At 46.2% G+C, this 270777-nt stretch overlaps 2 protein-coding genes across 8 annotated transcripts; both read left to right on the top strand.

The window, feature by feature from the left end:
* Positions 1 to 11133: 11133 nt before the first annotated feature.
* SLC35E1 (solute carrier family 35 member E1) lies at positions 11134 to 70149 on the top strand. Its single transcript, XM_086946931.1, has 6 exons — positions 11134 to 11634; positions 49451 to 49521; positions 52511 to 52648; positions 57193 to 57318; positions 59727 to 59972; positions 60503 to 70149. The coding sequence occupies exons 1-6, from the start codon at positions 11307 to 11309 to the stop codon at positions 60719 to 60721; spliced, it is 1128 nt and encodes a 375-aa protein (XP_086803057.1). The 5' UTR covers positions 11134 to 11306; the 3' UTR covers positions 60722 to 70149.
* A 60186-nt stretch (positions 70150 to 130335) lies between these two features.
* CHERP (calcium homeostasis endoplasmic reticulum protein) lies at positions 130336 to 269137 on the top strand. 7 transcript variants are annotated; one of them, XM_086946925.1, is made up of 21 exons: positions 130336 to 130476; positions 143425 to 143598; positions 145127 to 145308; positions 163908 to 164045; positions 165854 to 166005; positions 192681 to 192792; positions 192910 to 192999; positions 198391 to 198880; positions 203589 to 203737; positions 204252 to 204356; positions 209504 to 209900; positions 211576 to 211808; positions 220140 to 220273; positions 221060 to 221146; positions 221491 to 221640; positions 234175 to 234291; positions 234739 to 234833; positions 237022 to 237207; positions 245960 to 246010; positions 247612 to 247656; positions 266899 to 269137. In XM_086946925.1, the coding sequence occupies exons 1-21, from the start codon at positions 130452 to 130454 to the stop codon at positions 266934 to 266936; spliced, it is 3150 nt and encodes a 1049-aa protein (XP_086803051.1). In that variant the 5' UTR covers positions 130336 to 130451; the 3' UTR covers positions 266937 to 269137. The 7 variants fall into 7 exon arrangements, with proteins under 7 accessions (XP_086803051.1, XP_086803050.1, XP_086803055.1 ...); XM_086946924.1 differs by having other exon boundaries at positions 209471 to 209900; XM_086946929.1 differs by lacking the exon at positions 204252 to 204356.
* Positions 269138 to 270777: the final 1640 nt, after the last annotated feature.

Genomic DNA, 270777 nt, shown 5'->3' with positions numbered 1-270777 from the left:
TTTTTTGTCGAAGACTTGGGAGCAGGTTTTTATTAAAGGGTATGTTGTAGAAATGCTTCTCTGAGAAGGTGGATGGATTACTGGAAAAGTAGCTCCGTGGATTTGTATTGAGAGGCTTCTCTTTTTCAGCACATAGATAATTTACAAGCTATTGGTCAATGAATCATCTTTCTATTGACACTGGTATCTGCTCTTTTAAGTTGCATGCTCTCAATGGTGGGTGCGTGTTTGTTGCTATGTGCAAGCATATTCTTGTTAGCTGTGTAAAGTTTCCTTGAGCTATGAAGGCCCATCTAATGAATTTCAAAACGTCTCCTAACCTACCACCACTGTGAATGGGAGTTTTGAAATCCTTATTGGTGCTGGAACAGAGTTGGTGAAGCTAGATCGTTCTTTCCTAGGCGTGTGTTGATCCACAACACTATTATACTTATTACAGGGGTGGGGAGACTGTTCTGCAATTATAAGGAGTCATTTACACGGCTCATCGCACAGAACTGTGTTGATTCATGTACTGTAAACCCTGAACACTGACTCCCTCTCTTACTGTTCATTTTTCTTTTCTCCCTAATTAGGAAAAACTCCTGTATGCTTAAAAGGCTGGACTGGAAAATGTGTTTTGTAAATCATTACAGAACCAAGCAGTGAAAGTCAATAGTCTGGTCTAGAATTCGTTTACTTGAGTCCTAGTCAATTGCGGCATAGATTCCAGCGCTATAAGCTTCCTTCTTGTTTAACCCCTTCGATGCTGGTGACAAAGCCAGCTCGTCATGGGCGTTACCTGCGCATGACGAGCTGGCTTTGTCACGTAACACGGGTTTTTTAAATTTTCAGTGCGCAGCGGGAAAACCTGCTAGCGCACATGCGGTTAATAGGTTTAGTAAGATAGTAGCAGTGCATGTGTCCCTCATGAACACTTGACCACACAAAAGGTGTAGGAAGGGAAGTTGTGTGCCTGTTCCAGCCTTGTTTAATTTCTTAATGCTTGGGAAACTAGCTAGAAAATGGTGGTTACTTGCTGTTTACAGTATGTTTAGCTGTGACTACGTGTTTTGGTCACTTCTGTCAACTACCTCTGGGCTATTCAACTTATTTATCTTTGAAGACGTTATTTCGGTTTTGAGGTGATTTGTTAGGCCGTCCCTGAAGCGCATCAGGACACAAAAGACACCTTAGATTTTTTTGGGGGGGACGTGAGGTTTGGATATGCTTAGGAGTGATCCATATTAAACATTTGGATGTGTAAAGACCAGCACTCAGTCAATTTCCCAGCTGTAGGCTGAATTGTCTGTCTGTGGCCAGGTTACTGTAGAATCCCTGTATACAGATAATACATCTTCTAAATACTCCCTGCAGTCACCAATTCCTGTGGTAGGATCAGCATTGGTTCTTTTAGCTGGCAAATGAGGGGTAACAAAAGCATGTGTTTGGCGTGTAATACCTTTTGATTAAGGAAAACTATTCAGGGGACGTGAGAGATGGGTGAATCATGCTATAATGCGGCACAGTGAATCGAACTGGCCCTGGCCCTCTGCTATAGCAGAGGAGTTGAATGAGCACACACTGATGACGGAGGCCCATCTGGAAGTCTTAAAAGGGTAGATTCCACAGCATGTTTTCTCACTACCCTGGTGCTGAATTTCAAACATGTAATCACTGTGTGGTAACTGTTCCTAAAACAAGGACTAATAACCAACTTGGTTACGCAAGATAAAGAAATGTCGCTATAGCTGCTTCCCAGTTGATGAAGGTGGGGGAATTTCACCTTTAGAAATTAGTGCCCTCACACACATTTGTGAGTTTCATGCTTCATCATCGGGCGTTGCTCCTTGTGGGGGTGGTGCTGTCCCCCTGACCTCTATGGTATTTGTTAATAGAGGTTCTCCATCTCCCCTGTATAATTATTTTATTCTTAGATCCTGGACCTACGAATAGAAAAATTGACCCTAAGGTACCAGTGGAGGAATTTAACACACTTTCACCTAACCTTTTAGGCCCACACACCCGCATGCACAACTGCGGCTACTCCTAAAAGATCTCTGACAAAGAGCCCTCTCGTGGGGCCCATAGGGGACAGCTGTGCCACCCCCTAGATGAGCAACGCCTGATGATAAAGCATGACACTCGCAAGAGTGTGAGGCCACTAATTTCTAAAGGAGAAATTCCCCCACCTTCATCAACTGGGAAGCATATATAGGGACTACCTTATCTTTCATTCTCTATTTTTCTCTCCTGCTTAACCAAGCTGGTTATGGGTCCTTGCTTTAGGAACGTTGCCACACAGTGATTATATGTTAATTCTTAGGATCAATGGTACTGGTCCTAGCTTTTCTAAACACGCTCCCTGTCCCCCCCATTCTTTAGTGTTGTGTGATGAATTTCAAACCTCAAGTTTTCACATTGACTTCGAGAGGTGAGCTCATATTTGCCACCCCGATGATTGCACCAGTTGCATTTCTATATGCTGAAGCTCCTCCCCCTGGGGTTCGAATTGGAACCAAGCAACCGCTCAGTCATAGGATCAACCCTGAGAATGCCATACTTTGGCTGAGGAACTGCCCTTGAAGAAGTCTCAAAAGTTAGCACCACTTACTAATTGATGTCAAGATGTTTATGTACTAAAAGGCTGATTTTTTTATTTTTCTCCTGGCAGGCCTGCCTCCACTGCGTGGCTCCCACAAAGTTCCTGCTCAAGAATATTGTTTTGACTCACTGATGGCCTCTTCATAAGATATCATTGAAGAATGCTTGGCATGTCTGTAGGAATGGGTCCTCTGAATAAAACCTCTTCCAAAAAAAGGGTTGTGTTATTTTTAAAAGGATTTTTTTGCTAGAAGATCCTCCTGGAGAACATTTTGGTATTGCAAAAAAAAAAAAAAGGAAAAACACAAACACGCTGCATGTTAAGTGCCAACGTGTAGCAGGGGGGTAGGAGTGCCCAAGGTAAAGCTCCTCTGCTACCAAAGAATGACCAGCTGCTCATTTCCCTTTGACCATCAAACACCTGTTGGGAAGGCTGGGGCTATATCTATAGGGGAAGGGGATTGTGTTGGCCAGGACAAAAGATTAGCTTCAGCTGTCTGGATGAATCAGGAAGGCCTTTGTGATTCATCCAGTTGCAGGTCTTCTGCCTTTGGGAAGGCCTCCCTTTCACCCTGACATTGCTCTTGCTTCTGGGTTGAATTGCCTTGTTTTCTGTCTCTACAGGCTAGTGACCGAGAGATACCTGCTCATCCCGTTATCCAACGTCCCTTGCACAGATCTGGTTTGTGCCATGACAGAAGATGCTGCTTACTTTTGTACCACACTTTGTTACCCTTATATGTGTTTACCCTTTGTGGCTGCTACCCAGAAATGTTTTTGACCTAGTCCTGACGAAGAAACCCATCGGTGAGTCCTTTGAGAACAAAAAGTACTGTGTAAGGAAGCAAAATATATTGCTTGGATGAAAAATTTTGGAGAACAGATTGGAAATCATGAAGGCAATTTATTGCCACCGCATTGTATCCCTCCTGAACCGTGCCTGAAATCCATCCTTAGTAGCATGAGTTTGCCTCTTTGTTAAAAGATTCTGATGCAAAAAGCCTCAAATGTGTCTGCCGATAGCTGTCATATTAAAAAAGCAATATGCTTGATTTGTCTATGGAGGAGAAGCTTTCTCAATCATCAAGATTTGAAAATGAGGTACAGCGTTGGATGGATCCGTGCAAACGTCATTGCAAGCAACTGGTACATAATTTGCTCCTAGAAAGTGGGTGCAGTAGAGCAAGCTTCTCTCACACAGAATAAGCCAGTAGTATCCCAAGGTTTTTCTTGCACGAGAGGAAAGAAGTGGAGTCTGATTTGAAGTGCAGCGTAAAGAGTACTCTGTTGCCTTGATGGAGTAACCACACCAAAAATTGGAAGCAGGAGTAGCTTTTCATCATATACAAAACAAGTACTGGATATGCAACTGCCGAGCAATGCTCCCCACACATTACTTACAGTACTGGACGAAGCAATACACACATTCCTACTCCCTCTGTTTAGATAAGGATCACAGTCTGGCTTGTCAATGCAGGCATGTCTTCAGGGAGAATAAAGGTAACTGCTGCTGTTTAAGATGCAATTGAACTTAGGTTGTTGTACTATGTCCTCAAGTACTGGATTGTTTAAATACCTTCCCAAAACGTGTTTCTGAAAATAAGAGAAGCTTTCTGCTGCACTAGGCCACCCCGTACAGTCTGAGCGTACCAATAAAGATGACCTGTTTTCTACTGTGTCCTTCCTACAAATAAACCCTGGCAAAATATCAAAGCCCTTATGAGATCACAGAATGCATAGTTGAGCTATACTTATGTTTCGGCCTTCTATAATACTGGAATAAACAGCGAATCTACCCTACATCTGTTTTACAAAATGACAAGAGGAAGCTGCTGCACATGAGTGCAAAAGGTGTTCTTACCTCTAGAGAGGGTTGTGGCTGAACCATTGAAATGCTAGAGATGTATTATCTATACTACTATTATAAAGAGAGAACACAAACCTTTGAGCCAGGTAAACTCAAAAAGTACTGCACCAATCACTACACCATTTGAAAGGGGAGATGTAGCAGAAGGACATAGGCTATAGAGGTGGACACCATATACATTAAAAAAGCAAAAACGCCAAAAGTGGGAAAGTAGTCCTTTGTGGGCGTGTCAAAGAAAAGATGTGGGCGTTTAGAGGGGTGTGTCAAACAAAAGATGTGGGCGTTTACAGGGGCATGGCCCAAAGTACAAACAATAAACATGCCAAACGATTTCACTGTGCAAGGCACCCACTTAACTATGCATCCCGTGCATTTGCAAAGGGCTGCCTATCACTCGCCTCGTCATTCGTGCATTCGTCGGCGTTACCCTTCAAACATTAACACCTTCGTGGGATGACATCCAAAAAGGGGCGCTCCTTCCATAATAATACAGTGCCACAGGGGGCAGGCTTACAAAAAGGGCCGCCTATCATTCGCGTTGCTTCGCACGGCCCACCAATCACGACACACAATGATTAACACACACACGAGTTGCGATACAAAAATATAACAAATGTTTAACCATTTGACAAACGACAACGTTGTCACAGGGGGGGGAACGTAAACAAAAGAGGCGCCCATTTCTTAGACAAGAAAGCCAATCGACGTAACATGAACGAGACTTTACTCAAGGCTCCGACAAATTATGTATGCTGCGGACAAAATTTAAAGCTTACACAAACACTTCTGAATTTCAAACGCTCTGCGTTATCAGTGGAACACTGCCGGTACTTGTGCCGATTAAAAACAAAAAAAAAGACATTAGTAAAGCGATCGAAAACGTAAACAAGGAAAGCCCCTTTCACAAACAAGCAATTTCAGGCAAAAACATCTGAGCGACCACTGTAACACTTGCGGCGCAAATTACAACATTTGGGAAACAACAACATTCGCACACAGGGGGAACACTCAACAAGGACAGCAAAACAAAATTAGTTGTGGCTCAATGAACCTGCGGATGAATTAAACACACATTACTAATGCAAACAAAAAGTAAAGGCAACACTGAACATCGGCCATCCCCGGACAACGTCGGGACGGGCTGCTAGTCACCAATAAAGTGAGTTTTGTCTACTGAAGGGAAACCTTAACGTCGTAAAGCAATAAGAAGAAATACGAGTCCTTTCGAAAGTGTTCTACATTCCTGCGTCCACCTTGATTTCCAGTAAAGACTGTCAATGCAACAGTCCATGTTAACCAAGGACTAGATCATAGAGGGGTACGCTGATGCTAAGGATCATTGAAAAAGTGAGATATAGAAGAAATGGTCCAGTGTGCCATTATCAAGCTATATTGGAAATCTCTCTTAAAAAGACTAAGTATGTAGTTCAGTATTGACTTCAGGAAGGTCAACCAGGCTACACAATTCAGCACTAATCCAATGACTGTGGGTGACGTAAAGAAGTACTCAATATAAATGAGTGAGAAGGGGCGCATCTAGGTACAGTATACAGGCCCCAATAAATACAATGTAGCACCGAAGGAGTATGCAGTTCCTGTAGGGTGGGGAAAGAAGGAGGCTAGGTTAGTCAACACCCTTATTTATTTGAGTTTTATATATGCGCTGGCTAGACTCGGCGGTATCAGAGCGCTTTACATTAGGAAGAAACATCGTTTCAGAACATGGTCACATCAGTTACTGGAGCGTACTTACAGGAATTACACGAGTACAAAAGTCTAGCATAAACATGAGGAAAAAAGTAAGCAAGGGGAGAGAAGAATTAGGGGAGGCAGACTGAGAATAATGGAGGGGGAGGGTGTAGGAGGCACAACGGAGAGAGGAGGAAAAACAGTGTCCGACGTCCGGTGTCTCCCAATTTGGGAAGTGGGCCCTCACACACCCATTTGGGTGGCATGTTTCATCTAATGCCTGACGGGTGCCCTAGGAGGGGCTCTTTGTCAGAGATCTTTTCCCCAAGCTGTATAGGTGATGGGCAGAGTGGTGTACCAATGAGGCACAGCGAGTGGTAGGATCCTGGCACCTGTTTCCAGGAAAACTCAGTTATCTTTTGTAACGATCGTTGCTCTGCCTAACTATTGATGAGGTGTGACTTGAACCTGAATTGGGTTGATCCCATGATTTGTATGATTAAGATACCTCATTGAAAGGTCATCAGAATGATTGGTACATTTTCAATAATCAGCCACACTTGTAGATAGTGCAGCAAGATAGGTCCTAAAGAATTGCCGAGTGATTTACACTCCTAAGGCAAGAAACATGTTGACCGCGACTACTCACATATAGACACCTCCGACCATTATAATTGGCGGTATCCCTATTCTGGTTTTAATTGAGACGAGTGGGCTCGCAGATTAAAATTCATTTTGGAGCACCACCTTGCCCCATTTTATTTCTCCTCACATCTACACCACTAGGCCCCTCACACTCTTTACCTATACGGCTCGGAAAAACAACCTCCGACAAAGAGCCCCTCATAGGGTGCCTGTCAGGCATTGCAGCACCGGCATGCCGAGGAGCAAACCCTATGATGAAGCATGACCCCCAAATGGGTGTGTGAGGGCCACACTTCCCAAATTGGGAGACTCCCACACTCCACTACAGAATAAGGGTGTTGACCAACTTAGCCGCCTTCTTTCCCCACCCTACAGGAACTGCATACTCCGATGTAAAGAAGTAACCGTCAATATGTCCAGTCAAATCTTTTACATAGTCCCAGGTTGTATTATTCAGGCAATTGCTTATGATATTTATTCCTTGACAACTGCCTGTGGCTTGCAGTGTCACTATGGAATGTGTTTCCAACCTTTTCTGCAGTGAGTTACTGCTGGTCACTGAAAAGCATCATCAGCTACCACCTAATATATGGGTGTTATATAATGTTATATAAAGTCCATGTCACTTAAACACCCCTCCTAGAGTATCCTGTGCAGCCCTGGTAAGCATACAGCCTTAATGCCACAACCGCTATATAGTCTCTGTTCACTTGTGGAGTCCCTAAGGACCAGTTCTGCCCTTTGTTTAGGAATGACGTATTTTAGACTTGTGTCCTAATTATAGTGCAATACATAGGATGACGCTGCTCATTTTCAGAGTTTGGGAATGACGGATCATTAGCAATGATATATTTTGCGGGGCCCATGCAGACTTCATAGCTATATACAAGTAAACACATTTTGGCAGTGACCGGCACACTACAGCAGTCAGACAATGACGCACATTAACGTTAGAAGGGATTGCTTTAAGAAACTAGGCACAATTTAAACAAAGGAAGAAAGACAGAAACAAAGCAATGATGAATAAAAGGGAAAGGAGGAGAAAAGGGATATGTTAGGAAGAAAAATAAGGCAAGGAAGTAAGCAACATACCATGTGAGAAAGAAACTAAGAGGAAGGAGAAACGAGACCCAAGTCAGTGGAAAAAAAAGGAAAGGACTAAGAAAAGCAGTAAGAAAGGGGAGTGAGGGTGGAAGACTGGGTGAGCCAAAGAGAGAATAAAAGAAACAATGAGAGAAAAAAAGGTTAAGAGAAACAAGGGAGGAATAGATTAGAAGGCACAAAATACAAGAGAAAAAATGAGAATTAAAAAAGGGAAATTAGAAAAGAGAAAATGGAACAAAAAAGAAACTGAAGTTAAACATAACTAAAAAGAAAAAAGGGGGTACGAAAACAGGAAGAAGTGAAAGGAGGGGAAGAAAGGAAAGTTAGGAAAAGGTAAGACTGAAACAAATGTAAAAAGAACAATTGATGGATAGAATGCTGCACAATGTCAAACATTCACCCCCGTACACAGATCTGGGCCTAGTTCTAACGAGTTTTCTTTTTTTGCTCCCATGCCTTTCTAGTTCAGACCCAGCTATATACAAATCAGCCAAGACTGATTTACATTTGGCTGGGTTCAAACTGAAAAGGCATGGTGAGCAGAAAAACGATGGATTTAGGCCCAGATCTTTGTACTGGGCCTAGGATGCATGTTTCTGGTCAAATAGAGAAAGAGTTTGAAAGGAAGCAGAAGAAAAATGTAACCAACATAGATGGACAGAAGCAAAAGAAAAGTAGCCAAAGAATGAGTGAATCTATGACATTGTCCTGCATTCTGTCCACCAATTGTTATTTTTTTGCATTTGTCACCCTGAATGGGACTGGTATGCCAAGACGTGGGTCCCGTGCTCTCCATGCCACTGAAGTCAAGCTAGCCAGGCTGATGATGGATGAAACCGATCCTAGGATGCTTGTTTCCAGACCAAGGAGGACCTGGCTTTGCAGTTTGGGCTGGACTGTTCCCATTGGGCACAGGGTCAAGACTGATTTGCATATGGCTGGGTTCGAACTAGAATGGCATGGGGAGCAAAAAAGGCCCAGATCTTTGTACTGGGGTGAATTTGACATTGTTCTGCAGTCTGTCCATCAATTGTTCTTTTTTGCATTTATCACCCCGGGTGGGACGGGTATGCCCAGACGTGGGTCCCATGCTCTCCAAGCCACTGGAGTCAAGCTATCCTGGCTGATGAGGGCTGAAAGCCCGAAACCGGTCCTAGGATGCATGTTTCTGGTCAAATAGAGTAAGAGTTTGAAAGGAAGCAGAAGAAAAAAGTAACCAACATAGATGGACAGAAGCAAAAGAAAAGTAGCCAAAGAATGAAAGAAATAAGTGAAAGAAACAAAATAATTTTCAAAAGACTATGGGCTACAGTGTCCTGCATTTTCAACTTTCCAGGCCCCATTAAAAGCAGTGTGCTGTGTTTTACAGTGCTACCTTAACATTTCGGCAGCCATATATTCCAAACCAATTGACAGGTAGTTGGTGTGTGTGAGCTAGTCTGCCTGAGAGCCACAGGTAACTTGCAATCGACCTGTTGGAAACCACTGCACTATGGCATAAGCAATGGTGCATGTGGTGATACAGGCCCTGCAGAACCACTGAGAAAATGTGGTGAACCCAGTTTCTTACCAACAGTTAAAGATAAAATGAATCACTATTATCTTCTGATAAGATCAAAGGTAGCCTGAAATGCCTTAAGGATAGCAACGTCTTGTTGCTCATCACAGTTACTCGTGATTGAAATGTAGATAGGATACAGAGTACAAACCATAATACAAGGTGCATTAATGAGTGCCAAAACGCCTTTACTCTGCACACCAGCCTCATCCTCTAGGAACGCTGTACCAAAAAAAAGCAACAAAAAAAACGAAGTAAACCTTGTACCAGCTCACCTTTAAGAAAGTGGGACAGTCTCTTCCAGAAAGTGCTTCAGAACTGGTGTTCGAGCACTCGTACATCTAGAATCTAGATGATGGTAGAACTCAGCTCTATGGCCTCTCAGCCTCCAAAATAGCCCCCGTAAGGGCAGTCTACATGGAACATCAATAGCTGAGGTCCTGAGGAAATGTGATCACGTTACCCCCACCCTGATGAAACGCCGTAGGCTACCCTTGCTGGCCCTAACAGTCTTCAAAATCAGCTGCAATAATTACAGAGCCATTTCGAACAGCAGCACTCCAACCCCGTTATCCTTTAGGCATGCTCACTATCTCTGGTGGCTGTCCTCACACCTGCAGCAAGGATACCAACAGGCTGAAGAGAACAAAGCGTAAATAAAAAAAACAAGACAGTAGGCCCTTCCCCATCTGTGCACCCTGGATCTAGAAGAACTTCCCCATATCCACCAGTACTGGCCCAATCCTGCTCCAGTTTAGAAAAGAGTGGAAGATGCACCTCTTTAAAGAGCACTGCATCCACAACCCAGCTATGTCCCCTATCGCTCGACTGTATGCTTGCTGCTGCAGAGCACTCTTTATATCCAGATGACACAGCTGTCACATGGCCACTAGGACATAATACACAGACACCTAACAGTAAAGTCTACAGTGGTGTTACAGGACAGCACAAACATGTCTTGACTGACAGTGGTACAGGTCATTTACAGGCCCTATAACCGGGACCACACCAACAGTTAAACTGGAAGACAATGCCTTTTATTCGTAGGGACACTAGGACAGACATCCCTCCCCCTCGTTTATGGGTCTCTGACACTTTGCAAACTATCAATTTCAATGTATTTATTTATTTTGTTGTGGAACTCCTACGGAGGTCCACAAAGACACACCATCAAATAAAAAAGAAACAAACTATACATACAATACAACATTCTTCCTTCTACATTACTATGGAAATTCTTATATCAAACATACAGAGAAGTGTGCAAATAGTGCTAAAATTCAAAATAGTCAAATAACCGACCAAAAAATGTCTTTAATAGATATGAGAAATGTGAAAACTACCTTAACCGTCCCACAAGGCCGTTACATTTAATAGCATTTTTATAGCGCTTACCACCCCTGCACGAGGCGTTAAAGCGCTTTTTCTGCGAGTAGCACGCTCCGCTTTTTGGTTGTTCGACGTTGTTTTTCACATGTAGCAAGTGTTTTGCAGATATTCTGTTTACTTGCTATTTATTTGAACGGCTGGCATCGCCGTCTCAGTTTTTATATCTGCCCGTATTAAGTGTCAATAACAATAAAACTGGGTGTGTTATTGAACTGGAAATCCAACTGTCACCGGCTGGCACTGAAAGGTTGGTTGGCAAACAGCTTGACATCTCACCGGAAGCGACGCTCGCCACGTCACTGCGGCGCACCGGAAGCGTCCTGTACAGCTTGTCAACTGAGTCGTACGGATGTGACGTGTCCCCTCGACCGGCAGGTTGGCAGTGCCGCTGTGGCACCGCAGCGGAAGTGACGGGTCACTGTGCCCCCCCATCGTCGGTAGGCACTGCGGCGCCCGCTCCCCTGCCCGGCTATGGCGGCCGCCGAGGGCCCGTCCATGCGCGAGGGCGCGCGTGTGGCGCTGCTCTGCCTGCTCTGGTACACGCTGAGCGCCGGCGGCAACGTGGTGAACAAAGTGCTGCTCACCTCCTTCCCCTACCCGGTCACCGTCTCCCTCTTCCACATCATGGCCATCTGCACCCTGCTGCCGCCGCTGCTGCGGGCCTGGGCCGTGCCCGCCGCCGAGCTGCCGCCGCGCCTCTACCGCTGGAGCATCCTGCCGCTGGCCTTCGGCAAGTACTTCAGCTCCGTGTCCGCGCACTTCAGCATCTGGAGGGTGCCCGTCAGCTACGCGCACACCGGTGAGGACCCGGGGGACAGGGAGGGTCCGAGGGAGATGGGGGGGAGACAGAAGTCATGAAGGTCAGGGGACGGGAGGGCCCCTGTGAGTAAAGAGGAGGAACCGAGAGTGACCAAGGGCAACACTTTAGATGGTGCCCGTCAGACGACCCCCAGAGGAAAACTTCAGCAACTGACATTACACAGGGTACTGGTAAGATACCACTTGAGCAACTGCAGGGGTACTGGTGATATAACACTTACGCAACTGGAGGGTTCTCTGTGAGATAACACTTAAGCAACTGCAGGGGTACTGGTGAGATATGCGTACACCATTGGGGTGGATGTAAACCTGTAGAAAGAAACCTTTTAAATGTATGTTCTAAATACACTTGGCATTGAAATCTTTCTTGACACACTTCAACATTCAAAGATGTGGCAGATATTGGCCTTACTGCAAAAAAGCAACCCCAGTGCTTGTTGAACCCTCTTTACGAGCGACCATCAACCATAGTACCAGTAATTGCCACCTGACCGCACCATTGAACTTCTCCCCCTGTAGATGCAGTAAATACTTACATGCCCATCAAGCTCACTTGTGCGTACCTATTACATTAGTACATTGAGTTTTATGAAAGTATGGTTACACTTTATGCATCTAAATCATTTCACAACATACTTAAAATGCACATACAAGCCTATGTAAACACCCTCCAGCTTCACATAAAACCAGGGTGTTTATAAACACATAGCAGCAATCGTCAATAGTGTATTTGGTGCATGTTTATCTACCCTTTAGTTAACTGATTCAGAAGGGCATCCGAGGTGGTAGTCTGCCGAATTAATGTGTCTAAGGTCACTGTAACTCTTCAGTATCCACTCCGCCTTGTAGTATTTACATACTGGTGAGCGCCGGAGAGGAGCCATGGGGACACAAGGGAGAGGAGAGCAGAGGCAGCACCTAGGGGGTGCCTTTGAGCCATACACACATGCTAAAGAGAAAATTAGAACTGGGGCAGCATCTGGGTGTTATCTCTGTGCTACGTGGACATATCCGTGAACGCCCGGCTATGGCTGCATGGGGGAGGGAAGTAGAACGAGAAGGAACAGGTGCACAGGATACAGCACCTGGGTGGGGGCTCCGTGAATGAAGCGGGAGGAGAATTTAATTTTTGTGCTTTGAAACATATCTTGTATGTTTGTGGTATTCGTATATGCCAATCTTAACCCACCAGCGGTAGGGCACAGTGCAGGGTAAATTGCGATTGAAATTGAGCAAGCTTGGTTCTGAGTGTGGGTTTACTATTACTTCGTGATGTAGTGTACTTTTTGAGAATGCCTTTTTTTTGTTGTTTTTTGCTGTTTTTGTTTTGCTTTTTCTCCTTCTATCTATAGGATCTGACTGAGCGTTTATAATTCAGATCGACATGTTTACCAGTCAGGTGTTTAGATGTTGGGAATAGGTCTAGTCCGAATGAGAAGCCGGCAGCATTTAAGGCATTCGAGTAGGGGAGAATTTAATGGAGACCTTTGTGTCATCGGTAAACTGTTGGATTTTGATGTCCGTGAGTAGAGTCTCAAGAGGCTCCACGTAGAAGATAATGGAGGACAGAATGGAACCCTGGGTGGTCGGCATGGTATGGGGATTTTCTATCTGGATGTGCGCATCTGAGCAAACTGGTATTGGTAGGAGGGGAACCACTGAAGGATGTTGCCAGTGAATCTTGTAGAAGGTACAGGTCATGTTGGGGGGCACATATAGAGTTCAGAACTCGAGGAAACAAGTGAAATGTGACCTTTGTGAGTTTAAGGTTATTGGGAATGAGCGCATGACTTCTCTAATGCGATCACACCAGAAAATATGATTTGAAAAGACTTTAAAAAATGTTAGGTCGAACCACCCAGGCAGCACAGCTGGCTGGTTTGCTAATGACATATTGAGGACATTCAGAAAGCTTCTCTGGGAATGCATTCTGCAAGTTGCTTGCCATTGGCTTTGTGGTTTGTAATTCACATTTGCTTTCTCTCTGTTCGTGGACTCAATTTGTTTTAGTCTGTCCAGTTTGAGTTTATCCCTTCTTTTGACCAAACCTTATTTACTGTATTCTTCCACCAGTGCCGGATTTTTGTAAACAGACCTTTAAATCTTGTTCTTATCTTATCACATTTGCTGTGCAATTATGCTGGCTATCAGTGTGGTGTGGTGTGGGGGGTGTATATGGTCTGGTAACTTGGTGGACTAATGCGTCCACTCTAGGGGCCTGTGTTAGACCTCCTGGTCAAAGGTTCAAAACCTGGCTGGTCGATGAAATGAGTACAATTGAGTTGGGTAAGATCTGTTATTCAGCACAAAGATACGTTTGTGGGTGAACATGCCCTTTACAAATACACATGTTATGCTTGAGGAAGGCTGTGCATTCATTTTTTCCCCCTTCATTGCACACAACATTTAAATGAAAAACAAACATTTGAAAACCCGGCAGACTTAACAGATAGCACCTCTTTTACAGAGTGTACAAAGTTAGTAAGGTCCTTGCACTACTCATGCGGTACCTGCAGCTGTTGGGTACCATTGACCAGCAGTATGTAAAGATGAAAGCTAATAGAGAGGTGCACTCATTTATCAGGGTAAATGTAATGTGAATATAAATAGTTCCAGGGTAAATGTAAAGTGAGTGTAGATAGTTCTATCCAATGTCAAATGCTCTAATAAAAAAAAACGGTATATGTAGCATCGTTAATCTCCGTGGTCACGCAGTACTATATATATATATATATATATATATATATATATATATATAGTATATATATATATTAACATACAGTTGCCACAGGATCCTTGATAGGTATCCATACAGTCCGTAAATATGATCCAGTTGACTGGATCATATTTACGGACCATATGGAACTATCTATACTCGCTTTACATTTATCCTCATTATAAAGCGCTGATGAAGTTTTAAAGTTTTTTGGAGCAAACCATGTTGGCTGGATCTTGTTATACATTTGGATTTGAGAAGAAATAATAAACACTTAATGTTTGGCTATACAAATTGGACTTGCACTGGTGCACCTCTCAATTTGCTTTCATCGCACAACATTTAAATGTCTGTAAATGAACTGCGGACATTACAGAACGCATCAGAATTAGAAAAACATAAATGAAGCACTTTTTACAGTGATTCTAAAGTGTGGTGGAAATAAATATTTTAAGACCATCAAATGAATACACTAAGTGGTGTCATTTTCGCACATTATCGTTTGTGCATTGTATACGTTCATGAATAAAACTGCATTTTTGTGCAAATGGAATGGGCATTTTAATAGATGTGTTGTCTGTACTAGCACTTTGCTACAACACCATCATACTTCACTTTGCCCCACTCCACGCAACTGTAGTCTACTATGCGCCACTCCACACAATGCCACTCCAAGCTACACTGCGTCATTTCACTTCGCTCTTTGCCACTTCACTCCTCTCTACACCACTCTACCCTATACTACTCTGCTATTCACCACTCCTTGCCACTCCACTCTGCATGCCAATGCACTCTATGCTAATGCACTCTACTGTGTACCACTCCATTCTACGCCAGTGCACTCTATGCCAATCCACTCGATCCTGATCCACGCCTCTCCCTTCAGCGCCATTGCATTCTACATCACTTTAATCAAAGCCAATACATTCTGCACCAATCTACTCTGCATCACGATACGCCACTGCAGTCTACGCCACTGTACTCTTAGCTGCTGTACTCTACTTTGTACCATGTTTCTCTAGGTCACTCTACTGTGCAACATTCTACTCCACTGCACTCCACACCAATGCACTTTATTCCACTCTAAAATACACCACTGGACTCAACTCAACTCTGCAACACTGCACTCTTTGCCACTAAACTGTATACAACTCTATGCCTCTGCACCACTCTATGCCACTTCACTCTATGTATGTAAATGTATAGGCATTTATATAGCGCACTACTTACCCGGAGGGTCCCAAGGCGCTTCGACCGCTGCGAAACCCTTCCTGGCTTCCCTGAGAGATGGTCCCTTAATGGGTATCTCCAGGGTGAGACCAGGCATCCCCGGCGGTCTGGTGGGGCTGTTAGAGAAGATGAGGCAAGCTAATGCCCAGAGTTGCCGAGTGTGATCGCTGATCAGAGTGGGCACCGAGGCGAGAGAATTATCGAGTCCGCTGACCCTGGTCCAGAAACCTGCCGCGCCGGGAATCGAACCCTGGTCCCGGGCCGTCCTCTGCTCTCGGGTCTGCCGCCTCTAACCAGTGAGCCACACTGCCACTCTACAATACTGCACACTCTGCTCCTCTTCGCTGCACTCTACTCTGAAAGCCTCTACTGCACTCTACCCCAATACACTCCATAACACTCCACTTTAACACTCCATTCCAGTCTCCATTACCCCACTATCTTTTAGCCATGCTGTATAGCAGCAAAGTGGCAAGGACATATTGGCAAAGTCAATGGCTGTTACATTGGCGAGACCTATTGGCTTTCCAATGCTTGTTTGGCTTGAAGTTTGTACACTAACATTTCAATTTGAGTGAAACGTAAAATTTCCCAAAAATGAGTTAACTTGTGTTTCAGCTCATTAGCCCAATTGCATGCCCGTGATAACAGGAACTGCAGCTAAGTTTGTATTTTGTTGTTACTCAGACATGAGTCCCTTGCTCACTGCACCATCAGGATTCAAGCAAGCCGGGCCGACGACGGCTGAAATGCCAGAAACCTGTCCCCGGAAGCTTGTCTCCTCTCTGGTGAAGAATTGGCTTGGTAGTTTAGTCTGCCCTGTTCCCATCATGCACTGGGGAAGGATCAGACTAATTTGCATATAGCCAGGTTCTGAGCTGGGATGGTGCAGTGAGCTAAAAAACGGTGTTGGATATAGCCCTGATCTCTTGACTGGGTGAGAGTATTCTGCTTAATTCAGAGACTCTGTCCATCACCACCCCTTGTTGTTAATTATCTTTAAATACGGCAGCCATGTGCTTTTTATTTGGTCATCGTTATATAAAAGAGGGAAAAATGCATTGTGTTAGAATAGGTCAGGTGCAGTAGATATTTTGTTATGAAAAAAGGGGGCAGGTGGCATTAATGATCTTCAAATGAGTGTTCTTAATATAGATAGAGCAGCTAAACAAAGAAATTCAAGGAGTCGCCAAAGATTCAGGTCATACCTTTGCACGGAGAGCTGCCGACTACTATGCCACACCAGGAGAGGGGATATTAGGGGCTGCATTGGCCAGAATTACTTCAAACCAGCGTCTGGTGTGTTCGGAAGGAGCATGGTGTTATGATCGGCCACCTGTAACGCGAGCACGTGATGCAGGACGGCTGGGAAATGTCCCCAACCATCCAGTAGACTCGCTGTCGTACGTGTTTTTTTTCACAGGCAGCCTGGACTGCATCCGTTTGAGCTTAATAAGACTTGGTATTCAAAAATATGGAGAGGTGATTTTGGGTCATTAAAATCATGTTTCTATGAAGTGTTATAGCGCAATATATATTTACATAGCTCTATGTTTAACAAATGTGGGACCGATTGCGTTGCAAATGCTTGTTGATGTCCAGTTTCTGCCTGAAAACAGAATATTTCACGATATTTAGGTTTGCTTTTGTGGCTTGCCTTGAAAGTGAAAATTGCAATATTAAGTGCTAATCACTTGTCTGTTTGAAGCCAACCTAATTACAATGGGATCACTCTGACGCATTAAGATTATATTTTATTGACAGGGCAGAGCACTGCTGTGAGGGGAGCTAGGCACAATTTCAGCATGCCCAGTGCTTGGATGTCCAGTTCATAGTCTTTTCTTTCATTTTCTTGAGGGTCGGGGTTGACAACTGAAGGTTGTTCAGACGTTATAGTAGGAATCCTAATCGACCATTCTATGCCATCCTTTTGCTGTTCGGGTCAAGGTGAGGTAGCTTGTCAAGACGGAAAAGAGATTTTTCTCCGGTGGTGATGAATTTTGATGTGAGAACCATGATTCTGTAGTAGGGGATCTCTGTGTATAGTCATAATCTAGTGAATAGTCCCGCCCATGTGCGTGGACCCCGGAGCAATCAAAAATAATCTCTAAAGTGTCGAAAAAATGCAGAACTGCACAGACACTTAAGAGAGAATTTAAAGACATATAATCCAGCCTATAAAAGGCTACACTGTCCAGTACTTCAGCTAGAAATTCCACCAAAAATCCACAAAAACAGCAAAGCCTGTCCAGATTTCCTTTGTCTTCAGTACAAACCCCTCTGGAAGATAGAGAGGAAGGCATGGACAGACAAGCCCCATAGGCTGCCATAATGTGGCTCAGAATAGGATACTGTGCCTTTAAGAGAACTTTCCAGAACTTCACAGTATCCCAGAATGCCTTGCAGGTCTCTCTTACTTTCAGTTCTTTTTTCCGGCTCCTGCAAGCAGGACCCTGGAGCATTGAGCTCTCCCTTTTCTAGGGTTTTGTTGGTGTTTTTCCACTAAATTCGATTTTGTGTACTTTTATAGTGCTTTGGTGACTTTCTTCTTGGTTTTTGCACTCTTTTGCTGTCCATAATGCCTGCATTATTTGACAAATGCCCGGAGTGCTCCAGGAAGAAGGCCAAGACAGACCCCCATGAGGTCTGTATCCTCTGCCTTCCCTCCTCTCACATCCCTGAGGAGTGTGAGATCTGCCAAGGTTTCTCTGGCAGGACCCTGAAGGACAGACTGAAGATCAGGCTTCAGGGACTAGAAGAAAGAAGACAGAAGACGCAAGGTGGGTCTGGAGGGGCTTCATCTGCCCATGCTGAGGCCCCTGGGGGGCTCCCCGGGGGCAGGAAGCCCAGCACACGTCCCCATTCTCCGTCTGGGTCGGTGGCACCCACCAAGACGTCGAGGGGGAAGTCCAAGTCCGGCTCCCCATCTCCCCAGGGCTCTGGGTCGAGAAAACGTCGCCCGTCGACGTCGAGGGACCTGCATAGGCCGCCGTCGAACACAGAGACTTTGTCGTCATCGCTGTCTTCGACGTCGAGCTCTCGGCGTCGACAGGATCGGTGTCGGCGCTCGCCGCCGACGCGATACCGCCGATCGCCGTCAAGACACAAGGCTTCATCGTCGTCGAGGGGATCCTCGTCGTCGAGCCCGCCGTCGACGCAGAAGCACTCGCCGGCGAGGCGGAGGCGTTCGCCGTCGAGGCGTAGGAGGTCGAGGTCGACGTCGAGACGATCCAAGGCGGCGTCGAGGCGGTCGCCGTCGAGGCGCAAGAGATCGCCGTCAAGACGCAGAGGGTCGTCGTCAAGATGGTCCGGGTCGACGTCGAGGCACGGCAGCCGTTCGACGCCGAAGAGAAGGAGAAGGTCGACGCCGAGGGGTCGCTCGACGTCGAGGGGCCGACGGTCGACTCCTGAACACCGGGAGGCGGTGTCGAAGGATCGTGCTACGCGGCCTAGGGCTGAGGGGGGCTCCCCTCAGGCCGGGATGGCTGGTGGGTCACCGGGATCGGTGTACTCGGAGGTGTATACCCCAAAGAAGCCTATTCCTCCTCTACCTAGAGGCCCGCGTCCGAGGACGCCTACCCCTCCTCCTTTGCCTCCTCTGCCCGAAAAGCCTCCACCGGTTCCGCCGAGGTCGGTCTCATTGCCAGATCTCCCGACCCCTCCTAAGAAGACTCCAAAGGCTAAGGAACCACGTAAGCCCAAGTCGGCCACCCCGGAGAAGCCGGTGGACCGGCCGAGGCCCAGACGATCGAAATCTTGCTCCAGACGGAGGGAACGATCACGGAGTAGGCACAGGTCCTCCACACGTTCCAGAAGGCACCGTAGGAGACATAGGTCCAGGACCGATACGTCTTCTAGGACCCGCTCCTATTCCCCTACTTTGTCCGATTCCCCGGAGACTAGGGTGTCTCCTATCGATGACATTGGTACATTCCAGGAGGTTCTCCTGAAGGGGGCCGCGAAGTTGGGTATCATGGTGACGGCTCCTACACCTACGATGTCCGTGATATTCGAGACTTGGCACAAGAAGCACCTGTCTCGCCCCCTGTTGCCCTTGGTTCCAGGACTAGTTGAACCGGCACAAGAACTTTTCCTTACACCTGCGGTGGTGAAGGCCGCCCCGTCTAGACTTTTGAAAAAGTACAGGGCGCCGGACTCGGACCCGGCCTTCCTGAGGATGGACCCAGTCCCCGACTCAGTGATAGTTACGGCGACCAGAAAACAGCATGCTACCTCCCCGTCCTCCACCGTGCCTCCAGACAAGGAGAGCCGCTGGATTGATTCGGCGGGCAGGAAGGCATGCGGGACGTCTTCCACCACGTTGAAGGCCTCCAGCGACTCGGCATTGCTGGGACGATATGACCGTGCGCTTTGGGATTCCATGGAGCAGTTCGCGGACCTCGTGCCGCGTGACAGAAGGGAGGACTTCATGGAGATTGTCAAGGAGGGGATGCTGGTCTCGAACCAGGCCATCAGTGCCGTGGTGGATATCGCCTTGCTAGCTGCACATGGCTACTGCCACGGCATCAACCAGCGCCGTCATGCATGGCTCAGGCTTACGTCCCTTAAGCCTGAGGCTCAACATCGAGTGGCCAACCTGCCGTAAACACGCGGATGACGAGATGGCCCGGATGAAGGCCGAGGCAGAAACCCTGACGGCGGTGGGCTTGGAGAAGCCCAAGGACAAGAAACCCTACCGCCAGTTCCAACGGCGGTTCGGCTCGCAAGGGAAAGGAAGAGGACAGTCTTCGGGACAACAACAGCAGCAGCAACAACAGCAGCAGTTCCGAAGGCCTTTCCAAAAACGTCAGAGGGGTAGAGGTGGACAACAGCCCTCTACCGCGACCAAGGGCCCGTCCGGGTCTCGCCCCTGAGCGGTTACTTCCCCGTCATCCGTTACCCGCTCCGGTGGGGGGAAGCGTTCAATTTTTCTGGCAGAGTGGAGAAAAATTACTCAGGACAAGTGGGTGCTGAATATTGTTTGCAATGGATACAGTCTTCGGTTCATCAGCCCTCCTCCGGCAATCCCTCCGGTCAGCTCGCAGTATCAACTACGCGAGCTCCAGGCGGAGGCCGATATTCTGTTAAGGAAAAGGGCGATAGAAGACGTACCTCTGTCTCAAAGAGGAAGAGGTCTGTACTCCCGGTACTTTCTGGTTCGCAAGAAGGACAAGAACGAGTTCAGGCCCATTCTGGACTTGCGGCAGGCAAACAAGTGGATTCGCAGAGAAAAGTTTCGCATGCTGTTGTTGCATCAGATTTATCCTCAGCTGCAACAGGGGGACTGGCTTTGTGCCATAGACCTACAAGATGCGTACTTCCACGTGCCCATAGCGCACAAGCACAGGAAGTTTCTGCGATTTCAAGTCGGCGCCAATCACTACCAATACACAGTGCTACCTTTCGGACTGAAATCTGCACCCAGGACATTCTCTAAGTGCATGGCCGTGGTAGCGGCACACCTGAGGAAAGGCAAGGGGGCCACCATCAATACGCTGTCAGCAAGCGTGTCTCCTTCGGAGGAGCGATGGAGATCGATCCTTCGGAAGGCTCAGGCTCTTATGACCGCTCCATCTACAACAGTGAGGACGGTGTCTTCTCTACTGGGGTCGATGGCCTCTTGTATCTTCCTCACTCCTCATGCACGACTACACATGAGACCTGTGCAGGAGTGCCTGGAGGATCAATGCCAGCAAAATCCTGTTCGCCTTCGGAACTGTATGAGGAGTCCGAAAAGGTTGTGTAGTTCCTTCTGCCACGGAAACTGCCTCGCCCTCTGTTGGTAAATCTTCCTTGTTGGTCCTGTTTGTAATAATCGTCTTGAAGGTAGGGGTAGGTTTTCTTTTTGTCACATAGTCTGATGTCTCTGGCGAGCTTCTCTAATTTTCGATTTTGAGTGGTGAGGTCCCGAACCCGAGTTAGACGCCGAGCTGTTTGCCGACCGGTAAGCTCTTCTACCCACCGGTTTTGCAATATGACATTTTAACCATTATCCCGCGTAAACTCGCATTAATGACGCCTTGTCATCCTCTCTCTGCCCCACAGAAACCGCGCCTGATTTAATCAGCAATTCTCTTCAATTAAAGAGTATACCAGCGGACTTTCAACCCACTTGGTAAGCTCCGCCTCTATTTAATCCTTTATTCGAGTCTTGGCTCAAACTGGCCCAATTCTAAGTGATGTTCCCCTTTTGTATAGATTGTTCGAGTGGCTCTCCCCGTCCAGCAGTTGGATCAACCCCGGAAAATCCGGACTTTACTTTAGTAAGTCCCTTGGTGTTTTCCTTTATTTGGTAGATTTAATCGGAATAACTATATTTCTAATGGATATAATTATGATTTTTCTTAAGGTTTCGAACAAATGTCATGGACCCTTTTCTGGAATAATTTCATTCCCAAACTGATGTACTCAGGTACGTCTCTTGTTTACCCTACCTACCTAGACCAGACTGAAGACTTGTCCATTATACAATTATTTAACTAATCCCTTTTTAATGCTAGGTTGGATGCCCCTACTATTCCGCCCGTCCTGAAGAAGACCCACGTGCAAGGAATCCTACCAATCCTGCGTTCTTAGGGTCGAAACGTCGACATACGTCCCTGCCTTTCAACAGCCCCGTCCAACCCACCATTCTTGTATAAGATGGACATTGGGTCATGTGTTTTTTGAAACTTTGGCATTGATTAACCGTTTATTTTGCTTATTATTGAACATTGGAATCATATTATTATTTGATCAATATCGTGTTTTTACCATCACAAAACTCCCCCACCTTACCTTCACTATATCACGTCCCTTCCATCCCCAGGGGCACCTGTACCATTACAATTATGTATGCTTTGTGAATGCTTAATATTGCTCGTCTCCTATAATGTGATTAAAACATTATGGAGGTACTTTTTTGTTGACTAGAATTATTCTAATGATTCTTAAATAACATGTTCTTTTCTTCACTGGGACCCCTTTACTCTTAACGATAGCTACCCAGGTCCCAGCGACTTTATTGGGTTAACCCTTTTCTTACATAACGTCTCTGCTTGTACAGACGGACAATACAACCACAATGTATTATCTCAACAAGCAGGGGGGGTCGAGATCGCGCACCCTGTCTCGGGAGGCGCAGGCGATCTGGCACTGGCTTCTGGCAAGAGGATTGACAATAACGGCTACCCACCTGCCAGGTGTACAGAATGTTCAGGCGGACGCACTGAGCAGACTGATTCAGGAAAATCACGAGTGGGTCATAAACGACGACGTACTAGGAGAAGTCTTCGCAAGGTGGGGGACTCCAGACGTAGATCTGTTCGCCACCGCCGAAAACAGCAAATGCCGAGACTTCGCCTCCAGGTACTACCAGCAAGGGACGCTGGGGAATGCACTCTGGATCAACTGGTCGAACAGCTTTGTTTACGCTTTTCCGCCCATCCCTCTGATTCCGGCGGTGCTCATCAAGCTGGCCAGATCCAGGGCACGAATGATCTTGATTGCCCCGGAATGGCCCAGACAATGGTGGTTCACGGATCTCCTACACCGGTCCCTCCTTCCACACATTCGGTTGCCGTGCAGGCCGGACCTTCTCACGAAGTTTGGGGGGCAGATGGTACACCCCAACCTCTCGTCCTTGAGTTTGGCGGCATGGCTCCTGAGGTAGTACAATATGGCCATTTGAATCTACCAAACGATTGCATGGACATACTGAAGGAGTCTAAGAGACCTTCCACTCGGACATCCTACGCTTACAAGTGGAAGAGGTTTTGTATCTGGTGTGTGTCCAGGAACTGTGATCCTACGACGTGCAAGGAAGATGTCATCCTTCCCTACCTTCTACATTTGGCGCGATCTGGCCTTAATGTTCACTCTATTAGGGTTCATCTCGCTGCATTGTCTGCCTACAGGAAAAGCCCTTCACAGACTTCCTTCTTTCAGATCCCTGTGATCAAAGACTTCTTGGAAGGCTTGAGGAAGGTGTTCCCTCCTGTCAGGCTTCCTTCGCCTTCATGGGAATTGAATGTGGTGCTGTCCAGTTTGATGAAGGAGCCTTTTGAACCTATTCATAAGGCTTCATTGCAGCACCTGTCCTGGAAGGCTGCGTTCCTCGTGGCCATTACATCGGCCCGCAGGGTGAGTGAAATTCAGGCGTTGTGTTGTAATGAACCTTATACTGTATTTCATGCTGCTAAGGTTGTTATGCGTACTCACCCCAAATTTCTTCCCAAGGTTATTTCTGACTTTCATGTCAACCAAACTATAACTTTGCCTACGTTCTTTCAGAATCCTTCATCTCCAGCGGAAAGGTCCTTACATTCCCTGGATGTTCGGAGGGTGTTGAAATTTTATCTGGATAAGACTAAAGATATTCGTAGGTCAGACCAATTGTTTATCAATTACGGATCAGTCAGGACGGGTCTTGCGACCTCTAAGCAGTCCATTTCTAGGTGGATTGTGTCCTGCATACAACTTTGTTACCAGAAAGCTAATAAGACCTTAGGAGGTAAGCCTAAGGCTCATTCCACCAGCTGCCACGACAGCCTTGCTCCGTAATGTGCCTATTGCAGAAATCTGCAAGGCCGCCACTTGGAAGTCAGTTCATACCTTTGCTAAGCATTACTGTCTGGACGCTGATGCCAGAGCAGATGCTCAGGTTGGACAGGCTTCGCTGCGGAATTTGTTCGCACAATAGTGGTGTTGGTTTCTTTTCTCCACCGCCGCTTGGTGTGGGGTTGGGCTTGCCATTCTATTCACTAGATTATGACTATACACAGAGATCCCCTACTACAGAAGGAGTAGTTTCTTTTCTGTAACTCCAGTTCTGTAGTAGGGGTATCTCTGTTATAGTCATAAGCGCCCGCCCTCCTCCCCGGTGGAGAGATGTTCAGGTAAAGAATGCTACAGGTCGGGCGTGTTACGCCTTCAAAAAGAACTGAAAGTAAGAGAGACCTGCAAGGCATTCTGGGATACTGTGAAGTTCTGGAAAGTTCTCTTAAAGGCACAGTATCCTATTCTGAGCCACATAATGGCAGCCTATGGGGCTTGTCTGTCCATGCCTTCCTCTCTATCTTCCAGAGGGGTTTGTACTGAAGACAAAGGAAATCTGAACAGGCTTTGCTGTTTTTGTGGATTTTTGGTGGAATTTCTAGCTGAAGTACTGGACAGTGTAGCCTTTTATAGGCTGCATTATATGTCTTTAAATTCTCTCATAAGTGTCTGTGCAGTTCTGCATTTTTTCGACACTTTAGAGATTATTTTTGATTGCTCCGGGGTCAACGCACATGGGCGGGACTATTCACTAGATTATGACTATAACAGAGATCCCCCTACTACAGAACTGGAGTTACAGAAAAGAAACTACTCCATCCCTTGATTTGACCCGTGGGTGGGGAATCCTGTCATTTGTTTCGGGTTGTGGCGGGGTTCCAGTCATTGTTCATCGTTTTGTTGTATGTGGCTTCAGCTTTAGTTGCATGTTTTTCAGTGTTTGTTATGCTGCTCTGAATTTAAATACTGAAGAGGGTAATGGCTCCAAGTCTGTTGCAGCAGTCAGTTTTGATAAATAGCATAGTATCTTCCACATATTGTAGAAAAGCAATGCCATGTTTTACCATATCGCTGCCTGAGATCTTCTGGGACTAACCTTGTTCAAATCCCCAGATTTAAATATAAGACCAGAGGAGGAAAATCCTTTAATGTTCTGGCAGCTAAAGCCTGGAACACCCTACCCATCGACCTTAGAGCCATTAACAATGAGAACAACTTCAGGAAACTTCTTAAGACATGGGTCTACAAACTATCAGACTCCTCTGTCCTGGCTGCCATTTAGCTCTATCTTTTATTCACCACTTTTTCTCAGTTATTCCTCCGTAACTCGCCCAGCGCCATGATGCTCCCCTGGGAGCGAACGCTCGCGCTTTACAAATACCCACAAAATATCAAATATCAAATATCACCTTGAAGTTCCATGCAGAGATTGAAAAGGGATTGTGGGTGAGGTTGGAGTCGTAAATATTCCATAAGGATTTTTTCACAAGAGTAGAGCTTGTATTCTTTATTTTGAGGAGTTACGTTCTGTCAGAAAGATGGAACCTAAACCACTTGGAGTTAAACTGGCAAGGATGTTGGCTCTCTACTGCAGTTGGCTGTCGAGTGGCTATTTTACTTTGCAAATGTAAAATTCAATTTTAACTTGAGTGACTTTTTACCACCGCGGTTTCACAGGTGACAGCAAGAGCCAGTTTCATCAGAGTTAATACAGTGCAGCACAGTACTTTGCCTCCTGGAGACTTGTTTAGAGATCGTGTTAATGGTCAGGCAAGAATTCATGTCTTAAAGCCAGTATGTGGCTAAATTGAGAATCTTTGCGTTCGAGGCATATGAGCTGCAGATTGTACACTATGCATTAGATCGCCACCTGGTGTTGGGCTCGGATGATTGCAGGTTGTTGTCTTCTTGGAAGAAGTCTTTGTAGTCATGAGATAGGTGACTCCTCCCTTGTACAATACTGCGCATGGGCATCGGCTCCATCCTTAGATTGTTTTTTTCCGCCACTGGGTTCGGATGAAAGTTTCTTCGCTCCGGCTAGAAAAAGACTTTTCAGCAACTTCAAAGCGCAGAACTACCCTCGAACTCGACTACCATACTTTCAACGTCATCAGTTCCATTCCGGTCATCGACGCGGGCTGTTCAAAAGATGCCCGGTATGTCGAGCAAAGTTCCCACATAGCGACCACCATGAGGTCTGCAACCTCTGTCTATCGCCGGAACACGACGAGTCGACCTGCACAGCTTGTGCATCAGATCGAAGAAAACTATCCGGGGTCGGAGAGCTCGTCGACACGAAATGAGGAGATCAGCTCCAGCACCGGAAGACATCTTCGAAGAGTTTCCCCTCGTTCCTGAAGAAGACTCACCTGATCTCCAGATCGTATCAGAGACAGACGACTCAGATGACTCCATTCCATCGGGTCAGCGCGTGAGTACTACTGCCCCTGCACCACATATTCTGTCCAAACTGAAGGCAAAGGTCCGCACTCCGCCCAAAGGGCCCAGTCAAGACCGAAAACCTGCTTTCAAAGCCCCGCCTTCCAGCCCGGCTCTGAAGAAAACAACTAAGCCTTCTAGGGCCTCGACACCGAGCAAGCCTCTTCCATCGGCACCAAAAAATAAAGATGCCTCGGCGCCGAAGCCAAAAGACCCTTCGACACCGAAGCCAAAAGACCCTTCGACACCGAAACCGAAAGAAGCTCCGGCTCCGAAGCCGTCCACTTCTACATCTTCGATGCCGAAGAACTCTAAGCCTGATTCCGAGGTGCCCAAATCATCGAACATGCCTACAAGGCTGAAAATAACATCTAGGAGAAAATCCTCCTCTATGTCATCGGAATGCATAGAGACTCCGTGGTAAACAGCAGCTATGACCAAAACCAATGGTATCTTCTGGAGTGGAAGGTTTTGATGGGTATGACTGCGGTTCAGGAACGTCATGCACATTTTGTGGGTTTGTAAAGCCCCATATAGGCACATTTTTTGGGTTTGAAAAGTCCCATACACCCTCATCTACATGGTATGAATCAGGTTCTTGCATGTCCTCCCCTCCACCCAAATTGTATTCATCATCATTCTGTTGTGGGGAATGTGATGATAATGGAGAATGTACAGGAGAGATTTGAGGTGATATGTGAGGAGGAACAGGAGAAGGAGAGGAAGGGTGCATAGGAGATGTTGCACTGTCCTTTTTGGCAGGAACCACAGGTGTGGGTGGTGCATCTGCTGGTCTCTTTGTGCAAATGACCTTATACAGGAAGGCAAGTTGATATCTAATGCCTCAATAAAATGCGCGCTAGATGTCGCAGGCACAGCATCTAGAGCTGTAAATACCAGTTTCCTACTCAGGAGACATGCATGGTTACGCATTTCAGGGTTTAAACAAGAAGTGCAAACCACAATTTTAAACCAACCATTGAATCAGAACCAGTTATTTGGCCCAGAAGTAGACACTACACTGGAAAAAATGAAGAAAGATACCCACACCGCAAAGTCCATGAGGGCTTTACAGTCCACACCAGCTAGAAGCTCCTTTTGTCGCTCCTTTTACAGAGGAGGGTCCAAACAAACTGGAGCAGACACTACAACATCTTTCAAATCCCAAACATCCTCTAACAAGGGATACTTTAGAGGAAGATACAGAGGCAATAATATCAAAGGAAGAGGTTGTGGTAACAATAACAATTGATCCTCTTCCGCCACAAAACAGAGACATCCCTCTGCTCCCCCCACATCATTCCACTCCTGTATGGGGCAGATTAACACAGTTCCTGCCTGCCTAGAACTCCATTACAACAGACAAGTGGGTAAGACGGATTATCCAACATGGCTACTGCCTAGAACTTACAGCAACCCCTCCAACCATACCTCCCAGGCAGCGTCCAATTTATTTATTTATTTATTTATTTAATTTGAAAGTTTTATATAGCGCGAACAAGATCTTCGCAGATATCAGAGCGCTTTACATAGAGGGGTACATGAGGGAACATATTCAATCAGATAAATCAATAGATAACACAGTACAAATAGGTGGCTGCAAGGCCAATCATGTGAGTAATAAGACAACTCATACAAATAAGCAAAGGGGTCAAACATGAAGTACAGGTCGGTGCAGAGTGTTAACAGAGTTCGAGATACTAGTTCAAGTGTATTTAGCCATGAGGATAGCTTTTACTTCTTTTTTAAAGAGTGAAGTGGAAGAGATAAGCCTGGTTTCGGGAGGGGGTGAGTTCCAAATCCTAGGCGCCATTCCTGAGAAGGAGCGCTTATATGTTTTTTCCTTCCGGAATCTTCGAGGTTTCAGCAGCAGATTGTTTGTGCCTCTCGTGTTTCTAGTTCCCCCAGAGATTGTCAGTTTCTGAGCGAGGTAGCCGGGTGAATTCAGGTGTACCGCCTTGTGTGTCATGCAGGCGATTTTCAGATGAATTCTGGCTTCAAAAGGCAGCCAATTCAGGGATCTCAAGTCAGGGGTAATATGGGAGTGCTTTTTTGACCCAGTGATGAGTCTCGCTGCAGCATTTAGAGAAGCTCTTAGTGGTGCGGTTGTAGTTAGGGGGAGTCCGCAGAGGGCAGTGCTGCCGTATTCAATTAGTGGGATGACTAGTGCTTGTACTGCGGTTTGGAAGTCTTTGGCTGGGAGGAAGGGTTTAAGTTTCCTCAGAGTATTGATCTGGAAGTTCGCTCCCTTTGTTGCCTTGCTGATATGTTGCTGCATGTTGAGATTGGTGTCGAGTGTTATGCCTAAAAGATTTTGCTGAGTCCACAATGGTGGGTTGGACATTGAGTGCGGTTAGGAGTTTAAGCCAAATTTGAGTGGTGGATATCTTCGCTGGAGGTGAGATCAGAAGGAACTCTGTTTTCAGGGCATTGAGTTTGAGGTGATTATCGGCAAGCCAGGATTGGGTGCATCTGATCGTTGAGTTCAGGAGCAAGATGTCATTGGGGGATTGTAATTTGAAAGTGTACATTGAATGCTTGTAGCAAGGTGGTGAGAGGTTCCATGACTAGGTTGAACAAAGTTGGGGATAGAGAGGATCCTTGGGGGACGCCTAGCGTTACCGGTATTGGCGAGGACATCAGGTTGTTGCTCTTGAATTTCTGCGACCTGTTGTGAAGAAAGGAAGTGAACCACTTGAGAACAGTTCCAGATAAACCCATTCTTGTGTTTAGTAGTTCTAATAGATTCTCATGTTTAACGTGTCGAATGCTGAAGAAAGATCAAGAAGGATGAGGAGGCAGGTGTCGTTTTGGTCTAGCATTTGAAGTGTGTCGTCAATTATGTGAGTCATAGCAGTTTCTGTGCTGTGTCCTGCTCGGAAGCCTGACTGGTGAGGGTTGAGGAGATCAAATTGTTCAATGTGTTTAGTCAATTGTAGTTGTGCGCATTTTTCCAGCAGTTTGGCGAGAGTGGGAATATTGGTGATGGGACGGTAATTGTTGAGATCAGAGGGGTCGGCTGTAGGTTTCTTTAGTAGAGGTGTGACCTGACCAACTTTGAGGGAGTCAGGTATGCTTCCTTGTTGGAGAGAGCTGTTGATAATTTTAGTCCAGAGAAGGAGAAGCAAAGGGGTAAAGTCTTTTACTGCTGAAGCAGGGAGGGGGTCCGTGAGGTGATTGGATGGTTTCAGGGTGCTGAGCAGTTTGCCAATTTCTTCTTCCGAGTATGTGCCGAAGGTTGACCATGTAGCATTGTTTTTTGGTTCAGTGGGTGCTAGGCCCTGGGGTTTGGAGTAGAGGCTTGCGTCGATGAGGAGATCGCTCTTTATTTTGTTAGTTTTTTGGATAAAGAAAGCAGCGAAGTCTTCACAGGAGGGTGCCTCACGCCCAGTGTTGAGTGGTTGGGGTTGATCCTTGGATTGTGAATTGATTAGCTCAAACAGTTTTCTCAGGCGGTTTTTTGCTTGGTCGAGTTGGAGGCTGAAGAATTTTGATTTTGAGCATTTTATTTTCCTGAAGTAGGCGTTTCTCTTTTTCTTCAGATCTTTTAGGTGCATTGCAGAGGGAGCTGATCTCCAGGTACGCTCTGCCATTCGCATGTCTCGTCTATCCTCATTGAGACTCCTGTCGTACCATGGATTGGAGATTTTAGTAGAGACTCTTTTTAGCTGCATAGGTGCAGCCTCATTAATTATAGAGGTTATAGCGTTGAGATAGTGGTCAGTCAGGGTTCGAACGTCCGTAGCGCCAGTCAGTGGGAGTAGGAGATTGCAACTGTTAGGGGGCAAAGAGCCTGGGTTGAGTTTTTTCGAGTCTCTTCTCCAAACTTTGGGCTTAGGGAGTTGAGCTGGGTTAACTTTGACTTTTTCATTGATAAAGAATGTGACAATATGATGATCTGACCAGTCACAGGGTTGGATGGACTCTAGTTGGATAGAGTCCTCTTTGGAGATGATCAGGTCGAGGGTAGAACCTTTCTCGTGGGTCGGGCTGTTGCAAATTTGGGTGAGGTTAAGGGCATCGAGGACATTTTTAAGACTATTTACCACCGTGTCGTTGCGATCGTTCCAGTGGAGGTTGAAGTCACCGAGGTATATTTGGGTGAGCTGCCGTCCGGAATTGGTTGAGATCATATCCATGATTTGTTGGGAAAAGGTGAAGTTGTCCCTGGGTGGGTGGTAAATGCTGTGAAGAGAGCATATCGGTTTGCCCTCACTAATAATGTCGAGGCAGATGTATTCCCAGGATGTTGGGGATGGTAGGGAGGTGGAATTGACTTTCTGAACAGAGAGGTTGTTCCTGTAGATGCATGCGATTCCACCACCTATTTTGCCTGTTCTGTCGAGCCTGATAATGTGGTAGTTGGGAGGAACCAGAATGTCCATTATAGGTGTCGAAGATTCAGTTAGCCAGGTTTCAGTCAGGATGATTAGGTCAAGGTCCCGCGATAAGAGGAGGTCAGCAATGGCGCCGGAATGGGAATGTTTCGTGGCCGATCTGCAGTTGAGAAGAGTGCATTTGAGACGGGGTGTGTTGAGGGTGGTAGATGGTTCTAGAGAGAGAGGGACTTTTCTAAGGTTGTTGGGGATGGAGAATCTGCTGTTTAGTGTGGGGGGTCTAAGGGGATTTGAGTGTATCGTGGGAATGTTGAGGTGTGGGGTGGTTGTGTGATTTTGGGGGGCTGGGTCATAGGAGCGGAGAAGGGTGAGTGTGTCGAGGTCAGAAGAAGAGTTGTGGGTGCGACGAGGCCGGTTGTTGCGATTACGCGCTGGGATTGAGGTCAGGTTGGGGGATAGCTGAGTGAGAGAGTTAGTCGGAAGGGTGGGGGACACGTTGGGCGGGGAGGTGTAGTTGTGTGAGGGGTTGCAGGGGCGAGGAGGGGGACGAGGGCAGTTGTTGCGCCTATGAACAGGGATTAACGCCCGGTATGGGGCGTGTTGAGTGAGGGAGTCAGCCGGAGGATTAGGGCACAAGTTGAGAGGGGAGGTGGAGGTGGGTGAGGGGTGTATGGGGTGTGTGGAGAGTAGTTCTTTGATGGTGTGTATGTCTTCTTTGATCTGAGTGAGGGTGGCCATGATGTAGTCCATCGTGGGGTAGGTGGTGGAGGTGGGGGTGGCAGTCAGGGGTGAATGGCTGACCAGGGAATTTGTGTGCAGGTGGGAGAGTGGGCTGGTGTTCGAGCAGGTCTGCGTTGTGTTGGTGTGCGGGATGGAGTTAGGGAGGAGAGAGGTTTTGGGCGGGAGGGGTGTGGATGAGGTAGGGGGGAGGTTGGTGGTATGAGTGAGGGCATTGGTGGTAGGCGGAGGGGTCAAGGTGAAGGCTGGGAGACTGATAGCCGTGGTGGGGGTGCAGGAAGGATAATGGGGGCTGAGAGTAGGAGGGGAAGTGGGATTGGAGATGGTCCTGTTGAGGGGAGGGGGAGTTAAATTAAGAGAGGAGGTGTGTTCTGTGTAGCTGGTTAGAGGGTAGTGTGGAATGAGAATGGGGGGGGTAAAGGGGGGGGATTTGTCGGAGTGCATGTTATTCTGGTGCTGGACTAAGTTAGGTGTGTTATGGGTGAGAGCTGTGCTGTCAGCGGTGAGCGGGGTGTTAATGTCCGCTGTAGGTGTGAGAGGAGTGTTGAAGGTATGTGTGGAGGTCCGCGGGTTGGTAGTAGGGGTGTGAGTGGTGAATGAGGGGGAGCGATCTGTGTCTGTGCTTGAATGCTGAATTGGGATAGTGGGGTTGTGGGTGGGGGATGGGAGGTCAGGGGTGGTAGGTGTGTCCCTGATTGAGGAGTATGTAGCTGTGAGGTCATGGTTGGTGGGACTGGAGGAGATATGTGCTTTGAGCCAAGGCCTATCTTACCATTCCATGCCAACAGACAAACTGCAAATGTTTTCCTTTTTAACAAAAACAAATATATATATATTTCACAGAAAAGTTAAAATGCTGGGAGAAAGGTACAACCTCTGCGTAAATTAAAGAATTGACAGTGGATCAACTGCTTTTGACCATAGAGGGATTTATCTTCTTTGCTGCCTCAACCCTTTCTCGAGGAAAAGGGCTGTACAAAAGGTTAGCATACACATCGTTCACAATATCAAAGCCCATCAGTGGAGTGCATTTATACATCTCCAAGTTATCACTCATATTGGCTGAAAAAAACTCTACTTCAACAGGAGGTTCTATCACTTATACAAAAAGATGCTATTCAAATAGTTCCTTTAAAAGAACAAGGAACAGGGGTTTACTCGCTGTACTTTCTAATTCCCAAAAAGGACGGAACACTAAGGCCAATTCTCGACCTCAGGCCCCTCAACCATTACATACAATCAGATCATTTTCATATGATCACTCTACAACAAGTGCTCCCACTGCTGCAACAAGGCGACTTCCTTACAACACTAGATCTAAAGGACGCCTACTTACATATCCCCATACATCCTGCCCACAGATGGTATCTCAGGTTTGTACTGAAAGGACAACACTATCAGATCAAAGACCGCCCATTCGGAGTGACAACGGCACCAAGAGTATTCACAAAGTGCCTAGCAGTGGTAGCAGCACATCTCAGAAGACAACAAATACATGTCTTCCCTTATCTGGACAACTGGCTTATAAAAGCCAAGTCATTCAATCAGTGTGTCCACACACACATCAGACAATTCAAACATTGCACGACTTAGGGTTTACAATAAACTACACCAAGTCGCACCTGCAGCCTTCGCATGTACATCAGTATCTAGGAGCTACACTAAACACATCTATAGCCATAGTGTATCCCAGTCCAGCCAGGATACAAACCATTCAAGCCTTAGTCACCACTTTTCAACACCAGCAGTCTCTGCAAGCCAGGGTGTTCATAAGACTAATAGGCATGATGGAATCTTGCATCTTCATAGTACCACACGCAAGATTGCAAATGCGCCCATTACATGAATGCCTAGCACAACAGTGGAATCAAGGTCAACTAACAGACCTGGTGTTGGTAGACAGCCGCACACATCGCTCTCTACAGTGGTGGAACACCAAAAACTTGACAAAGGGGTGGCCGTTCCTCGAGCCAGCTCCACAAGTAGTGCTCACAACAGACTCATCCCTCACAGGATGGGGAGCTCATCTCTTACATCACACAACTCGGGGCCAATGGACCAATCAATAAAAACTGCTGAATATCAACCATCTAGAGCTGCTAGCAATATTCTTAGCACTCAACTTTTCAACTTCAAGTACAAAACAAAGCTGTCCTAATATGGACGGACAATATGACAGCCATGTACCATATACAACAACAGGGGGAGACACACTCTCTGCAACTGTCCCAACTTGCACAGAACATTTTGAGATGGGCCATTCCTCAAAACATTTATCTGTTAGTGGAACACCTTCCAGGAGTTCACAATCAGATAGCAGATCTGTTAAGTCGGAGGTCACAACAGATTCACGAACGGGAACTACATCCACAAGTTCTTCAGCCATTCTTCCAAAGGTGGGGGCACCCACACATAGATCTGTCTGCCACACACGAAAATGCAAAATGCCCAACCTTCGCCGCCAGGTTTCCACACCCACTGTCCGAAGGCAATGCGATATGGATGAACTGGTCAGGCAAATTTGCGTGCGCTTTCCGCCTCTCCCACTCATTCCATTAGTAGTGCGCAAGCTCAGACAACAGTCTCTCACATTGATCCTAGTAGCTCCCACATGGGCACGCCAACCGTGGTTCGCCTTGACCGTCATTTTAATATCACCCACTCACTTTTTTTCACTGCACTGTACCAGTGGTGTGGACACTTCCATCTTGTGAACCATAACAGCGTGATATCTAGCCAATTCATCTGGGCATGGATGCACCAACTTGGTTCTAGATGTCCTACATGACGAGGCTCCGCCAAGAGGGTGGGCTGATAGGATTTCTACTGTACACGTAGTGTCCATCGACCATTTGGGTCTGGTTCAGTGCAATATCAGTGCGTAGCTTTCATTGAGGACCGTGAGGACTTAGCTTCTTCTTCTTTCAGACCTTCTAGTTCTTTTTGTTCTTTATATTCTTCCATACGCCTGCACCTTGCAGCAATTGTAGCCTATTTACAAAGCAGGCAACATCTGTCTCTCTTCAGAGTACCTGCAATCAAAGCATTCATGGAAGGATTAAAAAGAATAATCCCACCCAGATTGCCACCTTCTCCTGTGTGGAACCTCAGTCTTGTCCTTACAAGACTCATGGGGCCCCCTTTCGAGCCTCTACATAAATGTGAACTGGAATTCTTAACATGGAAAACAGCTTTCCTTGTTGCCATTACTTCTCTCAGAAGAGTAAGTGAGATACAAGCTTTCACTATACAAGAACCATTTTTTCAAATACATCCTAACAAAGTGGTTCTTAGATCTAATCCAAAATTTCTTCCAAAGGTCATCACTCCTTTTCACCTAAATCAATATGTAGAGTTACCAGTGTTTTTCCAAAACCCAGACTCTGTAGCGGAAAGGGCTTTACACACATTAGATGTTAAAAGGGCTCTTTTATACTATATAGATAGAACTAAATCCTTTCGAAAGACAAAACAACTGTTTGTATCTTTCTCTCCTCCACACAAGGGCAACCCCATCTCCAAAAGTGAGATTACAAGGTTGATTATAAAGTGTATACAAATATGCTATATCAAAGCTAAACGTACATTAACATTTCCTCCTAGAGCTCACTCCACTCTCAAACTAGGAGCCTCTATGGCTTTCTTAGGAAACATACCCCTAGAGGACATATGCAAGGCAGCAACATGGTCTACACCACACACCTTCACAAAACACTATTGTGTTGACGTGCAAGCCAAGCAGCAAGCTGCAGTAGGCCAGGCTGTCCTTAGAACTCTCTTTCAAACCACTGCAACAGATACAGGTGACCACCGCTAAGGGAGACACTGCTGCACAATCAATGCATAGTGTACAATCTGCAGCTCATATGCCTCGAACGGAAAATGCTACTTACCAGTATGCATCTCTTCTTGGCATGTAGAGCTACAGAGTTGTACAAGCCCTCCCGCCTCCCAGGGACTTGTATCCGTTTCAGTTTTCATCTTACTTAGATGCACACGCATCCTTTTTTCTTTACTTCTACTAACTCCATCATTTCCCATCATGGCGAAAAACAATCTAAGGATGGAGCCGATGCCCATACGCAGTATTGTCCAAGGGAGGAGTAACCTATCTCGTGACTACAAAGACTTCTTCCAAGAAGACAACAACCTGCAATCATCCGAGCCCAACACCAGGTGGCGATCTAATGCATAGTGTACAACTCTGCAGCTCTACATGCCAAGAACAGATGCATACTGGTAAGCAGCATTTTCCTTTCTCTCTCCTGCGTTGATCTTTTTAAACTTAGTGAACAGAGCAACATCACAAACAAATGTTGGCAAAGCAATACATGTAGCCATTTGATGGCATTATTAGACCCATATGGCTTTGCCAATTATATTTACTAATGCGCATTGGCAAAACAAAATGCATAGTTGCTGTCACATATTGCATTAACAATGAAAACGTTTCATTGTTGTGATTTATGCATGCACATGCCTCTCCTCACAAGCACACCTATGCATCATGATGCAGGACCAATTTGTTTTTATTTATTTTTGATTTACGATTTCCATATGGCTGGTGACTATCTGGGAACAGTAAATAATTACAAAGCATGCCAGAAAGTGCATTTGAAAGAGAAGAGTTACAACTTTGAGGGGGGGAAAGCAAAAACCGTGGAATGAGCTGTGAGGGAGCAACAGGTAAACATGGTAGTGGAAGTATTTGAGGGAAAAGGAGCACACAAGGTAGAGGTGAAAAACACTCATGTGGAGTGCTGAAGACAAAAGAAATTCCCTGGTTTGGTGCTGTGGAAGGCTCAAACTCATCCATTAAAAATAATGGATAAGCGAGAAACCAAAGAAGATGATGGAAACCCATCAAGCAAGCAAATGAGGTTGACAAGAAAGCCACCCAGTGGTAAGGAGTGGACAATCCCAAAGCGTACTGATGTGGCACGGTTCACCACAGGACATAAAAGTGGAACCTGAATAGCGGATGTACATCGGAAACTGCAGGATAAAAATCCACAGCACCATCAGCTTTTGGTGCTGGAGATTTCCTCCAAGCATCTTGCTGGAAATGTTAACTTATTTTGAGTGCCAAATTTGAACTTGGCTGTGCAACTTTTTGGATCAACATTCAGAAAGTTATTAAATCTACCCTTTTTGACATTTTTGATTCAAAGAAGAAAAGGCTAATAGTTTATCATAACTTTAGATGACCTTGTGCAACCAGCATGCTTCTTTCAGTGACCAACATCTCTCATCTTGAAAGTTACTTAAATACCATGATGTCCGTCCGTGGACCTTCTTTGAAAGATACCCAACAAAGTACGTCTTGTCTGGTGACATGTAAATAAGGAGCACTTTGCTAGCGATGTATGCAAGTTCTTTGGTAAAACGCCACAAAGGTAATGGCAAGGAGTGGCGATGAGAGTTTTTGTCGTTGTTTATTCTTCGCTTTACTTGTGTGCTTCACAGCATACTAATCATATTTGCACACTTTTTTCCAGTGAGAACGCACTGATCAAGAGGCCAGTCTGTTTGTTCTTTTAATTTAATAAATTAAATTCTAGATTGAGGGCTCTGTTCGCAGCTTAGATTTACGTGAATGCCATTTCTGTGCGTTAGGTCTATCTAGAACGCTGTGTTGAGGGGCTGTAGTATGCAGATTGGATTCAGGCTACATCAAGTTTATTATCTTTTTTTTTGTTGCTATTAAATGTATTTTACACTGCGTTGGAAACGCAATATAGAGTGCTGAGATTCGTGCAGAAAGTTAATATTCATCGTGATGTTTTCAGTCACTTGTGTCTTTCAACACCACTAGAAATTACTTTTGTACACCTGTGTTTTTTCTCAGAAATATATTTTGGTTCATCAACATTGCATTAAATGCTATGTTTGGTACAGAGCGAAGCTTTGTCGGGTGGAAGCCCCTCCAACATGTCCACATACAGTCCCCAAAGGAAATCATTTACTGGAGGACTAAAACCATACCTTTATCAAGCAGGTCATTGATCAAGATGTCGAGCGCGCGCAATTGGCCCTCACAAACCACCTTCTGCAGTGTTCCACTGTGCTCATTCTGGTGGGAAGGCAAACATTGCTGTTAAAAGCAAACATTACATTTTGAGAAATGCTTCACTTACGTATATTTTGGTTCAGGGTGCATGTGTTTGGTTTTACGCTAGAACTCAATTGCATGGCCAAACACAGTGCTTCATGTAGGCTTCTGAGTAGAGAAGAATTGCTTTGGTTCCTACAGTACTTGCGGTCTTAAATTGTAGGCACGCAGTGTTAGACTTGGTATTTTTCCCATGAGTTTCTGCTTTCTGACCTCCTGGTTTTGACTCTGTTTGTGCTGGCTTATTGTTTCTGTGCACTCTTCTCACTGCTGATAGTGGCAAAGTGCAAGTGCTCCTGTGGTAAAATGTGTTGTGGATTGGTGTTTCCATGATTGGCTTGGTTTGATTTATGTGTCAGTCCCTAGTAAAGTGCACTGCGTGTGCCAGGGCCTTTTAAATCAAATGCTGTTGGCGGGCTGAAGCACTGCATTGTGCCACCCATCTAAACAGCCTGAAAATGTAACTCCTGCCAGCCATTGCAGAGCCTGTGTCGACTTGGCAATTGCAACTACTTGCCAGGCCCTAACCTTCCCTTTTCTTACATGTCAGTCACCGCTAAGGTAGGCCCAAGGTACCCCTATGGGCAGGGTGCAGTGTATGTGAAGGGTTGGACGTGCCCTGGTGTGTGTGTGGCATGTCCTGGTAGTGAATTACTGCCAATTTCGTTTTTAGGTCTCGCCCACCGATGCAGCGCATGCGCTGCCTGCGTAAGCAAGACTTATAGTCGCCGGGTAGCTAGCGAAGTGGGACAGGAGAGATGGACGAGCTTGCCAAACACATAAGAGACAATGGCTGCTCGCGCGCTTTAGGAGACGTGCGCTTTGAACGCGGGCGTCTCTTCTCGCGCTCCACCACGCTTTCACTTTCGCTCACGGCGTGCTTTATTCAACTGGGGCTCTGCGGCGAGGGCCAGGCTGAAAAACACTAATCTGCGAGGAGGTAAGTGTGAAAGTTTTTCACTGCCAACTTAGATGTTCCTGAGAGGGGGCGCCTTCCCATGTGCCACCTCGACAGCAGGTCTAACAGCGAGCGATGCTTTGCTGCACAAGTAAAGTGACATTTGTGAAAAGCACATGGCTGTAAGTCACTCTTTCCGAGCTGCCACGGCAGCGACGCGCTAGCAGGGCAAGACACCTTATCTTCAAGTTCAACGGGGCTGCGTTATCTATGACGTACCACTGTGGGCTCGCCATAACTGGAACGCAATGGGTTTTCCAGGTGTGACGCATGCAATCTGAGGCCGGGTGTCTGACTTGGACATCGTGGGTTATGCATTCCTGCAGTAGTGTTTCCGGGTGTCTGACAGGCTCTATTGATGTGATATCATGTACCTGAATGTAGATTGTGGCTGTACAATGTCACATGATGCGGGTTACGGATGTCTGGTTGTAGATTGTGGTTTATAGAAGAGGGTGTACCGAGTCTGTAGTACACTGTGGGCGGGGGTAACTCACAGCACACCCCCCCCCCCCTATACAAACTTAGCTACACAAATAACAATGTTTCTTCCTGCGTCACACCCACCCACGTTTGTGTTTCGGGAACAAAGGTGTGAATATTTTTAACACCTGTCTCTGTGCTTTTCACAGCCCTCCAATGTCTGTCGAGTCAGTAATATTTGGGTGAGAGCAGACACATACAACAAAAAGCCACAGTGTGTGTGTGCGATGTATGCATCGGCGCTCTTATCAATATATCCTTTAAAAAAACGAGAAATGTGGCTGTATTATTATAATTATGGATCGTTTTAAAAAGCTTTTTTCAGTATCTAAAAATGCAAAACACCACATCAGCCCCACCCCACGCACACAGAATACACACAAAGGTGGCGTGGGGTCTGTTCCAATGACAGAGACACAAACCCAACAGGCTGAAGGAACACTTGTTTGTGCATTTCACCACAACCCCGAATTACCATTTCAGCGTTTTTACATTTTAGACTGTTATATGATATGTGTATTTGGGCTCCGATAGTATGAAAGTTGCTTGTTTTTCCAAACAAGAAAAAATCTTTTTTTTGTAAACAGAAAGTGAAACCCTGCAAAGACTGATATGCTGTCTGTATACACAGCACATACGATATTTCAGTGTGTACTTTCAGTAATCATGTCAGGCACTACAAACAGCATATTTCGACTACAGATGTCAAGAGTTTTGAACTGCTGTCTGCAGGGTTCAGAGGCTACAGCTGTCACTGGGGGTAAGACCTTCTTTACATGCCATGCACAATACACTTCAAAGGGCGTGACGAAGAGCCGGCATCATGTATGACATTTGTGGTTCATTACAATTACTTCACACGCTCAATAACATGAAACCACCGTGTAATTTGGGCTTTGAAACCTCTGCTTTTATGAGAAAAAAAATCTACCCACGCGTCGCACCCCCCCTCTCTCTATAAATACGCACAGGTGTGTACTTACTTGTACATGTATGTGCATTACATGATTATAAACATTCCTTTTTAGGCACAGGCACACATCTGCAAGAGTACTGATGTGCGCCATTGAGGAGGTAGCTAGGGGGACAAAGATGAAGAGTTGCGGGGCAATAGGGCAAATAGGATGATTGATAATGGGATAAGGCAATGGGGATATTGGTGTAAGCTTGAGGGCCCGCGTGAGTGGCATTGAGAGATGAGGGCTTTGGTCTTGAGCACACAGCAGAATTTACACTGTTATGCAGCATGCATGCTTTGAGGCGAAGGCAAATAATACTGCACATTCACAATAATACTAGGCAGTCTTATCTTGTTGCAGGGATTCCGTGCTCATACAGAACAGTGCATAGAGACTTGGAACCTCAGTGAATTAGGGTGTGCCAAAACTCACCTTAGTACCCAAAATCTCCTACCAGACTAGCTACAGTGTCTCATTGGTTATCACAAACTCCCAATGCTTAGACAAACCAGAACATGGACTTGGTACACCTCAGGTAACGTGGAAAACATGAACACTCTTTCATTATACAATTATTTCAATCCAGAACAAGGAGTAAAAGAGGACACATGCATATTTGAAATGTTTATTCACTAATGCAGTGTTTTCAAACTCAGTATCTTAGCTAATACAAGCAAACATATTATAAGAAACAAAGTAATCAGCATAGTCACTAGTCCATAGAACACAAACGGTAAAAGCATGGTATTATGCTAAAACAAATAGTGTTTAATAACACCTAATTCTCACCCTCCCTAGCTAGTATATTATATTATATCTAAGAAGGTCTCTTTGGGTTTTAGCAGGGCGGCCCCATACCTCAAGATCCTAGTGGTAAGGGATCACATAATCTGCCACCAGCTCTCTGCATGCGAAGCACCATCAAGTGTGTTTGTATGCTCTTGTGCAAAGCAATATAAAACGCGCCTAAAGCCAGAACTTGGCCGCAGCTGCATGTATGTTATGTCTAGGGACGTGCGAAGATCGGACCTCACAACAACCACTGTGTTGAGATATCCTTGGAGGTTTCTGCACTCACTGTACAGACACAGCTCGCCAAGCAAGGCTGATATCAGAGTAACAACATATTATTATCGCATGAATCAAAACATTCTACTAGGCTCAACGCTAAAGCAACAGGTATGTGTCGTGTGCAGAAGCAGCAGTAAGGTAAAATGGCGTTTAAACTCCTAAAAAGGTCATGCTAACTTAACACAGCATACAGGCAATATATATTTATATGACAATCTATGACGTCTCAATCCTAACAGGATCCTACACTTAATTCTTCCTATGACGACCAGATCGTGTGTGGCTCTGTGTGTGTGGCTCTGTGTGTGTGTGCATTAAATCAATTGGGTGTTACCCATAGAATCAAAGAGAAATTGACCAATTCCATCTATATCACCACCGGACCGCCCGTGGGGGCGCCGGTAGGACTTTCCCCCTCCACCTTAATCAGTGGACACCACATTACAAAGAACCTTTGACCAGCCCAGTGAACTTTATTCCTGATCACCTGCAAATCATTAGGTGATCTACCCCCTGGAAGCCGGGACGAACCCACATCCCTGATCAGCTTCATTGGTGTTCCCAGCCAGAATACGTGCCTGATAACGGCCAAGGTCCCCCCTCTCCCTTCATGCCCTTTGTCCTGAAGAAGACCCGCAGCCGAGGCCTCAAACATCCCTAGAGCACCAGGGTCGAAACGTCGACGCCTTTTAATTTGTGTGCCTGTACCCATATTGTCCCATTTCCTTCCCGTTAAAATTGTATGGACAGGCCACCTTGTAAGCGGAAGGTTCCCCGCTTTTTGTTGTTGTAAATATTGTAATTGTACAGTCTAACACGTTTTCCTTTTCTCTATCTAAACACTTGAGCACCCCTTTCCTCCCTTCACTGCACTTGCGCCGTTTATAATTATTACTATGACTGTTTCCCATTAAACTGTAAATAAATGTGTAAATTTGGTTAAGAACTAAAATTTGAAGTGTGGTAATGTTCCTTCTCCTTTAACTTTGGGTACTACCTATTGTTTTTGCATCGATGAAAAAATCAGTTTGAAATTGAATATATGTCTCCCACTTGCTTGAGTCAAAGCATGCAGATTTAATTGCATCCCTAATTATAAATTAATTCTAGACGCATATTTTCTTTGATCAGTAGTCAAGACCATTGTTTTTCCTTATACCATCTGTGTGTGTGTGGCTCTGTGTGTGTGGCTCTGTGTGTGTGTGGCTCTGTGTGTGTGTGGCTCTGTGTGTGTGTGTGTGGCTCTGTGTGTGTGTGTGGCTCTGTGTGTGTGTGTGTGGCTCTGTGTGTGTGTGTGGCTCTGTGTGTGTGTGTAGCTCTGTGTGTGTGTGTGGCTCTGTGTGTGTGTGGCTCTGTGTGTGTGTGGCTCTGTGTGTGTGTGTGGCTCTGTGTGTGTGGCTCTGTGTGTGTGGCTCTGTGTGTGTGTGGCTCTGTGTGTGTGTGGCTCTGTGTGTGTGTGTGTGTGTGTGGCTCTGTGCGTGTGTGTGTGTGTGGCTCTGTGTGTGTGTGTGGCTCTGTGTGTGTGTGGCTCTGTGTGTGTGTGTGTGGCTCTGTGTGTGTGTGTGGCTCTGTGTGTGTGTGTGGCTCTGTGTGTGTGTGGGGGGCTCTGTGTGTGTGTGTGGCTCTGTGTGTGTGTGGCTCTGTGTGTGTGTGGCTCTGTGTGTGTGTGTGGCTCTGTGTGTGTGTGGCTCTGTGTGTGTGTGGCTCTGTGTGTGTGTGGCTCTGTGTGTGTGTGGCTCTGTGTGTGTGTGTGGCTCTGTGTGTGTGTGGCTCTGTGTGTGTGTGGCTCTGTGTGTGTGTGGCTGTGTGTGTGTGTGTGTGGCTCTGTGTGTGTGTGGCTGTGTGTGTGTGTGTGTGGCTCTGTGTGTGTGTGTGGCTCTGTGTGTGTGTGTGTGTGTGTGGCTCTGTGTGTGTGTGTGTGTGTGGCTCTGTGTGTGTGTGTGGCTCTGTGTGTGTGTGGGGGGCTCTGTGTGTGTGTGTGTGTGTTGCTCTGTGTGTGTGGCTCTGTGTGTGTGTGTGGCTCTGTGTGTGTGTGTGTGGCTCTGTGTGTGTGTGTGGCTCTGTGTGTGTGTGTGTGTGGCTCTGTGTATGTGTGTGTGTGGGGCTCTGTGTGTGTGTGTGTGGGGCTCTGTGTGTGTGGCTCAATAGCTCAAACTAGTGTAAATACGCGACCTATTGCATTGCAAATCCAATAGGTCTCCCATTTGCGAGAGATTAAACGATTGGCATTGTAAGTGACAATGCCATTTATATGTTTTCAAAACCAACACATAAATAAATATTTTGTCATTTACAATGACAATAGCTCTAACTTTTGCAAAGGCGAGACTGTTGCATTGTAAATGCTTGTTCACTATTGCAAGGCTACATGTTCCCCATAGGACAGCATGGGAGTTTGTTTATAACATCTTATAAACATAATTGGCCCTGGGAACTAGGTACGAAAAGTAAGTTTAGTATGTCTGAACTTAGAATCTAAAGATGCGTCTTTTAGTGAAGGTGATTTTTTACATTCTGTGTTTGAAAAGACCACTTTTAGAAAGTAGGTATTCTTGCCGATGCATCCAGTGTGCCTCTGCTGGGTTTGTGGATTGACTGTCTGGGTTTTGGATGTCGGGATGGGGAGCAGGAGTGCCTCCAGACAGTCTAGGTGGGTCAGGAAAGGGCTGAATAGTCCTGGGCTGCATTTAGAGTGGGGGGAGAAGGTAACCTTGCACCTGAATGGGCCTTGTCTGTCTCTGACAATGCCGTCTCCACCTCCTGACAGGAAGCCACACTTGAGAAGGCAGAACTGGTTTTGGCTGGGCACAGACACTCTCTGCCTAAGAGATCAAAGCATGTTGGGATATAAATATAGAACTTTAGAAGTCTTTTGGCCCAAGAAGACTGCCAAGAAGAATAGTTGGAGAAGCTGTGAGGAGGAACCACCACATTGATTTGTGCTTTGCTGTGTTGGCCTGCAGTGGCTACTTCTGTCTTGGGCAGTTAAAGGAATGGACTGAAGTTTCTGCAATCTACTTTTGTGAGTTTCTTCAAGGGCTTGAGGTAGAGCTTGCCCTCCTGTTCAAGAAGTCTCAGGACCAACAAAGACTTCAAGCCCTTCTGCCTTCAGCACTGGGAACTGTGTGTTTTGTTCTGCAACAGAAGAAAAAACAACCAGTCGACGATGCCGCTGCCGACTGTGTCCTGGCTTAACGCGACCTTGGTCTCACTGACTCCTGCTGATGCCGTCACCAAGCAGCTGCTCACACGGCGACCTGTGGGCACCGCACTCCACACCACCTCGCTTCATGACGCCTTGGTATCCCCGACCATACTCTATGCCGAAATCTACGCTGCTGCTTGCACCGTGGTTCGAGGGCATTGCTCGTAAAGTTACACTATGCACCGCCCTCATCCCGCACCGCAGCCTACCGACAGCACTTCAGCAACGACGACGACGCTGCTTGCAACGCGACAAGCACCGCATTCACTTCGCACCACGACCCTGGTCTCACCAACGAGGCAATCTAACGCCCCCACCGAGCTGCTGCTCGCACCGCGACCTGAGGGCGCTGCACTTCGCACCGCAGCACCCGGCGCCTGCATCAACAGAGTGGAGTTCGATCTGCAACACGTGTGACTTTGAGGGCCCCAGCAACTCCTGCACCGACCTCCGGCACTGATGCCTGCGGACACTGTGCTTTTGGAAGCAAAGCAAGCAAATTGAGAAAAATCAATGAATCTTCAATTTCTAAAAGGAAAATATTGTAAGAACACAATCCTGTACCTACAGAATAGATCGTACTTTAATTGGGAAAGAAAACATGCATTCCTCTGAAGAGTTGTTGTGATAGGTACGGTCGTAAACCAGGATATTGTGCCTGTCATGTCCAGCCGGTCACATTACTTCATACAACACAGAGGAAATTGATGACATCACTTTAACCGACCAGCCTCCTTGCATCACATGGTATTTTGGGTCTTGGAATGGATTGCACCTTTGCCCTGCATGCTTTAGACACTTTGCCTTGTTATTGACTGCTTTGTTTTCATCCCTCACCCAAAGAGCCTTCTGTAAGTTGCCATTTGTGTAAACCTTGCTCTGGATACGCTGTTCGCCCACCTCTGACTATGCACTTAATCTAAAAGGTGCAGAGCGTGGTCTTCAGTCAGGCCATGTGCTCGGCACCACTTCCAACCAAAGACACTGAGCATATAAACTCTGGTGGGCACAGGGCATGGCTTTTGGTAAAACCCAGCACCTGTTCCCACAAAGCCAAGTTGTCATTACGTTTAGCCAAGACTTGCACTCTGCATTTGTACTCCCAAAGCGAAATGGGCACTGATGACCTTTTTTTAATCTAGGTGTTATTGCTACAGACACATATATAAATGAGGCTGTGAGACTTCAGTGATGCCATTGATAATGTGAAAAATGTATATTGCAATTTGTAACATTGAGTAAGGTCATAATCAGTGTGTTGCAGGGAATTCAAGGCCATCCTTTTAGGTCTCGCCTGGCATTGCAGCACGCATGCTCTGCAAGGGCTTCTTGGAATCTATACAGTTTCCGAAGTCGACTTTCAGCTCCGCACGTTATTCTGGTTGGTTTGCATCATAACGTATGCTAAACGGAGTGTGATGATTGTAAGTGAGGCTTTTTAGCCCCTCCTGGTTGCCACCCTGTACACTTTTGTCCCCGCCCACAGGAATTGGATGGTTTGCTGGCGTAGTTACACTGTCATCTTGAAAAGCCTGGAAGCACTCTTTCTTTTTCATTGTCATCGCGGTCAGCTTCAAATGCACAAGCGCAGTCTGCTTAGGCCGCACTTGTTTACTTATTTATTTACTTACTTGAACAAGCGCGGTCTGCTTTGGCCGTGCTTGTTTATTTATTTATTTATTTATTAACTAAATTGCACAAGCACGGTCCGCTTCGGACGCGCTTGTTTATTTTTTTACTTTGTTGCACAAGCGCGGTCCGCTTCGCGCTCTTGTCTCTTTCCTGCTCTCTCGTGGTACTGTTTACTATCCGTCTCTTTTAGTTTTGCTCCCCCCCTCTCTTTCTTGCTTCTTTCTGTCTCTCTTCCAGTCTTGCTGTTCTCTCTTGCTCTCCTCTTTCCTTCTTGTTCTTTTCTCTTTCATTCTCGCTCTTCTTTCATTCTCACTCTTCTGTCTTTCATTCTCTATTTTATTTTTTCATTCTCGCTCTTCTCCCTCTTTCATTCTCGCTTTTCTCTATCTCGCACTTTTCTCTCTCTCTCTCCCTCTATCTTTTAGCTTTGCCCTTCTGGCATTCACTTGATCTCTTAAACACACAGACGAGCGTCGTCTCCAGGCTATGGCTTTAACAGGCGAGTGAGGGGAGGGCCGTAACCACCAGTGCCTCCACAGAGCGGCACCGCCTCTATAGTAGCTCATATCGTCCACAGCCGATAATTAGATGAATTATCTTGCAACAATGCAGTTTGTGTTTACTCTCATAAGTATTGCATAGTTATCGACATTGCCGTGCAGACCTTATTATGTTGCGTATTATTCCTAAATTTAGGGAGTGGGGCTGGATAGGAGTGATAGGTCTCTATCATTGGGTCCCAATGCCCAGCTCATAACTCGTTTGTGGAAACTATTAGTGCCCACCACACTCCGGGTCACTGAAGACACTGTTTCCAGTCCATTACTTTTCTTTCACCTGGAGAGAATTGCTCTTGTGTATGTTGGTCTTATGAAGCCAATCTGCACTAACCAAGACTGCAGCCAGTCTGTCCCAATGAATACTTTGGAGCACACCAACCTTCAGCATTGAGACGTGCACACCCCCAGCTCCGTGTTTACAATAATATCAACAACTCTTCATCTTGTGTCTCTCCGCACTTCCCTCTCTACCCTTTTCTAGTTCCCCTATTAGATTTTATGATTCCACCTTTTTTCACACTGGTGATGCATTTAATCAGGCAACATTGCTCTCCATGTGTTCCCATACCTGTTGTGTCACTCAGTTTGGTGCTTACTTTCCCTCCATGTTAAAGAACAGTAGATGTTTCAGCACCCAGGCTAATGCGCTGCATAGCTAAGTACATATACGGTCCCAAAGGCGAGACGGACTGCATTGCAACTGCTTGTTATTTATTTTAAATCACAGCCCTTTGGATGGAACTTGTTTTTGGGGGGGTTGGTATTCCTAGAGACCAACCATAAAACCGTCTTTCTGTTTTTCTATGGTGCACTCTTAAGTCCCTGCTCAGACTACAACTGGGTATGGATGGCTGAGCCAAGAGGGCACTGGTCACAGTTTTGGCCATGTCCCACTGTCCCCAGAGCCTCCTGGACATCAGGCGTTGACAGTGCCCTGTTACTACCTGTGTCCTTACATCCTATACCTGAGGAAATCAAATGGATGGGTGAAATTATTCAAGTTATCTTAGCCACATATATTTACTTGGGTACATCTCTGTCCATTGTGTGTTTTGGCCCAACATGGCTCAAACAGGAACCAAAGTCTTCATCCATGACCCTGCTACAGTAGGAATAGTTTTCCCCGAGCTACCAGGCTAGTTACTCCCTGAACAAGAGCACAAATAACATCAGACCTACAGCTTCTGTAGTAAGGTAGAACTTGAGTCCTGTGGTACAGTGAGCATGGGACTCTCATATCAAGGCCCCAGAGCATGTTAGACATCGGGGCATGCATTATATATTGGGTGCACATGTCCATGATTTTGCCTCATTGCATCCTATTATAATGAACACGCTGCTCCCTGGTGTAGCCCCACTCGCGCTGCACTGGGGAGGCTGCACGTTCACCGAAATACCGAGTGGCTGCTTCAAAGTTGCTCTCTGTTTCACAGTCCAGGCAGAATACGGTCTGCAATTTAATGAGGCCACAAAGATCCCTCTGCAGGTGAATACATATGCCTGCAGAGGCGTATTGAGGGTGAGGGGGGTTGTGAGGCCTTCTTGCACTCTTCAAGAGGGCTGCTCTTATGGGTGCAATCTGTGCACCACCTTTTTGGCTCACACTGTCAGTGCTCCTCCTAAAGTCATGTTTGTCACTGAGCCCACGTCTGTATTAGTGCATGGGCACAGATGCAAAGTGATTGCGTCATTTGCATGTGGCTGCACACCCGTGCAATTTTGAACACCTTCTCAAGATAGTGCCGGCACTACATGTGCACTTTTGCTGTCAGTATTGTGGAAGGGGCCTCACAAGAGTCTGCGACCCCTTCTGAAGTACTAAAGTGTCATGGGGCCTCACAAAGCAGGCCCACTCATGTTACACCCTATTCAATGGTATATTCCTCTGCCATGATTTTTTTACGTCTAGCTTATCAGTAATTCCCTTTGGTGTCCTCAGGAGGAATTGTATTTTTGTGTCACCCGCTTGAAGATTAAAGATCAAGCTTATCTGGGCGCATTTTGCTTTTGGAGTGGTTTATGACGATTGTTCTTATAGGATCAATATTATAATACATAAATGGGTTTTTCTACCATTGCCAATAATACCTTTATAGACCCTGGGACTGGAAGTGTTGGGAGTCTCAACAATTAAAGTGAAATGCACTTGTGAGACTATGCTCCTTGATGTTAGACGTTTCCCAGTGAGAGATAGACTCTCGGCCAATTAGTAGGACATGTATTCTTTGGCCCGTCTGTCTGTAGTAATGCCTTCCCCACCTCCACCCCTCTTACTTGCTCCCTTCTAGCACAAAATGTGCTTTTCTCTGCTCTCTTGACCTTCGTTTGAGCTCCAATAACTCTCTTCTGCTGTCTCTATCCCTGGTGCAACGGAGCAGCCTCCGGCTCAGTGTGCTACCTTCTGATGCACGCTGCTGTTTATCCGCTCTACAATTTCGATATAGCTGCCCTCCATGTCCTTGTTAAAGTACTTTACAGTCACGATCGAGGTTGGAATGGGGATGTGGATTTATTTTATACACTTTCGTAAACCTCTAACAGTCTAGATTTGATTTTAGTTCTTCATTTTCACGTTCTACTTTAGGTTTGACTTATCACTGGCATTTGCCAACCGTGTTGTCTCAGCTAGTAGATTTAACAGCACATGGGGCAGTGCTCTGTCCTCTGTTCTTTGAGGTCAGTGTGACAACTCGGGGTCTTTCTCTAGTTTAATACGATGGTTGATTTGATGAAATATTAGACATTACTCCCAGAGTAAGTAGTCCGCCGTCAACAAGTTAACCACACAAAGGACTATACTCTGCCCTTTTTCTCTTTTCAGTGAAAGCAACCATGCCGATATGGGTAGTACTGCTGTCTAGAATTATAATGAAGGAAAAACAGACGACAAAGGTAAGGCTATTCATGCCAGGCCTTGGCCAGAGCTTTGCCTTGCTTCTGTTTGTGATGCCAAATGTATGTGCTTGTGCATTAATTTAACCTTAAATCTTTTTTTGTACCTGCCCTGTTTTAAATCATGTGTACACACACAAGCCCCCTTGAAATGTTTTCACATCATTCTTGGACTGTACTCTGGAGAAATTAGTTGTTTGCTCAGTGGGTGCTTTGTGAGGGGAAGGAGTAAATATGCAGTTTCTGGCGAGATCTTTGTGAAATCCTTTTTGAATGTGGTTACTTGCAGCACGCCATTTTAAATATTTGTTTGTCTAATGCTTTATTCATTCAGTGCAGTTCACTCTTCCAGGGTTCTTTCCACGACTAGAAGAGGAGAGGGCACATCATGTATTTTGCAGGCACCTAGCCTACCATTTGAGGTTACATGCGTAATTTCATTACTATAAAACAAAAAGACTTATTAGACTTGCTAACGTGCCCTCATAGCACCACTGGTATGTTACCACTGGTTTATTAGACCATTTGCACTATGTGCCCCCAACTGTGGGTTGCCAAGTACTTTCAGTTCGCACCGGACTCTGTCCCAAAAGCAGAGCTAGAGACTCCAAAGACCGCAAACCACTGAAATACCACTCAAAGACCCCCCCAGCCAGGACAAAATATGTATAAAAAATAAATGCTTTAATATACATATGCTATAGTTCTATGCAAGCAAGAAGGATATACAAAGAAAACCAGTAACTATCTGGCTTCTTCCTTGCCCAAGATCTGACCTAAATGTTATTGTGGTGTTTAGAGCTATAGTTAACCTTGCTACTGGAGGGAGCGAACAGTGTTATTTAATGGATTGTTTTTTTTTGTCTGCAGTTTAGGGAGATGGTCCTCAATCACAACAATCAAAAGCACATGTCCGTTCCCGTCATTGCTCTTCATATCGTTTGTTAGCTAACTGCTCTGGTTGCTACACTTCCTAGGCATCCGATATATTTTGTCTGTACTAATGGAGGTCTGAGGTACTGTTCAAAATGTGCGTGTTATGAGGTTCGAGTATACTTCTTATGAAACTTCTCTAAACCCACTGAATTAACTGCAGACCCACATCCCAAGCATGAGACTGAGTGCCCACCGTCAAGTCTAATGAACAGTGTTAGGGCTGCAGTCGTTTCCAGATGATGGGATGGGGTCACTTGCCACCAGATTCTCAGCCCGCAGGGCTGTCATTGGGTCTCTGTAGATGGTCTGCTGTCTGTTCTCCAGAATCCAAGTAGATCGCACATGGTATTCGAAAGGCTCCTTAACTGGCTCCTTACGTTTTAAACCGTTGGTCATGGTTATGTTTTGTCTGCACCAGGGGACCACAGATGAAGTGTCATGGACTCAACGGTCAAAACAAAGCAGAAGACAAGAGTTAGGGGTTCAGAGGCAGATATTGTGAACCGTTTGACAGATTCACATGCAGTCGAAGGACCTAGGATCTGTGCGTTTTGGTCCAGTGATCTTTTCCTGAAAGAACAGAATGGAATACATGTGGTACATGTTATCCTTGAGGATCCTGAAGCTAACTAGGTGCAGGTGCAGGTGGGATCAGGGGCAAAACAGCCTCCCCAAATTCATTGTGGGGGACGAATTCTCCTGGGTGGTGCTGTCTTTTTCTCCTGTGTGACCAATGGGTGGGCTCTTGTCCTTGAGCAGTGAAAACCTCAGAACCGCTCCTAGAGCTCCAGGCAGGTACCTAGACTAAGTCCTTCTGCAGGCAGTCCACCGTCCACTCTCTGAGAAGGCAGGCTTCTCCTCCATGTGGGGCAGTTTTAGCAGCACTTACAACAGGATACTTGTCTCATACTTTGTCATGAGAAAGGAGGGTGTACAGAAGTCGAAAAGGCAGTTTGTGTGGAACTTCGTGCTCCTAAATTGAGAGGGTGAACAGCTTTGTTCTTGGTTATAAGGAGTACTTTTCAGGCTGGACAGTATTTATTATAAACGTTCACAAATCCGCTGCCTTGTATAGCTCAAATTCTGTGAGGCACCTTTCGGTCAAATCCTCCATTTGATCTGCTCAAGCCAAGGGATAGGAACAATACGAGCCCTTTCTGGATTGGTTCCAACGGACCCAGGAGCAGATGTGTGTTTCGCTCAGACCGCTGGCGTTCTCTTTTTAGATGCAGTTCAGGTAGAAATCCTAGCAGCTGAGGGTGCTTTTGCAGAGAGAAGGTGCCAGACATCCCAGCCGCTCCCCACCACCTGCCCCTCCACCCCACGGGTATCCCTCCACAGCTTACTTGGTTCGAACTTCCAGGTCCCCTGTAACCTATGTAAACTCGCACAAACCCCTCCAATCAGTTCATGTCGCCTCACTTATGAAATACAAAATGAGGACACAGTCCACACACAGCCTAAGACGCAAGTTGTACGTGCACCTTGTAGCCTATAATAATACTTTGTTAGTGAAAGACTATGTTGAGAGAGACTGGCAAAACCTTCGATGTGTGTGTGTGTATCTGTAAGCTTCACACTGTCACTACTGCATGCCTCACAAAACAAGATTTAAAGACCTAATTGTGTTTCCTTTAAAGAGGGGGTATAATTTGGGCGCCCCCTCACTCTCATTTCCCATCTGTGATCTTAGTCTATTTTTACAGGGAGCCCCTCAGATCTGCCATGATTATTTGGCTCACCGGGGCAATTTGAAAAAGCACACACACTATAGAAGAATATGACAGGAGAATGTGCACTCATAAGCCGTGGAGAAGTCTTTTTGTCTCATTAGGGTTTGAAAAGCCTGGGCTTCTTTTAGAAGAGCGGAGAATGGGGCTATATTGGGATGCCAGCAAGACAGATCAAGCTATTATAATCTTTAGCTAATACTACTCATACGAAACATACCCTCAAAAATTGGTTTGATTGGACCTGGAGAACAAAGCCTACATTCAGATTGGGAAAATGATTTGCAGTTGCTTTCTTTCATTTATCTATGTTCTTTTCCCAGGTTTATTTATCTCTGGTGCCTATAATCAGCGGTGTCCTGCTCGCCACAGTCACTGAGCTCTCTTTCGACATGTTTGGCCTCATCAGTGCTCTGGCTGCCACACTCTGCTTTTCTCTTCAAAACATCTACTCCAAGAAGGTGAGCATTAATGTGGCTGCGAATAAATGGTGTCAGTTCCACATGCTGTTGCAAACGACACGGGTAACAGAATAAGATTGATCACTACATTTAATGGCATATTGGAGTATTTCTCAAGGCAGTCGATATCAATCAATCAAGGGTCTCAAGGCGCTGGAGGGGGGGGTGGTGCTGCTACTGCTCGAAAAGCCAGGTCTTGAGGTGTTTCCTGAAGGTGAGATGGTCCTGGGTCAGTCGTTCGTGGGTGGGGAGGGAGTTCCAAGTTTTGGCGGCCAGGTAGGAGAAAGATCTTCCGGTGGTGGTTCTGCAAATCCGTGGGACGGTGGCGAGGCTGGCGGAGCTGGCGGGTCGGAGTGTAGAACGTGAGGCGGTTGTTGAGGTATTCGGGGCCCCTGTTGTGGAGCGCTTTGTGTGCGTGGGTGAGGAGCCTGAACGTGATCCTTTTGCTGACGGGGAGCCAGTGCAGGATTCTCAGGTAGTCAGATATGTGGCTGTGGCGAGGGATGTCGAGGATGAGTCGTACAGAGGCGTTCTGTATGCTCTGAAGTCTTTTCTGAAGTTTGGCTGTGGTTCCTGCGTATAGGGCGTTCCTGTAGTCCATTCGGCTGGTGACGAGGACCTGGGTTGACCGTCTTTCTGGTTCCGGTGGGGATCCACCGGAAGATTTTCCGGAGCATGCGCAGGGTGTTGAAGCATGAGGATGAGATGGCGTTGACTTGCTGGATCATCGTGAGGGAGGAGTCCAGGATGAATCCCAGGTTGCGTGTGTGGTCCGTGGGTGTTGGTGCGGAGCTCAGCGCTGTGGGCCACAAGGAGTCGTCCCAAGTGGATGGGGACTGTCCGAGGATGAGGACCTCCGTCTTGTCTGGGTTCAGTTTCAGACGACTGAGTTTCATTCATTCCGCAACATCTTTCATTCCTTCCTGGAGGTTGGTTTTGGCGGTAAATGGGTCTTTGGTGAGGGAGAGTATCAGCTGGGTGTCGTCGGCGTAGGAGAGGATGTTGAGGTTGTGTTTGCGTGCGATGGCGACGAGGGGGCTCATGTCGATATTGAAGAGGGTTGGGTTGAGTGAGGAGCCTGGGGGTTCGCCGCAAATGATCTCGGTGGCCGCGGAGCAGAAGGGAGGGAGGCGGACTCTCTGGGTTCTGTTGGAGAGGAACGAGGTGATCCAGTCCAGGGCTTTTCCTTGGATCCCAGTGTTGTTGAGGCAGGTTATTAGGGTGCGGTGGCAGACGGTATCAACGGCGGCTGAGAGGTCTAGGAGGATAAGAGCGGTTGTTTCCCTTTTGTCAAGCAGGGTCCTGATGTCGGTGGCTGCGATGAGGGCGGTCTCGGTGCTGTGGTTGGCTCGAAATCCGGACTGGGATGGGTCGAGGGAGTAGTTTGCCTCGAGGAATGCTGTCAGTTGTTTGACGGTTTTCTCGATGACTTTTGCAGGGAAGGGGAGAAGAGATGGGGCAGAAGTTCTTGAGGTCTTTAGGGTCCGCTGTGGGTTTTTTCAGGAGGGCGTAGATTTCTGCGTGCTTCCAGCTCTCTGGGAAAGTGGCGGACGTGAATGAGTTGTTCGTGACGTTCCGGAAGTGGGGTGCGATGATGGTGTCGGCTTTGTTGAAGGTGTGGTGAGAGCAGCGGTCAGAGGGGGAGCCAGAGTGGATGGTGTTCATGACGTGGGTGGTATCTTCAGTGCTGATGGGGGTCCAGGCGCTGAGGGTGGTGGTGGGTGCGTTGGTTTGGTGGCTGGAGGCGGAGTCTGGGCGCCAAAGCTGTCGTGTATATCGGCTATCTTGCGTTAGAAGAACGTGGCGAGGGAGTTGCAGTGGTCTTGCTACAGAGTGATGTTGTTGCTGCTGGCGCTGGGGTTGGAGAGCTTTTTTACGATGCTGAAGAGTGTGTTGTCCAGCCGCTCTTTGAACGATGTCCTTTTGGTGGTGCGGATCAGCTGGTGGTGTTTGCGAGTGGCGTTCTTGAGAGCTGTCATGTGTTCTGTCGTCTGTTCGTGGCGCAAGGTTTTCTCGAGAGTTCGGCAGGATTTCTTTGATTCTTTGAGGGCGTCGGTGAACCATGTGGTTTTCCTGTTGCCGGTTTTGCCTGGGGGGTTCTTTAGAGGCGAAAGGACGTTGGCGCAGTTGGTGATCCACTGCGAGATTGAGGGCTGCGTCGTTGGTGTCAGAGGTGTCGGTTGGTGGGTTCTGGCTTAGTGATGTGGTTAGCTGGTCTGTGGTGACTTTGCTCCAGCATCTGCGGGTGATCTATTGCGGGCGGTGGTGGGATGTAGTCTTCTTAAAGGTAAAATGGATGCAGCTGTGGTCGGTCCAGTGTAGTCCGGTGGAGTGGCTGAAGGAGACGTGGTTGCTGGCGGAGAAGATGGGGTCTAGCTTGTGGCCGGAGTAGTGGGTGGGGGTGTTCACCAGTTGCTTGAGTCCGAGGTTGGCGAGGCTGTCGAGCAGGGTGGTGGTGGTGGTGGTGTTGTCGTTATTGTTCTCCAGGTGGAAGTTCAGGTCCCCTAGGAGAATGTATTCTGATGAGGCGAGAGCATGCAGGCTGACTAAGTCGGCGAAGGTTTCTCTGAATTGTGTGCGCGGGCCCGGGGGTCTGTAGATGAGGGTACCTCTGAGGGTAGTCTTGGGGTCGGTGTGGATCTGGAAGTGTAGGTGTTCGGCGGCGGTGGGGTTGTCTTCGGTGTTGGTCGTGACTTTGATGGTGTTCATGTAGATGATGTCGATAGCATTATTAAATAGTGGTCCAGTCATCTGTTGGAGATGGCATCTGTAGCTTTTGGCCGTGCCATGGCCCATTCTAAAGATGATGTCCGTGCCATGTGTTGGTCTTGCTGTTTTTGCGAGTGCTTCATATGTATTTTTTATGACTGCTGCAGTGAATCCTTCTTGCAAATTGGATTAACTGGGAAAAAATGTGCCGCACAGCTCATTTCAAAGTATTTAGACTCATTATTTTACTTTAATCCAGTTATAACACTCTGACCAGATGTCATCTGTTGGAAGTAGATTTATTAAACTTTGACAAATGTGATGCTGTAAGACATTGCTTGGCCTAATGATTTGCTAGCTAGACCGTAGTCAATGCCCTTATTACATCAAGGCTTGACTACGGCAACATTCTGTATTTAGGCGCAAACAAATCTGTGATCGGACGACTACAGGTAGTGCAAAATGCAGCGGTCAGGCTACTCTGCAATATTCCGAAGAACTCCGGAGTCTCGATCCATCGTCGGAATCTTCACTGGCTCAGGATCGAAAGCAGAATCCGTTTTAAGGCCCTGAATTATATGTTCAGAATAAAAACAGAGACAGCACCAAAATATCTCCAAACTCTTGCCTACCTCTATACCCCCAAGAGAAACCTCCGGTCGCAGACAGCAGCCTGTTTCTGCATACCAAGGTTTAAACGAGCAAGAACAGGTGGCAGATCCTTTGCCTATCTGGGACCCTCCCTTTGGAACACGCTCCCCCCCTGTATCCGAAAGGAAGAAAATGATGTAAGGTTCAGAAAGCTTGTTAAGACCTGGCTGTTTGAACAATAAACACTTAACAACCACCTTCCTTTCTCCCTCAAACTAGCTGTGCCTAGGCGCCGGGAAACCCTTTTTGGGTAGCTGTTGCGCCCTATAAATTGACAAAATAAAAGAAATATAAATGGCACCTCATGAGTGGGGAAAATAACTTTTTATTTAAATGTCTTATTTACTGTGTGCCTTGTCTTGGCTGTTTTCAGGCTTTGGGCAACCATGTGAACTCGGGCACGGTGGCAGTACCACTCCTAAATAAAAATATCAAACGCTTTTATGGGTTGTAAGTTTTTTGAACATAGTCACTTGATATCTAATTTTAAGGAAAAATAAAAGTGAGACTGTTTTTTGTTGCCGTCGATTGCTTATATTCATTATAGGGCTCTGTTTGAGTGGCTCGTCAATCTATTTACTACATATGTTTGGGTTCTGAGTGACACACTTTTGTAAAGGAAGAGGGAACAAGTAATGCTGGTAAATCATACATTAGCCTTGTGCAACCCACATGCTTAATTTGCTGTTCATAATTTAAACGAAACTGAGAGCCTATAAGTTCAGTCTGGTTCGGTGATAGATTTGCATTGGGACTCAATATCTGTGTGCTAGTTCCCAATCTCAGCATCACCTCCCCTGCCTCAATGATGGCAACCTCTCATTCAGAAGCTCTTAGTGCAATGTTTGCAAATTACCCTCTACATCCAGGGATTTGATACTTGCATTTACTCACGGTTTTCTTTGATAGGTGATTACATTTGCCATGGTCATATGGGTGAAATGCTTTCCTTTTGTTGAGTATTCCTATGGTTGCTTGCTCTTTGCATTGATGCATTTACTTTATTGTCAGTAGCATCCCACGATACAGTACACAAGCGGAAATAGAAAATCTTATGCTACTTTGCACCAAAGGTAGCCAGAGATACATTCGGTTGAGGGGAAAAGTATTTTGCCTGTGAAATTTACCTCAAGCTAAAAGTATGTATCAAATGTCCTTCCATTCTGATTTCTTGTTTGGCTCAGGTCTTGAAGGACACGCGCATTCATCATTTGCGACTGCTGAACCTTCTGGGATTCCATGCCATCTTCTTCATGATCCCCACGTGGGTCTTGCTGGACCTGTCCTCCTTCCTTATAGACAGTGACTTGGTAAGTTGCTGCATGCTGGACCAACATGTTTCTGCGAGGGAATTCTCAAATAGAGGTGTGAAAGGGTTGTGTAAGGTTCTTGATGCTGGGGAGAGTTTCCTCATCCAAGCTTAAAGGCCTGGGGATGCCACTACCTTCCACTTGCAGCGTTCTCCTTCCCGCACTGATGCTTCAGGCGTTGCCTATCATGTATGTATCACTTCATCAGTTAGTACAGAGGCCCTTTACCTTTTGGCTTCTATGGACCCCCAGTTAATCACGAATTTTAATGCCAAGCCATCCAAATCTGTACCCGAGCAAGATTACGCATCTTGCTGTTTGAAGTAAAACTAATGCCGTTTGGTATACATGTCAGAATGGGATGCACCTGTTGGTAGAAGCTTGAGTTGAGGGATATTGCAGTTCCATTTCTGTCCTTCCCTGTTGCCTATAGAGTTCATATTGGAACCAAGAGCAGACGTGGCAGCCGAAGGGAGGCGTGTTGCTTATTTTATATAGTTAGATGAGTGGCTCACCTATATTGTCGGACTGGGTGTGCGTTTAGTTGTTGACCACTATTCCTTAGAAAAATCTCTCCGATTTCAGTCTTGTCTTTCTTGACAAAAGAATGGTCCAGTGCCGAAGGCTGTCATTCGTATTCTGTTGTAGATCAGCAAATGTCCTCGAGTGCATTAGCTGAAAGAGCCCTGGGTTATACAGTTGGTTCAAGATGAGTGAGCCATATACCCCTCAATTACCTGCAGCATTATAGTACGTGGACTAAGTTATGTGACTGCTCCCTCATCTAATAAATCATTCTTTAGCTGGAAAGTATACGGATTACTGGAGATCACCAGAGTTTAAGCTGCAGTTCCACAAGCGGTCAGTCTGCAAGGGACAGGTAGGTTGTTTGATTCTCTGCATTATATTACATTTCATCACATCATTGAAGACTGTGGGTTACAGTAGTGGAGATCGAGCTTTGCAGTGGAAGCCAGAGAATATTCATCTTCTTAGCACAGCTGCTGGGTGTTGACACATCTGCTGCTTGTGTTGTATCGTCCTAGTGATTATGACTGAGACAGTGCATTTAGGAGCACAAGGCTTGATTGATTTAGTTGTGGCTAAATAGGCATTTATACCAGATACCACCATTTCGGGACATCCTCGCAGTGATGAAGTGGTGCTCAGAATCTCTGCTGCCTATGCTTGTGGTATTCTACCCACAGCCTGCTTCCTAGTAAATCTAATTTACACTTACCTAGAGTCTAAGCATGTGTTTCCTTTGTATCACTATTGATGTGAACGACATAGTATCCCTCCCTTAATTCGGAGGCGAGAGAAGCCTGTGGATCTTCCTGTCTCCGAACAGTCAATATGAAAGAGCTGCAGCTTTGACAATTTGCAAAATTGTGCAGACCAGTAAGGATGTGATTGTAACCAGAGTCTCCTCCTACTTGGTTGCTGTGCGTGCAGTTTCAGGCAGAAATCTGTCTTGGGGAGAATTTAAAGGGATTCTAACTCTTGATGTGAGATCTTTTCTACGCCCGTGCTTGTTACATGTGCATCAGTGATTAGGTGGGTGATAGTGTGAAATAGGTGAAATAATAGTGTTCTTTAAAATTTCCTTAGAAATCCCCCATGCATTCGCTTTATTGGGAGGGGGATTCATGCCAAGGTTAAAACCAAAAACAAGAGGGCCAGTAGAATCTCATTTGTTTGTTGGTCCCTCTTAATAAGTCTACATGTTTCACGCCTCCGGGTGCCCAAACACGTCATGTGGCGTTTTTTTCAGGGCATTCTTTATATCCACCAAACCATTAGCAGGGTACACTATATTAAACTATCCCAACTTTGTATATAATCACCACTCATGAAAGATTCAGTAGTGTGATACTGCCAGACGTGAACTGGTGTAGAAAAAGGTCTGGTGGAGCCTACTGGGAAAAACCTAGGGCCTCATAGGAGTATAGTAGAGTCTGGCGAACCCTTTAATGCAGTACTGTGTTCAAAGTTGCCAGTCCTGTTAACTATTCTTACTCCCAGGTCCTGAGTTTTTCAGGAGTGGTCATTATATATTATACAAAGTAGGAGTCATTTAATGTAGTGTGCCCCACACATTTTAAATTAGAATTGGCATAAACTATGGATTTCAATGTTTTTTTTAATCGGATGGGTGGCTTATACAATTCTCCATGTTTAAGTGGATGCAATAGAATTGCTTTACGGCTACCGAAAGAACTCTTGAATCAGGCAATTTTGTTCTTCATCTACAGCATGGGATATTTTGTATTCCATTTAATACTGTTAAATGTCCTGTGTCTTAGTATTATTTCCTTTATTGGAGAACTCTTTTCCTTTCAGGCCATAACCTTATCTTTTTAATGAAGCTTTTTTTTGGTTTTTTTTGTTGCTGTTTTGTTCTCTAGAGTGACATGTCCCATGGAACCTGGACATTACTGCTTCTCGTCATCAGCGGAACCTGTAATTTTGCACAGAATCTCATTGCTTTCAGCATTCTGAATCTAGTGAGTCCACTGAGCTACTCTGTGGCTAACGCCACCAAGAGAATCATGGTGATCAGTGTGTCACTTCTCATGCTCCGCAACCCTGTCACTGGCACCAATGTCCTGGGAATGATGACGGCCATTCTGGGCGTTTTCTTGTATAATAAGGTAGGTCATTAGGAAGGAGTTCCTTGGTTTGTGGGTGCTGTTATGTTCTGCTCCTTTAGACTCTGCTGTAAACACCTGCTGTTGCTCCATTTTTTCAACATGTCGCTCTTTGGTTTTCAGACCTATCCACATATAATTGGTCAGCTGATAATGTCCACTCATGCCCATCTGACCGGCTAATTCCCACAAGCCCTGTATGCCTCCAGCTTATATTTGCCTTCTCGCTTGCATGTTTTCTAATATCTGCTTTGGATCTTTTTGGATTCTGTGCCTATCTTTGAAGTCCTTGGAACTAAAAAAAATAGTTGTCCTCAAGCCTACTTAAAACATTAGGTGCACAGAAGTCTTTTCTATGTTTAACTATGTTTATGTAATCTTGTCTTTCAGAAGGCAAACAAACTATAGGCTCATAAATAAACCCCAAAAGATCACCATTGTAAACCTTTGCATTGTCTCCACTCATTTTGAAAAGTGCTTCTTGTACCCACTGGTGATAAATTCATTTATTACTTCTTGCTATTTTTTTCCAGGCAAAATATGATGCACACCAAGAAGCTAAAAAGCAACTCCTTCCCGTTGTTTTGGAGGACAATCACCTGGGCTCGCCCGAGAAGCTTCAGAATGGGATTGTGGCCTTCCCACAACACGGGGATTACCAGTACGGGCGAACGAACATCTTGACTGATCACTTTCAGTATAATAGACAAAACCACCCAACCACACACAGCTTAAATAGATACGACATTTAGGCTCTTGGTGCCCCAAGGTGGGAGCAGCTGCTCTACCAGCCTGTCTCCCGAAGGCCAGTACAAACATCGGACACATCAGTGATTCTCTAAGAACCTAATTTTAGTTTAGCTTTGCACGTTGGGGAAATTTGTGTGTTCAGACCGGCACATCATTATCTGCTAAGCAGATCACGGTAGCCAGAGGAACAGAAATGATCAAGGACAACGGTGCCTAGATGTGAAAATTTCATGTTGATGTTTGTATATCTGTTGCTAATATTGGCAGAGTCTGATTCGCATGCGGATGTTAGGTTTTTAACAGAGTATACTTGGCTGGTGCCGTCCTTTGTTTCTTAAAATAATTTCTGCAGATCACATAATTTTATAGCATATTTTATATTTTCAGTGCAGGGTGGGATAGGGTGTGAGGATTTATTCCTGAGAACTGTAGCAGAGAACTGTAGGCTGGAGACAAACTGGAAATGTTGGCTGTTGGTCAGGCTGTATCTATGACTTTGTAGGCAACACCACCTACTACACCCAGATGAAATCTGGTGACAGATTGAACGATCCTGTGTATTCTAGTGGTGCTGATCTTGCCTGCAGATGCCGTCAGCCCCTAATGAAGAAGAAATATTCCAGGTGCCTCTTATAACAACCCCTTCACCAATCTTCACATCGCTCTGTGGTGTTGAGTGGTGATGAGTCTCTTGCATCTATATAAAGTGGAACAACTTCAACACAAAGTTCATATCAGTTTGTTATGAAAGAGGGTTTTGTCTGGAAGCAGACCAAGTCACGCTGGGTACATGCACTTAACAAGAATAGTTTTCTTTTTTGCTGCTAAGTAACTTTTAAAGTGTTCGTACTGACCCTAGGGATTTTATGACCAGCTTACCCCTGAGGCTCGCCATAGTTAGTGACACCAAAGGGAAATAGTCAAGCCCTTAACTGTTTTCTTGAAAGAATGTGGTCAGTTGTCAAAGTTGAGATGCAGGCTATTCCTTCCTGAAGGCATCTTAGTGGAAGAAGCTGTGCTGTCCTTCTCTGTATGAAAATGCTCAACTTTTAGATGAGTTTGAGTTTGGAAAAACAAAGAATTTATCAGTCACAAACAGCAGTACTTGGCCATTGATTGGACAATTTGTCCGTAAATAAAACTCACACAAATGGGAGGACACCAGATTTCTGAGCTCAAATGAGGAGTTAAATGATCAGATTGGTAGGCCTCAGTCACACGTCTGAGCTTCCTGCAAAGAAGACCTTTGTCAAGTCTTGGGAGTAGCACATTTCTATATTTCGGATTAAGGTCATCCGTAGTTGTTACAGCAGATGTTGGACCGAACTAGACATAGGGGAGATCTTCCTGTATTTTTTCTCAAAGTTGGGAAAATGAAGTCCCCCACGACAGCGGCACCCACAGGAATATTCTTTTCATCAGGTCTATAATATAGACTTGTATTTATTGCTGTGTTAAGGACACAGACTATTTCTCATGTTTGGTTCCTTTGGATCATTCTGCGACCGATATTGGATGCCTCTGATATCATCCATCGAGGGCCATTCTGTGAGTCTGTCATTTAGAACTCCAGATTTATTTTTAATGTGTATCTGGACGCGTCTTTTTTTCAAGCGTCAGTAATAACTGGTGTGATTAAAAACATTTGTGAAAGCCTCTCTTCAGTTTACTTTTGTAGATGAGAAATTAGGTATGTTCGGTTACTTGAAACATCACCCTAAAGGATTAAATAAGTGCTCCAGCAACGTAAAAGCCCAAAAAAAAGTAAATCTCTGAGCAGAAAATACAGACTTTACTTTCTTTCCTTTTGATATTAATGAAAGTCACATTTTTCAAACAAAAGTATGTTTTGCTTTTATATCGCAAAGTTGGTAAGAGTTTTGTTTGTTAAATCTGCAAGCAATCCCATTCCCTGGTTCAGGAAATTAAGTGTTTCGTTCAATCCTGGTTTGACTTAACAGTAATAATGCATCTGTTTAGGTTCAATGCATACTTTCTGGTAATGTAGAGGTTGCAGTCTTTTATTTTGTTATTAAGAAAGAACTTTTCTTTTCTCCAAAAAGACTTGCTAGTTTGCATTGAAGTCTCTTAAAAACTTTATATAGGCAAACTAAAATAACAGACTATAAAACGGCAGAATAGCTTTGCTCTTTTAAAGCACTGGGAGTAGGTTACGATTGGTCAGTCTATGCGTGTTACTAGCTCTGCCATAAGGATTGTATTGTACAGTAAGAGGCTGCCAGTCCGAGCCCCTGTAAGTAATGCCCTGGTCGCCAAATCCTTTTTGGTTTGGAATTACTCCTGCGTAAATAGAGCTTTCTGTCCACACACGTTGACACCTACGTTGGTAGCTTAGTTCTATGTTCCCACTACCATGAATTGTAATATAATTAATTGGATTTTGTATAGCTAGTGTGAGTTTATTAAAGCACAAATGTTACTTTTGTACCGCACAAAAATGCAAACTTCCTGTTGCTCGAATACAAGTTTGTAGCAGGCTAGCAAACTAGTTCCAGTTTGGAAAGAGCCCGTTTTTAAGAAAATCATTGACATTCAGGTGGTCACTGACCACTGTGTGTGCCAGGGAGAGAATATTGTAGGCGAGCAGCCAGAACCGAGATTGTTATCTTTTCTGGCTCTGGATATCATCAGAAACGTACGTTTTTTAATAATGTTAGTTTTATTAAATGAGCACTTCTCACATTGCATAGCTTTGAAGAAGAGAATCTCTTAAAGCTCACACACAGAACGGTTATTGGGTACCTTACGGTAACACTGATCACAGCTGCTGTCTGTTTGAATCCAGGTAGCATGGAGGGTCATACATATGGAGAGCCGTGCTTTGAAGAGTACATTGAGAGCTTGTGATCTTAGAAGCTTTCCTGCTATTTCACATAAATCATTCTGTTTCTCTTTTTCATTACTCGTTGGAGCTACAGTGGAGTAAATTTGCATGGAAGTCCAGCTACACCATACTAAAGAGGTTTCTAGCAAGTGACTTCAGTAACCAGCAGTGATCTATTATAAACACTCACCTAAATCGAAAGTAGATTGTTGCTGGTTTTCAATATGCAATGTAGTCATCAATCCTCTGATCCTCCCTTCCGCTTGAGGATTGCAAGATGTTAAATAATTGTTCTTCATTTAATGTTTATGCTTAATGGCATGTTAGATGTTGTAAGTATTACAGTTCATAGTTTAAATCTAAGCTAAAACTGAGTTCATTGGAAAACCTGTTAACCTCCCTTGGATCACTCTCACCCGTTTAAATGTTAAAGGCAGCCACAATTGATGCTGTCCAACAGCAGATTATGACTCCCTCCTAAACCTGCATAACATTCTTTGGTAACTGGAACATCAGCTAGCAGTCGCTTTTGTGGACTGTCATATAGCTTTTAGTCCTGGTTTCCCTTTCCGACTTCCTCCGACTGGCCCCAAGCAATGGCTAACACTAAATTGAAACCTAATGAATGCGACTTTCAAATCAGGATGGTGTTTCTGACGTGCGCGCATTGAGTGCTGTTCGTTTTTGTATAGATTTTCTTTTCTTAGATGAGGCACTCCAGATTTTCAGATATAAATGAAGAAATTTAATATTTATTGTGAAAAGAATATCTTCTATGTGGGAGATCAGTTACATTTAGAACTGTGAGGGCACTGTACAGTCACAGACATGTTGGCTCTGTTGTTTTTGATGCAGCTTTGCAATTTGTTAAAGGAAGATGAGTTGTGGTCCACCACGGAATTTAAACGAAGCAATGTTCGGTATAATGGCTGCCAGAAATGCACTCTGTGGTGCAAACAACAATAACCAGATTAAGAATATTTGTATTGTCTTTTTAAAATACTTCACAGAAGCATAGGAAAAATTGTAAACACAATGGTTTACCTAGATCACAATGTTTACATGAAAGTTAACTTTTGTGTTGCTGATCGTACAAGCTTTGCTCATTTTAATTCTTATTGTTTTAGCTACAATGTTAGAAGTCTGTACTGTACCATTTCTCAAATGCATTGAGGATTATCCCAGGTGGCCTTCCGGAAGAGTTTTTTTTTGTTTATCTATCAAGCTAATGTACTATAAAAGGTGCAGAGATCTTTGTGGCCAGTCAGCAGTGTTCAACATGTTAAATAGAAGAACGGAATTTATAATTGTTTGGCACATGCTGTAAAATGTCAACTGTTCTTACTTTAATGTTGCATCAGCCATAGCGTTCCTCATTTTCTTTTGAAATGTACCTCAACCTTTAACTGGACATCCCAGTGTTGTCCACTAAAGTTACCTAAATTACTCTGAAATAGAGGCTGAAAGTGGCAAACTGAGGTCATTGCCCAGTGTGCCGCTCAGTAATGACTAAATATACTGTTCCTCTTTAAGTAAATTATGATTATATGTAGCATCCCTGGTGTTCATGTATATACGTGTACACAATGTGTACATACCTTTATTAAGTAAATGGTCTAATTCCAGGACGCTTGATAAATCTACTGTATATAAAGGTCTGGCAAGCAACAGAATCTGTTTACCAACACTATATGTAAATCAATGACATCATATAAATTATTAAAATGTGATAGCTCTGTTAAGAAGGAAGATGGATGTTTCTAATCTAATATTTATGAACTGACACATCCAATAAACAGGTGTATTTCGCAGGTTGGCGATTTCCAACTTGAGAGAGTTTGCTGGAAATACATATTTCAAGACCAGGGTGTCCTGCTTCTGTTTCTTGTGAAATTTGATGTCTCTTGTGTTTCCGATTTGGTGACAGAGCAGGTTGTAGTTGGTCTGCTAATAGGGTGTGCTGTTTGTTGATATGGTGGTACTTATGTTCTTTTCACGTAAAAAGTGCACATATTCAAGTTGGAATTTCAAGTGGACAGCTTTTTCCCTCAAAACACAATGGAAAGAAAGCTTTAGATAAAGCAAAAAGGTGTGTAATAGAGCACTGCACGTTGAGTCGTGCCTGCATACTTTATGCCTGGAGAAGTGGTGGCGGGATAATGGATATTTGCGGCTTGTTCGTGTCATACCTGCTTCCAAGAGTATTCTTCAGTGTGAATGAGGAAGCCCTGCACCCTCTTCACCTGGACTTGCAATTGGTGCACAGCTTTGTTGCAGCATTAGAGCAAAGCATATGTTTGTAGCCCCTTAAAATGATTAGTGGGTGTTCCTAGAATGCCTCCCGGCACTCTTTCTTGGTGGGCGCATGTGGCCTGGTGTGAAATAGTCCCTGCTATTTGTGCATCATCCCTACCTCTGTTGTTTGACCCATGATGGTCTTCTTAGAAAAGGGAGCATAGAAGTGAGTTCAGGTGCAGTGTAAGGCTATCTTGATGTGGGTTGCCTCGCACCCCACCTATTAACCTTTCTTAACATCTATTTAACTATAGTAACAGTCTGTCTTCTTATAGAACAAGCCTAATCCTCATGGCTCTAGTAGACCAGACCTGGCTATGGCATATCGCAACATGAAGTAGATGTAATGTAAATTTCAGATCATGTTTTGAAAAGGTGGCGGCATGAGGGTCAGTAAGTTAAGCATGCTTTTCAGGTTTTAAGTTTGGAAGACACTGGGGCATTATGTGTTTGTGCACTTAGCACACACTGGACTGTATCGCCGTCTTTTAGTCAGGCGGCACTTAGTTATTGTGTTGTTAATAGAAATAAAGTTATTGGCTTATTAATTTAGTTCTCAACAGTGTAGTGTGTGCTGCAGTGTTGAGACTATCTTGTATATTTGTACATTTCTAAGCCTCAGGTTTGTGATTTTTGGCTGGTGGATGCTTTGCATCATATGAAGCCGGAGCCAAAGAAAGTGAAGCTATTTCTTTGAGAATTAAGAGCAACATTAGGGGAAATGGAAAATAAGTGACTACTAAATGGGGAAGCGCCAAAATAGATGATGGGGCACTGAATCTGTATCTTTTGTACATTCTAAGGCCTTGCACCACAGACCATAGACACATAGAGATGTATTGACATGGAAAAGATCTTTAAATGTCACACTGCCTTTCCATGTTTGACTTGGGAACAGCATCCCTCTGTTATTCTGAATTAATAAGCTGAAATAGAGCTCAGCTGAGGTCTCTGTTATATGCCATAGCGTCTCCTGAAGGATTTGTCTTTTCTGTTTGGGGTTTTTAGCCAATATGCTACACTAAAAGATTACAGGCCTGCTATTACGAAGTGGTGTGTGTTTGTGTTTGGTGCTTCACCTCATAGTATCAGATTGATCAGATGTGGGCTTGGTGTTAAATAAATGTGATTTAATACTAAGGTGTCTGGACCACAGAGAAATGTATTTGTGTCCGAATCACAAAGGGGATTTAATGAAGACACTGGCTGTTAAGTTCAAAAGCAAATCCTTCACTGATTGCTCTCACAGGATGGGTTACCGGTAAATCAATTTGAAAGTATAGGATAAAAGAAAGATGAACTGCATATCAAAGCTTTTCATTGAGTCCTAGATGCTGTCAGACAATCAAATTATAGACTTTGAAGGCTGATTACATAGGGGAGTGTGAAGGATGTCTGGTTGTGATTTTATCATAGTTCATGATTCCTTCCTCGTTATGTTGTGGCCTTCTACACGCGCACACTACTGTTGACAATCCCTAGTTGTTGATAGGCTCCTCGTGTCGGAACTAATGCCTTATTCAATATGCTGATATTTTTCAGCTGATGGGTAAGTGTGGATTAACTTGTGCAGCGCTAATCCTTTTCAGGGTCTGTCTCCATTCGGATTCCAAGTGTGGGAATACTAATAGATTTGGGTGCTCTACAAGTGTTTCAGAACCCCTGGGGCTGTATTACATATGTGGCGACCTTTGTCTTTTTGTGCTACGGCGCACCTTTAAATTGGTGTGCTGTGCGCAAACCGGGAAAGTGCACCATATTACAATGAACACGCTGCCCCAGAGCAGCTCCAAATGCACCACATTCAAGTGTGCTACAGAGCAGCGGCTTCAAAGCAGCTCCTAGTTTCACAGTGCAGCAACAGTGCAGCATGCCTGCTCTTGGGTGGGTGCAGTGAGTGACTGCACCCACCTGCAAGGAGATGTCTGGGGGGGGTCCGAGGGCTGCCTTTAGGAGGCACTGGCACAGAGGACAAGCATCCATGCAAATTAGGGCATGCCCTTTAATGATAGTGCTGGTGTTACATACGCACCAGCGCTTTCTGTATTACAGAAGGTGCGGCACAAGCGTCTGCAACCCCTTCTGTAATACCAAGGCGCCCTAGAAGTGCACAAAGCCAACACACATGCCTGTTGCACACCTGGAGCACTTACTATAATACAGCCCCCGGTATGTGTGCCCCTTGTAGGTGTGTGATGTTTTTTAAAAAGCTTTGAATACAGAATTGTTTTACAAATTACATAATGCTTCTGGAAGTCTTTCCTGGACACATCAGAGCAGGGCGGGTGGTGCATGAACCATAGAAAGCACAGCATTTCCATAGTGTCTGGAAGCTTCTCTTTTGGATATTGTGAACTACCTCTTCCTTTTAACTAACTCTATGAAGTCCAAAGAGCACGTCCTCTGGCAAAGCATTGATTCTCCAACAATATGTTTGTTATTGTGATTTGTGTGGCGCTGACAACATCCCTAGTGTAGTCCTTGCACCACCATATGGAGATTCACTAAAAGTATAGTTGACATTATGGGATATGTATGAGCGATGAGACCCTGTTACAAGAATTGTTGTGGAATCATATAAGATTCTAAATATTAATTCAGCATCCACAGCTATTGATAAACTGTTTTATCATACATCTAAGTAACTGCTGTGCATCAGAAAAACTGTAGCACTTGACACACAGATTGGGTAATTTTTAAAACGACCCTACCCAGTGCATACATGACCACATGGTCATGGACCCACAAGCCACTGCTTTGTCATAAGACACTGAAACCTTAATGCTGCTCTTCTTGACTGTGTCCCATGGAAAACTGTCTGCACAATTCATTACCCCAACACAACTCCCTTTCAAAGTCTGGCTTCAGATCTTCTGTGGTTTTTTTTGCAATGTGCATTTCCATTGAATCACACATTCCCGCAGGAAACATCCATAGTCTGTGACTTTTTAGATAGCCTGCTAGTCTCAGGAACTTCCTGAATCATAAGTGCAAGACCGTGCACGTTTTCAATTTCTCCTTTTAGGCTTAAGACAAACACAGGTTGCGTAGTGCTCTCACTGGACTGCCTACAACCCTCTACCTCCTGCTCCCTTCCCATCTGTCCACTAGTCTAGTCTCTTCCCCATGGGCTTCATATCCTGTTGCCTGATGCTGGTCCCTGCTTAGTGAAATTCCTGTGTTGATTCAAGTATGATTGTAATTTTCAAGAGTGAATTATCATGTGTCCAATTTATGTAGCAGCTAAACCCAAATGGTTTCCACGCACTTGGATCGCTGTGAATTGTTGTGAAAGAGGAAGGGCTTGTAAGGACAAGATGGCTTGTTAGTAAGCTGCCCTTTTCCGTCTCCAGGTTCCACAGTGACATTTCCATTGACATTATAGTTCCTAAAGTAAGGTAATATATTGGGGATCAGCTGCAGGCGTAGGGCAGTTCTCCGTTTTAAAAATGGTTGCCAATTCATAACTTAAGAATCAAATTGTAGGCAAGAGGGCTGCACAGGCTAGAGAAATTCTTACTTATCAAAACACCTGTTTCCATTAAATTAATGTATTGTGGCTGTACTAAGCTTTTAATGGGATACTTCCCTCTTTAAAAAAAAAAAATTATAATCACTTCTCTCATCACTTTTAAAGTGGTCATGTGGATAAACTCAAAAATTAGCACCTTATCGGAAGGAGATTTTAGCAATGTTGCATCTCCTTTTGAGGACTTTTTGCACTTAATATAAAGTTATCTCGTCACATTTTACCCCATCCCATAAAATTACAGTAGCATGGGCTGCCGTGAAACTGTCTAGGAAACAAATAATCCTAGGCAGTTGGTTTCTGTTTTTCAGAAAGCAAAGCTCATTTTATTAAAGTACAAATTAGGATTCCTAGATAACTGGTTTCAGATTTTCTCAAGAGACTGCGTTCCCTGGTTGCAAGTTAAATTGACATAGTACATGATTCATTGTTATACCTTCAATGCAACAAACTGTGGCTATGATCATTGTTGGAATGTGACGACTTTTTTTCCTCCTGGAAAAGCATTCTTTTAACTGTGAAATGAACAGGACTGTTTGCTTAAATATTTGTTTGTCTGTTCTATGTTTTGTACATAAACCACATTTTAAAGGATCGAAAACTGTTTATTCTCCAGAATTATTTTTTTTTTTTTTTTTACTTTGTACATTTTGGGTTTGTTGGATTTTAGCTTGTAAAGGTCTTTAAAAGTTAATTTGAACAGCTTGCATTTTAAAATGTTTAAAAATGTTAATTGTAAATAAAGCAAGGCAAAATAAAAATGTGATTCTTTTGTGGTTTCTGTTCTTTATTTTGTTCGACTGGGTTAACCGTTGATTTTGTGCACAGCAAGAAAAGCACCTCAAAGACTGTACATGCTTGAATACACAGTTTACGGACGCAACCAATTGCGTGAATGAGGCCGTTTTGTATTGTTAATTATAGCACCCCCTTCCCGCAAATCTGCACCAAAGATCAGAGAAGTGTTTGAGTATCACTTTGAAACTGCCAGATTTTGTGCACTGTGATCACAGAGAGGTAGTTACAAGGGAAGGAGCAAAAAATAGGTTTTTTGTCATTGCTGTGAGACATTCCAAAGGCAACTAACTCCACGAAAAATTCTAACAAAACCACTAAAATCCACCAAATTTATACGGCTTGTGGAACTGGCCCTTTTTGGTACCATTTCCAGGTTAGATGAATAGATGAAATACATTTACATTTTTTTTTTTTAACAAAAGGGCAAAAATGTAGCAGCTCAATATTCATATGTGAGTTATAGATACATTGGTCTGCTTTGGAACAGTATGAAAACTCTAAAGAAACAAAGACTTCTGATTGTCTGAATTTTCCGATTCCCAAACAAAGGTGGCTGTGGTTGGGTGGAATGTGCTGCAAAGATTTCAGAGGGCAGCCATCTTATTCATCTCACTACAAACATCAAGTTGTTCTCTGGTCAAAGGATGGGGAAATTGAAATTAGTTGCTAACTATCAAAAGGCTACACCATTCAAACATGGTACTTGTATCATAGCTTTTGTATAATACTTGTTGGGCTCTTATTTTTACAATTCTGAAATTCTCACCGACGAGTGAAAGTAGTCCATTGAAATTGGGGCAGGGCTTAATATTGTTAGTAGGCAAATCATACTGTCATACCTATTGTAGTTTCCCCACACCTCTCAATCACAGACATAGACCTCTCCCCCACATACACCAGCCGCACCCCATCACAGCTGAGGAACATCTCACAGCTCTCCCCTCCCCAATCCGCGGTAAGCAGTCACCCTCCTGATCTTACTTCCCATTGCATACCACCCGTTCATATCCCCCAAATTCCCCCATGCACTAGCGAAGATCACCCCCCTTTGCGCACTCCCGTTATCCCCACCCTCCTCACCCCCACCACACAACCTCCGCGAACGTCGCAGATGCTGCTGTAATGGATCACCCATCCGATCTCACTTCCCCACACCCCTCATGCATTGGCGATTATCATCCCCTTTCACACATCACCAATACCCCCACCCTCCTTATTCCCCACCCCACACCTCACACAAGTCGCGCAGAACCCACCTCCACCACCTTGAGCATACCTCCCGCGTCCCGCGACATGACCAACCCTCACCCTCTCTCCCCCCCACTCTCACTCCCCACTACCCCACCCCATCGGCCAGACTCACGGAACACTCCACCTCCCTCAACATAACCCCTTATCCTTTATCCCCTCCCATTCTTAGCCCTCACCCCCCTATTGTCACTCCTCCCCTCTCCAGTCTACATTCATCCCTCAACTCACCCACACCGCCTACCACAAGCGCCATCACTCACGCTATCAACCGCCCCCTGTCCTCATCCCCGACCCCGGGTCACAAACTCTCTCATCCTTCGAACGCTACCCCACCTACTCGGACCGCAGAGCCCTGCTCCATCGCGCGCACATCCCGCCACATTCGATCCAGTTCCCACCCCATTACCCGACTCAAGCACTCACCCACTGCTCTCACCTCCAATTCCATCCCCAATCCAACACTGGACATGATCATCTCCACCCTCCTACAAGTCAAGGAAGAGCTCCACAACATCAAAGAACTTCTTCTCACACACCCCAGGCACCCACTACCCTACACTTCCCCGCCCAACAAGGACTCCATTCGCCCCTCAAACCGTTCCACCCTGCTCTCCCCGCGCTGGCCCTCTATCCCTGATCGCAAGGCCACCGGCCGTCCCCGTCGCACCCTAAACATCCTTTCGGGCCGAGACTTACACAATCTACTCTGCTCCTATGGCCCAGGTCCCACAAAACGCTCACCCACAACACACCTCCCCATACCCACGATTCTCACAAATCCCCTCAGGCCACCCACACTGAGCGACAGAAGTTCTGTCCCTTGTAATCTCAAAAATATCCCCCTCTCCTTAGAACAGTCTCCCACCCTCCTCACCCCTCGACTAAAGTGTATCCTGCTCAACTGCAGATCAGCCCGGAGACACTCCTCTGGCATCGCGGAGCTCATCTTATCAAGGGGCATTGATCTAGCCATTCTGACTGAAACGTGGTTAACTGAAACATCCACACCTATAATGGACATACTCGTCCCCCCCAACTATCGCATTATTAGACTCGACAGGAATGGCAAGACGGGCGGGGGAATCGCATGCATCTACAGGAGCAATCTAGCTGTCACTGAAGGCCCCTCCCCCTCCCTCTCCGCCTGCGAACTCATCTGCCTTGAGATTACTAGTGAGGGCAAACCTGTGTGCTCCCTTAATGTTATTTACCACCCACCCGGTGACAACTTCATCTTCTCCCAACAACTAATGGACACGATATCCACCAACGCCGGTCGACAGCTCAATCAAATTTACCTGGGAGACTTCAACCTCCACTGGAATGACCAGAAAGACACTGTGGTGAAGAGCCTTAAGACTTTCCTCGACGCGCTTGACCTCACCCAAATCTGCAACGGTCCGACACATGAAAAAGGCTCTATCATTGACCTTATCATCGCCAAAGAAGACTCTACCCAACTAGTCGCAATCGAACCATGTGACTGGTCAGACCACCACATCATCACCTTCTTCATCAACGAAAAAGTCAAACTTAACCCGGCGCAACCTGCCAAAACCGAGATCTGGAAGAGGGACCTGAAGAACCTTAACCCAAAGTCCTTACCTGCCCACACAGGCAGTCTCCTTCTTCCCCCGACGGACGTCTCTGATGTGCACTCATTGACCAACCTCTACCTAGACTCCATGTCTACAATAATCAATGAAGCCGCACCCTTGCAATTGAAGAGAGTCTCCACCAAGAACTCGAACCCATGGTACGATGGCAGACTCAATGAAGACAGACGTGTGATGCGCTTAGCTGAGCGCGCGTGGAGATCGGACCCCTCAGCACTGAACCTTAGGACGCTTAAGAGTAAGAGAAACGCTTACTTCAGAAAAATCAAACGATCGAAATCAATATTCTTTAGCCAACAGCTGGATCAAGCTAAAAACCGACCAAAAAAACTGTTCGAGTTAGTCAAAACCCAAACCAAAACGCAACCTCCACAACCCAACAACTTAACAAAGGCTATCCCAAGTTGCGAAGACTTCTCTGCTTTCTTCAAGCAAAAGAACGACACTATAAGAAGCGATCTCATCAAGGATGTAAGTCGATTCGCCGGCTCCATATGCATAACTAACACTCATGCTAAAAACAACGCTTCATGGACGTCCTTCGACACCTATTCCGAAGAATCAATCCACAAGCTGCTGGTCACCTTGAAACCCGCCAATCATCACACAGACCCCCTACCTGCCAATGCGGTTAAAGTCCTCACCCCCCTGTTCCTCCCACTCTGGACTAAAATCATCAACTGTTCCCTGCAACAAGGGCTCATCCCAGATTCCCTCAAGATTGGGCAAGTCACGCCTATACTCAAGAAACCCACAGCTGACCCGGCCGACCTAAACAACTATCGTCCTATCACCAATATCACCACTCTAGCAAAACTGTTAGAAAAATGCGTACAACTCCAACTGACAAAACACATTGAGCAGTTTGACCTCCTCAACTCTCACCAATCCGGATTCAGAGCAAAGCATAGCACGGAAACGGCCATGACACACATAATAGATGATGCCCTCCAAATCCTTGATCACAATGAGTCTTGCCTCCTCATCCTTCTTGACCTCTCTTCAGCATTTGATACGGTCAAACACGAGAATCTACTGGAGCTCCTAAATACCAGAATGGGCATATCTGGGACGGTTCTCAAATGGTTCACGTCCTTTCTGCACAACCGTTCTCAGAGGTTCAAGATTAACAACGCACTGTCCTCGCCTGTGCCAGTAACACTGGGCGTTCCGCAAGGTTCCTCCCTATCCCCCACATTGTTCAACCTCGTCATGGAACCACTCACCACCTTGCTTCAATCCTCTAAGGTACATTTCCATATGTACGCCGATGACACTCCGCTCTACCTCAAGCTTCAATCCCCTGAAGACATCAAACTGTTGAATGCCACACTAAGAAACACCCAAGCCTGGCTGGCCGACAATCACCTCAAACTAAATGCTCTGAAAACTGAGTTCCTTCTGATCTCTCCTCCTGCGAAAAAGGCCATCACCCAAACCTGGCTCAATCATCTAACCGCACTCAATGTCCAACCCACCATCGTGGACTCAGCGAAATCCCTTGGCATCACACTGGACTGCAATCTCGACATGCAGCAGCATATTAGCGTAGCAACTAAAGGAGCCAACTTCCAAATCAACACGCTGAGAAAACTCAAACCCTTCCTACCACCCAAGGACTTCCAAACTGTGGTACAAGCCTTAGTCATTCCTCGCATAGACTATGGAATTGTGGCTCTCAGCGGGCTCCCCCTTACAACAACGGCTCCCCTAAGAGCCTCCCTGAACGCGGCCGCGAGACTCATCACCGGCTCAAGAAAACACTCGCATATATCCCCTGACTTAAAAGCCCTGAACTGGCTGCCTATTGAAGCCAGAATTCAGTTGAAAATTGCCTGTATGACACACTCGGCCGTACACCACAAGGCACCCAACTACCTCTCTCATAAGCTGACCATATCAGGAGGCTCAAGATCCAACAGAAGCACAAACACTCTCCTCCTGAAACCACGGAGATTCCGGAAGGAAAAACATACAAACGCTCCTTCTCTGGAATGGCACCTAGGATCTGGAATGCACTCCCGCCAGAAACCAGGCTTATCCCGTCCACTACACTCTTCAAGAAAGAGGTGAAGGCCATCCTTATGGCTAAATACACCTGAACACTATTGATACTGGAACAATGACAAAATTTGGCTCCCTCATTATCGGCTGTCTGAATACTTACCTTTGTACACTAGGACTTGAGTGCCTCAATAACCTGCAATGCACCCACTACTGACTACTGCTATGCCTTCAACATTGTGTTTATTCACCCTCTGGGGTGCTATAATCTTATCCGTTTAGACATTGTACTGTTTCCATATTATTGGTTCTTGATTGTTATTACTCTGTATACTCTTGTATGATTGATACCCTATTTTTGCAACTCACTGTCTACGGAATCTCATATTGATTTAAGAGGCTTGTTTATCCTACCTACTGTTTCTGTAAAGCGCTCTGATATCTGCAAAGATCTTGTTCGCGCTATATAAAACTTTAAATAAATAAATACTGGATGGTGATCAGCACGATTAAATTCTAGGTATAGTATAAGGCATTTTTTTTTCTTCACATTGCAGAAAAACTTTTTTTTAAAACAAACATCCTCGTTTGTTGTGTAGGAAGATAAAAATAAAAGGATGGCATGAGAGCAAATGGTGCATGGAACACCCAAAAGCTGATGGGTGGAATGTTTGGAAAGAGTCAACTTATGGCAATGGCTTTGGTAGCATTCCAAGCCATCGTAATGTAATGTAATTGCCTATTTGTATCGCGCAACAATCGCTCCAAGGAGCATCTAGGCGCCCATATAAGGTCAACCAGGTGTCATGTTGCCTCACTGCTTGACTTGACCAGAACCGAAATCACACTAGGCTTCTAGCAGTTGTATCCTGGAGATTAAACATCCAGGTTTTTAAGTGTTTACAAAAATCTGTTTCCTTGGCCAATGCTCTCAAAAGTGGGGGGAGAGTATTCCACGCTTTTGCACCCAGTACCGCCAGGGACTTGCCCCCTCGTGTTTTGAGTCTAAACCCTGGGATGGTAAGCAGTTTGGCATTTGAGGATCGTAGTGCTAGAGTTGGACAGTATCTCAGAATTTTTTTTCTTAAGTATAGTGGGCCTAGGTCCTGGACCGCTCGAAAGGTAATTATTGGCATTAGTGGCCTGGGCTACAATCTCTCCCTGGCCTCACAAGCCAACGTCCCTGGATAAGGGCAGATAAAAAATCCTGAGCTATTTTGCTGTGACAATAAGCATCGGCCCTTGGTCTAATTCATGCCGATTCAGAAACAGATTACACACGCATACAAATGTTTCATTGCATGTAGTGATAGTAAATAGAATGGCGTCCATCGTGAGTTAGTCTTAAATGATTGCAATATAAGATGAAACAACAAACCGAATAAAAGTGAAATTTGGATATAACTATTGTTCCCACAGGCAGGGAGACAGTTTTTTGGTGCTAAACCAGGTGAGCGATCTAGGTACCGCTGTATGATGTTAACAAATGCATCTAAGTATAACCTGATCGGTAAGTCAAAGTGAAGACGGTTGAGATAAATCTAATGGAGCCTTTGCCAAAGGACCAGGCTCAAAAATGGTCCTTCATGACCTTGTCAATGGACTGGGCGAGTGGCATGGCCCCAGTGGTGCAGCAAGCACAGGTGACTAGTTGGGATTTGGTCCACTAAACTCTATTAATGGCCGTCTTTCTGACGACATCATGGGACAAGACACATTTTTCCTGCAATAGGGTAGTGTATGCTCCCAATATACCAGTGCTTTGCTCTGCCCACAATCTAGTTTGGCTGTGACAAACGTTCTTCCCACCTGCAGCCCCCTCATTAAATACCCCCAGTCCAGGTGGGGTTATTTCCTTGACCCAAAGGCACCTCCTTACCCCAAAATCCTCTGTTATGAGCAACATTTTTACAGAGATTTTTAACAGTATGTATGGCTGGTCTTGCTGACACATGTTTTCTCTGCCACACTCTCAGCCTTCAAGTTGATTACAGAATGGAGCAATTCATACTTACTAACACCTGGGCTCACTGAAGCTTGTTACTGCCTACCATGCATTGATTCTCCTCACTGCTTGTGGCCATTGATGCTCATGCTGGAGCCTTTATAGCTTATAACTGCTTTGTGCCATTCCTTTTTAGGTCTTGCTGAGTCTACGCATGCGCTGCTCTTCGAGACATTTAGTTAGTGGCATTTCAAAGTGCTACCACCAGCTTTGCTTGGCCACCAGCTTGCGGCCACGCACGCAGCCGCCATATGGCTTTCAGCATTCCACACATGGCTGGATCAAGGCTTTCCTTTCAAATGCTCCTCCCCCACCACAGAGCGCGTCCAGCTCCTCCCGCTGGCTGCTGCTCCAGGCGCCATCTGGCCACTTTCAATTTAATGGCCGAGGGGCCGCGTCACTTTTTCCCCCTCCCGCGATCCATTTCAATTCCTGCCCCCTCCCCGCAATCACTTTCGGGCTGCGCGGCCTGGCAGCTCACTTTCATTTTCTTCCAGCGCATCTCATTGAGTGATCTTGGGCAAGTCAATTTGGCTCTCTGCCTTGGTGCCATTTTCTGTCCAAATGAGAGATCCTCGAGAAAAACTAATGCGCTATACACCAAATAAGTTAATCTCGATAGCCATGCAGATATTTCACAAGGAAATAGCACCAAGCTTCATCAAGCAAACTTCTTTAACTAACAGGAAACCAAAGCATATCTGCACTCCCTGTCCTCTCAAATTATTACTGAAATCTGACGGCAGTAATTGAGAAATGGGCACCAGCTGAAATCTCTGTGATAGATGCTTTTCTTCCAGCGCAGCGGCGTCACTTTTTTCCCCTCCCCGCGATCCCTTTCAATTCCCTCCCTGCGATCCCTTTCAATTCCCTCCCCGCGATCCCTTTCAATTCCCTCCCCGCGATCACTTTAGCCTGAGCGGCCGCAAACCTCACAATGAGATAAACAAAACGGCATAATTATAGTCTTTTTGCTGTTGCATTACGTGCCGATGTTTAGCATAACAGTGTATTCAATTTATGACCCAACAAAGTATTGGAAGGTTCCCCATGTCATGTACACAGGGAGGGGAGTGAACAAAAGTAAACAGAAGGTCCCTGTGGTTTTTGTTTTTTAAGAAAGGTCAGGGATACTGACTGTGTACCAGAATGTGGAGGGGTTTTAAGGTCTGAATGGGGTCCCTGTTTGCATTGGAGTGTAGGAAACCGCTAAATCTAAATCACTTCTCATATTGTAAACCAAGACATCAACCAATAAACAGATATAACAAAGATATAAAAACAAATAACACAATTTATTATGGTGCCTCCCTATATGGGTTACAATCTAATTCATTAAAAAGACAGCTTTGATCAAATAATTCTCATAATAAAAAAAAAATGTTGTTAAAAAACAGGCAAAAGGAGTCGACGCACCGTTTCGTTGTCTGTTTACAATTGTTACACCTTCATCAGGACATGTGACAGTTGACTTGTTATCTAAAAATTTAAAAACAATGTTTTAGATGTCTTGTTATGAAAAACAAATTTATCTATAAAGGGTTATATACATTTCTTTCGGACTTATCTCTATTCTGAATCCCTTGTTCTCCCCAGTTTATTACTCAATAGGGGATACCATACTCCTGTGTAAGGGGAACCCTGCTCCTGTGTGGAGGTGACCTTATTAACCCTCCTCTGCACACTATATATTTAACTCAGAAAGGGGGGTCAACCAAGTGACCACGATTTTATGCATAGAAAACTTTCATGGGACTACTTAACACTAAGGAAAGATATCTAATTCCTTTATGCCCTTTTAATTTAAATCGGAAAAAAGGGGGTCGACTAAGTTTCCCAGATTTTATGAAGAAATACCTTTCATTGAAGTTCATTGTCAAATAAGGAGACTTCTAGTTCAACCGGAAACTTTTATCACTCTTTATCTTCTTCTGATATTAAACCTTTTGCATAAAAAAAGAATATTCTCAATTATCCATCTGTTTATGCAGAAGAGATCCCTGATTTGTGTATAGGATTTGCCATGATTATTACCTGCTATCAAACGGTTATGCTTCTAATATGGCACGGAGGAGCCACCGTCATTTGTAAATTTCAGTCATAAAAACGCGAGTCCTTTCTTCAATTTAGGAGTCACTAAGTGTAAGATGAAACACGTATTATAGAGGTCATTATATTGGCGATTATGAGCCCTCTCCGCTAAATTATATATTCCTTTTGCTCTACTCACCGAGTTGGATACTCATTTGTGCTAAGCCATTCATAGGTCAAATGTGGTCTTGTTGATACAGGTTGGCTGAATTCACCTTTCTTCCTGTTATGTATCTGTAGGGGCAAATTTAGTATGTAGTGAGTCTTATGATTACTATGTTAATCTTCGCTACTCGGTTGGATTTTGACAGTAATTAATTAAAGGGCCCCGTTTGGGTATGGGCCAAGAGACCTTATTGTTTGTCTCTTTCTATACCCTTTCCTGGATAGAGGTACTTAGATACTTTCTAAAACATATGAGTATCTCGTTTCTATATAAAATTGATTCTGTAAAAGGAGTGTTCCACATCATGCTGAGATTACTAAGTGATGTGACCCACACAAATTTTTGTTGGAAGACTTCACGGCGTTTCTAAGCACAGAAGCATTATGTTTTTTAAAAAAAACGCCCATGAACAGAACTTCAAAAAGGTGACGTCCATTATTTACCAGATCAGTGCATCAAGGTATTAATGTGGGTCATCTCAAGAGTTAAAACATAATTCTGGCGTGATCTTTACAATACAATGCTAACTGCACCTCTGAGCGGGAGATCCGCGTTTTAAGTAATACAGATGTTTAGCGCCAAAAATAAGAATAAGAATAAGCAAAACACGTGGGGTGGCTCATCTAAAATACGAGATCTCAGCAACGTTTGTAGCGTTGCACGAGTTACTCGAGTCGGGATATTTCACTCTCACGTACTTAAAGTTCTCGAATCGGCCTCCCTGCTCCTCCGTGTTTGGGTCATCCGGGAAAATAATAACCCGGATTTGATGCTGGTATTTAAGCTGACTACCGGTTGCTTGACCCGGAAGTCAACAAATATCGCTTCGAGAGTTTATTTTATATAACAGAAATAATGCTTTGTAAACTTTCTCCTTTGTTGTAATTACATTTTTTATATTACGGCTAGAAGATATTGTTTAAATGTTGGTGTTCTCTCCGCATCGCGGGCCACCTCGTATCTTATTTACCTATATTTTCCGCATGACCCGGACATGAATTTGCTGTTCCACATACGACTAATGGGCTAACGGGTTTATTATAAAGAGAAAACAGGCAACTATTCTGTTTTAGTTATAGCGTATTCTACAGCTATCATTGGACTAGCCCCAAAATGAGTTTAAATACTAAATTATGTGCTTGTTTCTAATAAGTGTCCGACTTTGGCGGCCATCTTGAAATGGGAAGCTAGAGTCGATAGTTATAGTTCCTGGAATACTGAGTGTTCTGCTTCTCGATGGTAGTTATTATTCCAACATTAAGCTATATGTCACAATATTACAATAGTAATAATAAGAAAAGATAATGACATTTATATATAGTTTTTTTCCAGTGCAATACAAAACGATACTTTTTCAAATATTAAAACACAGCCATGATGCTTTTGTGCCCATTTTTGTGGTACACTCCTATTTTATACATTTTTACTCAACTTTCTAGAGGATAGTACTTAATAATGTTATGGTTGTCGAGGAACAGTAGTGACGGATTTATACAATTTCCTCTAGTCATGTCATATTTCTCACAGGCTGACATGTATATAGTGGTGCTAGGTGTCAATAAAAAAAGGTGTTGAACTTTAACACATTTAACAATCCTGCCTAATCCACATTGCCTCTGTTATATATATTTCAAGTGATGACATTACATATGTCCTAATAATCATATCGTCCTGCTGATTTTAGAGACCATATCATGTTTAATCACATCCATTTAGCGTGCTTCATGCGGGAAAGAAGATATTGTACATTCACTAATAAACAGCTGTATGTCGTGGTTCTCTCGCTACAATTTACTAGAAAACCCTATCATTAGTAGAGATCATTTTGTTCAGTTCTGTGGTTACTATAATCACTATGAGGGCCTATCTTGGATTCATTCATGTAGCGTCTACAGTTGCTTCATAGTAAAGCCCATTCTCTACACCAATAGTAGTTAGAAATTAATGATGTTAAACATCTTACTGAATCAATATTTCCCATTCCTCTTCATTATTTAAACCGGTTTTGAAAGTGTTAAAAAGAGACATGTAGAACTGTTCTCTCTTTTCTCTTCACTTGGATGTTCCCTCCTCTTATATTTAGTTGCATCACTTCTGTAGTAGGGGATCTCTGTGTATAGTCATAGTCTAGTGAATAGTCCCGCCCATGTGCGTGGACCCCGGAGCAATCAAAAATAATCTCTAAAGTGTCGAAAAAATGCAGAACTGCATAGACACTTAAGAGAGAATTTAAAGACATATAATGCAGCCCAAAAAAGGCTACACTGTCCAGTACTTCAGCTAGAAATTCCACCAAAAATCCACAAAAACAGCAAAGACTGTCCAGATTTCCATTGTCTTCAGTACAAACCCCTCTGGAATATAGAGAGGAAGACCTGGACAGACAAGACCCATAGGCTGCCATTATGTGTCTCAGAATAGGGTACTGTGCCTTTAAGAGAACTTTCCAGAACTTCACAGTATCCCAGAATGCCCTGCAGGTCTCTCATACTTTCAGTTCTTTTTTCCGGCTCCTGCAAGCAGGACCCTGGAGCATTGAGCTCTCCCTTTTCAAGAGTTTTTGTTGGTGTTTTTTGCACTAAACTCGATTTTGTGTACTTTTTAATTACTTTGAAGCTTTCTTCTTGGTTTCTTGCACCCATTGGTCGTCCATAATGCCTGCATTATTCGACAAATGCCCGGAGTGCTCCAGGAAGAAGGCCAAGTCAGACCCCCATGAGGTCTGTATCCTCTGCCTTCCCTCTTCCCACATCCCTGAGGAGTGTGAGATCTGCCAAGGTTTCTCTGGCAGGACCCTGAAGGACAGACTGAAGATCAGGCTTCAGGGACTAGAAGATAGAAGACCGAAGACGCAAGGTGGGTCTGGAGGGGCTTCATCTGCCCATGCTGAGGCCCCTGGGGGGCTATCCGGGGGCAGGAAGCCCAGAACACGTCCCCATTCTCCGTCTGGGTCGGTGGCACCCACCAAGACGTTGAGGGGTAAGTCCAAGGCCGGCTCCCCATCTCCCCAGGGCTCTGGGTCGAGGAAACGTCGCCCGTCGACGTAGAGGGACCTGCATAGGCCGCCGTCGAACACAGAGACATTGTCATCGTCGCTGTCTTCGGCGTCGACGTCCAGCTCTCGGCGTCGACAGGCCCGGCGTCGACGCTTGCCGCCGAGGCGATACCGTCGATCGCCGTCAAGCTCGTCGTCGAGCCCGCCGTCGACGCAGAAGCATTCCCCGGCGAGACGGAAGCGTTCGCCGTCGAGGCGAAGGAGGTCTCCGTCGAGGTCGACGTCGAGACACTCCAAGGCGACATCGAGGCGGTCGCCGTCGAGGCGCAAGAGATCGCCGTCAAGACATCGCCGTCAAGACGCAGAGGATCGTCGTCAAGATGGTCCGGGTCGACGTTGAGACATGGCAGCCGTTCGACACCGAAGAGGAGGAGACGGTCGACGCCGAAGGGACTCTTGACGTCGAGGGGCCGACGGTCGACGCCTGAACACTGGTCAGCGGCGTCGAGGGATCGTACTTAGCGGCCTAGGGCTGTGGGGGGCTCCCCTCAGCCCGGAAAGGATGGTGGGTCACCGGCATCGGTGTACTCGGAGGTGTATACTCCAAAGAAGTCTGTTCCACCTCCTCCTCCGTTACCTAGAGGCCCGCATCTGAGGACTCCTACCCCTCCTCCGTTGCCTCCTCTGCCTGAAAAGCCTCCACCGGTTCCGCCGAGGTCTGTCTCGTTGCCCAGGCTCCCGACCGCTCCCAAGAAGACTCCTAAATCTAAGGAACCACGTAGGCCCAAGTCGGCCACCCCGGAGGACCGGCCGAGGCCCAAGAGATCTAAGTCTCGCTCCAGACGGAGAGAACGATCGAGGAGCAGGCACAGGTCCTCCACCCGTTCCAGACGGCACCATAGGAGACATAGATCCAGGACCGATACGTCTTCTAGGACCCGCTCCTATTCCCCTACTTTGTCCGATTCCCCGGAGACTAGGGTGTGTCCTATCGATGACATCGGTACATTCCAGGAGGTTCTCCTGAGGGGGGCTGCGAAGTTGGGTATCACGGTGACGGCTCCTACACCTACGACGTCCGTGATATTCGAGACTTTGCACAATAAGCACCTGTCTCGCCCTCTGTTGCCCTTGGTTCCGGGACTGGTTGAACCGGCACAAGAACTGTTTCTTACACCGGCGCTGGTCAAGGCTGCCCCGTCCAGACTTTTGAAAAAATACAGGGACTCGGACCCTGCCTTCCTGAGGATGGACCCAGTCCCCGACTCAGTGATCGTGACGGCGGCCAGAAAGCAACATTCTACCTCCCCGTCCTCCACCGTGCCTCCGGACAAGGAGAGCCGCTGGATTGATTCTGCAGGAAGGAAAGCGTGTGGGACTTCTTCCACGACAATGAAGGCTTCCAGCGACTCGGCATTACTGGGACGATATGACCGTGCGCTTTGGGATTCCATGGAGCAGTTCGCGGACCTTGTGCCGCGTGACAGGAGGAAGGACTTCATGGAAATCGTCAAGGAGGGGATGCTGGTCTCGAACCAGGCCATCAGTGCCGCGGCGGATATATCCTTCTTAGCTGCACATGGCTACTGCCACGGTATCAACCAGCGCCGCCATGCTTGGCTCAGGCTTACGTCTCTCAAGCCTGAGGCGCAGCAGCGAGTGGCCAACCTGCCGTTTTCCGGGGACATGCTCTTCGGTAAGCACGCAGATGACGAGATGGCCCGGATGAAGGCCGAGGCTGAGACCCTGACGGCGGTGGGCTTGGAGAAGCCCTAAGACAAGAAACCCTACCGCCAGTTCCAACGGCGGTTCGGCTCACAGGGGAAAGGAAGAGGACAGTCTTCGGGACAACAGCAGCAGCAACAACAGCAGCAGTTCTGAAGACCTTTCCAAAAACGTCAGAGGGGTAGAGGTGGACAGCAGTCCTCTACTGTGACCAAGGGCCCGGCCGGGTCTCGACCCTGAGCGGTTACTTCCCCGTCATCCGTTACCCGCTCCGGTGGGGGGAAGCGTTCAATTTTTTCTGGCAGAGTGGAGAAAAATTACTCAGGACAAGTGGGTGCTGAATATTGTTTGCAATGGATACAGTCTTCGATTCATCAGCCCTCCTCCAGCGATCCCTCCGGTCAGCTCGCAGTATCAACTGCGCGAGCTCCAGGCGGAGGCCGATATCCTGTTGAGGAAAAGGGCGATAGAAGACGTACCTCTGTCTCAAAGAGGTAGAGGTCTGTACTCCCGGTTCTTTCTGGTTCGCAAGAAGGACAAGAACGAGTTCAGGCCCATTCTGGACTTGCGACAGGCAAACAAGTGGATTCGCAGAGAAAAGTTTTGCATGCTGTCGTTGCATCAGATTTATCCTCAGTTGCAACAGGGGGACTGGCTTTGTGCCATAGACCTACAAGATGCGTACTTCCACGTGCCCATCGCACACAACCACAGGAAGTTTCTGCGATTTCAAGTCTGCACCAATCATTACCAATACACGGTGCTGCCTTTCGGACTGAAATCTGCACCCAGGACATTCTCGAAGTGCATGGCAGTGGTAGCGGCACACCTGAGGAAAGACAGGGTGTTTGTCTACCCGTACCTGGACGATTGGTTGATCAAGGCCTCCTCCTTCTCAGAAGCTCAAGCAGACTTCCAGAAGACATGCGTTCTCTTGAACAAGCTGGGGTTGCACATCAACATGTCCAAGTCTGTCCCGATCCCGGTCCAATGTATTCAATACTTGGGGGCCACCATCAATACGCTGTCAGCAAGCGTGTCTCCTTCGGAGGAGCGACGGAGATCGATCCTTCGGAAGGCTCAGGCTCTTATGACCGCTCCATCTACAACAGTGAGGACGGTGTCTTCTCTACTGGGGTCGATGGCCTCTTGTATCTTCCTCACTCCTCATGCACGACTACACATGAGGCCTCTGCAGGAGTGCTTGGAGGATCAATGGGACCAGAGGAAAGGATCTTGGGACGACAAGATACAACTGTCTCTGCATGCTCTTCAGTCTCTGAAATGGTGGTGTTCAGCGGAAAATCTCCTCAGAGGGGTTCCCTTCCACAAGGACATTCCTACTCAGACGATCGTGACGGATGCTTCTCTCCAGGGCTGGGGAGCGCATTCGGGAGACTTACAGATCCAAGGCACGTGGTCTCCGACGGAGTCCACGTATCACATCAATTTCCTGGAACTCAGAGCTGTTCACTTGGCGCTGAAGGCCTTTTCATCCGTCCTTCCGGACCAACTCTCTGCTTGTACAGAAGGACAATACGACCACGATGTATTACCTCAACAAGCAGGGGGGGTCGAGATCGCGCACCCTGTCTCGGGAGGCGCAGACGATCTGGCACTAGCTTCTGGCAAGAGGATTGACGATAACGGCTACCCATCTGCCGGGTGTGCAGAATGTCCAGGCGGACGCACTGAGCAGACTGATTCAGGAAAACCATGAGTGGGTCATAAACGACGACGTACTAGGAGAAGTCTTCGCAAGGTGTAGGGCTCCAGACGTAGATCTGTTCGCCACCGCCGAAAACAGCAAATGCTGAGACTTCGCCTCCAGGTACTACCAGCAAGGGATGCTGGGGAATGCACTCTGGATCAACTGGTCGAACAGCTTTGTTTACGCTTTTCCGCCCATTCCCCTGATTCCGGCGGTGCTCATCAAGCTGTCCAGGTCCAGGGCACGAATGATCCTGATTGCCCCGGAATGGCCCAGACAGTGGTGGTTCACTGATCTCCTACACCGGTCCCTCCTTCCACGCATACGGTTGCTGTGCAGGTCGGACCTTCTCACGAAGTTCGGGGGGCAGATGGTGCACCCCAACCTCTCATCCTTGAGTTTGGCGGCATGGCTCCTGAGGTAGTGCAATATGGCCATTTGAATCTACCTGAAGATTGCATGGACATACTGAAGGAGTCTAAGAGGCCCTCCACTCGGACGTCCTATGCTTACAAGTGGAAGAGGTTTTGTTTCTGGTGTGTGTCCAGGAACTATGATCCTACGACGTGCAAGGAAGACGTCATCCTTCCCTACCTTCTACATTTGGCGCGATCTGGCCTTAATGTTCACTCTATTAGGGTTCATCTCGCTGCATTGACTGCCTACAGGAAAAGCCCTTCGCAGACTTCCTTCTTTCAGATCTCTGTGATCAAAGACTTTTTGGAAGGCTTGAAGAAAGTGTTACCTCCTGTCAGGCTCCCTTCGCCTTCATGGGAATTGAATGTGGTGCTGTCCAGTTTGATGAAGGAGCCTTTTGAACCCATTCATAAGGCTTCGTTGCAGCACCTGTCCTGGAAGGCGGCGTTCCTCGTGGCCATTACATCGGCCCGCAGGGTGAGTGAAATTCAGGCGTTGTGTTGTAATGAACCTTATACTGTATTTCATGCTGCTAAGGTTGTTATGCGTACTCACCCTAAATTTCTTCCCAAGGTTATTTCTCACTTTCATGTCAACCAAACCATAACTTTGCCTACGTTTTTTCAGAACCCTTCATCTCCAGCGGAAAGGTCCTTCCATTCCCTGGATGTGCGGAGGGTGTTGAAATTTTGTCTGGATAAGACTAAAGATATTCGTAGGTCAGACCAATTGTTTATCAATTACGGATCAGTCAGGACGGGTCTTGCGACCTCTAAGCAGTCCATTTCTAGGTGGATTGTGTCCTGCATACAACTATGTTACCAGAAAGCTAATAAGACCTTAGGGGGTAAGCCTAAGGCTCATTCCACCAGGGGCAAAGCTACCACGACAGCATTGCTCCGTAATGTGCCGATTGCAGAAATTTGCAAGGCCGCCACTTGGAGGTCGGTTCATACCTTTGCTAAGCATTACTGTCTGGACGCTGATGCCAGAGCAGATGCTCAGGTTGGACAGGCTTCGCTGCGGAATTTGTTCGCACAATAGTGGTGTTGGTTTCTTTTCTCCACCGCCGCTTTGGTGTAGGGATGGGCTTGCCATTCTATTCACTAGATTATGACTATACACAGAGATCCCCTACTACAGAAGGAGTCGTTTCTTTTCTGTAACTCCAGTTCTGTAGTAGGGGTATCTCTGTTATAATCATAAGCGCCCGCCCTCCTCCCCGGTGGAGAGTGAGAGAGATATTCATGTGAGAAATGCTACAGGTCTGGCGTGTTACGCTTTCAAAAAGAACTGAAAGTATGAGAGACCTGCAGGGCATTCTGGGATACTGTGAAGTTCTGGAAAGTTCTCTTAAAGGCACAGTACCCTATTCTGAGACACATAATGGCAGCCTATGGGGCTTGTCTGTCCAGGTCTTCCTCTCTATATTCCAGAGGGGTTTGTACTGAAGACAATGGAAATCTGGACAGGCTTTGCTGTTTTTGTGGATTTTTGGTGGAATTTCTAGCTGGAGTACTGGACAGTGTATCCTTTTTTGGGCTGCATTATATGTCTTTAAATTCTCCCTTAAGTGTCTATGCAGTTCTGCATTTTTTCGACACTTTAGAGATTATTTTTGATTGCTCCGGGGTCCACGCACATGGGCGGGACTATTCACTAGATTATGACTATAACAGAGATACCCCTACTACAGAACTGGAGTTACAGAAAAGAAACTACTCCTTCTATTCCGCACCATTTAAGATGTTCTATTTTATGATTATGCGTCAGCCAATGATCTACTAAAGGTGCGGTTTTCTTTTTGGTTCTGATTGCTGACTTATGTTCTGTTATTCGAGTTCTAACTTCTCTAGATGTTTCTCCAATATAGGCCTTTTTGCATGGGCAGAGGATAAAGTAGATTAAGGTTTTAGTTCTGCAGTTTATGAAGTTTTTTATTTTATGTTTGACACCATTGTGCGTTATGGTGTCCACCTTTAATAGGGTGTCACAGTTGGTGCACATATTGCAGCAGAAATTGACAACAGGTAGGGGTTTTTTATCTATGGTGTTTTGTTTCTCAGTTCTATCCTGTCTGAATGTATGGACTAAACAGTTTCTTATTGTTTTGTTTCTCCTAAAGCTGAACATGTGTTTTGGGATTTTTATATCATGTTTGTCATTTAAGAGTGACCAATTTCTGTTAATGTTTTTTACTTTATTGCTAGCTACGCTGAAATTCGTAACGAAAATCAATCTGTCCTTTGATTTTTCTGTTTTTTTATGTTCGTTTGAGAACAAGGAATCCCTGTTGTAATATTTTGCTCGCTTGTAAGCGCTCCTAATTAAGTGTTTCGGATATAATCATATCGTCCTGCTGATTTTAGAGACCATATCATGTTTAATCACATCCATTTAGCGCGCTTCATGCGGGAAAGAAGATATTGTACATTCACTAATAAACAGCTATATGTTGTGGTTTTCTCGCTACAATTTACTAGAAAACCCTATCATTAGTAGAGATCATTTTGTTCAGTTCTCAAGTTACTATAATCACTATGAGGGCCTATCTTGGATTCATTCATGTAGCGTCTACAGTTGCATCATAGTAAAGCCCATTCTCTACACCAATAGTAGTTAAAAATTAATGATGTTAAACATCTTACTGAATCAATCTTTCCCATTCCTCTTTATTATTTAAACCGGTTCTGAAAGTGTTAAAAAGAGACATGTAGAACTGTTCTCTCTTTTCTCTTCACTTGGATGTTCCCTCCTCTTATATTTAGTTGCATCACTTCTATTCCGCACCATTTAAGATCCTCTATTTTATGATTATGCGTCAGCCAATGATCTACTAAAGGTGCAGTTTTCTTTTTGGTTCTGATTGCTGACTTATGTTCTGTTATTCGAGTTCTAACTTCTCTAGATGTTTCTCCAATATAGGCCTTTTTGCATGGGCAGAGGATAAAGTAGATTAGATTTTTAGTTCTGCAGTTTATGAAGTTTTTTATTTTATGTTTGACACCATTGTGCGTTATGGTGTCCACCTTTAATAGGGTGTATGTTTTTTACTTTATTGCTAGCTACGCTGAAATTCGTAACGAATATCTGTCCTTTGATTTTTCTGTTTTTTATGTTCGTTTGAGAACAAGGAATCCCTGTTGTAATATTTTGCTCGGTGAGTAGAGCAAAAGGAATATATAATTTAGAGGAGAGGGCTCATAATCGCCAATATAATGACCTCTATAATATTTGTTTCATCTTACACTTAGTGACTCCTAAATTGAAGAAAGGACTCGCGTTTTTATGACTGAAATTTACAAATGACGGTGGCTCCTCCGTGCCATATTAGAAGCATAACCGATTGATAGCAGGTAATAATCATGGCAAACCCTATACACAAATCGGGGATCTCTTCTGCTTAAACAGGTGGATAATTGAGAATATTCTTTTTTATGCAAAAGGTTTAATATCACAAGAAGATAAAGAGTGATAAACGTTTCCGGTTGAACTAGAAGTCTCCTTTTTTGACAATGAACTTCTATGAAAGGTATTTCTTCATAAAATCTGGGAAACTTAGTCAACCCCCTTTTTTCCGATTTAAATTAAAAGGGCATAAAGGAATTAGATATCTTTCCTTAGTGTTAAGTATTCCCATGAAAGTTTTCTATGCATAAAATCGTGGTCACTTGGTTGACCCCCCTTTTTGAGTTAAATATATAGTGTGCAGAGGAGGGTTAATAAGGTCACCCCCACACAGGAGCAAGGTTCCCCTTACACAGGAGTATGGTATCCCCTATTGAGAAATAAACTGGGGAGAGAACCAGGGATTCAGAATAGAGATAAGTCCGAAAGAAATGTATATAACCCTTTATAGATGAATTTGTTTTTCATAACAAGACATCTAAAAAATTGTTTAAAATTTTTAGATAACAAGTCAACTGTCACATGTCCTGATGAAGGTGTAACAATTGTAAACAGACACCGAAACGGCGCGTCAACTCCTTTTGACTGTTTTTTAACAATTTGTTTTTTTTTTAATAAGAGAATTATTTGATCAAAGCTGTCTTTTTAATGAATTAGATTGTAACCCTTATAGGGAGGCACCATAATAAATTGTGTCATTTGTTTTTATATCTTTGTTATATCTGTTTATTGGTTGATGTCTTGGTTTACAATATGAGTAGTGATTTAGATTTAGCCGTTTCCTACACTCCAATGCAAACAGGGACCCCGTTCAATTTACGACCTCCATTCTTAAATCGGGCCCATTCGTTTTGTTTATTGCACTGCCCGTTTTGTTTTATCTCAATGCTTCTCTGGTTGTTGAAATTTGACACATTTTCGCAAAAGTCAATCTGAGCGTTGATTTCCCGTTTTATTTATATTCAGAAAATAGGTTTTGCAACAATGGTTTCTCCCCAAAATCTGTAAACTGCGCATTTCGAATCTGATTTGTAAACCGCATCATTGCCCAAAGTGACAACATTGTTCTCTGTCCCTTGTAGTGGATAAGACTTGTGCTGACTAAAGTCCTTTCTGTTTTAATCTGCATTACTATAAGCCATGCTGTTGTGCTAGAATCGCCCGCCTCGTCTTTTAAGGGCAGGGCTATTTTAAGATTTTGAGTGAATGTTGTGAAGACACGTAAAGCACTTTGTATATTTTGGCAGTTAAAAAACAGATTGACTTTCGCATAAAGCAGCAGGCAGTATGCCTTTAAGCGTGTTTGAGTCTTTGTGTGCGAGAATATACATTTCTAAATTTAGGTGGTGTTGACATCTCGGTTCGCGCGCGTCAGATTAGCTCGGTAGAAAAAATAAGTTTTATTTGGCATCCATTTCGGCGGTTCTTAATGTATCTGCCCCAAAAAGATGAAAGGAAGAGAAAGCTCAACTCGAGTTAAACTATTGGGCTGCATGTTGCACTTTGATCTCAGCAGCATACCTTAATTAAGTGAGGTATCTTAGTGGTCATTTAAATAATTTAAAAAACGTTTAGTGATTTCGTCTAAGTGAAGTGTATTTCTTAGTTTTGTAACATGCTTTGTCGAACGTCACATTCCCACCAATACTAACATGTTCCCTAATAAATATAATTGTGTCATGAGTGTCCGTTAGACCTCCTCTCGTGACTAGGTACCTTATTTTTTTACTGCCCCTCAATGCCACCACATTTTGTGTCTGACTTCATTTTACCAAATTTTTGCTGTAGATGATTGGAATTTCCTTTAAAAAAATCGAAATGGTGAACTAAAATTGAATTAAAAGGTTGTTAAATTTTAATGAAGGTTGACCCAGGCAACAATAGTGTATGCAACAAAGCAAAAAAAGTTACAATTTCACGAGTTACAGTAGTAACCTAGTCTTGACCTCCTTTCATCATAAATAATACAGTGAAAAGTATGCCAAAGGACATCTAGTGCTTGTGTGTTGAAGATCCCTCTGTCTTGGCACAGGTGCATCCACAGTAAGTGTGGCATCATTGGGGTAGTCTACCCCCACAGACTCCATCCCAATCTTCCAAAGTGGCAGGAGACGCAGCTGCAGTTTGGTGACTGTAAAGGGAGCGGGTCCTCTCCCGACGTGCTGAAAAGCTTTTTAGCAAGCCTGCTGCACGAGCCGCGCCCAGGTGAAGCCTGGGACTAAAGCAGCCTGTCCGAGCCAAGAAGAGGCAGGGCAGGGTCACCCTCCTTTGGCTCACTTTTCGGAACCGTGTTGGTCCGTCCTCAGGATGGTTCTGAGTTCCTTCTGTATTTTGCAGGCCTTCGAAGTTGGGAGGCTCAGGGATGCTGCAACTGAATCGATAAGAAGCCCCAGGAAGGTAATCTGTTGGGCTGGTAGCAGTTCAGATTTCCATTAGTTGATGAACAAACCCAGCTCCCGGAGGAGCGCAATAGTACTGCTCAGTTGTGTCTGAGTTGCGATTGAGACTGGTCCATGAGAAGCATATCATCCAGAAAGATGATCTGCACCCGCCTCGTACAGAGTCCTCCCTTATATGTCACTAGAGCTTGGTAAAGCACCATGGGGCTGATGAGGCCAAAGGGAAGAGCCCGGAACTCCTAAATCTGTCCCAAGTGAATTGGGAAATCTCAGATGAGGTGGGTAAATTGGAACCGGAAGGTAGGTGTCCTTGAGGTCCAGCCTACCATCCAGTCCCTTATTAGGACGATGTCTCTTAGAAGATGGATACCCTCCATCTTGAAGTGGTAGTACCTAAGGCACTCATTGAATTTCTTTAGGTTTATGATCGGCATGAAGCCCTTGTCCTTCTTCTCTGCGAGGAATAAGTTGCTCAAGAACCCATTTGGATGTAGTACTGACCTGTAAATTGTACCTTTTTCCAGAGGCTCTGTCGCTTCTGAATCTATCAGTGTCATCTCCTTGGTGGAAGACCAGAGGCCTCTGGAGTCCCTTGAACTGGTGATCCGTAGACCTCTGTGGTAGCCCCAAACTATTTGATTGACCCATGGGTCTACGGTTATCTCCCCCCCCCCCCCCAATTGTGAGCATACTTTAGAAGCCTCCCACATAGATTTTTAGGGTAAGAAAGGATACTGCTTACCAGAGTTTCCACCTATTGCATTTGCGCCTCCTCTGCTGGCTCGGTTGCCCTTTCTACTGCCTGTGCCCCTATTAAGTCGACAGTCATTCCAGCCGTTGTTCCTCTTGAACTGGCCTCTAGAGGGGGCTTTGTTGGTACGACCGGTCGGAGAAGCAGCCCTTGCAAAACCTACTCAAGGAAGATCTTAATGGAGGATTGCACCTTGTCAGGGCCGAGAATGTTGCTATAAATTTACCTAGCCCCTTGTCAAAGGGTTCCCCAAACAGATTACCCTGATCTGTGACCCAGACTTCTGAGATTGCGAGCTCCACAAGCTCGGGGTCTATCTTAATAAGGAGGGATCTCCTCCTTTCAGCTGCTAACGTGCAATGTGCGCTGCCTCTGTGCCCAACCTGCAACTATGTCTGTGGACATGGGTACACCTGACGGTTTGGATTACTCTGCCATCTGAATGATGTGTGAGGAGTCCGACTACTTCTAGAAGTTAATCCTGGCATGTCCGCCAGGATCGATATTTACTGATTTTGGGGTCCCTCATGTATTTGCCAAATAAGGTAGTCATTTTGGTGTCTATGACCCGTGTGGCCACCACCTTTCCCTTCAATGAGCGTTTGGGAAACTATGCCCCAGGTCTTGCCCGGACTACCTTCTCCAGATGCTGGCGAATCTTACTTGCCATATAGTGTCTACCTTGTGGTTTGGGGGTCCACTCTGAGGACCGGGGATGATAAATACAAATGTGAGTCAAAAGTGTCTGAGTGTCCAGTGTCTCTGTCTGTGGAATTGGGGGTAGTCCTGGGCGCCATTGTCTGACCGCGTCAGGATCCTTCTCGGAGATGACCTCTTCCGAATCACCCTCCCCCAACACGGAACCGCACTATCAAGGTCTGAATTTGGAGCGACTGAGACGCTGTTTTCTCCAGGGTCGTCCTCTTCCCATTAGGTTACACGTGTTAGCATCTGCATATCTTACAGAAGGTCTCTCTGTCTATTAAAATCTTCCAGGTGCCCCGCTTAAAGGCCTTTTCCCCCCTGCCGCATTTCCACTATGGCCTACTCTTAACGATAAAGGGTCGCTGAACACTCCTGGGATGCTGTTGGCCAATGTATCTACCTGATCTCTCAGGGGGCCAGTTCTATAGAGATCGCCTGGTCCACCCCTACAGGGAGGCGCTGGGGGGGGCATTCTTAAGCATCTTAGGTGCTGGACTAGCAGGAAAGAAAGCTCACAATATCGGACGCTCCCTGTTCAAGGTTACACATTCCAAGTGCATGAATAGAGATCCAATGCGGCATTCCACCAACCCAAGAAAGACAGATCCCAACATTTGTGATCTCTAAACCACATTGGTAGACACGCAGCATTGGAGTACTCCTCTTAATGCGAGTACGGGACATAGGTTGTTGATACCCTGGCAATACGGAATAGAATTATGCACAAGAGGAGGAAGATAAACTTTTTTTATTACTGATCCATGGAGATACATGATACTAATTTCTCTATGATACCTCTTTATTCAGTTGTACGTAAAAGCAAGGTTTATGTACCTAATGACTAAACACGTGTTGGCCTCTGGCATTAACAGAGTGATGACAGAATGTATTTAGAACACCTAATGCATTGTGAAGAAGTAAAATAAAAAGACGAAGAACAAAGAAACTACTGTACTCATGAACTGTTGTTCTGGACATTGGGTTGCTCAGGGGTCACATTAATTTGTTTTCTCTAAATTGATCCATGATATGTGAGTGCGAGCACACAAAACAATATAATATTACTCCCAAACAGTGTATTGTAATGACAATGCCTTCTATTTGTTTTGAAAACCAAAACATAAATAAAAGGCATTGTCATTTACAATAACAAAAGCTCAAACTCTCATAAATGTGGGACCTATTGCACTGCAAATATTTGTTAAATGATACGGTTGACTTCTCAGAATCCATTATATTGATGTACCATTAATTATATAGATGATTGTATCCGGACTGAGATTACCATTTCTGGGAATGTTTCAACACTGAAAGTAGTAAGTACCAGACTAAACGTTAGCGTAAGGAATATTGTAATGTGTGCTTAGTTAAGGGGCAGAGTTTGGTTTAAGTGAAGCAGGTCTGCCAAGTATCACACATCAGGTGTGACGCTAACGCATTTCAGTGTGCGTCTCACAGCAGTCAAAGAAGTGCTGGCTGGCTGTTAAAACTGTTTAGTGTGGCAGTGCGTCTTGCCCCCACTGGCTTGCAGTTGACCTAAATTAAGGCTGCTCCCAGGGTGACTCACACTGATACAATGTATCACCTTCTTGAATCCCTGCGGAACAGTCGGCCAATCATGTTGTATGTTTGAGGCCACGCGTGAGGGACGTCACAGCCTGCTGCCATAGCCGGTCCGGAAAGTTTGTAAATGAAGGCGCCAGCTGCCTAGTGTTTTGTGCGGCTCCGCAAATGTATGTAAATATGGCTCTTGCAGCCGTTTTACTTAACCCCCTCAATTCAACAATGCCAGACCTAAGAGCCTGACTCGAGGACTGAGCGACCCACCCGGGTAGCAGAGAGCAGGACAGAGATTGCGTGTCACTGAATGGCCCAGCCCGGGGACCTACTGGCCTGCCAGCTTCAAGGGTGACTATAATTGATGCAGCAGGCCGGCCAACCGGCCGGCAAACCCAAGTTACCGCAGGGCGCTGTGGCTTGCGGCCACTGTCTTACAGAGAGACAGCGTTGCATGTCAAGCAAATGTTAGAGCGCCACACTCCTCCGGACTCTCTACGACTACTTCCCAAGTAAGTGCCACCATCCTTCTGCGGGCTGCGTCGCAACTGGCACAGAACCGACCCAGCCAGACCAGGCACCACTTGAGAGACGCGAGCCTGAGGTGACCGGTGTGTACTTGAAAATGGAGTGGCTCTCGCTAGCCTAGCCACCGCCGGCCGTTGCAAATTTAAGTATGTCTGCCTGCCTGTGCGGACTGACCAGGCTCTAAGTCTGGCCAGGGGAAAACATTAAAACAATTCAATAAGTTCAATTCGGTTGTGGGTCAAATGTGATTATGCTACAAATGATGTTCTTCATAGTTTGCCTTGCCCTCCTCCAGTAAGTTCCAAGGGCAAACTGACAAGATACACACACTGGCAGCCACACAGACTTCACTGGAATTAGTTAACACACTTGAGACTCACAGTATGCTGCAGCTAACAGCACAGTCCTCTCCTGCAATGATCGTCGGCAAAATGTGTTCGGTTGGAGAAAGCCAGTGCCTGTATTATTTACAGCTGCGCATGAATGATATAAGGACCGGTGAACCAATTGTATATAAAGTCAGCACCAGCCACGTTGCACAGAGTGCAGCTTTTAATATTTGAAACAAAATAACGGCGCAGCGCAAAAAGATTTTATTACCATGAACACACGCACTTTACATTACATTTGTTTAGAAGAACAACTACGTGGGCCAGACTCATCCTCACTCTCCTGAGGCTTGCACAAGAACTTGTGCAGTCTGCTGGGTCTGTAGCGAGTCCGAGTCAGCTGACCATTGTTGACTAATAATTTATTGTGATTAGGCAGCAGCTGAGGAGATCGTGTTCATGTTAGAGTTGATAAGCAGTATTCCAGTGAAGTCTAATATAGCGTCCTGGCTTCCTGTAATATGTGCACCACACTCTCCTGATCCCTGGTGCTTTGCAGCAGTTTTTTAAGACCTGAGAGTTTCTCTTTGCTCAAATGGGCGTTATTTTTTATACTTGCGTTTCCCTCGTTTTCATTGCTTTATTTTGCTTGCGAGAAAATGTCACACATAGTTGTTGAAATGTCTCTCCTATTTACACTAAAATTATGAAAATGTCGCACACAGCAATCTAATACCTTGGCAGCTATGGTGAAGGGTAGAGTTAAGTTTCGAATTTGGTGTAGGGCCACTTATTTATTTACTTACACTTATACCTAAAAGAAATGCAGCAAGTTCAAAAGCACGATGTGTGTTTTACACATTGTGCTTTTAAACTTGATGCATGTTTTTTTGTTAATGGAGTGCTACTGGGGGCTCGTGGGCCTTTGTGAAAATATTTCTGTTAATTGAAGCGCATGACAGTGCTGCAATTAACAGGCATACTTTCACAAAGGCCCAGAAACAGCCCGCAGCCGTGCTCCATAAGACATGCATCAAGTTCAAAAGCGCGACCTGTAAAACACACACAGTGTTTGTAAACTTGCTGCATTTCATTTCTTAATAGAATGCGGCTGCGGGCTGTTTCTGGGCCTTTGTGAAAGTATTCCTGTTAATCGCAGTACTGTCATGCGCTGCAATTAACAGACATATTTCCAACAATGGCCCACAATCAGCCACCAGCTATGCTCCATTAAGAAAACAAACGCAGCAAGTGCAGGAGCTTCTTGTTGCTGAATGCATGGACAGACTGCTATTAAAAGGAAACTTACCTGCCACTTCCGGCGACGCGACCACTCTCTCAGGCGATCTTCTGTGTGTGCGCTTCATATAGGAAAGTGCGCGCTCGGGCTGAAAGAGGTGCGCGGTGGCGCAGGCGCGCACGCTACTGGGAACATAGGCTGGAAGTAGACTCTTGCTTCGAATAAAAAAAAAAAAAGTTCTAGCTATCGCGCCAAATAATTTTCAATTCTATTAAAGACATGGAGGCGAGGATTAAGATAATCACATTTTAATAATGTAAAAAATGACATTACCCATAAGTCCCAGTAGTCCTGTATCCACCAATCACAGGGGCAAGATCTATATATATCTCACTTCTCCATGTTCCACCTCGTCCGTGTGGGTGCTTTCTGTGGGTAGTGCGCCTGCACAAATCAAAACTCCAATCTACGCACAACTTCCCACGTACAAAGAAAAGCACTTCCTTGGCTGAGCCCAAAAGTTTTATTGTACACAGACTCACGGTGACCAGACACGTTTTGGCAGGCACCTTTATCGATGATAATGCGGCGTGCTCGAAACGGCCCTTCTTTTAGGTCTATTACAAAATATTACAAAATAGTTGACCTAGAAAACAGCATTACAGCCAATGATGGCGGACATCTTGAAAGGTAAAAAAACATTTTACATTCATTTTAAAGCACCATACAATGCATTTAAATGTTTTTAAATACATTCACATATACTGTATAACACTTTCTGAGTGTATTTCTTCGTTCTGCCTACAATAAAGAGGCCTTACGACAATTGGGTGATGTTGCTTTCTATGAGAAGGTGGGCAAAGATGTGTACAACAAAAGCGTTGTAGATTGTCATTTGCTATTGAAAATGTGGTATGAGAAAGGCAGAATAGAGACGGGGGAATATTTATTTCTGAGGCGCTTAAATCCTATAACACCCTGTTTCTATCACCTGCCTACGGTACACAAGAATGCCCTATTACCACCAGGTAGACCAATTGTATCGTCTCAGGGCAGTCTTCTAGAGCATATTTCGATCTGCATAGATCACTTTGTAGCAAGTTTCGTAGTGAGATTGAAGTCTTATATTAACACTAAAGACTTCCTGAAACCTATAACTGAGGTGGAGTGGCAAGAAGGTGACCAGATGATCGTGATGGACATCACAAGTCTATACACCAGCATAGTACATCAGCATGGTTTAGAGGCAGTTCGGTTCTTTTTAAAGAATTGTGCACTGAAATTTACTGAGCATAGTAACATGCTTATGGAGCTCTTGGAGTTCTGTTTGTGTAATAACATCTTTCTGTACCAGGACCAATATTTTAAACAAATGTCTGGGACAGCCATGGGCACCTGCTTTGGGCCCAGCTATGTGAACTTTTGTGGGCTGGTGGGAGGAGCAGGTGGCCTGGTCAGTGGGCATTGAGATCTGGACCCAAAGGGTGGTGGCCTGGTACAGATATATAGATGATCTTTTCCTAGTTTGGAGGGGAACTTATGAAAATGCTGAAGGATATGTTCAGATACTAAATGACAATAATCTAAATCTTAGATTTAGTGCTGAAATCAGTGATAAAACGGTGAACTTCCTGGATTTGGAAGTCACGATTATTGAGAACAAGATCTGCACCAGACTATGTAGAAAACCCACTGCGGGCAATTCTATCTTACATGCCCGCAGTGGACACCCTCCCAAATTAATTAACAGTATCCCCTATGGGGAGCTATTACGGATTAAGCATAATAACAGTAGGGAGGTGGATTTTCAGAAATATGCAGGGGAGTTTATAGAACGATTTATAGCAAGAGGTTATGGTGAACAGGTATTGGATGGAGCATTGAAAAGAGTAAACCTTATACCCAGGGGGGATCTTCTGGAAGATAAAATTAAGAAAGAAACCAAGAATGGGAAGTTTCGAATGATTACGACCTTTTCACAAGATTCAGAGGAGCTGAGGACCATTTTCAGGAGACATTGGAATCTTCTGAAAATGGATCCGGTGATTGGAATGGACATTCAAGAGTCAACTGTTACTGACATTTCGTAAAGCGAGGTCTTTCAAAGACTCTGACTAGCAGCTTTATGAAAAAAGGGGTACCAAAGACACTGCACAGAGACCTAAAGGGATTTTATCCCTGGGGAAAATGTAAGGCCTGCACAGGGAGTAGAAGAGTTCTGACATACCAGGTACCAGGTGTTAAGAAATTAAAAAGCATCAGCAAGTTTTTAACATGTAGCACTCCGTACACTGTATATTGCCTTGTTTGTCCATGTGGGCTCAAGTACGATTAACCAAACTAAAATGCATGTTCTAGAACATTCACAGGCAATTATGAATGGCGACCTGACATATCCTGTAGATCGCCATTTCAAGACAGAACACAGGGGGGACAGGTCTGTGTTAACTTTCTTTGCCCTTGACCATGTACCATTAAATCCTAGAGGTGGTGACAGGGTGAATAGTCTAAGACGATTAGAATCAAGATATATTCTTGATCTACAGATGAAAACACCTGGAGGCCTCAATTCCCATGAGGAATTTGCCGTACATCAGGGGGAATGAATGTGTGAATTTGCATTTTATGAACTTGCAGATAATCTGTTGAGGGTTCTGCTTTTGAATCATGAATTCTTTGAAGTTTAAAAAAAAAAAAGTTTTTTGATCATGGAAAGAAAGTGTGGGTAAATTTCTGGAATTTTTGTAAGGACTGAGTAATTAGAACTTGAGGGCTTTGTATAGGAGATATTGATTGTGGGGACATCTTAGGATGAAGTACTATTCACGTTTTGTGGGCCCATACAGGGCAAGATGCAATGAGTGATTTAGGAACCCGGGAGGTAACAAAACGAACTGACCATAAGTGGGATTCCGATGAGGGAATAAGGTTTGTTTTGGTTTGGGTGATCTGTAACGAGCAGTTTAAATATGGCTGCACGTCACAAGACACCCTTTGGTGCTTATAGCTATATGGGGTTCTACTATGCAAAAGCCCATCAGAGGGCTAGAACTAAGTAATACACTCAAAGTGTTATACAGTATACGGGAATGTATTTAAAAACATTTAAACGCATTGTATGGTGCTTTAAAATGAATGTAAAATGGTTTTGCACGTTTCAAGATGTCTGCCATCATTGGCTGTAATGCTGTTTTCTATGTTGACTATTTTGTAATAGACATAAAAGAGGGGGCGTTTCGTGCACGCCACATTACCATCGATAAAGGCGTCTGCCGAAACTCGTTTGATCACCGTGAGTCCGTGTAAATAAAACTTTTGGACTCGCCCCCGGGAGTGTTTTCTTTGTACGTGAGCAGTTGTGCGGAGATTGGAGCTTTGATAGATATATATATTTTTTTTTTAAAGCAAAAAACTGTATGGTCCGGGATGCCCGCCACCCCTTCCACCACCAATCCCAATGGTAGGAGACAGACACAGTTTGAACTTTTTGAAGGCAGGGGGGCCTCACGACCCCCACCGGCCATATTTATTAAAATATGAAACTAAATTTAAAACTTTAAATTAAAAACGTTTCATGTATCATGTACAAAATTCAACTTTCATTACACTTGATGAAGACCGGTATCCAGGCTAACCTTAACAAATCTCTAATACAAAGATTTTCCTAACCGAGTCTAACATCATGAGATAATACATTGCATACGAATTTTGTACATCCTATCGTTAGGGGCCAACGGCAAGGTCTTAACCGGTGTCAGATCCCTATCACCAAATTTCCGCCCTCACGAGAGAGTGGCGCATGCGCAGAGGGCTTTACCCTCGTAGCCAACCGTAACTTCCCTTGTCATGGGGGCCCCCTTTCACTCGGCGCCATCTTAAGGTCGTCCGAGTTCCCATGAGGGGTGTTCGTAAGAAGGAAAGCGTGGACTCCCCCTCCCCCCCCCCCTGCTTTCCCTGCACTCTCTTCCGCCGGAGCGGATATCCGGCCCCTGGGAAATTCGTGGGAGGGGCATATAGCTGTCTCCCCCTGGGAGGGGCCTATGGCCGTCTCCCCCTGGGCGATCCCATCTGTAACGGGTGCTGCCCCCCGTGGGAGGGGCCAATGGCCGCCTCCCCCCGGGCGCTCCCATCCATTATGGGTGGCGCCCCCACTAGGGACCTTGAAATCACTGCTCACTGATCATGACCTTACCGCCCGACTGAAGACTAAATAAATACGACAGTTAGTTACCTACTAGGGGGAGAAAACCTATGCTTAATCTTAAATTACAGCTAGGTATATCCAATGAACTATAAACATTGCTAACAAAGGAGAAAAGGTCCTATAACAGGAAACGTTTTTATTACATACAGTTCATTACATTTCTACAAAGGAAAAAAGGCCTATGGGCAAGTATTCAGTTGCATGCACACTCTTGGCATCAATCTAAGATGAGAGCAACGGTTCCAACAAGACGTTTATCCATTATAATCAAATTGTGAATTACAACTTTGTTTACTCTCAAACTTCTGCAGCAGGGGCTGGTGGGTGGGTCAAAAAACTGCAGCTTGTTCCCTTGAGGGCTCACGAGTGGTGCAGCCTTCAGAGCGCAGGAACAAGAGGACGTTTGCCTGGATTCCCGCGCCTTTTATCTTGCAGCGGGAAGGCGGGGCAGCGTCCCCATCCCGCCCAGAGGTGCACGGACTTCCGGGCGGGTGTTAGGACAACCCTTTCAGGCGGCGGGGGCGTGTTCCAACCACGCCACTATGGGCATACCGGCCGGGACACGCCCCCGCCCGCAAAGGTTTCCCGTGGGGATCGGGGCATCCAGCCATACGTTTGGGGTGACCGAGAGGTCTACCCTTTCCATATGGTCTGATGTGCCCACCACCCCTTCCACCACCAATCCCAATGGTAGGAGACAGACACAGTTTGAACTTTTGGAAGGCAGGGGGGCCTCACGACCCCCCCGGCCGCATTTATTAAAATATGAAACAAAATTTTAAACTTTAAATTAAAAACGTTTCATGTATAATGTACAAAATTCAACTTTCATTACACTTGATGAAGACAGGGATCCAGGCTAACCTTAACAAATCTCTAATACAAAGATTTTCCTAACCGAGTCTAACATCATGAGATAATGCATTGCATACAAATTTTGTACATCCTATCGTTAGGGGCCAACGGCAAAGTCTTAACCGGTGTCAGATCCCTATCACCAAATTTCCACCCTCACGTGTGAGTGGCGCATGCGCAGAGGGCTTTACCCTCGTAGCCAACCGTAACTTCCCTTGTCATGGGGGGCCCCTTTCACTCGGCGCCATCTTAAGGTCGTCTGAGTTCCCGTGCGGGGTATCCGTAAGAAGGACAGCGTGGACTCCCCCCCCCCCCCCTTTCCCCGCACTCTCTTCCGCCGGAGCGGATATCCGGCCCCTGGGAAATTCGTGGGAGGGGCATATAGCCGTCTCCCCCTGGGAGGGGCCTATGGCCGTCTCCCCCTGGGCGATCCCATCACTGATGGGTGCCGCCCCCCGTGGGAGGGGCCAATGGCTTCCTCCCCCCCGTGTGCTCCCATCCATAATGGGTGGCGCCCCCACTAGGGACCTTGAAATCACTGCTCACCGATCATGACCTTACCGCCACAGGCCAGATAGTTGACAGACTATCTGGCCCCCCCACACCTCCTATAGGTCATGTCTCCTCAATCCCACTAGCCAAGCTATCATGTCTCCTATCAATAAGTCATTCCCCACCCTGGATAGGTGTACCCCATCATCTGAATAACAGTGGTCCCCCCAGATGCACCCATGCGGTATGCTTTGAAGATGAGCAGAGCGAAACAATTTCTCCATTTTATTGTTGAACCTCTTTACCGAATGGTTCAACGCTGTCGTGGACAATCCACCCCTCCATACCCTCCTCAGAATCATGTGTGACCAAGCTATTGTGCACCCCGGGAGCGTCTTTGCTAACCAACTAACTGCTGAAAGTATGTGCTCGATTTAAAGCTCGTCTGCCCAACCTTACAAAGTCATTGCCCCCAATGTGCACTATGACTACTGATGGCGGTGACCTGTGCCGCCCTAACAATTCTTCCACAAAGCCTTGCAGTCGGTCAATACATAGGCTGCCTTTCCCATGGAAGGACACCCTGAAACCATATTCCTCAGATGTGTGGATCGCATCACCTGCCTTGAATATGTCCGCGGCACGCCTCACGTATGAGTGGCCCACGACCCAGACCACTCTTCTTCCATTCCTTGTTCTTGAAGTGGTGGTTAGCTGATACTGGGCCGGTCCCAATTTCCGCCCTGCATCACAGGCTCGTGAAACTGTAATCCAAACATAAGACAACAAGCGTGAGTGCACTTCTTCAGTAACTTACATGTTCAGCCGCACGTACCGTTTGAAACAATTCGAAGACCAGCGGCCTAATTGTTTAACCTTGTCTGCCCGCAGACCCCCAGCCGTTGCTTCTGTAGCGGCCCCTATCCTGAATGAATGAGTCCCAAAATCATTCGGGTTCAAGCCCACAGCTGCAATCATGATTGCCAGCACCCTCTGGAACTGAAACTTTGTTAACGGGGTGCCGTCAGCATGTCGCAGCAAGGCCCCCCCCCCCCCCCCCCCCCACGTCGTCAACCTTTGTTTTAGGTAGGCCTCAACATGCCTCACTGGACAACAGGGACTACCCGGAGCGCTCTGCAACACAATGCTATTCCCCTGGGCCTCCTGGTCTGTCTTTGACCTGGCTATGGTGATCAGCAGGGAATCCCCCCTCACTTGCGTGTGGTCCCTGCGCAGACCCCCTTCGGTATCCCTTTTGTTGGCAGCCACTAGTTCGCTTACCCGCAGGGCCCCATAGAACGCCAATGCAAATGCTGCCCGGAATAGGACAACCTCACTAGGTGAGGAGCATGTCTCCTCTAGTTTAGCCAACAAGGAGGTCAATCTGTCAAATCCTATCGGGTGCCTGGTATCCTTTTTGCGACCCTCTAGTCGCCGCCAGCCGTGCAGCGCCTTTCTGACTATAAAGGAATCTGTCGGGTCCCTAATCCCCTGGAGCTGAGCCATAAACGATATGGCAGCCTTATACCGACTGGCGGTTGCCACCGACCGGCCCTCCTCATGAAGTGCCACTAAAAATTGGGTAAAGGACCCCTCCTGACCCCATCTATGCTCCCATGTAGGGCCCAAAAAGGCGCAGTACGAGCGGAACGCCCCTTCATAAGCTTTTCTTGTCCTGGGCACTAAACTGGCTGGCAAGAGGTTTTGTAGTCCGGGTGCGCCGATTTGCCATAATGCTTCGGGAAATGGCGCTGCCACTAGCTCCGCTGAGGGTAAACAATCCCTGAAAGCCTGCATTTTGAAACGAGAGAGCGCATTAGCTGCATTATTCCGTACTCCCGACACATGTTTTGCCCTGAATTGTACATTTAGTCTCAAGCATTTCAACACAATTTCTTTCAACAATCGCAATATCTACTTGCAGCGTGCTGCCTGCTGGTTAATGCACTCGACTACGGTCATGTTATCAGACCAAAATATCACTGAGCGGTTTCGGAACTCCTCTGGCCAGGCCGACAACGCTACCCAGATGGGGAATAGCTCTAGAAAACCAATGTTGCTCGTCAAACCACTTGTTTCCCACCATGCTGGCCATTTCTGGGCCGACCATCGGTTACCAAGGATCGCGCCAAACCCCACACTGCCCGCAGAGTCGGTCCACAAACCTAATTCTGCTGACGAGGCCGGGGCTTTGCTCCAGACTACTCGGCCGTTGAAATCTGCCAGGAATGCCAGCCAAATGAGCATGCCCTGGCGAACCTCTGCCGACAGCCTCGTACGATGGTGCCCTTCCTTTAGGCCAACCATGGCCTGGGCAATCGATCGGGAGAAAGGGCGAGCCATCGGTATAACCCTCAATGCAAAGTTAAGCTGTCCCACTGTTTGCTGTAGTTGGTGCAGTGTCACTTTGTCTTTCCGGAGACATTGCAACAAGGAGGCCCTGAATTTGGCGATCTTCTCTGCCGGCAAACGGAAGCAACACTCCACGGAGTCTAGTTCGATACCCAGAAACTCCAGGGAGGTAGTTGGACCCACTGTCTTACCTGGCGCCAACGGTACCCCGAAACCCCGCATGAGCACGCAGAAATCCTGCAATGCCCGTGCACAGTCCCGAGAGCCCGCTGGGCCGAGAAACAAGAAATCATTGAGATAATGCATCACATGTTGGTGCCCTGAGGCCTTCGAGAATACCCACTCCAGAAATGAGCTAAACATTTCAAAATAGGCACACGAAATTGAACAACCCATCGGCATGCACATATCCATGTAGTACTTCCCCTGAAATGCAAAACCCAACAAGAACTGATCCTGGGGATGTACCGGAAGCAACCTAAATGCGGATTCAATATCTGATTTCGCTAACAGTGCACCGGGGCCTAGGCTATTCAACATTACCACTGCGTAATCGAATAATGCAAACCTCCCACTGCAAATGTCTGCATCAATCGCCTCATTAACGGAAGCCCCCCTTGGTGCAGATAAATTATGAATGAGCCTGAATTCTCCGGGCTCCTTCTTGGGAACTACCCCTAATGGGGAACACACAAAATTGGCCGTTGGTGGTTCACCGAACGGTCCTGCAACCCGCCCCCAAGCGAACTTCTTTCGCGATTTTTTTGTGACGGCCACCGCCGGGTTGTGCTTAACGGACAGTTGGTTTTTGCATGAGGGGGCCCCCCGAAAATCACCCGCCGGGATCCTGAAGCCATGCGAGAAGCCATCTCGCAGGATCCCTGCGGACACATGATCAGGGTATTTGTTCAGCCAGGGAGTCAAAGCCAGAATATCCACGGGCGATTGTTTGGACCTCCGAGGCACCGTGTCAATCCTGCTTGGAACCCCCTTTTCCTCCGGTACGATTGCCTCTGGATCGGCAGCTAGTTTTGGGGTGGGAGGTGTTACCACAACCTGCGCAGGCATGCCTGAACCTGCATGTTCCCTGCGGCCTGCTACACTTGTTAAAACCCCAACATGCTCCTCGCTTATTCCCATTCCCGCCCAATCTAGACTGAGTATCCCCCCCATAGGTTGGCCGAAAGGGCTGTGGATGTTTCTGCTGAAAGGCCCTGGAGCCGTTTGCACCCGACCCCGATCCACCCGCCGAGCCCGGCAAGAACTGTGCATGCCAAGATACAGTATCCAAACAATCCCAAGTCAGTGTTTCATTAAACTCTTTCGCTTTTCTAAATACCACGTCATACCCTTTCCATTCTTCTCCTCCATACTTCTCATGGAAGCCCGTGATCCTGCTCTGGTAGCAAGCAAGGTCTCCCAACAGTTCTGGTGTTCGCTCAGCCATAATTGCTACAAAAACAGAAAAAGCCCTGATCCAGTTCATCATAGACTCTTCCACCCTGAATTCTGCCATTTTTGCCCTCCATACACTGGGGTGCCATAAATCCTTCTGAGTCTTGGCATTTTCTAACTCACGATTGTCTGTCAACAATGAAAACCTATTGATATATTTATTTGCCCACACCATTTCTTTTGTTGCCATAGGAACATGTTGTGCCAAGCATTCCCGCCTTGAGGGTACAGCGCCCTCCCCCATTATTGGGAGCGATCTCTTACCGGCTTCTGTTGTACCTCCGGTCGTGTCCGTCGACGTATTCCGATTTTCTACCGCTGCCAGGTTCATCACCTGCGGAGAAATAGAAGCCCCAGCGCCCCTTGTCTGCCTGAGCTGCTCGATAATCTGCCTAGCTTCTTCGGCTGGGTCTTCCACAGCCCCGGATCCCCCCGCTCCCTTCTTCAACCAGGGTAATACAGCCGCCAACTGAATCGCTAATTCGGGGGGCATTTGGTCGTTAACCAGCGGTGTGATAACCACAGGGGTTGGCAATCCCCCATCCGGTGTGGGGACCGAGCTGGATGCTGGTGCTACTGGGACCAGAGGGACCTCCATCGGGACTGGGGCCTCGCTAGGACCCACTTTCCCCTTCCTCTTTTTCCCCTTATCCCCCCAGGGGTAATGTTTGGCAAAGCAGGCCCCACAATCCTCTTAGGTCGCCCTGAGGGCCCCGCTTGGGCCTCCACTTGTTTCCGGAGGGCCGCTAAGCCGTGACCCAGCTGGTCTACTTTACCGAATTTCCTGTCCATCGCCGACACTTGATTCACCAGTGTGCGCAGCATTCGTTCCATCTCGGAGCTCATTCCACTCTTCCTACCAGGAATATCTGCGTTCTGTGTTGTCTCTGCCTGTTTTCCAGTAGCGACTCGGACTCCAGCTACGCCTTGACGACTTAAACAGAAAAAACGAATACACGTTCAAAAAACTGCAGCTTGTTCCCTTGAGGGCTCACGAGTAATGCGTGGTGCAGCCTTCAGAGCGCAGGAACAAGAGGACACTTGCCTGGATTCCCGTGCCTTTTATCTTGCAGCGGGAAGGCGGGGCAGCATCCCCATCCCGCCCAGAGGTGCACGGACTTCCGGGCGGGTGTTAATACACCCTTTTAGGCAGCGGGGGCGTGTTCCAACCACGCCACCATGGGCATACCGGCCGGGACACGCCTCCCCGCCCGCAAAGGTTTCCCGGGAGATCGGGGCACCCAGCCATATGTTCGGGGTGACCGAGAGGTCTCCCCTTTCCATACGCCGCACTCAGGAACTGTAATAACTACGTTTATGTAGCAAACTCCACAGCAAATGTAGTCTGTCACACCGACGCGTTTCGGGCACACGCCCTTTCTCACGGTGGGCGGCACTACTTTTCTCTCTGCTTGAAAAGGCTTTGCATTACAAACCACTACATTTGGATTTCAGGGACTTGTAGTCAATATATGTACATACAGCAGAATGACACCTTTTGTGACAGTTATACATCTCTGTTTAAGGTTGCATTTTCTGGCACGTTTTTTCACAGCGATTGCACTAATTATTTGTTTAGTATGCATACTTTAAAGGTATAGTACCTATAAAACAGTGTTTAAGTTATACTAGTGCAGTCGCACAGCTGGCCTATTTGCACATTTCATCGTGTAAGATAATACATTATCTCGTGTTTTGAGGTATAGTACCCTTAGTTATATCTCATACGTCCTTATGCATGTGACTATCATCCTATCTGGGCTAAATCTTCCCCCCACCTCATTATGTGATGCATTTATCATTATAGTTCGTCAAAAAATGTTTTTGCTCTAAATCACAATTCTGATTTTGGCTTTTAGTTCTATTACAAAGTCCTTGTTACAAGTGTACAAAGAGTTCCTCATCGAGGTTCATCCCTCTCGGGATTTTGGTTTTCATCCGAATTATGTACTTCGATTCAAGTTGTCTTAATTTTGATGTTCGATCACCCAGTCTTTCATTTTCTCTAATGTTGTCAATTCCAAAGAAGCACATTTTCTTCCAATCTCCCCCTTGGCATTCAAGCATATGTTTTGCTGTAGCATACGTCATGTCCCTGTTCTTTACCGCTCTTATATGTTCTAGAATTCTCTTTTTCAGGGTACAAATTGTGCTTCCTATGTACGTCTGAGCGCAGTCACACTGGATGACGTACACAACAAATTGAGTAGTGCAAGTTATTTTTGTTTTTATCTCAATTAGCCGTCCTTCCGGATCGCTGAAGGATTTTTTGTTCTTCCCAATTTTACAGGCCTTGCATTTTCCACACTTATTAAATCCGCTTTTTTGTTCTTCTAGCCAATTGGTGGATGTTTTACTCGTGCTTTCAAAATGACTTTTCACCAGCATATCTTTCAATGAAGGTACTTTTCTAAAAGTCAGATTTGGTTCTTTTCCTATGATTTTTTTAAGATCAGGGTCCTGATGTAGTAATGGCCAGTATTTTTGTACACATCCTCTGATCCTTTGTGCCTCTTTGCTGTAGTTCTAAATCAATCTAGGTGCTTCATGGGTGTTCATTCTTACTTTTGGTTGTTTCATTAAAATTTCCGATCTTGTTTTTTTCTTGATCTATTCCATATTTTTGTTTAGCTCTCTCCTCTTGTATCCTCTTGATTTTAGTCTGGATGCACATTTGGAAATTTCTATATTTGCTTCCTCTTCTTTGGAACAGTTCCTTTTCATGCTTATGAATTCTCCAAACGGGATGTTTCTTATCACTGATTTTGGATGAAAGCTTTCAGCATGTAGGATGCTGTTGGTCGCCGTACTTTTCCTATAAAGAGTGGTGTTTATTTGATCATTTTCGATGTGTACTGTAATGTCAAGGTAGTCGATTCTACTTGTGTTACAAGTGAATGACAATCCTGCCACGTGTATTTCTTTGCGCCCCATGGTTTTGTTCCCACTGCCTTTGTGTTAGAACTAGGCGCATATCCCCTAAAAAAACTTTTTGTTGTGGATCTAAGGTTGAATCATCCTCACTGTATTCCAGTGATGTCAGGGACGTCATACTTGACGAGGAACTCGCTGTATTAGTTTTTGGCGGCTTGAAAGGGTCGTATTTTCGAGCAAATGTAAAGATGCGTCCTTGTGCATAATCATTGGCATCTCTTTCAAACTTTGTTTGTTTTCTGACCCTCACCTCCTCCTCATGTTTTTCAATTTGTTTGTTTAATTCATCCTTGAATTTAGTCATTTCCGGGTTAAGTTTTAGACTTTCCAATTCCTTTTCCAATATTCGTAGTTGATCTTTTATTTTTTCAAGGGCAATTTCAATGTGTTTTACCAATATTTTTATCAACCCCAAAGAGGAGTTCAAAGTGTGTTCGCCCCATTCCTGAAGTAAATCATTTGTTGCATCAAATTGGCTGGGCATTAGGAGAATACGTAGCCCTCGCGGGACCCTTTCCACTTCCAGGTATTTTTGTAGCGAAATTAGTTCCCATGATTTGTTTATTTCCTTTTTATTCAGTTTTTCCCATAACCTGAGTTTCTCCTTCGTGTCATTTTTTCCTTGTTCCTTATTACATAAGAACGCCACCAAACCACCAGGGAGACCCATCGTGTCAGCTAATGGATCCTTACTTGAACCCTGGTCAAACTTCATTGATTTCTATTTGAGTCCCCAAGTGAAACTGTTGAAATCATATATAAGAGACACAACCGACTTCCTCGGTACCTTGGAACAACTAACCTGGCAACCCAACTTCATCATGATCACCATGGATGTGATCTCTTTATACACAAATATTTACAATGAAATGGGTTTAAATGCATGTAAATACTTCCTAAAGGAACGGAACATTCATTATCAAAAACACAATGACATGTTAATGGAAATGATAAGAAGCCTACTCACAAACAACATATTCATGTTTGGTGATTCACTATAATGGCAAAAAAATGGGGCCGCAATGGGCTTCTCTTTCAGTTCAAATTATGCCTGTACAGCCATGGGATGGTGGGAGGAAACAATAGCGTGGAATGAAAAACATCAAACTTTTACCAAACACATCATTACCTGGAAAAGGTTTATCGATTGATCTTTTTATAGTGTGGGACGGAGGAGAAGAAAAATTCTCTAAATATTTCAATATACTAAACAACAGTACATCATGTATAAAATTCACCCACACCATAAATCATACCAGAGCTATTTTCTTGGACACAGAAGTGTATGTAAACAACAACCACCTAGAAACTACACTGCACTGCAAATGTACAGCAACCAACGCGACTCTTGAAGCAACCAGTTTCCATCAACAGTCATTGATATCAAGAATCCCCTATGGGGAATTCCTCCGTTTAAGGAGAATCTGTAGCGAAGAAATGGAGTGGCAAAATCAGAGTACTAACTCCATCAAATGTTTCCAGAGGAGAAAATACAACAAAAAAATCATGCAAAAGTGCTGGGAGAGGGCCAACCAGTCAACAAGAACTGACTGTCTAAAAAAGAAACAGGACAAAACCACCACGGAAGAGGAACCGATCAGATTAATTCTGGACCACAATCTGGAATCCAAACAAATAAATCAAATACTGAAAAAGAATTGGAAAATTCTACAATAGGCCAAAAAATGGGCAACCATCCGGTAATCACATACAGAAAGGCAAAAAATCTACAGGATCAGCTGGTCCACAGCCACTTCCAAAAGACTACTAAAAAGAAACAATGGTTACAAACTTGGGGTTTTTATCAAATGTTATAATTGCAAAGTATGTGACATCGCAAAACCCACGACTGAATTAACAATGCCCAATAAGAAGATTTGGAAAATCAGAGAATGCATAACTTGCAACAGCAAATACACAATATACATGATTGAATGCCCATGTAAATTGAGATACATCAGCAGCACCATTTGCGAGTTAAAAAAACGCATTCTAGAACATGTGCGTGCAACGGTTCACAAGGACAGGAGCAACGCTGTTGCCAAGCACATGGAGGCCAATCATGATGGAGACTGGAAACAACCACGTTTTTAGGGACTGGAAACTATGGCTCTATCTGACAGGGGGGGCCATAATGAAAAACTTTTACGACGTAAGGAGTCCAGACCCATACTGGCCTTTAGAACAATGACTCCATTGGGCCTTAACCAACCGGAAGAACTATATATACATCTCTAAGGAACTCAAATGTACAACTAAAATGTAAATACTGTGTCTCTACTTCTTATCTCGCTTATTTTGTATCTATTTTATCATTATAATTTTCTAGCAATTTATCTCCACTCACTTCACCTTTCCCCACCTTTGGATACATCATACTCACATGTATAATATACCTCAATATAAATTGGCCCACTGGAGGGCGGTATTTGTTGATTCAATTATGGTATATAAACTTAATTATTCCTGTCAAAACATATATCACGGGATTATGGGAACTGGATTTGCATACACAAAAAAATCGCTTCAATTATTATTTTTGAAATGTTTGAAACCAACTACAAGTCCCATAATGCCAACCTGTAAAACAGCAGTGACAACTGTTTAAACACACCCATTAAGGGGCGAGACTTAGATTTCAGGAAATGTTTGAAAACATGTGAGCACACCCACACAAACTGACCGTGATCAAGACAGCGGACGCTGTCGAAACGCGTTGGTTATTTTGTTTTGACCCCATGGATGAATAAACCACTTGAAGAAACCAAACTGTAGTGTCTTGCTGGACTCTGTTTGAATTGCGACTCCATTGTTTCCCTCGAGGTGGGGAATCTTGTTGTGATATATAGCAGTTGGGCTCAACTGCAGGAGCGACGCGACCACATTTAGTAGCGCCCACACGGGAAAGGAGAGAGCCATATGGTAGAGATATATATATATCGATGAACAAAAGCCCTTCAGCATTGAGAAAAGCACACAACTTCACTCTGCACCCTCCGGTATAAACATCAGCACATCAGGTAACTTCCAATTCTTTTATTATATTTGCCAACGTGTTTCAGGACAAATGAGTCCCTTCTTCATGGGCAGCCTTGGAGCCTCACTTATACTCTCAGCGATTTTTGCCGTTTTTTTAATTACCTGTATATGTCCCTGCTGCAACTCCTCCCATCACGTGTTGCTGCACAGTATCTTGGGACATGTAGTACTGTCGTTGTGAGTGGGTTGCGTGATAGCTTTTAGTAAGTTCAGTCAAAGTTCCTTATATTACCAGCATTATATTCCTTAGTGGATATGGATTCCACTGACGTGCCGCTTTCGTTTGCAAGCAGAGCGAAGTGCTGATCCAGTGAAGATAAGTTCTTCCCCCAGCCTCTCTATAGTTGCGAGATGAAGCCTCTTCTCCACGGCAAGGACCAGCCGTGCAAGTTTATCGATGAACAAAAGCCCTTCAGCATTGAGAAAAGCGCACGACTTCACTCTGCACCCTCCAGTATAAACATCAGCACATCAGGTAACTTCCAATTCTTTTATTATGTTAGCCAACGCATTTCAGGACAAACAAGTCCCTTCTTCATGGACAGCCTTAGAGCCTCACTGATACTCTCAGCGATTTTTGCCGGTATTTTAATTACCCATATGTCCCTGCTTCAACTCCTCCCATCACGTGTTGCTGCACAGTACCTTGGGACATGTAGTACGGTTGTTGTGAGTGGGTTGCGTGATAGCTTTTAGTAAGTTCGGTCAAAGTTTCTTATATTACCAGCATTATATTCCTTAGTGGATATGGAATCCACTGATGTGCCGCTTTCGTTTGCAAGCAGAGCGAAGTGCTGAACCAGTGAAGATGAATGGTTTGACTGAACTTACTAAAACAAGCTCCCCAGCCCCACCGGCCGGCATCCGATTCTATCACAACTTCCGGTACAGAAGCAAAAATGGCTCTGCCGTCCAAGGCGTCCATGTGCTCCAGCCACCAATTCATCTCAGTCGACCTCTCCCGTCAACAAAATCGGTTATGAATAAGACAAGCTCTTGTGAAGGTGTAGGATTTTTAAGTGTTGAAGGGCCTGATAATGTAAGGGGCCCGGAAAAATTGCCAGAATGGAGGATTCTAGTAGGCCCACAAGGCAAGCAAGGGTCCTCAAGGATATAGTCGGAGAGGCAAGCACTCTCCTCAACTCCTACTTGATCGATAATCTCTTGCATAATGGTAATAGGAGTTGATCTCTGTCAGAGCCCACATGGAAGCCCAGAAAATCTAATATCTTAGATGGGATCATGATAGACTTTTCTCTGTTTAGAACAAAACCCAGGCCCCGCAGTAGCCAACCTGTCCAAGTAAGGTGCAGCAGTTATGTATTTTTGTCTTGAGCCATCACGAGAATATCACATTCAAAGAAACCCCTTGCTGCCTTAGCTACTGAACTAGTGGTCAAAGAAGCTTAATGAAACATCAAGGGGCTGAGGAAAGGCTGAATGGCATGGCGGTGAACTTGTACCATCGATGGCGCCATTGGAACTACAGAATTCTTCGTTAGGTATGCATCTTTTAAATCTAACTGAACCAGCCAATTACCTTCTTGGAGTAAGTCTCGCAACAGGTGTATGCCCTCTATTTTGAAGTGGCGATACATGACCCAAGAATTGAACTCCTTTAAATTGTGTATCAGCCGATTACCCTGATCTTTTTTGGGGACTACAAATATTGTACTGGTGAATCCCTTGGGATGTGGGGTTGTTTGGGTCACTGTCCCTATTGTCATTAGTGACTGAATATTTGTCTATGAAAGACATCTCTGCAAGGGAAAAATTAAGAGGAAAAGGTTGGATGTTCTGGAGTGAGGTTGCATAAAACTCCATACGAAACCCCTGAACTGTTTGTAACACCCAAGGGTCTTAAGATATCATTGCCCAATTGTGCAAAAACAATTGAATTTGCCCTCCTACTTTGACATTTGAGTGAGGAAGAAGGCTCACCTGAGTAAGCGGCATGAGCGCTGTTGTCTCCGCCTCTGTAGCCTCCTCTACGACAACGACCTCTTCCACCCTGGTTTTGTGTCGGGTAAAAGTTTGTTTGCCTTTAAGGGGTCCTGGCACTCGGCCTCATTAGCCTCTGGCCCTGACAAAAAGGCCCCTATTGAAGGCCTTTTTAGGTCTCGTTTAGAGTGTAATGCGCAGCACTGCTCTAGGAGTGACCTTTAGGAATCAGTCAGCTCTTTTCAAGCACTTGTGCTTGTATCCACCTTGCGGGAGTGAGCAGCGGCGCGCGTGCGAATTGAAAACAGATGGCACACGCGCCGCTGCTCGCTCCCGCAAGGTGGATGCCAGCACAAGCATGAGTGCTTGAAAAGAGCTGTTTGCATTTGCCTGCTCTCCCGCTACAGCTGCATTCCTCGCTTTCAATTTTGCCGCCACGTGGTTGCGCTTGTTTTGGGGGGTGTTTGGGAAGTCATTAGGAAGAGCATCTGAGTTTCTCTACTCCTAGTACGGCCCGCGAGCCGCCGGCAAGCCTTCTCTGGTGGCCCGCAAACCTTGCAAACATTTACCAGTGTGACTCGAAGACTCTGCTGCTCTGTGGGGGCCAGCCATAGTCCGAGTGGAGCTGCGGCGCTAAAAGGTGAAATACAACAGCGCCTCATTAGCATGCAAATGGTCTTTTAAAGACCTGTGAAGTGCTCTGTGTGTGTGTTCCCGCAAGCTGCCTCAGCCCGGGCACATATAGGCAGGGTGAGGGAGGGAAAGGGAGACAGAGACCGAGTGAGGGAGGGAAAGGGAGACAGAGGGAGAGGGAGGGAGAGTGAGGGAGGGAGGGAAAGGGAGAGAGAGGGGGCAGGAGACCGAGGTAGAGGGAGGGAGGGAGGGAAATGGAGGCAGAGGGAGGAAAAGGGAGACAGAGGGAGAGTGAGGGAGGGAAAGGGAGACAGAGACAGAGGGAGAGGGAGGGAAAGGGAGAGTGAGGGAGGGGGAGGGATGTAAAGGGAGACAGAGGGAGGGGAGGGATGGAAAGGGAGGCAAAGGGAGGGGGAGGGATGGAAAGGGAGGCAGAGTGAGGGAGGGAAAAGGAGACAGAGGGATAGTGAGGGAGGGAAAGGGAGACAGAGGGAGAGTGAGGGAGGGAAAGGTAGGGAGAGGGAGGGAAAGTGAGGCAGAGGGTGACAGCGGGAGAGTGAGGGAGGGAAAAGGAGACAGAGGGAGGGAAAGGGAGACAGAGACCGAGTGAGGGAGGGAGGGAAAGGGAGACAGAGGGAGAGGGAGGGAGAGTGAGGGAGGGAGGGAAAGGGAGAGAGAGGGGGCGGGAGACCGAGGTAGAGGGAGGGAGGGAAAGGGAGGCAGAGGGAGGAAAAGGGAGACAGAGGGAGAGTGAGGGAGGGAAAGGGAGACCGAGACAGAAGGAGAGGGAGGGAAAGGGAGACAGGGAGAGTGAGGGAGGGGGAGGGATGTAAAGGGAGACAGAGGGAGGGGAGGGATGGAAAGGGAGGCAAAGGGAGGGGGAGGGATGGAAAGGGAGGCAGAGTGAGGGAGGGAAAAGGAGACAGAGGGATAGTGAGGGAGGGAAAGGGAGACAGAGGGAGAGTGAGGGAGGGAAAGGTAGGGAGAGGGAGGGAAAGTGAGGCAGAGGGTGACAGCGGGAGAGTGAGGGAGGGAAAGGGAGACAGAGGGAGGGAAAGGGAGACAGAGGGAGAGTGAGGGAGGGAAAGGTAGGGAGAGGGAGGGAAAGGGAGGCAGAGGGTGACAGCGGGAGAGGGAGGGATGTAAAGGGAGACAGAGAGAGGGGCAGGGATGGAAAGGGAGGCAAAGGGAGGCAGAGTGAGGGAGGGAAAGGGAGACAGAGGGATAGTGAGGGAGGGAAAGGGAGACAGAGGGAGAGTGAGGGAGGGAAAGGTAGGGAGAGGGAGGGAAAGGGAGGCAGAGGGTGACAGCGGGAGAGTGAGGGAGGGAAAGGGAGATAGAGGGAGGGAAAGGGAGACAGAGGGAGGGAAAGGGATGGAGACAGAGGGTGAGGGAAGGAAAGGGAGACAGACGGGGAGTGAGGGAGGGAAAGGGAGATAGAGGGAGGGAAAGGGAGACAGAGGGAGGGAAAGGGAGGGGGAGGGAGACAGAGGGGGAGGGAAGGAAAGGGAGACAGAGGGAGAGTGAGGGAGGGAAAGGGAGATAGAGGGAGGGAAAGGGAGACAGAGGGGGAGGGAAGGAAAGGGAGAGAGAGGGAGGGAAAGGGAGAGTGAGGGAGGGAAAGGGAGACCGAGGGAGATGGAGGGAGAGTGAGGGAGGGAAAGGGAGACAGGGAAAGGGAGACAGAGTGAGGGAAGGAAAGGGAGACAGAGTGAGGGAAACAGTGAGGGAGATAGAGTGAGGGAGAGAGAGAGAGAGAGAGAGAGAGAGAGAGAGATGTGTGTATGCCGGGTCTGGTGGCTCAGTGGACGAAGGCGTCCGCTACAGGGACCAGTGATCAACCTCATGGTCAGTTTTTGTTGTTGTTGCTCTAGCCCGGGCCCCCTCTTCCACTGACCCCAACCCCACTTGTGCGGCTCTCTGACACAAACCAAACTGTAAATTTGGCCCCCGAGAGAAAGTTTGTGAGTACCCATGCTCTAGAGGTTACATTTAAATATATTTTGTGCTTCATAAAGCATTCATGCGCCCTTTCCGTTTGTTTTGCGGTCACTTTTTAATCTGAGGTGTGTTGTATTTTGCTCTGAAAGTGTGCCTTAAACAAGATTGAATAGGGCATGCGCTAAAATTATTACATGTGCAGGCGAATGAATGTCTGAATACAGGCAAGTATTACATTTAGCCCGAAAGCATATGCAAACATGGACAATGCAGCTCCCCTTTGCTCTCATTTTGTAAACTTTATTTTAGTGTTTTTAGCAATTCCACGGATCGCTACCCCAGACAGCTGCTTGGTACGGGCGTGGGAGGGCCAGCAGCGCGGACAGCCCTTTTCACATGGACATGCTGAGGCGCACTCAGTTCTTCGGAAAGTCTGCTGCATATTCCGGGGTAAGAGCTCAGCAGTTCAGAGTGCTCCAGCAGGGGCTGAGTGAGGCACGTTTTCATCTTGCAATGGTACAATCGTAGGTGCAAAGTACGCCATTGATCTACTAGGAGACAGCAATATGTTTCCTGTTATCCATGCTCCTTCCTTGAATTTATCTTGCATAAGCTTTGATTATTTTTCATCAGTGGTAGAGTGGCTAAATGCAAGTGTCAGTAAGTGGAGAGAATAGATGCATAAGTGCAAGGATCATTGAGTGGATGGAGTCAATAGATGTATGAATAAATGGATGCTTGAGTACAAGAATGAGTAACAGCGCATGTATGAGGAGCTCAAGGCTTTCTCTCTATACTTGGTCAGTAACCTTAATATCCCTGACTTTTCCCAGTCACTTTCCCTGCCGACATAAAGGCAGCACCCGAGTGACCACACATGACCCCTCACGGGATACTGGAAGCACATGACAAATCCATTATTGAGTTGCACAAAAATGTATATGCAGCGTTAGAAAGTAGAAATTGAACTCTGGCGCTAGTAAATCTTCAAAATGCGGGGCTTCGTCTTTTTTCTTGCTTTTGTCATTTTTTGTGCATACAAGGGTGACAGTCGCAAGAACAAAATATGATCAAATTATTTCTTGAGAGCCTGTTACAGTTGAACTCCACTTAGCCGAACCATGTATTTTGAGGTTCCAGAACGTACTTGTTCTTGGTGCCATCGATTTACCACAAACTGTCCTTAATGTGCTGAATGGCTAAACACTTTATACGGTCTCAAAGGCGAGACCTAATGGCTATGCCTATGCTTGTTTAGTGATGTCTGTGCCTTGTCTAAGGCCGTGAACGTCGATACATATTTTTCTAGTTCTTTGACTAACTTATCGCCAAATAGTAGGCTGTTGGCTAATATACCAGATTCCTTAGAGACCAGGTCTGCCAACTGAGGGTCTATGTGTATCAATACTGATTTGTGATGTTCCGTTAATAAAGCGCAATTGGCGTTTCCTAGGAGGCACAAGGCCCTCTGGGCCCACTCTAGTATCTCCCACTGATCCAGTTGGACCTCGTTGTCTGTGACCTGGACTGCCAAGTCCAGAATGTTTGTGATGGTGCCAGAGATATCTAGTACTTTATCTTAAAACCGTTTCCATGCTCTGTCTGGTCCTTGGTTAACTTTTTTAAAGAAAATGGACCTATTCGGATCAAGTTCTGGTGTGTCCGCCACTTTCCCTAGGAGGGGAGGTCGAGGACATTCTGAGCGTATCATGTTGCGCAACTCCTTCTCAAAGCCTTGCCTCAAGTTAGCCTGGATGTAGTGCTCCACCTCCATACATAGAACCCATTCTGTGGATCTGGGATGAATAATCTGCTTTAGATCGAATAGAAGGTTCTTATTGGGCGGCAAATCCGGTTGTGTATGGCTCACCGTTTGTTTATGTTTGGTGGCATGCCCTTATCGTCCAGGAAGTTCCTTGTGTCCTGAGGAAGATTCTGACGAGGACATGGAGGGATCCGCCATAGCAGTGGAGCTCCTATGAAAACCATAGGATCCAGAGTCTTTGGTACTTCCATATTCATGGTCTAGTAGGCCAGCTGGGAAAGGACTTCCGCAGAGGACCCCTTGGAAGTACTGCGGGCAAAGCCTGCCTCATGCCGAGCCAAATCACGATGAGACGTGCCCCCTGCCATGCCCAATAACTCACGCGGGCCATAGGGTTGGAGTGGTTGCGTAAAGGGTTGTAAGGCTTTGATCAATGCTCAATTCACCGAGCATTGCACTTGGTTATCAAGTGCCTCCACAGGTCTCTCCTCCATGTCTTGCTCATAGGGGACTTCTGAGTATTCCAGATAGTCTTCCCCAATATTTTCTTGATAAGCCATCTTTTTAATCAAATTCCTGATACTTACAGGTTCTGAGGAGGTTCCACTGGGAGAGACAATTGTGGTACTGTGCCTCGCTTATGCGGCCGCACCGTGAGCTGATTGGGAAAAAAAAACTATTTCAGTCTCACTGTGCATGCGTACTGCCTGGCAATTGAAGAGGACAGGGATCATGTAGCACGTGCCCCTCTCCTGCTCCACGGCAACCATGTAGCGGGTCGCAAAGCGCCTGTGTATCGCGTGCAGCCCAGACCGCGCGTACAATTGTTCAAAACTAGTGTTTAATCCATCATTGTAATAAAGAGCAAAATGACTTCACTGTGGCCACTGCAGCAGCAAAGAAAGAGGAAGTGAGATAGTTACATTGGTTCATATATATGTTCCTTGCCCCTGTGATTGGTGGACACAGGACTACTGGGGCTTATGGGAAATGTGGAGAGAAAGTGTCCAAATGGCTAGGACGGTCGACCTCTGAGTTGGAGAACTGGGTTCGAGTCTCGGCAGGGACGCTTAACATTCTGTACAAATCACTTAATCTCCCCGTACATGCCTAACAAAAATGAATGTGGTCACCAGTAACGTAACTTGTGCTCATGTAAAGCGCTCTGATAACTTCGGGTCTAGTTTGCGCTATTTAAAACACCACAGAAACATTATTGCCAACTGTGCTTTACGTAGTAAAGACAAGAGAAGCATAACCCAAAGCCTCCGTCTCCTGACATAGAATAGGAGGAAATGGTTACATCCCAGGTGATAGGTCACCTAGGGCTGGCCGGATGGCCGGCCGGTAGGCACAATGTTTGTGGCTATGGGAAGTTGGGCACTGGCTCATTAAAGAAAGAAATGGTGGTTAAAAGGTTTGCTTGTCAGTTAATAAATGCCTAATACACTGTACCCTCAATTCTTCCATAAACGTGAAGTTTGTGGGATTCGGGAGGGCGACCAGGTGAGTGGTGCTGCAGCTATGCATAATCCTCACCTCCAGTCCTGACATAGAATACAAAGGGGGGGGAAATGAGTGAAACACCAAATGAGAAATTTCCTAGTCAGCACAAAAGGAAAGTTTCAATTCTATTAAGGACGCGGAGGCGAGGATTATGCATATCCTTTCTCCATTTATTAGACAGCAAGTTAAAAGTACAAGAAAAAAACACAGCCATGAACTACATAGCCCAAGAGGCTCAGCGGTAGTCATGGTATCCAGTCAACCAATAACAGTCCAGGCAAGTGTATAAAGGTAGTCCAACGTCGTAGTCCTTCCTCTTTCTCTGCTGCTGCTGGAAGTGAAGGTCTCTATCCTCTATTCCGTTTTCTGATCGGAACCTAGGGTAAGAGAGAACGTAATAATATCTAGTCCAGAATAATTTGGAAAGAACAAGTCAAACATGGCAATGCGTAAACCACGACAAAACAGCAAGAAACAAGGAGTAAGTCATATAAGACCATAAGAGAATTCAACCATGATGAAAACATCAGATGATAACAAAAAAGCAATACTTCTCTGATACGAAGAGACAGGCCCAAATACATAGAAAAACCCAAGGGAGGGAGGCTAGATTAAGCCAGGGAGGGATAATCCTCGCCTACGCGTCCTTAATAGAATTGAAACTTTCCTTTGTGCTAACTAGGACATTTCTCATTCTATGTCAGGAAGCGGAGGCGAGGATTATGCAAGTTCAAAGCTTACTCCCAACGAGAGAAGCGGCATCGTGGATTGGCTTGAAATAATACTTTTTTAAAGTGGAATCAGAAGACCAATCAGCCGCATTCATAATGTCTTCCAACCTGCCTCCAACATGGACAGCCTTGGAATCCATAGCCCCTCTAGTGGAGTGAGCTCCAAAGTTTCTGATATCAATACCAGCCTCAGACATAATCCATTTTACCCTTCGAGCAATGTTGGGAGAAGAAACCGCTCGAAAGGGTTTCTTGATGACAATCAGTAGTTGTCTTTCACCAGGAGGGCGAACCTCCAGAGTCATGTTCTCATGAGCCTTGAGGCATTGCACAACACACAATTTAGGTGAATCTGGAAAAGCAGGGTAAGATACTGACCTGGCATTACATTTTGTCCTCCTGGAAACCGTAAAGGTAACCCCTTCAGGTGTAAAAACTCTGGCAGAGATGTCTAGGGCCCGCACATCTGAGGCCCTCTTACAAGAGATGAGGCAAAGTAGCATAGCCAACTTAGCGGAAATTTCCTTACGTGATAGGTAATCATTGTCTGCCAGGCAGAAATATGACACAGAACAATATTCACGTCCCAAAGACCCGAATAACGGGGTTCAGGGGGACGGGAGAGATGAATTCCTTTTAACAGCTTACAAACCCAAGGGTGTTCACCAACCGTAGACCCATCCACAAGGGAGTGACCCGCAGAAATAGCTGATCTGAAATAATTAATTGTGCAGTATGCCAAATTTTTGTTGAAAAGATCTGCCAGAAAATTAACTACGTCTGTGACCGGGGAGCCCACAGGATCCAGGTGTTTCGCCACACACCAACGAACCCAGCGGTTCCAAGCTGATCGGTATCGCTTGGTAGTACCTGGGGCCCAAGCCCGCTGAATGAGGAGTTCAGCCTCTCTCGAAAGCGAGTCGTTAGACCATCGTCCCCTGAAATCCTCCAGGCCATGAGATGTAGATGGCCTTGGAGAACCAGAGGGTGAGGAAGACCTAAGGGACCCTTCAGAATGTGGTCGGAAGATGGCAATCGAAGAGGACTGTCCCATGGCAGTTCCAGAAGGGATGGGAACCAAATCTGAGCTTTCCAGATTGGAATGATCAATATCAAAGAGGCCCGTTGTCTGCGAACCTGAGCTGCAACCCTTTGAATGAAAAGAAAGGGGGAAACGCATAAGCTGGGAACATCGACCAATCCTGGAGGAAGGCGTCCACCGCTTCCGGATCCGGTTTCAAACTGAAGAATTGTGGAAGATGGGCATTCCAACTGGAAGCAAACAGGTCCACTAGAGGACGGCCCCAGAGATCTGAGATCTGTAGAAAAACATTTGGATCCAGCCTCCAATCGCTGGCATCCCGAAAGTACCTGGAGTACCAGTCCGCAACACTGTTCTGAACTCCCGGAAGATACTCCGCCGTCACTGAGATTTGACGAAGAAGGCAATAATTCCAGAAGTCCTTGGCAAGGTCCGCCAGGACTTTGTAGTGAGTGCCCTCCAGACGGTTGATATACCGAACAGCAGTCGTATTGTCCATTCGGAGAAGGACACAACAGGAGCCTCTGGTCGAAGTGAATGAGAGAATAGCAAAGGAACCCGCTAGGAGTGCCAGGCAGTTGATGTAAAGATGTAACTCCTCCTCCGTCCATCTGCCCCCACCGAAAGGGAACCGCAATGGGCTCCCCAGCCGTGACGACTGGTATCCGATTCGATCACTAGATCCGGGCGGGAGCCGAATATTGCTCTGCCGTTCCAGGCATCCATGTAGTCCAGCCACCAATGGAGTTCCGCTTTGGCCTCCGAGGACAGGGATATCAGTTGCGAGTAAGTGAGACCCCGTCGGAGATGAAAAGCCTTCAGTCTTTGGAGGGCCCTGGAAAAATGGCCTGGATCGACAAGGACAGTAAGACCACAATTCTGACCAACTGGCGAAGGGAAATCCTGTAGCGCCGCAGGACCTTACGAATCTCCTTCTTGATTTTGGAAACCTTCTGAGAAGGGAGATGCAAGGCTGCGTCCCTCGTTCTGATAAGAAACGTGAGGAAAGTCAAGTCCTGTTGAGGGACTAGTTCCAACTTCTGGGCATTGATAATGAACCCCAGAGATTGGAGTAGAGAAATCGTGACCTGCAGATGAAGAAGGAGAAGATCCCTGGACTAATCCATGATGAGGATGTCGTCCAGGTAAATAATCAGTCGAATTCCCTTGGTGCGGAGATGTTCGACTACAGATGGAGGAGCTTGGTGAAGCACCAAGGTGCTGAGGAAAGCCCAAAGGGAAGAGTCCGAAACTCGTAAACCTGATCCTTCCACAGAAATTGGAGGAAACGGCAATGAGGAGGGTAGATCTGAACCGAAAGATAAGCATCTTTGCGATCCAACCGTACCAGCCAATCGTTCTGAAGTAAAAGGTCCCTGAGAAGATAGATGCCCTCCATCTTGAAATGACGATAGACCAGTCACTTGTTGAAGGAACGGAGGTTGATAACAGGTCTGAACCCCTTGTCCTTCTTTTCGACTAGAAAGATGTTGCTGAGAAAACCCCTTGGACGAACGAGGGACGGAATGATGGCGCCTTTTAAAAGCATATCCTGAACCTCTGTCTATGAGCGCCTGATCTGAGGCGGAAAAAACCAAGGGGCGAGGACGAGTGAGTTAAACGGGGGATCCGTAAAATTCTATGTGAAACCCCTGAACAGTCTCTAGAACCCAAGAATCCGAAGTAAGACCTCACCAGGCTTCTAAAAACAGAGCAATCCTGCCCCCCAGACGCACCGGGGAGAGGAGAGGAATGCTTATCGTTGAATCCTTTGGAGGTGGATTGGTTTCCTCCGTGTCCTCTGCCCTGGCCTCTGCCTCCATGAGATGGGTAGAAGGAGCCTTGTCTCTCGTCGTTCCATCCATTGTTTCTCTTGCCTTGACCGCTATTGGAGCCTTGTTGGAACTGACGGCCGGAAGAGCGACCCCTGCCGGCCCCAGCAAAAACCTTCTTCAGGAAAATCTTTTTAATTGAGGCTTGCGCCTTATCGAGAGCCGAGAAGGTAGCCACAAATTTGCCTAGCTCTTTCACAAAAGGATCACCAAACAGGGTACCCTGAGCTACCGAACCTGCCTCCGACGAGGACAACTCCCCTAGTTTAGGGTCAATCTTATGGAGCAGAGAACGGCGACGCTCAGCAGAAAGGGGACAGTTAGCATTACCCAAAAGGAGCAAGGGTCTCTGTGCCCACCCTGTTACGTCATCAGTTGGAAGAGGCTGGCCAGACTCTTTAGAGCGTTGTGCAAGCTTAATTATTTTGGTAAGGGGGCCTACCACGTCCAGGAGTTTATCCTGACACGCCCTCCAAGACCTGTCAATCCCCTTCTTTGGATCTTTTATATATTTCATAAAGAATATGCATAATTAGGGTCAATTTCAGGAGTCGCTGCAGCGCCATTAGGGAGGGAAGGTCGAGGGCATTCAGAGCGCAGTCGAGACCGTACATACTGGGAAAGGGGTTGACGAACTTTAGCGCCCACATAGTCCGCAGTCATCATATCAGGAACCCACTCAGTGGAACGAGGGCAAAAAATGATATTGGGATCAAACATTTCCGGGTGAACTGGTTCACCGTCACCTACATCAGAGCCACTGGACTTCGGGCACCAAGACCTGTCAGTATCCATCAGGTCCTCTGAGGACTCATCATCATCATCCAAAAAATCGTCATTGTCACCTTCTCCCTCTATGGGAAACCCTTCCTCCGGGTCAAGGTCCTGGGTGGCCTCGCCACCAATAAATCCGGGTGAGTCGTCCTCCCGGTAGGGTGCGCTTCTAAGCGTGCGCGCACTCTTATGAAACACCTCAGCAAGTCTGCTGAAGCCCTCCAGGTGCCCCGCGTCATGCTTCATGGCCTTACGTGGTAGCACAATGTGAACACCACTAGGCCACGCCCCACTGTCTCCCAGTACACCAGAGCTAGATTTAAAAACATGGGCAGACAGTTTATTGACACTGTCCTGCAGAGGGGCCAGCGCCTGGGCAATTGCCGAAGATAGGAGTCTGTCAACCTCTGCCGGGGGGCGCAAAGGGGGGTTTGATTCTTGGTCTCAGCATGGGATACATAGTCCTGGTCCTGACGAGACTGCATTTCATCAGAGGAATGGGCACCCATAAACAAAAACACCCAAACTAATTTACAAGGGTTCCCCCCAACACAGGTACCCAATTGGCAAGTTAACAGTTTTTACAAAAATGCCAAATTTATAAAGCAACTGACCACAACAGCAAGACCTGGACAATGCCCATTGACCTACCGCTGAAAACGCGGTGTCAGTGAAGGGGGGAGGAGGCCACAACCAAAGAAAGTGAAGCGCAAAGCCTCCTGCGCGTGTTCGCCACTGGCGCGCACAGGGCGCTGTGGAGAAACCCGCAAGCGTCTGACTGAAACGACGCCACACACCGCGCACGTGCGCAGCAAAGACGCTCGGGCAGAAAGCCTACCACGTCGACCAAGAAACAGAAAAAACCTGCGAAACATGAATAAAGTCAATAAAACAAGCCGTCAATACAGAACAATAAACTGCCACGCCACAAGCCTAAGAAAAGACGTTAAGGAAAGCATGGACTTAACTTGACGCGAAAGCAATGGAGAAAGAGGAAGGACTATGAAGTTTGTCTACCTTTATACACTTGGCTGGACTGTTATTGGTTGACTGGTTACCATGACTACCGCTGAGCCTCTTGGGCTATGTAGTTCATGGCTGTGTTTTATTCTTGTACTTTTAACTTGCTGTCTAATAAATGGAGAAAGGTGTAGAAGACTGATAAGGTCTTAAGAAATCCAGGTGAGGCGAAGTAAGGTTAAACTGATAAGTTTAATCAAAGGAATACATTCTCCAATACATTCTTATGATGACATCAGTAAACAAGAATTGCAATACACTACAAAAGGATATGCATAATTAGGGCTCGCGTTTTCTGTTTTTACGGATATTTACATATAAATACAGACGGAAATCTATATTTCCTTTGTCTGTATTTATATATAGAAACAGCAAAACACTAGCAAATGTTGCCGCGCTGCCGCTGCATGCAGTTTCCTTTGCACATTGAAATTCATTTAAATCTCTTCCAATCAGGGTCTTTTCGCGCCCTCATGTGGACATATTGGCTCAGGGTCTTTCAAGGACGGCCGATCCCCTGAGGCAATCTTCGTCTGATCCAAGCCTCAGTGTGTGGGCTTGCCAACATCTCCGGCCTTTCCCTCATAACTTTTGGCCTTTATTTGGGGGGCTCACCTGACTGTATTTCTTCTTTCCCTGCACTACGGACCACCAGCCTTTAACACGCCTTCCTGTTGCCACCATCAGCTTCTGTTCCTGCACCGGCCCTCCTCTTTCGTTCAGCATCTCCAGGGCTCCGCCACTTATGTTAGTTAGCTCTGTGCCAGCCCGCCGCAGTTTCTACTGGCAAGGTAAGGCAGCAGCAGGGGATCGTATCCTCCGCCGTCATGTGGGCGGGGCGGGGTGTTGTTGTCGTCTTTACACTGCAGTGCTTCGATTTTTGATTACATGTACAAACTTAAATAGAAACTGTTTCGGGTGGAGGAAAAGGCAGGGCCGTCACGCCATGCCATGATTGATTGCTGCCTAGTTAGCCCGAGGGTTAACAAACGGGGGGGGTGGAGGGGGGCTTCTGCTTAGGGGCTCAGAGCCGGCCTTTAAGATAGCACCAACATTAGAGGCAGCAGGGGGTCTCTTTGGCGGTCACAGGTCACTCCTTGGCTGAGCAGAGACTGCAACCTGAATACAAACATCCGCAGACCTCCTTTAGCACACCCAGAGCACCAATTGCTTAGCTCATTAGCTGCCTTATGCTGAGGAGGGTTTTGCTAATGTGTATCAGCAGGGGTGAGACGGTGAGGGAGGGCAAGGGGTTAATGCAATGTAAAAAACATTGTCCCATTGTTCACAGTATGATAGTGTAGGATTAAAACCCCTTCCTGGCAAAGGAGACAGAAACAAGCTCTTAGTGACACTGACAAGGCTGGAGCAAGACGACAGAAGTGCCGCTGTTAGCATGACCTTAATCCACACAGCACCATGCGCCAATCTGAATATTGGCGCCCGGGGCCTGGGCCCAGTTCGTCCATGCTGAAGGCCGGCCCCAGCTCGTCCATGCTGAAGGCCGGCCCAGCTGGGGTGCATCAGTTTGCACAACATGACACCTCTGTTGAATAACTGGGAGTTAGCGGGGAGCAGCGTGCAATGGATAGTTTAACATCACTTCCAAAACCATTGCCTTTAATCCGATTAAATTTATGGAGCTGACGCATATTTTCGTGTGCATGCTTTTCTTTAGTTTTATTGTGCACACTGTGAAGGCATCCATTCCTTGCACTCTGCGAGCTTCACCACAATCCACTAGAAGTGGCTAGGTGACCATCGGGCATAAAGTTGGTTTGGGAAGAGAATAAAGCCAGTATTAAGTAAATGTGCCTGAGAATTGCAGCCTATAATATTCAGCTTTATGTTTTGTTTCCCCCTCAGAGAGACCTGCTTTTGAAGGTTTAAACGTCCTCTTGCTGCAGCCAGGGATGAGAATGATTTGTGTTCTTCGATTCGGTAGTTCAGATAAATGCACAACTACATTTATACATTTCTAGTCAAACTGACATTAAACAAAATTAAGCATTACGTGACGTCCCTTCCCTCAATTGTTCTCCAAGCCTATGCTAAAGCTATATTTTATACTTGACTGTAGTGCGAGTACTAAGTTGTAAATCAGTAGAGATTACAGCGAGGAAGTTAACAGAGATAACAAGAGGGACTGCAAAACAGAGAGAGAGCAAGAGGGACACAGCAAGGAGGTAGCACAAGAATGGTGCATAGCGGACAAGAACAGCACTAGAAAAGAGAACTGAGAAAAAGGCTGGAGCTGAGAAAAAGAAGAACTAAACCCGAGTGTACGGAGAGAGGCGAAATCCTATCAGAGCACCACACTGAACCCTTACAGCTACTGTCTTTCTAACTTCCTACCATCATTAACTCATTCTGGGCCCTCATGCGGCCCTATTTTTCACGCACTTTAACAGTGCTTGGAATGTGCATCTAAATTTGAATAGGGGGGGTGCTTTTTCAATCGTACTTGTTAGGTCTGGTGGCTTGGTGGACTAATGTATGCCAAACTGACATTAAACAAAATTAAGCATTACGTGACGTCCCTTCCCTCAATTGTTCTCCAAGCCTATGCTAAAGCTATATTTTATACTTGACTGTAGTGCGAGTACTAAGTTGTAAATCAGTAGAGATTACAAACTGTAAATGCTCACTGTAGGGGCATTTTGTTCTCGTGGTTACAGGTTTAAATCTGGGTTTGCCCACTTCACAAATAGACGTTATGTTACTTAGGCCGCCTGCTTGCAAAATATTTCAGTTCCTCCCCTATGAGATATTGTGGGTGCTTCTGTGGGCACATGCATAGGGTTAGTATATAAGGCCTTTTTTCTGTAAGTTCCTCAAAATGTGCATTAATCAGCGAGTTCTCATAATCTGACAATCACTCTGCGTCTCCCCTGTCTTTTGAGCGAAATCGAACAGAATAACCCACAAAATGCTTTGTGCTTAGATTCGGGCAGACAAACAGTGAGTTGGGGAAGCCAGTATTGCCTGCACCACAGAGTAAAAAAAGACAAAGCACCCAGAATGAAATATTTTCCAGGCTAATATGAGTTATTGACATTTGTCTCCCAGCCATGGAGTTTCTGTCATCAGCAATTCACAAGAGTTGTTTAAACATGAAAGGCAAAATATCCTAGTTTGCAACAAAGCACCACAAGGTGTAGGAGTCACATGACAACCATATTAGTAGGCAGCATAGTTTAATAGGGATTGGTCTGGAGAAACAAACTCAGAATTTAAAACGTACTACCATGGTTGGGGAGTCTCTTTAATAATCAGAATTGATTTCTACCCAAATGAACCCTTTTTTACAGTATTAGGAGAATCAAAGACTGGGAGAAAAACCAGAACGCTCTAACTTACATCTTGCAATTTGCATGCAGCTCTTACATGATAGTTAACCCCTTCACTGCGGCGGCTATTCCGCCGCAGCGCTAAGGGGGTAGGGCGGCCGCTCGGCGGTCACGTGCTTGTGACGGAACCGCTCCGTCACGGCTCGCGGGTGAGCTGTGCTTGTGACGGAACGGTTCCGTCACGAACATGCCCGCTCAATGGAACGCGCAGCGCAGGCGCGAAATCAGCACCGTGCAGGCGCGCCGAGCGGGCCGTGACGGAACCGTTCCATCACAAGCACAGCTCACCCGAGGCTTGTGACGGAACGGTTCCGTCACAAGCATGCAAGGGGTTAATAGCTCACTGTTCTATGTTAATATTTTTACTTATCAACTGCAAGTAACAATAGGATCTCTATGACAAAAGCAGTAACCCACTGACCTATTTACATTATGTGTACCTCTCGAGAACTACTATGGAGTAAATTCTATTAGAAGCCAATTACATCTTGGAACTAGAACGTTGTATTTTAATTTGTGTTTCAATTCAAGAAATATGTAACGCACCCTATCCCACAAAAAGACATCAGTGCAATGACATACTGGCGTTCTGAGCAGCAACAATGGCCAACACTGTGTAATCTTTCTTTGAATCTCTTGGCTATTCCAGTGTCATCAGCAAATATTGAACGGGTTTTCAGTGGTCTTCATTTCATTAACAAACCAGAAAAAGCCTCAGTGTCTGCAAAGTCTCTTGAAATGCACATGTGCCTGTACTACAATGGCAACGTTTTCAGATGAATGTATTGTGTTGACCATTAACAACCAGACGCAGGTGTGCATTGTCAATTTAAAAAAATGCGGAAAAATACTAGCTGTAGCAGCGTCTTTTGCGTGTGGCAAAAATAAATGTGGATAAATACAGAAAAAATGCCCAAAAAATAAATATGGATAAATACAGACGGAAATGGCCAAAAAATAAATACTATAAAACTGGGAGCCCTATGCATAATCCTCGCCTCCGCTTCCTGAAATGGAATTACACACGAACATGTGCATCGCTGGCTGCAATAGTGAAGTGCTTTTAACGCTCACCAATAAACGGACCACAGGACCTTGTCGTGGCACTTACCCTGCAGGTGAAGCGCAACTTTTAAAGATGGCCGCCACTTTATTGACAGAACATGGCGCACACTGCTGTGTGCCGGACATCATAGGGTCAGGCACAATCAGGCCAAGTATACTGCCAGGGGAGAGTAAGGATGCGTTGCCTGAGCCGGAGATGGCCGCGGTGAAGTACACGGTTGGGGGTAGTATACAGGCTGAATAGCCAACTTAGTCCTTCGTTTGTGCCGACGGAGCTCTCCTTAATACCCAGTTTCCTTCCTCGCTGCTTTACGGCAGGACTGTCGCAAAGCGGCGGCCTGGCGGCTGCGCGACACTTCCGGTGTGTGCGCGAAGCCAACCGTGAACGGTGGAGGTGTTGTTCTGTGGCCCTGGATTGGCCTGAAGCAAGGGGGCCATGGAGGGACCAATAGCGCCCGAAGGTGAGCGAGTTCAGAGGCTTTTCACGGCCCGGGCTTTGTGTAGGGAGAGCGGATAGGCCTGCAAGAAACACCTCGAACCTGGACAGAGCCCTAGGCTGCCCCGGAGCTGTCAGCAGGCACACCCCCAACGTGTCTGGGCCTCATTGGCATCTATCTGTACATGGCCGTCCTTCTGGCCAGACTGGCTTTGGTCTCCTTGTCCAGGGATAGACAGAGCTCCCCCCGCCTCACCGACCTGATGGTGGAGCTCTGCACAAAAGTATTTTTATCTCCCTGCCTTGGCACCCGCACATATCTGACTGTGTCCCCCTGCAGTCAGACGTGTCACCACATCTACCTTGATGTGTATGCATAATAATATTTGTTTGCCTTGTCAGCAAGGAGCCCCTTTGTCCATCTTCGGATCGGTGCATAAAGTCTCTTACCTACAAAGACATCCCACCACTTCTCTCAGTTCTCTGGGCCTGGGCAGAGTCTAAACCCACTACATTCCTCTTCCTAGGATTTGGTACATAACAGTCTCCCCTTTGCAAGATACCCTTTCACCATATCTGCAAAGTCCCCACATAAAACAGTCGGTCTTCACTGCCTTGTGCACTGTCATTGTCTGTCTGGTTTGCAAGGGATACTCCAGTGGGAATCCTCTTTCCCACCCGGGCCCCCTTGGTCTGAGACTTGTGCTCTCAATAGGCAGGCTTGTCATGGCTTTTCGATATTTATACGTTTTATCATCTTTGGAAAGTGCAACCCCCGGTGTCTGCGGATATTGGCTCCGATTCTTCTGTTGGCACTCAACCTGCAGCTTTCTGTAGATCAGCCCAGTTAGAACCTATTTGCGAACCACTCCAGCCTGGGCTATTCTGCCACCCTCTCCCGTTATGAATCTCCCACCCAACCGCAAAATTGTTCTTATCCTAACCTCTTCGTCAACCCTCCCTGATCTCAGACTGGAGCACTTTGTACATCTCTCGCAGCCTGTATTTCTTTGTTGGCCCACTATACATAATCCATTGTTGGTTCTCCGCAAACACCCCTGTAACCGTTACCCGCTGTGGCTTTCGGTGTTTCTCTCATTGTTTACATTAGTACAGATTTTCTTGACCGTGCCCCTGCAGCACTTTTCCCCTTACCACAAGTTAGATCAGTCTTTCTGCACATCACCTCTCGGCCTGGACTTGAAGGATTACCTCTCAAGTAGAGGGGTACAGTAAATACGTGCTTAAACTCAGAATGTATCTGTGACGAATGTTCCCAAATAATCAACCACAACCCTTTATGTACTTCACCCCAGCAACCTCTCCACTGCAAGGTGTTGTGCAGACCCCCAGTTTCATAAAAGATGCCTACAACAGACAACGATCCATTATCCTCAACTGCTTGGACCTCTGTGAGGCATTTGATACAATTGGCATAATGTTGACAATAGTTTCTGCATCAGACAGACCAACTGGATTAATTCAAAAGGCACCGCCCAAGGTGTTTTTTTTATTTTTTATATAGCCTTTTCCCTAAAAACCTTTCTTGGGCACAGTATTTTAATCTTTTTTTTAATGTTACTTTGCATGCATAGGGGACCTTAAAATTAATCTCTTGCTATTGACACTTTAATCTTCTTTCAAGTCTCACAAAATTGATTTGTTCCCTTGGAAAACTGTATTTCGGTGATCTTGTGCTGTAAATATCCGTGCAATTTCTAATTATGTGGAAACGGAGCCCCTTCCTTTTACCCAAGTGCGTCCTATATTTAACCCTCCATGCTACTTTATACCTACCATGTTAACCTGTGACCCCTGAGTTATTTGCAAAAGTGAAGTGCTGTCTTTTCTTCAATTTCAGCACAAATCTATCTGATACTACCTGCCTTCCCCACTTTATAGCCCCGTTATTCTTTAGCTATTGGCAGAAGAGCCGTAAAACTGCCTCCTAACTACTTCCTTGCTACTCTTTTCTGTTTCTGGGTGGACACTTTTTCTTTAAACTTGCACTTGATAAAGGTTTGTATACCCCCTTCCCATTTCTAACATCCGTAGGACAGCCTTGCATACCCTTCACGCCCAAGTACTCTTCTTTGGAAGCGATTATCAATGCCGCAGAAAAGCATCAAAAACTGCCTCTGATGCTTTCTACCCAACCTCTGAAGGATTGTATTGAATTTTGAATTTAAAATTACTTATAAAGCGCACGTTCGCCAGCGGCTTCATGGCGCTACAACAAACAGAAACAGGGTGGGCTAGCCCATGTAGAATATATAATTCAGATTGTGGGGGGACTAGTTTAATTAAAAGCTTTAGAAAACAAAAGGGTCTTAAGTTGCTTTCTGAACTGGTGGTAGAGAGTCAGGGTCCTAAGCTCAAGGGGGAGGGAATTCCAGAGGAGTGGGGCAAGGGTCGCAAATTTCGAACCGCCCCATTTCTTCCTCCGGAAACGTGGGACCGTAAGAAGGGCCTGGGTGGATGAACGGAGGTCTCTGGTGGGGACGTAGGGAGTAATCTCAGAAGAGATGAAAGCAGGAGCCGTGCCCAGTCTCGCTTGAAAAGTGATGGAAGCCAGCTTGAACTGGACACGCTCGCGAACGGGGAGCCAGTGTAAAGATTTAAGGAGGGGGGTGACATGGTGAAATTTAGGTAATTTGAACACCAGGCGGGCCGCCTGGTTTTGGATCTGTTGCAACCGCCTAAGACTATATGCAGGTATACTAGCATATAGGGCGTTGCTGTAATCCAGGCGGGAGATGACCATCGCCAAGGTGATCAATTTAAGGGCTTGAAAAGAAAAAAAACGGGACACCTTGCGTATTGTACGCAGTGAGAGAAAGGAAGAGGACACCACAGAACTGACCTGGGAGTGAAGAGTGAGTTGGGAGTTGAGCTTAATACCTAAGGTTTTTACTGAGGAAGAGGGGACAGATGGGGAACCGAGAGAAGAGGGCCAGAACAAGGGGGACCAAGGGCTGGATGAAACACCAGTTCGGTCTTATCTGGGTTAAGTTTTAGATGGTTGTAGTTCATCCAGTCGCGAATGTGGGTCATAGTAGATTGGAAATTAGAGATAGAAGACAGAGAAGAAGAAAGATCGAAAACAAGTTGGAGGTCGTCAGCATAGTTATATACTGCGACCTCCATCTGCTGAAGAGAAAAGATGAGCGGGGCAATGTAAAGATTGAATAAGAGGGGAGAAAGAGAAGAGCCCTGGGGGACCCCGCACTGAACTTTCCGGAAATCCGCGGTAAAATCACCCAGGCGAACAGCCTGGGTGCGGTCCCTCGGGAAGGAGGATAACCAGACCAGTGCGGTACCTCCGATCCCCGCCGCCCTGACACGGGAGAGTAAGATGGTATGATCAACCGTGTCAAAGGCGGCTGAGAGATCGAGCAGTACCAAGGCCTGGGTCTTATTGGTATCCATTCCCTCCCTGAGGTTGTCAAGGACCGAGAGTACCACGGACTCCGTAGAGTGTGCGGGGCGGAAACCAGCCTGGCGGGGGGCTAAGACCCCATGCGTCTCCACAAAGGTGCTCAGGGTGCGAGTAACGTGGCGCTCGAGCACCTTTGCTAAGAATGGCAAAAGGGAGATGGGGCGGTAGTTGGCTGGGACCGAGGGGTCCGCACCAGGTTTCTTGAGGATGGGAACGATGATAGCAGTTTTCAGAGGAGTGGGCACCACACCCTGGGAGAGTGAACTGTTAAGGAGGTGAAGAGGGGGATCAGAACATGAAGAAAAAATGTGACGGAGGATATGGGAGGGACAGGGATCAAGAGGGGAACCAGATTTGACCAAGGGAATTATTGACATAAGACATTCCTTAGTCAACGGAGGAAAAGCGTCAAGATGACCCTTAGGGGGGGGACACCGAGGGTCCACAAACGTAGGAGAAGGAGGAGGGATGTTGGCCTTGATAATAGAAATTTTCTGAATGAAAAAATTATTGAGGGAATGACAGAGTTCAGGTGAGGGGGTGGGTTTCAATGTGGTTCTGTCAGAGAATGCCAAGTTGTTCACAATCGAAAAGATTACTTTCGATTGGTTCTCTGCGGCGAGGATTTTGGAGGAGAAATAAGCTGTTTTAGCCCCTAAGATGGCCTGCTTATACTGGGCTAGGATGTTGATAAACTCCAGTCTTAATAGGGGACAGTAATTTCTCCTCCAGGCACGCTCAGCTCTGCGTACCGCTAGTTTGGCCGTTTTGAGATCCTCGTTAAACCACAGGTTGGCATCCTTCTCCCGCTTAGATGTGACCCGCTTGAGTGGGGCAATAGAGTCACACCCAGAAGTGAGCCACTGGTTGATGGAAGCGGATTGGGAGAGGGCAGATAACCCGTGTAGTGAGGGGTAGGAGGTCATAAGTGAGTCAGAGAGGTTGTCTAGGTCTACTCGTCCCCAGGCTCGGACCCACACGTTTTTAGGGAGTGAGGGTTTGGCCGGGGGGTATATAGAAAGGGTAAAAGAAATCGAGTGATGGTCCGACCAGGAGCAGGGTAAAATAGAAACAGAATTTACAGGGCAGTTCAAGGACCAGATCTGGTCAAGTACATGTCCTTTAGCATGGGTGGGGGAGTGGATGTGAGGTGTAAAATTAAAGGAACAGAGGGTTTCAGAAAATTCCTTAGAGAAGGTACACTCAGCAGGATCTGACGGCCAAAAGTTAAAATCGCCCAAGAGCAGGATGGAAGAGTTGTTAATAGCAATTGTAGCTAATACTTCCAGAAAGGACGGAAGGAACAATGAGGGTGATTGGGGGGGACGGTAAATAAGTAAACAAGTAAGAGGAGGAGAAATAGAAGTGGTCCGAATAGCCAGGTACTCGGTCGTAGCAATATCAGGCAGAGGGAGAATTTGAAAGGGAAGATCTGCTCGGGCAATAAACGCTACTCCTCCCCCAGCCCTGCCGTTAAGACGGTCCGAGCGCAGGGCGTAATGTGAAGCAGGCAAGGTGGCTAAGAGGGCGGGGAGGGAATCATCACGGAACCAAGTTTCTGTGAGAAACAACAAGTCTGGGGCATGAAGGTCCAGCAGCACTGATAGCTCATGCGAGTGTGCTACTGCGGACCGGGTATTAAGATTAAAAGCTTTAAGACTTTTGGTGGGTGCCCGATTGGTAGTGACCATCGGAGGATTGATAGGGGTATGGTAGGGGGGAGAGGAAGCATGTGACGGGGACAAGCCAAGTGAGGATATGCGGGAACTAACGGAGGCGGGTAGAAGCCAAGGGCCCTGTAGACTAGAAAGGTCTGCTAGGGAATAGGTGATACATTGGGCAGAGTGGCGTGCCCCTAGCCCCGGCCGGCCGCGGACGGGCGCAGACGGGCTTGACTTATGCGCGACTTCGGCGCGAAGTCGGCGCTCCCGCTGCGCTCGTCCGCTGCGCTTGCTCCAGGTTGCCATATATAGCTGGTTGCCGTGAGCCACTAGACCGCTGACCTGCACGGTGGAGAGGCAGGGCGGAAGTGGAGCAGGACCAGGCAGGAAGTGTCGCTCGTGGGCTGACCCTCCGCTCAAACGGCACACAGCCGGGGCGGACCGGGGTCGAGAGCGAGAAGATGGAGGTAGGTTCCTCAACTGCGGAATATTAATGAAGGCACCATGCTCGCAATCAGCATGAAGAGGTGTTCAAATTAGCCTGCATAAATGCACACGCGAGCGCGCAGCGCTATAATCAATTCAGGTTTTAAAATATGCCAAATACACAGCACCGCTATCAGTCAGCGAGCTGAGCGATTATAAAATGAATAAAATCAGGGGTCAAGTAGCGTGGGAGCGCGTGAGTAGCCTGCCACCGCTAGGATCTGTAAAAGTTGCACTGGAAAATATGAATAGGATTCTATGGCTTCTTTTTGTGAAGCATACTATTACCGACTAATGTGTCCCAGAATTTGTTAATGCCAGTTCAAAAGCTAATCTTCATAGTCTATATTTTGATTTTAGGAATTACATAGGAAAATTGCACAGTCTTATGAAGACATTTGTATAGTATAGCGCCTTAACTGCTACTTTAGGATTGGAATTGTATCTTACTTGGATTTGCTCATCCCAGCAGAGATGTTATCTTGCTGGTCTTTGTTTAGGTACTGTGCACTTTATTGTGGCTTTTCCAAACTTCCAAAATACCCTTGTGACAACATTCCTTCTAAAACCATTATGCACTTTGTTATTCTGCTCACTATATGATTCAGCACCACGACGGTTTCTGCTCCTGATTTTTTACTCTAAAGGCCTTAGAAGTTCCAAAGATGGTCTTAAGTACTACAAAGATTAGTCACAAATCACTTGTTTTGCTTCCATAAATTGTATACTTTTTTTGACTATTCCAAAAATACTGGATACAACATTTTCAATTATGAATTTTCATTTGTAAGCTTGAATAATTAATTCAGAAATGCTGTATTAATAATTGTGTGTACTTTTGTGCCGAATAGCTCCAACAAAGCTATTGACAGACTTCACCCAAGCTTCTACTACAGTGTTTGACATTTCTTGCATAGAGTGCATTATGATCATTCGATGGTTCAAAACGTGTGCCTGTTATGTTGCTTTTTCAAGCTAACTTATTGTTGTCTATGTAAAGCTTTTGTGGTCCAGGTGCTTACAAGTACGTAAATGCCAGTGTCATGTGGAAAAGGCATTTTTTATAGTTAAGCTGCCTTTGGGTATTCTGAATGAATGTTTGCGACAGAGATATATTCCTATATGGATCAAATTGGAAAAATAAAACCAGGGCTAATTTAAACAAATCCTTACTGTGAAGCTATGATGAGTGTTTGTGTGAGCCAGCTGCTCCATATTGGTTACCCAAAATGGCCCTGGGGGAAACATACTTGTACTGAATACAGTAACGGCTACGAATGGTTTAAACAGACCTTTTACAATTTTTCTTGTGAACAAATTTTAGCCACATAAATACAATATCTCTTTATTGGTTAGGCATTTTATACGCCCGTTTTATATTGCTGTTGGAGTGCCATCCTGAGCTTTCCCAATTAAGAACGTATTTAAATTGGTTCCTTTGATCGGGCCTTGATTTGACTATTACATGGTCCTTCAGCAGTCTCTTAAACACTCCATAATGGTGTGGCAGGGCTCAGTGCCTCCTGGAGATAAGTCTGCGCATGTTTATGACCATAACTCGCAGTCTGAGTGTCTGACTTAGCTCGTACCTGAGAATTATTTGAACCTTTATTTATTATTGGACTGGTTAAAGTGGGTGAGATTTGATTGTCTATTGTAATTGTGCTAAATTTTGATCTAGAAGAGTGTAGCAGCTACCTTTTTTGTAAACCCTGTGGATTAAAATGTCTTTAACCTAATCTGCATATGAAACCATGAGTTCATCTACTGTCGCCTTTAGACCACATCTGGTGCCGTAAACTCAACCTCGGGCTCGTTTCTCTAGCAGTCCTGGGTGAATCTATTAATTCTGTAAATGGATTATTTTAATGTTGACTTAAAGACTGATTATTTTTGTATCCTCTTTTGAATTGGTATTTCTTCACAATACAATCACCCTTCCTAATGTTGGAGAAAGATTACATGTGAGGCAATAGAATCTGTAAGCCACCTCACCTGCTATCCAATCAAAATCTTTCCTAGTTTCTTGTAGTGATTTCTCAAATAGTATATAAGAAAACAGTAGAACCATAGGATCGCTAGGGTATGTAACTGTTAGCACGCAACTTCTAGCACGAAGTACTGTTACCACGCATCTATTACCACGCAGGATCCATTACCACGGATACCTTTACAACGCATTACTCTACAACGCAGGTACTATTACAACGCATACCATTACAACGTAAGTTTATAGGTAAGTTTATCTTTTTTAAATAACATTTATTAGGGGTATTGGGTTTGGGTTTTGGGGTACATGGGTATTTTTAGGTTTCAGGGGTGGGTTTGGGTTTTGGGGTACAGGGGTATTTTTAGGTTTCAGGTTTGGGTTTTGGGGTACAGGGGTATTTTTAGATTTCAGGGTTGGGTTTGGGTTTTGGGGTACAGGGGTATTAGGTTTCAGGGTTGGGTTTTGGGGTACAGGGGTATTTTTAGGTTTCAAGGTTTGGTTTGGGTTTTGGGGTACAGGGGTATTTTTAGGTTTTAGGGTTGGGTTTGGGTTTTGGGGTACAGGGGTATTAGGTTTCAGGGTTGGGTTTTGGGGTACAGGGGTATTTTTAGGTTTCAGGGTTGGGTGTGGGTTTTGGGGTACAGGGGTATTTTTAGGTTTTAGGGTTGGGTTTGGGTTTTGGGGGACAGGGGTATTTTTAGGTTTTAGGGTTTGGGTTTTGGGGTACAGGGGTATTTTTAGGTTTCAGTGTTGGGTTTGGGTTTTGGGGTACAGGGGTATTTTTAGGTTTTAGGGTTGGGTTTGGGTTTTGGGGTACAGGGGTATTTTTAGGTTTCAGTGTTGGGTTTGGGTTTTGGGGTACAGGGGTATTTTTTATATATATATATTTAAAAAATAAATAAAAATTTATATTAATTAAAATATTTAATAATAAAATAATTATTAATTAATTTCATATATTTTAATTATTATTAATTACATTATTTTAAAATCTTATATACTTACCTATACTTACGTTGTAATGGTATGCGTTGTAATAGTACCTGCGTTGTAGTGTAATGCGTTGTAAAGGTATCCGTGGTAATGGGTCCTGCGTTGTAAAAAATGCGTGGTAATGGTATCAACATATGTCCGATCGCTAGGGACCATGTGTATCGTAATACATGTCCAAGAATAATATAATAACCGGTCAGCGGCGACACTGCACTGGGCCATTATGGCACTTCTTCAAAAAAGATTTCAGACTGTTCCACCTAATGAAATGTTGTTAGTACTATTTGGATCCAGATTCCTGGGTGATCTTAGGAGGAGAGTTTGGTATGTCAAGACAAGTTTTCCTCGCTCGTGAGAGGATTTTTGCTGAATGGATGTGCTCTATTCCAAATTAGCGTGGCAGTCCATCATTCAGACTTTTTTTTTATAGTGAAAAGATTTGCTCAAGTAAGACACTCCTAGTTGGAACCACACATCAGAAATGTAATGTTCCATCAGACATGCTGAACAGTGATGTGGAGTCTGTGGCAGTACTGTGGCCCAGAGCATGCCCTTCTCGGGCTTCTGAAGTAGTGGCACAGTGAGGGTATCTGCCATTGCCGGGGGGCACTGTTTTGTGAATGGTAGCAGGTAGCCATGGAGAGAGACTGTTTGAGGTGACCTGCTAATAAGGGAGCTACAGACCTTCTTGGCAGTGCATCAGGTCACAAAGCTGCTGCAGGGTGCAGTTTGATGTTATTGGACTCAAACCCCATCAGGGGTTTCTGGCTTCCTAGGCCCTGGGCATCAGCTCATGGAAGCGGGCGAGCACAGGAAGGTTTTCTTTAGAGAGCAAGCATCTCTGTTATCTGGACCGCAACAAATGAAGAACTGGAAAACTTCGCTCATTTTTCCCAAACAATCTAAGGTCGGCACCAAATTCCTATTATAATCAATGACATTTTTTTTCAGTCTATTGCCCCATGAAATTTTGGACAGATCTCCCATTATGCCACGGAAAAGTGTCTTCGCTATAGTGCCTGTATTCAAGTAGGGCGATAAGGCCAGACCTGTGTGCTTGCGGCCAATTGCCTTCCTTTACTCTTCTGTTAAAATATTAGGCAGGGTGCTTTTATAAAGACTCGAAACAGGGGCTGTAGGTAATTCAATCCTCCCTGATCTACAAAACAACTTATGCAAGGCTATTGGCTCTTTTGAGCAGTGCCTTAATATCAAACTGATAATAGTAAAATTATACCAGGGTCAACCGGAGCTCTCTACCTAGGCTTTATGGAATTTAGCAGTGTGTTTTATTGTGTCAACCATAGTAAACTCTGGCCAATATTAGCTTCCATGGCACTATTCATATAGTGTCCAATATCTATTTGAACGCTTTTGCTAGGTTCCGTTATTGCCCAGGTGGCGAATGTGGCAAAAGCTTTGCTGTCCGGTGCGGGTTTAGACAAGGATTTGTTTTGGCTTCTTTTCTCTCTCTGTGAATAAACGGTCCGAAGGAGCGCTTGCTCAACCCACATCTGGACATAACCAAGATTGGCAAGATATTAATTTCTGTACTGATGTATGCATATGATGCTCTTCGTTTGGTCTGTACACAATATACATTGCAGTGTCTCCTAAAACTTCCACTTAATTTATGGGAAATCTAGACTCATAGCAAATATTCAGAAAAAGTTTGTTATGATTATTGGGGAAAATCATTCCAAAAAGCCAACCTTTCGTTTTTACAATGGCGGTATCCCTTTTGTCCCAAATTGTAGCTACCTGGGTGTTTTGTTTGATTATGAGTGTAGCTGGATTTCGCAGGTCACAATCATATCACAGCATGTTGCTTGGCAATTTTTGGGTGGTCTCCAGGTTTGCTTCCAGGATTGTCGCACACCCCTTCAAAGGAATGTGCACTTAGTATAGTGCAAAAGCTGTGTCAGTTGCTACTTATGGGGCAAGTATTAGTTTAAGGGTGGAAAAAATGCAAACTATGGAGAACCTTAATTTGAGGTACATGATTTCGGATCCTCAATCCACGCCTGCTTCGATGTCCCATAGCAAATTAGGCCTGCCTTTTATTCATGATATTATAAAGGCAGCTCCTTTTCTGCTGAGGCACTGGACATGGACGAAGCTTGAACAAGCACAGAATAGGGATGTCTTATTCGATTGCCTCTCCTTTGACCACTCACTTGAGATAACCTGGGTGAGTTATACCAGGGAGGTGCATTAACCTTTGAATATTCCCTTTATCCCCAGTGAGGAGTGGTTCAACTTTGATTGCTCAAAAGTAGAATTATAGGCCAGAATATGTGGGGTGGCGCGGCAGCGAAGGATCGACTCGATATCTGGAAGAGCTCGATAACCTCATGTTTACCTATTTCCTCAGTTTGTGACATGCAGCCGTATCCGAGCGACTGTTTATCTGACCACCATAGGTACTTTTTAACAAGGTTTCATCGTAATTTAACCCAGTTGATGGTGGCTTACCAATTGAGATGCCAGTGGAACAGAGAAAGAAGGGTCTGTCCTTGTGATGCACTTTGTTTTTTTTGGTGCTTTTTACCACCCTATTTGAGCGAGATTTATAAGACCACCTGTTATAAATTTTAGGCAGTGTAGACAGGCCTTGCTCTTTCTTCAATCTGTTCCCAATGAGTTAATAGTGCTATTGATTTTGTACATTTTGTTTCCGCTGCTTTAAACATTAGGAAGCATTTGTCTGATTTTTGTGCCATGACTTTAGCTGATGGTGCTTATCATATTTTCATTGATATGTAATTCTAAGCGTTGTGTATTAGTTGTGGATGTCTGCTTGTATTACATTTTAACCTGTATGTCTTTTCACAGTCCATTCGACCTGCCCTGGATTCAGTTATATTTGAGGGTAGTGCTGGGTCTTCATTACCACTAACATGGTGGTCCATTAGATAGGTTTTTGTTTACAAGTTTAGATAGGAAATTGAGCATAGGAGCACATGATATGTTTAGCCATAGGGTGTGGATATTGAGACTTGTGATTCTATTTTCACTGTTAATATATTAACTGTGCACTTTTAATTGGGCACTCTGTTTTACATTAATTGTTTATATATTAACTATGCCGTGTTTTACTGTGTACTTCATTGGTTTTCCTTGTGGAATAAGAAGAAAGAAAAATCTTACTTTTTTTCAGATTATTTTTTTAACAAATTGATCTGGCAATGTAGCGCAAAATCAACGGTAACAGCAACGCATCCTATTCTACATACTGCTGCATAACATCAATTGTCTGCTGCAGCAAGATGCATTTTAATGAGTGCAATATTCTGCAGGTTGAGGTCAGATTCCTCACGATATGCGAAAAGGAAGTGAACAAAGAAGCATGCACAGGGAAATGGAATTTGATAAAATATCTACTTGTCCTAGGGACAGGATGCTTCAGCACTCTACTTGTCCTTAAAACAATTCACTAATCGTTTTTAATCATCTCTTTTGGGGACATGCAGTATGATGACAAAGTTTAACAGCATCCTTATTATTTCAATCTTTGATAATAGCCTCTGATTGTGGTAGGGGTCTTATCATGGTTTGGATTCTAGCCTGCTTCTGATTTTGCCACCTTCCTCAAAATTACATATAGCCGTTGGAAATAAATGGAAAGCAGTAGTTCCAGGATTGCAATACTTTGTGAATCTGTGAGTATCCACAAACCAGCATGTTCGCCTGTATTCACCAACTCCTTTGTAATATCTTCCCATACTGGAAGAGGTGAAAAATGTACCCCTGACAAGGGCAGGAGTAAAAAAATTTTACAGCGTGGGTAAATGTGGCTTCAGGGATAGTGAATTTGAAAGCACTGTTTTTATGAAACCGCTTTCACAGTTTTCTGTCTTAGCACTATAAATAGGTCAGGTGTTCTGTTGTTATTCTTCTCTAGAATTAGGAAGTTTAATGATCTGTACCCTGTTAGGACAGCAGTTTACATCACTATCACAAACCTTGCGAGTAAGCATATTTCACAAATTAATTTTACTGAAGCTGTTTGAAGATAAACATTCAGTGGGTTTTCTAGACTTGGGGACCTTGATGATCGAGATAGGTACCTCTGGGGAAGTAACTACGCTATTCTAACAGCAGAAATTACCCCAATAGCTACAATGGAGCAAAATGCAAGTTTCTGAGCCTTTACATTATGAGGCTGGCATGTGCCAACAGGGAAAGCAAGGAATTTGCAGATCAAGATTATCATCTAGTGAAGTATTCGAGCTTCAACGCTGTAACTAGTACCACCAATAATAGGGGAATTGATGCATAATTCGGGTGTACAGACAGCCAGCATAACACAGCAATGACCACTTCTTCTCAGAATCCATTAGGCTTGGAGTCTGTGATTGGTATCTCCCATTTGATGGATTTCTTTATTTTCCTTTGTTACAGATCAGGAGTTGCGCAATGTCATTGATAAACTGGCCCAGTTTGTAGCCCGCAATGGACCAGAGTTTGAGAAGATGACGATGGGGAAACAAAAGGACAACCCCAAGTTTTCCTTTCTCTTTGGTGGAGATTTTTACTCTTACTACAAGTACCGGCTGACGTGGGAGCAACAACAGTGTGAGTATCCCTTCTGAGTTCAGTGTTTATATCTCTTTGCTTTCTTTAAATATGATTTGCATGGCTCCTTCGGAACAGTTGATAATTAATCAGATTTCTTATTCTTTATTAGCCATTTCAGTTGGTAAAACTGGATGAAATGTTCAATGTGCCATAAATAATTTCAACAGATTAAGTAGAAGCAAGGAATTGGAGTCTTACATTCACACCTTTTTATTGAGTCCGATCCAAAAGAACAGTGAAGTTGCAGTTGGTTTCTGCCAGTAGTGATCGATTCTAAAGTCTGTTTCTTCTAATTCCACAGGGTAGTTGGTCTGGCTAACAGTTTGCATCTGTAAAGCACTGACTGCATAATGCAGGCATCCCCTGACACTCTTCTTATGAATGGTGCTTGAAGAAATACCTTGAATCTCTGGTGTGGATTAACTTTCTTGATGCCTGATGCTTTTGAAGTGGCTTACCTGCAACATATTATAGAAGCAACCTTTTCTTCTAGGGTCACTTGTTTACAATTTTCTGAATGTGTCGGGAAGGGGCTATTTTGTCTTAAAGATTGCTTCAACCAGCATCTGCCTGCTACCAACTTAGTCCTTTTTCAAACAGTTAGATATAAATTCAAGCTGTAGATCACCTCTTGCCTGAAGGACTAGATCCTGTCACTAGGATGTTATTATAGGGAAATTTCGGGCGACACGCGCTGCTAGTGTGTCAGGTGTCTGCTAAACTACACAAACCTTTAGGCGTATTTTCTCACGAGCGTGGAAAAACAGGTTCTCTGAGTGAAGAATTTTCTCACAGGGTAATAAAACAAACATCCTTCCTTTCTTGAGATGATCTAAGGTGTTCATGCAGGATTTTCACTGAGTTGTCATGGTGGGATGCTGAAAGTAGTTTATTCAGTTTTTTTTTTATATGAATCTTTCACATGAGCAAGTCTGCTACTGCAGTATGCACAGAGCAACGCTTGACACCCAAAACTTGCAAATATAAGACATTCCACATTTAAATGCAAAGAAAATTGGTATTGGCTTTTAATAGGCAAATCCAATATGCCAGTGATAGTTCATGATAGTTGCATGCAAGCTTGACCAGAGCGCAAAGAAAAGCTATCTGGGCGCACTGATTAAAAATGCAGTTTGTGGTAAATGATTTGATTTCCTATTCTGTGACCAGACGATATGATTTGGGCTTTACTTGGAGGCAAAAACATTCTCATTTTTAGTGAAACACTTAACAAAAATATATTCCCCAATATCACAATTTAGAACTTAGTCACTTTACTTTATGCTGCAATGTGAAAATATGAAAAAAATTGTCTTTGTATTAAATATGTTGTTTCTAAATTCCCTACACAGTTCTTATTTGTTATGCTGAAGCCCTTCCTAAATATCTCTTGTTGGGTATGCATACGCATATACAAACTCTCAAGGATATACGGATATACTGACAATTGAAGCATTTTGCCATCATTTTAGTGTTTTTTTAATGCATACTGATTGCATGTCTTCTTTTGTTGTGTTTACACAAGTGGTATGTAAGCAGAACCCTGAAGTGGAAACCAGCGTCCTGATCACATCTGTACCACCGCCAGCCATTCCTCCACCGATGGCTATTCTTCCTAACGCGGGCAACGGCTCCATAGAAGAGCTCATCCAACAAAGCCAGTGGACCCTGCAGCAACAGGAACAGCAACTCCAGGCAGCGAAACAGGTAGGCTTTTTAGCACACCAGTATTCCTAAGTCTCTGAAGTTCTTTTGAGTATGATGCTGTTGTTCCCTCATAGGGGAGGGGGGGGGGGGGGGGGGGTGGGTGGACTCTGTCACTATTAGCTGCGTATTTTGGTGTTTGCATTTTCACTTTCTGCGCTTCCTTCCTCCATTGTACTTTGGTTTGTCTGATTGCCCAGATCTTGGAATAAGCAACAAAGCATTTATTTTTAAATATTTTAATTGTCATGTGGTTTCAGTAGAACAGATTGTGCAAGGCACTCCTAGTGAACCTACTGCGGGGCTAATGATGGAATGTGCTAGGAGCTACAAATATGGTTTTCTTATCTCTGTGGCATTCCCCCTTCTGGCACTATTTTCCAAAAGTGCTGTCTTAAGTGTACTTGTATTTATATCAGAAAAAAGATACCAACCTGATATCTCTTGCTTATCGAAGTCGAAACTATGCGCAGCCAGTACCAAAAACAAATCTGGCAAGCTAAACAGAAATATGAGGAATAACTCCAGACTGAACTCTTCCTGGTATTTCGTAACAAAAACTCAAAATGTTTCTGGATAATAATAAATTGTTTGAATTTGGGATCAGGACCAACTATGATAAATGGAAACAATGTCACCACAGCAAACTGGTACCATTGACAACCAAGCGGCCCTAGGGATGCTCGCAGCAAAACAAATCCAGAAGGAATGTTTTTATTGTTTTATAGACTACTAGCAGCCCGTCCCGACGTTGTCCGGGTATGAATTGCTGCCGGCCAGTAGTATATTGTTTTTGTAGGATTTCGTTTTGATAGCATTTCTTATCTGTGACAGGCCTGTGAAACGCTCCGATTCACAGTGCACTGCTGATGCACTTAAGAATGCGCGTGCAGTAGTGTGTGAACTAGAGTTTTCCTACTTTATTTTTCTTGCAATATTATATAGCGCGAACTCGACAACATGGCATGAGCACAATTTACATTACAGAAGAACACATTCATTTGTGGTAGGCACTGGGAGACAAAGCGATTTGCCTGGAATCACAGGATGTTGAGCTGATGCCGAGATTCGAACGTAGCTCCCCAGCTCTAAAGTTCGCAATTCTAGAACTTGTGTCGGGAGGTGTGTCTAAAAGTTTGTGTCGGTGCTGGCCATCAATGAGAGAGACCTGTGCATTTTTCAAATGGGTGGTGAAAAAATATGAGTATGTTGCTGGAGATGTGGGCCGCCGTGCCACCAATGTACTTACCGGGGGAGGGTAAACACCCATTATTCCTCAACTTTCTTTCCGCATACCATCACTCCGCATACTTTCATTACGAAAGTACCATGACTCTGCAATGCTATTATAACGCATGGCATTACATTTTATATGCTTTTACCACGCATACATTTACAACAAAATTCGTTATAAATGCATGAATGGTAAAAGCATTTTTTTTTATGTTTGGATAAGGTAAGTATGGGTATATAGGTATATGTTTTGGGGTACTGAGGTATGTTTTGGGGTGTTTGGGTATTTTAAGGGTTCAGATATAGTTTTGGGTTATGGGGTACAGGGGTAGTTTTAGGGATAGGTATGGGTTTTGGGGTACAAGGGTATTTTTAGGGTTCAGGGCTAGGTTTGGGTTTTGGGGTATATGGGTATTTTTAGGGTTCAGGGGTAGGGGTATTTTAAGGGTTCGGGGCTAGGTTTGGGTTTTGGGGTACAGGGGTATTTTTAGGGTTCGGGGCTAGGTTTGGGTTTTGGGGTACAGGGGTATTTTTAGGGTTCGGGCTAGGTTTGGGTTTTGGGGTAGAGGGGTATTTTAGGGTTCAGGGGTAGGTTTGGGTTTTGGGGCACAGGGTTATTTTTAGGGTTCAGGGCTAGGTTTGGGTTTAGGGGTACAGGGGTATTTTTAGGGTTCAGGGGTAGGTTTGGGTTTTGGGGTGCAGGGGTATTTTTAGGGTTCAGGGGTAGGTTTGGGTTTTGGGGTACAGGGTACATTTATAGGGTTAAGATGGGTTAGTGTTTAAGGGTGTTGGGGTATTTTAAGAAGTAAGGGTGGGTTATGATTATGGGGTGCAGGTGTATTTTAAAGGGAGCAGGGTGGGATTCGTTTTTAGGGTGTAAAGGGTAATAAAATAATAAATAAAAATAATATAAATAATGAAATTTAAAAGAATAAATGTTTTAATTAAATAAAAAAAGTGTGTGTGTGTGTGTGTATATGTGTGTGTATATATATATATATATATATATATATATATATATATATATATACACACATATATATATATACAAACATATATTTGATGTTTTAATAATGTACTTTTACAATGTATATGACTTTACCACACATGCATTTGCGTTATAATGGCATGTGTGATAAAGTCATATGCGTTGTAAAAGTTTTAGAAATGATGTCTTTGCAGAGTAAAAGTCCCTCGTTATAAAAATTGCGGAGTGATGGTATGCAGGATGTTGGTTTGCGGAATATCATCACATATTCCCGGGGGAGGGATAGTCCCTTTCTTGCTATTTCCGTGGAGGCGGGCCTTGTGTCCGGATGTGCGTGGGGCGAGGCCTGTGCGCAGCAGAAATGAAAATCTCCAGTCACCGGAAGTTAAGGCGAGATTACATTTCCTGCACAATGGCCCCTGTTTGCGCTCCTTCCGGCCCTTGGGAATAGCGCCATGCCTGACTTTCATACAGTAAAGCAGGTGCACGTCACTGGGAGCGCGGGGCAAGCACACCCGAATTGGAATGTACAGAACCTGGAAAGAAAAAACAATGAAATACTGGGCACAACGCTCGCTTTTTTTCTCCGTAATTCCGCGCCCCGCACACGCCCACGCACCCAATACACACCCCCAGCACACGCCCACAGCACACAATATGAGACATGGCCTGAAGGGCGGAATGTACCACACGCCCCCAGCGTTTGTTACGCCCCCAGCACACACCCACAGCACAACGCAGACACGCCCACAAGGGACTACTTTGCTGCCACGGTTCTTTTACCTTTTAAATGTATATGGTGGGCGTCTGCATAGCCTATGTCCTTCTGCTGCAACTGCCCTTGCCAACGCTGTATTGGGTGTTGTGATTGGTGCTGTGGTTCCTGAAATTACCCGCCTCAAAGGTTTGGGCTCTCTCTTTATTATATTAGTATAGATAGATAGCAAGGCTTTCGACCATGTTAATAGTCAATTACTGTGGTCCAAAGTTATAGCCTTGCAAATCCTGGAACCACTACTACGAGGCATTCTGCTGCTATATTGTAATACGCAGGCCAGAGTAAAACTAGGATCTCACACCGCAATTTCTGATAAAATAAGTGTTGAACAAGGTGTCAAGCAGGGGTGCGTATTTGCACCGTCTCTTTTTAATTTGTATATGAGTGACCTGGTACCTTCATTCAACTGAGCAATCAGTCATGCACCAAAATTAGCAAATCCTCATATCCCCTCCCTCTTTTATGCAGACAATGTTGTTGTTTTAAGCCAAACTCAGATGGGGCTTCAAAGACTGTTAGATGTTTTATATAATCACTGCTGTGCAAACGGTATGACAGCCCATTACGAAGAAAACATCATGATTTTTGGTCGGAAAAATATAAAACTAGGCCATTGGCACCTTAACAACCATCGTCTGACTATCTTGAATAAATATGGAATGCTGGCTAGATGACAAGGGAGGTCACTTGCTACACCTAAATTCACTTAATTAAATTTGCCTTTCAAGCAAATTTTAAAGGCAAAGAAAAAGTACTCCTTTGAATCGATGCTGAAAATAGTCACTGCTAAACTAATTCCAAAGCTGGCATATGGGACAGAGGCTTTCCCAGGGAAATTGGATGCCTTCCTGAACAGCTCAGAGTACAGTATTTAGATCACTATTCAAATTACAGCCTAAAGCATCTCCAGCCCAGATTAGGATGGAATTTGCATTAAGTGACCAACTAATTACTCAAAAGGTATGTATTCTAAAGTACATGCATTCAGCATGTGTAGCAGAGCCACGATTGCTGAAAATCTCATTTGGCTGGAAGTTTTGTTCACCAATAGCTCATTTCAATCAAACGTTTCAGCCTATGGTCTTTCTGACGCACTGGAGTGAATAGGTGCAGCAGATCGACCGCCTCCACAGATCAAAGCTGCCTTGAACAGAAAGGTAAAAATGAAATCTTTGCATCAAATCACTATGCTTTTCCAAAAGAAAACATGCTGTTTTAATTACACCATGGAACCGGTTTTAACATATTGTAAAGTAAAATCCTTCCAACTCCGGATGGGCTACTTTTCATCATTAGATGTACTACCCCCATGGGCATGTCAGCCAGACACTAAAACATGCCGACTATGTGGCCTGTTTCAGGAATCTTTATCACACCTGCTCTGCATCTGTTCTACTCTCTTTGAGGATCGCAGAGATTTCTCCGGCATCTGATTTAAAGAGGAGTCACAGACACTTCCAGCATCTGTTAATTATCTTTTGAATATTGCCCAGCCGCAGGCTATTTCCAAACGTTATAAAAAAAAATCGACATAGCAGACAAATCATTAAGGAAACAACCATCATTCTAAAGGCTGCAGCGTCCCAGAGAGAGAATTTAGAGTCCGTTACAAATTGTGCAGCTATGAAGTCTGTTGTTGATATCTTGTTTTATTCAGACCACAGGTCAACTGCACTGTTAACACAAAAACACGCGAAGAAAATAGAAATAATTCGCTTATTTGTTTAACTTCCTAAAGATTTTTATTCTCTGTTTATTAATGATGTGCTTAAATTATGTGGCTGCAATTAAAAAGCGCATTGACTATCATGGTATGTTTACCTCAAGAGGCACTGCAATTTTATTACCAAGAGTGAAAACTATCTGTTTATGTAACTAAAACGTGTGCTGTTATAAAATGGATATTTTAAACAGCATTATCCAAATGCGCTCTAAAAAATCTTTTCTACATGAATTGATTGAACCTGTACGATTGAGAAGCTAGTTTTCGTTAATTAATTTTTAACATAATATGGCTAAGATTGTGTAATGATTCTTCTTTGAATCTTTTTAATGGCACTTTAATGGACTTGATTGTCTAAAATGATTTTTTTTTATTTTGAATCTTGCACCCTGATTCAATTAGATATTCTGTTATTAGTTATCATTATTTTTTTGTATTTATTATATAAAAAACATTGATAACTTATGCTTTATGATAAAAAAATATTTTATTCTCTAATCTCATTAGAAAATGAATCTCAGTAAAACATTTTTTAATAAAAACAGGCATTCTATCATTCATACACTAATAAAACTTGCTTTAAACAGAGAAACCTCCAGAGCTCATGGGGTCAGTTGATTTATCTTCTTATAGCCAACTTTTCGCTGGTTATGGACCATGGACATAGTTTCGGTTTCTTTAATTATAGCCTTCGTTGGGATATCACAGTTTAATGTGGCTGTAGGCTCTTCTCAGTGTTTAATCTCCGATATATCTGCAAAAATATAATGCATAATCACCTATAGCACTAAAACTCAAGTCAGTTAAGGATTAAACTTCTTTGATTTCTTTTATATCTTAATTACCTGTGAATAACAAAATTAATCACGGATTCATCTCGTGTTCTTAAATCTTCATAACGTTCCACTCCGTTTCATAATTTTGATTGTTGCATGTTAATTACCTGAGAAATGTGTACATAGCCTTTAAGTTGTACTGCTTACAGTTTTTTCACAATCTGAGATCAAATTCCAGCAGTCAGACTAATCATAGGGTCATCGCTTAGCCCCACCCTGTTTAATGTTTACATGGCCCCCCTTGAAGACGTTGTGACCCCTTACGGGATAAAAATAGTAAATTATGCAGACGACACTCAACTCGTCTCTCTGTCCCACCTGGAAAACCACCCAGACAGCCTGCTGAACTGTCTCCAGGATATTCACACCTGGATGTGCGAATCCTCCCTGAAGCTGAATGGTGCAAAAACCGAAATCATGCTCCTGGGCAACAAGTGGACTTCCATCCCATCATCAGTTTGGCCGGACGCCTTTGGTGAAATCCCTACACCAAAAAAAGAAATCAAAACATTAGGAGTATGGCTGGAGCCTGACCTCACCATGAAGACTCGGGCAGCTAAAACAGCTGGAACATGCTTTGGCCTCTTGCGATCCATTCGCAAGATCCTCCCTCTCCTCCCCCCCCCCCCCCCCCCCCCCCCCCCATCCAGGAAACTACTGGTTCAGGGGCTCATCTTAGCCCGGCTCGACTACAGCAACGCCATCTACCTCGGGGCACCTGAATTCACCTTGGCTAAACTCCAACGCACCCAAAATGCGGCGGCTAGGCTCATTATGAACCTTCCACCCAGAGCCTCAGCCAAGCCTGCTCTTAAGGCCCTGCACTGGCTTCCTGTCCGCCAGAGAGTAGAGTTTAAGGCCCTGTGCACCACCCATAAACTCATCAACGGTGTTGGTCCAGACGCTCTGAAAGACATGGTCATCCCCTACAAAGCCCCCAGACTCCTTCGCTCTGACGGCGAACATCTGGCCACTGTGACAAAGTTCAGGGAGGCTCGCACAGGTGGTCGACGCTTCTCGGTCAAAGCCTCCGCAGGATGGAACTCACTTCCACGCAGCCTGCGTCTGGAACCCTGTCACGCCCTCTTTCGAAAAAAACTTAAAACCTTCCTGTTACCCAAATAGTTTTTCCCCTCTCCCCCCTCTCTTGGTCTCCACAGATTTATAGCGCGGGGATGCCTACGGGTCACCAGGCGCTTTACAAATCGCAAAATAAATAATAAATAAATTTCCTAATTTTCAATTTGTTCTAGCTAGTTCAATGGCATTATTTTACTTATTTTATTCTATTTTAATGTGCTTAGAGTTAATCAAAACTGATCTTCAATATTTTTAAGGCACTTCATATGTAGTTTCTAAAAATTGGCGAAACAAACCCTTTTCTCTTGCAGTATATATACCAAAAAGAAAGCTCTGTACACTGGCTTTCTTAGTTCTCCAGCATTCCTCCATTTTACCACAGACTCCTTGTTTTCATTGAAAGTAGATCCTACAAATTAAACGCATACAGTGTTCTCATTATTCTTATGCGACTTCCACTGGTTTTATACCGTCTGTATTGGAAGAGAGCTCATCTTTGTTTCTAGCTGGAGCTTCAGGTTGCCGTGGCGGTGCCCATCTAGAGTAAATGCAAAAAGATTTTACCCTTTTTCTTGCAATACACTGCATTTCAGAAGTCCCTAATCACTTTGTATATTCCCATTCTGGAAGTCATTACACTTCTGCTTCATGCAGAACCTGTGCACAGAGAAGACACAAATTCTCACGACTCAGCTATACCTGTGCAGGAAAGGCAACACCACCTTCGGCACCTCCATTTATAAATCTGTTGTTGGACCTGCCGTTACTCAAACATAATGTCGATGCATCCTTAACAGCCACTTCCACATCAGTGCGCATAGTGTTGTATTGCATATTCAAATCATAATCATGCAGGTAGTAAGACCCATTAGGAAGTATCATTCAACACCAATTCTTTAAAACAATTAGGAACACATTATCAAATCGTGGTTCTCCCCACTCCTTGAATATGTCATATGTATTTCTTTAATCATAATTAGGGCTCCCGGTTTTCTGTTTTTACTGATTTTTACCGACAAATACAGGCAGAAAACTATTTGTTTTCCTGTCTGTATTTATTTGTAAATATTTTTAATTAATGCGTGCCAGTTCAGTAGGTGTACAGATTGAGAGGCAGGGGGGTTAAAAAAGACAATAGATGTCTAAATTAAGCATGATTGAGTGCAGATCTGCAGTTACTCATGCTATTCTACAATACAAGTGTTTTTCAGATAACGCTATTTCACTGCATTCTTCTGAAACCTTTTGGACATTAAAATGTGAGCATCCATTTATCAGTTAAATACATTTTGAAAAATACCAATTGCAGTTTCATTTATAGGGTAAACAAAATAAAAATGGATAAATGTAGAAACAAATGAGCAAAAAAAACATATGGATATAGACTAAAATGTAAATTTAAAAAACTACCATAAAACTGGGGGCCTAATCATAATATTTGGAACTTTCATTTCCCCATGAAGCCGTTTGAATATATACATACATGGCTACATCAAGATCATTTCTATATATAAATCCTGGTCTCTTTGGATTTCCCATATGGGAGTTGTTGAAAATGGGGGTCACTAGTTGCAATGGTTTGCACCATTGTTCAAGTAAGGACCCTTCTCCCTCGTCAGGGTAAGGGAGTTAAACTCCTAAAATAAGCCCTGCTCGCCCCCTTGGTAGCTTGTCACGAGCAGTCCGGCTTATCTCGGAGGTAGTGTGTAAAGCATTTGCACATAATCAACAATAATACAGTGAAAATAGTACAAAAGGACACCACACCAGTTTAGAAAACTATCCAATATTTTTATTTATCCAAAACAAGACCAAAACAACAAATTCAACATACGGTACTTAAAAATTTGCACTTTGCAAGAATACTTTAAAAATATAGTTCCTTGAAGTCTGTAGCTCTGTCCGTTGCTACCAGTTCCTGCTGACTGTGTCGGAGCGGGTCAGCGGTAGGGTCGGCAGACTCGTAAACCGTACCTTTTTCGTTGTGTCTGATGCAGCGGTTGCGATGCACATTTGTGCTGTCCTCTGGTTGCAGGGCAGGCAGTGGCTCGGTGACGGTTGTCCAGCGGCGTCGGTGAGACCCGGGCTGCGGGACTGTGCTCAATGCGGTGCAGTCAACAGAGCCAGTTGAAGAGCAGCAACTGTGTCGTTGAGTGCAGGCCTGAGCGGTGAAACGAGGCGGTGCAGAATGCTTTGCCCACAGGTCATGGTGCAAGCAGTGGCGAGGTGGCGAGGTCGTAGTCTGTGAGACCAGGGTTGCATTGCGAGATGCTGAGGTGCCCTCTGTGGTGTCTGCCGGACACAGATCCAGTGACCGAGTCAGTGACTGAGTCAGCTTCTTTTTCTCCTCAGCGGCAGCTGAAACCCACGGTTCCAGAAGTGGTACCCTACATTTGGAGGTAATGCAGAAAACAGCAGGAAGATAATCATAAGGGAACAACTATGACAATTAGCAATTTCCATCATCCCCCTCCCCCTCCATGAGTGTTACGGCACTCTGTACTTCCGCCAGAGCGCCAACACTTTCTTCCATTTGGTTAGCACACCCCCTACTTTTGTATACAGTTTCTTCCGCCCTTTGTCACCAGTCAAGGTCTCGCTTCCAGTCATCCAATTGCGGGGGTAAATGTGTCCCCCAGGACCTAGCAATGTTGCGTTTTGCCACCCCGCAGTCCGGACCAACCATATTTCCACATACCTAGACCATGCAGTGTCACCCTTGAACATCAATAAGAGCCACTTCGGATCCATCGGAACTGCCTGCGCCACAACACTGGACATGATTTCAGTACCATTCACCCAGAAGGGAATGATCTCAGGGCACTCCCACAACATATGAAAGAAGGTCCCCTCCTGCTGACACCCCTCACGCATAGCGCTGACTGGATTCCGCCCCATTTGTATAGGTGTGTGCGGGGATAGTGGGTACTGTGTAGGATTTTTAACTGCACCTGTCTGAATCTGGAGCAGTTTGCGATCTCTCTAGGACTCTGTACCGCATCCCTCCAGTCCTCATCGTCCAGGCTACCAAGGTCAATGGTCCAGCTGCTCTGGGAGTGATTAAAGGGTCAGGTGTATTGTTTATTACCTTGCGATAGATCGTGGACGTGGGTTTCTCCGCGATGGGGTCAAGTGTATATACACTCATATGACATGCAAAAGTCAGATAAAAGTAACGCTGGGACTTGTGGAAGTCACATTCTTTTTGGAGGTACTTGAATGAGTGGGGGAATCCCCTTTCCAGACATCGCCTCAGTATTCGATCCCTATCAGCTTCCACGCCTTGAAACCCGCCAAGTGCACTTATCGTTTGTTTTCCCACTTTGTTCCAGCACTTCCCCAACCCACTTCTTGCATTTGGAATACAATTGCCTGTTATAGCGGTTGGAGCCATGACCCAACACTAGAGGTAGGCTGATGGTGGTTAGGTTGCGAACAAGGTGTTGATCTCTCAGAACCCTAGAGTTATGATTGTTTTCCTTTTCTTTGTAGTTATTGTTTGGTCCTGAGGAGAACCCTGCCAGTCACAGGGCTCGAAACGCGTCGACCGACCAGGTCCCGGGTCATTTCCCTGATTTTTCTGAAAACCCTTGGGGAATCTATAGAAAGACTTTTTGCTTTTCTTATAATTGTTACAATTAAGTGTCAAATATGTAAACAAGCATTGGAAATGCAATAGGTCTCGCATTAGAAGAGTTGGAGTTATTGGTCTTGTAAATGACATATTTTATTTATTTGTTGGTTTTTAAAATTGCTAAATTGATGGCTTTGTCATTTACAATGCCAATAGTTATAACTTTCGCGAATGTGACACCTATAGCATTTGGAATGCAACATGTTTTGTATTTACGTGACTTAGATGGCAGCTCTGGTCGTTAGGCCACATCTCTAGAGAGCAGGAGAGTGCAGCAGGGGAGAGAAGCACAGCAATGCAATAGGTCTCGCATTAGGAAAGTTTGAGCTATTGGTATTGTAAAGGACACATTTTTTATTTATGTGCTTGTTTTGAAAATAGCGAATTAATAGCTTTGTTATTTACAATGCCAATATTTTTATCTTTCGCAAATGTGACACCTATTGTAACACAATATGTGTTGTGAGGGTGAGTGAGGTTGAGGGTGAGGGGTTGAGGGTGGGTGAGGGGTTGAGGGTGGGTGAGGGGTTGAGGGTGAGTGAGGGTGAGGGGTTGAGGGGGAGGGGTCGAGGGTGAGGGGTTGAGGGTGAGTGAGGGTGAGGGGTTGAGGGTGGGTGAGGGTGAGGGGTTGAGGGTGAGTGAGGGTGAGGGGTTGAGGGTGAGTGAGGGTGAGTGAGGGTGAGGGTTGAGTGAGGGTGAGTGAGGGTGAGGGTGAGTGAGGGTGAGTGAGGGTGAGTGAGGGTGAGGCTGAGGGGTTGAGGGTGAGTGAGAGTGAGGGTGAGGCTGAGGGGTTGAGGGTGAGTTAGGGTGAGTGTGAGTGAGGGGTTGAGGGTGAGGGGTTGAGGGTGAGTGAGGGTGAGGGGTTGAGGGTGAGTGAGGGGTTGAGGGTGAGTGAGGGTGAGTGAGGGTGGGTGAGGGTGAGGGATTGAGGGTGAGTGAGGGTGAGGGGTTGAGGGTGAGTGAGGGTGAGGGGTTGAGGGTGAGTGAGGGTGTTGGCTATTGTGCGCCGGGGTTTACACTACTTCAGTTAGGGCCGCACACTGCATGTCAGAGAAGAGAGAGAAGGGGAGGGGGGAGGAGAAATGCGACACGGCGGGCAGGGGAGGGGGCTGTGTTATCTCAGCAGAGTCCAATCAACAAACGGAACAGTGCACCGCCGTTAACATTCTAGAAGTGGACATCCAGAAAAAATACAGGGATGGTTGGAAAAGGTACAACTTGGTTGGGAACCTATGACTGAAAAATACATTGAACTAACACCTTTTGTAAACATGCCTTTCCCGGTATTGTGTGCTCTTCTCTTGAGCGGCCTAGCATTTACGCATGCTCTTGTGACAGCGTCCTACTGGAGTTCCATTCATCTTTGGACTGACAGGAAGGTTTTACATGTCAAAGTTAGTGGGTAAGTGAGCCAATGGGCATCTCCCTCGCCCTAAGGACTCAGCATTTCTACTGAGGTTGCACAAATTTCACTCGCTATGGAAACTGATATCTTCCCAAAATGCCCCTTCCACCAATTAATATTTTAAAACGCTGAAGTAAACGCCTCGCCAAGCCACAAGGGGCCCTGCTAGGCCCTATAATAAGGGCACTACAAGTAAACATTATTAATTACAAACAATTGCCTAAATTAGTTTTTTCCCACACCTGCTTCTCCCTTAATTAGCTCGTAGCCCACACGCTGGAGTCAGAGCAAAGTCTTCAATGTTTATCCAGGCGTACTTGACATTAACATACCGTATGATGTTTAATATCCGCTCCCCTTTTTAAAAAAAAATTCAGCCACAAAACAGCACATGGCGCTTATGATATATCAGTGGGTTGGAAACATTACCGGCGCGCTGGAGCGCCGCTGCGGCGCGCAGCGAAGCACTTGCCCCACTAGGTTTGGGGGAGAGATTGAAGCATTGGACAAGCTGTCAAAGATGCATTTTGGGAATGCTACAAAACGCGCAATTACCCAGCAGCTCACGCCTGCGCAGAGGCACTTCCGGAACTGAGCTCTGAAATGGGTTGGGGAATGAGAGGGGGTGAGGGGAGGGAGAGAGAGTGGGATTCGAAAGACAAAAGGGGGAGAAAAGACAGGGAAGGGAAAAGAATAGGAGGAGAGGAGGGGAGAAAGAGACGAAAAGCGAGTGAATAAAAGGGTTTTTTTGTGACAAAGAGGGAAAGTGGTAGTAAAAGGAAGGAGGGGGGAATTTAAAGGGAGCGACAGGAGAGGGAATGGAGGGGTGAAAGGCAAATGGTGTACACGGTTTAAGGAGGATGGATTTGTTGCAAACTACAGTGGGAAGGAGGGGAGCCAGAAGAAGAGTTGGATGAGAGAAGAAATATGTCAAACAGCACAAAAGGAAGGAGTCCAGAGTGGAGTGGGAAAGGAGAATAGAAAGGGAGAGTGGGCAGGGGAGGGGGCGGAGCGGGGAGAGGGAACAGACGGAGGGAAGGCAGATAAGGGGAGGGGGGAGGAGAAATGCGACACGGCGGGCAGGGGAGGGGGCGGAGCGGGGAGAGGGAACAGACGGAGGGAAGGCAGATAAGGGGAGGGGGAGGAGAAATGCGACACGGCGGGCAGGGGAGGGGGCGGAGCGGGGGCCTGGAGTGCGGCTGAGGGAACTGATGTGCACGCGCTTTTAAGCTCAATGCGCATGCGCATTGAGCTTAAAAGTCACGGGCACTGCAAGGAATCGCCACGATTCCTTGCAAGTCAGTTAAAGAGTGGTTAAGCCCCCATAGTCTCGCAAGCTCGATGCGCATGCGCATCGACAGGCGAGACCTAAAAAGGACTCTTCATCTGTTGAACAAAAAGTTTATTTTGACACTGGGACCAGTTTGTATGTGTTTTTGTATGAATGGATGGCCAAGAATGTGTTGTATGTAAGTTGAGGACTCATTGTACATACCTAATTGTTTTGTTTTTCATTTTTTTTTCATTTGTATTTCATGTGTGTATATAAATGTACATAGAATGTTTTGTATTCCCATGCACAAAATCAGATTGATGCAGAACTAAAATAACAGTTAACAAGAAAAAGAAAATTAAAAAGTTGCAATTTATAAAGCGAGTGTTCATGTCATTGTCATGTATACTACATATTCTAATCGTTTTTGAAAAATAAGTTTCTCAGCACTGGCAAGTGTATTGTTTGTTATAATATATATTGAAACCTGCCAAGGCAGCCACCTCTCGCAATTGGTCACCCAACCTCAGTGGGGTTCTCCCAGTCAGTTTACCTGCCCACCCGAGGAGTTTATTAGCCTCTTTCCAGCACTGTAGTACCACCCTGGTGTGGTCAGGCCACCCCGCCTGCATCTTACAGGTATAAAGGAGAGGCTCACAATTTCCCCCAGGCATAACCATCCTATCTACCCTGTAGGCTGGCTCACTACTGTCTGTATAAACCCAGTCATTAATCACCTGGAGCTGAGAGGCCCAATAGTATAACTTGACATCTGGGATCGCCAGACCTCCATCGTACACTCCCCATTGAAGCTTATGCAATACCCCCCAGGTGTTGCAATGCCCCCAATTGTAGGGTTCCTCCTGATCCAGTGGGCCAATGGGTCGAGTACAAAGAGGAGGGGAGACAGGGGACAGCCATGCCTGGTACCTCATTGCAGGGGGAAAGACCTGGATATAGCCCCGTTAACCACACTCAGGCCGTGGGTAATTGGTATAAAATTCTTACCCAGCTGCAAAAGATCGGTCCGAAACCTAGCCTCTGAAGTATCATGAACAAGTAGGGCCATTTGATGCTGTCAAAGGCTATGGAGGCTTCCATCGCCATCAATGCCGTTTGAGAGCTCCCAACCTCTTCGGTCATGTAAAGCACCCATAGAGACGCCGCAAATTATGACGGGTGCTTCTCCGAGGCATAAAACTGGACTGGTCGACGTGTACCAACTCCGCTATGACGGACACCAATCTGTAAGCCAGGACCATGGCTTCCACATTGATTAACGATATCGGGCGGTATGAGTTGCACTGATCAGGTGGCTTTCCCGCTTTGTAAATCGCCACTATCGTGCCTTCTCTCTGATGCGGAGGGAGCCTCCCGGTCTCCCGCAAAGGCCTCAGCTATGGCCATGCTTGTCGAGTGGAGTCCCAGATGCGTCCCTCACATCGGATACCCACGAGTAATCGCCATCACGGCGTTCCAGCTACGCCAGTACCTTCAACGCCTTGTCTCCCACATCATAGATCCGATGCTGTGTAGCCAGTGCATAGGCCCACGCCTCGTCTTCAGCCAGCGCCCTAAGATCTATTCGCTTCAGCGTCAGTCTGTGGCGTGGGTCCTCGGATGAGGCCAGTGCATCATCCTTCTCTAGCTGCTCTATCTTGCTCTAACCGTCGGATCTGTAGGTATTCCTCTTTTTTTCTGTGCACCAATTATCGCCTGAGCCAGGCCCCGTAGGACCGCTTGTAGGCCCCCCACAGTGAAATTTGGGAGTCCACGGAACCCCGATTCTCTTTGAAATAGAGCTTTGAGCCCTTTCGAAGCTTCTCCCCAAGCGCCGGATCGCGGAGGTGCCAAGGATCTATCTGCGAGAACGCCATTCTGTTTGCAGCCGGGCCTCTAAGGGGGATGCAAACTGGGGAGTGATCTGAAATACCCTGTGCCATATGCTTGGTATTGGTGAAGTCTCCCATTTGGTCATTACGGGTGAGAAAGTGTTCTATCCTGGAAACTGACCCAAGGCGTGCCAAGTAAAACATGTGTTGCCTGAGGGATGGGTAGTGTGCCCGCAAGAGGTCGCACAGGCCCAAGGCTGTGACGAACTCTACTAGGCCGCGTTCTCCCTGCCTGCCCGTTTCGGAATGGGAACAATCCAGGTCCGGATTCATAACAGCATTTGTATCCTCACCAATGAGGAGAACACCAGAGGGGAGGGCAGTTAAGAAGGAGCTCAACTTCGGGTGGCTGATTTAGTGTAGGCCAGGGGGTATATGACGGGAGTAGAATATCAAGGAGTGCCCCTCCCACTTACCTGCCGCTGCAGCGAAGCAGCCGGCTTAGTCTGCCCACCACGTGCCCGAGATAACCAGGGTCAAGGTGTTGTGTACTAGAATCCCCCCCCCCCTCCCCCCCCCCGGGCCCCGGATGTAAACCCAGAGTGGGCTATCATTTTATAGCCAAAGCTGTCTAAGGCCTTACACCTATTCCCCCCTCAAGTGTGATTCTTGGAACAGGACAACATCTGGGAAGTGCCTCTTGAGGTGCTGTAAGACAAGTGTGTGCTTTATTTTATTACCCAACCCATTCACATTCCAGTCCATAACTGCATACTAGCTGGATCACCCATAGTCTCTGAGAGGTCCCAATACTTTCACATATTCCCTCTTTACTGCTGTTTCCCCAGGATCAAACTCCAAAAGCTGAAAAATGTCAGGCTCGAGCAAACTTCCCCTCCCCCTGAAGGAGAGAAACCAAAAACACCCCAACTCCCTCCTCCTTGCAGCCCTGCTTGGTGAGTCGCCAACCTCCTACCATCCAAACTTGCGGAGCGCCTGTCAAACCAAAGGTTCTAGCAAAAACATTTGTGAGGAGCTGTGAACTAACAGCCAGCGTGAAGAGGTACATATCTTTTAACCAACATTTCATGCCCACACTGCAGAGCTCAGATTGACGCCCCCAGCATCCGGCCTCCCCGACTTCCCAATCTCCGTCTGCGCGTAGACCTCAATAGAAACACGCAGGTCGTGCAATGTCAGAAACAACTGGAGGGTCACCTGATCGCCCACCCCACCACCACCACCATGAGGTAGTGGACTCTCCTATCCCCCTCCCCAAGTTTAAAGGCCCCTAGGAAGTGTGCACTGGGGAATAACTGGCGAGCTCAGCTAGTGCTGGACCACCCCAGAGTCGCTTATCTCTCTGCTGGTCTTGCCTCTGGCCGCTGGATGACCGCCCGTCATCGGACTCAATCTCTTAGTCTTGTTGACGCGCTTCAGGGCGCAGCTGTCCACCTCTGCAACCAACAGTGCGCCAACCCTCCGGCCAGTCGCTAGCTTCCTCCAGTGTGACACTTTCCAACCATCAAGGATTTTAAGCCTGGCAGGAAAGAGCATCATATATTTCACTCCCTGGTATCTAAGGTCCCTCTTTACTCCATCAAAGGAGTTCCGCTGATGCTGGACCGGAGCGTAATCAGGAAGAAGTGGATGGTTGCATTTTCCAGGCGAATATCCCCATGCATTCGTGCAGCCTGCAGGATTGCATCTCTATTTCTAAAGTTCAGTATGCGGACAATGATTGTGCGAGGTGGTGCCCCAGGCCATGGTTTTTGCCCAGTGTCCTATGTGCCCGTTCGGAGAAGAAGTTCGATAAGTGTTTAGGCTTCAGGTGGTTGAGCACCAAGTCTAATATGAACCAGTCCATAGATGGCCCTTCCATCCCCTCTGGGACCCCCACTACACAGATGTTGTTGCGCTGGGCTCTCCCTTCCTAGTCTTCCAGCGGGCATAGATATCTTCTTGATTTTTTTGTGAGGGTGGCCACTTGCTCTTCCAGCCGTTTAATTTTGGAATGCAGGTTCCCAATGCCAGTCTCAGCCACGGAGACCTTCTCAGAAATCTTCCTGAAGTCTGCTCGCAGGAGGTTCACCTCCTCTGTTACAGAGTCCAATTTAGGCTCAAGAGTCCCCCTGAAGTCCCTGATTGCCCTCATTATATCCTTTAGGGAGGGATCCAGGCCGCCGTCCTCCTGGTCTTCCTGTGGACCCCAGCCTTTGCCCCATTGTCACGGCCCATTACGACTGTGTATTTGTCTATATGATTAGCCTGGCCATTGCCCGCTCTGTTGCGGCCCATGTCGGAGTGCCAGAGCCACTACCGGCAGCAGCCCAAAAGCCGGGGGGATTATGTCCAGCTGTGCTCAGTCGGGGGCCTCACCGTGAAGCCTTCCCAGAAGCGACAAAGCAGATGCCCAGACCAGGTCTTGGAGGGTCTATGGCACACGGCGGGTCTCCGCGCGGCGCCTCCCTACTGTAGCCCAGTGTTACCGCACCTCAACCTAGGGAAGAGGTCCAAATATTGGCAGGGATGTCGTCGAGGGGGTCACGCTGCACCGTTACCAAAGTACTGCCCAGGAGTGAAGGTAGGTGAGCCTGCTGGTCCCCGTGCTCTCGTTTAGCAGGCTCAATGGACCCCCGCTTGCAGTCTCTCATTATCTCCATCACGCACCCAGCTGATCACTCACCACTCCTACCCGACACTGGGAGTGTGCACGCCAGGCTTCAGGGCCTCCGCTGTAGGGCCTGAGAGTAGGTTATAGTTTATCATTCATTGATATAGATATTGATAATTGTTATGAAACTGACATACGCTAAATGCATCTGCACTTTACCTCTGTGACTATACAATTTGAGGTAATAATCAAGACCACCATGTGTACCCTCCTCATTTCATCAAGAGCAGATTTATAGGGCGAGGTTTTCCTTCTGGCAGCTTGTTTTTCATTTCCATGGGCTGAGTGATATTTGCCTTTGTTCTCTTTTTAAATTTCTGTTAGAAATGCTTAGTAACACACACATTTGGAGATTATATTACTTGAGTAAGCCTCATGTGGTGTACAGATGATAAACTTTAAAACCAGTGACAAGACTGAGATAAACTGAACACTCCCTTGGTCTTCTTGATGCAGGCTGTCCACAGTGCTGTACTACTACAAACATTCATACTAACCAAGAGAACAGGTTTCTGTAGTGCTCTGTGGCATCTCGTTAAAGAATAAAGGGAACTTAGTTAACTCCTGTATTACTGGGATAAAGATTAAAAACAATAATGTGCCATTCACATGTGCTAACATGCTCTAAGATGCAGACCGATTCTATAGTGACATTTAAGCAATAAAGAATGATAGGTCGAATGCTTTCTGAAGTCCAGGCCTCAACAAATTTTTCAGACCACATTCAAGTCAATTTTTTTGCCCACCGAATAGGAAATGGAGCCACCTCGGACAGCTACCACCTTTTTGAGCTGCACTTTCGAGCCTCTGGCCCAGTAAGCACGGACCCATGTCTGGGTGTACGCTTTGCAATTGAGTTATCTTGTTAAACAAGAAATGGTGATGGGCGGAATGTTTCCACTGGCAGCCACATTGGGCTGCATTGCAGTCAGTCTCTACTTTACCCACGTTGTCACTCCAGACGAGCACCCTTGGACAACTCCTACTAGTTCTGTTACAATCAATGACTTTGGGAAGGAAGTCATACCAGTTGTGAATTTCTGGACATAGCTCAAAATTACACAATGGATCAGGCATGCTTTGCAGTTTTTAGTGAGAAATTTGGTTAACGTTTTGTGATTTCCTTCTTTTTTTCTCTCCCTGTAGGAGGAGATTACAGCAGCAGTCACTCGTGCCATGGAGCAGCAGATGCAAAAAAATCTGACAGACACCCAGCTGGAGACTACAGAGTTTGATAATTTACTGCAGCCCATCATCGATACATGCACAAAAGATGCGATCTCTGTAAGTGACATCAGTAAACAGGCGGAAAAATGAAAAGCTTTGCCTTCTTAGCCATACTTGTGTTTATGCACATATGATTTGTGTTAAATTTTCAAGTTCAGTGTGTCTCTGCACTTGTTTAACTTTGTGATTGTATAACACTGGACACTTGCCGGTGATGCTGACGTACCACAAAAAAACCGAACTGCCTGTGGTACTTTGATTTTTCGTCTGGTCGCCACTTGTCCCATTTCGTTTTTGACTTTCATTTTTATACTTTTAATTTGTTAAAAATTATATCTGGGCATTTTATGCATAGTGGAATGTTCTCTTGGGTTGGGTTCTAGTTGTACTTTTAAGTGTTCAAAAAGTTGACACCATGTAGGAAGCGAAAAGAGTTTTCAGCTGGCTGAAGCCTGCAGTATAAAATGATCTGTAGTGTACGTTAAACCTTGTCACATGATTGAAATTGCCCTAGTGAACTAGATCATTTTATAAAATAATTCCTCAAAAAATAAATTCGAGGAACGATCATTGTTTCTTCAGACTGTGCATTGTGCATGGTTCTGGAACAATAGGTCAAAGCCACATTTTCAGTATACTGAATGATTATGGCATTTATTTAGTTTCTGTTAGCCAATTGCAAATATAATTTTCATGAGTACCCTGGAAAATCTGGCATTGTCAGTCCTCCCAGACTATGTTGGATACTCTTAATTTAGAAATTCTTCCATTTCATGAAGTCTGAATATGTTTTCCCCCTTTTTGGATCTGAATAGTCTTGGTAAATGTGGAGAAGTGGGGAATCTGCATTATTTTATTGGCTACAAAAAAATTTTCTTGACTTTATTTGCACTGTCATCACTTTCTGGGCAGCAATTCCAATCTTTTCCATCCGCATATCACTATGGATGCCAGAAAAGGGTTGTGCCAGGACTGCAATGTTGATCTTATTTTCAAACCATGTCACTTCATACACATCTTGTCCGCACTGGTCGCAATTTGGTGATACTTATTGTATTTATTCTTTGAATGAGAAAAATGAACAAACATTGAATTACAACTATAAACTCGATGAGTTTATTTTCAATCAAGTTTTGAATGGTTTTTCAAAACCGTACACTAGCCTATTGACCGCATATGTAGTTAAAAAAAAAAGGGCAACCTAATGAAACTTACAAAGTGAAAGTTATATCAATCACTTGAAGCATACAAATGTGAAGCATACGAATAAGAACCTAAATGTTTCTGCTGACGAAAAATAAATACAGATGTAATTATCCAAAACAAAGACCATAAAACAGTCCTAGATGAGTCCTTGTTATCATACCCCTATCAAGGGTAAAACTGGTCGTGCACCAGACTGGCTTGATGTCCTCCAACTCAAACCGGTTTGATGTGAACTAAATATCTTCCGATACAGCTCGTATCTCCTTGGGCTTCTTTCAGCATGTCCTAGATATGTATTCATTCCGTGCCTGCTAATACTTCACCTCCTCTTATTCCCCCACCTCCTGACTCAGAGAGCACATCCTTGTGCCCTACAGAGGCAGTACTTGAAAGTGAGATATGCCGTGTTGGAGTGTGCAGTTGTTGAGTTTTTGTTTTTAGATTGTGTTTAGTATGTGTCTGTCAGTGCACACATTATATTCTCTATCACCATTCATGGATGAACTAAAAAGTACATACTTTTATGTGAAGTCAGAATTGAGGTGTATCTTTGCCTGCCTTTTCTCTGTTTAAACAGTAACGACTTATGAAATATTTTCTATTGTGAAAAACAAAATCCATGCCTCTAATTCCAAAGTGGTGATTGCTTTTTGCTCCAGGCTGGTAAAAACTGGATGTTTACTAATGCCAAGTCCCCTCAACACTGCGAGGTGTTGGCATGGCACCTGCGCACCCGGATAACCGCAGAAGGAGCACATTTTGAACTTCGGCTGCATTTAATTTATCTGATCAATGATGTCTTGCATCACTGGTAAGCCTTTATCTGGGATGTGCATGTTAGAGATGCTTGCAACCTTGTTTTACAGCTGATAATATGCCAATGTGGCAAAAATATTAATGTTCATTCTTAATATTAAAAAATTGTTTGCCTATTTTCAGTGAGCTGCGGTCATGGCAGTAATTTGTTTCCTCACATACACCCTGTCTGGTATTTTGTGTGTTAGTTTGTTGTTTCGACTAAATTGAGATTTGATGTCAGCCATACACGTTTCAATGATTAACTCTGTGACATTGCTTCATGGGAGAATCCAGATGGCATGTCACATATCATTGTTATTGACTAGATTAAAAAGCTAAATCAATATAAAAACAAAAGTTGAATATGTTCTGTGCAGTGGTTGAATGGAGTAATGGTCAACTAAGCCCTCACATGAACCACAGCAAATCCATCCTTTAAGATACAATCAATCAAGTATTACTATCTCCAGTATTGAGGGGGGTGGAATCGGAGATAACCTTCATACAAGAATGACAGAGGGGGTGGACCTCTTCATGGCGGCTGAAAAGGTGACATATAATGGTTGACGCTGTCCCCATGTTTATCAAAGTATGGGGGTGATGGAGACCTTACTATTGGCTGGGGTCCCTGGAGGGGGACTTTGGGTTGACATCAGGTCAGATTCCCGGTCAGAGGCGATTGCTGTGAGATTGTTCCACATAGTTTATTTGCATTAACTATAACTGTTTTTTTTCGAGTTTTCGGCCGGGTCTGGGAACTGACTCAGCCCTGATTGCCATGGTGGAGGAAGCCAGATGCATCTTGGATTCAGGGGGATCCGCTGCTGTGGTCCTCCTGGATCTAAGCGCTGCATTTGACACGGTGGATCATGGGATCCTGATCCACCGTCTGGCCAAGATAGGAGTGAGAGACGTAGCACTCAAATGGCTTACATCCTTCTTGAGTGGGCGGGAATACCAGGTCTGTGAAGGCAATACTAGATCAGTGTGGAGTTCCGCAGGGCTCATCACTGAGCCCTACGCTTTTCAACGTTTACATGGCCCCACTGGAGGAGGTGAAAATAGTGACCTATGCAGACGACACCCAACTGATCGTCTCGCTGTCGCTCCTAGAAAGCCATGGGGAAAAGTTTGCCTCTTGTCTCTCTGGCATCATGTCTTGGATGTCAGACTCTCGTCTCAAACTTAATGGCACCAAGACGGAGCTGATGCTCCTTGGCAACATGTACAACTCGCTCCCAAAACCTATGTGGCCCCCCTGCCTGGGTGCCCCCCCCTGACCCAAAGGATGTTATAAAAAGTTTGGGGGTCTGGCTGGAACCGGATTTGTCAATGGGAACACAGGCCAAGAGAGTTGCAGGGACTTGTTATGGCTTGCTCCGGTCAGTGCGTAAAATTCTTCCGCTTCTTCCACCCAACTCAAGGAAGCTCCTGGTGCAGGGCCTGATCCTTTCCTGGCTCGATTACAGTAATTTGTAACACTAGGCCATTGGTCATGTAAATTTAGAGTAACCTCAAAAACCCTATGCAATTTGGAATATAGCGGTATATATGGTTCGTCCGCCCCGCATATGGGTTGTTGGCCGTTATCATTGGTTACTCTAAGTGAGTGATTTTGCCAGCCTCAACCGGAGGCACCTCTGGCTTATAGTGCAGTGTCCAGAGAAGGAGAAAAAGTGGTGTGTCAAAAAGAAGAAAAGGAAAAAAAGAGGTATTTTATTTAAAAAGACCGGAAAATCACCCTGAATAGTTTTATTAATTGGTGTGATTTCCAGGTGGTTAATAAAAAACTGGTACTACTAGGATGATCGAGTAACTGGATCACAGTAGTTGGTGAAACACTTATTACAAAAACGTCGACATGTTTCTGCTCTGTCGACCCATAGGGGTCTATAGAGCATTCGTCAGGACTAACAGGTAAATAGACAAACAATATTCAGATTACTCACACCTTTTGTGTTGCAATACGTTAATAACCTGTATATTTTGCAGGGTATTGACTCCTCTGGTTTCTTGTACCAGAGAGTACTTGCTTGCGTCGGGGGGCCCTCAGGACTCAGAGCCGCGTGTGCTTGCAATTGCGTCTAGTGCTGACTCTGCCCCCTTGCACTGAAGCAAGCCGCCCCTAAGGCTACCTCCAAAGCCACACTATCCTCTTCTGGGTGTTCCATGATGGGCACCAGCGAAATGGCTGGTCTTATGCCTGAAATTGAACACCTGCTCAAATCCCTTATACTCTCCCTTGTAGAGAGGTTGAAGGTAATAAATCAGGATCTAGGGAAGCTTCAATTGGTAGCCAGAGATAATACCCAGATGTTGAAAAGTCTTAATGCTAACCTAAATAAGGGGGGTCCCTTGCTATCTCTCCCCGCTCAGATCATAACTTCCCTCCCCGCACTACGTCAGGAATCTAACACTCTAGATGCAGAGCAAGGGGTCAACTTAGACAAAGAGTTTGGAACAAGCAATGTAAGCTCTAAGAAACAGGGGGTTCCGGGGAAATCTAATGTATTGGCTGCGAACTCACAACAGCCAGTAGGAAACATTTTCCCAACTCCTCAGCCTGCGGAAACAAGACCCTCCGCTGTACCCCTCATTGAAAAATTCCCGGTCATCGATCTACCCCCGGAATCTACACCATTGGTGCTGGTTCTTGCTAACGTACCACCCTTGCCTGTAGGAACCAAGGAGGATTATGACCAATTAAGGAATAAGGTCACCCACTGGTTACAAAGCAACACAAGGTTGGGCTACACGGCGGGACGTAATGTTATTATGTCCCGAAGTGTTTCCTGGATAAGGTAGCACATGGAAAACAAGAAATGGAGACTGCATTGTGGTTAATTTTAACGATTCAGCAATAGCAGAAAGGGTGTTCAGAGATGAGGGAAGGTGGGGAGCATAGAGGTCAGGGAATAGAGTTACTGCCCCTGGGTTTTTTCTATAGGGGAATTGATAAAAACAGATTGGATGATAGAAACAGGGTATGCAGCGACTGGACACCCTAGATCAGAGAGCAAAAGAGGCTGGGCTTGCCACTGTTAACCTCTCTAAGGGAGCCAATCTGGGGCAGATATGCATCTCCATCGCCATTTGAGACCCAAAACCGTTATACGTCACTCTCCGGGCTCAATGACTGTGACTGACTGTGTGAACAAGGTTATAGCTGCAATATTAAAAATCCTCCACCAACACCAAGTAGTCTAGCAGTCACTCCCGTGTTCGAGCCTGCATCCCTGATGACTGAATCTGACAAACCCGACTATATTTTACAGGAGGGGTATAGTGACGACATTTGCCCTGAAGTAGCTTTGCCCGTCTCCCTGGAAGACGTCATGCATGGGGTATATGAGAATAATCCAACCCACAACGTTCTCTCGTGGAACGTGGCAGGGTTAGCGTGTAAAGTTATGGACCCTTTATGGGTACAGATCGTCAGTAAGTTTATGCTTATCTGCCTCCAAGAAACGTGGCTAGTAAAATGTGATATTTCGTTGGAGGGGTACCGAGCTTTTTTCGTCCCAGCAACCAGAAGTACTAGTGGTAGAGCTAAGGGAGGTCTTGCTATCTTTGCATCGTTGGCCCTTCGATGAAATATTAAGAACATTCCCACTGCCAACAGCAATATTCAGGCCATTTCCTTGGGACTTAAGGCTGGCTCCCTCCTGGTGTTAAACTTCTATAACTCCATTTATCGAGAAGAAGGAAGCGGGATCATGGATCTGATTAGCTTTGTCAAACAGGAAGGGGGGTCTTACAAGAAAAACCTGCTTATTTTAGAAAATTGTAATATTCACCTATGTGGTGACACCATGTTACATACCATGGGGCTCTTGGGTTGCCCTTTAATATCGGGGCTCCATTTTGGGCACACCACTCAGGAAGGAGAATTGAACAACATGCTTGCTGAGCAGGATTTAGCCCCAGCAATGAACTTTGTCTCCCTCCACTGTAAACTAAGGGTCCCTACTTTTAAGGGGAGTGGTACTGGAACCTTCATAGACCATATATTACTATCTAGATCTCTAGTACCACATCTGATGGGCTTCTCCATCATCCCAAGTTCACATAGCGATCATAATCCTGTCTGTGGGACTTTAGGTGGGAACATACTTAAGACAAAAGGCAGAGTGATAGCTAGTATTAATCTCCAACCTACTGATGGAGGGCGTCGGATTAAATGGAAAGAGATCCTCCCGTCCACCTTCCATGAGTTACTTAAAGCAGAATGTAAGACAGAATTTTCTTGTTGCTTCAATCAGGAATCATCACCCTTGTGTATTTTAAAATCTTTTGAAGAAATGTATTCTACAATAGGGGGTATGTTACTCGCACAAGGGAGAAAGAGAAAGAGTCTGCCTAGTGGACCCAAGTGGTTCTGTCATATTTGCTCCAAAGCAGCAAGAGACCTTAAGGTCGGGTTAAAAAAGATACCAAGGGATAGGGCTTTGATCTGCATTCTTAGGAAAAACTATAAAAATGCCCTAGCCAAGCGCAAGTTGGAAATACAGGAAGTATTGTGGAGAGAACTATTCGACCCTGCAACTTTGGCCAATAGTTCTATTATTTTGGAGCACAATAAACCGTTCACCTTTTTTAGCAGAAGGGGTCGGTGAGGTGGGCTCCAATATTAAGGAGGACGAATGGGTGGGTCATTTTGAAGATATCTTCAAAAATACATCCTGTAAGACCTTCATATCGTCAGGGCAAACAGATAACGAATCAGTGGTATTTATGGAGCATGAATTCAGGGAGGGCATAGCTAATTTGACCAACAAAAAGGCGCCAGGACCGGATGGCACCCCCCCCGGATTTATTTAAATCAGAACCCACCTTTTGGGCGGGGATCTTGACTGCCGTGGGTAATGCGGCTGCCAGAGGAGAATGCCCTGTCTCTTGGGGTGTTTCCACGATCGTCCCGGTACATAAAAAAGGGGATCGTAACTAAAAAGAACTACAGACCAATTTCACTGATTGATTCGGTTGTCAAGGTCATGGGGGGGGGGGGGGGGGTAATTCTTAAGAGACTGTGTACCTGGGCTGAGGAGAACCAGATTATCTCTGATATACAGTACGGGTTTCGCCCAGGTCATTCCACCACGGCCCAGTGTTTAAATCACTGTATGATCATAGGGAAGTACGCCATGGTCTCTCGGGCTCCATTTTTATGGCCTTCATGGACCTCTCATACGCCTTTGATTGTTTAAATCGGGGTGGGTTGTAGGGGTCCATGGGGGTGGAGCGTAGCCTTGTGGACTTCCTGAGGGATCTTCACAGGGACACCAAAGCAAATGTCAGGTACTCTAAAGACTTAAATGTATCAAAAAACTTTGAAATCGAAAGAAGGGTCAGGCAGGGTGCATATTTGCCCCGTTTCTTTTTAACTTGTACATAAATGACCTGGAAGGTGTATTTCTGGAAACAGGGGCAGATTATCCGTATGTGGGAAGGAGACGTTTGTCCGTCCTCTCGTATGCGGACGATGCAGTCCTCCAGGCACGCACCCCCAAGGGGCTTCAAACCCTTTTAAATGCATTTCATGAATTTATGGACAAATGCAATTTGTCCATAAATAATACTAAATCTTATGTGATGCAGGTGGGGTCTCGCTTAAAAAAAACAGTACCCGTTTGAGGTGAATGGTACGAGGGTGCCACACTGTAAAACATTCTCCTATTTGGGTGTCCTGCTAGACAATCTGCTCAACTGGGCGGCACTTTTTTATTTTTATTTATTTTTTTTGTGAACCTTTATTTGTAGCACATGTGATTACAGGTATGGGCCTACAACCATCACGGCCGGCCGCTAGACAAAACCAAAACATTGCAAGCAATACGCATAGTTGTGACAGTTCGGAGCCCAGGATAATAACATAACAGTACATAGTTTGTGAGCGGACACAACAGCTTGAATCAGGATTTAAAAGGTTCATTTTCAAATAAAGAACTAAGAAGAAGTGCCCCACAGTTGCAGCCAGTCCCGCGATAGTGTGCGAATCAGGATATCAGGAACAATAGCAATACGGGGGGTCATCAGGGGATAAAATATACATAACAGGAGAAGTGGAAGCTCAACCCCATTGTATAACAAGTCTAAACCCCGCCCCTCATCTCCAAACACACCGCAAGGAACCTGGGCGACGGCGCCACTAAAAAGGAAGGAAGACTAAAGGGCCATAGAAACAAATACTAATCTAACACCCATCCCGCAACCCCCCAGCCTGCACACCCGCAGAAGGCCATGGCCTACTCCCCAGCCGCATGCCTGTCGCCCTAATAGAACCCGAAATATAGAAAGATAGGGAAAAGGAAAAACAGAAGAGAAAATAAGCGGAGGAGGGCCCCAATCGTGCCGCCCGGCCCCGCCCTTCACCCCTACACTTCGGAAATCCCAAAAAGGAAACAATACCATAAGGAAGAATAACAAATCCCAAGCACAAAAACAATGAAGTATCGATCGAAGATACCCACTGCACCGTCTGTCAGCAATAAAGCAGATCGATTGTAAGCCACCTCATCCCTGTCCCTGTCAGGCAGTAGTACCGCCCGAAGTCCTCTCGTTAAACCATGTAAAGCACAGTCCTGAGGGTCCAAACAGTATGGATGAGCCCGGACGGGGCGAAGCCATAAAAGAGCATAGTAATCCAAATCTGTCCAAATATAGATAGCAAAGATCAGGCAACAACAACGCCGGTCCCATGAACCTCCCAAAGCTGGCAAATAACATCATCCAGGAGAGAAGAGTCAAATAGTCTGGCCACCCCCGCGACACAACCAGGCCAGTCCAAGGAGGAAAACGGCGCTCCACCCCCAGCCGGACATGTGTCCCAAGAATACATCCATACGACCAATCAAGACAGTCGGCGCGGGCACGGGAGCCCGGTCTTCAAGTAACCCAAGGTGCCCCCGAGGATCCGAATCCTCCTCCATGGACACAGCACGAAGTCCATCGGCCGACCCCTGGAATAGGACCGTGGCCGCCATAGATGGCGAAACAGCAATGGCGTCCATCCTTGCACCCAGGTCTCGGACATGGCTATCAATGGTCTAGTGCAAAACTGTTAGGGCAGCCAACACGTCCCTGGGTGTGAACTCCGTCGTGTGTTGCAGGCAGCCCGGCCCCATCCTTGCAACAGCCGCCCAACCTGGACGTGAACCGTAGAGAGGGGCACCAGCCGCCATCTTAATCCAGTCGGCCCCGTCCCTCTTCACCATATTCAGGGACCAGGCCTTACTGTGAGGGCACCGCGGGATGCGTCCCCAGGGCAAACAAACTGTGGGGCAGGGTCCAGAAAGGAGAGCCACCAAAAGGCTAAAGTCCCGCAGGGCCCCGGGAGTATTGTATTGTATTGTATTGTATTGTGATTTGTAAAGCGCGATTGCTGCCCAATGGGCGTCCAAGCGCTAAGGCATAAAAAACAGAACTGATGAGTGGTGGAAACGAGCTTAGGTGGATCTAGCAAACAGGTAAGTTTTCAGCTGCTTTCGGAATGAGAGTAAGTTGGGATTGGACCTGATTTGTAGCGGGAGTGTGTTCCACATCTTTGCGGCGTTTAATGAGAACATCCTTCCTCCGGTCCTGGCTCTCCGCACTCTTGGGACTACGGCTAAAAAGGCTTCCGTAGATCGGAGGTTTCTATTAGGATGGTATTGAGTAACCAGTTTGTTGAGGATCCTTGGGCCAGACCCCCAGAAAGCTCGGTGGGCGATGCATAGTGCCTTAAATGCCACTCTCTGCTTTACTGGGAGCCAGTGTAGGGTGACCAGGGCGGGTTTTGCAGACTGCGTCCTCGGAATCTGCAGCAACGTGCGGGCTGCGCAGTTTTGGACGACCTGTAGTTTTCGCATGGACAGCTCTGGGGCCCCCACATACAGAGCGTTATTTGAGTCCAGCCGGGACTGGATCAGGCCCTGAACTGCCACTTGTTTTGCTTCCATTGGGAGGCGGGGGAGGACCTTCCTTAGTGTTCTAAGTAAGCCAAAACAGATGGCGGAAAGTTTAGTGGCCTGGGTGGAGAAGGAGAGGTTTTTATCCAGCCATACTCCCAGGCTTTTTACACTCTCTTTGGGGATGGGAGGCGTGCCCAAACATCCAGGCCACATGGAGGGGAGTAAAGTGGGTGAAACAGTGCCTAGGAGCATGAGCTCCGTTTTGTCTCCATTCAGCTTTAATGAAGAGCCTGTCATCCACTTTTTTATATCCTCCAGGCAGTTCATCAGGTTTCCTGAGGTGTGGCCGGTGCTTTCCTGCGTCAGTGAAACCACTAGCTGGGTATCGTCGGCATATGATACAATTTTTATGCCTGATGGTTCGACGAGCCCAGCCAATGGTTTCATATAGACATTGAAGAGCACAGGGCTCAGAGAGGAGCCCTGTGGTACTCCACAGTCTAGGGGTTTTCTGGCTGATGTTATGTCCCCATCAAAGATCTGGAAGGATCTGTTATGCAGGAATGATTCCAGCCATTTTAGAGCGTCGCCTCCGACACCGATGTTATGCAGACGGTTCAGCAGAGTGGCATGGCTGACCGTGTCGAAGGCTGCACTTAGATCAAGGAGGATCACTCCCACTGATCCCCCTTGATCCAGTATCCTTCGAGACTCTTCGACGACTGCCAGCAAAGCAGTTTCAGTACCATGTTTTGGCCTGAAACCTGTCTGGGATGGGTCCAGGAGTGCATGGTTTTCCAGAAATTGTGTCAGCTGGGTATTTATGTGTTTCTCTAGCACCTTACTTACCCAGGGGAGTAATGAAATAGGACGGTAGCTAGAGTGATCTTCTGGATTGAGGGTGGGTTTCTTTAGCAAAGCCCGTACCATGGCTCTCTTCCACCCGGTTGGTACTGTGCAGGAGGAAATAGATGAATTAAGGAGCTCTAGCACCACTGGAAAGATGGCTTGGCCTGCCTGGAGCAGTATTTCTGGTGGGGCAGGGTCGAGGGGAGACCCAGATTTGACTTGGACTGCCAGTTGTTGCAGTGGCTCCAGGTTTAGTGGGGAAAAATGATCCAGCATAGGTTGTCCTTGCAGGGGGGAGTTATTCAGGGGGCTTTGGTAAGTTGAATTGTTAGCTGTTACCGGGAAAGCAGAATAAATCTGCGTGACTTTATTGTGGAAAAAGTCTGCAAGTTCATTGCATTGCTCTAGTGATTTCGGGACTGGGGGGGCAGTATTAACAGTAATGCATTTTTTGACCAGGTGGAAGATCTCCTTGGGTTTTGATTTTGCTGCCATTATTTGATCTGCAAAGTAGGCGGACTGAGCTGTTCTCACCCCATTTCTGTAGGCCTTAATAGCCTCTTTGTAGTGTTTTTTGTTTTCTGGGAGGAAATCTATTCTCCAGGCTCTCTCTTTTTTCCTGCAGAGGCGTTTCAGATCTCTCAGGGAGTCTGAAAACCAGGGAGCAGACTTGTGTAATCTCTTGGGAGCGGATTTCCGTAGAGGAAGGATCGTGTCCAGTGATTTCCTGATCCAGCCCTCATAGTTGTTATTTGCTTGGATGGGGTTAGTACAGGGAGGTGGACGGGAGTCTTCAAGGATAGTTGTCCATGGCTCTATGGAAAGTTTTTTCCAATTCCTCCTAGTTATAGGACGGGGAGGCAATGAGGGAAGTTTGATGGTAGACCAGGTAAATGGGATGAGGAAATGGTCTGTCCATGGGAGGCGAGTGGGTTGACCGACCGTTAGTCCGGTGCAGTTACTAAAGATTGGGTCGAGCAGGTTTCCCTTTTCATGGGTGGGGGACCTAACCAACTGGGTCAGTTGCAGAGCTGCCAGGTCCTCTGTTAATTCCCTAGCAACAAGGTCTGTGGGGGAGTCAAAATGGAAGTTAAAATCTCCTAGAACTGTATAGTTAGCCGGGGTTAGAAGCCGATTCGCGATGATATCTGGTAGAGACCTAATGAACAGTTTTCCTGAATCTGGGGGGCGGTATATCAGGGTACCAGAAAGGGAGCTGTTCGCAGAGAAGTCTATTCTGAATGCAATGCTTTCGCATTCGGGAATAGCTTCGGTCGAAATGCGGCAGCAGTATTTCTCTTTTAGAATGATAGCCAGGCCTCCCCCTCTTCCCTTGGTCCGGTCCATTCTATGGATTTGGAACCCAGGGGGAAGGGCGGTGACTATGTCTGGCTCTGAATGGGGCATGAGCCATGTCTCCGTCAAGAAGATGGCATCCGGGTTGTGATTCTCTAGGAGTAGGCATATCTGCATGCTATGCCGAGGAAGAGATCGGCAGTTTAACAGGTACATCTGGTAGTCCTGTGGCGTGGCTGGTGCCTCGCTGGTGTCGAAGGAGTGTTTGCAGCCAGGGCATTGAATAGGGAGGTCGGCTGGAGGGAAGGAGTGCGGGCATTGCGCCATAATAGGAGGTCTTATCTTCTTTATGGCGGCTGAGCTGTATGTCCTGACCTGGATGGTGTGGGGGGCAGGGGTTGTGGCCCCTGGTCCCGTCAGGTCGCGGACGGGCGCAGACGGGCTTGCCTTTGGCGCGCCTTCGGCGCACCGCCGGCGCGCCTGCTGCGCCCGTCCGCTGCGCCTCCGGAAACAGCACATTCTTAAGTGAGGGGGGAGGGGGGGTGTGGCCTAACTCGGTGGGCGTGTCTCTGTGGTTTCACGGCGGCTGTCCTCAACCCTCCTCAGCGCCTAGCTCAGCTGCGCGAGGGGTCGATTGTAGTCGCCCGCCTATGTCGGGGGCAATCTTTGGCTATGCCCGGGCAACAAAACTTGGGGAGGGGGCAGGAGTCAAGCGCCCCCTCCGATCCTGCGCCACCACACTGCCCCTCAAGGGTCTCCGACAAGCGGGTCGGGTCTTCACCACTGGCAGCGGTCCTTCATACCTTCATATCATCGGCCCCCACCGGCAGGCTCCCCGCCGCCATCAACGGCCGTCGGTGCTGCAGCTGCGGCCGGAGGCCCCGCCTAATAAACGCCCCGGTCTCACCATCGCATGGGCCGCAGAGCAGTCTGGGATAATTCCCAGGATCGGCGGCACGCAGGAGCTCCGGAAGCAAACGGTAGGTGCTAGTTTTCTTTCCTTTGTCAAAGTATGCCTCCGTGGGTCAGGATATTCGGCAGGATAGACGTGTGGGGCGAAAGGGCTCGCGGAGCCGAGCGACTATGTGGCCATTTTGAATGCCTGCCTGGCTCCTCCACCTAGGCGGCACTTTTAAACAAAAAAAGGGGTGAGGTTATCAGGGCAAACACAGCACTGTTCGGATTTGCAGCTAGAATAGATACCCGCCCGATTTCAGCAATGCTCAAAATCTATAGGGCTAAGAGTGTGTCTATAGCAAGTTATGGCAGTGACCTATGGGGATATTGGCGGCTGCAGGGCCTTCAGGTGACAGAAAATAACTTCCTGAAGCAGCTCTTGAGTGTCCCAAAGGGAACAGCAAATTTGGCAGTCCATGAGGAAAAAGGGCTGCCATATATAAGTGATACATTGGCCCTTCGCCCCTTAACCTTTTGGCTACAGTGTTGCCTTAACAAGAACATAGGCCTCACACCTAGCATACTAAGAGAAGCCTTGAGCCTTGATAATAAGATGAAGATCCCCTAGTTAAAATACCTCAAAGCAAATTTTAAAGAGTTGGGACGTCCCAATCTGTTTTTTAATCCAGACTGTATCACCAGGCAGGATATCATGTTTATAAAGCACTCCTTTATACAATCAAAAAAAATGGATAGAGAGGAGAGAGAGATGCTGAAACCCAGTGTGAGGAAACATTTGATGCTTAAAACTTCCACGGCTATAGAGCAGTACTTATCCCTCCCATTGCCAGCCTATGAGCGCTTCTTATTAACAAGGTTTAGATTGAACCTTTTTCACTTTTTACTGGCAGTACCAAGGGGCAGTAACAGTGGGACGGTGTTAGCACCCTGTGGCTGCGACAATTTGTCTCCACAGGACCTGCTCCACTTTCTTTTCTTCTGTAAACATTATACAACGCCCAGGACTATTTATTTATTACCTCTTTTAAAAAGACTTAATTTTGTCCAAGTACGCCCCGCTCTTTTATATTAGCAACTGCTTAACTTTGATTGTATTCCATTTGTGGCCGGGTTTTTTAAATGCGCAATGAAATATAGAAAATTTTGGACTTTTAATATCATGGCATTTTACTTGGGCCCACTGATGTTTAGCCCTCCCTGCCTTGTGCGTCAATATTGTCGTTACTATACAATAATTGATTTTAGCTATTGTATCATGGTTTTAAAGTGCATGTGTTGTTTTTTAATGTGTGACGTTTATGGTTTCTAACAAAGAAAACTGAATAAAGTATTTGAATTTGATTGCAAAGTTCAAAATGCGAGGATTTCTGTGTAAATAGGGGTACAGATAAATACAATTCTGCTGTTAGTCATTCCTGCTGGATGAGTCTCTTTCATACTTTACAAAGAGAGGTTTTAAAAACACCTTGCAGTTAAAGAACACAGACATTGCCCCTCTATTAGTTCCAAATTGGATGCCATGCCTGCAATGGAAAAGAGTTTACTCCAAATCTTACTCTCTGTATCTCATCCCTCATTCGCTGTTCTTCCAATTTATTTATATAAATAAACTTTTCAGGTTTCCCCTCGATGTAATTTCAAAACATTGCTTGTGTTTCCCCAATGATATGTGCTAAGGTGAATGTTTCAAATTCTGCCTGGAAATAAAGGGATCCTTTCTTAAACCCCTCCGATGGTGACCTGCTGGAATAATGTATTTAGCTTAAAATTTGTTTGGCACAACATCTATCAGACTTTTGTATCTCCTAAGATCTGCATGAAATTTTAGTTTAAACACCATTGGACAAGGACATTTTAATAGTTTACCCGCCTTTAACCCCTACGATGCTCATGACGAGCTCAGCTCGTCATGCAGTACACTGCGCGTGTACTCATGACGAGCTGAGCTCGTCATGAACAATGGGAATAAATGAGAGCCAGCACAGAGGGGGAATTGCTGCAGCACTGATGATGTTAAAAGGGAATATTCCCTGTTCTAAACACCTAACGAAAAACTGCGAGTCGTTTTTGAACCAGTCATTTCACCTTTCATTTTCAGAATAACTGCCAGGAGATTATCTTGTTCTGCGGCTCTAATCAAATTAATTGAATGATTTGATGGTGTAATTGAATTTAAGGTTAATTGTTCACTTATTTATGCAGCTTTAAAAAGGGTGGTAAATTGCGAGTATTGCCCCACAAGCCGTGAAGACTTATTAAAAGAGCAGTACACCGCAAGGGAGCAAATTTGATTATAATGAGCCCCTTTTAACTAAAACACAGATTTCCCTAAATCCTCTCCATCTCCTGTATTAGCTGCCAATTAGATCTATAAACTTGTTGCTTTATCTCCCTTATGAAATGCCTGTTTACTTTGCACATGTATACCCATACTACTCTTAAGTTTGCTGTGGTTTGTTGTTTCCTCAATTTACTTTTTTTATTGGCAGTTGCTATTGGTCCATTTTTGTTATTCAGGCAGTATCCAAACCTTTGCACACTGCCCCTAGTTTTAGAGAAACCAAGATGTGCGATGTGACTTTGATTACATAAATACATCTACGTACAAGACAGGCTTATTTTTGGAATCTTCAACATCACCTAGAATAATTGGGAGAGGATTCTTCTCATTAGGTAGTTGGTAATAAAAACTGGGACCAAAAACAATGAGCCCTTGTGGTTTATCAAGGACTGTGACCATTCTAACTATGTGGGTTTAGCAGGTGGGTTCTCTCTAAAGCAAATGTTAGTTAAGCGCTCGGAGGGAATTGGGTGGAAAGAATGTTAAAACTATCCAGGGATGTGGAATTCCTATAGCCCGAAGCACAGGACATATTGTTTGGGGTCAAGGTTAACAAGTTTTCATGTGTATTTTGTCGTTGGGACAAGTAGGCCCAACCCCCTACAGCACAAACCCTTTGGCTGCCAGTTTATGCATTGTCTGCAGTTAAGGTAATATTTGTGTCCATGTGTTAATGCTGTTCAAACTTGTATTAATGGTTCATTAATGCCGAGCCTTTATTATTAGGGTGAGCACTCTAAGTAAATTCTTTAAGCTCGGACTGCAGTACTGACCGTGGTTCCAGTATAAAAATCTGTACACACATTTTCAATGTTTAGCACTATGTGGCTATGCATAATGCCCCCAAAATGCTCTCCGATTAGATGCAAATATTTGCAGAAGCTTCAAAGCAAGATTGAGGAGTCTTTGCTTTCAAAATAAAATATTCACAAAAAATGGAAGAAGGAGAAAACAATAATGAGCTAAACTACTGTAAAGTTTTGAGGTACCGTTTTTTTGCCGCATTGTTTGGTAAAAAGTGTTTATGTATGCTAGTATTTCCCAAACCTATTCAGAATGGAAAATCAGTGTAACTAGTTTTAATAAGCTTACGGGAAATATAAAAATAAACAAGCATTGGCAAAGCGGGCAGATCTGAAATTGGTGGTCAGCCTTTTCGTTTTGTCAATGTGTGACTTTTTTTGGTATGGTTTTTGTAACACATTATTGGGGTGGGAGCTGCCGGGCCCTTTCATTTTAATGAACATTGGCGAAAGCAATAAGTGTTTTTGGTCTCAAAAAGCAAACATTGCCACAGTAGTTCCTGGCACTGAACAAAACTAGTTTGTGTGCAGATATGCTCCTTGCAGAAGAGCAGAATCCTGTCCCTCACAGTGAAGCCAGCCGATAGAGAGAGAAACAGAATTTTAATAAACACAAATGGGCACAGTTAAAGCCATGCCTAATTAGGGACCCAGTTATTAAAGAAAGTCTCAAAAGTGCACCCATGGTATGCTTTTGCATTAAGTGCAGATCTACAATGTTTGTGAATTCACAAGAATTTACAAAAGTAGGCCAAGAAACACTACTCCTAGAAACTATTTGTTGACTGCATTTTTGCATGAGCAAATATGCATGTGTTTATTTGCTCAAGCGAAAGTCTAAGTGTTTGCAAGTTCACTTTCCCTCCAACCACTTTTTCCCAACCCTGGAAGAGGTTTCACATCTGCCATTGTAAGGAGTAAAGTTCCAACCTTTCTCAGTGTGGGAAAAGATTAGAGAAGAGTTGGTGAAAACCCTTAAAATGTGCACGTTAGTAGGTTAGCACAGACTCAGTAGGGTACGCCAGCCCTAAAAACTATTGCTTAACGCTACCTTCAGCCTTAGTATGTAGATCTGCAGAAACGTGTCAACATGGGGGACTGGCTAGTATTCATATCCTACAATGGTATGAGCCCTTGCATAATCAGAGAGGCCATATAAGAGCTCTTATATAATGAGATTGCTGTCATAATTTGTCGCCGCATTACAAGGCACAAAAGGGACTAGTGGATTTTGTTGCAGGACAAGTAGATTTATGAAGCAACCTGCCACATGGACAAGTAGATATTTTATTAAATTCCACACCCCTGCTATCTATCGTTCCATCATAGAGGATTCAATCACTGAAGGAATTGATTTTTACTTAAAATAACTAACTGCAATAGGATTCTTAGAAGAGAGGGAGAATGAGCCAGCTAAAATCTAAGGGCATTCAATCTGATAGAATTTACAACTTCTTACTTTCATTTAGTCTAAGCAAAAATTACCATTCCTCCGGATGGCTGTCTATTTTTCCTGATTGCTCATGTACCTATTGTAAGAAAGCCATCTTATTAGGAGGCTCTACCGAGGAAGTGTCCTGAGGTAATATAAAGTCCTTTTGCCTAAGAGGTCAGACCCCTCCTTTAACATCTGTCTGAAGCCATGATTCTGTCATACTATGAGAATTAATTGACGAGCTCACTGCATACTGTACCACATCACTTAGCTGGGAATACTCTTGAAGTTCAGACTATTTTGCGATGAACAACATACATATTGTTTTCAAGTCAGTCTCAAAGACACAAAAGACTTATCTCTAGCAGAAATTGTGTATGTTTTCTTTTTCTGAAAGTGGTGCAACATAGTTTGTCTATCGATGCTGGCTGCCAGTGACTTCCAGTGGGTATTTTCGAAGTGCATGAAAGAGCAGACCAACGTGGTGGGACAATGCAGGGTCCTTTTGAAGAGCCCCGGGTTTAATTTTAAATCCTGGAGATTGTAGCTGGTGACACTTAGTATTACTTTTTTTTTTTTCACTGAACTCCTGGCCAGGAATGAAGAAGAGAAAGCTTTGGGGATTTCTCTTCCATTAACTTTTTTTTTTTTTTTACAAAGCCAATCAAGTACAAATCTGTTGATGTCAATTAAACACTGTAAACTATTTTAGGTTTAAAGTATTTTATTGAAGCATGGTGAGGAAAGAAACAACAAAACAAACATATAACCACAGGTGCCTCTCAGAATCAGTGCGCATGGTACATTAGATGCATAAAGGCAGTCCTTTCGACATGGTGGGCACAGTCGTGCCTGGATCTCACGGCTCGCGCACCTGTGGACGAAAACAAAAGGGGGGGAAAAAGAAAAAAAGGGAAAAAAACCAAGCATTGGAAATGCAATAGGTCTCGCATTAGAAAAGTTGGAGTTATTGGTCTTGTAAATGACATATTTTATTTATTTGTTGGTTTTTAAAATTGCTAAATTGATGGCTTTGTCATTTACAATGCCAATAGTTATAACTTTCGCGAATGTGACACCTATAGCATTTGGAATGCAACATGTTTTGTATTTACGTGACTTAGATGGCAGCTCTGGTCGTTAGGCCACATCTCTAGAGAGCAGGAGAGTGCAGCAGGGGAGAGAAGCACAGCAATGCAATAGGTCTCGCATTAGGAAAGTTTGAGCTATTGGTATTGTAAAGGACACATTTTTTATTTATGTGCTTGTTTTGAAAATAGCGAATTAATAGCTTTGTTATTTACAATGCCAATAGTTTTATCTTTCGCAAATGTGACACCTATTGTAACACAATATGTGTTGTGAGGGTGAGTGAGGGTGAGGGGTTGAGGGTGGGTGAGTGAGGGTGAGGGGTTGAGGGGGAGGGGTCGAGGGTGAGGGTTGAGGGTGAGTGAGGGTGAGGGGTTGAGGGTGAAGGGTTGAGGGTGAGGGGTTGAGGGTGAAGGGTTGAGGTTGAGGGTGAGGGGTTGAGGGTGAGTGAGGGTGAGGGGTTGAGGGTGAGTGAGGCTGAGGGGTTGAGGGTGAGTGAGGCTGAGGGGTTGAGGGTGAGTGAGAGTGAGGGTGAGTGAGGGGTTGAGGGTGAGGGGTTGAGGGTGAGTGAGGGTGAGGGGTTGAGGGTGAGGGTGAGGGGTTGAGGGTGAGTGAGGGTGAGATTGAGTGAGGGTGAGGGTGAGTGAGGGTGAGTGAGGGGTTGAGGGTGAGTGAGTGAGGGGTTGAGGGTGAGTGAGGGTGAGGGGTTGAGGGTGAGTGAGGGTGAGTGAGGGTGAGGGGTTTATGGTGAGGGGTTGAGGGTGAGTGAGGGTGAGGGGTTGAGGGTGAGTGAGGGTGAGTGTGTGAGTGAGGGGTTGAGGGTGAGTGAGGGTGAGGGGTTGAGGGTGAGTTAGGGTGAGGGGTTGAGGGTGAGTGAGGATGAGGGGTTGAGGGTGAGTGAGGGTGAGTTAGGGTGAGGGGTTGAGGGTGAGTGAGGATGAGTGAGAGTGAGGGTGAATGAGGGGTTGAGGGTGAGGGGTTGAGGGCGGGTGAGGGTGAGTGAGGGTGAGAGGGTGAGGGTGAGAGGGTGAGGGTGAGTGAGGGTGAGGGTGAGGGTGAGTGAGGGGTTGAGGGTGAGTGAGGGTGAGTGAGGGTGAGGGTGAGGGGTTGAGGGTGAGTGAGGGTGAGGGGTTGAGGGTGAGTGAGGATGAGTGAGAGTGAGGGTGAGTGAGGGGTTGAGGGTGAGTGAGGGTGAGGGGTTGAGGGTGAGGGGTTGAGGGTGAGTGAGGGGTTGAGGGTGAGTGAGGGTGAGGGGTTGAGGGTGAGTGAGGGTGAGGGGTTGAGGGTGAGGGTGAGTGAGGGTGAGTGAGGGCGAGGGGTGAGGGGTTGAGAGTGGGTGAGGGGTTGAGGGTGAGTGAGGGTGAGGGGTTGAGGGTGAGGGGGTGAGGGGTTGAGGGTGAGGGGTTGAGGGTGGTTGAGGGTGAGGGGTGAGGGGTTGAGGGTGAGTGAGGGTGGGGGTGAGGGGTTGAGAGTGAGTGAGGGTGAGGGGTTGAGGGTGAGTGAGGGTGAGGGGTTGAGGGTGAGGGGTTGAGGGTGAGGGGTTGAGGGTGGTTGAGGGTGGGTGAGGGTGAGTGGTTGAGGGTGAGTGAGGGTGAGGGGTTGAGGGTGAGGGGTTGAGGGTGAGGTTGAGGGTGAGTGAGGGTGAGGGGTTGAGGGTGAGGGTGAGGGGTTGAGGGTGAGGGGTTGAGGGTGAGGGGTTGAGGGTGAGTGAGGGTGAGGGGTTGAGGGTGAGTGAGGCTGAGGGGTTGAGGGTGAGTGAGGCTGAGGGGTTGAGGGTGAGTGAGAGTGAGGGTGAGTGAGGGTGAGGGGTTGAGGGTGAGTGAGGGTGAGTGGTTGAGGGTGAGTGAGGTTGAGGGTGAGGTTGAGGGTGAGGTTGAGGGTGAGGTTGAGGGTGAGTGAGGGTGAGTGGTTGAGGGTGAGTGAGGGTGAGGGGTTGAGGGTGAGGTTGAGGGTGGGTGAGGGGTTGAGGTTGAGGGTGAGGGGTTGAGGGTGAGTGAGGGTGAGGGGTTGAGGGTGAGTGAGGGGTTGAGGGTGGTTGAGGGTGAGTGAGGGTGAGGGTGAGTGGTTGAGGGTGAGTGAGGGTGAGTGGTTGAGGGTGAGGGGTTGAGGGTGAGGGTGAGGGGTTGAGGGTGAGGGGTTGAGGGTGAGGGTGAGGGGTTGAGGGTGAGTGAGGGTGAGGGGTTGAGGGTGAGTGAGGCTGAGGGGTTGAGGGTGAGTGAGGCTGAGGGGTTGAGGGTGAGTGAGAGTGAGGGTGAGTGAGGGGTTGAGGGTGAGGAGTTGAGGGTGGGTGAGGGTGAGGGGTTGAGGGTGAGTGAGGGTGAGTGGTTGAGGGTGAGGGGTTGAGGGTGAGTGAGGGTGAGGGTGAGTGAGGTTGAGGGTGAGGGGTTGAGGGTGAGTGAGGGTGAGTGAGGGTGGGTGAGGGGTTGAGGTTGAGGGTGAGGGTTGAGGGTGAGTGAGGGGTTGAGGGTGAGTGAGGGGTTGAGGGTGAGGGGTTGAGGGTGAGTGAGAGTGAGGGTGAGGGTGAGGGGTTGAGGGTGGGTGAGGGTGAGGGGTTGAGGGTGAGGGTGAGGGTACATGCTTTTCACTTTCTTCAAAGGTTGTCCGTGCATCAAGGGTAGTTGACTGAACTTTAAGTATAATAATTGTACGTACTCTTCGGTGGCATTGAGCTCACACCCTCGAATGGTCTTCGGTAGTATTGTTTCCTGTAGAATTCTATTTCCTGCTTATAAAGCGCATGTCTCGGTCAGTATCAGCAAAGTGGTATGTGCATGTGAAAGTCGGAGAGTTGGAGGCGGTTAAGGAAATGCAGAACATTCTGCAAAAGTAATGGGAAACCATTTTTATCTTGAAACTGTTTTTAACCGACAGTCTTTTATTCCTAATCATAGATGAGTGGGAGTAATACAGGGACTGGAGCAGCAGCGCCTCAGTTTGGATTGGTGTGGCAGGCAGGAGAAAGTCAGGAGAGGGAGGAGGGGGAACTGCTTGCGAAATGAAATTAAAAGTGGTCGGGCGGGAAATGCTCTTGGTAGCATTCGTTTGAAGTGTGAAGCAGGGGGCGGGAGCAGCCTTTGATGTGCGGATAATTAGGGGAGGAGAAGCCAGGAGATCCAAGCTGGGGAACAGATGGCTGGCGATTTGGTGCTGTGCACGCGCATTTTAGGTCAATGCGCTTGCGCATTGACCTAAAAGCCACGGGCACAGCACCAAATCGCCCAGTTTAACTCTGGTTAAAGCCCTATATCCTCGCAAGCTCGATGCGCATGCGCATCGAATAGCGAGACCTAAAAAGGGGGGGGAACAACCCTGCCCCTCCTCCCACCCAGCCAACAACCCCCCCCAACCCCTCTCCCCCACCCCCTGTACTGTGCCGTCAACCACTCGCTCTTCCCCTGTGGCTACCTATTGTCTACCCCCACCACCAGTTGCCAGCTTGGGCCGATTAAACAGGCGGGTCTGGCGGCGGTGTCAGCCGCAACAGTCTAAGATACCTAGGGCAAGTGATTTCTTTGAATTCTGAGCATAACAAATTATGGAAGGGTGCCCACAGCTCCTCAAAAGCGTCTACGTCCCCCGCCACCACTAGGGACAGCTTCACCATGCCAAGGACATGCCACAATCTGTGCAGCCAGCCGACAACAGTGGGGAGCGTGGTGGAGCGCCAGTGAATGAGTATGTTCTGTACTGCTGACCCCAAAGCTATTGCTGTTTCTACCCCTTTTAGATCTGAGAGGGTACATCAATCCATTCGGCAAACCCAGTAGGATATATGCAGGGAGACGGGGTAGTTCTATTCCAAAGCATTTGTCAACCTCATTGAGGACCTCCTCCCAGTAAGGAGCCAGAAGGGGACAGTCCCACAATATATGAGTAAGTGTGCCAGTCTGACCACAGTTGCGCCAACATGTCCCAGGTATGTCCTCATGTAATTTCTCAGGAGTGCGATACCAATAGGTTGTGATTTTGGTGAAGGTCTCTGTGAGTCCGGTGTGATAGGCGGAGTGGCGCGCTCGGTAGGAGATGTGGTCCCATTCAGTATGGCTCAGCACTCGACCAAGCTCCCGTTCCCAGCGCTCCCTACCCGGGTTGTAGATGTGAAAGGGGGGGGTTGCAGCATCCTATACAAGTCAGAGATGAGCTTGGCGTCCGACGAGCGAGTCACTAGCCAGCGCTCATACGCTGTGATCGGCCGGTCCGCCGTCGCGCACACTTGAGGCTGTAGCGCCCAGTGACGTGCCTGCATATACCGGATGCGTTCCGTCTCGGGGAGGCCATAATCCCGACGCAGGTCCTGGAAGGGAACGACACCCTCTGGGCCATATAGATGATATAAAGTGAAACATCGGGCCGCCCGCCAGTGATCATAGGCTCCAGGGTCCATACCCGGGCCAAAGTCCGGGTTACAAATCAGTGGCGTGAAGGGAGAGGGAAAGGTAGTGAGTTCGTGCTTGGTAGCCACAGAGTCCCACACACTTAGCGGGACCCGCGTCACAAAGGAGGCATAAAGGTTAGGGGGCCGGTGGGCCCTTCTCAGGAAAGGCACCTCTTGTAGCGTTCTGCCTGCTACAGCCTGGTCCTGAAACAGCCAGTGTTTATCCGATTCCCACCGGCTCCACTCCACCAAATAGCGCAATTGGGCGGCTTGAAAATACTTCTGCAGGTCTGGTATCCCAAGTCCACCAGACTCTGGCGCCAGTGTAGCTATGGTCCGTTTGATCCGAGGTCTACGGCCCTGCCACACAAAACGTGCGATGGCCGACTGAGTCTCCGCAAGCCATCCTTTGGGGGGCTGTAGCGGGAGCGCCCTGAACAGGTACAGGACCTGTGGCAGGAGGGTCATCTTCACCGCGGCCACTCTGCCCAACAGCGATAACGTGCCCCTGTCCCAGCGGGCCAATTCCTCCTTGATCTTTGCACTCAAAGCGGTGTAATTGGCTGTGACCATCGCAGGGAGTGTGGGTGCCAAAAGGATCCCCAGCTACGGAATCCGATCCCCAGACCAGCTCAAGGGGAAAAGCCTCTGCAGGTCCGCTCTGGTGGCGCTAGTCCGCGAGATATCAAGGGCCGCAGACTTCCCAAGGTTCACCTTGAAGCCCGCCACCGTAGCAAAGAGGTCCAGCTCCACGATACATGCAGGCAGGGACCTCCGCGGGTCGTCGAGTGTCAGTATGACATCGTCCGCATAGAGGCTGAGAACATGATGGAACTCTCCCATCCGGACTCCTATGATGTCGGGGTTCTGGCGGACCCTTTGAGCCTACGACTCCATATAGAGAGCGAAGAGCAGAGGGGACAGCGGGCACCCCTGTCTTGTACCACGCTCTATTGGAAAGTGCCGAGAGCTACCTCCGTTCACCCGGACTACCGCAGATGGGAAACGGTAGCAGTTGAAAATCAGGTGCCGGAACTTCTCGCCGACCCCAAACTTGCCCAGGACCTTTTCCAAATAAGGCCAGTGCACCCTGTCAAACGCCTTTTCCGCGTCAATGGAGAGGAGCATGCGTTCCCCGGGGATCCTCGAGGCCTTCTCAAGGATATGAGTCACTCTCTTCGTGTTGTCCACAGTCTGCCTGCCTGGTACAAAGCCAGCCTGATCCGAGTCGACCATGCCCGGGAGATGAAGCGCCAGACGTGCAGCCAGAATGCTAGTGAAAACCTTCAGGTCTGTGTTCAAAAGTGAGATTGGGCGGTAGGACCCGCAAGCAGTCCGATCCTTGCCCGGTTTCGGGATCACAGAGACCGTAGCCTGAAGAAATTCAGGGGGAATGGCACCCGGCTCCGAGAATGTATTAAAAAGACGCGTCAAAAGAGGCGCGAGCTCCTGGCAGAAGGTCTTGTAGAAGAGAGGGATAAAACCATCGGGTCCCGGGGCCTTACCAGTCTTGAGCCGGGAGATCGCCGTAACCACCTCCTCAATCCGGATCTCCCGCTCCAGATATTGGGCCTGATCCGGCGTCAGCGACGGGAGCGACACCGAGTCTAGATAGTCCGTTTCAGTCTGTGCGGAGGGGGCCTCGCCAGCGTAGAGGTTTGCATAGTAGTCGCGGAAAACTTCCGCGATTTGCCCGTCCTCCGTGACCGACCCCCCCGGTAGGGGTAACTAGTTCCTTCACCCTGTGCTGTTGGTGCTGCACCCTGAGCTTGTGCGCCAGGAGCCGGCCGCACCTGTCCCCACCGGTGTAATACTTGTGCTTCAGGCGAAGCACCGCGTACTCCGCTCTGTCTGTGTCAAGAGCGGATAGGAGTTTCCTGGCGGCCTTCAATTGCCTCCAGACTCGGGGGCGCCCGTTCTGTGATGCACCTGCTCCAGCTCCCGCACCCGTCGAGTAAGCTCATCCCTTTTGAGCTGGCGATCCTTGTTCTCCGCCGAGGAGATAGCGATAAATTCGCCGCGGAGCACAGCCTTCAGGGCAGCCCATTGCGTTGTGCGGGTAGTGTTGTCGTTTACACGGTGAAAGTCCGTTATGGCCGCGCGGATCTGTAGCACCGTCGATCGCCTATGCAGTAACGTATCCCGAAGACGCCAGACCCCCCTCGAACGAGCCACTGGAGGTAGACTGAAGGTGCCCTCCACCGGTGCATGGTCGGAGAGAGAGAGGACCCCCATGTCGGCATTTGAGGCCAGCTCGAGCATCGGGCCCGTCACTAGAAGATGATCCAGCCTCGCGTAGGACTTGTGGGCATGGGAGAAATAGGAGTATGCACGAGTCGCGGGGTGGAGGCGGCGCCACATGTCGTGCATATCAAGCTCCCCCAGTCGGGTACGAACCGAGCCCGAAAGCTCCCCCAGCTGGTGGCGCCGCTGCACAGACCTGTCCAGAGTCGCATCAAAAACCACATTCAAGGCCCCCCCCCCAGTATAATGTGCCTGTCAGGATTGGATGCCACGTCTTCCAGCGCCCTGTGCAGAAATTGGTCCTGACGGTCATTGGGGCCGTATATGGAGCCTACAGTAAACACCAGGCCCCCCGCCTTAATCCTATATGCCAGGAGTCTCCCCTTTTGCTCCGCTACCTTCTGCAAAACCTCCCCTCTGAACCCTCTTGAGAACAAAAGCGCCACACCTGCTGTTTTAGAGGCACTGGAAGAAAAGAGTTGCGTGGGGAACTTGGGGGTGCGCATTCTGGAACAATCCTTGGCCAGCAGGTGGGTCTCCTGCAGTAGGCAGATGTCGGCCTGGGAGTTCTCTAACAGGGACAGGACAGCCCGCCGTTTAACCGGATTATTCAGCCCCTTCACATTCAGAGTAACAACTTTAAGGGCCATCACGGAGGGGAACACCAGAGACGCTCATGAAGGCGGGCAAGGCCCTCCGGGCAAAACTCAAAGGCCACAGCAAGAAACATCATCTCACAGCGAAAGCAGACTTCCCAACGGCACAGTACAGTCCCCGAACCCCAAAACACCCCAACCTTCCCCCAACCCCCCTCTCCCCAGCGAACCCCCAAACTCGAAACTACCCCCAACAACTCCGCTTCCTCCCCCCGCTTCCCAAGCCATTCAAAAGCGTCATTGTCCCAGTCCGGTCCTTATCGGACAAGGCCGTGGAAAGTCGATCAAGTGGACGTCCAGCCACCACCACAAGCACCCCCGCCCCCCCTACCCCTAGAACCCCCGCACCTGCAATGGTGAAAAGCTAATGTAGACTCCCCCCGGAGTAAGTTCAGGCCCTCAAGGCCACATCGCTGTTCGTCGTCGCCCTGGAGGCCTCCTGGATGGCGCTCGACATGTCCGCTCGAATCGTGGGCGAGTCAGGCCTCACAGGCGGCGGGGATCGCCTCTCTCCGACCTGTTGCCAGCCGTCTCGAGTGCTTCGCCTGCGGCGAGGTGCCGGGGTGTCCATGTCCGAGGCCGTGATCCCCAATACTCCGCAGACATCCTGGAGGGACCGAAGCTGATGCAATGTTCCATCCACCGGAAAATCAATCGGAAGGGGTGCCCCCATGAATACTGCGTTTCGTGCTCCCGAAGGAAGTCCGTGGCAATCTTAAATGTTTTCCTCTTCTGCAACGTGATCGTGGATAAGTCCTGATATAGAGCCACCGGGTGATCTCTGAAGCGGAAAGGCTGCTGCCGCCGCGCCTCGCGGAGAATCCGCTCCTTCAAGGGGAAGTCCGGCAAAAGGGCCAATATGTCCGGGGGGGCGCCGAGGCCCTGCGAGGACGGCCAACCCTGTGCGCCCTGTCGATACGTATTTGGAAGTCCTCAGACTCCCCCAGGATTTCGCGGAATAGGGCTCCCAGGTAGGCGGCCACGTCCTCACCCTCTTCGTTGGATGGAACACCCCGGACCCTGATGTTGTTCCGCCTGGACCGGTTTTCAAGGTCCTCGGCGTGGGCCTGTAGCTCGATCTGTTGTTCCCGCAGCCGTAGGACCTCCTGCTGCAAGTGGGTGATCTCCTCGTCCCTATAATGACCAGCCGCCTCCACAGTGTTAACTCGCTCCCCCAGGGAGTCAACTTCTCTTCGGACTTCCCGGACCTCTCCGGCCACCTCCTGCTTCAAAGTCTGAAAATCCTCCCTTAAGGAGCTAAACAGGGACTCCAGGAACGACCGGGTCACTGGGGGCTCTCCGTCGTCAGCGCCCCTGGAGTTGGTTGGGGGGCTCGGGGCAGGCTGGCCCCCGCCGCTGCGCAGGGCACCACACCCCAACATGTCCGGCAAAGTCCGATCGCCTCTCCTCTGCCCCCTGGCATTCGACATCTTGGAGAGGTGGGAATCGCCGACGTCCACAGTTCGGCGAGCAGGTGCCACAGGCCGCGGCAGCTGAGCAGCAGAGGCTGGCCGGTCCCTCAATCGCTGGCAAGGGAGCACTGCAGTCCAGAGGCCCCGGTCAAGGCCGGGCGGCTGCTCCAAGTTCTTCAAAATGGCCGCCCGTTACAGGCAATGGGGCCAACGCCCAGGAATCGAGGCCGACCCCCGTCACAGGAACACATGCAGGGCGTACAGTCAAAGGGCAGGCTCGCAGGGCGCGAGGCAACCAGGGCCAGTTTGCCGGGATGTGCAAACACGCTGGAGGCACGACCTCACTCCGTTGCGGCCAGGGGGGACCAGAGCAGCCACGTGGGGTAGGCCTTCTCGAGCCCCGGTCTTGCGTAGGTGCCGTAGGTCGGCTACGCCTCCACTGCCACCGTCTATTCAGCTCCGCTCCGTCGACGAAGGCCGCTCCGGCACCCACCCAGGCGCCGTGTCACGGGCACGTCGGCAGGCCACTCGCAGTCGCTGGATCACCTCGCCGGAACACAGTGCCTGAAAGCCTCGCGGCTCTCGGGTTCCCCGTAGGTCTCTCAGCGGGCACTGCCTCGGTCGGCACCCAAGCGGAACCACCGCCGCGGCGGGACAACTGGGGCACACCGACTGCTCTGCACCACCACAGGGATCAGCAGGTGTGGTAGCCGCCCGATCTGGGGGAGATCAGCGGCTGTAAGCGGTGCAGGGTTTCCAGGGGCTCGGGAGCTCTCGGCAAGTGCGTCCTCTCAGCCCGCCATCTTGGCCACGCCCCTGGAAATTATTTTAGAGCAATTTAATGGATGTAACTTTTGAGGACTTTGTCCCCTTGTACACATGTCAAAATATATAATGAGATTTTCTTATTTAATACCCATGTAGATATTTTGTGGCCCAATTCCTGAAATTGGCATAGAGTTTTCATTGTCTCTTAAAAGAATAATTTTTATGTGTAGCCGGAAATGATTGATTCTGCATCTTTCTCGTCTGGGTGGCAAGAAGTGTCCAGCTGATGGCTTTGAAGGCAGAGTTAAATTACCCTCTATTAGTTTAGAGGGAATTCCCTTAGAAGATCCATATGAACAGATGGAGTCTTGTTTATAGTCACCAAGGCCTCCAAGATTGTTAAAAGTTCTTTGAATCATGAGGATGTTCAACACTGAGGACTCGGTGCATGAGTCCTATTCAGCCCTGTCACAGAAAGTGTCCGATTCTTTTCTTAACAGACTCGTTAGAGGGAGGGAATTCTCTGCCTAAGTTTGGAATTGAAATATTGCAATAAAATATTAGTCTTCTCAGCAATGCTCCGCACAAACTTATTTTCTTTTTAATCTCCAAGCCAGAGGAAGCAGGCACGCGAACTTCTCGCTGCTCTCCAGAAGGTGGTTGTCCCAATTTATTGCACCAGTTTCCTGGCTGTAGAGGAAGACAAGCAACAGAAAATTGCACGGGTAAAAACCCTTCTTGCTTTTCAAAATATGCTTTCTCTATCCCTGTGAAAAGCTTTGTCATTTTCTCCATTAAATATTACCTATGAGTAATTTTCTGTTTTCTTTGTTTGCAAATAGCTGCTTCAGCTCTGGGAGAAAAATGGTTATTTTGATGAGTCCATTATTCAGCAATTGCAAAGTCCTGCATTGGGCTTGGGTCAATACCAGGTATGTTGTAATGTCCTGTGGATGCTCAAGACTTGTCCGTAGAGGGGAAAAGGGTATTTGTTCATTGACCATCTCCATAAAAAACCTCAGTTGTGAATATTTTTAGCAGTCCTAAAGTAGTTTAACATAGTTATTTAGTAGACAGATAACGAATGATGACCCTGTCAAACCAAAATTCACCTGTTAACTCCCTACAAGCCATTGTCGATATCCTAATGCCCTACGATGGTGTGGAAATCTCGTGAGTTAAGAAACTCCTTGCCTCATCCCCCTTAATTCATTACCCCACCCTGTGATAATCTGAGTTTTTGCCCACCTTCCCAGTTTCATTTTAACTCCGTAGTCCATTCTACCAAGAGCACCTGGGAGTCTTGGAAAATGTAGATACAACGCAGCAGGGTCTACATTTGTGGCCCAAAGTGCAGACTCTTCACCATCACCTTATAGTAACCAGAATGTTGACCCCAGACAGGACCTTGAATATACTGCCCACAATTAGTTCTCTCTTCCTAGAATATCCTCTCCCAGTCGTATCTCACATTGTCTTTCCATCTAGCACAATATGGCATTGATTATACAGTTTTCATCTCCTTGGAATAGGGAACATGGAAATAAGAAAACTGCCAGGTTAAAAATCCATGAATTATTTAACGCTTTGACAAAGTCCTTCTCTGTCCAGCCAAGTCTATTAGACTACCGCTCTACATCCTGAATAAGCAACAGGCCGTCCTCCTCCCTCCCCATAAATCCCATTCCACCAACCAAACCCCCCCATTAGGTTAACTGTTGTAACAGCTTCTTCACCCCAAGCCCTATGTCCGTGGATGATTCATTCCAGATTTCAGTCCACCTTTAGAATGTTTGTAAGATTTCTGACATTTTGAGTCTGGTATGTCTGGGTATTGCACGGGTCCCACAGAGCTTTAACCTCAGCCTCTAGATCCCCTCCAAATCTCCATTGTTGGTCATCCCTCCCCCTTTCTGTGCTAGTTCTACTTGCCTTTCCTCCACTTACCATGTTTACCCCTTCAAATGTTCAACCTTCTTCAAATAGTCCTTGACCATAAACTAATTAATCCTTACCCCTTTCATCTGTGTGGCCCTGATTGGGGGTGGGTGGTGTGCAGGGCTCTGGTCTTGATCAAGGGAGCAGTTCAGATGGCCTCTATTATTTTCCCATTTGCCACCGTTCCTTATCTGTTTCCTTCTAAATATGAACATACGATCATTATCCCCACAGATGAGCGAGTACACAGCCTCTCCTAACTACACTACATAGGGAGAAAAAACTGATTGACATAGAGGTGGAAGCTATGAGCTCATTTTCTAAACATTCTTTCAAAATAACTTGCTAAGAAAGGTGATTGAGATGTCTATTGCTTCATGTTTAATCCCAGAACCCAGGCTTTTTTTGGGGCATTTCAGAAGAAATCGAAATAGTATTTTTTTCCTGCAAACCTTCTGTCATATGTCCTATTAATGCTATTGTGCTATTCTGAAATCTCCACTTGGATCCAATGTTTCCTTTCCGGAGTCGTTATCTATTTCAATGCCTATTGATTCTGAAAACATTTTTTTGTATACATTTGACTCCAGATGTCGTCGTCATTAGGTCTCGCCTGTCGATGCGCATGCGCATCGAGCAAGGCGAGACTATAGCGAGTTATCCACACTTTATCTGCACTGCAAGGAATCGTGGCGATTCCTTGCAGTGCCCGTGACTTTTAAGGTCAATGCGCATGCGCATTAAGCTTATGCGCATGCGCATTGACCTTAAAAGTCACGGGCGCGTGCATGTCCCCTCTCCGCCCCCTCCCCCGTTCCGCCCCCTCCCCTGTTCCGCCCCTTCCCCTTCCCGCCGCTCGCCATATGTTCGCTCGTTCCCTCCCACTGGCAGCCTGCGGCCACTGCTGAGAAGCTTGTTTTAACTTACAGATCCGCCTCTCAGTCTTGCTCGCCTTCAACATTCATTCTCTCCCCGCTCCGCCCCCTGCCCGCCCCTCCCGCCGTGTCGCATTTCTCCTCCCCCTCCCCTCTCTTCCTTGCGTCTTCCGGGCCGTGTCGCACCTCGCCTGCACGTTTTCGGCAAATCTCTTTTCTTTAAAATAAGGTTGGTGCAAACCCTTCTGGTGCAGGACCGTGTAGACTCGTCACTTTAGGACTACATGAGCATTGTTTTCATACCTTCGCTAGGCTGCCGTAACCATCACTGTTCCAGGCACAACACTGCTCTGCGCCCTGCGGTGCTACAGAACTCAACTGCTACGACAGCCCCTCTTTCGTCTTCCTGCCGTGTCGCACCTCTCCCCTCTCCGCCCCCTCCCCTGCCCGCCCCCTCCCGCCGTGTCGCATTTCTCCTCCCCCTCCCCTCTCTTCCTTGCGTCTTCCGGGCCGTGTCGCACCTCGCCTGCACGTTTTCGGCAAATCTCTTTTCTTTAAAATAAGGTTGGTGCAAACCCTTCTGCTGAATCCCCTCTGCCTTTTGAGCGTTATGCCTAAACTCCTCATGTGGTGCAGGACCGTGTACACTCGTCACTTTAGGACTACATGAGCATTGTTTTCATACCTTCGCTAGGCTGCCGTAACCATCACTGTTCCAGGACCCTCTTACCTTCCGTCATCTGCGATCTGCAGGGCCCTTCTATGATGCCGGTTCCCTTGATTGAACTAGTGGCCCTCCTTTAGTTGCTCCCAATGTACAACTTCTCATTACATGGTACGCATGACCGTCTTGAGGATCGAGCAGAACACAAATCCTAAATGCATCAAATGATGCTCAGAGCATAGTCTGCATTAAACCCAAAATTGGAGGGAAGCACACATCCCAGACTGCCCACAGTGCAATGAAGCCATTCGATTCACACCAGTGCTAGTAGCATAGCATGTCTATCCTTCCAGTGTGCGAAACTTGCTTGGTGGGCGTTGCCAGTGCACTCCTCTGGCGCACAACACTGCTCTGCGCCCTGCGGTGCTACAGAACTCAACTGCTACGACAGCCCCTTTCCGTACAGAATTCCACCGATCAAAATGGTTACCCCTATGCTATGGTGCTCGGTCACCTGGCCAAGCTTGTCCCTGTGTCCCATCGTTGACCATGTCCATCCCCCTGCTGTAGAATAGAACCCTCAGCATTCCCGCGGCCAACACCTGTTGCGGCCTTGAACTCTCAACATTACCATGTTCCACCAGCTTCCTTGGTACAGAACTCTCTGGATTCTGTACCAGACTCATTTATTAGTCAGAAACTCACACCCACCCACCCACTCACTCTCACCCACCCACCCACTCCACCCACCCACTCTCACACACCCACTCTCACCCACCCACTCTCACCCACCCACTCTCACCCACCCACTCTCACCCACTCACTCTCACCCACTCACTCTCACCCACTCACTCTCACCCACCACTCTCACCCACTCACTCTCACCCACTCACTCTCACCCCCTCACTCTCACCCTCACCCTCACTCACCCTCACTCACCCTCAACTCAACCCTCCCTCACCTCACACCCCTCACCCTCCCTCTCCCGTCATCCCCTCACCCCACCACCCTCTCCTAACCCTCACACCCTTCACTCACCCTCACTCACCCACCCTCACTCACCCTCACCCTCACCCTCACCCTCACCCTCCACCCCTCACCCTCACCCTCACTCACCCTCAACCCCTCACTCACCCTCACCCACCCTCACCCTCAACCCCTCACCCTCACTCACCCTCACCCCCTCACCCTCACTCACCCTCACTCACCCTCAACCCCTCACCCTCACTCACCCTCAACCCCTCACCCTCACTCACTCACCCTCACTCACTCACCCTCAACACCTCACCCTCACTCACCCTCACTCACCCTCAACCCCTCACCCTCACTCACCCTCAACCCCTCACCCTCACTCACCCTCAACCCCTCACCCTCACTCACCCTCAACCCCTCACCCTCACTCACCCTCAACCCCTCACCCTCACTCACCCTCAACCCCTCACCCTCACTCACCCTCAACCCCTCACCCTCACTCACCCTCAACCCCTCACCCTCACTCACCCTCAACCCCTCACCCTCACTCACCCTCACTCACCCTCACTCACCCTCACTCACCCTCACTCACCCTCACTCACCCTCACTCACCCTCACTCACTCACCCTCACTCACCCTCACTCACCCTCACTCACCCTCACTCACCCTCACTCACCCTCAACCCCTCACTCACCCTCACTCACCCTCAACCCCTCACTCACCCTCAACCCCTCACCCTCACTCACCCTCAACCCCTCACCCTCACTCACCCTCAACCCCTCAGCCTCACCCTCACCCTCACTCACCCTCACTCACCCTCACTCACCCTCACTCACCCTCACTCACCCTCACTCACCCTCACTCACCCTCACTCACCCTCACTCACCCTCACTCACCCTCACTCACCCTCACTCACCCTCACTCACCCTCACTCACCCTCACTCACCCTCACTCACCCTCACTCACCCTCACTCACCCTCACCCTCACTCACTCACCCTCACTCACCCTCACTCACCCTCACTCACCCTCACTCACCCTCACTCACCCTCACTCACCCTCAACCCCTCACCCTCACTCACCCTCAACCCCTCACCCTCACTCACCCTCAACCCCTCAGCCTCACCCTCACCCTCACTCACCCTCACCCTCACTCACCCTCAACCCCTCACCCTCACTCACCCTCAACCCCTCACCCTCACTCACCCTCAACCTCATGCTAAAGATTTACAAAAAAAACCATTAACAATTCTAAAAGCACTAACTCTAATGCTGCGAGACCTATTGCATTTCTAATGCTTGTTTTTCTGTAGCAACTCTTCCAAAGGAGTCCATTACCTTGCAATGTTGCCTAATCTCAGAGTTTAATACCCAGTATGCAATTTGAAAATGTCTCAACTGAGGGAATGTATCAAATCTGTAAGATGCAGTAGACTAGTCATCACAGAAAGTTGGTAAACTTAAATGTTGTATCTGTATTGACACATCCTTGATTGCTTTGATGGGTTCAGTTGTGTTTAGGCGATATCTGTTGAATGTTCTTTCACTGAATCCTATTGAACTCGTCCCACTGAAGAATACAACAGCTATGTTGCACTTTCAACTTTAGAACCAGCATCCATACAATTGGAGTGGTCTAAACAGGCTATAGTGTACTTTGGGGACTAACTGTTGGTCCTCTTCTGTTGCCATGTGGTCTTGTTGATTGGTGGAAATTATATTCTTGGCATTTAAGTTGGGTTCGGGAAGGACAGGAATGTTTATCAGACTAGATACCTACCACCTCGAAGGCATGGACCAAAATTCTTTCTTTCGCGTTAACAGTTCTTTGGCTATTTGTTCTTACTTAACTAATAATTTGACGCTGTCTTTGTAGGCTGCTTTGGTTGCTGAGCACGACGCAGTAGTCCAGCCAGTCAAACTGGCCTTCCAGCAGCAGATCGAAAGTTTGAAAACCCAACACGAAGAGTATGTGAACAGTTTGAAGCAGCAGCAGCTTCAACAGCAGCAACAACAGCAGCTTCAGCAGCAGCAACTAGAGCAGCAACAGCTGCTGCAACAGCAGCAGCTTGAGCAGCAACAGCAGGCCCAGTTGCAGCAGCAGCAGCTTCAGCAGCAGCAGCAGCTTCAGCAGCAGCAGCAGCTTCAGCAGCAGCAACAGCTTCAGCAGCAGCAACAGCTTCAGCAGCAGCAACAGCTTCAGCAGCAGCAACAGCTTCAGCAGCAGCTCCAGCTCCAACAGCAGCAGCAGCTTCAGATGCAGCAGCAGCTCCAAATGCAGCAGCAATTACCAATGCATGAGCGAGAATCCCCACCGCCGTCGACCATTCCGATACCTCCCCCTGTGGTTCAGGCACCACCACCAGGTACAACTTTGGGGCTTCTTTCAGAGTTCTTTATGTATTTTCCTCCTTTTGTCCTTCTAGGGATTTCATGGTTCACTTTGGCAGATATTAGGGAAGACCTTTCCCCTTAATAAAACGCAAGGACATTTCTGTGGCTTACCCAATAAGGTCTGATTGGAGTAACCAACTGAGCGCAGTCTCCCAATATGGCACGTTTACATCCACTCTAATAGCAGCCAGACGATTACTGTCATCAGCGAAGATTGAATACATGAGCATCTGATGGCTCCTAACTTTCTCCTCCAGTGCAGGTCTTTTCCTGCAATCATTAGACAGCTGAAGGATACCAGGCCTTCCTGCTGATGAGTAAGGTCATTCGTCTCTTGTGTCCCATTGCCACAGTATGACTACACTCCACTTGAAATTTACAAGTGCTCCCTATTACCTTTCGATTCTCAGGGTAGCAAGGATTAGAAATAAACGCATGCTCCCCGATACCCAGAATATAGTGTAACACAGTTGATAATGGTTATCTTGAATCTCTAGCCAGTGCGTCACTTTTAGAGAAGTTTGATGTAATATTGGCAGCAGGTAAAAGAGCACTGACTTTTATGATAACGAAAGAAAAACAGGGGTGCCAAGCATCTTCTGGGCCAGAGAACAAACTACAAATATATTTTTGAAATCCCTCTGTCTAGCTGGTAGAAACAAAGTAGACACTGAGCCCTCTTCTCAGTGTTTTCCTATAGGTGATGCTTCGGATTGTCTTTGTAAAGTTTGGAATAACTGGCAAAGGCAGGGATATTTGTACCTTTCATGTAGGCCATTCTGCCACAAAAGGGTACTCCTGATTAGAAAGAAGGAACCCTAAAATCAAGAGTCCAACCTACAGCCTCATTACAATGGCTATCCCAAAGTCCACCACACAAGCAGGATTCCTACTCTGGTGGCACTTCCGTGCTGCATCCAGGAGGCTTCTCATTAGTGACAACTAGGGATTACAGTCCACCTGACTGGAGTACTGAGTCCCACTGGCTCTCTAAATTGGGAACAGACAGCAAAATAGTGAGCCGGCTCCCACCATGGACGCTGTTCAAATGTCATGGATTTTATCTTGATAGCAGTTCGGAGCAACGGTGTAGTTGTAGTACAAGATGATGACCACTTAAACTACTAAACTGTAGGTAATGGAAAGTGCACAGCCTGTGTTTAATTGCAATTTATCCGTGCTCCTGGGTATCTCCCTCCTCCAAGGGAGTGTCCGACAATCACAAGTGTAGCAGGACTATTACACCATAGTCCTCTTTCCCCGGGCACAAGTTGATGCTGAAACTTTAGCAAACCATGTTCAAACTTTTCTGTTCAAATAATTTCAACTTTAATTCCAAATCTAGTTTTATTGCGTTTTTCCAAATAGATTCCTCATGTTTTTTTCACATGTTAATGTAGAAACAATTTTGCCAAACTTTAACTTCTCCAATGCATTTCGGTGCCCCATGCACCTTCATCAGGGAAATCTGAAATCATACAAATAATGCATCTTATATACTGTACTTTTCATATCAATACATCGTACTAGTAATTGCTTGTTAATGAAAGTTCGTATCTGGTCCTATTAGGTGTTCACCTCAGCCTTTTTACATTCGTTAAAATACAATGTCGGTTTGTACCATAACCACATTAAATAGTTGCTGCAATCAATGGTTCAAAAGTAAATGCAAACGGACTGTTTAAACAAAGGTGGTTACGCTCTGTGTGTCCCTATATAGTTGATATTCAGGGTAATGCTGATACTTAGTCATTTCAATGCCGCTAAATTGCTTGCATCTCAACTTCTCTCATATCAACCCCCTCGCATTTTACGTCCCCTCGTGGTTTAGATATTATTTAAATGCAATTACGGGCATCCACCGTTCCAAACATTTACCGGACCCGCCGGTCCTTACCTTATGTGCAATCGCTATCGCCCATGCCGAAGACACGGGACTGTTAGTTACGGAAGCCTGGATTGGCCTAGTTTTTACGTGCTATCGTAATCTGCACATGCGCATTACCTAGAAAACGCGACTAACAGAACATAAAAGCAACATAAGGTTGGAATCCTTAATCTACTGTGGCAACCCATTTTAAAGAGAAGCATCATCACATAAGTCAGTTGCGTGCATGTATACTTGAGATTGTGACCCATAAAGAAGGCCCTATCAACAAAAAAAACTTACTCAAGCGTGAAAACTACTGGATTTATCATTTGCAGAGTTTGAAACCACATGGATTAAACGATCGGACTGAATTTCTTTGCTACCTCTGAACTGAGTATCATCTGTAACTGAATGTTATACTTTGCACTTAATGACATTTTTTGACTATCCTTATTAACATCCGTATAAACGCTAGTACAGCGTTTTCCATGACGCTGGTATGTACACATGCGCTAGATCATTTAGATTATTTGGTAAACATCGTAGCATTATTAAACGTAGTCTCAGTATCCATAAAGTTGCAACAAAGTAATCAAAAAAGCCCAACAGACACGCTTGGTAATGCGCATGCGCAGATTACGATAGCACGTAAAAACTAGGCCAATCCAGGCTTCCGTAACTAACAGTCCTGTGTCTTCGGCATGGGCGATAGCGATTGCACATAAGTTAAGGACCGGCGGGTCCGGTAAATGTTTGGAACGGTGGACGCCCGTAATTGCATTTAAATAATATCTAAACCGCGAGGGGACGTAAACCGCGAGGGGGTTGATATGAGAGAAGTTGAGATGCAAGCAATTTAGGGGCATTGAAATGACTAAGTACCAGCATTACCCTGAATATCAACAATATAGGGACACACAGAGCGTAACCACCTTTGTTTAAACAGTCCGTTTGCATTTACTTTTGAACCATTGATTGCAGCAACTATTTAATGTGGTTATGGTACAAACCGACATTGTATTTTAACGAATGTAAAAAGGCTGAGGTGAACACCTAATAGGACTAGATACGAAATTTCATTAACATGCAATTACTAGTACGATGTATTGATATGAAAAGTACAGTATATAAGATGCAATATTTGTACGATTTCAGATTTCCCTGATGAAGGTGCATGGGGCACCGAAATGCATTGGAGAAGTTAAAGTTTGGCAAAATTGTTTCTACATTAACATGTGAAAAAAACATGAGGAATCTATTTGGAAAAACGCAATAAAACTAGATTTGGAATTAAAGTTGAAATTATTTGAACAGAAAAGTTTGAACATGGTTTGCTGAAGTTTCAGCAGCAACTTGTGCCCGGGGAGAGAGGACTATGGTGTAATAGTCCTGCTACACTTAAACTACTAAACCATAGTAGCTAGCACTTTGGTAACCATTTCTAGGTGCTAGGATGGGTCTTCCTCGCTGGGTATAAAGAGCAACTGCCTCAAAGACCAACAAAGAAGATTGGTACATACAATCCTGAGGCATGGGGACTGGCCTGTGACAATGCAGACTCCCCATTCTCCACTTGTGAATGCAGTGGTAACTCCTTCTCTTCTCAAGTCTTTTGCTTGTCCTTGGCTGCCGGGCTAGGGCCGCTTAGTAGCTCCTCTGCAGTGTCAGTTGCGATTTACCCAAACAGGCCTATTCATTTGGCCACAAATCTGCTTAGTAGCCACAAAACGTATAGAATCTCAGCATATCTACTTACTTGGGACCTTGCCTTCAACCTCCAGACGCATGCCATTAAGCTTTCAAACGTGGATGCTCCAAAAGGCACCGACACTCCTGGCAAATCTCAGGGAGGCACTCTGGCAGCTCAGAAGCAAGCGAAAAGGAACTACTAAAACAATATAACTGACTCCTAGTAGAATAGGAGCATGGTTCACAATACTGCTCAATTTAGACAACGCCTTTGGATGGCAAAGCTCTGAATGCACTTGCTTATAACTGGCACCCAACCCCGAACCTCCAGCCCTGTAACACCAAGATTATCTCCTGTCGAGACCGGTTCCACATAGGCTGTGGATCCACGAGGGTTTAAGCCCCCCACTAGGATTGTTAACTACAGCCACAGTGCAGCCTTGTCTATGGGGAATTGACCTCTCCGTAGAGTCTATCCTATGTGTCCGTAAGTGTAATTAAGTCCCATGAAAACTAGTATGTGGGCGTAGCTGGGAATGAGAGGATCAGAGGAGTGCCCTTCCTTTGTTTATCCAGGAATGTCTCTAACATCTCTTTTGGGGAGCCATCCTCAGAGTGTTTGTATATCTGGGGGGGAAATCTGCCTCTGTGGCAAGCATGTCGGAATTTGTTTGCAGCTTTCTGTCCAACGGCACTCCCTAGAAAGTAAAAACTTAAGCCATTACACAGCAGATTGGTGGGAGAGAGGATTTAAAAAAAGTATTGTGTAATAGGGCGGTGGGAGGGAAACCAGTTTAAAGTTAAATATATAGATTGTTTTTAAGTCAACACGAAAAAATAAGATTTATTATTAATACGTTTTCTGTACCAAATTACTAGAGCTAGGTGGGAGGAATGTTGTATAGTATGCAAGTCTAAAACCGTTTCAAGTTACCAAACGTTTGCTTGCAGGTAAGTACCTAACTTGTTTTTGATGAAGAATTCTGTTTTGGTCTTTGTTGAAATTTGCCTTGCAGTGACACAATGGAATATTTCTCTGCTTGTTTTGCATATAACTCAGCTGTTGATTTTATTTGTGCACCTAACCATCTTAATCTGTTGTTTGTGGGATGACTGTTTAGATGATGAGCTGCAGCGGTCAGTCCCAAGTCCTGATGAGTATGATGCGGAAGTTGATGAAATGCACAATCCTGACCTCCTTGACCACATGGGATCCAATAAGGCTCCCTGGTTTGAACCTCAGCCCATTCCACAGTGGGCTCCGCAGCAGGTAAGTATCAGGTTACTGCCTTATGAAGTCTGACTTTACCAAGTTCTTCCACTATGCACTAACCCAGTCTTCTTTTTGCTCTTTAAGTTATCTAGCAGGCCTGGATTTCTCCGTGTGCAAAGTCTTAGCATGATTTAAAAATAGAAGTCTCTCTTGGCAAGATAACTGTGCGTCCCTAGTGTAAATGTAAGGGACTGCAGAATTGCTGAAATAAGCAAATCCTTCCTAGTTAACATTTTTTAAGACTAATAACATCTGTGCCTTCATGTGTATCATGCCCCTAAGGGGCTCTACACATTTTCTGTCGTATCTAAATGACAGCACTTCGTCCATTCCAGGACATTCCGGCTTAAGTTTTTTCTGGCCACTACCCATGCATTCTGATTTAGTCCCCCTGATCTGCTGGCAGTAGTGACCTGGGATTAAGCAGCATGGCGGGTGCGGGGTCAGTCTTGGCACCAACATTTCACAGCCTTTTCATCACAGTCCAGATTTCTTCCCTATTCTCCAATAGAAAAGTCATGCTGGATCTGAACAAATGTGGACCTATGGGAGGTCTCTAAGTCCCCCAGAGCCTCCCCTGGAGCGACTCCATGATGGACTAGAAGCAGAGTCGGAGGTAAGAGACCACAAGTGCATTTCTTGCGGAAAGATAGTACTCCTAAATAACATTGGTGGAAAATAAAATACCCTCTTACTAGAATTATGGCACCTTCTGTCTTATTACCATCGGCAGAACATCTGGTTTCATCCTTCTCGACCTCATCATAATTGCGACATCCTTTTTCTTTTAAATTCGGTTCATTTAGAATAATCACACAATTTAAATGTTCTTGTTTAATACTAGTTATTTTTGTTACCCATCTTTTAATGGAAGAGTATTGTTCTTTGAAGGAGTCTCATTTCTTTCCTGTCATCCCCAAACTCAATTTGGGGTTAGAAGCACGTATTTCCCATTGCAGCTTTCAGCCTCATTGGCAGATCAGACAGTCCTTTCCCATTTTCTTTATTTTTTGTTCTTGAGTTTTCTTAAAGTCCTAGTTTTTTTACTGAACTTTATATAATTTTCCAAGATACAGTTAACACGGTCAAGTTAACGATAAATTTTATTCAGACCCCATCCGAACTGCCATATACATCTTTACCACTTTACCGTTTGCCAGAAATGGACATTATATTGACAATTTAAATGTAAATTCCTACAAGGAATCTTTGGATCACAGTAGGCAGTGTAGAGCTCCTGAAAGAAACCATTTGAACACACCTTCACACACTGGCAGGGAAAACTGTCTTAGCTAAAAGGACCTCAACATGGTGGCTTCCAATTGATGATCATTTTATAGCATCAATTAGCTCTGAAAAGTTTAATGTCATCGTCAAGAAAGATCTTCATCACTGCTCTGGATACAACTTTTCTTCTGGAGTTTTTACAGTGAGTAAATATCTCGTTGTGCGACTTAAACTTTTAGCTAGTCTGCTTTTTTGTGCATTGACGCCCTCTTGCCATTTGTTCTGGATTTAAAAATGTTTTTAACTATGATCTGAGCCATAATAGGTGGGACTGCCTCACTTAAAGTTGATATCCATGCACAGACTGGTCCATCTCGGAGAAGATGGGTTGAAAAGCAGCGCAACTAGGTGAAAAATTATGAGTCCAATGTTAAGAAGCTCTTTTCCTCAGTTGTTAGTTACTCAACTTATTCAAAATTAAACTGTGAACTCAACTTCATGATAACTATAATTTCAAATTGAGCATAGATTGTCTCAGCAGCTATTTATGGCGTGAATAGTTGCATTGAAGGCCTGTGACCTCTAGAGTGCTGAAGTGAAAGCACCACAGCACAATAACAAAATTGGATTATCCATTCCAGAGCTCATCTAATGTATAAAGTTACGGTTTGAGTGAGGTTTTGAAGATTCTCTTGCCATTAATAGGATATTATAATTATAATCCTGAAAGCATAATATGCTCAAACATGGAGTATTACGAGATTCAATACTGGCCATGGACTTCCTAATTAAGCATTATTGGCCCTGGGTGACCCTGGAACAGGTCTGCCCTTGCTTATCCTGGATCATGATTTACCAAGACGATCCAAATTCTTGTACCGTCTGCTCAGATTAGGCTAGCGTTTGGGTTCGATGACCAGTTAGCTTGTGTCCACTCCAGAGTAGTTGGGAGGATTACTAACTTCTCTGGTGGATCAGTTCTTTATCTGCAGCCACCTATGGTTCAGAGTCTAACATTGAATTTCTTTTTGGTTGGCAGCATTGTGCCATCTGCCTTTGCTTAAAGACAGTACACACTGTAAAGATCCCTTGGCCAAGCTTTTGGTTTCAGATTTGAACCATTTGCTGCTGAAAGAAGAAGCTTGTATACCGGGTTTCTTGTTTCCCTTCTTTCCATGGGCACAGTGCAGGCATTGACTGTATCTCTTCCCTTTGCTTACCTCTCTTGAAATGAACAGATGTAACTTGGAAGGAGAATTGCTTTGCAGAAGCCTCTTTTTAGCCACAACCTTTCCATGGCTTTATGTGAAACATCAGTGATTGCAGACTATCTTCCAAATACCTGCAATGTGAATGCGATCGCAGAGAAGCATCTGAATATAACAATATTTTATTGTATTGTGTTTTTGAGAGGCAAGATGGATGCTTGGAGTTTTTGTTTTAAGATACACGTCCACTTAGTGGACCCTTTGAGATGTTTCCTTTCACGAAGCCTGAGTTGAGTACTTAAAAGGGAGAAAATTAACACTGAAAAGTGGGCCTCCCGAATGGAAATTTTAACTGTGAAAACCTCAAGATTTTCAGAACTCTACTCTTCAAATTTACATGGTGGAGACAATATTCAGATTACAAAAACTAGACAGCTGGCGTGGGATAGCAAAGACGAGTTGATTTTCACCTTTTTATTATGTTTTGTAGCTCCATCAGAGTACTGGAAGACCACTTTCTTTTGTGAATCATGTTTTCAAGCAGCTATTCTGACTCTGTACTTGTACATTATTTTAATCTGTACTTGATAACCTCGATGTGTTTTGTACTGTCAAAAAATATTTTTTTTAAATATTCAAGATACTACAAATAACAGTAGCTATATTTTCACCCTTGTGTAAATTTGAATTGAGAGTCAATTCAGGCAACTGTGAGTAGCCTAGTCATTGTACAATTTGCAGTGTATTTCTGAAGGTAGTTGAGTGGGCTATTTATCGGGTTCCCTTCCAAATCTGGTGAATAAAATTTTGAACGAACTCTGCTCGTGCCCAGTGTCTTATCTCTGTCATGGGACTCATTGAGAACGCCGTTTGAGAGTGGTATAAGGTCTTCATCTGAAGTGTAAACAGTTAATAATTGGTACTCGGTTGCATAATTGATCCAGAAAAGATAATGATATATGGTTATCTTCAGTAGTAGTTCCCGTTTTCTGTTTGTTATTGGCCTCTTTTAACTAGGATTTATATCAGTAGATAATCCAGTGTTACACTGTCAGAAGTGGGACATCTCTCCCTGTGTTTTGACACAAGCTTAGAATTCACTAGGTCATCCGTAGCATGGTACGGCAGACAAGACCACTGTTAGTCCCATCATCACATTTTATTTATTTAAGATTCGTGCCTATGGCTTGTGTAGTACAAAATCACTAGATAAACCTCCCAAATATGTCCCTGGATCAGCCGGAGGAAGCGTAACCGGCCTAAACCCTTAGTCTGTTAAAAACAGCCGCTGCAGATGCTGGGCACACAGTACTGGTAAAACCTAAACGGTATATACTGCATCTTTAAAGTGGAATACAAACTTTTATTTACACACTTGCATTAACCTATTTTATCCTATATTTCCTCACAACTAATCAGCTAGGCTTCCAGTTGTATTAATTTTTTTTTTGCAGACCAAAAACATATTCATGTCTGCATTTTCTTTTTAATAAAATGGAAAAAGACACAGTTCTTCCTTTGAGTGTTTTATCAAGAGTGTCGTTCAAAACTGGCATTCCATTGACTGTGCATTGACAATCGGAGAGTTGAAAAAGGATCAGGATTCTTTATAAGTATAAACTGCTCTAGATGTGCACTTTTGTACAACACAAATTTTTTCCTATGTGTACTGATGTGTATGGCTGCTTAACCAATCAAGCATGAGTGTACATTTATGAATGAACTTCATTATTCAAGAAACACACCACAGGGCATCCTTAATTTATAGATTTATGGATTTGAAGTTGGTGAATGCAAGATTCATGTAATCAGTCAAGGCAACTAAATGTGCTCTCCTGCTTGTACCGAATTGGACAAGGCTCCTGGCATCCATGCCTGGAGTGCACCATACTTGACTGGACAACCATTCGGGCAAGTTTTGGTGTTGGCCTAACTTTGTGCTACAGTCTGACACTATCAGCAGCAACTATTATTCAAATACTAACGACTTCAATGAATATCCTAAATTACTGATGAGTTTCAGAAGTGCTGCAAACTTTAGGACCAATTTACAGTGTTGAACCAGATCTGGTGCTTGGGTGTTTTTAGTCGGTGTGCTATACTTTTTAGGTTGTTTGTCTAAGAGTACCAAGTGAGTGAACGCCCTTCCTTTGAGATGAGTTGCTTCATTCAATGAGATTCTCTGTTTAGCCATGAAGCATTGTTGTCATCAAACCAATTTTTATCTGTTTTCACTGCCACAATTTAAGATTATCATCTTAAATTTTAAGTATGTTTTACTGATTGGGTTTTGGTTTGAGGGCTGTCGGGGGCTTAGTGGGGAACATTTTATTATTCAACATTTTCACTAGAAAGATCAGTATTTTTGGTAATATTTGTTAAGCGTTTCTGTTTTTCCAGTCTCTGCACTTAATCACCAGAGTTTGTAATGGTAGTTGTTGTTCTAGTCAACATATCCATTTGATGTGGTAGACGTTAGACAGAAGTTGAACTTGCTGTACCTTTAAACCAGATATGTTGCATATTGACAGAGCAGTGTGGAAACGCTCTTGTTGCCAATGACTGTGGTAAACTTGGCCTGCAGAAACAAACCATTTGATTTCCACTTCTCTCCACTTGGCATTTTTCCAGCACTTTGGAAAATGAAGAAATGAAGACGATCTATCTGACTCAATTGAAAGATCGGTTAGTGGTTCAATGGAGAGACCAACCAAATTTGGTTTTCTTGTCCTCAACACCAGTATTTGGTATTGAAAGCCACGATGTATGTCTTGAAGCTACTCAGTTGGCTGGTTTGGGCATTTATTACTTGGAATCTTCAAGAGTTCTCTGCCGGGCCACCGCCCCATGTTTAAATCTAAAGACTAGGGGAGAAAAATAAGTCGTTTACCCGTCCTCTTAGTTCACCTTTAACTTAATATTCTTTAAAAGCATAAACGAAGAGTAGTCTGTCCAGGTATGATAGCTCAGACACATGGAAATCAAATGTTTGGTTTTTGATAAAGGCTCAGTGTTTATGAATATTAGTGACAATCTCTTGAAGATGAAGGAAAAGTTACTAACCTGTACCACTTGTGTTTAATTTGACGTAATTTGGTATGCTTCTGCCTGAAAACAATTCATCAATAGAAATATCTTCACTGGATCATCTTTATAGTTTATAAAGAGTTGTGATTAATGGTAAACTACTTGAATGCCGAGAGAGCAGAGTATAGGTTTTGTAAGTATCCTTCATGCTTGGCAGCATGCTGCTCGGTTAACCGTAGACTGCTTTTATTGGTTCTTTATTTTGTAGCTTTGTGACCCGCCTCCTTATCCTCATCACCAGGGACCACCCCATGGCCCCCCTTGGAACAACAGTCATGAAGGCATGTGGAACGAAGAGAGGGAGGCTAACTGGAACAACCAGCGTGAGGCGCCATGGAGCAACCAACCTGAGCCAAATTGGAACAACCAGTTCGACACTCCGTGGAACAGCCAACACGAGCAGCCTCCGTGGGGCGGCGGCCAGAGGGAGCCGCAGTTCCGCATGCAGAGGCCCCCTCACTTCCGAGGGCCATTTCCCCCACACCAGCAGCATCCACAGTTTAACCAGCCGCCTCATCCTCACAATTTCAATCGCTTTCCTCCTCGCTTCCTGCAGGATGAATTCCAGCCTCGCCACCCCTTTGAGAGGCCGCCCTTTCCCCATCGCTTTGACTATCCTCAGGGAGAATTCCCAGCAGGTAGGTGGAGATGTCCTCGGTCCTGAATGTTTTCTCTTGAGCAGTAGGAGTTCCATGGTCAGATCGAAGGTACGGTGAAGAACAACTGAGTCTGCTACACAGAATAAGATTTAACTTCATACATAAATGCTACAGCCCCACCCCTCATCACCCAAAATAAATACCTCTGACATCTGCTGGGCTTCTCCAAGACCACTAGACAAATGGGCCCAGGCAGGGGTAAACCTTCTTAAAACAATTAACATTGCTACATAGATGCCATAGCTAAAGGCCGGTGGGAACCTCTCCCTCCACCACTCTGCCTCTCACACTGCATTTCAGCTGTTGTACAACCAACAGTCAAGACCTAGGACAAAACATTTCTCTTGTACTAGAGTGGAACCCTCAATGCCAAAACATCTGGGTTTGTGACGCATTCCAGAAAAATCGGAGTGCTTCTGATGACCAGCAACATGCTGTTTGTTAGGGCACTTTGGTGTTACACTTTAAAGAGGTATTTGAGCCGACCGTTTATATTCCAAAATCTGTTTAGCCGATGTTTCATGCTTAATGTGAAGGCCGCAATGAGAGAGGAATTGTTTGACACAATTCAATCCTAATTCAGAATGAGACCTCTACACCACCCAAGACATAGATTATGATTTGCAACATCCCTTGGAGTCACTGCATTCATTCCTTTGCACAAGTGAGCTATCAGAACTTTTCTTTGAAGATGCCAAGTTAAGTATTCTCTCATGTACACCTTAAAGAAACAGACTCCATTTATTTACATATAGGTTTTCCCTTCCTTAGTGCCAGGGTACAGAAAAGGAGTTAAAGTTGCCACCCTATGCCAGTTCTGCAAGAGCCCCAGGTAACACATTTTCCAGACAGAACTCTTGCATAATCAGAGTGACTTTTAACTACACAGAGGCGAATGGGGATAAGATACACACACCTACTTCTGTGAAGAACAGCAAAACAAAACACTAAGTACTTTACCTGTCCAGAACAAACAAAGCACACCAGATCATAAAAACCTATGGCTCATAAACTTCCCACAATCTTCATTTGATGCAAAACCTTGCAACAACACTAGCGTGTGCACAAGAAAAACGTCCCCTTCTGAGGTTGTCACACACAGAGATAGACACCTACACAGTACTCGCACACAGGGCATTAACGTCACACACTCCACTCAGATGGGCACCCACCACATCTCATTCACACAGTGCAGTATCGTCACAGACTACCCCAAAAGCCAAGTAACAAGAGCTCCTTTCACATTCATGCTTTTTTTTCACAACCAGTGTGGGGTCAATCTACACCTAAAGTAGCCAGCACAGGCTCTTCTATGAGTACTGAAGCTCCGTGCATGCATAGGTTCCAGCCATTAACCCATCATCCATGTGCGAGGATAACCTCAAACAAGAACAGCAATAAGATCTATCAGCAGTGTCATAATCTGTAGGGCCTCTACATAAGCAATGTCTCCAATTCCACAAAAGCTTGTAAAACAAATGTACTACATCCTAAATTGCTGTCCCAACCTTATAAGCAACATTTGTTTCAGCATTTGAAATTTAAAGGAACATCATAACCTTGTTGGTCCATTGATGGTGCTCTTTTGTGTCCGCTTTCTCAACTCCTCATAGGCAACCAGGTATAATGCCTTTCTATCACCCTTGTGTTACAGATCTTGGACTACCTCACCATCATCAAGGACACAGGATGCCGCACCCTGTGGAGCACCCTCCTTGGGGTGGTCCCCAGCATCCTGAATTTCCGCCTGCACCTCATGGCTTCAACGGGCAGCCCCCTCATGCACGACGACCAGGGCCGCCTCATGTGAACCATGATGACCCCAGCCTGGTCCCAAACGTGCCGTACTTTGACCTGCCTGCAGGACTCATGGCCCCACTTGTAAAGGTAGAATGCAGCAAATGCCTTTCATTTTCTTTTAGCATTTTTTAAAGTCATTCTTGAGGAGCTTGATGCCACTTAGTTCGGAACGTGTGAAAAGTTGTCAAAATTTAAATGTAGAAAGCCACTTCTCAAAAGATATTTTCTATCGAAAGCACCATAGTTCTTAAAATGTTTAATTTTTTATTTACTTACAAATGTGTTACCTAACCCTGGCCAGTCCCTCTTATCACACCTTTATTCTTTACTAACTGGACTTTTGTAGTCCCATTAGTGACTCCGCTAAGGCCAGTCTTTATTATTTGAAATCTAAGGTCCCAGTGGTATTGCATCAGCCTTAAAACCCATCTGACTCCTGTGCAGTTGATGGGTCTTACGCGCTGTGTTGTCTTAGTCCGGAGCCATCCAGGTGTTAGATGAGCGCTTATTAATCTCAAGGGGTGTAGGGGGAAGTTAATGGATAAGGCTGCCCCCCACTCAATCACAACTAATCAAAATGTAGCCCTACCTCAAACAACAAAACATCCAGCTTCTGGACCAAAACAAGTGTAAACGATCACACTGTCTGTTTCTATACCCTGGGTGTGTATAATAACACTACTTCTCAGGTCAGGATGTCTCAATTAATAAACATCAAGTCAAAACAATGTAAAAACACAGGCCAACACTTACTGGGAACAGAAAAGTGTAGAGAATAGAGAGAGTGCCTCACGGTCGTAACACCCGAGGGGGTTGCCGGTTTAGCAATGCCCGGTATACCCACTTCTCATCATTGGTCACTCTCTCTAAGTGAAGATAGAACAGTGCACACAAACATATAAAGTGCACAAAGTGAGAATAGTAGTGAAGAACAGAGAGTAAATCTAGACAGTACTGTGAGACAACATGTATACATACAGATTAGTTAGATTAGTTGATGAGCGCTTGCCTAGCAAAATTTACACCACAGACTATTAAATTGTTGAATATACGAATTGAAAATGTCTGATAGTGCATAAAGACTCGCACAGACGGTGGGCTAGTCAGAAAATTATATAGAATTGCCCAACCACCATACAGACAGAAATGTAAAGGATGCCAGCAATGAGTGAACAGTAATATTGACTTTAAATATTTTCATAGAAAATTGAGAATAATAGTATTGCATAACTTTGGATAATAATAGTTCAGAATGACCCCCGCCCCCTGATCTAAACAGTGATTTTATGACCAGGCAAATAAAGATCTAATACTGATACAGAGCACGTCTTTAAAAATGGCATCCAGTGTGCACAGGTCCTCTAGTAGGGTCCAGCTCCAAAGGTGGGTGTGTGGAAGAGCGAGATGGAGAGCTCTAAATTCAAGACTAGGTAATATCGAAGTTTAACATGCAAACAAATATTTTCCATGATGACCTCAGGGATCCTGCAGAGAGAATGAGATCAGCAAACATACCCAATATAAGTTACTCCAGCTCCATGTTCTTATGGTGGTGATACATCATCGGATCGAACTACTTTCCGAGACGACACCCGAGGGGACCACACGAAAGACAAATCTGGCGAAGGTGAACACTTACATCACCTGTGCGGATGTGTATTTGACATTCTTTTTCGCTGGAATACATTCATCTCTCAAAAATTCGATCAATCTACCATATAACAAAAGGATAGTTGCCATCCCAGCATCTGGAGACTGGTGCCAACACAGTAGCTGGAGAAATTTGTTCCCACTAATAAAGTCCAGAATATTAAACAACATCTTATCCATTCGCCCTGAAGAAGTCCTTCGGACGAAACGCGTTGGCTACTTTGTGAAGATTGAAAATAAAGAAAGAAAAGAATACATAATGGCTTTCTGATATATATATATTTTTTTTTACCTCTTTGATATTACTCATTGTACATTATATGGTGTGCCGAACTATTTTTTGAATTGTGTACAGTGACTTCGCACTGATTCTGGAGGCCTAGGGGTATATGGCTTCAGGTTCTTGGCACCCCCAGATATAACGAGACCAAGATTCATTAGATTGAGTGCAGTTAAGTGTCTCACCCTATACCCTTGTTCTAGTGTTACAAACATCATCGGATCAAGGTGTTGGACCATTGTGAAAGTCCAAAGCACCCGGTGGAGAGAAATGTCCACATTATTCCTCGTTTTTTTATTGTCCAGTAGGAAGCTCACCAAATGGAAGCCATAATAATTTGGGTAGCAGTTCTTTTTATGATTGCTTGCAAGAATATATAATAGCAATTGGGATGTGATAGAAAATGGGATTAGAGACCTATATCCGGATGTTACACTATGCGTTTAAAAAATATATTTTTCATGTCTTGAATCGTGCAGTGGGTGAAGGTGATTACGCTCACAATAGCTCATGTTTTGGACTCAGTGCTGTAACCAGAAGTTGGAACACAGGTCTTAATTTTTCAGGTTTTACACTGCAATATCTCTGCCTAGTGGCTGGTAGGATAATAATACTCGTAGGATTTGTTACAGATCACTTCTTTCAAAGTTAATAGTTAAAAATTTTCCTCAGTTTATCTTCTCAGTGATTTGGCACAGTCATCCAACCCTTGCATTGGGCTAATTTTTCTTTAGTTCTGGAACATTATCTTTTTTCAGATCTTCTGGTTTGCTTAAAATATCTTTAGCAGTCCCTAGTAAATGCCTAGATAATCGAAAAATCGGTTTAGTAGTTGTAGCCGGGGGAGGGGGCTTGGGACGCTCTCGGTGGTGACAACAGGTGGCTCAACAGACACTTGACCAGTATATCTTTTTAAACTCGGTTTTATTTTTAAGGTGCGTCTTGTACGGAACGTTAGTCTCTCCCTCGCAAACTCTATTTTATCCGTGGTGGTGGTCTTCGGGGCACGCAGGGCAACAGGTATGGAAAGTCCCCAGGGTTCAGGTGGAGATGCAGGACGAGGGGTTTCTTCTTTAGAAGCAGCGTTGTGGATACTCCAGGCAAGGCACGGTCTCAGGCGTTACTTCCCCCGGTGCAGCCACATGGAAGAAAGAAGATGGACAGAGGGAGGCCGTTAGTCGAGTTATCCGACAAGCGTTTGCACCCAAGAGTTTCCCGTGGTTGTGAGGGACACCGGTGTATTTTACACACACGCTAGTGAGTTGGTGAACGTACTGGAGGGAAGAGTGAGGGATTGAGGGGTAGGTGCGGTACGGGTATAGGGTAGCGGGAAAAGAAAAAGGGAGGGAACGGGAAACACAGAGGTCAGATACACACAGGGAGCTTTGTACACTATTCACACGGGGCACTCTTCTCCCCACCCAAGCCGCCCAACGCTGCCGTACCTGGCTAAGCCACACTCCTCCCTCGGGAGCGTGGCACGGCGGAACACAGGGTCGTTGGCCTCCTGGCTTTCCCTCTTCTTCTCGCCTTCCGTTTTCTCCTTCGTCTTCTTCCTCCGTTCGGTGTTCCTCGCGTCCTCTGTCCCTCGGCTCGCCGATGACGTCACACGCCGCGTACAGGGCTTCCCCTGTTTTCACCCATCCAGGATTGTCGACGTCAGTGGTAGGCGGGTCCTCGTGGAAGTCATCATACGCCCACTTAAAGGGGGCTGTGGACGTTTCTTCGGTTTGATCCACGTCCCAGTCGTCCCTCGGAGTTGCAGTCTGCAGAGTAGAAGGGGCACAATCAGGCATCCACCAGTCCTCTCGGCAACCCGACCCGGCCCCGTTACAGTAGTTCTAAGCTTTCTTCGGTTCAAGACATTTGATGTGCTTGTGTACATTATGATCCAGTGATATCCATATTAAGGGGTCATCTGTCATGTGGCTTGTATTTTAACGCTACTTCCCACTGCTTTACAAGATTGTAACACGAATATTTCAGCTTTAATAATGTGGTATTTAACATATCTTGCTGAAATACTTTAAGCTATATCTTTGTTTATGAAATTGCAGCCAATTTGTTCAGTTTTAGAATGCCCAAACAGGAGATAAATTGTACTCCTCCTCCAAGGGGGGGAGCACAGAGTTCTGATGTTTCTGCTGCTTCTCTCCTTCAGTGTCTTCTGATTGAGGCAATCCATTAAATCAGATTGTCTTAGAGAAGGGGGGAACGTTTTTTGTACCTTTGTTTGGCAAAACTAGTTGTGGTAGCCTAGGTCCTCAAATGTTAAAACTTTTTCACCTATGCAGGTTTCTGACAAAAGTACTAAACAGACGTGAATTCCAATGTTTCTGTGCCTTGTACTTTTTATCATGACCTCTATTGTTCACTCTGTCACCTGTTTATGCTCTTGAGGTTGCCGTGCCAGCAGATTGAGAAATTTATTTTTTTAAGTTGTCCAGTAGAGCGATATTTTTTGTCCCTTAACAAATGTGAGCCCCGCCTCCCAGCTGAGACGCCCTCGCCCCTCCCCCTCCACTATCCATATATGACAGCAGTTCCCGCGCGCAGCGTTTACGCGCAGCGACCGCGCCCAATCCGCGCCGAAGGTGCGCCAAAGGTAAGCCCGTCTACGCCCGTCCGCGCCTGGACCGCGCCCAGCGCCAGACCCCCTGCCCCTCGCGCTGCCCAGCCCTCCCGCATTACCTACGATGCCGCCACCCTCCTAGCCCTTAACCCCGGTCGCGCCCCCAATTGCGTCCAAGCCGCACCTGGATACACCCATGGACCTTTCTCCTGCTACTCCTGCAAATTCAGCGGCACCGACAACATCTCCGCTACGACCACACCACAGATTCCCGACCCCAGCAACCTACAATGCTTCCTTCTCAACACCCGCTCAGTCCACAGACACGCCATTGACCTATGGAACCTACTAGACACCGTTTCTCCAGACGTCGCCTTCCTTACGGAAACATGGATGAATGCTTCCTCCGCACCAGACATCACCATTGCCATCCCTGAAGACTATAAGATCACTCGCAAAGACCGTACCAGCCACACAGGAGGAGGAATCGCTATCGTCCATAAGAAATCTATCCGCATCTCAACCAGCTCTGACACCAACCTCGCCAACTCCGAACACCTTCACTTCCAGATCCACGTCGACCCCAAAACCACACTCAGAGGCACCCTCCTCTACAGACCACCAGGACCCCGCGCAAAATTCAGTGAAGACATCACGGACTTCATCTCTCCACACGCGCTCCCCTCCAAAGACTACATCCTTCTGGGAGACCTCAACTTTCACCTTGAAAAGATCAACGACCACAACACCGCCACCCTCGTGGACAACCTCGCCAACCTCGGACTTAAACAACTAGTCACTTCCCCCACCCACATCGCAGGTCACACACTCGACCCCATCTTCTCTTCCAGCAATCATGTCTCCTTCAGCCACACTACGGATCTCCTATGGACCGACCACAGCTGCGTTCACTTCACCTACAACAAGCCGAAACCCATCGCCCACTCCCAACCTACCCTGCAAAGAAACTGGAACAAAATCACCACGGACCAAATCTCCGCATCGCTCCTTCGAATCTCCCCAGCCCTCTCTTCCAATGCCAACGAAGCCGCCTCCAACCTCACCCTATGGTTATCCAACACCGCCAACACCTTAGCACCACTGAAAAAACGTCAAAGCAAACCTGGCAGCAAGAAGGCCTCATGGTTCAACGATGATCTTACGAAATCCAAGAAACTATGCCGCTCCCTTGAAAGAGCCTGGAAAAAAGACCCAACCACCAGCTCCAAGGACGCCTTCAAAAGCGCCACCCGCACTCACCACCAACTGATCCGAAAAGCCAAGAAAACAGCATTCAAAGATCGACTTGACAACAACGCCCACAACAGCAAGGAACTTTTCAACATCGTCAAGGAATTTTCCAACCCCTCGGCCAACTCCAACGACATCACCCCCTCTCAAACCCTCTGCGACTCCCTAGCCTCTTTTTTCCACAACAAGATTGCAGACATCCACAATAGCTTTGACAACCAACCCGGAAAACAACCCACCCTACCATCTGCTGACCATCCTCCCCCCGTAAACACCCTCAACGCCTGGAACCCAATCTCCACTGAGGAAACCATCCGCCTGATGAATTCCATCCATTCTGGATCCCCCACAGACCCATGCCCTCACCACATCTTCAACAAAGCAGACTCCGTCATAGCACCGCACCTCCGAGACGTCATCAACTGCTCCTTCAACTCCGCTACCTTCCCAGAAGACTGGAAACACGCTGAACTCACCGCCCTTCTGAAAAAACCAACAGCAGACCCCACCGAACTCAAAAACTACCGCCCCATCTCACTTCTCCCATTCCCGGCCAAAGTCATCGAGAAAGCCGTCAACAACCAGCTCGCCGCCTTCCTCGAAGCCAACAAATCCCTCGACACCTCACAATCTGGCTTCCGAGCAAAACAGAGCACCGAGACCGCCCTCATCGCAGCAACAGACGACATTCGAACTCTACTGGACAATGGAGACACAGTCGCCCTCATCCTCCTCGACCTCTCTGCAGCATTCGACACAGTCTGCCACAGCACCCTCTTACAACGCCTCAATAACATCGGAATCCAAGGAAAAGCACTTGAATGGATCACCTCGTTCCTCACCGGAAGAACCCAGAGAGTCCGCCTTCCTCCATTCAAATCCGAGGCCTCTGAAGTCATCTGCGGCGTACCTCAAGGATCCTCACTCAGTCCCACCCTCTTCAACGTATACATGAGCCCCCTCGCGGCCATCGCCCGCCAACACAACCTCAACATCATCTCTTATGCGGACGACACTCAACTGATCCTTTCTCTCACCAAGGACCCCAACACCGCCAAAACTAACCTACACGAAGGAATGAAAGAAGTCGCCGAATGGATGAAACAGAGCCGTCTGAAACTGAACTCAGACAAAACAGAAGTCCTCATCTTAGGTACATCCCCCTCTGCTTGGGACGACTCCTGGTGGCCGGAAGCCCTCGGAAAAGCACCCACCCCGACAGACCACGCACGGAACCTTGGCGTCATCCTGGATTCTTCACTCTCAATGAACAGACAAGTCAGCGCCGTATCCTCTTCCTGCTTTAACATTCTTCGCATGCTCAGAAAAACTTTTCGCTGGATTCCCTCCGAAACAAGGAAAACAGTCACCCACGCTCTGGTCACGAGCCGACTGGACTACGGAAACCCCCTCTACGCAGGTACCACCGCTAAACTCCAGAAGAAACTCCAACGAATCCAAAACGCCTCAGCCAGGCTCATATTAGACATCCCACGCAACGAACACATCTCTGGCCACCTTAAAGACCTCCACTGGCTACCCGTCAATAAGAGGATCACTTTCCGATTGCTTACACATGCACACAAATCACTCTACGACACCGGACCAGATTGCCTCAACTCTCGACTGTCCTTCTACACCCCCTCCCGCCAACTGCGCTCTTCCAGCCAAGCCTTCGCCACTGTACCTCGCATCAACAAGACCACCATGGGAGGCAGATCCTTTTCATACCTGGCTGCTAAAACATGGAACTCACTCCCCGCTTACCTTCGCCTCACCCAGAACCACCTTGCGTTCAGAAAGCAGCTTAAAACATGGATATTTGACAAATAATCCTCCTCCCCTTCCTAAGCGCCTTGAAACCCTCTGGGTATGTAGTGCGCTATACAAATTTTATGACTTGACTTGACTTGAGCTCTTAAGTTTTTTTGTAAAACTTTAATTCCTTTAACAATGGTCAAATGTTGTGGGCATTACCTGCTCTCAGTCACTGCCCTGTCTTTGCTTGCTTAGTTACATATGTTGGTTTGAAAACTAGCACACTGGCTGAAGGGAAATGATTGCGCCTGCACAATTCTAAACAGTTATATCTTATTATGAACCTATTCTTGCATCGTTTGAGAGTTTTGATTTTGGTTTTGAGAACTTTAACACTGTCTGGTCGCAGCAATAGACCTCTCGAAATATTTACTAGAAAGCATGAGCAACAATATCTCTCATCCTACATGTCCAGTTCGGTAACTGCTAAATAAAATTAATGGAAAAATAGACAAATTAGGAATGATGAAGAAGAAGAAGAAGAGAGCAAAGACTTCATGACAAAATAAGATATTTATGTAGTAAAAGTCAAATAACTGCTGACCATGTACGCAGTCATCTCTGCTCAACATAATGTCAATATCCACCATTCTTTCAAATGTAAACATTGTATTTGGGGAAATACAGTATTCGTACAATCTCTTAATTCTGATTTTCCATCAACTTTGATCAAATACTGAAATAATTTAATTGCATGTTTTTAAAGACCCTTGCATCAATAATGAGAAATTATATACATTTAAAAAAAAAAAGCTATTTCTGGCTTATATTGTGAACGTGAAACCTGAACTCTTCTTGGACCCAGCTCCAGCTTCTGTTTTGTCATCTTTTGTTTCCTTCTCCACAGCTTGAGGACCACGACTATAAATATTTGGACCCCAAAGATATCCGCCTCCCTCCCCCGATGCCGCCCAGCGAGAGGTTGTTGGCTGCAGTAGAAGCCTTTTATAGCCCACCATCTCACGATCGTCCTAGGAATAGGTAGTTATACGTTTTCTTGTGCGCTCCGGTGTACAGCATGTACTCTATTGTTTACTAGTTTTAAGATACCTGCTGGCTTCTGCCCTCACGTTTCATGCCTTGGTGCCGTACCATGCACGCTCGAACTGTGCAACGATTTTTGGTGCTGTAAGCCCTATATCCCCATGCACTAATCAAAGACTACTTTTTCTGCCCTTTGTTGTAATTTGGCTCCACCTAGTTGTGATGCTCTTTAGCTGCTGCATTAGCTCGACTTATGGAAACGCTGGTGTGACTTCAACATTACCCACCAGTGAACTAAACCGGTTTCCTTCTCAAATAAAGCACCTCTTCATCCCAGCGACACAACTGTGATGTCTAGCACTATATTATCTTTCATTAAGTTAATACAGATTGTGCACTTTGTGGCAACGTCACAGCGTTGTAATTTTAATACAGATTGTGCAATTTGTGGCAACGTCACAGTGTTGTAATTTTGGGAGCACTGCTTTGTATTGTACTAAAGAGTTGTCCTGCTGCTCAGTTTAGTAAACCAGACTGAACTGCTTCAGGCATTTTAAAGATAGCAGGTATGTTTTGATGATCCTGTTTGACATGTCCATATAATATATGTTGCACAGCTGTTTGGTTACATGGCAGCAAGTTCAGTGAACTACCTGAAATGTTAAACCTTCTATAATATCAGAGAAAATATTTTCGTCATGAACGCCTCCAGGAGAATATATAAATATTTTGTTCATATCTTTTTATTAAGAGCAACCATTTTTAGAATTTTTCTTCTTGCAGTGAAGGGTGGGAGCAGAATGGGCTTTACGAATTCTTCAGAGCGAAGATGAGAGCAAGACGTCGGAGGGGGCAGGTGAAGAGAAACAGGTACAATTTAAGTACTATTCCTTTTACTACAGCCTAACTCGCAAGTTAAGACAGTCAACTTATTTAGGTTGCAATGTTGCCAAAGTTTCATCATCATCCTGTATTGTAAGTTTTCGTCTAATGCACTGAACTTTTTCTTCCTTGAATAAATCGCCAACATTTGCCACTCCATAATAACAGGAAGTAAGCCACAAGACAGAGGGACTGAGTTTCTAAATGGCTCCTCGATCTACCCCTGAGTGTGAATAATGTCTGGAGGTTTTGTGTAACCTTCCTTGTCTGCGCTGTGCTTCTTGTTGTAATATTGTAATATTGTGCCTTATCTGGGTGTTTTCTTGTCTAAGAGCACCATCCAGATCCCGTAGCCGGTCGAAGAGCAGAGGCCGCACTTCTTCACGATCCAGTTCAGGATCTTCCAAGTCGTCCGGCTCGTACTCCAGATCAAGGTCCCGGTCCCGTTCCCGTTCAAGGTCCTATTCCAGGTCTAGGTCCAGGTATGAGCGGCACGTTTTCTTCCATGTTGTAGTGAGCGATGTTGTGTATGGGCTCCGTGCAGTGAATGGATGGATGTGCGCTGGTGTGTTTTCCGATGTAATTTTTTTATAAACTGTTTTTATTATTATCCACTGGTACATATCTTACAGTTGAGTTTTTGTCAAACAATAAGGTCTTATACATATTTGATTATAGCGTTTTTCAGCATTACAACCATCATTATTGATTTTCATCACAATTTACAACGTTATTGATCACATTTTTCTGCCACCTTTTTCCTCGTTAACGGTCTTCCACTGAGGAGTCAATTGTAGGTACCGTGCATATCCCACCCCTGAAAGTGTTCCATTGTCCCCATAGCCGTTCCCATTTTTTGGGGCATCCTCTATGTAGGTAGACAGTTCTTTCTGCCATCATGGCCCTATCAAGATCATTTCACCATTCTGCCACAGTGTTGCGTGTCCCCCAGTGTCTGGCTATATTTCTTTTGATTAGCATCCTACCCAGTGTCTCCCATGTTTGGGCCGCTAAATTAAGGTCTGTTGATTCCATATATTCAGCAGGGAACGCTTGGGATCCAGTGGTACAGGGTTCCCGCTCACTCTTGTGATAGTGAACATCACTGATTCCCAGTATGTCACTATTTATGGGCATCTACATATCATGTGGAAAAATTTGCCTATGGCCCCGCATTTTCGAAAACATAGGTGGCGTTCAATCTTACCCATCTTATGTAGCGTGGCTCTAGTGTAATGGATCCTGTAAAGCAGAGGTCTTCAAACTTTTTGATGCCGAGACCCCCTTGTAAAACCTTTTTAGGCGTCAGGACCCCCTTCCGACAAAAGTTTCTACAAACTGGTACTCCTCATCATCAACTTTTGACAACCATAAATGCGCCTGTTAGACCTCATCACATCCCTCCATCATTCATCCACCCACACTTTCACACATCCATCCACCCTTTCATCCTTCCATCCATACATCCATCCTTTACCCATCCACCCTTCCTTCCATCCACCCATCATTCATCCACCCACCTTTTCACACATCCATCCATCATTCATCCCTGCAACCTTTTATCCATTCATACATCCATCCACCCTTTCATCTTTCCATCCTTCATCCACCCACCCTTTCATCCTCCCATCCATACATCCATCCTTCACCTATCCACCCTTTCATCCATCCACCCACCCTTTCATCCATCCATCTACCCATCATTCATCCCCCCTCCTTTTCACACATCCATCCATCATTCATCCATCCACCCTTTCATCCATCCATCCTTCATCTGTCCACCCTTTCATCCTTCCATCCATACATCCATCCTTTACCCATCCACCCTTCCTTCCATCCACCCATCATTCATCCACCCACCTTTTCACACATCCATCCATCATTCATCCCTGCAACCTTTTATCCATTCATACATCCATCCACCCTTTCATCTTTCCATCCTTCATCCACCCACCCTTTCATCCTCCCATCCATACATCCATCCTTCACCTATCCACCCTTTCATCCATCCACCCACCCTTTCATCCATCCATCTACCCATCATTCATCCCCCCTCCTTTTCACACATCCATCCATCATTCATCCATCCACCCTTTCATCCATCCATCCTTCATCTGTCCACCCTTTCATTCTTGCATCCATACATCCATCATTCATCCATCCACTCATCATTCATCCACCCACCTTTTCACACATCCATCCATACATCCATCATCCATTCACCCATCCTTTACCCATCCACCCTTCCTTCCACCCACCTTTTCACACATCCATCATTCATCCATGCAACCTTTTATCCATTCATACATCCATCCACCCTTTCATCCTCCCATCCATCCATCATCCAGCCACCCTTTCATCCTCCCATCCATCCTTCATCCATCCACCCTTTCATCCTCCCATACATTCCCCCACCCTTTCATCCATTCACCCATCATTCATCCCCCACCTTTAACACATCCATCATTCATCCATGCAGCCTTTTATCCATCCATACATCCATCCACCCTTTCATCCTCCCATCCATACATACATCCATCCATCATCCATCCACCCTTTCATCCTCCCATCCATACATACATCCTTCACCTATCCACCCTTTCATCCATCCATCCACCCACCCTTTCATCCATCCATCTACCCATCATTCATCCCCCCACCTTTTCACACATCCATCCATCCATCATTCATCCATCCACCCTTTCATCCATCCACCCTTTCATCCATCCTTCATCTGTCCACCCTTTCATTCTTCCATCCATACATCTATCCTTCATCAATCTATCCTTTCATCCTTCCATCCATACATCCATCATTCATCAATACATCCACTCATCATTCATCCACCCACATTTTCACACATCCATACATCCATACATCCATCATCCATCCATTCACCCATCCATTCACCCATCCTTTACCCATCCACCCTTCCTTCCATCCACCCACCTTTTCACACATCCATCATTCATCCATGCAACATTTTATCCATCCATCCATCCATCCACCCTTTCATCCTCCCATCCACACATCCATCCACCCTTTCATCCATACATCTACCCACCCTTTCATTCATCCACCCATCATTCATCCCCCACCTTTTAACACATCCATCCATGCATCATTCATCCATGCAGCCTTTTATCCATCCATACATCCATCCACCCTTTCATCCTCCCATCCACCCTTTCATCCTCCTATCCATACATCCATCCTTCATCCATCCACCCTTTCATCCTCTTCCATACATACATCCATCCTTCATCCATCCAACCTTTCACCCTCCCATCCATACATCCATCCACCCTTTCATCCTTCCATCCATCTACCCTTTCATCCATCCACCCTTTCATCCATCCACCCTTTCATCCATCCACCCTTTCATCCATCCACCCTTTCATCCATCCACCCTTTCATCCATCCACCCTTTCATCCATCCACCCTTTCATCCATCCACCCTTTGATCCATCCACCCTTTGATCCATCCACCCTTTGATCCATCCACCCTTTGATCCATCCACCCTTTGATCCATCCACCCTTTGATCCATCCACCCTTTGATCCATCCACCCTTTGATCCATCCACCCTTTGATCCATCCACCCTTTGATCCATCCACCCTTTGATCCATCCACCCTTTGATCCATCCACCCTTTGATCCATCCACCCTTTGATCCATCCACCCTTTGATCCATCCACCCTTTGATCCATCCACCCTTTGATCCATCCACCCTTTGATCCATCCACCCTTTGATCCATCCACCCTTTGATCCATCCACCCTTTGATCCATCCACCCTTTGATCCATCCACCCTTTGATCCATCCACCCTTTGATCCATCCACCCTTTGATCCATCCACCCTTTGATCCATCCACCCTTTGATCCATCCACCCTTTGATCCATCCACCCTTTGATCCATCCACCCTTTGATCCATCCACCCTTTGATCCATCCACCCTTTGATCCATCCACCCTTTGATCCATCCACCCTTTGATCCATCCACCCTTTGATCCATCCACCCTTTGATCCATCCACCCTTTGATCCATCCACCCTTTGATCCATCCACCCTTTGATCCATCCACCCTTTGATCCATCCACCCTTTCATCCATCCATTTACCCATCATTCATCCATTTACCCATCATTCATCCACCCATCTACCCATCATTCATCCACCCATCTACCCATCATTCATCCACCCATCTTTTTACATATCCATCCATCTATCATTCATCCATCCACCCTTTCATCCATCCTTCATCCGTCCACCCTTTCATTCTTCCATCCATACCTCTATCCTTCACCAATATATCCTTCATCTATCTACCCTTTCATCCATCCATCCATCCATACATCCATACATCCATCAATCCATCATTCATCCATCCACCCTTTCATCCATCCATACATCCATCATTCATCCACCCTTTCATCCATCCATTCACCCTTCATTCATCCACCCATCTTTTTACACATCCATCCATCATTCATCCAACCACCCTTTCATCCATCCATTCTTCCGTCCACCCTTTCATCCTTCCATCCATACATCTATCCTTCACCAATCTATCCTTCATCCATCCACCCTTTATCCATCCACCCTTTCATCCTTCCATCATACATCCACCATTCATCCATCCACCCTTTCATTCATCCATCCACTCATCATTCATCCACCCACATTTTCATACATCCATCCATCCTTCAGCCTTTCATCCATCCATCCACCCACCCACCCATCATTCATTCATCCACCCACCTTTTCTGTGCCTCTCTCAATGGGGGGGGGGGGGGGAGATCAGTATCTCTCTGCGTCGTCTTCATTCTTCTTTCCCACTCATGGGAGGGCATCTCTGTGCCTCCCTGCTGGGGGCGGGGGACGTGTCACGGGACCCACAGCTCCAGGTGCGCAACATCCATTGAACTCAAAGGGCTACACTACAGCCACTCCTCCAGCACCCCGCCCCCCCGCCAGCTCCCCCCAGCTGGTGTATGTGAGCCCTGCTGTAACAGCTTCAGACACACACACACAGCCACACCCGAGTACTTGACAGGTCTTTAAAAGACCTTTTACTTGTTAATGAGGCGTTGATGTTTTTCACACCTTGGTGTGAATTAGGCATCCGCCGTGAGCACCCTCGATCAGCCCAATGCCAGGAACTGCACTCTGCAGAATCTGCGACCCCTTTCCCAGGACTCCACGACCCGCCTGGGGGTCGCGCCCCACAGAATGAAGACCGCTGCTGTAAAGTATCTTAAGTTGGACGAGGCGCAGCCGAGAGGGTGTCGCTACCTCCCTCGGTGATGCCAATGCCTCCTGCCAGTCAGTTGTCTAACTCACCTACATCTTTCTGCCAATTGTCTCAGATTTTTTTTTTTTTAAAGACCTTTATTGTACATTTCTAAAATGACACAGCAAACAGCCTACAACCTCCGTGGGCCGGCTGCGTTGAGTACAATTTTTGTTCAACGTTATCGGGAGTACACAGCCATTCAGCCGACAACCCTGGTGTCCGGCGGCGTGATAAAGGAAAATGCGTACATATCATACAGTGTGTATATCGGATAACTGATAGGTCTATGGTTTTTATGGTTTTGTTGATAGTCTTTGATATTGAATATGTGTCACCGGCCGTTCGTGATCGTAGGCAGTCGTGGTCAGCACCCATGTCAACAATAAACAGTGGAGATGTAAATAAGAAAATCATATATCAGTTGCGTTTTTCACAGCGTTATAGCGAGTACATAGATCAACTGTCAGTTGCACAAAGATAAAGGATTGGTCGTATGCAGTGGTGGAATCAGGAGGAGACCGTTGTATCCACAGTTGGTGTGCCTGATGTCTCGACATGCGTGTCGCCATCCGATATTGGTGTTAATGGTGGGGAGGTCAGTAGAAATAGTCGCAGTGTAGGACTGCCTGTGTACCCCAGGATAACATGTTCTCTGGTCATTCCCTGCAGTCCACGTGCAGTGTACCGTGCGTCATGTGCGCGCAAAGGAAATATTGAGTGCCAAGGGAGGCTCGATTACCAATATCACTTACACAAATTTTATAGCGTCTCATCAACAGTGAAAATGCCCTGGTTTTTTAACATAACCAGTGTATAAACAAGAATGTAAACTACATCAGGGGGAAGAGGGAGGAAAAAGACTAAATAAGGGTTGAGGCGTCCATATGCGTATAGATGGGGGGGGGGGTCGGGAGGGGGGGGGGGGAGTTGCAGCGGAGGTTAGGGTCCAATAATATGAGAGTGGGGTGAGAGTGTGGGGGAGGCGTGCGAAGGGTCAGCGTAAGAGTGTAAGGGCAGTGATATCAGGTTGCAGCAATTACGCCAGCAGCATGCAAAGCGTGGGGTGGGGTTCCCGTCTTGTGCGATGTGGGAAAGGGGAGAGTCAGCGTGACTGCGCCAAGTGTATAGAAAGGCGCTAATAACCTTGGGCGTGTGGGACGAGGGGCGTGGCGGGACTCGCGTCTGTGTCATAACTGCAGTTGGGGAAGGAGACAGTAGGCACTCGGGGTCACCGCTGTGTCCCATATCCGTGGGATGGTCCGAGAGAGGGCTATATCTCAAGTGATTCCCTGTGCTGGAAGGACTTTAGGATGTCATCCCAAAGCTGCGCAATGGGGAACTTCCTGAGCCCCGCCGTTTTTTCTCGGTGTAGGACCGTGCTCTCCGCTCGTGCCTAATTGGTGAAAGAGGTATACCAGTGCCGAATATGTGGGGGTTCACTGTTCTTCCAATGTTTGGTGAGCAGGCGTTTGGCCGTAATGAGTCCCAGGTCCCAAAACAGAGTCAGTACTTTGTTCAGTTTGGTCATCTTATAGAGTCCTAGGATGCAGGCCTCTCACGTGTGCGGTATGTCTTCGTCAGTGCATTGTGTCAGCAGTGCTGTGATCGCGTCCAAGTATGACTGGACGTTAGGGCACAGCCAGAGCATATGTAAGAAGTCCGCTCAAACCTGGGAGCATCTCTGATGGGCAGTGTCGGTGACCAAGAAATACTTATTGATCTTATCAGGCGACAGATAAGCGCGGTGCAAGATGTAGAATTGTATGACCTTGAAACGGGGGCTGCGCCGGACATTGGTTGGACTAACCAGTATCATTGCCCATTCCTTGTCTGTCCAGTCCCTCCCTCTATCTGTCGCCTATTTGTCCCTTAGTTGTAGGGTGGTATGCTGCGTGTGCATCAGGAGGGCTTCTGCCAACCAGTGCACTATGTGGGTGCCGTTGCCCATGACATGTAAGTATGTCACCCCAGGCAGCCATCAGCGTATGTACTAGAGACGCATGCAGTAGGAACTGTCCGGCCGGTAGGTCTGTGCGCGCAGTGAGTTCTGCAAAAGTAAGCAGGGCACCGTCTGCATAAAGGCCACCCAGCGTCTCCACACCCGCTTGTGTCCAACTCTCCAGCACAGCTTCCGTCATCACCCCAACTGCTTTGGGAGTACCCAGCAAGGGGAGCGTCAGGGCATACGGTGTCGTCGCTCGGGTAAGTCTCAGGCAGCGCAGGAAGCACTTGCGCGCCACTGCCTGGTGCAATTGCGAAGGGTCCGAGTCAGGGGATGGAACAGCGTGCACATTTGCGTTTGGGTCCAGGTAGTGGTGTTCGTGGCAGTATCCCCCAAGTTCTTGCCGCACAGCCTTCCCGATACCCATTGCTGCTGCGCTGCCAGGTAGTACCGCTCCACGTTGGGGACCGCCAGGCCCCCAGTTTCAGTGGACATGTACAATTTTGCCAGCGCCACACGGGGCCAGCCTGCATTCCAGATAAGGCCACGAAGCATCCGTCGAGTACATCCGATGGGTTCCTATAACTGTGGATTCCCAAATACCTGAAAGTGGTGAGGTACCATTGGAGTCTCTCGCCGCCCAGTCGGACATTGCACTCAGGCGTGTCCGGGCTAAAGGGGTAGGCACCTGATTTGGACCAGTTGACTCTTAATCCCGACATGTCTTCCGGAATATGTCGGTGAGAGATCTCGGGGTGTTGGTCAAATCTCTAACATATAGGAGCAGGTCGTCCGCATAAAGCGAGACTGTGTGGACACCATCTGCCATCGGGATTCCCCACTCTTCCCCTCCTGCCCGCAGTATCGTGGCCAGAGGTTCCATAGCCAGGGAAAAAAGCGGAGGTGACAGGGGGCATCCCTGTCTGGTACTCCTCCGCACTCGGACAGCAGCAGAAAGTAATCTGCCCGTGCGCACCCGGACGGTGGGTCTTCGGTACAGCAAGCTGACCATATCCGTGTAACCAGCCCCTAGGTCGTATTTCTCCATTCTGTTAGATATGGCTATTCTACGGAATCAAATGCCTTTTCGAGGTCCAGCACTAGCCACCCCGACCCCGGCCATTGCCGAGTGGCGTACTCTTGTATACGAAACAGACTACGGATATTATAAGGGGTGTGGCGTGTTGGAACAAAGCCGTTTTGGTCGTCGTGTACCAATGTCGGAACCAAAGGGGCTAGCCGCTGGGCTAGGGTAGATGCGAGTATTTTATAGTCTGTGTTCAAGAGGGCCAAGGGTCGATAAGAGCCCATGTGTGTGCCATCACTGCCAGGTTTAAGAATGGAAATAAGATTGGCTTCATTACGCGTGGGGGGGAAGGGAGAAATCTTCTGCGGCCGCCGCATACATTTTCAGCAGCTCAGGAATGAGGATATTCGAGCCGGCCTTCTAAAATTCGTCTGGTAGTCCGTCCGGGCCAGGGGATTTGCCATTGGACAGATTGAAAATGGCCACGCGGAGCTCCTCAGGTGTGAGCGATGCTCCGAGGTCGTCTTGCTGTGTGGCAGTCAGACGTGGCATTTGTAAGGTAGAGAGATATTCCACGATGTAAGGGTGGGGGACGCAGCGGCGGGAGCGATATAGGGCTTTGTAGTGGGCCGTGAAAGCTTCATGTATTTGGCGTTGCGTGTAGATCAATCCACCTCCATTGGTGCTTATCGCTGACACCAGCGCCGCGCGATCCTCCTGCGTGATTAGCCAGGCTAACAGCTTGCCAGGCTTGTCACGGAGATGGTGTGTGCGTGCTGAGTGGGCAGCGTAGTTAAGGTGTCAAAGGCGTTCCAAGAATTGTGCATGTTCCGCTCGCGCATCCGTCAGAGGGTCGTCCGCGCCACTGATCGCGTCTTGTTCTCGGTGGAGCAGGTAGGTTTCTACTCGCGTCAAGTCATCCTCTAGCTGCCTTTGCATGGGTCCCTGTGTGCCCAAGCAGTGTCCCCTGATCACAACCTTAAAGGCGTTCCATTCAACCTGGGGGGAGGACGCTGTGTCTGAGTTGTCCTCGAAATATTGCGCTGTTTGCGTGAGGAGGGAGTCTCGGAAGGTCTCATCTAGCTGGAGGGCCGGTTGCAGTCTCCAGGTAGGGATGGGTGGGTGTGGGCGTTCCCATGCTATGGCCAGGACATGTGGATTATGATCTGAGTGTGTGCGGCCCATGTATCGTGTATCAGTGATCATGGGAAGGCGTTCAGCAGACACCATGTATCTATCTAGTCGCACATGCAGGTTATGTGCACCCGAATAATATGAATATACTCGTGCAGCGGGGTTGTGTGTTCGCCATGCATCGTGTAAGTCCCATTGTGTGGCCCAGCTGACCAGCGCTTTCATGGCTCCGTGCGCCGGCGTGCTGGTGTGGGGTGGGGAGGAGCGGTCCAGCGTCGCGTCTAAGATACAGTTATAGTCTCCCCCCCCCCCCCCCCCCCCCCGATCTACGGGACGCCATGCCACGCCGCCAATATTGGGGAGTTTGGGGAGTACAAAGAGGCCAGTACCACCGGCTGGCCATCCAGCCTGCCCTGAACCACTACGAATCTGCCATCTGGGTCTATGTGGGAGTATGAGACTGCCCAAGGAGTCCCAGGTCGGTCCCACAGCAGTGTCCCGCGGGCGAATGAGGAGTATTCCGTAGCATATAACTGCCCAAGCCACCTACGGTGTAGTGTACGCACTTCCGCTTTGTTCAAATGTGTCTCTTGCAAATGTGCGATATGTATCCTGTGCCGTTTTAAATAAGAGTAGATCTGATACCTACGTGACGGTGTGTGCATGCCCCTGACATTCCAGGTACATATCTGTATCTCAGTCATGACCGTCGTCTAGGTAATTCCTATGCCCACCATCCGTCCCCAGCCCCTCGCACGTGGTCTCACCCAGACCTCCCGCACCCACCCTTGTCTCATGTCGGAACATAGCTGTGATTGTAGTAAGAAGTGACCCTCATAGGTGCAAAAAGGATGTGAATAGAAAAACACAATTAACCAAGAAAAGGCAATACAACAGAAAATGCCAAAAGGTCGGCTGCCTAACATGCCGCCGTCCAAATACTCAAGTGAGTTACTCAAACTATGCAGTTCTAGGGGGTGCTAGGCATTCGACACAAAAAGGCGAGTGAACAGTGTTATCCATGAAAGGGGTGTTGTCCCACCCCGGGCCGTAGATGAAAGGCCACAGCTAGCAGGCGTCGCCGGGGACTACGCCGCCCAGTTCCATAGGAAAAAATGTCTCTCCAATGCGATAGTCGAAGGGATAGGCCATGTGGGGGCCCACGTCTCCGGTAGAGCCGGGACATAAGCAGTCAAAGTATATGTAATACTGACAGGGGGAGAGCTGCTGCAGTGTCATATATCAAGTATGCGTAATGTCTGAAGATGTAACTCACTGCGTCAAGTCGCTGTCGTTCCCCAAGGACAAGGGACTCCCGTGTTTGTCGTTGTTGGACCCCACTCACTCCAAAGCGAGCAAGGATAGTACAGGTATGGCAGTGTTGGCCATGTGCCGTATGGGAGGGTTGTGGTGTTTTCTTCATTGGAGTAGATTCGCCGTCTGTGGTGTGACTTCGGGTGGGTCTGTAGATAGCTGAGAGTCTGGTATTCCGTAGATGGCCTCGTCGTCGCTCGGGAACGCATGTGGGCTAGCATGTAGGGCAGAGGACGGCGTCGGAGAGCCGCTGATTTCCGTGAATCTGCGGAGTGCATCTTGCTGTTCCTGTAAAACCAAATCCGCAGGCGGGGAGTGGGTTGTCGTCTCCTGCGTGTGGTTGGGTGTGGGCAATTTGCGCCTCCGGCGTCGCCTCGATCCTCGTAAGCGCGACATTGTGGTGGCCCCTTCTGTCTGCCGGGGTGCCTTGCTTACGCCGCCATCCAGCCAAGCCTCTACCTCCTCTGGGCTGGTGAAGAAGTGTGTTTTGTCCTGTGCCACTACTCTTAATTTGGCGGGGAAGAGGAGCGAGTACTTGAGGCCCGCCTGTCGCAGCCTCCGCTTTACTGCCAGGAAGGAGTGTCTCTGCCGTTGTACCTGGACGGTATAGTCGGGGGGAAAAACATTATCGTGGCGTTATCGATCTGGACCTCCCCGAGTTTCCTGGTTTCACGTCTGATCGTATCGCGATCTCTGTAGTTAAGGACGCGAAGAAGCAGCGGCCTGGGGTTGGAGCCCGGGGGGAGGGGCCTCGTGGGCACACGGTGTGCACGTTCCACCACAAAATATGGCGACAGCGTGCCTACGCGTCTTGTGGGGTCAGTCCCCTCCCATTTCTCTGGTATGCCCACCAGTCTGATGTTATTTCTTCGTGCCCGCCCTTCCGCATCCTCGGCACGGTCTTCCAGAAATTCGACCCTGTTGAGGAGGTCTTGCACGTGTTTGTCCATCTGGCTCACCCGGGGCTCCAGATCCGCCACCGCTCCCTCCAGTGTTTTAATGCGGTCCTTCATTTTTCTGTGGTCCGCCGGCAACCAATGGTGGAGGGTCCTCTCGGTAGGGCAGTGCAATGGTTCCAATGTGATCGTCACTAGGTCATCCCCACCGCAACCCTCTGCGGGTATCGCGGCCAGTGACGGCAACCACTCGGACAGGGGCCAAGAGGTACTTCAGGCGAGCGGGGCATACAGCTGGTGTGTCAGCGTCTCTTCGTGTTAGCGCGGTGCATGGCGCAGCTCACTCATTATCCCCACTATTGCACGCACACTGGAGCAAGCGTCTGGTTGGGGGCATGTAGTCTGTCTCACATGGGGGTGGTCGTTACCCCCCCGTCCCCCTTGGCACTCCGTCGCTGGTAGGAGTGGGGCATGCAGGACCACCAATCTCGGGGTGGTGGGGGGGGGGGGGGAGGCTCCCGCCGGCAACCAATGGTGGAGGGTCCTCTTGGTAGGGCAGCGGGGTGCCTCGGCGGTGGCCGTATCTCGTTGAGTTGAGTTCATGAGCTTGTGAAGGAGTGCCCTGTAAGTCTGTGTGCAGCCCAAGGACCACAGTGTTGACTCTTTCAGTGGGGTACGTAGCTTGACATTTGACGATTTTTGTCTCTGCTCCCTTATCCTCTTCCTTGCCCAAGCAGGTGTTGTTTTGGATGCAGTCATCCTATCTTTGGAAGAGCACCTGGTGCTATTCAGGTATCTCCGCCAGCCGGCGCATATCCATGTGGAACTGGAAGGGCGAGGGGATCAAACCCAGTGATCGTTCACCGGACACCCTGTTTCTGTATTCTATGACTTATCTATGATGGAAGGAAAAGATTACTCTGAAGTTGCAAATACGCCACCCACTCATTTCATGGTCGAATAGAATCTGTGTTGCTCACACATCACTATCCGCTGTAGTGGAGATTTTCTTTCCGAGGTCTCCGTGTGCTTTTGTTTCCTTTCTTGGCCTGGAGACCGGCCATGGTTGTGAAGGAAGTAAATTCACATGTTCTTGAACTTGTCGTCATTTTGAAGAATTTCACTGGTAGAAGAACGACTGGAGATTGTCCAGCCAGAGCAAGTATCTTTGTGTTAACTGATTGCTTATCTAACAACGGGTTGATTATGAACTTTATTGTGGTTCTTGTTGCCTTCTATATCACTTGGTGTGTTGTACTGCGTGTGTGTGAATGATTTACTTTATCCAATTAATGAGTGACTGACTACCAGTATTTTTGGTGCAACAAAATAAATACAGTTGTGCAAAATTTTTTTACTTGTCTTGTTTGGGTTTACAGGAGGGTAATCTATCATATTTGTTTTCTTTTAGAAGCGGCAGTCAGTCTCGCTCATCCCGAAGTCGATCCCGTTCCAGGTCTAGGTCCAGGTCAAAGTCTGCGTCACCAGGAAGGCGACGTCGGTCGAGGTCTCGGAGTGCCACTCCACCGTGAGTGTCAGCGCACCCATTTTGGAGGGCTGCCTGCCCTCGATTTGTTGGACATATTCGCATCTTCCTAAGTGTCATTGACCCCAGTGCTTGTCAGTTGTCCCCACTGTTAAATTGAATTTCCCCCCGTAAATACACTCCAGGGAGATTACTGATATTGGGAGACCCATCCATCCCCTGACCCTTCTAACGAAGTTTGTGGACAGTTTCAGGCCATGTTTGCATCAACTCTGATTTTTTTTATGAGCTTTTCTTGTGATTTCTGTTGTTAACTATGGGAATTCTGTTATTAAAACATGGTCTCCAATCCTTATTAATGCGTTCTTCTGCCATTCTTTTGGAATGTTTTTTTAAGTGCTTGGATGAATGGTTTGGGCGATAGCAATGCACCCCAAAGTCTTGTTTTATGATTGGAGTTGTGATGAGGCCTTTTCATTTTAATCTTAGGTCTGCTCCTGGTTTAGGGTCAGGTTCTGCCCCCCTAATACCAGACCATAGACTTGGAGAAGAAAATAAAGGGCATCAGATGTTGGTGAAAATGGGTAAGAGACATTCTGCTTTCCTCCACCCACTGCGGCTTCCAGCGCTGCACCGGCCCCTACATTCATTCTTGGTTTGGTTTCCAGTTAGCTCTGTGCAGCTTGTCTTCATTGTGGCTTTATTACAAATATGTAATCCCTTCAAATTGTGTCCCAGCTGTTTGTGATACTTAAATGGGGGCTCATCCTTCAAACCAAAAGACGGCATCGGGACCTAAAGGCTATTTCAAACATGTACTCACAGTTGGATGTTGAAAGTAGATGTGTCAGCAGTAGAAACTTGCCTTCCGACATGCTGTCTTTTGCCAAGTCCCCCGGGGGCTTCTACAGCCTCACCTTAGTCCCAGAGACGACTGCGAGCGGGTGGCCTCTCAGTTCACTGTCAGCGGCACCTGCCTTGAATTGATTTGAAATTTTTAACACCTGCAAATGCCCAATGGTTTCTTGGCGCTAACATTATCCTACTCCCAACCGAATATCATAAACTGGACAATAAGAGATATAGGGAAAGTGAGAACAGCCAAGGTTTTAAGTGTTTACGAAAGCGGAGGAAGTTAGCCTGACTCTTGAGATGCATGGGCAGTTAGTTCCAGAGTTTACAGGTGGAATAGACAAAACTGTGGCTGTCCCTTGAAGCTTGCTTTATTGTAAGAATGATCACTGAGCATGAGGCAGCGGATCATAGCAGTTTTTTTGGGGAGTACCACCTGAATTTACTTTTGAGATGCTCTGGCCCAGTTCTATGCAAGGCTTTGTGTGTGGTTGCCACCCTGCCTCACCGCAGAAGGTAGCTCCTACCGAAAGAACCTGTAAGTGTAGAATTTCATTGGCCTTTAACACAGTGCATACTTTCCTCTTTTGCATTTGAAGTAACAACTTTACACTGTTTAATTATCATGGTTGTTATCACTACAATTCTCTTGATGGAAAACGCGCTTGTGTTCAACATGCTGTATGTAGGTGATTAGAAATGGGTGAGTGCTTGACTAGACCGCTAGCTCTAAATCTCACAATGCTTTATTGACTAGATGCAGTGTACAAAGGGGTAGCCTGTGTGTGTGCGTGCTCCGCCTCCGCTACCATGTGAAGTGTCATTAGTGATTGTGTGCAATGCTTTGCATGTCTGTTGAGGAGACCTGCACCATGGGGCAACTTCTTACCACCAAAAGAAGACCAGTGCTGCTCCTTTTGATGGTAATAATATCACTCCTTGCGTCACGGGGCCTTTCATTTGTACCACACACTGTAATGCATGCACCTTGCATCCTACTGCAATGACCTCCTGTGTGTCCGTTTGTGGGGTTGACACTGGGTACTAAAAGTTCTGATTGATAGTACTTTGGATTAAGAGCATCTGCTCCTATAACAGGTGAGCTGTCAGCTGAACTGGTCGCTCCTATTCATTAAGTGAAAGTTTGCAAGTAAACAAATGGTAATACTTATATATGTGAATCATATTTACAAATTAGGCATAGATACCATCTTCTTGTGGCTGTAATTACCCTTAAGAAATTGGCCCAGGCATCTTTGGGCTAGTGACAGGGACTTCTTCAAGATTTTCAAATGTCAGAGCCATGGTCTCCTGTTGGGCCAAACCCGTAGTTCATTGTCCTTAAAAGTGACTTGTACATCAGGCCTCTGGGCACTCTGTACATGGGAATCGACCACTTAAGTCTAGTCCAAGACAAGTAGTCCATCATTGAGTTTGTGAGTGGTTAGCAGTTCTCAAACCTTTGTTTGAGATGAGCAGGAGGCCAGGCTCCACTAATCCTCAGAAAATACTGATACCTGTAGTGCAGCGCCTGGATATCCCCTAGGGTGATGAGCAGTGCTATACAAGTACTACTTGATTGATTGAAAAGAGGGCGGTTCTTGTTCAGCGGTGGGGTTTGCAAGGGCTGGAAAGCTGCAGGTAAGGTTTCTGAACAAGGGATACAGATTTTTGATGGAGCAGAGTAAGGGCCATATTTAGCTTGAATGTGATCGTTTTGACACTGACAGACATTTGCTGCATGCTGTGTACAGCCTTTTTCACAAGTTTGGTCGCAGTTGTGGCCATCTAAATTTGATCTGTGGTTCACCAAGAACATAGACTACTGTGCCACCCATCCAACTCATAGACTTTTTGTGGAAAGGCAGGCTTCATCTACTCAACTAAATACAAACCCACTTTTCCGTGTCGACACTGTAGGCTGGAGTGGCGCTGGTGGGCTAGGCGCTAAAGAACAAGGAATCCAGGACCCAATCAAAGGCGGGGATATACGCGACAAATGGGATCAGTATAAAGGCGTTGGAGTGTCCCTCGATGACCCCTATGAGAACTACCGCAGGAATAAAAGTTATTCCTTCATTGCCCGGATGAAAGCAAGAGATGAAAGTAAGTGGCTAGTGTGCAGATTGTCCTGAACACTTACCTGCAAAAACTGAATGTGTGTACTCAGGGGTTTCTTTTAATTACAAAGGCTTCCTGCGATTAGGCAGCCCTTGCCCAGAATGTTACCTATTTTTCTGTACTTTCTTTTGCCTTGGATTCTCCTGTGTCTTCTCAGTTTTTCTAGGCTATTTCAATATTTTTCCATCTTAGTCAGATTTCTGTCCAAATTTATTAACCTGTGTATTTACACATTCTCTCCCTTCTGCCAATGATTTTATTCTTCATCAACTATTCCATATCTGGGTAATTGATAAATGTATGTCACCAATACCTTTTTAATTCATAACATCTGCCAATATTTCGATTTTAATTTCAGTGCCTCCTTTTAATTTGTTTGCACTCCCTCTTGTGAATTATTTCTACACTGTTGAGTTCATTTTTTTATTTCCTTTTACATTTACGTATTCTCATCGGATGATGCCATAATCTCCTATTGTGTCCAAGCCATTAATTTCAAAACCCCTCTTCTATACATGAAAACAAATTCTAGAACCCTTTTTTCTGTTTAACATTTTTCTATTTCCTCATTTTTGGATAGATGAATTGTTGTCTATTATCTGATTTGTTAATTATGTCCATATACTGGGTTTTAGGTATTCCTCCTTGGAGAAACCCCTTCATGTTTTCTGTGGGCTGGATATATTGAATGTTCACAGACTGAAAGTAGCCTGTTGTAGCTGGAATAGAATAGTAGAATATAGCACTGTGCTCCTTTAAATTGTTGTGTCTTAGCCCCTTCCCTGTGTCTGTGTTTTTATTGCACATTGATCCTGTCTGACTGGCCCTTTTTTCAACTAACTTTGTGCTACAGTGTGAGTGACTTGCATTGTATACAGGGACCACTGACATAAAAGCGCTCTCACTCACTTCCTTGTTTCAAATAGTGATGTTTTTTCAAGAGGGTTCACCTGGCGATGGGCACATTGGCTTAAAAGTACTCAACCATGTTGAAAGGCGTGGAGATGTTGTGTCCTCTGTGGAAAGCTGGCCCCTCCCCAGCATATCGATTACAATTAGCTTAAAAACTCTTGGCTCCATTAAATTGCCTTCAGTGACAAGGGATTAGTTGCCAACTTAGCTTTCGTATTGCTAAGATGTCCCACGCCAAAACCTATTGGCCAAGTTCATGCACCTTGCTGGCCCAAGTCTTTATCTGACGGATACACAGTGACTTCTATCACAGTTTGCCTTTTCTTTTATACTTTAGAAACATTTCCTTTTCAGTACTTGGACTGTGGGCTCTGTGACCATTGGACATTGCTGGTGAACGTTATGCTGCAGTGAAAAAAGCTATACTTGCAATGTCTGCATACTGTTTCTGAAATAATTCTTAAAAGGTCTTTGTTGCTGAAGATTGTTTTGTTCCTTTCAAGTTGTTCGAAGTGCCATGCTGTTGGTTAAAAACTTAAAATGTGGTTGAAGTGGCTCCAACATTTTGTTATCTAGCAAATTTTCACCTAGTAAATTGTGGGGTCAGCTTTGGATCTAGGAGCTGCGGCGTGTGACTGCAGTCTGCTCTTCCACGTTAAGCCCTGTAGTGCCTTCACAGCTCTGAAGTACAGTTACTGATTTGCAAAAGTGCCCCAGTGTTGCTGAAATTTTTTTAAGCAAACATTAGGTGCCTCCTTGTAATTCCTAAACCTACTTTGAGGTGCCATGGCCTAATTTAGACAAAGGTGTTGTAGAGGCAAGAGGCATGTCACATGCCCTAGGACCTAATACTGCATCTGCTATTTCCTGAATACCATACAGTGCAAACCTAATGCTGGATAAGTACGCTGGGAGCAGAATCAAACAGCTAGTCATGAAGTACCATTCAGATATGTCTTGAGGGACTCTTCAGAGCTTGTTGAGCTCATCTCAGGACTATCTGGGCTTTCCAGAAGTGGAGATGACCCAGGCAGCAATTTTCAGAAAGGCTGCAAGCCGAGCTCCAACTTCCTGTCAATCTCCGTTAAAAGATTTTGGGGGTTGCCGCTGTCAAGCTGGCTTATCAGGGGTGTCTTCTGGTATGTGAGGAGCATACCCATGTCCAGGGCAATTCCCCAGTGGTATCTGTTGATGCCCGATGTTCTGGTTCAAACTATCCTAGGTAAGCACAAGTCCTAAATAAGGAAGGGTGAATGTTTTTTAAAGGCTATGAAAAGTAAGCAAGCCCCTAATATATCACAGCAATCTTTTACCACTCGCTCTTTGCACATATGGGTGTACGGGACCGGACCTCCCTGTTTTATTTAAAGCAAATTTCGATTATTGTTCACTTCGTGCACTATTAAGAAGAGCCCATTCAGTAAATAAAATGTGCATAAGTGAAGTTAATAGTTAGGAGCAACCAGACTTTTCAGGAAGAAAGGGTATTACTGCACCACAAGATCTTTCGTATCTACTGTGGACTGCCTCCCTAGGGACCAGGAAGAAAGATGAATACCCTTTATAATAAGCCTCCCACCCCATGAGAAGGCGGGAACGAGCAGTCGTCATTCTAGATCAATAACAATTTCCCTCTCTCCAAGATAATGTGCTGTCCAGGATTAATCTCACGTGGACCAAGCATAGTGCTTGTAAATGATCTGCTTTTAGGGGAGTGTTGATTCCTTGGTTCATGTTACAAAGTGTGTTTGCAAAAGTCTGGCTCTGAAGTGCAGCTGTTTCATCCTTGGGCGTTCTCACAGATACTGAGTCTAGAGTCCGTGAATGAAGCTTGCATTTTTTCAGTCCTACACGGATTCGGCCTAGAATTGAACGCTTGGTGTTGATCGTGTAAGGGGGACAACAAATGAGCCAGATTCCAAATGTATTAATGAACCATGTCTTGATGACCTGTAGTCTAGGCGAGGTTCTTCAACAAAGGTTGGACCTGAGCAGGGATTTATGACCTGATCGTGCAGAGAAATTCCTCTCCTGTTAAATCTGACCGGCCCACCCTCCATAATGACCCAAAAGTATCCATCAGTACCGTCCTGAATGGGCTAGAGAAACAAGCATTTACAATGCAATGGTCTTGGCATTATTAAAGGTAGAGCTATTGGCATTGCTCATGACTTTTTTTTTTAATGAAATAAATGGCATTGTCATTAACATTGCCAATAGCTTAATCGTTAAATAAATAGCATTGTCATTTACAATGCCAATAGCAGCAGTGTCCTCACTCAGCAGTAGCCCTAGGCTGCAGCAGTGTCCTAGCTCACCAGGGGCCATAGGGTGCAGCAGTGTCCTCACTCAGCAGTCCCCCTAGGCTGCAGCAGTGTCCTCACTCACCAGTGCCCCTAGGCTGCAGCAGTGTCCTAGCTCACCAGTGGCCATAGGGTGCAGCAGTGTCCTCACTCATCAGTGCCCCTAGGCTGCAGCAGTGTCCTCACTCACCAGTGCCCCTAGGCAGGAGCAGTGTCCTCACTCACCAGTGCCCCTAGGCTGCAGCAGTGTCCTAGCTCACCAGTGGCCATAGGGTGCAGCAGTGTCCTCACTCAACAGTGGCCCTAGGATGCAGCAATGTCCTCACTCACCAGTGCCCCTAGGCTGCAGCAGTGTCCTAGCTCACCAGTGGCCATAGGGTGCAGCAGTGTCCTCTCTCAGCAGTGCCCCTAGGCTGCAGCAGTGTCCTCACTCACCAGTGGCCCTAGGCTTCAAAAGAGTCCTAGCTTACCAGTGGCCTTAGGCTGCAGCGTAGTTCTCACCGGTCAGTGGCCCTAGGCTGCAGCAGTGTTCTGGCTCACCGGTGGCCCTAAGCTGCAGCAGTGTTCACTCACCAGTGGCCCACGGCTGCAACAGTGTGCTTGCTCACCAGTGGCCCTAGGCTGCTGAGGGGTTCTCACTCACCAGTGGCCCTAGGCAACAACAGAGTCCTCGCTCACCAGTGGCCCTAGGCAGCAGCAGTGTCCTAGCTTACCAGTTGCCTTAGGCTGCAGCAGAGTTCTCACCTATCAGTGACCCGAGGCTGCAGCAGTGTTCTGGCTCATCAGTGGCCCTAGGCTGCAACACAGTCCTCGCTCAACAGTGGCCTTTGGCTACATCTGATTCTCCCTCGTCAGTGGCCCTAGGCCGCAGCAGTGTCCTAGCTTACCAGTGGCCTCGGGCTGCAGCAGTGTCCTCACTCACCAGTGGCCCTGGGCTGCAGCACTACCCTCACTCACCAGCGGCCCTAGGCAGCAGCAGTATCCTCCTTCACCAGTGGCCCTAGGCAGCAGCAGTACCGTCATTTACCAGTGACCCTGGCAGCAGCTGTATGCTCATTCACCAGTGGCCCTAGGCAGAAGCTGTGCCCTCACTCGCCAATGGCCCTAGACTGCTGTAGAATTCCAATCCATTAACCCATTAGTAACCACTGGGCTGAAAAAGAGCCTTCGCCTACCGGTGCCCCCATGGTGCAGCAGGGTGCGCCGCCACCAGTGCCCCCTGGGCTTCAGCAATCGTTAAATCAGGCACTGCTCCCCTAGCCTGCTGCAGTACCCGCTCCATCTGTATCCCCCAAGCACTAGCCCCTGTACTGCAGGCGTGCCCCCCTCCCTTCCACCAGTGGCCCCTGGGTTACAGCAGTGAGTATCCTCAGCCAAGTATTTCTAGGCTGCAGCAGTGACACCCCCGGCCAGTGGCCTCCAGGATGCAGAAGTGACTCTTCCCATCCAGCACAGGGACCCTAGAATGCTAGTGCCTAGATACATGTGTTCCTCAGCTGTTTGTCCGAAAGCACTAGCTCCTGTTCTGCCAGTGGCAGTGGTGCAGCAAAGCCCCCCCCCACCCCCCACCTTTGGGATGCAGCCGTGTCCTCGCCTTGGGTGGTCCTACCCTGCAACAGATACTTCCCCGGGCAGTGTTCCCTACATTGCAGTAGTCCGTGTTCCCTACATTGCAGTAGTCCGTGTTCCCAATCCCCAATCCAGCACCGATTCCCCTAGGCTGCTAGTGCCTAGATCCTCTTGGTTTTCAGCTGTATCCCCGCAAGCGCTATCCCCTGTACCTGGGCGCATGTCCTCCAGAATTAGTCAGTACTCAGCAGAGGGCACAGCAGTGCTCTGCTTTTACTGCCCGAACAGAGCAGCGTGTGGTTTGACAGTACTGGCGGGTGTGAGCCGCATCGTTTTCTGAGCAGTGCTGTCCTGCGGGGATTGTTCGCGTGCGCAACACTTGAGGGCAGTGGGCGGATGTTAAGTCACGCTGTGTGGCGACACCCAAGCCTTGGAAGTGAAGGCCGGTTTTGGGCACCTGTCACCCTCCCCACCTGTGCTGCCTGTTGCCCTAAAGATGCGTCCAACTCCAAGGCTGTCTGCGGAGCCCAACGCGAGGCGAGTTGGGGTCTTATTTGGTCTTACGAAGGGGTTCGGGACACAGAGGGCACCGGTGCAAGCCTAGACCTGCCCGCCAGTGGCCGCCGAGCCGCCCTCGCTCACAAGCCACCCCATGAGCCTTCCTTCTCACGGGGCGGTACAGTGGCCCTTGGCCACGGCGTCAGATGCAACTTACTAGACACCAATCAGGGGAATGTCTGCTATGAGTTCAGTAGGTACAGTGGCACCGGGGCACAGAATCGCGGGACTCTGCACCTGAAGCATTTATGTTATACTACATAAGAGACAGAACCGGGAAATCTGCGTGCTTCCATAAGTGCCCATCGTACCCTTGCAGGCACTAGTTCGGATGCCAATAGTGCAACAGCTGCATGGGGCGTGCAGCTGCTGTAGGACCCCCAAAGATTGGCCATCATTGGGCGTGCATAATGCACACTTTTTCTTTTTAGGTTTCCATTTAGCAACCAAAATAAAATAAAATGGCAACTGTTGACTTCTATTTCCTTAAATACTAAGCGATTTCAGCCGCCAGTGCTCCATGCGGCTCAACCCTACCGCCGCTCCGGGCCCATCGGGCTGTTTACTTTCCAGAGCCTGGTCTCCATGAAGTCCCACGGGCCACTGATACGTCACAGATGCGGACGAGCGACAAGGCGCCCCACCCAACCGCCACCCTCACAGACGCGCCTTCAACGAGCCTTTGGCACCTCCATAAAGCAGCAAAATCGGAGTAAGTGCATCGGTCTCCCAGCGTCCAGAGTCAATCAAATCCTTCAGCCTCACATGACCAACCACACCTTAAGTTTTTCTACCGGGCACTCTGGTCGCCATTTTATCACTTCGGCTGCCATCTTCCGTGAGATGTCCGGGCCCCTGACTCCCTCTCCCGGTCAACCTTTCACACCGCCGAGGTCACATAGCTGCACCCAAGCTTACCTACTCAGTGTCCAGCTCGAACGTATCTGAAACCACGCAGAGATCAGTGGGCCTTTGGCTGGGATTTCAGAAGAGCAGCAGCTCCGCAGAGCACCCCGGCTGCCTCGCGCTCAACGTGCATCGCCATGCATACGTCATGACCGGGAAAAGGGGCCCGGAGCCCGGGATTTCAGGCACGGGCCTCTGATATTGGGGGCAGGCACGGGAAGGGGCTGAAGCACCACCATCTTTCTCCGAGAGGCAAAGTAGAAATGCCTCGAGAAAGCAGGGTAATATTTCGGATTGAGGGGTGTGTTTACGTTCTCTCCTCTTCCCATTGGCTGGAAGGTAAAATTCCAGCTAATGGGAAGAGGAGAGGAAGTAAATAGAAAGAAACAAAAAAACACACCCCTCAATCCGAAAAAGACAGGGCTTGAAACAAGTGACTCCCTTCTCCTCCAATGGCTGGCCTCCGTTTAGGAAGCCAGCCAATGGAGAAGAGGGGCGGGTTCCAAGCCCTCTAACTCCAAAACATGAAATCTTCGGGACTCTGCCCACTGCTTCGCAGTGCGACGGTCCCTCGACCTAAAAACAGCTGTGAGGGCAAAAAATCATAGCAAGTCCTGCAAATGGATTTAGATACCACTTGTTTTACGGTACCTAGTTCAGTGAGTGAGAAACTTTCTCCTGTCTTCAAACCCAAGTTTCAGCAAGAGGTGGGCAGGTGCGTTTAGCCTTTTCAGAAGACCTTTTCCTCATATGTTTGAGATGACTAGTAGGAGGGGTACCAAAAGAGAACAAAGTCAAGATGAGTTTGGCACTGATCTTTCCTGGCCCACTGATGGTTATCTTCGATGTGCACATTCATAGTGAGTGAGTTCCATAGTTGGGCCCCTACTGCAGCAAAGTATCTACCTCCTTTCTAACTGCTGAAGTTTGGCCACCCATTAGAGCTGTTTGTTGGGGATGTTGTGCCCTTTTCATCCAGGTGATTGTGGGAAAAGCAGAGAGATTTGAAAGTAACCTGATGTCAGAAAGCTGTTGTAGTAAGCAGAGGCGGACTGGCATCATGATAAGTAGCGTATTTATAAACCGGCTTCCCGGTTTAATGTGTTGTTTTAAAACATTTCTGTTTGTATTTATCCAAATTTATTTTTGGGCCATTTTATTGGTATTTAGCCCTATTTATTTTATTGTTTGAAAATAAATGTGGTCATAAAATGGTATATTTCCACATTTATTTAAATGATAAACGTGCACTCCTACTTTGATTGCTGTTGATTTTTAGCAAATTAAGCCAAATATTACAATACACAGAGAAGTAAGTATTACCATTGTATACAAATATATGTTAACATATGCCTGTATTTAATGTAACCTCATCATGTTTTTAAATCCCTATGGTGTCTATCTGCTCAGCAGTTGCCCTGGAATTCATGAAGGACAAGAAGAGTCACTCTCAAGAAGCACTATTTTCTGTAGTTTTCTGCTTTTAAAAATAAGTACAGACAGGAAATAGATGGTTTTCTGTATTTATTTGTTAAAATCTGTAAAACGGTAAACTGAAAGCCTTATTTATAAACTTTACCATGTGCTTTACTCTTAGAGTAAGGTTGGGTGGTCGAACTTTGGAGCAGCTATCCATGCCTTGCAGTCAATTCATCATTAAATAGTTTCCATCCGAGATAGCTAAGAACATAAAGGTATAATCTTCTGAGTATAGTTGTGGTGTGGACTATATCCATGAACGCAACTTTTTGAAATCACCCCATGTTAATCAACATTAATCGAACGCAGCATTCTGTGTCACTCGAAGAACTTCTTGCTGCTGTGCGCAGCCAGTAAGTAAATGAAGAGCAGCAAACATATTTCAAGCATTAAAAAAATGAATAGTTAGCAGGACATAAGGCAGACATTTATTGCCCATGTATGGAGGCAGTAGATTCTTCCTAAGTGGCAACCCATGTCTCCCAACTGTAGCCCCTTTGGATGACTCTGCACCCACTCATCCAGACTTTCCCTTTTTTCTGTAAGACAGCGAGGACAACATACCATTCAAGAGCTTTAAATGTTTCTAGAGTCATGTGGTACATTGTAGAGCTAGCAGCCAAGTTGTGGCAGACACATCCTTCAAAATATTATCAAACATGAACACACCTTATGATAATGGGTCAAATTCTCAAGTAATATTTGGATATTACCAGTACCCTCAAGGAGAACATTCAGGGAGTGGTAAACCATCTAAGAATGATGGGGACAAATCATCACTGCTAGTGGCCGCCTGCTAAATTGTTGGAATGATTGAAGACTGGTGGCCTTGTGGTACTCTGGCCTGGTGGATATTCTGAAAGTAAAGCAGTATGGTCTCGGAATCTTCAGCAGGCGTTGACGGTCTCCATCCTGCTATTCCCCACTACCACGATCCATTCTCTGACTGTCATTGCTTATGTTTCTTTTGTTTTACTCACTCTTTGTGCTTTACCTTTCCTACTCCTTAGATTTCAAGGCAGGAGGCCCGTTCCCAGCCGGCGCCACGCCGCCTGCAGGTGGTAAGTTGTCTTTGTTATGCTACTGCTCAGTTTCAGTTCACCCACAAAAAGCAAAAGTCTACCCGAAGAGGCTTACATACTATCATGGTGCTTCATTTTGGGACTTTTGCTGTGAAACCACATTCACGCTGTTGATAATAGTAAGTGATTTTTTTTCTTCTTCCTGTCCGCTTGCTGCTATGCAGCCGGAGTTTTTATTTTTGTGGCTTTCATTTTTGCCTTCTCATTGTTTTCTTCAGGAAATGGTTACTCTAGTCTGCAAAGCTGGACCTAGTTATATCTTATAGTTTAGTCAATTCATGTGAGCAACTCCAGTTTGTTTTCAAACTGTGCCACCCAACTGCTTGCAAAATAGTGGGGAGCAGTAGCCTTTTGAATTCTTAAACCCATTATTCACTGGGGTGTTTTCACAGTGGATTCAGGGCATCCTTTTGTTTGGTGTTCATTGCATTGCATTGCAGGACAGTCACACTGCTGCAAGGACAGCAGCTTAGCCGTGGCCGCACCAATGCCTGTACCAATAGTCTACCATGGTGGTCGGGTAATTGAGACCAGTTACCCGAGTGACCCCCATCCTATTCACAGGAAATGGCAGGTTGGGTGACTCCTATGGATTGCTGCCAGCCCTGCACGGGCTATCCTTCACGTCCCTAACTTATTTCAGGCATTCCTACTGCTTTGATAATTTACTAGTAGTGTTTTGACCAATTAAAAATTCCTGTTGTTGATTCACCAGATGCTGAAACGAAGGATGGCAGGCTAAAGGCTATTTCATGGTTATTTAAGCCTCATGTTTTTAGGAATAAAATGTTTAGTTGTAGAGTTTTAGGACACGCCAAAGGTTTCATGATCTCATTAGCAGGTCTTTGGAATTTGCTGAATTGCATAGTTGTGTGCAAGATTTTTATTGCATGACAAACTATTGTAGGCCTTCTTGGCTCATGGCCCACCTAGGATAAAAGATGGCAGTGGCATTGCTTTCTGGTAGGGCACTTAAGACTCCTAATCATGTCTGACTCTCACAGGCCCTCGGATCTTAAAGCAGACCTAACGCATGTGCTGGTTAGGTTCATGGTTCCCTACTATACCTTGCGACACTGTAGGAGATGTTACGAAAAATAGCGAATCTGAGATTGAAGATTCGTGAGGCATGGAAATGCAGTAAATATGAACTCAGAAAAGGCTTTCTTGAGCCTCGTCGTAGCACAGACCCTGGACAGGTTCAGTTCAGGACTTGAAATGCTGGTTTTAAGGCTGTGCTGGGATCACTGGTACTGTTTTTGTCACCTTTTATTCTCTAGACCTACTGCTTGCATATTTATTTTTGTAGCGTGTTCATGGCGTAAATAACGTTAGATATATATCCAAAGTAGTGTATGCAGTAAAAAGAACTTCTGGTAGGCAGTTAAAACTTTTTTTTAATGCAATTAAAATGTGATTAACAAAATTGTTCTGGTGTATATTAACAACGTTGTTCTTGTGTATATGAACGTTTTATGTAGTGTGTATTTAGTTAGCTTTCTTTGTACAAAAGATCCTGTACAAAATGCGATACCTGTTAATATAATGGTGTTTTACAGAGCTAATCTCTTGTATTCCAGATGACGATAAAGGCAGCTGGCCTCCAGATGCCTTCGTCACCCCTGGTGAATAACATTTCTTCTACTTACTGTATACATTTCTTGTACATTTTCGACATTGCTTCTCCCACGTGCGGGATTGGTTGTGTGGGTTGTAAGGTTTGCTGCCTTGTTGGTGGCGTGGGGTTGGAGGCCGCACCATTCTTCAACCAGTTAAAATGCTCTGCCTGCTTGGATTTAACGACCTTACTATCTATGAACGTCTGGCCTTTCATCATTTTGTAGGTGGGTAGACCACAGATCGGGCATGCAGAATGGCCTGCTTTTCTTACTAGGTCAATCACTAAAACTCCCATCAGAAGGTCAAAGGATTTCATAATGTGATACCACAATGTCATTGGAAATCATTTGATAGTTTAAAGGAACCACTTACTATTGAGGTCTTGAAGCGGATATAATCCTGTTCATTGTTGTGCTACCCCACCCTTTTAGTGAAAGGTATTGTAAGCACTTAATCGATAATAAGTAGGGCTCCCGGTTTTCCATTTAAACGGATTTATACATATAAATACAGACGGAAAACTAAAGTTCTTTTGTCTGTATTTATAAATAGAAACAGAACAATACTTATCAACTGGCTTTATGGTGTCTATGTGCTCCTCTGTAAAATTAGTGTCTGAGGCACACAGGGGCCAAGGAAAGAAATTTGAAACCGCTACTGCGATGTCCTGCAGATTATTCTCCCCTCTAAATCACCCGCCCTTCCGAGTCTGGCCAAGCACTCTGCTGCCAAGGGAGACTGATTAGTTAATGAGCGAGCCTCTGTACCTCCCAGACAGCAGCAGGCCGAGAGCGCTTATCTGCCTTTAACAATACATCACACGCTATTGACCATGCCACAGGGTTAATTGACACGCCCCCAGACGTCCTGTCAACACCATGATTTTGGTCATTAGTTGTCTCACCATCATCTTGTAGTAACTGCATGTCCGGAAGCAGCAGGACAGTGATGTTCTCTTTGTCTTCGAATTACGCATCTTAAAGTGCGTGTGAACATCTGCACATCTGATGTACAGCAGCGCCTGGTTCACAGCTACAGCCTAGAGCCAAACACAACACCGAGGTGAATTACAGGGTGGCAAAGGCAAGCATGCATTTCAGGCTGATTGGCATACCGGCGGAGCGAGGTGCAGTGCTCTGCCCAAGACGCCGGGATTCCAACGATGCAATGATCACCTGTTAATGCGCGCCCAGGCCATTGTTGTTTCTTTTCAAATAAATGGACAATCTTAAGTCCCTGTACTTTGCAGACCTTGCAGGTAGTCTAACTTGCTGCTAACTGTAGCGTTTTAGTACACAGGTGTAACTACAAGAATACTGAAGGGGTGCGGGGGGAACAAGCACACGAGGGTGACTTGTTGAGTAGTTCTCAGCATGTAAAAGCTGCATAGATTTCTAAAGGTTGATGGTACACATTTCTGTAGTCCGATCTCTAATTATATTGAGGAAGCTGGAGCCCCTTACAAGTGCATTAATCTTGGAGGCCTAAAGTATCAACCTGTAGAATCTGTCTTTACATTTATTTTATTAATTATATGGCAATGGGTGTATACATCAACCAAAAAGGTGGTGGGTGGAGAAAATGGGAGTAGTAGATTTGGAGGGACTTGAACGCTGTGGTCAGTTAGCGTTAGTGAGGAGTACAGATAGTGAACTAACCGACTTGCCTGGTCATCACTGCTGTGGGGAAATAGGAAGAAATCAGGAATCTAAGAGCCCTGTTTACTTTCCTGGATTATCACTCAGCTTTATTTTCTTAGCTTAACAGCAGGAATTGAGTGACTTATGTGGGGGCTAAGAGTGGATGTAACCCTGCAATGGCAAAAGGATTGGGAGGTCACCTTCACTACCCATATCACTGGGGTAAATTAACCACCATGGATGTGAACATATAGGCTCAAGTCTCGGGTTTGGCTCACCATCCTATGATTCTGGCCAAATCCCTTAATTTCCTAGAGTCTGTAAAAATCAAAATATCCTTGTGTAATCAAACTGTTGCTCATGTTAAGCACTTCAGTACCGTAGGTGCAAAGTCACACTACAAAAAACTGCAAAAAGAGTGAATCGTCTATTTAAATAAATGTGAAAAAATACTAGCTGCAGCGTCTTCTTTTGCGTGCCACAAAAATAAATTTGGATAAATACAGATAAAATGATTAAAAAATAAATATGGATAAATACAGACGAAAATGCGAAAAAAATAAATACCATAGAACCTAATAATAAGCCATGACATCTGTAAGAACTTCATGTAGTAAACTACAGTATGTTACCCGTAAACCCGGTAGAGACCAGGGTAAGTATTGTATAGCATATAACAGTGTCTCAAATGGTATTGTTTAGTAGATAGTTTACAAAAAGGCACATTAAATTTATTTGTTTATTTATTTGGCTCATTTATAAAGCGCATGAATCGCCAACATGGGATATCTCCGTGCTAAAGACTATATAGGTAAAGTCAACTAGCTCAGAACAGCAAGGTCTTCCACTTACCCCAGTATTGGAACTTTCATAGATTCCCATGCTTTGTATCATTCCCCGTCGTCGGAATGGGAGTCTCGGTATCAAAAATACCATAGCTGTAGGTACAAAAGACAATGGAAAAAGGCCTAGGCCTCATTTCCTTTTGTAGCATATCACCCTCTATGTGTAAAAGAGACCAAACTTTGGCCTCAGCCAATCAGAAGTGCCTCACCACTTAGAACCTTCCTGAAGGAACCTCAGAGCCTCAGATTTTTATTTATTTATTTTATTTTGAAAGTTTTATATAGCGCGGACAAGATCCTTGCAGATATCAGAGCGCTTTACAAAGAGAAGTACATGGGCATGGTTAAACAGATAAATCAATAGGCCAATTAGTACAAGTTGGTGGCAACTAAGCCCAACATGAGAACAAAGTAGTACAAATAGGTGGCTACAAAGCCAAACATGTGAGTAATAGAACAGTTAATACAAATAATCAAAAGGGTCAAACATGTAGTATAGATTGGTGCAGAGTACTAACAGTGATCAAAATAGTAGTTCAGGTGTATTTAGCCATGAGGATAGCTTTTACTTCATTTTTAAAGAGTGTGGTGGAAGAGATAAGCCTGGTTTCGGGCGGGGGAGAGTTCCAGATCCTAGGCGCCATTCCCGAGAAGGAGCGCTTATATGTTTTTTCCTTCCGGAATCTTCGAGGTTTCAACAGAAGATTGTTTGTGCCTCTGGTGTTTCTAGCTCCTCCAGAGATTGTCAGTTTCTGAGCGAGGTATCTGGGTGAGTTTAGATGTACCGCCTTGTGTGTCATGCAGGCGATTTTTAGATGTATTCTAGCTTCAAATGGCAGCCAGTTCAGGGATTTCAAGTCAGGGGTAATATGGGAGTGCTTTTTTGACCCAGTGATGAGTCTCGCTGCAGCGTTTAGAGAAGCTCTTAGGGGTGCGGTTGTAGTTAGGGGGAGTCCACAGAGGGCGATGCTGCCGTATTCAATTCGAGGGATGACTAGTGCTTGTACTGCGGTTTGGAAGTCTTTGGCTGGGAGGAAGGGTTTAAGTTTCCTCAGAGTATTGATCTGGAAGTTTTCTCCCTTTGTTGCCTTGCTGATATGTTGCTGCATGTTCAGATTGGTGTTGAGTGTTATGCCTAGGGATTTTGCTGTGTCCACGATGGTGGGTTGGACATTGAGTACAGTTAGGTCTTTAAGCCAAATTTGAGTGGTGGAGGCCTTCGCTGGAGGTGAGATTAGAAGGAATTCTGTTTTCAGGGCATTGAGTTTGAGATGATTAACGGCCAGCCAGGATTGGGTGCATCTGATCGTTGAGTTCAGGAGCAAGATGTTCTTGGGGGACTGTAATTTGAGATAAAGTTGGGTGTCATCTGCGTACATGTGAAAGTGTACATTGGATGCTTGTAGCAAGGTGGTGAGCGGTTCCATGACTAGGTTGAACAGAGTTGGGGATAGAGAGGATCCTTGGGGGACACCTAGCGTTACGGGTATTGGCGAGGACATCCGGTTGTTGCTCTTGAATTTCTGCGACCTGTTGTGAAGAAAGGAGGTGAACCACTTGAGAACAGTTCCAGATAAGCCCATTCTTGTGTTTAGAAGCTCTAGTAGATTCTCATGTTTAACAGTATCAAATGCTGAAGAGAGATCAAGGAGGATGAGGAGGCAGGTGTCATTTTGGTCTAGCATTTGAAGTGCGTCGTCAATTATGTGAGTCATAGCCGTTTCTGTACTGTGCCCTGCTCGGAAGCCTGACTGGTGCGGGTTGAGGAGATCAAATTGTTCAATGTGTTTAGCCAATTGTAGTTGTGCGCATTTTTCCAGCAGTTTGGCGAGAGTGGGAATATTGGTAATGGGACGGTAATTGTTGAGATCAGAGGGGTCGGCTGTAGGTTTCTTTAGGAGAGGTGTGACCTGACCAACTTTTAGTGAGTCAGGTATGCTTCCCTGTTGGAGAGAGCTGTTGATAATTTCAGTCCAGAGAGGGATAAGCAAGGGGGTAAAGTATTTTACTGCTGCAGCAGGAAGGGGGTCCGTGAGGTGATTGGATGGTTTCAGGGTGCTGAGCAGTTTGCCAATTTCTTCTTCCGAGTATGTGCCAAAGGTTGACCATGTGGCATTGTTTTTTGGTTCAGTGGCTGCTAGGCACTGTGGTTTGGAGTAGAGGCTTGCGTCAATGAGGAGATCGCTCTTTATGTTGTCAGTTTTTTGGGAAAAGAAAGCAGCGAAGTCTTCACAGGATGGCGCCTCACGCGCAGTGATGAGTGGTTGGGGTTGATCCTTGGATTGTGATCTGATTAGCTCAAACAGTTTTCTCGGACGTTTTTTTGCTTGGTCGAGCTGGAGGCTGAAGAAGTCTGATTTTGAGCGTTTTATTTTCCTGAAGTAGGCGTTTCTCTTTTTCTTCAGATCTTTTAGGTGCATTGTCGAGGGAGCTGATCTCCAGGTACGCTCTGCCATTCGCATGTCTCGTCTATCTTCATTGAGTCTCCCGTCGTACCATGGATTGGAGATTTTAGTAGAGGCTCTTTTTAGCTGCAAAGGTGCAGCCTCATTAATTATAGAGGTCATAGCGTTGAGATAATGGTCAGTCAGTGTTTGAACGTTCGTATCGCCTGTCGGTGGCAGTAGGAGATTGCACCTGTTAGGGGGCAGAGAGCCTGGGTTGAGTTTTTTCATGTCTCTTTTCCAGACTTTTGGCTTGGATACTTGAGCCGGATTAACTTTAACTTTTTCATTGATAAAGAATGTGACAGTATGATGATCACACCAGTCACAGGGTTGGATGGAGTCGAGTTGGATAGATTCCTCTTTGGAGATGACCAGGTCGAGGATAGAACCTTTCTCGTGGGTCGGGCTGTTACATATTTGGGTGAGGTTGAGGGCATCGAGGAAGTTTTTAAGACTATTTACCACCGCGTCCTTGCTATCATTCCAGTGGAGGTTGAAGTCACCAAGGTATATTTGGGTGAGCTGCCGTCCAGAATTGTTTGAGATCATATCCATGATTTGTTGGGAAAAGGTGAAGTTGTCCCTGGGTGGGTGGTAGATGCTGTGAAGAAAACATATTGGTTTGCCCTCGCTGATAATGTCAAGGCAGATGTATTCCCAGGTTGTTGGGGATGGTAGGGAGGTAGAATTGACTTTCTGAACAGAGAGGTTATTCCTGTAGATGCATGCGATTCCACCACCTAATTTGCCTGTTCTGTCTAGCCTAATAATGTGGTAGTTGGGAGGAACCAGAATGTCCATTATAGGTGTCGAAGATTCAGTTAGCCATGTTTCGGTCAGGATGATTAGGTCAAGGTCCGTTGATAAGAGGAGATCAGCAATAGCGGCAGAGTGTTTCGAGGCCGATCTACAGTTGAGGAGAGTGCATTTGAGACGAGGTGTGTTGAGGGTGGTAGATGGTTCTAGAGAGAGAGGGACTTTTCTAAGGTTATTGGGGATGGAGAATCTGCTGTTTAGTGTGGGGGGTCTAAGGAGATTTGAGTGTATCGTGGGAATGTTGAGGTGTGGGGTGGTTGTGATTTTGGGGGGCTGGGTCGTAGGAGCGGAGAAGGGTGAGAGTGTCGCGGTCAGAAGTAGAGTTGTGGGTGCGACGAGGGCGGTTGTTGCGATTGCTAGCTGGGAGTGAGGTCAGGTTGGGGGAGAGTTGAGTGAGAGAGTTAGTCGGAAGGGTGGGGGACCCGTTGGGCGGGGAGGTGTAGTTGTGTGAGGGGGGGTTGTAGGGACGACGAGGGGGACGAGGGCAATTGCTGCGCCTATGGGCAGCAATTGACGCCCGGTTTGGGGCGTGTTGAGTGAGGGAGTCAGCTGGAGGGGTAGGAGACAAGTTGGGAGGGGAGGTGGGTGCTGGGTTTATGGGGTGGGTGGCGAGTAGTTCCTTGATGTTGTGTATTTCTTCTTTGATCTGAGTGAGGGTGGCCATGATGATGTCCATCGTGGGGTAGGTGGTGGAGGTGGGGGCGGCAGTCAGAGGTGAATGGCTGACCAGGGAATTCGTGTGCAGGTGGGAGCGTGGGCTGGTGTTCGAGGAGGTATGCGTTGTGTTGGTGTAAGGGAAGGTGTTAGGGAGGAGAGATGTTTTGGGCGGGAGGGGTGTGGATGAGGTAGGGAGGAGGTTGGTGGTAGGCGGGGGGTCAGGGTGTATGCTGGGAGACTGATAGTCGTGGTGGGGGAGCAGGAAGGGTAATGGGGGCTGAGAGTAGGAGGGGAAATGGGATAGGGGATGGTCCTGTTGTGGGATGGGGGAGTTAAATTAAGAGAGGAGGTGTGTTCTGCGTGATTGGTTAGAGGGTAATGGGGACTGAGAATGGGGGGGATGAAGGGGGGATTTGTCGCAGTGCGTGTTGTCCTGGTGCTGGACTAGGTTAGGTGTGTTGTGTGTGAGAGCTGTGCTGTTAGGGGTGAGCGGAGTAATTTTCTACCGCACGTTGTGCTAGGGAGTCTCCTTTGAGCTCTGCTCAACCTCTACTCTTCAAAAGGATTACTTCAGGATTTTCTAAAGGATTTTCTTCAGAATCTTCCAGATTCTCTTCAGGATTGTTACTACCTTCCAGGATGTCGGAAATTGAGAAGAAAAAAGCCCTTTTCAAGCCTTGTTCTTCCTGTGGCAAGATAAGGCTTTTTGTGGAGGATAAGCATAAGGACTGCATTTATTGCCTCTATCCTGACCACCAGGCTGCTGACTGTCAGATCTGTCGCACTTTTTCCGCCAAAACCCTCCGGGACCGTGAGGGTAGGCTCCTGACATGGCTGCAAAAGCTTAAATCAAGGAAGGATACTGTCTCAAGTGACAGTGAGGATGCTGGATCGATGTCTCCTACAAGAAGGTCAGTGAAAAGGGGTAGGGGTTCCCCTTCTACTTCTGTGGGAAGATCTTCAAAGGCCTCAAAAAAGACCCCCGTGAGTCTGAGAGCCCAGGTCCCAGCAAATCTCCTCACGGAAGTGTACAGGAGAGGGATGGACCTTCTACGCCTTCTACAGGTGAGAAGACTGCTACAGCCTTCAAAACACCTTCATTCCAGTCTTCTGAGAGGACTTCTAAGTCCTCGACGACGAAGACGTAGACAGCGGGAGGCCCGTCAACGAGGACATCGAAGACTCCGTGGACAGGAGGTTCGTCGACGTCGCTACCGTCGACGGCGGAGTCCTCGCCGTCGACGGAGAAACTGAAGACGCCGACGACAAAGGTACCAGCTTGAAGGGTGTCGACGAAGGAGTCGTCAACGACGAAAGCCCAGCCGACGACGAAAGCCCAGTCGACGACGAAGGCCCCGTCGACGTCGAAGGCCCCGTCGACGTCGAAGGCCCCGTCGACGTCGAAGGCCCCGTCGACGTCGAAGGCCCCGTCGACGTCGAAGGCCCCGTCGACGACGAAGGCCCCGTCGACGACGGTGTCGACGGCTGCGGTCTCGTCGACGTACTACAGTGACTATGACAACGGCTGGCGTGTCGACAGTTTCATCGTCGACGACGTCCACGGCACCTATCTCGACGGCGTACATACAACCGTCGACTACGGAACCGACGATATTGTCCACAGAAAAGCGGATTACCATTTCTGTGACGCGGATCACGCCAGAGATGACTTCTCCAAGGACGGTGTCCCCTCTGTTACCTACCATGCTCCTTCAAGAGGGAGAATCAGAGGAGGATGAACAAGATGCATATAGCTATGCCAATAGTCCTTCCCAACTATTTGTCAAATTCCAGGACACTGACTCAGAGGGCGAATACGGCCACGAGGAAAGTGGTCATGGTCAGCAGCAACCTGAACAGGAAATGGTTTCAGTGCCAACGTCTTTCCTGCAAGATCTACATAAGATGCTACAAGACTATAAATCTAAGGCCAGTAGATCTACCAAATACGTCAACGCCTGCTACGCCTTCAAGGACTCAGGCTTCATTGGTGCCACCTACTTTAACGGCTCCAACTTCTCCACAGCCTCAAGCGTCCTTCCAACATGATTCCTCTGGATTGCCAGGGACTCATGATGTTGATGAATCCTCGGATGAGGACCAACAGTCGGATCATGTCTCTAATCCCGACACAGAATATGATGAATATGTTATTGACAATCCCGCATCGCCAAATCCGGACCCGGCGGACTCCCCGCCAGCGGATATTGGGGGCTTCCATCAGCTGATGGAGAGAGCTGCGGCAAGATTTAAATTGGCAATGCCTAAGGTTACCACAGATTGTTTCTTATATGATTTTAAGGAACCCTTTCGGAAGACTGCCAGGTCCATTCCTATCGTGGATCACCTATGGAAAGAGGGCATAAAGGCAATGACACACCCGGCGACGGTGGTCCCGGTGCTACCGCGTCTCGATAAGAAGTACAAGGCACCCGATGATGCCCCTGCGGCCTTGACAGGTCATCCAAGACCAGACTCTGTAATCTCGCAGGCAGCGCAGAGGAAATCGCGCAACCCTTCGGCACCACTGACGTGGGAAAAAGATTCTCATCGATGGCAAGTTTGCTGGTGCGAGCGGGTAATGCCTTAGCGATCCTGGGAAGGTACGCCCGTCAACTGCCTCCTGAATCTACGTCTGAGGCAAAGAAGATTTTACAAGAGGGAGAGGCGACGTCGATGGAAATCATTGATTGTGCAATGGATATTGCAACTACTGCATTCCGTTCACTGGCTGGAGCGGCAGTACTCCGTCGCCAAGGATGGCTTAAAGCTACCTGGTTCCGGCCCCAGATCCAGAATAAAGTATTGGATCTCCCCTTTGATGGGGAAGCGTTGTTCGGCGAACTCATTGACGACACCCTGCAAGATATTAAAAGACACAGAGACCGCTAGGTCTTTAGGAACACTTCAGTACAGAAAGTCTCCTTTCAAGGGATCCAGAGGCAGGGTTGGTACTTACAGAGGATCCTTCCAACAACAACGCTATTCCAACACAGGATCCGGTTCCCAGCAACACCGTCAGCCTTACCAGCAGCGGCAGGGCCAGTCTTCCAACTACTCCAGGCCTTACGGTAAAGGAAAGCAGGGGGCACGAGGACGAGATTCGTCCAAGCGCCAATAGCGGCCTCCTGGCTCTTCCTACTGGACCCTCCTTCAGGAAGTCATCAGTTGGAGGCAGGGTCAACAAATACCTTCACAACTGGTCCAAGATAACATCGGACCGTTGGGTGCTCAACATCATTCGGAAAGGGCATACCTTAGAGTTCACACAAGTTCCGCCACCCAAGCCCCCGGCAGCCACTCCTTCAAAACACCAGCTTCTCCTTCGGCTCGAAGTTCAACAGATGCTCCGAAAAGGGGCGATAGAGCCAGTTCCATCAAACCAAAGAGGTCAAGGATTTTATTCCAGGTTCTTCCTCGTGAAGAAGACGCTCGACAAGTGGCGCCCCATTTTAGACCTCAGGGGGCTAAACACCTATCTCATTTCTCTGTCCTTCCGGATGGTGTCCCTCCAGGACATCTTGAAGCTGATCAGCCCGGGGGATTACATGGCCACGCTCGATCTCGAGGATGCCTATTTCCACGTTCCGATTCACCCAGCGCACAGAAGGTTTCTGCGATTCACAGTAGCCAAGAGCCATTACCAATTCAGGGTTTTACCCTTTGGACTCCTCTCAGCCCCAAGAATATTCACAAAGGTGCTGGCGCCAGTAGCAGCTTTCCTGCGAAAACACAAGTTTTAGGTCTTCCCCTATCTGGACGACTGGTTACTGAAAGCTCCGTCCAGAAAAAACAGCGCTACAGGCGGTTCAAGCATGTACCAATTTATTTCAGAACCTGGGTCTCACTCTAAACAACGAGAAATCTTGCCAGATCCTGTCCAGAAGAGCTCGGTTTCTGGGAGCCATCTTGGATTCGAAGCTTTCACGAGCTTTTCCTACTCTGGAAAGGAGGCAGAAATTGCAAACCATGGCCCAAGACTTGCAAACAAGAAAGTCTCTTTCAGTACGCCGCTACAAGTCTCTGCTGGGAGTAATATCATCGTGTATTCCACTAATCCCACATTGCAGACTGAGGATGCGTCCCTTCCAGGAACAACTGGACAATCAATGGAAGCAAGTCCACGGTTCTTTCGACGACAGAGTGGCTATCACTCCGGAGATGAAGGACGCGGCCTTATGGTGGACAGATCAAAACAACTTGTCCCAAGGCCTATCCTTCGCAAGCGACCCGTCTCCACAAGTGATAACGACGGACGCGTCATTGGAGGGTTGGGGAGCAGTGCTGCAGGACCTACATGTCAGTGGTCATTGGTCACCCCAGGAAAAACGCCTCCACATCAACCTGTTGGAACTCAGGGCGATACGACTGGCTCTGCAAGCGTTTCTTCCTCGCCTGGAAGGTTCACAAGTGCTTATCAGGACGGACAACACCACGGCCATGCACTATGTGAACAAGGGAGGAGGGACCAGATCGCGCCCATTGTCACGAGAAGCCCAGCAGGTCTGGGAATGGGCGATCCATCACAAGATGTCTCTGATGGCAGAACACTTGCCTGGCGTCCTAAACGAAAACGCCGACAGACTGAGCAGGTCATTCTCGGTCAGCCACGAATGGGAGTTGAATCAGGAAGTCTTGGAACAAGTCTTCAGCCGGTGGGGGAAGGCCGGACATCGACCTTTTTGCCACTCCAACCAACAAGAAATGCCGGTCTTACGCAAGCAGGCTTCCCCATCAAGATTCACTGGGAATCAAGAAACTCAAGGTGGAACCGTGCAGGATGATTCTGATAGCCCCGGCTTGGCCGAGGCAGTTCTGGTTCACGGAGCTCCATCTGTTGTCGATAGCTCCCTCCTTGCCTCTAAGGGTTCTGCCGGATCTTCTCACGATGTCCGAAGGACAGATTTTGCATCCAGATCCTCAGTCGTTACACCTGACTGCATGGCTCCTGAACAGCGAGAATTTATGAACCTGCCATTGTCAAGGGAGGTTAGGGAAGTTCTGTCCCAAGCAAGGGCTCCTTCAACTAACAAAACTTACCGCCTTAAGTGGAAAAGATTCTGTTGTTGGTGTCGAAAGCAAAACATTGATCCATTCACTTCCAAGCCTCATCAGATCCTACCTTACCTGCTGTCTTTGGCCAAATCGGGTCTAGCCCATTCATCAATTAAGGTCCATTTGGCTGCTTTGTCACGATTCAGAAGGACAGACTCTGGGCCTTCATTATGGTCTTCCAGAATAATCAAGCAATTTCTTAAGAGCCTGTTCAGGGTCTATCCACCGGTGAGACCGCCTCCTCCAACATGGCATTTGAATCTGGTCCTTTCTCAACTTATGAAGGGTCCATTTGAACCAGTCCATTGTTCTGACATCAAATATCTATAAATAGCGTGTAGGAGAACTACAGGCTTTGACCATCCAAGAACCTTTCCTTCAATTCAAGAGGAACACTGTCATCATGAGGACTAACCCTAGGTTCATGCCAAAGGTTCCCTCAGATTTCCACTTGAATGAACCAGTCATTCTGAAAACATTCTTCCCTCAGCCTTCCACGCCAGCGGAAAAAGCTTTGCATTCGTTGGATGTGCAGCGATGCTTAAAATTTTATTTGCAACGTACTAAAGATTTTCGAAAATCTTCTCAACTGTTTGTAGCCTTCGGGGGACCGAGTAAAGGCCTTCCACTATCCAAACAGGGTGTTTCAAGGTGGATCACAAGCGCTATATTACATTGTCACAAGGCTGCTGGTAAACCTCTGACTGGAAAGATACGAGCGCATTCCACAAGATCTGTAGCTTCTTCAACAGCCCTCTTCGCGGGGGTGCAAATTAAGGATATCTGCAGAGCTGCTACCTGGAGCAGCGTCCACACCTTTACCAAGCATTACTGCTTGGAATCTCTGCAACAGGATGATGCAGCAGTAGGACAGGCTGTCCTGAGGAACCTCTTCCACTAATGGTGAGCTTTCCTTTCTTCCCACCTTCCATTTTTTCACATTTTGTATCTAATGTCATGTTGTCTACTGCCATTTACAATGCAAAATGTGATTATCTTGCCAACTGCTTACTACTCTGATACAAAGCATGGGAATCTATGAAAGTTCCAATACTGGGGTAAGAAAACAAGTTACTTATCTGTAACTTTAGTTCCCCAGTATTGGTAACTTTCATAGATTCCCATGCGCCCACCCACCTCCCCGGGGAAAGCTCAGCCTACAACAGATATGGTGTCTAAGTACACAACGGCTACGAAAATCTGAGGCTCTGAGGTTCCTTCAGGAAGGTTCTAAGTGGTGAGGCACTTCTGATTGGCTGAGGCCAAAGTTTGGTCTCTTTTACACAAAGAGGGTGATATGCTACAAAAGGAAATGAGGCCTAGGCCTTTTTCCTTTGTCTTTTGTACCTACAGCTATGGTATTTTTGTTACCGGGACTCCCATTCCGACGACGGGGAATGATACAAAGCATGGGAATCTATGAAAGTTACCAATACTGGGGAACTAAAGTTACAGGTAAGTAACTTGTTTTCTTCTTCCTGAAACTGAGGTAATTGTGGGTTAATCGCAGCGTCTCCGGGAGTTGGATCCACAATTTGGGCGCAAGGTGGGAGAAGTCTTTACCTCCCCATTTGGTTTTCTTGAAGCAGGGGTTAACTAGTAGGCCTTTGCCTTCCGAACGAAGCTTGCCCGAGGGCGTGTATACTGTCAATTTATTTGATAAGTATGATGGACCAAGCTGGTGGAGACCTTTGAAGACTAAGCAGCAGATTTTGAAGTGAATTCTTTTGCGAACCGGGAGCCAGTGCAGTTTGTGGAGAAGGGGAAGGGAAAGGGAGGGAGTGCGGCAGGGGGCATTGGTGATCAATCGGGCTGCTGTATTCTGGATCACCTGCAAGGCCTGTAAGGCCGAGTCTTTCGCTGAGATAAGAAGCGCGTTACAGAAGTCCAGCCGACTTAGTACCAGTGCGTGTACCACGGTCTTACGGTTATTGAGGGGGAGTAAGTGAAAGACTTTTTGTAAGAGGCTGAAGGCATGGAAGCAGGACCGTTTCGTGGATGCTATGTGTTCCTCCATGTTTAACTTATTGTCAACAATAACCCCTAGGTTTTTTACAACTGGTTTAGCGGTTGGAGCCGCACCTAGTTCTTCCGGCCACCAGCTCTGGGACCAGCTGGTGACTACCTCCGTAAACAGCATGATTTCAGTTTTGCTTGTATTAAGCTGGAGATAATTTAGGTTCATCCATGCCTTAATTTTGAGCATTCCTTCAGAGAATATTTCATGAATGTTGGGGGCATTGGTATTGTAGGCAAGAAGCAGCTGTGTGTCATCTGCGTAGGAGACCGGGATAAACCCGATCTTCCTAAACATTGAAAAGGGTGAGGCTAAGACAAAATCCCTGAGGGACTCCCTTTGTGACCAGGGTGGTTTTTGCTTTGAAGGGGCCCAAGTTGACTGTTTGGGTCCGATCCCTAAGAAAGTCAGTCAGCCATTCCAAGGCTGTGTCCTGAATGCCTATATTGCACAGTCTGTCCAAAAGAATCTGATGCGAGATGGTATCAAAGGCGGCGAATAGGTCGAGCAGTACAAAAATAACTGCTTGACCCCCGTCCGCTTGCAATCTAAGATCATCTAAAACCTTGACCAGGGCAGTTTCCGTACTGTACCTAGATCGAAATCCTGACTGGGAATGGTCCAGGCAGTTGGAGATCTCCACGAAGGAGGAGAGATGCTTGTTAATATGTTTCTCCAACAGTTTACTATAGAGCGGGAGCAGGGAGATAGGACGGTAGTTTGTGATCACGTCCGGTGGTAATTTTAGGTTCTTCCTAATAGGCATAACTTGCGCATCTTTCCATTGCTGTGGAACTTTGCCCTCACTAATTGAGCTGTTAAAAACTACCCCCAGGGGTCTGGCCAATTCAGACGCAAGAGTTTTAGCAATTTTCGCCGGAATAAGGTCTTTGGGGGACCCTGACTTGGCAGATTTAAGAAGGGTTTCGGTTTCTCCTGAAGTAAGGAGGGGAAACAATTTTAGGGACAACTGGGCATGCGCCAGGAAACTCTGTAGAGGGGTAACTATATCTGGCTCTCGGGGACCACAAGGGGAAAATTTGGTATAAATATCTTCCATCTTTTGCGTTAGGAAGCTGGCGATGTTCTCACAAAGTAGTTGCGACGGCTCAACTTCAGGATTGCAGGCTTTAGGGTTAACTAAGGAATTGAGGATCTGAAAAAGTGTTTTAGAAGTGTTGTCAGCTTGCTCCAATTGAGAAGCGATATATTTCTTCTGAGTGTTTCTAAGATTCTTGTGATGTATCCTCCACCTCTCTGTGAAGCTGTCCCTGTCTGAAATTGCTTTAGATCGGCGCCAGGTCTGTTCCAATGCTTTACAAGTGCTTTTTTCTGCCTTCAATTCTTGTGTAAACCAGGCGGCTTGGGGCCGGCGTGCCAAAGTGGCAGCCTTTTTTGTAGGTATGGTGGCGTCTAGGGTAGAGATGGTGGCCTCATGAAGGAGTTTAAGGTGCTCCTCAACTGTTCTATCAGCGGGTTGTGAGAAGGCATGGAATGCTTCGGCAAAGGACACTGGCAAAAGTTTCTGCCATTGCGTATAGCTGCGTACTCCAGGTTTTTTATTTGGTACGTTCGCTCTGGGCCCTACTAGGTCGAAAGTAATCATATGATGGTCCGACCAAAATAATGGTAGAGTTTGTTTACATATTAGGTCGGAGGAGTTTGATAGTATTTGGTCAAGGGTATGCCCTGCATTATGAGAAGGCCCATTATTTTTCTTGATCAGACCAGGGGGGGATATTTCTCCGACGAAGTGCATGGTCTCTGGATCCAGGCTATTTCACTGTGGATGTTGAAATCTCCCAATAGGATAAATTTATTAGAGGACATGACATGGGGTGCAATAAGCTCAGAGAGAGTATTAAGCGACGTGGCAGTAGGACCGGGGGGACGATATACAAGTGCGCCTTTTCCAGCTAAGTTGAGGATGTACATCTAGCCTAAGTACGATAACTTCTAGATCTGTGTTCATGTGTTGGTCTAGTATGGTTGCCTTGATGGGGTCCTTATATTCGATGGCTATCCCACCCCCCCTTTTCTTGGGTCTATCTAGTTTCAGGATCCTATATCCATCCGCCAGGGCTATAGCTATGGCTGGGGCGGAGGTAGTGTAATCCATGTTTCTGTGAGAAACCCATGGTCTGGTTTCAGGGAAGTCAAAAGGTCCCAGATGTGAGTCGCCTGCTTAGGAAGGGAGCGCACGTTAGCCAAAAATGTTGTCCATCTATGATCCATCTAAATTGCCATTAACAGGGGAAGGGGAACAGGGAGACAGACGATTAGGGAATTGCTTTTCATATATATTTGGGTATACGGTCAAAATAGATAAACGTAAATGCACTGTGTTACATAAAATGTCATTTAACCTGTATTATATTATGCACAAGTGCTTGTGAGAAAGAGAACGCCGCTGGTGACACGTGAAGGAGTATGCTCAGACTCCACAGCACTGTAACCTAAATTTGGCACCTGGTCCTGATGATGGCCTAATACTGTACAAAGGTCGAAATGCTGTCTACTCCCACAGCATAATTTACAGCGCCTCCCTCGTGATTGCCCAGAAGAATTAATCTGTTCCTAGTGTACCAAATGTCTGGGCATCTCTAAGAGTACATTGTATATATCACTTGTTTCTTTTGCGCCCTTCTTCCCGCTGGATATACTGCTTCACGTGTCACCAGTGCCGTTCACTTTCTCACGAGCACGTGTGCACCGTATAATACAGGTTACATGACATTTATTGTAACACAGGGCATTTATGCTTGTCTATTTTGACCGTATACCCAACTATATGTAAAAAGCTATTTCTTGATCTTTTGTCTCCCTGCTCCCCTAGCCATGTTAATGACAATATATTGTGCATTTTTGTAAACTATCTGCCAAACAATACCCTTTGATACTCTGTTATAATCTTCATGAACTTCAGCATTGTACTCGTGGTGATGTGATGGATTATCAAAAGCAGGAAATAAGATTATATATAATCTAAATAACTGGTCTTTGAGGACTTTGTCAAACCGTCATTTGGCGTTTGTCAGTGGGGCTTAGGTGAATTCTTGTGCCGACTGGTCAAGCCATGTTAATTTAAATGCCAACAAAAGCTACCATGACAATTTGCATATGTACAAAATCCTGGCCAGTTCGTCTCGACATTTTGAAAAAAAACACATCACCCAGGGCCTCCCAACAGCTGCAGTGGCTGGTCAAAGAGGATATCATCATATTAAAAGTGGCATGCTTTACATAAGGTTGTCAGTCACTACTGTTTGTGACTCCGGAAATTCACAGTACATTTTTACTACAATAATCAAGCAACTACTGAGATTTAAATAGACCAAAAGGAGCCTCTTTACTAACACGGTTGCAAACTGAATGAAAACCCTTCCGCTGAGGACAACTCTCGGTGCGTTGCAAAATTTGCTGTTAAAAATGCTCAATATTTTCACTGTTTTCTGGACAATTGGGTATTAACAAGCACGGCTAAAGATTAATCAAGTGGTATCGCAGCTGTGATAAAAGTATAAAAATAACTTTTCAAGGCAGTTGAGATTAGCTTGTGGTATATGTATTTGGGTTGTGCACACTGACTACCAAGACGTTAAATTACCACGTTACCTTTGTGTACCGTGTTCCCCCACAGGTACCTTTTGTGTTTCACCAACAAAAAATAAAAAGAAAGTTGATATTAATGCCTGGTGAGTTAGAAATAGAAAGCTCCTCTAGATGTAGTGTGGTGTTCTGTAATATATTTCCAGAGCTAGAAATTCAACATGAGACTGGGGGTTTAATCAGTCTCTCCGGGTCAAAAGCAGCATCACATTTGTACATCAGCAAGACTCCTATGCATCTGGAGGATTAACTACTGTTACAGTGAAGTATCCTACCGATTTGTAAGGATGTCCCAGGAAAAGATAAGTACTATGTGCTACTTCCATGGGGGCAGTCAGTGGTTTGCAAAGGTACACGTCTCACAATCCAGTCGAAATATAGGTGTTTATCCATATATTCATGGACGCCTATAGGTACTCAGGTTGCTCTCCTCCATCTTCGCCAAGAGACGTGGTTTTAAAATTATTGATTTTTGGCTGTCCGATCAGTTTAATGCTCCGTTTTTTTTCTGCTGGTATTTTTAAGTGAATTACACTGGACCACTAAAATGCAGTGTTTTAGAAATAAGTGTTTTGTAGAATGAATGCGTCCCCTGCAGTACCATGTCTGAAATACTTTTACCCCCAGTTACTTTGTTTTAGACTTTAGTAGCGTCACTACTGACTTATTATTACAAACTGCTTTGAAAGTGTAAGAGCATTTTCAGGAACTGAACAGGGCGTATGCTAGCACTAAAAAGGTGTTCACACTTCCAGAGTCATACATTTTTCTGTAAAGCAATTTTTATGGGAGATTTTTTTATATGTAGGCAACCATGCCAATAAAGCTTGCCTTCCTGGGAAATCTGGTTCTGACTTTCCAGTTCCAAATAAATCTGACTGCTGTCAGAAAAACAGTTTGGCAAAGCAAACTAAAACTGTGGGATGAATATGTGATCTTTACTTTTTCCAAACTTCATAAGGAACAGATACGCTTTTAAGGGAAAGAAATCTTCTGTGCTTCAAATGCAGTATGTTTGCAAGCTGTCACGATCTATGTTTTTAGGTCATTGTTCTTTCCCTCAAGCTTTGCCTGGCTTAATAGTGAATTGGGTGGTTTTGTCTTCCAACTTCCACAGTAAGTCCGTATCCCCTGTCCTCAAATTGCCACCTTACTACCTGCCTGCCTATGGATTTTGTGAGGACCTGGAATTCTGCTTGCGGGTCATCTAAAGAAAGTATCCTTCTGGCAGTAAAACATAGGTTCAGCTAATATTCTAGGACTTGTTGGAGCAATAAATTATCCTGGCACAACGACTGCTGTCCTGGTAAAAAATGTTAGCACCTCATGTGTAGTTCTGTCTCTAGATCAGCATTCTCTCTTCCTTCTCTTGTGCAGCAGAATAGGACGCCCAGGGCCTGCGGTTCGGGGTCTTAGATGATGCTGTGTCACCATGTTCTTTTGGATTAAATACCATTCAGGCCAGATGGTGAAATTAAGTTCTTCTTGAGAGGGGCCTTTTATGTTGTGCTCTTTTCAACAGCAGATCTTCAAGAGCTCCTGTGTATGAAACAAACTTAGCACTCTTTCCTACCACACTGACCCCACCTTCTTTCGGGGCCTCCCACCCCTTTCACAACACTATGGAATGAACAATGTGCAGGTGTTAAAGGTCACTCTGGGCTAAGTATAGAGAATTCCTTTCCCCTTCCTTGCAGCTGTATTTTAACTATTGGTGGTTATGAAAATGTATTTTATTTTCAGACTCAGTACTGACCTATATTGACAGAGCTCTGGCTTTTCGTGAACTCCCTCCTGCAATGTGAAAGAAAAAAGATTTGAGAGACTCTAATCGAGCATCAGTGGGAGTCTACTGAAGCCAGAATGCTCCCAATCGAAGTCTAATCTAAAAACACATTGCCATGCTTAAAGAACTGTGCATAACCTACAGTTAATATGTTTAACAACAGTGTGGTCAACTCTTACCATTGCTGTGCAACTAAAATTCTAAATAAATACCGTGTGTTATCATTCGAATGTATTGCAGAATTTGTAAATGGGAATGTCCACGCAGTACAAGCTGACATTGATAGCTCTGCATGCAACAATCATTGTGAATGTTAACCATGTCAGTCATAACTCATATATTTGCTTTTCTTTTTCTGTCTGTCTCGACTTACAGCAAAACGTGAACCTGGGGAGCCCGTTCCTCCAGAATGAGAAAACCTGCACCCTACTGTAAATTTACCATTATGCACATTTTCTAAAAACCTGGATTTCGGTGTCAAGCCTCTCATTTGTGAATGAAATCAGTTTGTGTAAATGCTTAGTTTCATTTTTGTTGTATGTTAAATCATTTATTTTTTAGTGAGGAGGGAAGCAAACATCAGTATTTTCACGACAGACTTTGTTACAGTGCAGGTTTTGTAAAATACACACAAGTAACTCATAGGACAGTCCATTCTCGTGAAGGCATCTGGTTTTCTCAAACCCCATTACCTTTTTTATTTTAATGACTTATCTGCTCTTGTTTCTGATCTCTTGACTTTTTAAGTAAAATACATTTTTATATCTTATTTGTAAATTTCCCTTACACGTGATGGAGGGTAATAAAAAAAACAGGATTTTAAGAGGGTCAGGGCACTCCCCCTTTAAACTTGCTTCATCTAAACTGATTTTTCATTGTGAAGCACTTCCTTCAAAAAGTGAAGCAATTTCCCCGACTGAATTTTTCCAGTCAAACAAAACAAGCGGATGATGGGTTTTTAGCCGTTCACCTCTTTGAAGGTAATCATGTGTTGTTTGTGTATAACATATTTAAATTGGATGCTTCTGCCTTTTTTTTAATTATCAGATCTTCTCACTTGTACAGATTTTTGCATTTTTGTTTCGCTTCACTGCTCATGTATAAAGATAAGTTGTGTGATGAGGTCTCAACTGTCTTTAATGCAGCTGAAAATAGTGCCCATTCGTATAACAGTATTAATGTTTGCTGGGGTGTCCGCAGTTGAATCGGAAAACATATTTTCCATTTTCTATACTGGAAAATGGCTCCATTTACAGATACTGAATTGTAATGAAGTTGGATAGTTCTGTTGAGCAGTCTAAAAAAGAAATAGCAAGGAGACTGATTCCTGAGAACCCTGTGCCGATGGCTGTGTAGCTTTTGGCGTTACAGCCATTTAAACACCAACTTTGAAGCCCAAAGTGGAGTCTTGCAGTCATGCTGTTCCGCATTGAGATACATTAACTGAAGAGAATACAAAGGTAGGAGACTTCTCCTCCAAAGTTGTGATCTCGTTCAGCTGTGCGGTATTTTTTTTTATTTCAGAGTTGCCTGGTGCTGCTCCCCTTAAAGGGATTGTGTCCCCTTGTTGAATACTTAAAGAAAACCCAATTAGTGTCAAGTAGGAAGCTTAAACCTGCTCTTCGTTCTTGCCGTAACAGTTTTTTTCTTTACAAATTATTTTTCTGTACCAGGTTTTTCAGTGGAAGCACTTGGATTGTGCCCTCTGAACCCACGTATTGGGTCTGTTCAGTACCTGTCCTTTATCGCCACCTTAGGGTATCATGCAGCTCGGTCTTAAACTAACGGTGCACTAAGACCCTTAACTTATTTCTTTAAAAAAAAAGGTCTGGCAAATGGCATTTCTACTTTGTGGTCTTGATGTCTGTATTGATTAGTTGTATTTATTTAATTTCATTACACACAAAGCGAGCACGTCCTTAAGCAAACCGCTCAGTGCTTAACTGACAGATGTCTCAAAGCTGATCTGAAAAAGTAAAACTTTCACTATAGATGCAGGTCACAAAGGCCTGAGGGAAGGGGCCCACAAGTATGTTTTGTTCTTTTTAAAACAAAATGATGTGAATGGTACAAGTTGTATGATGGTCTCAATATGCTTCAGTGCTGCTGCTCTACAGCTGTTTTACAGGTTAATTCCTGGTTTGTGTAGAGACTAATTGTACAACCGTTAAATGTAGTCACTTTTAATCGTAAAAAACCAAAAGGTTTATTTTCTGGGGAACACTTACTGTCTGTTCGTTCAAGCACTTTGTCTGGCTTCAGGGTGCTCATCACTGCATTACATCTGCAAATTCTACTACAGTAGCTGTTTTAGGGATACCTTTAGCATCATTAATGTAGCATGTTTTCACTGATCTGCAGACAGTGGAGTAAATATGCGATTTGCTGCTCATTCTTTTCTTTTGTGAAGGAGGTGAAGCAGGTTTCAGGAAAGAAGTTTTAAATCCAAGGGAAGTAGAGAAAATTGTTTGCCTTGGGCCTTATCCGTTGCCGTGAAGATGTGAATCAGATGTGTTTCGAATCAGCGCAACACATGAAACCAGTCATATTTGTGTATGTTACTGACTTCTCTGTGAATTTTATGTCTCTAACTCAAATACACTTTTGTAATGAATTTCAATGTTGCTTTCTTTTTCGTTTACTTTGGAAGAATTGTTGAATGAACTTCCCCTGAAAGAAATTGCTCACACAATCCTCTGTCACAGATTTTGTGGTTGTTGCGCTAAGCACTGCAAGAACCAAATATGACTTTCATTTGTGGACACAAAACTTCATAATTCTTTTGGCAAAAGAATTCATAAAGAGCAATCAGCACGACAAGAAAAAATACAATGTAATTTAGTGGTGTATTACTTGGATGTACAAATCAAAGGTGACTAGACAAAGTTTTATTCGGTATTTGTATTCTTTGGTTTGTGACTCATTACATTTGGAAATTATTTCACATATGGGGATAATAGTGCAACAGTCCCTGTGCAGGATTGTAAAAACCGAATTAGGACAACTGTTTTTTTAATGTAAAATATATATCTATGTATATCTCACTAGTTCCAGTTGACAACTCTCCTCGCTTGGCCCCATCTCCTCTAAAATGCAATACTGACAACTTTAACAAAATTAGAATCCTAATGTGATGTTTTCTGTATAAAATTACAAACAATGTATCCTCCTTCAAAACAGGTCTTTAACTTATTGAAAACAAAAAGTGCAGGGAGCCAAATATTTTCTTAGACGCTCATTATAGGTGCTGCTGAATGCAGTCTTTGCTGCATACCAAGACTTCCTTGTCTCAGCCCCACCTATAATGCCTCATTCTTCCACCTCATTAAACCTTCTGTCTCTCTCTTTCATAAATACAGGGGCTGCCTGCTCTTGATTCCACCTCATGTCATTCTTCCACCATCCTACACCTTCTGTCCCTTTATCTCATGAACACCGAGGCTGCTTCATCTTGATTCCCCTCATGCCTCTTTCTTCCACCATCCTACACTTCCTGTCTCTTTATCTCATGAACACCGAGGCGGCCTGGTCTTGATTCCACCTCACGCCTCTTTCTTCCACCACCCTACACTTCCTGTCTCTTTATTTAATGAATACCAAGGCTGCCTGGTCTTGATTCCACCTCTTGCCTCTTTCTTCCACCCCCTACACTTCCTGTCTCTTTATTTAATGAATACCAAGGCTGCCTGGTCTTGATTCCACCTCATCCCTCTTTCTTCCCCCCCCCCCCCCCCCCACACTTCCTGTCTCTGTATCTCATGAACACTGAGGCTGCCTGGTCTTGATTCCACCTCATGCCTCTTTCTTTCACGCCCTACACGTCCTGTCTCTTTATCTTTTGAATCCGGAGGCGGTCTGGTCTTGATTCTACCTCATGCGTCTTTCTTCCACCCCCTACCCTTCTTGTCTATCTCATGAAAACCGAGGTTGCCAGGTCTTGATTTCACCTCATGCCTCTTTCTTCCACCTCCTACACTTCCTGTCTCTTTATCTCATGAACACCGAGGCTGCCTGGTCTTGATTCCACCTCATGCCTCTTTCTTCCACCACCTACACTTCCTGTCTCTTTATCTCATGAACACCGAGGCTGCCAGGTCTTGATTCCACCTCATGCCTCTTTCTTTCACCCCCTACACTTCTTGTCTCTATCTTATGAACACTGGGGCTGCCTGGTATTGATTCCACCTCATGCCTAAAGACTTAATTAAGGCTGCAGAATTTTGTTTAGAAACTAATACTGTTGCCCTGGCAGCT

The sequence above is a fragment of the Lissotriton vulgaris genome, chromosome 12, assembly GCF_964263255.1.
Source record: "Lissotriton vulgaris chromosome 12, aLisVul1.2, whole genome shotgun sequence".
In the NCBI taxonomy this organism is placed as follows: Eukaryota; Metazoa; Chordata; class Amphibia; order Caudata; family Salamandridae; genus Lissotriton; species Lissotriton vulgaris.
This window is presented reverse-complemented; position numbering and strand designations above follow the sequence as displayed.

What these genes read in the sequence shown, in the direction of transcription:
- SLC35E1 (XM_086946931.1), top strand. Translation starts at nt 11,307, where the DNA reads ATGGCGGCCGCCGAGGGCCCGTCCATGCGCGAGGGCGCGCGTGTGGCG. An exon ending in CGTCAGCTACGCGCACACCG is followed by an intron (nt 11,635 to 49,450) that starts GTGAGGACCCGG and finishes TTCTCTTTTCAG; the next exon opens with TGAAAGCAACCATGCCGATA. An exon ending in GCGTTTTCTTGTATAATAAG is followed by an intron (nt 59,973 to 60,502) that starts GTAGGTCATTAG and finishes ATTTTTTTCCAG; the next exon opens with GCAAAATATGATGCACACCA.
- CHERP (XM_086946924.1), top strand. Translation starts at nt 130,452, where the DNA reads ATGGAGGGACCAATAGCGCCCGAAG. An exon ending in GGGCAGGTGAAGAGAAACAG is followed by an intron (nt 221,147 to 221,490) that starts GTACAATTTAAG and finishes TTCTTGTCTAAG; the next exon opens with AGCACCATCCAGATCCCGTA. An exon ending in TATTCCAGGTCTAGGTCCAG is followed by an intron (nt 221,641 to 234,174) that starts GTATGAGCGGCA and finishes GTTTTCTTTTAG; the next exon opens with AAGCGGCAGTCAGTCTCGCT.